We start from the raw sequence: 288,358 nt of genomic DNA, 5'->3' as shown, positions 1-288,358 counted from the left end.
GGGCACTACGAATACCAGGTGATGCCCTTCGGACTCACCAACGCACCAGCTGTTTTTCAGGCCCTAATCAACGACGTCTTAAGGGACATGATTAACCTATACATTTTTGTCTACCTCGACGACATCCTTATCTTTTCCAAGACCGTGCAGGAGCACCGCCACCATGTCCGCCAGGTTCTCCAGAGGCTGCTACAGAACAATCTGTTCGCCAAGGCCCAGAAATGCGAATTTCATGTTCCCGAGGTCTCCTTTCTGGGATTTATTGTACGGACAGGCCAACTCCAAATGGACCCTGCCAAGACCCTGGCCGTCCGGGACTGGCCTACTCCCAAGTCCGTTAAGGAGGTTCAGCGGTTCTTAGGATTCGCTAACTTCTACCGCAAGTTCATCAGGAACTTCAGTTCTGTGGCAGCACCCATGTCAGACCTCACCAAAGGGACAGGTGGATCTTATGGCTGGTCTCCTCAGGCAGAAAAGGCGTTCAAAGACCTCAAGGACCGCTTCTGCACGGCACCCATTCTGGTTCTCCCGGACACCTCCCAACCATTCATCGTGGAGGTGGACGCCTCGGACAGTGGTGTCGGCGCGGTGCTCTCTCAACGTTCGGAAGGAAAGCTGCACCCCTGCGCTTACTTCTCCCACCGCCTGAGTCCTGCTGAGTCCCGGTACGATGTGGGGGATCGAGAACTGCTAGCGGTCAAACTGGCCCTTGAGGAGTGGAGGCACTGGCTGGAGGGAGCACAACATCCATTCCTGGTTTGGACTGACCACAAGAACCTGGAGTACCTCCAGCAAGCCAAGAGACTGAACCCTCGACAGGCTAGGTGGGCCCTGTTTTTCAGTCGGTTTGACTTCACCCTCTCATACCGCCCCGGCTCCAAGAACACCAAACCTGACGCACTGTCCAGACTGTTCTCTGCCACTAACAGGGAGAATGAAGTCGGGCCTATTATCCCTGTGTCCCGGATTGTGGCCCCTGTCCGCTGGGGTATTGAGGAGGCTGTCCGACGAGCCCAACGCCAGGACCCCGGTCCTGGGACGGGGCCACCAGGCCTCTTGTACGTCCCACATCAAGCCCGGGCCAAGGTTCTCCAATGGGGTCACTCTTCCCCTCTCACCGCCCACCCGGGAGCTCGGAGGACCCTGGACTTCCTGAAAAGACGCTTCTGGTGGCCTAACATGGAGAAGGAAGTAAGGTCATTTGTCCTGTCCTGTGAGGTTTGCACCAGAACCAAGAACCCACGACAGCGTCCCCAGGGTCTCCTGCATCCTCTGACCATTCCCCGGCGTCCCTGGTCCCACGTGGCAGTCGACTTTATCACGGGTCTCCCTGAGTCACAAGGTAACACGGTCATTTTGGTCTTAGTTGACAGATTCTCCAAGGCCTGCCGCTTCATACCACTGTGCAAACTCCCCTCTGCTCTTGAAACTGCGAAACTTTTGTTTAATCATGTCTTCCGAGTCTTTGGTCTTCCACAGGACATCGTCTCAGACCGAGGGCCCCAGTTCTCCTCCCGAGTGTGGCACGGGTTCTGCAAGGTCATCGGAGCCACTGCCAGCCTCTCCTCTGGGTTTCACCCACAGTCCAATGGTCAGACGGAGAGGCTCAACCAGGACCTGGAAACCACCCTGCGAGGCCTGGCTATGGATAACCCGACATCGTGGAGCACCTGGCTGCCATGGGCGGAGTACGCCCACAACACCCTGCAGTCATCGGCCACCAAGCTGTCGCCATTCCAGTGCCAATTCGGGTTCCAGCCACCTCTGTTCCCGGACCAGGAGGAGGACGCGGGGGTGCCCTCGGTCAACCAATATGTGAGACGGTGTCGCAAGACCTGGAGCAAGGTCAGGAAGACCCTCATACAGACCTCCAGAACCAACCAGACTCAGGCCAACCGCCATAGAAGACCTGCACACGCTTTCCGCCCTGGGCAGCGTGTTTGGCTGTCCACTAAGGACCTTCCACTGTGGGTGGAGAACCGCAAGCTTGCTCCTCGCTACATTGGCCCCTTCAAGGTGGTGCGCAGGGTGAACCCTGTCTCCTACCGGCTCCAGTTGCCCCGGACTCTGAGGATCAACCCCACTTTCCATGTTTCCCTGTTACGGCCCGTACTGACATCTACGTATGCCCCTGCCCCTAGGAACCCCCCACCCCCCCGCATCTTCCAGGGGCAGACTGTGTTCACTGTGAATCGCCTGCTTGACTCCCGCCGGGTCCGCGGCGGGTTGCAATATCTGGTGGACTGGGAGGGCTATGGTCCTGAGGAGCGCTGCTGGGTTCCTGCTCGGGATGTCCTTGATAAAGAACTATGTCGGGACTTCCATTCGGCCCATCCGGATCGCCCTGGGAACGTCAGGAGACGCTCCTAGAGGGGGGGTCCTGTTAGGACTAGGACTGTTTTGGCCTCTAGAGGCCGCTGTTATTTCCTTTTCTTGTCGTGTTTATTTTGGCCTCTAGAGGCCGCCACTGTTCCTGTGTTTTGTGTTTGTGTTAATTGCCTAATTATCTTCACCTGTGTCCTTAATTAGTTTGTCTATTTATACCCCTGAGTTCAGTCCTCTTGTCACGGAGTCTTTGTGCTGTTATGTTTATCTCCAGTTTCCTTTGTACTGTGTTTTTTGATCTTCTTAGCTTTTGAATTTTTGCACTTTGCTTTTCTTTTGGATTATACTCTTTGGTTTTTTTTTGTCTTTTGTTTTGCCCTGTATATAGTGTATATAGTTTAAATAAACCTTTTGATTCTTTTTCTACTTCCGCCTCACGCCTCTGCATTTGAGTCATCCCCCTGGTGGCCTAGTGGGGGTTTGCTGGATTATCACACCAATGAAACAGGTTAGAATCCCAGCAAAACCCTAACACTTTTAGGGTGAAACAGAAACTGGTGGAGTCAACCTTTCTTCCAATTATTGATTACGGTGATGTGTTATATATGAATGCCTCTGCTCAATGCCTCCACAAACTGGACAGTGTGTATCATGGTGCTCTTAGGTGTATTACAAACTGTAGAGCTCTAACTCATCACTGTGTCTTATACAGCAAAGTAAACAGGCCATCTTTATATGTGCGTAGGCTTGGTCATTGGTATGTGCTAATTTACAAGGCTATTCTTGAGATGACTCCATCTTACTTATCACTTTTAATCTTGAATAATAGGGCCTACAGTCTTCACTCTCAGGACTTGTTTCATTTTACTGTTCCTAAGGTGAGAACAGAAATGGAAAAGAAAGCTTTTAGATTTTCTGCTCCAAGTACATGGAATAGTCTGCAGGCAGAGCTCAAACTTCAAAGTCTGGTATCTCTGAATGCATTCAAATCCATGATAAATTCCATTACATCCAGGCTTCAGGAGTGCAAATGTTTTATTGGAGAGCAAATATCTGACTAAACCTTGTAAATTTACTAGTTTTGATTTTGAATTTCAGGTTTTGTCTGTTTTGATGTGACGATGTAATTATGTTTTTGTCTGTGTTGATGTGGCGATGTGATGTTTTGTTGTGATGTGATGGAACTTCATGTACTGCCATTCTTGGCCAGGTCTCCCTTGTAAAAGAGATTGTGATCTCAATGGGACAAACCTGGTTAAAAAAAAAAAAAAATTCAAAGAAATTACTGAAAGCCCAAATATTGCCATGACATTCATGTCACTGTATGTAAACTTCTGACCACAACTGTGTGTGTGTGTGTATATATATATATACACACACACACACGTGTACACACACACACACACACGTATGTATATTATATATGAAACACACACACGCGTGTGTATGTATGCATGTATATATACACACACAGACAAGTACGAGTTTGGGACATTGGGGGGGGGGGGGGGGGGGGGGGGGGGGGGGAAATGCATCAGGCTATGTTTCTTTTAACTGACTGTGCAAATTAGTATCATATAGTCTCACCTAAGGTAGCTGATGCGGCCTGTAGTGTATTAACTCCTGGAATGTAAACAGTGCACCTATACTCTCCATTGGTCATATTTTTATACAAACAAATTGAATATAATGTAAACAAATCTGTGTGTCAAGAGGCTGCTTAAACACAGTGGGGATAAGAAGTTGGACAGTTTTTTTTCTGCCGAGCTCCAGTGATTGGCTCATCTAGGTGACAGTGTTGAGTATGTGTTAGTGGGTTTGATGTGTTTCCACTGACACCCTAGAACTGCACAACAACGCCCACATACCATCCTCGTCCAATCCACCACTCCCTCACCATTGCTTTTGTAGCCACTGGGAACCCAAAGTTTCCCCATACACACACAATTCATATTATATTTTATATAATATTAAGATATTAAAAATATTATCTATCTCTATATTTATTTATTTATTGGGCGTGTCTCATACATACATGCATGCACACACATTTCAAATGACAGACAAATGTGATATTCATTAACTGAAGGATACAGTTATGTCCCCAAGGCAAGGCTAAGTAGACGTTTACTAAAGTGAGTTACACTGCAAACACGACAAACACCCTACCAATCTGTGACTTATGCTCCATGCAATATTTGAAGTACACTACAACCCTGCCATAATAAACTCCTTGGGGGACATCTAAATGGTTCCTTAGACCAAAAAGTTCATAATACTGAAAAGGACCCACTTGTCACACCACTCAGGCTACATCCACACGACAACGGCATGTTATTTAAAAATATATCGCGTCCAAATGGGCAACAATCAGTAAAATATCAGGTCCATATGGCAACGCAAGGCTTGCTGAAAACGATGCAATACACATGCCACACCTCTAGGGGCGCTGTAAGACGGTCCCTTCGGAGACACGAGAACAATAGAAGTAGTAACAATGCCTGCGCATAAACTATTATGCGCGAGACTTCATATTAGCCACAAAGTCAGGAAAATCTGTTTGTAAAATTACATTATAATGACCAAATACAATGAAAAGTATTTTTCCAGTCTCACCTGTGAAAGGTAATCCCATGTGATCCCGTTTGGACAGAAAACCTGTTGGTACAGTTAAACGCAGCTAATCTTTATTCTCCGCTTTGACCTATCCAAAATGGCGGCGAGGATGACGTATGATTCTACGCGGAAGGCGGCGTCTTCAATGGTCCAGAATAAAGTGAATGCTACACGTTGATGGAATTAATTTGTTGTTTCTCACCTGTGAAAGGTAATCCCATATGATCTCGTTTGGACGGTAAACCTGTTGGTACAGTTAAACGCAGCTAATCTTTATTCTCCGCTTTGACCTCTCCAATATGGCGGCAAGGATGACGTATGATTCTACGCGGAAGGCGGCGTCTTTAATGGTCCGGAATAAATTGGATTAATTTGCTCCTCTACGCCCTTTTTAAGGAATGTATTGTCGGACTTAAATCAACATCTGAAGAGGTGAGATCGCTCCTTTTTTCCCCTATTTTTGCTGGCGGGATTGCACCATTACACAATAAATATTCACAGTGAAAATATTTTGTAAGCGCGTTTCATGAACCAAGTTATAGGATTTGTTGACAACTCGCATCGCAATGAGAAGATCATTGGCACTACTGGTGTTAAGAATCAGACCATTTCATAAATGAATATTTTGCTGTAGAGCTGCAGTGTTTGTACAATTGCATGTTTTTGCTTCACTATTACTGTCACTATTCTGCTTCTTGCATTACTACTGTGAACTAACACTGAACATAATAATAATAATATCCAAGCTCGTGTTTCACTCTCACTAGTGCTCTGTAAGGCTTTTTCCTGGTGATATTCGTTACACTTCTACCCGGCGTGAAGCACTCACAGTCATGTGGTTGTGACGTCATCGTAAACAAATCCGTTCTACTCATCCAGACGACTTCACAATGGCAACATTGCCAGATCTTTCCACTCTGGAACCCGTTCTCAAAAAGATTGCGTTTTGGGCACCCAAAACGCCGGTGCCGTGTGGACGCCAGGCCTAAACGATAAGCAATTGTATCAGAGTCACCTGAATCTGTTGCCGTGTGGACAGGGCCTCAGTCACTCTTACAGAAAACAAGTAAGAAAAACAAGTTACTTGTTAGGTAAAACAAGTAAGTAAAGGAAATAAGTCACTCTTTTCAAGATCATAAAAATCATGTTAATATTGCAAACTTTCAGTTAGCAAGTACATGTGGCAGCGAGGGCATGGTCGAGTGTCCGCAAGGAGTCAGGTTGAACCAGCAGGTAACGTGAGGCGTTCCAGCTGTGTCGAATTACTGGCTGTCTATTAACGTGTCTCTGTGTCTTTCAGTTGGCCAGTAACAATAGAGAGAGCTGTGTTCCCTCACGCATCTTGTATGTGTGTGCATGTGCACATGAGCAAAACCTAAAGTGAATGAAAAGTGAAAGTAAAAATAAATAATAAAACACATCTTGACCTATCACACCTGTCTCCCAGCTCCTCATTGCCCCAGCATACAAGTTGTTACAATACAATAATCATGTCCCATCAGTTTTACTTATCAAAAAACCTTTTAATCCTGGACTGTTTTTCCTTCGATGATTTAAATGTTTGAGTCATTATCGCAGTTCACTAACTGAGTTAAAGGATCATGAATGGAGGCGATGATTTCATTGTATGTTAAGGAAATGATGGAGGTTACCACTGTACTTTTGTCAGTGCCTACCCAAAGACTCCTTATATTTTCTACATCTTCACCATTCAGTTATTTCATGTGTTGTAATTCACTGATGTCCAGTGTTGGGCACGTTACTTTCAAAAAGTAATTAGTTATAGTTACTAGTTACTTTTCCCAAAAAGTAACTGAGTTAGTAACGGAGTTACTTTGTCATAAAAGTAACTAATTACCAGGGAAAGTAATTATTCCGTTACATTTTGTTCCCCCTCAAAAAAAATCAAATTCAATTAGTGTAATCATAATAAAAGTGAATGTTAAATGTGTTTAATGACTGAAATGGACACTTAACAGAACCAATTAGTAATGTTATCTACACTATATTAATATGTTTGTGGGACAATGTGAGATAAGACATATATCAAATGTAATATATTTTTGTAGTTATTAAAATTATGTTACTAATTACTGGCCACTGACGAGGACAAACGCTTTGTTCCTCGACATAATGTGCATTGCACGTAAACACTCTTGCCTTTTATTTCAAGTAATGAAAAGTAATGGCTGTATTTCCAGTGTGAAAGCGCAGTGTTGGGCTGACCGCTCGCCATCGCTGGGTCTTCCGATTGAAAGAGCGCGCAGTAGTGCAGTAGGCGTGGCCTACCTACGTCTGTTGTCCAAATCTACTCTGATTGGCTTACTGTGCCGTTGTCTCGTGTCTCCCCGCCCCACACTAAAGCAGAGGAAAGAAAGGCTGAACGAGCAGCGTGCCAGATGAGAACAGCTTTAATAAAGTAACGCATAGTATTTTATTGTAAGTAACGGGAATGGCGTTATAACGATATAAAAAGTAATTAGTTAGATTACTCGTTACTAAAAAAAGTAACGCCGTTATTTCTAACGCCGTTATTCCCATCACTGCTGATGTCAACAATGATTTTGTCTTTTCATCGATCTTTTGATCACCATTCTCGATAATTGTTAGTGATTGACACCTAAGCCAGACTAGTTACCTCGCCCGGGACGGAGTCCACCAGGGGGCAAGGTCTTGTTTTCAGTGGGGTTTTTGTTCGCAACGTTACAGGAAAATAGCTGGACCAATCATGAAACTTTCAGGATAGATGGGCATTGGTCTCAAATAGAACCTCCAACATTTTGATGGTCATTCGGTCAAGGTCACCAAAAAGGTCAAAAAAAATTTTCACGATATCTTCCTTCATATCCATCATATTTACTTCAAACCAAATCCAAAATGTTCATCTTTCAATTCTGCTTCCATTGATATGCTACATGATGGGGTATCTCTCATAGTTTTCTTAGTGGTTGGGGGTCAAAGGTCACAGGTTTTCAGAGGCTCATAACTGGGAAACAGTTCAAGAGAGAGAGATACTTAAAGGTCAGAGTAATTCCGTGCCAAATCACCAGATTTTAGAAAAAGTTCCTGACTGACCATCTCAGATTTTATTCTTTTTTTTTTTATTGTCCTTGTTACTAATAACTGCTGTGCAAAATTTTAGGCCAATATCTCCACTAGTTTCGGAGATATTAAGCCTTCAAAAAGGGGGCGTGGCCCCATATTTAGCATAAAAACAAGTGTTACAATCAAACATCCATAGTTTGATAGCTAATAACTTTTGAACTGTTCACACTAAATGGTTCAAATTTGCACACATGATTCTTTGGTATAATAAGGCTATGTACACAGAAGGAGAGCTTTGTATGTGACATATTTGCAGATTTATGGCGTGCAAAATATGGCTTCCTGGAATGCGCCTGTCCATGGTAGCACTTTTGGCTCTCTATATTTCCAGATTTAATGACACCAGATGTCTGATTCTTTTTAATATATGAGACATGTTATAGTACTATCAGGAAAACATGTTATATCGGTGACAAAAATTATACTTCTCATATATAGGCCCGGGCGGCACGGTGGTGTAGTGGTTAGTGCTGTCGCCTCACAGCAAGAAGGTCTGGGTTCGAGCCCCGTGGCCGGCGAGGGCCTTTCTGTGTGGAGTTTGCATGTTCTCCCCGTGTCCGCGTGGGTTTCCTCCGGGTGCTCCGGTTTCCTCCACAGTCCAAAGACATGCAGGTTAGGTTAACTGGTGACTCTAAATTGAGCGTAGGTGTGAATGTGAGTGTGAATGGTTGTCTGTGTCTATGTGTCAGCCCTGTGATGACCTGGCGACTTGTCCAGGGTGTACCCCGCCTTTCGCCCGTAGTCAGCTGGGATAGGCTCCAGCTTGCCTGCGACCCTGTAGAACAGGATAAAGCGGCTAGAGATAATGAGATGAGATGAGATATATAGGCCCCTAAAAATGGAAAAAAGCTTGTCGCATCTGTATTTTGAATGCTTATAGCAAAAATCTGACAAGGTCTACCAGAAAACAAATTAGATCAGTGGAAAGAGCAAGGTCTAATTGATATGTACCAAATATGAAGTTGGTGGTGTGAAGAAAACTATTTTATTCAAGCTGTTGAATATAGAAGGTTTTATGACTGCCATTTTTGCATTTCACAAGGTTACATCACATGCTACATCATTTTTATTTAAAATTCTCTTGACTATACATATATGTAGTATATTTGTAAATATGATAAATGATTTACAAATCTCACAAAAGTCAATTACACAAATTTAATTCTATTTATGTAGACTTAGCATGTCTATTTGAAGCGTTTGAATAACTGGTCAATTTCTTTCACCACACCAGACGGAACTACATATTGTCTACCAGTTGATGTGATTAGTGCATCTATGATCTTTATGATGTGTATCAGTGGAACCCAGATATATTCTCTTCTGGGCCAACTTTAAGACTTTGCAGGACCATGAGGGTGCATAAATTGTACTTGCACATCCTGTTCCTCCTCCGATATTGCACAGATATTATCAATCCACCATTGCTAGTCATCCAAACATGCAACATATTTTCCTGGGATCATGTCTGACAGGGTGTAACCTTTAATTAGTACATTAGGCTTTTCTCATTCCCCGGCCTGAGCTATCCTATCATATGGTTAGTGAAAGTGTACACTGAACTTTATCACTCAAAGTAAAACTAGGTCACGCAAAGTGATTTCATGTCATAGTGTCCTTGACCTCATTAATATTGACCTAATTAAAGTCAGCTGCACATCCTTGACCTCTCCCCAACAGAAATCTATAATGGATCATCAACTAGGATTAAAACCCTAGGAGGAGTTTCATACCAAAGGAAAAAGCAGAAGAACAAAAATAATAAGAAACCGTGCAATTACAATGTATTTTGCCTTTTAGAAGGCAAAATATAAAATGATGTAGCATGTGATGTAACCTTGTGAATGACATTTTTGCACGTCTTAAAAACTTCTATATTCAACAGCTTGAATGAAATAATTTTCTTCACAGCACCAACTTCATATTTGGTATCAATTAGACCTTGCTCTTTTCACTGATCTAATTTGTTTTCTGGTAGACCTGGCCAGATTTTTGCTATAAGCATTTAAATTACAGACACGACAAGCTTTTTTCCCATTTTTAGGGGCCTATATATGGAGACAAGTATAATTTTTGTCACAGATATAACATGCTTTCCTGATAGTACTGTAACATGTCTCATATATTAAAAAGAATCAGACATCTGGTGTCATTAACTCTGGAGATATAGAGAGCCAAAAGTGCTACTATGGACAAATGCGCATTCCAGGAAGCCATATTTGGCATGCCATAAACCTGCAAATATGTCACATACAAAGCTCACCGTCTGTATACATAGCCTTATTATATCGAAGAATCGTGTGCAAATTTGAACCATTTAGTGTTAACAGTTCAAAAGTTATTAGCCATCAAACTATGGATGTTTAATTGTAACATTTGTTTTTATGCTAAATATGGGGCCACGCCCCCTTTTTGAAGGCTTAACATCTCGAAAACTAGTGGAGATATTGGCCTAAAATTTTGCACAGTAATTATTAGTTGCAAGGGCATCAAAATAAAAAAAAAATTATGAAGCAAATTTGAGATGGTAAGTCAGGATCCTTCTGGTGATTTGGCACCGAATTACCCCATCGGCAACGGTTTTCAATTTATGCACATTTGAAACTTTCTATGTTAAAAAACCCTCTGTAACTTTCTTCTGGTCCCAAGAAGTATTGTTAATAAGTAATAATTCAAGTAAGTTCGTGTGGATCGCAGCGAATTTCTGTTCAGCGATTTTCGTGACCACTCGGCTCATGACGTCATTCAAGACAAACAAACCGCTTGAGTTGAGTCCACTTCCATTTACTTGCATTGCTGTTCGGCTTGAGTGCAGACGTGCGTTCAGGAATTTCCAAAGAAAAAACACACCGTAAACCCGAACAGTACAGACTCCTTAAAAAAGATGGGTTGCATTAACTCAAATTTTAAAAAGCTAATTCACTGCAAACTGAGTTATTTGAACAAATTTCTAACTTTAAGCGTACATTTCTTAAACACTTTAATGACGATGGTGAATTGTACTCAAATAATTTGACAGCTGTCTCTTAATCCATGTGACGTCACCTACATCCGTATGCGCTTACGTGCTTCTTCACCGGTCAAACTCATTGGCGCCATGTTTGCTGCCCACGCTGGGAGATAAACTTTGCCTGCTTACCGCCTGCAAACATTTGGCAAAAAGTGAAAACAGCAAAAGGAAGGGCAGTATTTTTTCTTCGGAAAATGTGTGTTGGGAGTGCTGGCGAAGACCAAAATCGAAACTTTCGGTGGCATGCCGCAAGTTATCCCACCTGACCAGGTAACGTTTGGCACCGTGCTGTCTGCACTGACTGCCGTGACCCTGCCTTACTTTGGTAAAGTTATTCGTTGGTTTATCGCTGTATTTGTTATGGTTAATTAATGTAACTTTCTAGGGACTTCTGGTAGCAGAGCCATGTAGACATGTTTTGTGGAGCTCTGCTAGAATTGAAATTATGTATATAGTTCACAGATTGAAGTAAGGTAAATTACGACTAGACGACAATTTGCGCATGACTTAACCTATAAAGCAGCTATATTTTCCTTTGTATAGGCTATTAGTTATTTAGTTACTTTGTCTGGTTGTGGCAGACCGGCTAAGCCAGCTAACACTCCAGCTAGCACTAGCTCCTGTATGGCTAAGGACCCATTGGGACAAAAACCAATACTCCAAGCGATTGTTTCCCTAAAGGAAGAACTCCTGGCGAAAACTGATGAGAAAATGGAAGGCCAGACGGCAGACATTAAAAGTCAGGTGGACCAACTCCAAGAGGAATTGAAAGCGGGCATGGACAGTGTTAACGGTAGAATCGGCGCTTTGGAGCAGCAGTTCCAACAAGTTGAAGATGCTGCTAGCGAACAGAGTCTTCTATAGTCAGTACTCTTGAACGTGAGCTGGCAACAATGAAGACAGACATAGCCAATTTGAAAGCACGCAACGAAGACCTGGAAAATAGATCGCATCACTGCAACTTGCAAATAATTGGGGTGAAAGAAGAAAGAGAGAGTGTCAAGGGGCCGGTCAACGACATATCACACATCCCGGGCGAGACATTGAATATGGGGAAAGCGCCTCTGCTTGACCGAACACACTGAGCTCTGCGCACCTTGGACTGAAGGGATGATCCCCAAAGAGGCCTACCAAGAACTTTCATTGTCAGATGCCACTACTATCAAGAGAAAGTGGAGATTCTCAAAAAGGCTGCGAGGAAACTCCTGAGGACGACCGATGGGGATGATATCTGCATTTTTCCCCAACTATAGCCTGGAGGTTAGCAGACAACGGGCCAAGTTCAATGAGGTAAAGAAACTGTTACAGGATGACAAGATCACGGATCTTCGCTTCAGCATTGTATACCCTACTGAGCTGAAAATCACACTTCCAGACGGTACAGTAGAAAAATTCCAAGATCCAAGTAGGGCAAAGGACTATGTTACTGAGAAAATAATTAACAAGCCAACTGATAGACTAGTTGTCCTTATGTCAGACTAAATGGAGAATGTAGCCCTGTCGTTGTGATAGCAATAGGTTATTGATTCAAGGTAGCCTATTAATGGAGTCGCTGCGAGGTTACTAAACAGCACAAGTTGTGTGAAATGACAAATGACATTGTGGACTTTCTTATTTGAAGTGTGTCAGTTCTAGCGAGAGACATGGTAAGCTTTTCCCCCTTTTTTGGATCTTTCTTGTTGGTGTGATTTGGACTTTAGCCCCATGTGGAGCAACCCTTACAGAGATACCGTTCTGTTTTTCTCTCTATACTGGGTTTTTGATTACTTTTCGTTCTTTTTTGTTTCTTTGATCTCCTTCCCACAAATAATTTTTTTTTTTTTTTGCAGTGGACCCTTATATCAGACGACTTATATTTGTGGATATGCTAATGATATGCACTGAATTTATAAACCTACTTTATGGCATCAGTTGGTCCTAGTATAGCTGAACCAAGAACAAGGATGGTCACCTGGAATGTTCGTGGTCTTAACCACCCAGTTAAATGTAGCAAAGTATTTGCACATTTAAGGAAAATGTCTGTAGACATAGTTTATTTGCAAGAGACCCATTTACGCCTTAAAAATCATGGCAGACTGCATAAGAAAGGTTATTCATGGGTGTACCATTCTAAATTTAATTGCAAATCCCGAGGTATTGCCATTTTAATCCATGCTAGAGTTCAATTCTCAGAGATTGAAGTTCTCAGATAAAAATGGTAGGTTTGTAATAATTAAAGGGAAGTTATTTGGCATACCAATGGTGTTACCCAATGTCTACGCACCTAACTGGGATGATGCAGGGGTTTTTTCAACAGTTTTTTTTTTTTCACATCTTCCAGCTTTAGACACGCACAAATTGATACTGGGGGGGAATCTCAATTGTGTTGTGTCCAAATTTAGACCGCTCTAATCCCACCAGCAAAAAACTGTTAGCAAGGTGGCCCAGGCAATAAATTCTTTCATGCAAGCATATGGAGTTATTGACCCATGGAGACACCAAAACCCGTGTTCTAAAAGCATTTTCCTTTTTTTCCTCCTGTACACCAATCATATTCCAGAATAGATAACTTTCTTATAGATGATTCATTACTGCCTCCATTTAGATCAATCAGTTATGAAGCTATTGTTATTTCTGATCATGGTCCAGTTAATATGATACTTAGCTTCCCAGGGCAGGTGTCACCTCAGCGTGTCTGGCGCTTAAACCCACGATTGCTTTCAAATGATCATTTTGTTAGATATTGGTCTGATCAAATAGATTTTTTTCTACAGACTAACAATTCCTCAGAAGTGAGCAGATGTACGCTGTGGGAGATTATGAAAGCGTACATCAGAGGTTTAATTATTTCATATACAGCAAGTGAGAATAAGAGATTATCTGCATGCCAGAAAGAATTGCAGGACAAGATAAAGGAAATTGATCAACAGCATGCCTCTACACCCTCCTCTGAGCTTAGGAGAGGCTCCTGTTACAGGAGTATGATATGTCAACTAGTCAAATGCAGGACCTATACATGCAGTCCCACAGTGAGCATTATGAACATGGGGAAAGAGCAGGCAAGCTATTAAGTCATCAGCTTAGGAAGTCTGTCTCTGCAAACCAAATTATGGAAATAGCATTGGATGATGGTACGGTTACTTGTGATCTAGGACAAATAAATAGGTAATTCATGCAATTCTATAAGAATTTGTATACTTGTGAAATGGCTAGTGATAGCACAATAACCCAGATGTTAGATGGACTGGAGATGAAAGGCATTGAGGAGTCAGATAAAGTAGCTTTGGACCAACCTATTAGTTTGGAGGAAATTGTTCAAGTAATAACACGTCTAAAATCAGGTAAAGCCCCAGGACCAGATGGTTTTCCCATCGACTTTTATAAGAAATTTTCAGCAAAAGTGGCCCCAATTTTATTAGAAGAGTGTTTTAATAACGAAGCTTTACCTCCCACGATGACCCAAGCTATAATTTCTGTATTGCTTAAGAAGAATAAGGATCCTTTACAGTGTGGATCTTACAGACCAGTAAGTTTACTAGGATGTGACTATAAAATACTTACAAAAATACTGGCTTCTAGACTTGAATCTGTTTTGCCCAAATTTATACATATAGATCAGACAGGATTTGTAGTGGGTAGACATTTATTTAGCCATTTGCGGAGATTGTTTAATTTATTCTATTCCTTTGATACATCCCCTGTCCAAGAAGTACTTATTTCATTAGATGCACAGAAAGCATTTGACCGCATTGAACACAATTATTTGTATAAGGTATTAGATAAGTTTGGGTTTGGCCCTATATTTCAAGCCTGGGTTAAAATACTTTATGCTGCCCCTCAGGCAGCTGTGCAAACTGATAAGGTACTGTCAGACTACTTCCCCATTTGTAGAGGCACCAGGCAGGGGTAACCCCCATCTCCCCTGCTCTTTGACATTGCCATTCAGCCACTTGCTATTGCCATTAGGAGATCTCCTTTAAATCACAGGGGTAAAAAGAGGGGACTGTATACATAAGGTTTCAAATGTACGCCGATGACTCAATGTATTTTCTTTCTAATCCAAATAGCTCCCTACCTGAAGTACTACAAATATCAGATTTTGGTAGGATTTCTGATTATAAAGTTAACCTGACCAAGAGTTTGATTTTTCCTATGAATAAACAGGCTAGACAGATGTCTCTTAGCTCATACCCATTCCAAGTAATATGTGATAGCTTCACTTACTTAGGTGTCACAGTGACGAGTAACTTTAAAGATCTGTAGAAAAAAAATACTTTAGGGCCTTGTTAGATAAGACGAAAAGCGACTTGTCCAGCTGGGCAACCTTGCCTTTGTCATTGGCAGGGCGAGTTAACGCTGTTAAAATGACTATCCTACCTAAATTTCTGTTTTTGTTTCAGACACTACCTGTGTTTATTCCCAAAGCATACTTTAAAAATTTGGATCAGCTTATATCTTCCTTTATATGAAACAAAACAGTTCCACGAATCAGGAAAGAATTTTTGCAAAGACATAAGAACGAAGGAGGTTTGGGTCTCCCAAACTTTATTAACTACTACTGGGCCGCCAATGTACAAAAATCCAATTCTGGACGTCACCTACTGAGAGCCAACCATTATGGGAATTGATGGAGCAAAGTGCAAGTTCCCCTGGGAGTTTAGCAGCATTTGTGTGTGTTCCAGCACCTCTTAGTAAGAAATATTTCACTAATAATCCAGTAGCAAGTGCAACACTTAAAAATATGGTCTCAGTTTAGATTACATTTCAAACATAAAGCTAACTTACCATCCAGTCCAATAGCAACAAACCCACCTTTCCCACCATCTATGTTGGACCCAGCCTTCCTGTTATGGAGTGGCAAGGGCTTGACCTATGTCAAGGATTTGTTTGTTAATGGCACATTTCTAACTTTCCAACTGGCAGTTCAACAGTATTCAATCCCACAAGCACATTTATTTAGGTATTTGCAGGTAAGAGTACTGAGATACACCTTATGGTGCAACCTGGACACATCTTCAGTGATGTGCCCGGGGTCACTGGGTGTTTCAGGTCGACCATCAGACACCATGGGCGTCGCCACCATTGAATGTGAAGGGGGTGTGTCCCCTTCACATTTCACAATTCTTCATTTGGACCCCCCCCCACATTTAACAAAAATATTAGTTCACCCAGAGCCATTTCTATTGCTTCGTGAAAGAATCCATTCCACTTGATCGATAAGAGAATACACGTACCACTGAAAATCCACTCCGGGTTTTCCGGGCGTTCCCTACAACAACTCACCGCGCGCGAGCGAAGTGAATCTCAGCGTGAGCAGAGAAATGTTTGTGCAGCTGCTCGGAAGTAGAGGAGGTGATGTCAGCCCCATTGCCGCCTCACAATGGCTAGCTTTTGCTAAAACCTTATTCTTTTCAAGATTCAAGATGTTTGTCATATACACAATAACAGGCACAGCGGTTTATTATTGGGTAATGAAATTCTTATTTTGCAACTGCCTGACCAAACTATGCTTACCAATATAAAAAGAAATATATATAAAAAATACGAAATATAAAATATAAAGTGCATATAGAATACAAAATATAAAAGTAGAATGAAAAATGAAGATAACATTTAAAAAAAAAGGCAAACAAACAAAATGTGCAAACATAGAGGTAGATATACTGTGCAATGTCTTGTGCAAAATTGCTAATATAGAGGTAGATGGTGATTATAATCCGTGGTTCAAAAGCCTGATGGCCTGGGGGTACAAACTGTTTGTCAGTCTAGTAGTCCTTGCTTTCACACTCCTGTAGCGTCTGCCAGATGGTAGGAGTGTGAATAGTCTGTGTTGCGGGTGTGTTTGGTCCCTGATGATGCCCTGTGCCCTTTTTGTGACCCGGGTGTTGTAAATGTCCTGTAGTGGGGGGAGGACAGCTCCACAGATGAACTGTGCCATTTTAATGACATGCTGGAGAGCCTTTCTGTCCTGAATTGTGCAGTTTCTGTACCACACAGTGATGGAATTTGTCAGGACACTCACCAGTGTGCACCTGTAGAAATTGCTAAGAAGTTTGGTGGACAGTCCAAATTTCCTCAGCTTCCTCAGGAAGAAGAGTCTCTGTTGAGTCTTCTTGATGGTCTGCTGTGTGTCCAGGTGAGATCCTCACTGATGTGAGTTCCGAGGAATTTAAATGTTTTCACCCTCTCCACCTGTGTCCCGTTTATGTGCAGCGAGGCATGCTGGTCTCTCCTCCTCGGGTCAATAGTCATCTCCTTGGTCTTCTCAGCATTCAAGGAGAGGTTATTTTCCTGGCACCAGGAGACCAGCTGAGCCACCTCCTCCCTGTAGACTCTCTCATCTCCGCCGGTGATCAGCCCAAGGACAGTGGTGTTGTCAGCGAACTTTATGATAGAAGTGTTACTCTGGGTGGGGGTGCAGTCGTAGGTGAAGAGGGTGTACAGGAATGGACTGAGCACACAGCCTTGGGGAGGGGGGTCCCTGTGCTCACTGTCTTGGTGCTGGATATTCTGGTACCGACTCTGACAGCCTGGGGTCTGTTTGTGAGGAAGTCCAGGACCCAGCAGCAGAGGGAGGATGTCAGTCCAAGGGTGGAGAGCTTCTCAGTCAGTCTGCTGGGGATAATGGTGTTGAAGGCTGAACTGTAGCCCACAAACAGCATTCGAACATGGGTGTCCCTGTGTTCCAGGTGTGACAAGGCTGTGTGGATGGCTGCATTGACGGCATCATCAGTTGAACGGTTCTGACGATATGCAAATTGAAGGGGGTCTATTGTGTCTGGGATGTCCTTTTTGATGTATGACGTGACTATCCTCTCAAAACACTTCATTACAACTGAAGTGAGTGCAATTGGGCGATAGTCATTCAGGCATGTTATATTGTTTTTCTTTGGGAGGGGCACTATGGTGGTGGTCTTGAAGCATGTGGGCACAGAAGACATGGAGAGGGACAGGTTGAAAATGTCTGTGAAGACCTCTGCTAACTGTGTGGAGCAGGCCCTCAAAGCACGGCCGGGGATGTTGTCAGGGCTGGCTGCCTTTCAGGGGTTAGTCCTCCTGAAGCCCTTGCTCACCTCGGTTATGGTCACAGTAGGTGAAGAGCTCTGTGCTGCCTCTGTTGGTAGAATCCCTCTGTGTTGGTTGGTGTTGAGGGTGTCGAAGCGAGCATAGAACTCCTTCAGCTCATCTGGTGATGTGTTGTGGTTGGCTGTGACCCTGCTGTTCTTCTGCTGGAAATTGGTGATATGTTGTAGGCCCTACCACATGCATCTGGAGTCTGAGGTGTTGTAATATCCTTCCAACTTCAGTCTGTACTGCCTCTTGGCTTCCCTGATGGATCTGCGTAGGTCATATCTGGCCTTTTTATATCCATCTGCGTCAGCAGAGGCAAAAGTGGTGGAGCGTGCATGTAGCATACTTCACTGTTAACCCAAGGTTTTTGGTTAGGATATATTTTGCAGTGCTTGATGGGGACAATGTCATTAATACATGTACTGATGTAGCTGGTGACCACAGATGCATATTCCTCTAAATCCACAGAACAGTCTTCTCTCAAAGCAGCAGTCTTAAACACATCCCAGTTTGTAGAACTGAAGCAGTCCTGGAGCACCAGATCAGTCTCTTCATTCCAAAATTTAACAGTTTTACTCACTGGGGGGGCTTGTTTGAGAAAGGGCTTGTTTGAGAAGGGCCTTGTAAGCTGGGTAGAGGAACACAGAGATGTGGTCAGACTGTCCAAAGTGGGGACGAGGCACAGCCTTGTAGCCATTTCTCACATTGCTGTAGACATGGTCCAGGATGATGTCCCTTGTTGGAAAGCTCACGTGTTGATGGTACTTCGGTAGCGCAGTCCTGAGGTTGCAATGATTAAAATCCCCGGCCACGACGAACACAGCATCTGGGTGTGTGGTCTCGTGTTTGCCGATGATGTCATGTAGTAGTCCTAGCGCTGTAGTGTGGTCGGCCCATGGCGGGATGTAAACAGCCAGCATAAACACAGCACTGAACTCCCTCGGTAGATAAAAGGGTCTGCACTTCACCATCAGCACTTCAATGTTCGCACAACAGTGTTTTTCAACCACCTGTACATCTGTACACCATCTATTGTTAACATAAACACACACCGCCACCTTTGTTTTTACCGGAAACAGATGTGCGGCCTCCATGGTGCATGGAGTGGGTCTGTAGTTCAATGGCCGGGTCTGGCAGGCTTGCAGTAGGCCAGGTTTCCGTAAAAATCAGGGCACAATACTCTCTGATCTCACGTCGAGATGTTATCCTGGTTCTCAGCTCATCCATCTTATTCTCGAGCGAGCAAACATTAGCTAGCAGAAGGCTAGGTAGCGGGTGGTCTTGTAGCTCTAGCCTTTAACCTAGTATATAGCCCGCCTCTCTTACTGCGCCTCCGTTTTGGGTGCGTGGATTGTCGGCCGTTTCACCTACTCGAGTCTGGTGATGATGCGGCCTGCCGGATGGTGTCGGTGTAGCTCTGGTCGGTGTCAGTGAGGAGAAGAAAGCTACAGTCCAGAAGGACTGGACTGGGCCCGTGGTGAATTTTACCAATGTCCAGAAGTGTGTCTTTACTGTAGGCGATCCTAGTGTACAAGCACTGAACATTTGTCACAATCAAAAGTACTAAAATAAACAATAAAGACAATCGATGCTGGGAGCACGTCGCAAGCACATTTGCCACGGGGGGCGCCATGATGGCCACAGTTATATAATGGCATATAACTTTTGTTATATGCCCTCAAAATTAACCCTAGGCCACGTTAAATTAATGTTCAACTCAACAATGAAATAAGCTTAGCCATTGTCCCAATGGAAATGTTAGTGCAGTCAGCTGGCTAGTCAATGTTAGGAGATGTATCAGCTAGCTTAATGTTAGCTATCATTTAATTCAAACCCAGTAGGCCTGCCTTACTGTAATGTCAAGAATGAGATCAAGTCTGCTCTGATAAATATTTATTGATTCCCTGTTGTGATTTGAAGAACTTGTTTTGTCTGGTCTTTGCCAGTTTTCTGGAAAGTAACATGGGAAATGGGGGAAGGAAGAGTAGAAAGGAAAGCAATGGAGAGAGATGGATGTTATTCCAGGTGGATTGTGAAGGAAAGGGGGATAAAAGTGATGAAGTGGTAGAAATTGTGGTGGCACCAATGGAAGGAGTTCTATCAAAAAATCTATTTGTGATACTAATCTGTAAATGTTACTGTAGTACCACCATTGCATGTAGGTTGACAAAACTGCACTTGCTCATTGTGTGATGTTCTCTTTTATGTGTCGTTGCTTGACACAGTGTGATTGTGTTATGAAGACTGCATGATGCCATGTCATTTTTGTTACGAGCATCACTAAATCGGAAAAAAGTAAAATGCACCCACTAAAGTCATTGTTGGTGGTTAACAAAATTGCACCTCTTCATTGTGAAGTTATTTTTTGTGTCACCATTGTGTGATTGTGTGTTATGAAGTTTGCATGATGCCATGTCATGCCTGTTCATTGTGTGAAATGATTAATATTCTTATTTTTAAAGCATACAGTTGAGTGTCACTATTGCTTGGCACAGTGGCATCTTGTGTTGCATCTAAAACTAAATTAAAAAAAAAAAAAAAATATGCACCCATAAAGTCATTGTTGGTGATAAATTGTGTCACATTCATCTCATTATCTTAGGCAGAGCAGTGGGTTAAAAAACAGGTTGATGGATATATGGACTACATGTAGTTGAATGAGGACTTATTGTTGAGTCTCTAAAATAGTCATTGAATTAAGTGGCTTTTGTAGGTAAAATTAGGTGTTTAACAACCTGCTAAAAATACACCAGAATGCAGGAAATGGCATCTAATTAATTAAAAATTTTCTGGGGAAGGACCCCCTGCCAGCATGTCCCACCCACATTAAAAGTGCTTCTGATGCCCCTGCCAGACACCCTCACCCGGGTGATCCAGCCAGGGGTGATCAGGCCCCAGCTTGTGTCCAGGTAGTGCACTACGCCACTCATCCCCCCCCTCCTCAACCAGAGCCAACGTGAAGCCTTTTCAGTAGCTTCCATGATGTTCTTCATGGCTCTTCGCCTGTGCAGTCCGCAGATCCCCAAGAGTCCCAGGACCCGATGTAAAGACTGGCCTGCAAAGCCCCTGCAGCCCACTTCAATAGGCTCACAGTGGGCCTTCCACCTGTTCCTCTGACACTCCTCCACCAGGTCAGCGTACTTGGCCTTCTTTCGTTCTTGAGCCTCTTCCATCCGATCTTCCCAGGAGACAGTTCGCTCAAGTAGCACCACCTGTTTGCTTGCCCCCGACATCAAGGCCATGTCTGGCCAGAGTGTTGTTGCTGCAATAATGTCCGGGAATCTCAACTGCCTCCCAAGATCAACCAGTAATTACCAGTCCCTTGCTGTTACAAGCAGGCCCCCCTGGGTTTTCTTTGGGAGCTGGGGCTTCTTGCCTGCTCGAACAAAGGTGATGGTACACTTGGAGGGGTTTTGCCACTTGCTGTTGTTGATGCTGATGCAGATGGTATCTGCTACTGCCCGCAGAACCTGGTCGTGCCGCAAGTAATAACGACCATCTCCCAAGGTCTTTGAGCAGCAGCTAAGGATGGGTTCTAAAGATCCCCTTTTCTGGCAGAGCCAACAAGCAGGGGAGTCCACCAGGCCCCAGGTGAACAGATTGGCAGGGCTCGGGAGGACATCATACACTGACTGGACTAAGAGCTTGAAGTGATATGGCTCCACCTTCCAGAGTTCTGCCCAGATGATCTTACGTCCAGCTAAACGCTCCCACTTGGTCCAGGTCCCCTGCCTGGACATGCCCACCATTCTGCTAAAGCGAGCTTCCTCCACCTCGGCACGTACCTCCTCCTGGATCAGCTTCCGCTTCTCCTTTCTGCTGGCATTGCTGTAGCAAGGTTTTGAATTGCTACCCAGCCCAGCCAGTAGCCACCGTGCCCACCAGGGTGCTATAATCGCAACCTTGCCTCCGCCCGTTCCACTACATCCTGGGCACGCCACTTTTGTCTTGTTCTGACCTCTACACCTGCTGAGGAGACCTTGGTGTCAGCAGAATCTCTGTAGAGCAGGACTTCTCTGGTTCGAGTGACCTTGAACTCCTCTGTCAGGCTACTGAATGGAAGCTGCAGCTTGATGATGTGCCCGAAGAGTGCAATGCTGCTTAGGCTCCATGGCAGGCCCAGCCACCTACGTAGGAACTGACTAATCTTCCTCTCAAAGCCCTCCACGATGGTAATCGGGACTTCATAGACTTGCAGTGGCCAGAGGAGGCGAGGCAGGATGCCATACTGATCGATCCAGGCCTTAAAAACTTTCCAGGGAGCCCAGACTTGTCTACGGCCGAGAGCTACGTATTGAGGTCATCCCTGGTACCCTGGCGTGCTATGGTGTCCTTCAGATTGCCAGTAAAAAGCTTGCCAAGGCTCTTCACTGGCTTTTCTGACACTGATGGAATCTGCATGTCTCCCAAGGTGAAGTGGAACCGATCAGTCACTCTCCCTTTCCTCAAGACTAAGGGCCTGGACTTCACTGGCTTGAAGCTCATTCTTGCCCAGATCATGAGCCGTTTGAGGCCTTGAAGAAGCCATCTGCATCCAGGCGCTGATGTTGTAGTTACTGTGAGATCGTCCATAAATGCTCCAATCGGGGGTTGTCGGGTGCCAGATCTGGACAAAGGACCTCTGCACTCCACTTCTGCCAACTTCACGAGCATGTTCATGGCCAATGCAAACAGGGACACCGAGATTGTGCAGCCAGTGATGATACCCTTCTCTAGACGATGCCACTCTGATGTTGAGGTCCTAGAGGACACCCTTAAACTGAAGAAGTTGTTATAATAGTCAAGGATGAGGTTCCGTACCTTCTCTGGGACGTGATATCTGCTCAGGGCCAGCTCCACCAGCTTGTGTGGTATTGATCCATAAGCATTGGCAAGGTCGAGCCACAGCACTGCCAGGTCCCCCTTGCTCTCCCGCGCCTCACGGATGAGTTGAGTCACCACACCTATGTGCTCAATACACCCTGGAATGCCTGGAACTCCTCCCTTCTGCACCAAGGTGTCAATGTAGGTGTTCTTCAGGAGAAATACCATGAGGCGATTGGCAACGATTTTGAAGGTCTTGCACTCAACACTAAGGAGAGAGATTGTCCTGAACTGCTCGATGTTGCTAGCATTCTCCTCCTTGGGAATCCACACGCCCTCTGTGTATCTCCACTGCTGAGGTATCTTCCCTCTCCTCCAGAAGACTCTGCATATCTTCCAAAGACATTCCAAAAGCCTAGGGCAGTTCTTGAAGACCTTATATGGTACTCCACTGGGGCCTGGTGCTGACGCTGTCTTGGCAGATTTAAAGATCTCTTGGACCTCCTTGAGGGTGGGTTCATTGATGTTAAACAGGGTGCTGGGTTCAGGTGGACATACGAGAGCTGCACAGGGGCTAAGGTCTTGCTCTCATGCTGTCGCTGTAACTGAGGTAGCAGTTGATGTCCTCCTCGGAACATGAGAGTTGGCCACTGCGTTTCTCTCCCAGCAACTTCTTTGTAAACCCGAATGGATTGGCAATTAAGGCGCTACGCTTGTGGGCGCTCTCCTTTCCTTTCTTCCTGTGCCACTCGGCACGGCGAAGCGTGGTCAACCTTCTCCACACCACACCTTTAAGTTCTGCCAGGGCTGCCTTCTCTTGCTCACTTGCCTTCTTATACTGGCTCCTGAGTGTCCGTAGCTCTTTTCGGAGTTGGGCGGTCTTTGCTTCTCGTCGGTTTGGAATAGGTGCTGCAGTTGTAGTCTTGATGGCACGTTGTTCCTTATTACCAAACCTGTCCGATGTGATGCTCATTATGAAACTGCTCATTGTCCAGAGCCTCTAGTCCACATCTTCCTTGGCTGTTACTACAAGGGTTGTATCAATATCTACATCAAACTGGCACCACTCTGACTCTTTATTGGCAGTGGGCCACAAAATCCAACAATGTTCTGATGGTCTGCTTTGGGGTATAACTTTTGGTGCTTGGAGGTTCTGGGCACTGTGGGGTTTGTCCGGGCCTGGCTCCTCCTCTGTCTCACCAGATGCTGTATTAAGTACTGGCACTGTGAGCTGCACCACTAGCCTCCTTATGCAGCCCATCTTGGTCTGATGTAGCTTCAGACCTGTCAGGTTTTTGCAGACCTTGCCACATCTGCAGACTGCACTCATTGTCAATTGAACGTTCGCGTGGGTCATTACCAGAATATCAGTCTGTTCGGGGCGCTCATCCTCTCCCCCTCTCAGGTGCCCCTGGGGATATTTTCCTTAGGGTTCTTCGTAGCGCATGTTGGGTGCTCCCTTTCAAGAGCTGCAGCTCAGGTTGCCAACCCTCCCTGCCCCAGGTGCCGTCTCTCCAAGCTGTCCACTGTCACAGTTGTCACTTTCGAGGTGACAACTGGTCTCAGTTTAGATTACATTTCAAACAAAGCTAATTTACCATCCAGTCCAATAGCAGCAAACCCACTTTTCCCACCATCTATGTTGGACCCAGCCTTCCTGTTATGGCGTGGGAAGGGCTTGACCTATGTCAAGGATTTGTTTGTTAATGGCACATTTCTAACTTTCCAACTGGCAGTTCAACAGTATTCAATCCCGCAAACACATTTCTTTACGCATTTGCAGGTGAGAGATTATATTAGGAAAAACTTCCCTTCATTCCCTGCCCAGCCAGATAAAGACTGGATTGATGAGTGCCTCCATTACGACCCATCTATGCTAGCTAGATGACTCGCCTTACTGAACTGGGAGTCTGATATCCCTCCATCATATGGACGCTGGGTGGTGGATGTTATGGCCCATCTTAAATTAGAAAGAATGAGGATTGCCTTAGGAGGCTCAGAAAGGAAATTTTGGAAAGTGTGGCAACCATTTATAGATCATATAGAAAACAAATTTCAGACCTTGCATATGATCATAGGATGGAATCACTGCAACCCCCCCCCCTTTTTTATGTGTGTATTTGTTTTTTCTTTTCCTTATATTTTTGTGCTGTATTTGGTTTTTGTTTATTCTAAGTGAGGTTCTAAATGTTAAGCTTCTTTGTTAGGTACACTGTAGAATTGTTAGTATGTTTAATGTGTGACTTCATTGGAATCTCCTGAATGTATACACTAAGTCAACTTTGAAATCATGTGGAGACCAGAGAAAATTCAAAAATAATTTAATATTATTTATATATAATTAACGTAACTTTCTTTATTAATGCATTTCGTTAGGGTATTTCATAGATTTGACAAAAAACGTGGTTAGTTAAATATAGTATCTGCCTAATTAAAAGTGAAAAGCGACTAAAGTAGAAACCAGTGTTTTAATTTTTCTTCCGTTGAAATGTACAGTTTGTGTTGCAGTAGTTGTGCATGCTTTTCAAGTTCTCTGGTTATTTTTTAACCAGAAAATGGCGGTATGTGACCGCATTTTAATCGGCATTGCATTGTAATGCATGATTGGGCTTGTTTCAGTGGTGTTCATTGAAGTTTTAGTTTAATTTAATTCAACAATGCTGTACATGTTGAGCACATTGTAAGGTCAGTTTATCATATCAAATTAGGCTTGTAACGTTAGTCTGTGTGAATGAACTCTGTCATGGTCACGGCCAAGGACCAGTGACTTGGGTCTGTGCACAGGAACTTCACCTGACTTCCAGAGAGAAGTCGTCTTTCCAAAAATATCCAAACAAGTGACGTGAAAAAAAAAAAAAATTAGCTACCCGTGGACTGCTGCTCCTCACCTTTTAACATTTCAGCATGCAAGTACATCCTATAGTACAAAGAAATAGAAAATCACTAGCTTTATTTTTGAGACTGTATCCTTCACCAAAATAAACAAACATGGGTTTTATAGGGTGTCCTTGGGTTGTGTGTATTACAATCTGAAGCACTATATTTCATGCAATGTTGGGTAACTGATAAGCTTCAGTGCTTCTGATATTTTATACTGGTTTTGTTTGAAAGAAGGAAAAAAAAAAAAAGACTACAGCCTATCGAACTTTTCAATCTCCTCTCTTTCAGGCAGCTGAAACTGAACTGAAGCAGCTGGCTGATATACAGATTCTTCAGCCTGGTATGTCTATACTGACAATTAGGCTTTGAAAGACATTGCTTTCACAAAACACTGAAACCAAGAAAAAAAACATAACCTTTTATGTTATGTCAGAGTTGTAAATAAGATATTGGGTCATTCTGGTTTTCCAATGGCTTGGAAGTGCAAGCTCTGTGCTACTGTCTTTGATAAAAGGGCACAGCTGCTTGAACACTATCGTTTGCATCACAGTAATATCTCCTCAGTCAGTCATTTGCCTTGTCTTTATGATGACTGTGTCTGCACTTTTCATTCACTAAAACAAATTCACTTAACATGGCTACAAACTCCGGCCCTGTCCACACGGCAACAGATTCAGGTGAATCTGATCAAATTGTTTATCGTTTCGGCCTGGCGTCCACATGGCACCGGCGTTTTGGGTGCCCCAAAACGAAATCTTTTGAGAACGGGTTCCAGAGTGGAAAAATCTGGCAACGGCACCGTTGCAAATAGGGGTGGGTATTGCCAAGGACCTCACGATACGATACGCATCACGATACTTGAGTCACGATACGATACTGCAATATCAAAATTTTGCGATATATTGCGATATTCTACATAGTTCACTGAAAAATGTAAACTGCATTATGCATCTTAAAATCCGAGTTGTATGTACATCAGATGATAGTGATAATTCATGGGACAAACTGAGTCAAAACAATGTAATTCAAATTATCCATGCCATTTTATTGTAACTATACAAGTGCAAGTTACAACATATTTGCAGGAACAACACACTGTCTGGAACACATTGAAAAGTGCAGTGGACATCTTAGTCTCCCTGTGCACAATTATGAAACAAAGTGCAGTGTGGGTCAGTGTCCACACACTGAAACTGAATTGAAACCTCAGTGAATCATGTTTCTTCTGAACTTTGAGTAAATACTCAAAATAAAATTCAGTGTCTCGCACACTAAAATTGAAAATGCAAAATAAAAGTGCAGCTTCTTGCCTTTGGCCTTAAATGACAAAATTAAGTTCACAGTTACAGTAAGTCACACATCACTGAAGTAGACGGGAGGACTTTGGCGCTGTCCAGTGTAGTTTGCTTCGGGTCGGGTTTCGGTGGCTCCGGCTGAGCTAATATGTCGGGGTGGTGTCGTGCTAAGCAAGTTCGCAAGTTTGTTGTGTTACCTGAATATCTAATTGGAGCGAAACAGGTTTTGCAAAGTGCGTACTCTTTGTCTAGCTCACTGTTTTTTTCCCTTTCCTTTGGAATCCAAAGTACCTCCAAACATCTGCCTTAAAGTTCAGCGGCGTCTCTAGGTTTACGTTAACAGCCACGCTTGCTTGTTTTTTTTCCTCACTGCAACCACCGGGAAAAAAAGAGAAGACAAAGACTGCCTTGCAGTGAGGTAGCGGCACAGCGACACCTCGCGGAGCGGAGGTGCGGAAGTCGTACTGGATTTACAACCCGTCTGAAACATGATTTATTATTTGAAAAAATATCGATATTCAAATTGAGTATCGATATTGAATCGGAAGACAAAGTATCACGATATATTGCCGTATTGATATTTTTGCCCACTCCTAGTTGCAAAGTCGTCTGGATGAGCAGAACGGATTTGTTTACGATGACGTCACAACCACATGACTGTCAGTGCTTCACGCCAGGTAGAAGTGTAACAAACTCGATGCGAGTTGTCAACAAATCCTATAACTTGGTTCATGAAACGCACTTACAAAATATTTTCACTGCTTTCCAAAAACAATCCCGCCAGCAAAAATAGGGGGGAAAAAAAAAAAAAAAAAAGAGCGATCTCACCTCTTCAGATGTTGGTTTAAGTCCGACAATACATTCCTCAAAAAGGGCGTAGAAGAACAAAGTAATCCATCAACGTGTAACATTCAATTTATTCCGGACCATTAAAGAATTCTGGAGGATATCAGAATGCTGGCGTACCGGCTTCCATCTACCCCTGTTCATTCCTCTTTCCACGTCTTTTGTTTTACGCTACTGATTAATAATCAAACCTTTATGTGGCTGATGCTACAGAAGAAGGGGTTTATGCGCATGCGTCTACTTCTATTGTTCTGGTGTCTCCGATGGGACCGTCTTACAGCGCACGTAGAGGTGTGGCATGTGTATTGCATCGTTTTCAGCAAGCGCTGCGTTGCCATATGTACCTGATATTTTACTGATCCGTTGCCCACGTGGTTGCGATATTTAAAAAAAAAAAATCTCGTTGCCGTTGTCGTGTGGATGTAGCCTCAGACACTTGTGGAACGTATCAGGTGGGATCTGTGTCATTTGTCTGTGCAGTGTGTAAATTTAAACTACCTTTTAATGACAAAACCCTTCTTAGTCACTTAAGAACACATTTAAAACATGAGATGGTAGATTATCCATTCAAAATTTGTCATGACCATACTAATGTGTATTCCTCCTTCAATGCCCATAAAAGTAGGAATCATGTAAACTGTGAAGTCTCAGATTTTAAGACTGAGGTTGTCTTGACAGACTCTGACTGCCAACCAATTCAGAGCCAAGCTGAATCTGATGAGGCTGGTGCCTCTCAATTTTCTTGAGCTGGATACTCCCGAGTGTAATCCCCCCCGAGTCTGGATATGATTCTGGTGAATTGCAAGCTCAACTGAGAAAAAACTTGGGTTCCTTATTCTTGAAAATGCACAGTGTTTTGCATGTGTCAGAGATGGCGATACGAGATGTAGAAAGTTTGGTGCAAATATTCACATTGTCTAAATCCCTTGTGAGAGATGCTGTTATCAAGGTTTTAAGAGAACATGGTCCGTGTGTCAGTGATGCCCTTCTCAATGAATTAGTGGAAACTGTCATGGAAAGTAATGTTTTGTTTAGCACTACTGCTGAAGGTGCAGAGCTGTCCACTGCTAAGCAAAGGAAGGCATTTGTAAGGAGTAACTACCCTGTGGTAATGCCAGTTCAGTATGCCATGGATTCCACTGTATATGTTGCAATCCTCCAGATGCTTCAAACAAACAAAATGTTTAAAAATACTGATGATCTTGACAAGATTCAAGAAGCTAAACCATCACCACCTGGAATGTTCATGTCTCATGAAGATGGAACATATTTCAAGGAAAATCCATTGTTGTCAGCAACAGGAGAGCTGAAGTTATCAATATACAAAATCAGTGATGACATTGAACTAGCTAATCCTTTAGGCACAGCTAGAAAGATCCACAAGCTTTGTGCGGTGTACTGGCTGCTAGGCAATGTGCCCAGTATATATAAATCCAGCCTTCATGTCATACAGCTAGCTTTGCTGTGCAAAGTACCTGATCTGCAGAGTTGTGGTTATCAAAAAGTGTTCTTTCACCTTTGTTGAAAGACTTGCACACTCTTGAGCAGGATGGCATTTTTATTGAACCTATCGGCCAATGTGTAAAGGGCACTGTCGTGTGTTGCAGCTGATAGTTTGGCTGCCCATGGCCTTGCAGGCTTTGTGCAGAGTTTCAGAGGGCACTTTCACTGCAGATTTTGTTGCTGTATTTCAGACCAGATACAGTCCAGTGAAGATTCTGAGGGAGAGTTTACCATGAGAACAAGGGCCTCCCATGATCTTCATGTGCAGAATGTTGTGCAAGGAGAAAATTCATCTCATTTTGGTGTAAAGGGTGAGTGCGCTCTCAGTAAGACACTGCAGCATTTTCATCCTATTTCTGGTTTCCCACCAGATATACTTCATGACCTTTTTGAGGGTATTGAGCCAGTAGAGTTGGCCTTGTGCATCTGTGAGATGATTCATCGGAAGTATTTCACTCTTGAATATCTAAAACACAAAAATTTGCACATTTCCATATCAGCACTATGATAGGCTAGATAAACCACAACCCATCCCAAAGAACTTCGCAGCCAAACTAAGCACTGGTGGGAATGGACATGAAAATTCCACTCTGTTGAGATTATTGCCACTAATGGTGGGAAGCAAATTCCCTGAAGGAGATGAAACAAGGGTCATATTGATGGACCTGAAAGAAATCGTGCAGCTGGTGTTGTCCCCATCTTTCACAGAGGAATCCATCCAGTACATGCAAACTAAAATAAGTGATCACAGGCAGGTTCTTCAAGCAGTGTTTCCAGACTTTAAGCTCCGACCCAAACATCATTACATTGAGCACTACCCAAAACTGACAAAACGTTTTGGGCCTCTTGTTCACCTATGGACCATGAGGTTTGAAGGAAAACATCACTTTTTAAAAAAAAAAAAAAGTCATACATGACACACAGAATTTCAAGAATGTCTTGAACACTCTTGCAAGGAGGCATCAGCACATGATGGCATATCACCTCAGTACACCATTTTTCAGACCCCACACACAAGCCTCAAGTGCCACCTCTGTCCAAGTTGCAACACTGCCACAAGTGGCCAGAGATTTCATAGAGACAAAGACAGACAGCTAATACATATACAGAACATCAAAAGGTCTCCATAAATGGCACAGAGCTTGCAAATGGAATGTTGGTTTCTGCAGGCCAGACTGGAGGACTTCCAAAATTCAGCAAGACTGAACAAATACTGCTTGTGATTAACACTGTTTCCTTCCTTTGCAAGAACTACGAGTACTAGTACAGTGAACATTTAAGATCATTTGAGCTGACATCCACAGGCAACTACTCTGTGCATCAGCCATCAGAGTTAAATGACACAGTAAATCTCACAGCATACAACACTGATGGGCATTTGATGTTGACGCAAAAAAAGATTTATTTTGATCAGGGACTTGCAGGATTAAATTGTATTTGGAAGTGGGGACCTATACAGTGCTTTTAAAGTTTGGAGAAAATAATTTGCCATCTGCTGAAAATAATGCCGCTTTTCCACTACAAACGCGGCTGAGTCGGGCTGAGCCGTGCCGTGCTGAGTCGGGCTGAGCGGGGCTGTTGGAGTTGCATTTCGACTAGATCCCAGCGCGCTCGCGGGGCGTGTGTGGGCATGTGAGGACACTCCTCCTCACCAATCAGTGCACAGGGGAGTGTCTGCTCACGCCCCCAACCTCACTCGGCACGGCTTGGCTCGCTTCAGCCCCACTCCAAAACGGTGCGAGTTTTAGGGGCTAAGCAGGGCTGAAGCGAGCTGAGTCGTGCTGGTTTTTGGTAGTCGAAACGCGAGCCGTGTCGGGCTGAAGTGAGCTGAAGCGAGCTGAAGTGAGCTGAAAAAGGGTAGTGGAAAAGGGCCATATGTACTACTAATGCCACTGCATACCATAACAAGCCTATAACATTAACTGAACTGACTGTTTTATCTCTTGTAAATGTCAGGCATTAAAAGGTTAATATTACTCAGTTGTAGGTACAGTCCCTTTTAAGAAACTACATTTCCCATCAGCCAACTTCCGCGTTGACGGGATCACCTATGTCACATCCTACAGGAAGGCATAAGAAACCCGGAGATCCGCCATACTTTCTCTTTTCCATCCCGGACTTCAAGCTGTCTGGACACAAAGAGGCTGCTCACCCGAGCAAACCAGAAAAAGACCTCTTTCTTGCAAGATCCACGATTTAGCGCGATTTCTTTCTTACCCTTGGCCAAGGTAGACTCCAGAGTCGCGCGATCTTTAACTCAATCGAGTTACAACCAGTTTTATTCGTATTAGAAGTGACGTCACGACTGCCGCCCAAGCAGTTTTAATTCAAAGTTGAGAAAGCGGCTGGACCCTTTTTTTTTTTAACTGAAAGCGCTGTGCACCTTGTTCTACAAAGATTTCCTTCCCACGAGCTACGAAGCGTCGGACCAAGAATTCTTTGTTTTTCTACAGAAGTCTCTACGGGCTCCTGTGAACTCAGCCTCTCCAAAAAATTCCCTGTGCTTCACGGAGATCTCCACAACAACGAAAACTCCAAAAGTCTCGGGACATCTTCTCAATCTCGCGTAAGACTGGCATTTTTGGGCATAATCAAAAACCTAGTCTTAGGAATTAGCTTTTATTGAAGTAGTGCGAATTTACACTCAGGAACGGTTTAATTGTTACACTGCAAACACGCAGTGTGTTGAATTGATTATTGTTTTGTTTTAATCTCTCAATTGTTTAATAGATAGGCTGTGCATGCTTCTCTTTATTCCTCACTAACACTTTAATTTCTTTATCACACATTTTGACCTTATCAAGGTTTCAGTGGATTCAGTACTGTTATAAGCTAGTGAAAGTAGCCTACAGCTAATTTCTTTTGTCCCATTAGCATCCAAAGCTAAGTGTATTGTCTTAGAAACGCGTGGCGGTCCTCCCCCACACACACCAACATACCTTAGCTAGCAACCCATGCTAGCCTTTCTTTTGCTAGGCCATAGGCCTTACCACGTGGTGTTCCTCCCCCACACACACAAACACACCTTAGCTAGCATTCCTTTGTCTTAGGTGGTGTTTACATTAGACCGTATCAGCGGATCATCAGATTAACGTTTTTAAAACGATTCGCGTGCACACAGCAACGCCAATGCACGATTCGCGTGCACACAGCAACGCCAATACACGGATATGCTCGGCTCCGCAGGCATCCTGCGCTCCAAATCACTCCGCCCTGAACAGCGAGTGCCCTCTGGAGGGTGCGCACTCCGGCCCTGCGCAGCTCACAGAGCGCGTGCGAGTGAAGCGCACGAGCAGTGATTCAGGACAAATAGCAGGAAGTGAAAGTCCGCGCCGTTTTTCAGCAGTTGCGTCACATGACCAACGCCAGCGAATCAGGAAGGTGGATGTCACAGTGACGTTGTCCAATGACGACATTAGCTAGAGCTCAGCACAGCGTATCCTCGTTCCTCAATGTTTATACAGCACCGGATCAGATACGTAATGGATTGAATACGTGGGCCCTGGCGGATTCAAGTTGTTCCACCTGTGGAGTCGTTTCCCGGCGTTTTAATGTGAACGGACAGTGCATCCGCAACGAAAACGAGACAGATAAGGTCTAATGTAAACACCACCTTAGCTAAACACAAGGCTAATCTAGACCTCCACACGTGGTCACATGCCTCACAAACCCACCTTAGCTAACTTCCCCTTTGTCTTAGCTTAACCACACGAGGCTAACCTAGGCCTACACAAACACGTGGTCTCCAGGCCTCACCAGGCCTTTCACACACAAACACATGCTAGCTAGCATTCCTTTGTCTTAGTTAGCTACCAAAGCTAATTTTCCTTGCTTTACTTAGAAACACGTGGTCACAAGGCCTCACACACAAACACATCTTAATTAGCACACAAAGCTAATCTTTTGTTTTCACTCACACCTCACTGTTTGTATATATTTCAACTGCCATTATCCATTTTTTATTTTTATCTTTTTTACAATAAATTCATTTATTATTGAAACTGTGTGTTTATTTGTGTTCCAATATCTTTGAAGTCCCCAATCTCCAAGAATTCTAAAGGTGCATATAGGTTGTGTAATACGGTAAGTGATCATAATAATTGGAATACCATAATTTAGCTGTTTGGTAATTTATTATTAAGCACAAAAATTAATGGTATTAATTAATGAGACTGATTCCATGAGTGATTTAATGATAATATATGAGACTGATTCAATGAAAACGATTCAATGGTATGATTCAAATGAGACTGATTCAATTTTAATTATTAACCTTCAGATTTAATGAGATTGATCACTCAATTACCCAAATGCACCTACACAGTCAAATACAATGTTTCTTTTGAAAATGAAATTTGAAATTAATTACCAGCAATTATTTTGAGTAAAATCCTGATTGTGTTGTCCAACTGAATGGTTCTCATTGGTAAATTCTCTTTTTCTTCCTAAAAATAGGAAATGCCAGCTCAAAACATTCTACTTCATGTCCATACCTCCACAGATATTGTCAGGAAGATGACTATCTTCACATCCAGAATCCGTGGATGAGCTAAAAACTATGATGAAAGAAAAGTTTAAACTAGATTTTGACTTTAACCTATCATACCAAGATCCAGATTTTGATGGACAGTTATGTTCCCTTTTAGACACTGAGGAACTTCCACAAAGGGCTGTGCTGAAAGTGATCAGGTCTGAAAGCGACGTCAGTTCGGTAGCATCAGATGACAATAATATTGCCTCATGCCACGACTCCAGACAGGGTTAACAGATGGCCTGATGTTTTTCTAGTGCCCAGTTTTTCCTGTGAGGTAGAGTTTGTGCTCATTGATGGAAATTTTATATTATGACAGAACAGGAAAAACTCAAGTTATCAAGGGGACAAAAGCATGTCATTCTTGAGACCCTTGCTGCCAAAATACATAGTTTCAAAGCATACCCCCAATGATAAGGAAGTTTCAATGGTATCAGGAGCGCTTGTCACTAAACATCCTTGTCTAAAAGAGCCAGGATGGTATGGTTGGGAAAATAGTCTGAAGTTTAAGATGAGGAACTTTCGCACCAAGTTGAGTCGCGCAGGTGTTCCTGAGGTAGCTATAAATTCTGGCAAAAGGAGCAGAAACAACCCAGACAAACAAGCTCCCCATACTAACATCAAAAGACCAAAAAGGGCAGAGGTCAGTTTCCTCCCTAGTTTTTCAAGAGGTGAAGATGCTGCAAGCCTTAAACAATTGAGACTCCAAATTGTAGATGAGGTGAAATTAAGCGACAAGAACCTTCCCCTGATCAGACAATTAATGCAGACCACCTTTGCCCTGCAGCGCCAAGAGGTCGTCAGCAGTGATCCCCCTGTAGATGAGATCCTGGACCACTGGCCTGCACTCAAAATGGAGTGTCACAGGTAAAATAATAAAAATAAATTTTCTTGAGCAGAACTATTTAATATGATTATTTTGCGCAACTTTGTCTGTGAGACATTGGATGATTCTACTCAAATGTAGATTAAACTACTCCAAATAGGTTGTGGTAAGCTTACAAGTGTTCATAGTCTGGTGTTTTCATTGCCATTTGTCTGATTTTTGCTCGTCAGAAAGGACACACACACTGCACTCTAACAGTCATTTTATTTTTTGCAGATCTGTACAGAGTTTCACAGACTCTCGAACATCAACCTCAAGAACTGTTTCTATACTGAGTTGGATCGACATGCCCCTCGTCTTCAGAGCTTGTTCAGGAAGAAAGCTGCACACCCAGGGAAAGCAGCTAATGTCCTCAGTCAGATCTTCAGCATTTATGACCTCCAGGTTAGTCGGTTAAGATTCTGGGTGCTTGATAATGATACTATAGTAGATTTTGATTTATCTTTGGAAGAACTGTCATCTGTAAAGATATGGGAGGGCTATTTGTGTTAATGTAGTATTGTGTGGCTATACTTTATCTGTCATAGTAAGGCAAGAACATGTTCTTGTTCCCAAGGAACAAGTTCATGCCCACATCAGACGTGCTGCTGTCCTCCATGCCCTCCCTGCATATCTGCATGAGGATGACTCTGGATTTCTGAAGCATTGGGATGCAAGTCATTACTTTTGGTCAAAGAGTTAAATTTTTTGTTTATCTAATCCACTAAATCCCTATAAAAAAAAATTCAGAGGTTGAATATTACTATTAAAATTGTAGTCATGGTAGGGCAGAATGGATGGAAAATACGGATGGAAATAAGCACATTTTGAATATCCTGTTCACTTATGGATGTATTTAAAATTAACATACTATAAAAGGATTTTTTGAGGCCTTCATTTTTACTTTCTCCTGTTCCCTATTTGATACAAAATCAACATGCTCTCAACGTTGATCTTTTGTCTCAAGAAATTCATGTGATGGTTCCCGCGGCCAGAAATTGAAATTGTTATATGGTATACGCCTTAACCACTGGGCCACCAGGGCACCTGACTACATTGTTTTAACTATAAAACGTGGACTCTAAAGGGATCTCAGAGTGACCACATATGATTGCATTACACATTCCAAGATGGGGCTGGGATGAGGTGAAATAAATAGCTGGACAACATGAACAATTGTCTATTAATTATTATTTTGTTAATCAAAAGTAATGCCTCCAATTTGTGAATAAATGAATGAAAACTCTCACTTTGCACCAAATAATTCATGTATACAAATAAAATTTTCATCACTGAATCAAAATCACATTTTTGGATTGCAATCGTTTTTGACTGCTATTTGTCTTGTGATAGGCCACTGTTGCTTTTTTCAGCAGGCAGCCTTTGGAAATGGCAGAGGCAGTCTGTTTTCATAGGTAACCGCTCTGTTCTTGTCTACAGATGACAAGACAACATACCGGTTGGACTCCTTTTGATCAGTGCCAGTTCATCAGATGCCACATTCTTCTGCCCAGAGAAGACTGCACGACTGTGCTTGAGGGTAACATTGATTTCCGTACATCTGATGATGCATTTGTCATGCTTTTTGCACTGCATCTAAGTTACCCAAAAGACATGTCCAATATATTTGACTTTGTCCAGAAAATGTTGATGGGCCTGGATTTTGGTTAGATGAGACCTAGGGTTTTGAGCCTTAAAAATGACCTTTTGCTGTGTAGTAATCACAAGTGTAATGACAAATATAAGGTTGCTCCTTGACTTATGTTTCATGTACATGTAACCCAAACATACATACACTTGCACTACATTTTTTGCACAGAGAAATGAGATGATTTTTGTTTCTTTTAACACATCTTATAGATGTTTTTTGAAACTATTCTTGTTCAATTTTGAATGTGTTACTGTTTGAAAATAATGCTGGATGTAGCGTTTGTACTGTATGGATGTGTTCACAGAAATGGTTACAGCAGTACAAACAGTATTGTGAACATCTTGTCATACCATTTGTACTGCTATAACTACTTCTATGATGTCTGTTAGTGTATTCTGTCACAATAGGAAAAGTGGTAAACAGAACTTTTTATGGCGGGATTGGATTTTATGATTATAGCAGTGGGCGGCACGGTGGTGTAGTGGTTAGCGCTGTCGCCTCACAGCAAGAAGGTCCTGGGTTCGAGCCCCGGGGCCGGCGAGGGCCTTTCTGTGCGGAGTTTGCATGTTCTCCCCGTGTCCGCGTGGGTTTCCTCCGGGTGCTCCGGTTTCCCCCACAGTCCAAAGACATGCAGGTTAGGTTAACTGGTGACTCTAAATTGACCGTAGGTGTGAATGAGAGTGTGAATGGTTGTCTGTGTCTATGTGTCAGCCCTGTGATGACCTGGCGACTTGTCCAGGGTGTACCCCGCCTTTCGCCCGTAGTCAGCTGGGATAGGCTCCAGCTTGCCTGCGACCCTGTAGAAGGATAAAGCGGCTAGAGATAATGTGATGTGATGTGTGATGTGATTATAGCAGTATCTTAACCTCATAAGATATTCAAATTTGTTAATTAGCTAAACAGACAGATATTTTATCCATAAACAGTCTTTTAAGTGATTTTTCCAGAAAACTTCTTTGTCCACTCATAAATGTGGTGGTTCTGTCCTCAGGCCCTTACACTGTTTAATAAATACCAGTATTCTATATTTTTGATGTTACTGTTCCAGTGTTTGCATTGTATAGAAGTGGATAGGGTTGGGAAATATAATATATATGGTGACAGTTGTCAACCATTACATATATTGCCATAGTATTTATAGGCATATAATTTCTTTCTGATGTGTTTGTAGGCCATTACTGGCAGTCTTGAAACTTGTTGAGCAGAATAGATACCCTGGTGAAAAATAAATGTGCTTTATTGTATTTAAAGTATATTCATATTTTCAATAGTATATTGAAAATGTACTTACACAAATTGTACTCTTTGGAAACATATAAAAAGTATACCAACATCACGCTTTCACGCTAACACAACACACTAAAATAATACTATATTACACTTTATAGAAATATATTATTCAAAAATATACTTTAAGTGAAAGTTATGTGTAATTTAGCACATAAAAGTACACTAAATACACTTCAAGTTGCACTTTTCTACAATTTAATTACAATTAAAATATATTTAGTACAAAATTAGTTGTTCCAAAACAGCATGCCTCAAGTTAACTAATCATAAACACACGAAGTATATCGATGATTAGTGTGGCTTCAAGTACACAAAAGTATGCTAAATTTTAGTACACTTAGCACATTTATTTTTCACTAGGGTATGGCAGTATAAGATCATTATAATTTGGTATCCATGTGATTGAGTGCCTTTGTTGGGCATATGGCATAGTCTACACATTCTGTCCTAAGGCCATTTCTCAAGGGCCTTGCACTGTTTTTGAATTTCTAATCTCAGCAGTGTTGCCTGTTCTTTTTTGGTAACTCAATAAAAGAGTAACTTTAGTTAAATCATCTGTGTTAAACTGTTTTTAATGTTTACTCAAAATGTGTTTGTATTTTTGAGTCAAAAATACACAATTTAATTTATGTAATCAGTTTCAACAAAACATTTAAGTAACTAACTTCTAGAATTGAGTAGATGTTAAGTAAAATGTTTAAGTTTTAGGAGGTTTGTACAGCTTTCCTGAAATTAAACAAGTTAAAGTGAATATTTCCTCACTGAGAAATTAAATGTTTTTTGGTTAAAGGTAATTCAATTTTACAGTTAGCTATACTTGATTTTTATTAGTACTCTGACAACAAAATACTGACTAAAAGTAACTTAATTTAGAATGTTATTGTAATTGAGTAACTATCACTTAAAGGGCTGATGACATGAACATGACTCTATGCAATTTCTTAAATAAACTATACAACATGGCAAACGTTAGATTTCTGTTATAATTACGTGAAAAGAAGCTGTTGTTACGCAAATATCCAACTTTTAATTGCACAGCGCAAGAAAACTGGGTCCGTGGCTCGCGGCCATGTTGTGACGTCAGCGGGAGAACACGCTGCGGTTCACTGGCTGTTCTACTCTGGTTCTACTCAATGGAAATGGCGCATGAAAACGCCGGTGAACTCTCTAGTGCTAGCTCTTCCTCTTCTGGGAGTCCAGAATTGTGTTGATCTCTTCCGAATAGAATCTATGATAGCCTACCCTCTTTACCCTTTGCCTCTCGTCGCTAGGCGGCAGTTACATGAAAGCCGCAAGCTTTCACAAGCAAATACATGACTGATATCACGCCGACTTTATGATTACATTTATGATTATCATGTAGAATCTATAGCTCTACGTACCTTTATCTTATGTCGTTTCACAACACATGTTCTGACAGGAGGACTGTCTTTGGATCCGGCATAGCTACGAGTAGACCCCCTCCGGAATACTGGCAGTGTTGCCAGATTGGGAGGAATCCCGCCCAGTTGGGCGGTTTCAAGTGCATTTTGGTGGGTTTTGAACATATTTTGGGCTGGAAAACTTCAGCAGTATCTGGCAACAGATACTGCTGACATTTTCCAGCCCAAAATATGTTCAAAACCCACCAAAATGCACTTGAAACCGCTCAACTGGGCGGGAAACCTCCCAATCTGGCAACACTGTGTAGGCACTGCTGATGGTAGTAACACATGTTTGTGCTGAACTGAACACCCAAGAGATTCTTTTAAGCTGGGAAGGGTGTCAAAACAATCCAAATCGAAGTGTTCAGAGCACAGGACGGATGTTGGTGAGGGCTCCCACTTGTCACGAGTGCGCCTGACTTGCTTCACCCACTTCGCATGCAGCTCGGGATCTCTGGGAAACTTGAATAAACTTACCCCATCCTTGTAGGTTTTGGAGCAAAATCCGGCAACACAATGCGAAGGCATAATAACTAGATAATAATGTATAATAAAAATACTAATAATGACAAACTGAACACCTGTCGCATCAACAACAAACTGGTAAGTTAGGAGGAAGGTTCTTTCGCTGACGTCATATAGCTCCTCCTCCTCTTTCGCCTCCTGGGTGCTGCAGCCCTGTCAAATTTGCCCAAATAGCCGCATTTTTTTATCATAACTTGTAAAATAGGCGCCTTCGTGAATTAATATATGGATCATCAGGAATTACTTTTTATGTTATAAAACATCGCCAAAGATGTCAAAAACGTGTCATCAGCACTTTAAAATTACTGAGTAAAAAGTACTTGAACAAGTATGTTTCTATTACTTAAAAATCATAGTTTACTAAAATACAACTACTCAAAATTTTCAATGTAATCGGGTTTTACACTGCATGCCTTATTGTTGTGCAATGAATTGTAACAACGGGACTGGTTCAGGAAGAAGTTTTTACCTTTTCCTGAGAGAGGAAAAGAGGCGAAGCGAGAGGATTGGCTTTTTCCGGAAGAGGAGAAGAGGCGGAGCAAGAGGGTTGGCTTTTTCCGAAAAAGGAGAAGAGGCGGAGCGAGAGGGTTGGCTTTTTCCGGAAGAGGAGAAGAGGCGGAGCGAGAGGGTTGGCTTTTTCCGAAAAAGGAGAAGAGGCGGAGCGAGAGGGTTTGCTTTTCCCAAAAAAGGAGAAGAGGCGGAGCGAGAGGGTTTGCTTTTCCCGAAAAAGGAGAAGAGGCGGAGCGAGAGGGTTTGCTTTTCCCGAAAAAGGAGGAGAGGCAGAGCGAGAGGGTTTGCTTTTCCCAAAAAAGGAGGAGAGGCGGAGCGAGAGGGTTGGCTTTTTCCGAAAAAGGAGGAGAGGCGGAGCGAGAGGGTTGGCTTTTTCCGAAAAAGGAGGAGAGGCGGAGCGAGAGGGTTGGCTTTTTCCGAAAAAGGAGAAGAGGCGGAGCAAGTGGCTTGGCTTTTTCCGAAAGAGGAGAAGAGGCGGAGCAAGTGGGTTGGCTTTTTCCGAAAGAGGAGAAGAGGCAGAGTGAGTGGACTGTGCGCGTGAAGCCAGAGGGTTGGCTTTTTCCGAAAGAGAAGAGGCAGAGAGTGGATTGTGCACGTGAAACAAAATCAAGCAGTCAGTCAAAGAAGAAATGGACCAGCAACGCTCAAGCAAAAAGGAGAAGATTGGAGGTAAACATTTTTACTTTTGCTTGCAATTGACAAGTCAAGAATCCTGAGGGATCTTGTACAATCATTGTGGAATTGAGACAAAGGGATATTTCCTCGCTCAGAGTAGGCTATAAATAGTATAATGCCGCGGATGGCAGACTAATGTGGCCTACCGACACACTGTCAAGTAATCGTTACCTATATCCACTGGGGAGGGCGGTTTAATTATTCTTCAAAAGGGCTCTTATTTAGTATTACGACGAAAGTAAGAATTTATCATAACTACCAGGATAAATCATTTGGGCACGAGTCTTGTTGAGGTTCGGGGTCACTGCGATCAGAGTTGGCCAAGTTGCTGTCCAATTCCACGCGGTCAAACCAGTGAGCCACATTCACCGATTGCTTTGCAACAGCCATAGGTTCATACATATATGGTTTCACCTCTCGATATTCAATTTGGAGGAGTTCCTACTTCAAAATCGCTATCAGACATTTTACACAGCCTCTCACAGCCAAAGTCCACACACGTGTGCTCGGTTCGCAAGTAAACACAGAACTGCTCCCAGTCTGTTTGGCTTGAATGACGTCACGACGACTGTCCCCTGGTGGTGAAAGTACGCATAAGTGAGATGTAAATAAACCTTTGGAAATGGGCAAAACAGTATATTTTAACCGTTTTATTCAATTTTAGGGTGCACATTAGACACTAGGAAGACTGAATTTGCTTTTTGGGTCGTTCTTCTAGACAATAAAGTTGATAGTTTACGTTTCACCTCCAACCATTGCCTATGACCTTTAATATTATTGACATACAGAAAGTCATATATATGGGCTTTCATTTGGCACCATGACCTTTGACCTTGAAAGGTCATACACAGGGTCATGGATTTTCAGAGGCTCATAACTGCGAAATGATTCAAGATAGACAGATACTTAATATTATTGACATACAGAAAGTCCTATATGGGCCCTCATTTGGCACCATGACCTTTGACCATGGGTGACCTTGAAAGGTCAAACTCAAGGTCACGGGTTTTCAGAGGCTCATGATTTTAAAACGGTTAATGACAGACAGATGTTTCCCATTATCAACATATTAGAAATCCCATATGGGCTTTCAGTTGCCACCATGACCTTTGACCTTGAATGACTTTAAAGTGTTAAACTCAAGGTCATGGATTTTCATAGGACAATAACCTGACAGCTGATGATTGAGAAATATTACCATTATCAACATGTAGGTAGTTGCATATGGGCTTTCATTTAGCACCATGAATGTTGACCTTGAAATGCCAAACTGAAGGTCACGGATTCACCTGATAAGGTGAATAGGCCACACTGCTGGGCAAGGTTTGTTTTGCCTTGTTTTGTTTTTTGTTAGCAACACTATGGGAAAATGGCTGGACCAACCTTCATGAAACTTTCAGGATAGATGGGCACTGGTCTCAAATAGAACCTCCAACATTTTGAGGGTCATCTGGTCAAGGTCACCAAAAGGTCAAAATCTTTTTGTGCATGTGTGATATCTTCCTTCATAGTCATCATATTTACTTCAAACCAATTCCAAAATGTTCATCTTACAATTCTGCTTCCATTGATATGCTACATGATGGGGTATTTCTCATAGTTTTCTTAGCAGTTGAGGGTCAAATGTCGGGGGGGAGGGTCATCGGTCAAGGTCATTGTTAAAACTTGCATATTTTCCATTATAACTTTGACACGGTTAGAGATTGAGAGATGTTTATCATTATCAACATATAGGAAGTCATATCTGGGCTTTCATTTGGCACCATGACCTTTGACCTTGTTTGTTTGTTTGTTTGCGTGTGTCTGACTTAACAATTTAGCGTGTAGACGGTTGCATCGATTGATTTCAAATTTTCAGGGTAGGTGGGCAATGGTCCATAGATTACCTGATTAAATTTTGGGGGTAATCAGGTCAAGGTCACCGAAAAGGTCAACCTTTTGGTCAAAATGACATTTTCCATTATAACTCAAAAACGGTTGCCGATAGACAAATGTTTACTATTATGAGCGTATAGGAACTCCCATATGGCTTTTCATTTGGCATCATGATCTTTGGCCTTGAGTGACTTTGAAATGTCAAACTCAAGATCACGGATTTTCAGAAGACTATAACTTCAAAACAGCTGATGGTAGACAGATGTTTACCATTATCAACTTATAGGAAGTGCCATATGGACTTTCATTTGGCACCATGACCTTTGACCTTGAATGACTCTGAAATGTCTCTAACCTAGAGTTAGAAATAACTCTAGGTCATGCATTTTCATAGGACTATAACCTGACAGCTGCTGATTGAGAAATATTACCATTATCAACATATAGGAATTTAATAAGTGCTGCCAGGCGAGGTTTGTTTTGCCTGGCAACACTTAAGCCTTTGTTTTATGGCATTAACACATATTGTTAACTTGACTGTGTTATAACAGGGTTGCAGTGTATCTTGGCCATGTTTGTAGGTTGGATAAAAGTGCCCTGCAAAAATAGGTATTCTTTGACCTGAGGGCCACAAGGAGGCTATGGAGTAGAGTAGAGTCATTGCTTGGTGTTGATGCACAGCAGGCCACGAGAACAGACTACATGCAACTGCTAAATCAAAGATTTATCCAGGAGCACCCCAAGGCCACTAACGAGCCATGTGGGAAGACATGATGATAAAGTTAGTCTCATGCATACCTCACACACACCATTCTGCTTGATCTCACGCACCAAGTTCTCATAGCTCTTATATATATATATTTATATTTATTTATTTTAGGGCTGTCAAACGATTAAAAAAATGAATCGCGATTAATCTCAGAATTTCATATAGTTAATCGCGATTAATTGCATTTTTTTAAATCTATGTAAATGAATAAGGCTTTTAAAGTGAAATGTTACAATTAAAATGGTGAACACATTTTATGCTAAAAGTACTTGTTAAAAACTGCCGGGACAAGAGAAAATGGTAAGGGAGTTTATTCACTCACATACAGTACTAGGCAGTACTGAACATACAAAACACAAAATTGGATTTTGTGATGGATTAGGGAGCTGTAATCTCAAATATAAAACATGTAGTCACATACTACTGTGTCTCAGTTCAGACATGTGTGACAAAAGAAAATAAAAATGAAATAAGACTTCAATTGTGCTGGAGTTGTATTCAGTCACAGCCTATAGGACTTCACAGTACTGTGCAAACAAAAATAAATTGCAGTTGGACTTCAATAAAGACATTTAGTGTCATATCACAGTGCTACAGCATACTGAAATCTCACTTTGCAAAAGTATAAGTGCATACCAAAACCAACTCAATCACCATAGACATATTATAAACATAGACGCCGCATTGAGCTGGTGGCCCCGTTGCTGGGATACGTCAGAGTGTCCGCCATATTGGATGTGGCAAATCTTCCCCGTAAACCAATGCAAGTAAATGGACTGAACTTCATAAAGCCCCTTTCTACAATAATATTTAACTCGATGCCTTTTATTCACCCATTAACACACACATGTATATATTTGGGAAACAAACAGGCATTAAAACAACACATAACTTTTAATGGTGATGGTTATAAACATACATGTCAACCTTTGGTCAATCAAACCTGTATAACCAACCTCCAAAATCCGCATTTCCCTTATAAAATCCGTATAAGATGCAAATTAAAATAATTTACCTAAAATTTGAATGATAATTAACAATGATGTATCCCAGTTACTTTTTATTCAATATTAATAACAATAAACCTTCAGAATGAATACAAAGCTCCAATGTTTGACAAAAACACAAAATGTTATCAGTGTAGTTACGAAGGAAGTACTTCGTTGTTTGGAGACAGGTTTCACCGAGCGGCTATTATGCGCGAGACTTCATATTGGCCACAAAGTCAGGAAAATCTGTTCGTAATATTACGTTATAATGACCAAATACAATGAAAAGTATTTTTCCAGTCTCACCTCTGAAAGGTAATCCCATGTGATCTCGTTTGGACGGTAAACCTGTTGGTACAGGGATGACGTATGATTCTACACAGAAGGCGGCATCTATGTTTATATGTCTATGCTCAATCACACTCTACTTTTGAAATGAAACTTCCCGTTTAACAGACCTTTCTCCATCACTCACACTCTTATTGAAGCAGCGCGCGACAAGCCTCAACAGGAACTACGGGTGACTCGCAGGGCCAAATTAGAATTTGCGTTAAAGGCACTTTTTTTTTTAATCGCAATAAATTGAGATCGCATTAACGCATTACTATCGCGTTAACTTCGACAGCCCTAATATATATACATGCTTTATATGGAGGCAAACAAATAGCTGTTTGAAAATGTTACCAAACATTTGGCTTGCTTGCTAATTTAAACAGCAGCGCAGCGGATGTCCACAGCACTGTGCTTGTTAGCTGACTAGAAACTGATTGGTACATGGCTAACAAGCAAGCTATTTCACTTTTCAATTATCAGCTTGAATCACAAAATATCCACTGAAAAATAGACTTTAATTAATCTACAGGGGAGCTCATAACTTACGATATCGGCAAATTTCCACAGCTTTTGGACTGAAGCATCTACTCGTGCCAGTAGCCATTTTAAAAAAATTAATATTGCTGAAGTTGCTCCGAGGGACATAAAACTGTCCCCAGCCACTGTCTATAGGAAAATTAGTGATTAAAATGGCAACTAAAAAAAAAAGGCACAATACTCTGCACAAGATGGACGAGTTAAAGTTGGTTTGGGGGTCAATATCTCAAAAACTGTGGGAGAAGAAAGGGCTAGAAACTTGAGGGAAGTATTGGTTTCATGTGGATGCTTTTTGTGGTGAAAAACAAACCATTCAAAGCTCTCCCATGTTGCAAAACTTAGAGCACAGTGCCTCATACCCCTTTTCCACCAAATCAGTTCCAGGGTTGGTTCGGGGCCAGTGCTGGTTCACAACTCTTTCAACTTGCGAGCCAGCTGAGAACCAGTTTGCTTTTCCATAGCTCGGGGTGCTAAGTGGAGCCACGTCATTACGTCGCTGTATACGTCAGTTACGTCGCTGTATACGTCAGTTACGTCGCTGCATTTGTATAAACCTTGGCATGAACATCATAGCAACAACAACATAGAGAAGCAGCAGCAGCAGCAACAACAACAATAATAATAATAATGGATGACTTCGCATTTGTACAGCTGCTGCTTCTCGCCGCTTAAAAATGGTGACCTTTCGCGATCTTGCTATTGTTGTTGGTCTTAACAACTCCGCCCCCGCTGACATAAGTGGTTCTTTCCTCTGGCCCAGCAAAGAGTTGGTGCTAGCCTGGAACCATTTTTTCTGGCCCCAGAGCCAGTTCTTTGTCAGTGGAAACAGAAAACCCGGTTCCAAACTAAGCACTGGCCCCGAACCAGCCCTGGAACTGCTTTGGTGGAAAAGGGGCATCAGTGCCCTGGGAACCTCTGTTGCAAGGGAGACAGTTTTCTCCACCCATTTTTTTCCAGCCATTTTCACCTTGCTTCAGAAAATATTGACATGCTTATCTTTTTACAGAAAGAACCTAAAATAATAGGTCTCTTGCAAAAGGTACTGAGCAGCACAGTGGTGCAGTGGTTTGCACCATCGCCTCACAGCAAGAAGGTTCTGGGTTCAAACCTCATGGCTGACTGGAGCCTTTCTGTGCAGAGTTTGCATGTTCTCCCCATGGATTTCTTCCAACAGTGCAAAGACACGCAGATTAGACAACTAACTACTCTAAATTGCCCATAGGTGTGAATGGTCGTACATCTGTCACTACGTTTACATGCACATAGAGAGAATCGAATTTCTGCCGTTGCTCGACTGAAATCGAAGTTCAAAATGCCATGTATACACCTTAATTCGGCTGAAATTGAACCGAACTTGATTTCTCGGAATCGAGCTACACGACCTAGTTTATGCGATTTCTGCCGAGCTATTTTGTGCATGTATACCCTATCGAGCTAGTTGTCGAACTACTTCCGGAAGTGACGAGTGACGAGACCACAAGCAGGAAACACAACAGCCTCGGTCGGCATGACAACGAATCATGACAACGGCATGAATCTTTTCTTTTTGTGGCATTGTTTGCACTGTTAAAATTTAGCTCACTTACTGTATCACCAAATACATCTGTACAGCTGTTGCATAGCTGTGAATTGTGTACATAAACAAGTCATTGTATTTGTGTGCGTGTATATATGTCCAACATCTGAAGAATGTCAATAAAAACAAAACAACTGAACTTTTTGTGTGTTTATTAAGACATAAGTTAAATTGTAAGCAAAAAATGGACTTTAGAAAAATATTATTGTGCAAAATAAGTTTTCTTACAAAACAGTGGTCTGCGCCGGACAGTTTGTAGCCATAGTCTGTTAGAGCAAGCCTAACAGCTTGAACACGGAACTGCTAGTGTTGCCAGATTGGGGGTTTTAAGTGCATTTTAGCGGATTTGAACATGTTTTGGGCTGGAAAACGTCAGCAGTATCTGGCAACACTATAGCTCTTCTTCATGACGACAACCGGAAGTGTACCAACACGATGGGGCGTGTAGCGCCACGTGTGGCTCGGGTGCACAATGCACCTTGCACAATAGCCCGATTTCACTTGTGCATGTAGGATTGGATTTCTCTGGCACCCCTGCTGGGACCCTTTGCTCAATTACCAACAGCAGCTCGATTTGGACGTGCATGTAAACGTAGTCTGTGTTAGCCCTGTGATAGACTGGTAATCGGCCCAGGGTGTACCCCACCTCTCGCCCAACATCAGCTGGGATTGGCTCCTGCTTCTCCCACGACCCTGGCAGAAATGCGATATTGATAATGGATACTGATGGATATAAGATTCCAAGATATAAGCTGGATATCAGAAACTGATGGATACAAGATACCAACTTGATGTTGCATTTTTACTTTTAGGTTTAATATTGCCTATACAAGTATATACCTTGTTTATTTAAAATAGTAAAGGCAAAGCACCTACAAGTTGTCAAAGCTAAAAAAGAAGAACCTCAAAATATAATAGGTAGCTCATGTTACAAGATTTGTTATTTTTACATTTAATATTGCCTAGAAGCAAAGCATCTACAGTTTGTCAATGCTAAGAAACCATTTTAATGGTTTTCAGTATCTTTAAGAAATAATCACATCCTTTAAACAATGAACTCTATTTTGCCTCAAGATAAATAAAACTTTTCATTCAGAAAAATGGCAGCATGACTGACTAGGGCTGTTTTTTTTTTGTCTACCATATGAAAGATAGGGCTGGTAGCAGCAGCACCTAATTTTTTTAAGGTTAAAAAAAACACACACACACACACTAACTATATGGGCACCTAACCATCACATATGTATGGTCCTTCCCCAAACTGCTGCCACAAAGTTTGAAGCACACAATTGCGTAGAATGTCTGTGTGCTGTAGCATTAATATTTCCCTTCCCTTGAACAAGGGGCCCAAGCCTGTTACACAATGACAATGTCCCATACACAAAAGCAAGGTCTATAAAGACATTATTTGCCAAGGTTGTGTGGAAGAACTTCAGTGATTTGCATCAGGCCTTGAGCTCAACCCCACTGAACACTTTTCGTGTAAACTGGAATGCTGACTGTGTGCCATGTCTTTGTGTCCAACGTAAATTGTTGGAAACACAAACTCCCTAATATTATTATGGTTGAATGGGCACAAATCCCCACAGTCATGTTCCAAAATCTAGTGAAAGCTTTCTCAGACAAGTGGAGGCTGCTAGAGTAATAAACATAACAGGGACACTAGCTCCCTATTCACACTTGCAGTTTTAGAAAAGGATGTTCAACAATCACATCTAGCTGTGATGTTCAGGTGTCCACATACTGAAAGCCATATACTGCATACTTTAGCTAGAGCCAACATCCCTGCTATTTGCAAATTAGGTTATTTGCTTGGCATTGGAAGTAGACTTCAGATTAGTACCTCACAACATACGAACAAGAGTGCTCTGAGAGCACAATATTCCCCGCTACAATATATTGCAAATGAAATTGCAATATGCGTATTACTGTCCTATAACAAAGCCTTTTGCCAAGTTTCATGAAATTCCTCCAAAAACTGTCAGAGGAGTTGATTTCAAAAAGGTGAGAACCCTTTCCGGGATGGACAGACTTCGCCACGACATAATCCCCCTTCGGGCCTTTCGGCCAGCAGGGGATAATAAAAATTGGACTCCTCTTAATTGCCAATTTTGACCAAACAGCAATGGTCCAGAGTCCAACTGTCATATTAAAGTGGCCTTTACACTCAAAATTGTCAGCATGCAGAACATCTATTTAAAATAAAAAATAAGAATTTTTTGTGGGGCACAACTGTGTATTCATACAATATTTTCTACTGTATCCCTATAATCTAGTCTATCCAGCACGAGTGATATTTCAGCATCGTGTAATAGTTTGCACTTTGGCATCAGTTAAAATCAAAACTTTGCAAACAAGTGAAAATCTCATTAGGGTAAGGAATGTTATGCAATCACTTACAGTGGTAATAAATGTTTACAAAAATCTGACTCAATCTGATATTTATATTTCTGTAATGTATATTTACTAATCCAGTGCAAGAAAGCACAGAAATGAATGCTTCAGATCCCAACATACACGGGCACGAGCTGTGAGGCTTTTGGTGTAAAATGAGCTTTGCATTTGTGAAACTAATAAACCAGCTGTCATATTTCCCTTACTTATGCTATTTAAGGTTTTGTTCAACTGCCTACACAATCATTGTAAAGAGAAACAGTGATGCAATGTTACCAACACTGTATCAGTCTGTGCAGGAGTTCAGTCTGCTTCATCAGCTCTGTGTGTACTGGTCAAACTACTGTCACAAGCTGTGGGTAAGTGAGTGAAAAAATAAGGCAGAGCGTACAGGTGGTTGAAATGAGATGCCACCATAGGACTGCCAGGACTACCCTACTAAGGAGCTCAACAATCAGAGAGTGCCTCAGGGTAGAGCTGCTGCTACTCCGAATTGAGAGGAGCCAGTTGATATGGTCTGGGCACCTTACAAGGATGCCTCCTGGATGGTTCTTAGGCAGTATCCTCAAGATACATCAAGCATGTCCCACTGGGCAGAGACCACATAGTAGACAAAGGACCTGGTGGAGAGATTATATTGAACAGTCGGTTTGAGACTGTCTGGGGATTCTGCAGAATGTGCAGGAATATGTGGATGAAGACAAAGTCTGAACTGACCTTGTCAGTCTGCTGCCACTATGATCCCAACCAAGAAAAGTGAAAAGTAACTGATACATCAGTGAAAGCAAACTTCCAAAATAAGATGATATTGTAAAATGTCCTATTTTCAGAGGTCATGAAATATGAAAAGCAGAATATCAGAGCTTGTATGCATCCAGTATTTCTCATTGTTGTAAGATTCTATAGTGTAATTTTTCTACTTACTGGAATATAGCTTATAATTGGATTTAGAAAACAAGACACCTCACAACATTAGACAGCATTTCAATATTTCTTAAAATTAACACAGTGAATGCTCTCAAATTTGAAGGCGTTTCCATCTCTTATGAAGCATGTTCTATATTTTCCCTTTTTCCAAAAAAAAAAATTCCATATTAAATAACAGAGTTAAGCTTTGACCATTAAGAAATCGTCTAGGATAGCTACTGTTTTACCTAGATTATAGAACTGAAATGTGTGTTGTTTTGTATATTTTATTAACATTAAAAAACGTTCTCGATGAACAAACCTAGGCAAAGCAATCAAATCTATTCTAGAAGGGCAGCTGTTACGGACAGCAATTAATAATAAAGTGTGCACGTAGACTTCTATCGTTTACTAAAAAAGCTTTTTTATGCACTTAGCTGTATTCTCGCAACTGTTGCCGTAAAACACATTATATCCGCTCAATTAAATCTGTGACTGCTGTGAGAAACCGAATTATTATATACGCTAGCTTGGCAGCTACCGACCGACCATGATTCTTTAAACAGTTAACTTAGATAATTTTCAAATAATTTCAAAACATTGGTGATAAACTCAATACTGAAGAAATACTCGAATTGCTAACGTTGCTAAAACAACAGCTACTACATATCAAAGTCAAATTATATGTTGACATGTTTTTATGGAGACTATCTGGTTATAACCAAATTCAAAGACGAAAGCTGTGACAACAGTAATAGAGAAAAAAAAATGTTCTTATCTCACTTGTTTTCGGGCAGACTCCAAACCGTACACTCCTGGCTGTACGTTGGAATGTAAACACACACTAATCGGATCAATAATGAAGCATTAATTAGGAGATTCTTCTTCTAAAGACAACATTTTGTCGAAAACAAACTGTGAGTTCACTGACAGCAAAAAGATGAAACAAAACATCAGTCTTCCTCTTGTGTGATTTTATTGGTGGCTTGCACAGTAACTGAAGAAGCCGATACCGCCATCTATTGCGCTGGAGTGTGTTAACGATATAAGTTTATCAATATCAAGAGTGGATCCTTGAAAGGCTGTATCTCAAAGATTCTAAGTCTTCGAATACCGATGAAGGTCTGGTCCGATCTTCAGTATCCTTTGGATTCGACAACACTGCGCTTCATGATTATGATTACAATCGCTTTCTGCGCGCATCAAAGCGCATTTTTTAAGTTCACTTCACTTCAAGTGTCCTGACTAACATTCACATAGGGTGACCAGATTTCCCTAGTCTGAAACCGGGACACTTTTGCTCCATGCTCGTGCACGCACACCTTTTTTTTTACGTAAACGTGACACTCAGAGAGGTGCTCATATCACTTTGTTGAAGCTCACATTTATCAACATCTCACATGAAATAAAACAAACAGGCATTTTGTTATCTAGTAGCATAGTGGTATACAGATCAATTAAATTATGGTCAGACAACAGATTTTGTAATGGCTGAGAATAGGCCAGGCTATGTCCATAGGCCAAATTTAAACTGATTTATTTCACCTATTTGTGAGAACACCAAGAAGAATGCATATGCACATGTAGGCTATATCTCTAAAATTGTATGCACTATAGCATAAACTTAAAAAGTAGATATGTGACCTCAACATAGCCTAGGTCAGAATCAACCTTACTAACCATTCCCCACAACTGAATGAATAAAGCAAGAAGATGTGTACAAAAGTGAACACTTTAATGGAAGGTGCAACAAGCTGTTCAACACAGCAATATGGCCAAACTGTCAGAATGGTATGTTAAACAGAAACAAAAAAGAGACAAGTGATTTGAGAATATACACTCAAACAAAACAGCAATAAAGGAGGAGAGGGGCGACAGCCCGAGGAAAGCCTCCACACTTACAGAACACTTACAGTGTGTGCAGTAGGCTTCATGTGCATTGTTCTGCACCTCTCGGAGGAAGGGGTAGGTGCCCTGTAAATCTTTGGAAAAGGTACATTTTCTTTTCGGCATAATTGCTGCAGCATTACTGCTGCTAGCTGCTAGACAAAGAACATTCGCGCCAGTTAATGTTTATTTTATTGTTGCATGGCAACACGTTCTGTTGTCTGGAATAATGTGGCTAAATAAACACCCATGCCACAGGGCCAGGGGGCAGTAACCAGGAAAGTTTGCGATTCCTGTCAATTCATCAAAATAGTAAATGCAGACATTTCTCCGCTAATGATTCCCACACTGCTCAGTCGCAAACGTCGCGAGTGGCGAAAACCGGGACATATCCGTGTCCCGACAGACTTTTGTTGGGACTCGGGACACACAACCCCAAATCGGGACTGTCCCAGTAAAACCGGGACGTCTGGTCACCCTAGTATCACATCTATGCAGTATATTTAATCCATGCATCATGCCCTTTATTTACTCATCTCATCTCATCTCATCTCTAGCCACTTTATCCTGTTCCACAGGGTCACAGGTGAGCTGGAGCCTATCCCAGCTGACTACGGGCGAAAGGCGGGGTACACCCTGGACAAGTTGCCAGGTCATCACAGGGCTGACACATAGACACAGACAACCATTCACACTCACATTCACACCTACGGTCAATTTAGAGTCACCAGTTAACGTAACCTGCATGTCTTTGGACTGTGGGGGAAACCGGAGCACCCGGAGGAAACCCACACGGACACGGGGAGAACATGCAAACTCCGCACAGAAAGGCCCTCGCCGGCCACGGGCATCGAACCCGGACCTTCTTGCTGTGAGGCGACAGCGCTAACCACTACACCACCGTGCTGCCCCCTTTATTTACTGTTAAATTCTTTTTTGCATGCAATTAGAACATATTCAAGTTTTTAAAACTCTCGTTTCCAAACCATATTCTAACACTATTGATTGGATAGTAGAAATCATATAGGATAAATAATACTGCATCACTGTTTCACTATGGAGAGGTTCTAAGGGAAATGTTCTGTTAATATTTAATTTCTTTTTGAATATTTTATTTATACTTTTAGACTTACCTTTCTGTTTATACCAACTTTGAGGTCTGTATGTTAAATTTCATTGTCCTGTATGCAATAACAAATAAAGCATTCTATTCCATTCTACTGATGGGCCAGCTGCCAATCTGGGTAACACTGGCCCACTCCAGCTATTACTTGGCCTTGCTACTGTCATAGCCTGTGAACAAATGAAGGTGAATACAGTGCAGAGGCTTTGTTTAGAAATGATGGTTATTCATTACGTTACATGGCATTTAGCAGACGCTCTTATCCAGAGCAACATACAACGAGTGCAAAAATCAGGTACACAAAGTGCTGAACTTCTCGACAAGAAAGTTCTAGTGCTAAATGAACAAGTGACAGCAATACATAGTGTAATATGCTGTTGAAATACCAATACTCAAACAGCCAAGGAAACAAACCAACCATATAAAGTACAACTAAACAGAGAACTCAAAATGGTTAACCCCAAACTAGATCGTACACAGCCTTGGTTGGTCGAGATCAAAATGCACACATGTTACACAGTGGGCAGGGAAGCAGGGGAGAGGTGCAGCCTGAATAGGTGAGTCTTCAGTCTGCACTTGAAGGTGTTCAGGGAGTCATTCCACCAATGGGGAACCAGGACAAACAGTAATCTTGAGCGGGCTGGGCAGGATTGGAGAGGAGCAGCAGCCAGATGACGAGTAGTAGAGGAGTGTAGGGGTCTGGCTGGCATGTAGGGGCGTATCAGACTCTGAAGGTATGCTGGCCTTAGACCCTTGACAGCCTGGTAAGCTAGTGCCAATGTCATAAATTTGATGCGACCTGCAATAGGTAGCCAGTGCAGGTCGGCAAGCAGAGGGGTGACATAGGAAAAACGAGGGAAGTTGTAGACCAGGCAAGCTGCAGCATTCTGGATGAGCTGCAGGGGTCTGATGGCAGAAGCCACAAGGCCAGCAAGGAGAGTGTTGCAGTAGTCCAAGTGGGAGAAAATCAGTGCTTGGACCAGGAGCTGAGTAGAGCAGGTGGTAAGAAAAGGGTGGATCCTTCGGATGTTGTAGAGGAGGAATCTACACATCCAGGTCACAACAGCAATGTTCATTGAGGAGGAGAGTTTGTCATCAAGCACGACCCCTAAGTACTTCATGGATGGACCCCTAGGTATATTTCATGGATGTTATTCTGATGTAGATATGAGCATAACTGCTGTACCACAGCTTTTTCTAGGATCTTGGAGATAAAGGGCAGATTTGATATTGGCCTTTAATTGGACAGCTGACAGGGGTCGAGGTTAGGTATTTTAATCAGAGGTTTGCTAACTGCTAGTTTAAAGGATTTGGGTACATAGCCAATTCTAAGGGGAAAATTGATTATTTTAGAAGCGGTTCAATTGCTTCTGGTATTATATGTTTGAAGAGTCATGTAGGTAAGGAATCGAGTACACAAGTTAAAGATTTTGATGTGGAAATTAATGAATTGAGTTTCGCGTCTCTAAGGGGAGTAGAATATCCTAATTGCTGATCTGATACAGTTATATTGTTAGCTATGGGGTTACTTAAATTATCTGGCTTTAAATTAGTAGCTTGAATTTTTTGTCGTATATTTTCAATTTTGTCACTGGAAAAATTCATGAAGTCGTTGCTACTACATATTGCAGGTATGCATGCACCTATCGTGGTCTTTTTCCTGGTTAATTTTGCTCCAGTGTGAAATAAGAATCGAAGATTATTATTGTTATCCTCTATTAGGGTGGAGAGATACATTGATCTAGCAGCACTGAGAGCTTTTTTATACTTCAGGAGGCTCTCCTTCCATGCTAATTGGAATACTACCAATTTTGTTTGACGCCATTTATGTTCTAATTTTCAAGTGGTCTGTTTTAAGGTGCATGTGTAACCATTATACCAGGATGATAGTTTTTTATCTCTAATCATTTTTCTTTTAAGTGAAGCTACATTATCTAAAGTATAGCGAAACGTTGACTCTAAGCATTTAGTTGCCTGGTCAGGTTCTGTGGGGTCTGATGGTGATCCAATCAAAGTTGATAAATCTGGGAGACTAGTTATAAAATGTTGTGAAGTAGTTGATGTGAATGTACATTTGACACAGTTACGTGGCAAGGTGCATATATTATTGCTCAAACATATTTTGAATAAAGTGAGATAATGATCTGAGGTAGCTTCAGACTGTGGAAGTGTGACTATATTTTTTATATTTAACCTGAATATACAGGTGCTGGTCATATAATTAGAATATCATGAAAAAGTTGAATTATTTCAGTAATTCCATTCAAAAAGTGAAACTTGTATAATGTATACATTCATTCCACACAGACTGATACATTTCAAGTGTTTATTTCTTTTAATTTTGATGATTATAACTGACAACTAATGAAAACCCCAAATTCAGTATCTCAGAAAATTAGAATATTGTGAAAAAGTTCAATATTGAAGACACCTGGTGCCACACTCTAATCAGCTAATTAACTCAAAACACCTGCAAAGGCCTTTAAATGGTCTCTCAGTCTAGTTCTGTAGGCTACACAATCATGGGGAAGACTGCTGACTTGACAGTTGTCCAAAAGACGACCATTGACACCTTGCACAAGGAGGGCAAGACACAAAAGGTCATTGCTAAAAAGGCTGGCTGTTCACAGAGCTCTGTGTCCAAGCACATTAATAGAGAGGCGAAGGGAAGGAAAAGATGTGGTAGAAAAAAGTGTACAAGCAATAGGGATAACCGCACCCTGGAGAGGATTGTGAAACAAAACCCATTCAAAAATGTGGGGGAGATTCACAAAGAGTGGACTGCAGCTGGAGTCAGTGCTTCAAAAACCACCACGCACAGATGTATGCAAGACATGGGTTTCAGCTGTCGCATTCCTTGTATCAAGTCACTCTTGAACAAGAGACAGCATCAGAAGCGTCTCGCCTGGGCTCAAGACAAAAAGGACTGGACTGCTGTTGAGTGGTCCAAAGTTATGTTCTCTGATGAAAGTAAATTTTGCATTTCCTTTGGAAATCAAGGTCCCAGAGTCTGGAGGGAGAGAGGAGAGGCACAGAATCCACGTTGCTTGAGGTCCAGGGTAAAGTTTCCACAGTCAGTGATGGTTTGGGGTGCCATGTCATCTGCTGGTGTTGGTCCACTGTGTTTTCTGAGGTCCAAGGTCAACACAGCCGTCTACCAGGAAGTTTTAGAGCACTTCATGCTTCCTGCTGCTGACCAACTTTATGGAGATGCAGATTTCATTTTCCAACAGGACTTGGCACCTGCACACAGTGGCAAAGCTTCCAGTACCTGGTTTAAGGACCATGGTATCCCTGTTCTTAATTGACCAGCAAACTCGCCTGACCTTAACCCCATAGAAAATCTATGGGGTATTGTGAAGAGGAAGATGCGATACGCCAGACCCAACAATGCAGAAGAGCTGAAGGCCACTATCAGAGCAACCTGGGCTCTCATAACACCTGAGCAGTGCCACAGACTGATCGACTCCATGCCACGCCACATTGCTGCAATAATTCAGGCAAAAGGAGCCCCAACTAAGTATTGAGTGCTGTACATGCTCATACTTTTCATGTTCATACTTTTCAGTTGGCCAACATTTCTAAAAATCCTTTTTTTGTATTGGTCTTAAATAATATTCTAATTTTCTGAGATACTGAATTTGGGATTTTCATTAGTTGTCAGTTATAATCATCAAAATTAAAAGAAATAAACATTTGAAATATGTCAGTCTGTATGTAATGAATGAATATAATATACAAGTTTCACTTTTTGAATGGAATTACTGAAATAAATCAACTTTTTCATGATATTCTAATTATATGACCAGCACCTGTAATACCTGAGTATTAGATTGAGAGTGTGACCACCATTATGAGTAGGTACTATGATGTTCTGATTAACCCCTAGTGAATTTAGAATGCACACAAACACTGTTTTCAGAGGGTCTTCTGGGTTATCAGAGTGAATGTTAAAGTCTGTAACTTTAATGCTCATGCACATGCAGATGCACATGTTCACATACTAACATACACCCTGATCCCCATGCACACAATAACATCTTAATTTATTACCACAATTCATTAATTTGTCTTTTTTCTCTCTTTTCCTTTTTTCTTTTCTCTTTTCTCATTTGAAAAACAAATTGCATCACATAAGGAAAATATACCAGTTTTTACAGTAATCTGGATTTTTTTCAGAGAAATACTCCAACCATAATACAACCTCATAACCATGCACACAGACACGCACCCTCACACAATGACACGCGCGCACACGCACACACGCGCGCACACACACACGCACCATATTGGTTGTGCAGCAGCATACAGAATAAGTGTTCTCCCCCAACTACTCTTCTTAACCATACACAAACATATTATGCAATAAAAAGTCCTTGTATACTCAAATCCAAAAATATCCTTGTGTGTGTGTATACGTGTTTGTATGTATGTCCATCCATTATCCGTAGCTGTTTATCCTGTCCGACAGGGTTGCAGGCAAGCTGGAGCCTATCCCAGCTGACTATGGGCGAGAGGCAGGGTATACCCTGGACAAGTCGCCAGGTCATCGCAGGGCTGACACATAGAGACAAACAACCATTCACACCTACGGTCAATTTAGAGTCACCAATTAGCCTAACCTGCATGTCTTTGGGGGAAACCGGAGCACCCGGAAGAAACCCATGCGGACACGGGGAGAGCATGCAAACTCTGCACAGAAAGGCCCTCATCGGCCGCTGGGCTCGAACCCAGGACCTTCTTGCTGTGAGGCGACAGTGCTAACCACTACACCACCGTGCCGGCCCATGTATGTATGTATGTATGTATGTATGTATGTATGTGTGTATTATTATTATTATTGGGGCAGCACGGTGGTGTAGTGCTTAGCACTGTCACCTCACATGAAGAAGGTTCTGGGTTCAAGCCCAGTGGCCAATGGGGGCCCTTCTGTGTGGAGTTTGCATGTTCTCCCCGTGTCTGCATGGGTTTCCTCCGTGTGATCTGGTTTCCCCCACAGTCCCAAAACATGCAGGTTAGGCTAATTGGTGACTCTAAATTGACCGTAGGTATGAATGTGAGTGTGAATGGTTGTTTGTCTCTGTGTCAGCCCTGCAATGACCTGGCAATTTGTTCAGGGTGTACCCCGCCTCTCGCCCATAGTCAGCTGGTATAGGCTCCAGTTTGCCCATGACCCTGCAAAGGATAAGCGGGCACGGATAATGGATGGATTAATATTCAGTATTGCTAATTATTTCTCAAAACTTCAAGTATGAAATTCTTCAGTAAATTAGAAGAGGAGGATAATTTAAAATGTTTTAATATGTTTATTTATTTATTTGCATCTTGCAGAGAGGAGCCTAACCATAATGTCTGCCTTTTCCAACAGTGGGTACTCAGGACCCCAACTTCCCACAGCCCTGAGTAAACTCCTACGTCTTTTTTTTTCTCCAGAGCAATAGGTGGTGGTAATGTTTTTATTTAAACTGGTGCACAGTATGCATCTAATGCAAAGAAGATGAATTCAAACTAATCCGGAGGTGCCACTGACCTCTACAGAAAAATGTTCAGAGGCTTGTCAGAGTGAAGCCATCTGGCCGCCATCTTACCACTCACATCGCTGAGCGAAACGGTCATTTAGACTACTGGAAGCTACACAAAACTGGACAAGTTATTTATGTAGTTGGTGAGAAAAATTACAAGAAAAATACCTGCATGTGCAGCAGTGAACGGTACAAACTGTCAAGTCAAAGGTTATGGACGGACATTTCACTTGTGAGTATTGATAGTGTGTGATCATTTTCATGTGTGTGCACAGTGCCATTTGTGTGGACCCCTCAAGAGCATTTTTTGATGGTTTGCAAGAGTGAAAGAAAAATAACAGAAAATCTGTCTCATCATCTTGTCTGCTTTTGTTGAAAATCTGACATTGATATTCGGGATGAACACTGTGACTGTGTCAGATTTTTGATGGAAATGTCCCAGACTAGATCAAAGCCAAAGTTGAGACATGTTTGATATTGAATGTGAGAGCTCAAGCTCAATGGCTCAAATTCAAAAAGAAGAACGAACTGAGTTAATTAGCCTCAGTAGCCTAAATGAAAGAAGGACCATAGCCTTAGGCAGAAATGGCAGTGAGGGATGCAAATAAAGAGAGATGTTATTGTTCTCGTTTGGTCAGAAGTTATTTTCATTTAACTAAGGCTAAGCACAACTGACAATGTAGATCATCTATGCAAATTGATAAAATGGGCATGATTGTTTTAACTACATGATTTTAGTTTAAATTGAGCGCAAGTATACTGATAAGTACTCTTAAATCAGGGTTGGTCATATTTCCCGGCTTATTTCCCAGATGGCGTCCAATATATGATTTCCTGTATAAACAAAAACTGAAATAATCTCCGTAAAGATAATTATAGTAGTAAAAGAGCTGTTCAAAAAATGATCAGAGACTGAACTGGAAAAGGAACAAAAAACAATAACAACGAAGGGGAGCGCTATAAGTATATGTAAGGAATGTGGGTAAAGTTGAAAAAATAAGAGGAGGTAATGAAAAGGAAAAAAGTCAGGAGATAGTTTTCCTTTGCAAATTTGATCGAATACGATGGTTTAACACATAAGCCAAATACGCGATGTGAGTGGTAAGATGGTGGCCAGCAGGGGCGATTCTAGCATCTGATCTTTGGGGGTGCTTAGCCCCCAGAGCTGACAGAGGCACCTGGCTTGAACTATAGTGTTTCCACGTTTATTCCGCGTTTATTTCCACGTTAGTTCCTCATCGGCGTGGAATCCAGTTAAAAAAAAACACCATGTCGTAGCAAGCACTCGCGCGGACAGGCAGCCCAATCAGAGGGGACTCAAGGAGGAGAGGGATTTTACTGCTCATAGAACTATCACGTAACGGATGAATTCAAGAACACACACACACCCGCGCACACATTCATTGCGCAGTGCGCAAGGGCACTTATTTTTGAAAATTACGTCCAAAAGCAGTGTTTTGAGGGTGCTGAGCTAGGGGGTGCTGAGCTCGTTTTTGGGGGTGCTTGAGCACCCCCAAAAATAGGCTAAACACGCCCCTGGTGGCCAGATGGTTTCACTCGTCTCTCCAGCAGGGAATAGGCTATGAGCTCTCCAGATTTTCTGTAGAGCTCAGTGGGTAGTGCACACGCTCTGTGTAAATTCGGCAGTGAAAGTTTTTTTTTTTTAAGCAATATAATAGAACATATTTGTTACATTACTGTGTAGAATACATGCTTATTTAAATGAAAGTACAAGTGCACTGGAGCATTTTAAACAAGAATAATTTTTTTAAGTTAAAAAGGAGAAAGTGTGTGTGTGTGTGTGGGGGGGGACCCAAACAAAACCAGCCTAATAGTGATAACAACCACAATGCTAGTTATTAATATTAATCGCATTACCATCGTCATGAAAAAAATTTGTTAAAGGCCTTATAAAAATTAAAATATGACCAGAATCATCCTTAGACCTTGATAGTAAAAATAATAAATAAACTATTATTGATAAGATGTCTCATCTCATTATCTCTAGCTGCTTTATCCTATTCTACAGGGTTGCAGGCAAGCTGGAGCCTATCCTAGCTGACTACGGGCGAAAGGCGGGGTACACCCTGGACAAGTCACCAGGTCATCACAGGGCTGACACATAGACAAAAACAACCATTCACACTCAATTTAGAGTCACCAGTTAACCTAACCTGCATGTCTTTGGACTGTGGGGGAAACCGGAGCACCCGGAGGAAACCCACGCGGACACGGGGAGAACATGCAAACTCCACACAGAAAGGCCCCCGCCAGCCACGGGGCTCGAATCTGGCCCTTCTTGCTGTGAGGCGACAGCGCTAACCACTTACGCCACCGTGCCGCCCTTGATAAGATGTATTATAATTTATTAATAATTTATAAATGTTAATGTGGCAGCAGGGGCGTGGTCAAGCGTCGGTCTGTGAACAGAGGGTGGAGTCAGGGAAGGTAAATGGCAGAATCACTACACCTGGGCCCTGTACTACAAACGGAGGTCAACCTACCCAGAAGTAACCCAGGGTTCCCCCGCTAAACCGGGGTTGACAAAACCTGGTTATCTTGTTTGGGGTTAAACGGTACTACGACGCCAGTTATGAAGTTGATTTGTTGAACCTGTGTTAACCTAATCAGGGTTAATGCGCGTTCACGTTAAAGGGGAGGTTATCAGCGCAAATCACCACTGTTCACAATGGCACGGTCGCCGTACTTCACGGAGGAAGAATGTGCTGTCATAATGCAAAGCTACGAGGAGTTCAAAACAACATTAAGAGCAAAATCTAACACAGCGGCTGCCAATAAGGAGCGGCAAGCATGTTGGCAACGAATTGCCGATTGGGTAAATGCGTAAGTACATTCTCCCTTCTACATGTTCCAGAACAGAAGTATAGGATGAGAGAAAGCTTCATGATCAATCACAAGTCACAGAAAATGGTCCTTCGACGTGGCCCCAGTCATATATAGCTTGTTTAATGTCTGAAAAATCCTGAATAAAATTTGGTATGGTAAATTCATGGAGTAGCCTACTTAAGCTGATATGTGCACAGAGTCACATGAATTAGGATGACTGACTGTTCAGTCCCTTTGACTAAGTTGGTGTATGTCCTGTGAACATTTCAGAGGCAACAGCAGTGCCAAACGCACCTGGCAACAGGTGAAAATGAAATATAAAAACATCATTCATAATGGTGTGTGTGTGTGTGTGTGTGTGTGTGTGTGTGTGTGTGTGTGTGTGTGTGCAAGCAAGCATTCATTTGCCTTTTATTTATTCAAGTTTTATCTGTTTGCCTAATAGTTCAAATTGTTTTGTATATAGTTTATAATGTTGTTGTGTGATATTAATGATAATATTGTGGGAAAACTACTTTGCACGGACGTTCATTTAATTTATTCTATCGTCATTTTGTTTGTTCTATTTTTGTGTATTTTATTTATTTATCTGTTTGTCTAGTTGTATCTATTTTTCTAATAATATATTTTTTACATTAATAGTTTGTTTTTTCCTATTAAAATAATCTTGTGTTCTTGTTATAACTTTATCTATTTATCTGACTGTTTAGTTGTATCTATTTTTGTTACAATTTCAATATTTTTAATATAGAAAGTTTGTTTTTTTTCTATTAAAATGTTCTTGTGTGATAACTAGTTCTTGTGTTATATTTACTGTAGTTGTATCTATTTTGTATCTCAGACTTAAATATTTTTGTAAAACAAGTGTTTTTTCTATAAAATATTCTTGCATTCTTGAAAACTATGTTCTTGAGTGGGTTCTTTTTTTTTTTTTACAGAAAAGCCGTTCTGCATGGACATTCATTGAAGCCCTCATTGTTTTTTAATGGTTATTTATGAGCGTTTAGGGGTTACAATAATGTAAGTCTAGGTTGCTTTATATAAAAGGTATGTCCAGAAATATTGATGTCACTGTCTAAGCAGAGGGATCTGGCTTCTTTAGACGCTGTCTTCTTAAAACTGAATAAATATTTAAAAAGAGCCAAATGAGCCAGTCTTTTGAATGGCTCTTTTCAAAGAACGGATCACAAAGATGCGGATCCCATCAAAGAGCCATAAATCCCATCTCTAATCTGCGCTCCGATATCGCACGGGTCATCCAGGTACGCTGGCATTGTCTCTAGAGGAAATGTCGGTGGAGAGGTGGTGTTTAAAAAGGGTGTGGTTAATCGGAAACCTCGGGTTAACCAAGAACATAACCTGAGACGAGCAGGTTTGAGATGCACCGTAAATTGCCATGGCAGCATACCTCGGTTTGAACATAGCCAACTTTCGTAGTATGGGTTAATCGGGAAGTTACGCTGCACGTGATCAAGTTACTCTCGAAGTTACCCTGGTAAGCCAGAAAATCCGCTTCGTAGTACAGGGCCCTGATGTTAGTTAACCTGTGTTTGTGTGTCTTCCCCAGTGACCACGCCCTATAAAAAGGAGAGAGAGAGCAGAGGAGGAGAGCTCTACCCAACCAGAACGTTTGTGTGTGTGTGTGACTGGGAGAGTAGTAAAATAACAGCTGAAAAGCTAAAATAAAGAGTTTGAGAACTCAGTTCTGGCCTGCCATGCTTCTGTGCTCCACCCACCTTAAATGATTGCAACAGTGGTGCCGAAACCCGGGACCAAGCACAGAAGAGAACAGCCTCATGGAGTCCTCCCCCTTCAAGGACCTGATCCATGCCCTCGCCACGGCCCAACAGAGCCAGCACCAGGCGCTGGTCACCCTCCGGAAGGAGCAGGAACAACGGTTTGAAGCCCTGGTGCTGGTGCAGCAGGAAGATTGCCAGGCGTTCCGGCACCTGCTCGCTTCAGCGGGGACCACCATCACCACCGCCGCGGACCCTCCCCACCTCACCCTAACGAAGATGGGTCCACACGATGACCTCGAAGCCTTCCTCGCTCTGTTTGAGCAGGCAGCAGAGGCGTGGGGTTGGCTGGTGGAACAGCGCGTGGCGCGCCTCCTCCCCTGCTAACGGGTGAGGCGCAGCTGGCCACACTACAGCTCCCCGCCGACATCCAGCTGGCCTATGCCGACCTCTGCAGGGCCGTCCTTCAATGTGTGGGCCACACCCCGGAGCAGCAACGGCAGCCCTTCCGCGCGCTGCACCTGGAGGAGGTCGGCCGGCCGTTCGCGTTTGGCCAGCAACTCCGGGATGCCTGCCGGCAGTGGCTGAGGGCCGACAACTGCAACGCCGAGGGAATCATCGACCTGGTGGCACTGGAACAGTTCATCGCCTGACTTCCAGAAGGAGCAGTGGAGTGGGTCCAGTGCCATCGCCCGGTGTCACTGGATCAGGCCATCAAGCTGACGGAGGACCATATGACGGAGGACCATATGGCGTTCCAACAGCAGGACAGCGTGTCTCCTCTTCTCCCCTCTCTTCTCTCTCTCTCTCTCTCTCTCCCCTTCTGTTTCTTGTCCTCACCCCATTCCCCCACCGCAGAGGTGGGGGCCGGCTCCACCCCAGCCGGCCCGCCGCACTCGCGGTGCCCTACCGTTTCCTACTTCCATGTCTGTGTCTTCCCCCCCTCAGGTGAGTGAGCTCCAAAACACCAGTGCAAAGAGAGAGCCTGGGCCGGTTTGCTGGCACTGCGGGGAGCCGGGGCACCTCCAGCATCAGTGCTTGGCGATGGAGGTGGGCGCGGTGGTCCAGATCCCCGATGCACCAGGGACCACCCTCGATCGGGCCGGAGCGTATCGCATACCGGTGAGTATCCAAGGGGATACATATCAGGCTTTGGTGGACTCCGGCTGTAATCAGACCTCAATCCACCAAAGCCTGGTGCAAGATGAGGCATTGGGGAGAGCACAATTGGTGAAGCTGTTGTGTGTGCACAGGGATGTTCACAACTACCCTTTAGTGTCGGTCCACATTCTATTTCGAGGGGAGAAATTTAGAGTAAAGGCGGTGGTTAATCCTCGCCTTACCCACTCGATAATTTTGAGGACTGATTGGCCGGGATTTCGGGAGCTAATAACTCATTTAGTGAAGAGTGGGTCCTGCCATAGTTTAGCGGGGGGAGGTCCCAGTGTGGCGTTGGCGGGAGCAGCTGTCACAGAGCCATCTACGTCATCACCACGTCAGAGTGAGGAGCCGCCAGCTCCTCTTCCCTCTCTCAAGGAATCCCTTGTGGATTTCCCGTGAGAGCAGTCGCGAGATGAGACTCTGCGGCATGCGTTTGACCAAGTGAGAGTAACCGATGGTCAAACACTCCAGCCAAACGCCACCCCGTCCTTCCCCTATTTCTCCATTATGAGGGATAGAGTATACCGAGTGACAAAGGACACTCAGACTAAGGAGCCGATAACACAACTTTTGATCCCAAAGAGCTGCCGGGAATTGGTATTCCAGGCGACTCACTTTAATCCCATGGCTGGACACTTGGGGCAGGATAAGACACTAGCCCAAATAATGGCCTGGTTCTATTGGCCAGGGATTCGCGGCGATGTCCGTAGGTGGTGTACGGCATGCCGCGAATGCCAGTTAGTAAATCCAGAGGCCATCCCAAAAGTGCCTTTGCGCCCTCTACCATTAATTGAGACCCCGTTCAAAAGAATTGGGATGGATCTCGTCGGGCCATTAGATCAGTCAACACGAGGGTATCACTTTATTTTAGTTCTGGTGGACTATGCAACGCGATATCCGGAAGCAGTGCCGCTTCGCAGTATCTCCACACGTAGTATTGCGGAAGCACTCTTCCACATCATCTCCCGAGTCGGAATCCCCAAAGAGATTCTGACTGATCAAGGCACTATGTTTATGTCACACACACTGCGCGAACTGTATGGGTTACTGGGAATTAAGCCGATCCACACCAGCGTTTATCACCCACAAACGGACGGCTTAGTCGAACGGTTTAATCGCACCCTCAAAAACATAATTAAAAAATTTGTAAGCAAGGATGCATGTAACTGGGATAAATGGCTCGAGCCCCTGCTTTTCACAGTGCGAGAGGTCCCACAAGCCTCCACGGGGTTCTCCCCGTTTGAATTATTATATGGGCGTAAGCCACGTGGCATCCTAGATGTGCTGCGGGAAAATTGGGAGGAGGGACCTTCCCCGAGCAAAAATGAAATTCAATACGTTATTGACCTGCGCACAAAACTCCACACACTCACGCACCTAACCCAGGAGAATTTGCGGCAGGCTCAAGAATGGCAAATCCGCCTGTACGACAGGGACACGCGCCTTAGGGAGTTCGCACTGGGAGATAAAGTGCTCATGCTGTTGCCCACGTCGAGCTCCAAATTGATTGCCAAGTGGCAAGGACCCTTTGAGGTCACACGGCGAGTTGGGGACATCGACTATGAGGTGCGGCGAATGGACAGGGGTGGGGCGTTACAGATTTACCACCTCAATCTGTTAAAACTTTGGAATGAGGAGGTCCCCGTGGCGTTGGTGTCGGTGGTTCCAGAGAAGGCAGAGCTGGGGCCGGAGGTTCAAAAAGTAAAATTGACATCGCCCACCGCTCCGGTCCCCTGTGGAGACCACCTCTCTCCGACCCAACTCACGGAGGTAGTCCAGTTGCAGACAGAATTTTCTGATGTATTCTCTCCCCTGCCCGGCCGCACCCACCTCATAGAACACCACATTGAGACACCCCCGGGGGTGGTAGTGCGCAGCCACCCTTACAGACTGCCTGAATACAAAAAAAAGGTGGTTCGGGAAGAATTCAAGGCCATGCTCGACATGGGCATCGTCAAGGAGTCCCACAGTGACTGGAGCAGCCTGGTGGTCTTGGTTCCCAAGGCCGACGGGTTGGTCTGGTTCTGTGTGGACTACAGAAAAGTCAACGTGGTGTCTAAATTCGATGTGTACCCAATGCCTCGTATTGACGAGTTGCTTGATCGACTAGGCACGGCTCGTTTTTATTCAACACTGGATTTGACAAAGGGATATTGGCAGATCCCCTTGACTCCATTATCCCAAGAGAAAACGGCCTTTTCCATACCGTTTGGCTTACACCAGTTTGTCACACTTCCTTTTGGGCTGTTTGGGGCGCCCGCTACGTTCCAGTGGCTTATGGATAGGGTCCTCTGCCCCCATGCCACCTATGCGGCCGCATACCTCGACGACATTATTATCTATAGTAATGACTGGCCGCGGCATGTACAACACCTGAGGGCCGTCCTTAGGTCGCTGAGGTGAGCGGGTCTCACAGCCAACCTGAAGAAGTGTGCGATTGGGCGGGTGGAAGTACAGTATCTGGGCTTCCACTTGGGCAATGGGCAGGTGTGTCCCCAAATTAATAAGACGGCAGCGATTGCGGCCTGCCCAAAGCCCAAGACCAAAAAGGGGGTGAGACAGTTCCTGGGGTTGGCTGGCTACTATTGTAGGTTTATACCTAATTATTTGGATGTCACCAGCCCGCTGACTGATCTCACTAAAAAGGGGGCACCAGATCCGGTCCAGTGGATGGAGCAATGCCAGCGGGCTTTGTCTGAGGTAAAGGCTGCACTGTGTGGGGGGCCACTATTACACTCCCCTGACTTCACTCTCCCCTTTGTTTTGCAGACAGACACGTCGGACAGGGGGCTGGGGGCTGTTCTGTCCCAGGAGGTGGAGGACCACCCAGTGCTGTACATCAGCAGGAATCTGTCGGTGCATGAGGGCCACTACAGCACTATAGAGAAGGAGTGCCTTGCCATCAAGTGGGTGGTCCTCGCCCTCCGCTACTACTTACTGGGACGCCCTTTCACCCTCTGTTTGGACCACGTGCCCCTCCAGTGGCTCAACCGCATGAAGGATGCCAATGCACAGATCAGCCATTGGTATCTGGCACTCCAGTCGTTTAAGTTCAAGGTGATCCACAGGCCGGGGGCGCAGATGGTCGTGGCGGATTTCCTCTCCTGTCAAGGGGGGGGGGGAGTTGGCTGCAGGCTGGACGGCTCGCCGGCCTGAGTCGGGCAGTGGGGGTATGTGGCAGCAGGGGAGTGGTCAAGCGTCGGTCTGTAAACAGAGGGTGGAGTCAGGGAAGGTAAGTGGCAGAATCACTACACCTGATGTTAGTTAACCTGTGTTTGTGTGTCTTCCCCAGTGACCACGCCCTATAAAAAGGAGAGAGAGAGAGCAGAGGAGGAGAGCTCTGCCCAACCAGAATGTTTGTGTGTGTGTGACTGGGAGAGTCGTAAAATAACAGCTGAATAGCTAAAATAAAGAGTTTGAGAACTCAGTTCTGGCCTGCCGTGCTTCTGTGCTCCACCCACCTTAAACGATTGCAACAGTTAACTATTTTCCTGATGTCATCATCATATTCAGGGTCTTGTAAAACAGAACAATTCAATTTCCGGTATCCTGGTTATACAGGTTTAGATTTTAATTTTCAAAGATGGTGAAAGAAGCAGACTCAGGCCCAAAGGTTCACTGGTTCAGTTCCCTGAACCAGCAGGAAAAATGTGGGGTAGTGAATAAACAGTACTTTCTCTCCCTCTGTATCATGGCTGACGTGCCCTTGAGCAAGGCACCTCACCCCCAACTGCTTCCCAAGCACTGTAGCATAACTGCCCACTGCTCTTGGTATGTGTGTGTGTGCTCATTGTTCACTTGTGTCCATCTGTTCACTGCTTCAGATAGGTTAAATGCAGAGGAGGAATTTTGCCGTGCTTGAGTGTGACAAAAAAGGCTTCTTCTTCTAACACAAGCATGATCTGTAACAGAGCATGAGAAATATTGTCAATAAAAATAATAATAGCCACAAATAAAGGTATGAGACAATCTGAAATGAGTCAGAGGCCAATGCATGTTTTCAGTGTTGTGTCTTAATGAAATTCAGAATACAGAGACATTAACTCAGCACCATACTAAATTAAATTACCAAATGTGTATGCAGAAACAGATAGATCAGCAGCTAAGTCATGCAGGATCAGGATTTGCAATACCCGAACGCTAACAGAATAAAAAACTGCTGTCTTTCAGTCTAGGAGTGATAAGTGACAGGAATTTTAGAACATGTATTGCAGCAAAGTCAGATTGGACAAGAGAAGGTGAAAAGAAATCCTAGACAAAAACAGAGAAGCTTAATGTTCTGAATCTGTTGCCGGGGGAAACACATGAGAGCAACAAGTTTTTAATTTTGGCTGGGAAAAACTAGTTGGCTATTACTGCTCCACCCACACTCTGTTAGGACTTGGACTTTGTTGGCCTCTAGAGGCCGCTATCATTCCTTTTTGTTGTCATGTTTGTTTTGACTGCTAGAGGCCACTATTGTTTCTGTGTGTTGTGTTTTGTTTTTCCATGTGCCTTGTGCCCCGCCTAGTCCTCATTATTGTCACCTGTGTTCTATTTAGTTTGTGTATTTATACTCCCTCAGTTTGGCCTCTAGTCACGGAGTCTTTTTGCTATGCTGTTTAGTGCTAGTTACCTCTGTCCCATGTGCCTTGCCTATGTCCTTGTGTTCTTTGTATTTTTGCTTTCTTTTGGACTTTGTGGATTTTGTTTTTGACTTTTTGGATCTTCTGAGTGTTTGGATTTTTACCCCTTCTTTTCTGGTTATTGGCTTTTGTATTGATTTTGAACTTTTGGATTTTTTATTTTTTCTCTTATATCTTCTGAGTGTTTTGGATTATACTTTTTTGATTTTTTGCATTGTAAATAAACTGTTTTTTGCTACTCTACTTTCGCCTCACACCTCTGCACTTCAGTCATTCCCCTGGTGGCCTAGTGGGGGTTTGCTGGATCACTACACCAGCAACCTGGGTTTGATTCCCAGCAAAACCCTAACACACTCTGAGCAGGAGTTTAGTGGAGATGCTCAGATGGGACAGAGAGAGGCTGCAAGAGTGATGGAGGTTTGGCGGAAGCGCTTGTTGAGAACGGAGACATGATAAGCATTACTGTACACTACTATACCAGCTTTTGACATATTGACTGATTTTGGACTTGTGGACACCGGGACTTAGTTGTTTTAGGGGTGGGTGTAGGGAACACCATGCAGGGGTATTGACCGATGGCCTATACAGGTCCAGAATGGTATCCATACATGGCCTTTACAGACCCAGCTGGCAGGATGGCAGCAACAGCATGGAATTTTGTGAGGAAGAGGGAAATTATAGTGGTGAGAAGAGGGAACGTGATTGGGAGACAGTGAATTGCAGGAGCTCTGCAAGAGCATCTAGCTGTAAGAGGAAGAAAAACGATGCAGCTAGCTCAGGTGGCACTGAGAGTGAAGGAAAAGAGGAGGAGAAACAAGCGCAAAGGGCCGGATTTTTTAACATAGTTGTAGGATTTGAGGGAGAAGGAGGCATAAAGAAAATTGATCCATTAAAATTAACAAAAGCAATTAGAGGACAAATTGGGGAAGTGAGAGAGTGGATAATAATGGCCAAGTAATTGAAGAGTAGTTGGATGAAAATAATCTAGTATGCTTAAACAATGGCTGCAAAACAAGGATAGATATACACATTGGAAAGGAGTCTGTGCTTGATCTTACACTGGTCTCGAGCAATATTGCACCAATATGAGATTGGAGTGTATACCAAGAAGGAACAATAGGAAGTGACCATTACCCGGTAATATGTAAAATCAACATCCCTACAACACTCACTGCAGAAGGTAGGGGAGGGAAATGGATATTTGAGAAGGCCCAATTGGGAGGAATTCCAGAAGGAGAGCAATAAATACCTTAGTCAGATTGAGCAAAATACAGAAATAGATATATTTGATGACAAAATAAGAGAGGCTATAATATCAGCAGCATTAAAAGCCATCCCAAAAAGTACCATGGTGGGATGAAAGCAGTACCATGGTGGGATGAAACATGTAAAGAAGCAGTGATGAATAGAAATAAAGCATTTAAGATATTGAAAAGAACACACAATTTCCAACAAATTGTTCAGTACAAGCAGGCACAAGCAGTAGTAAGGAGAACAATAAGACAGACAAAATGCTCATACTGGAGGAAATACTATGACTCAATTGGCAGTGCTACTCAGATAGGAGAGGTATGGGGGATGATCCAAAAGATGGGTGGGAATAGGGAGTGAAATTATCCTGTACTGAGCAATGGAAATTAAGTGGCAATAATTAACAAAGAAAAGGCAGAGATGATGGTAAATATATTTGTCAGAGTGCATAGTTCAGGTAATTTGTCAGAGGAGGGAAGAAGAGGTAGAGAGAAAACTAAATCTGAAAACTTGCAGGCACTAAAAAGGAAGGGGCGAGTTGATGATGAACAAAATGTCCCATTTAGTATGGGAGAATTAAAAAGAGCACTGTCTAAAACTAGGAAGACTGCACCAGGGAAAGATGAAATATGCGACAATATGTTAAAATATTTAAGTGTGGAGGGACTTAAAACTTTATCACTATTTAGCAAAGTGTGGGAAGGGGAGAGAATCCCAGAAAGGTGGAAAGAAGCAATAATTGTTCCAATAAAGAAACCTGGAAAGGATGCCAGTAAACCAGAAAACTACAGACCTATAGCCTTGACATCTCATGTATGTAAACTGATGGAACGGCTGGTTAACAAGAGACTTATGTATTGGTTGGAGAGAGAAGGTAAGGTGGCTGTATGGCAAAGTGGGTTTAGGAGAGGAAGGGGTACTATGGACCCAGTGTTATGTTTGGAGGATGAGATTAGGAAAGTCCCAATAAATAAAGACGCAGTGGCAACAGTATTTTTTGATGTGGAAAAAGCTTATGATATGTTATGGAGGGAGGGACTGATGAACAAACTGCACAGTATGGGGATTGGATGGAAAGTTTTTAACTGGATAATGGATTTTTTAGATGGTAGAGCTATTCAAATTAAAATAGGGCTAGAACTTTCAACACGGCACATTGTAGAAAATGGAACACCCCAGGGGAGTGTTTTAAGTCCAATGCTATTCACTGTAATGATTAATGACATATTTGACAACATTCTGCTGGACATGGGGAGATCACTACTTGCGGATGACGGCACTGTGGAAAAGAGGGAGAAATGTCGAACACATTATTAAGAAATTGCAGGATGGAATCAACTTAGTGGGAAAGTGGGGGAAAATGGGGTTTTAAATTCTCTGTGGAAAAAACAAAATCTATGCTCTTTACAAAGAAAAGAAATAGGGAGTTTAATCTGAAATTATATGGGCATAATATAGAGACAGTTGAAAGTTTTCGTATTTTAGGAATCTATTTGGACCAGAGACTAACATGGTGAGAGCATGTAAAGCATGTGGCTAACAAGTGCAGAATAGTTTTAAATGTCATGAGGTGTCTGGTAGGATTGGAATGGGGAGCTAGCAGGCAGTCTTTGAAATAAATTTACGTAGCCTTAATAAGATCTAGACTTGACTATGGCAGTATTGTGTATGGGTCAGCAGCAACATCTGTGCTGGCAGAGCTGGATGTCGTACAAGCTCGAGCACTAAGTGTGTGTTTAGGTGCAGTTAGAACCTCTCCAGTGTGTGCACTACAAGTCAAAACAGGTGAAATGCCATGACAGCTGCACCAAAGATAACTAACAGCTAATTATTGGATAAACATAAAGGGACATGAAGATATGCATCCAACAAAAGGGTTTTGCAGATATGTTGGGAGAAGGAGAGAATGCAAAAGCAAAGTTTTGGCTGGATAGGTGACCAAACAGCAAGAGACATGGGAGTGTATGATAGAGAGTTTGGAGCAACTGTTCTGTGGCCTACCAGACCTACCTGGATCTTAGAAAGTCTTGGTGTATCGAATAAAACATACTTGACAAAAAAAAAGTCCTGGTGTAGATGTGGAATTGCTTAAGGTCAAGCACAGTGACAAGACTGCTGATTTAACTCTTTGTCACGTATTCAACAGGAACAGCCAAAAGCCACTTCGATCTTTTGTATGAAGTCTTGTTTATAAGCTTCAGGTTGATTAGGCAAGGGAGAGTGGTCACATTCATGTGGGTTCCAGCCCATGTAGGTATCCTTGGAAACGAACAAGCAGACAAACGAGCAAAAGAAGCAATCAAAAAAGGAAATGTGAAAGTCAATATTAAATTATCGAAATCAGAAGGGAAAAGCATAGTCTGGAGAAAGACAAATCAGTCGTGGCAAAGTCAGTGGGATAATGAAACAAAAGGAAGACATTTATATGCTATTTAAGACAAAGTAGGTGGCGTATCAAGCAATAGGGGAACAGGGAGGATAGAGCAGGTGATAATGAACAGGCTGAGAATTGGGTATAGATAGCAACCTAAACAGCACACTTCACATTCTAGGATAAGGTGACCAGATTTCTGAGAAGAAAACCGGGAACATTTTTGGTTCAGCGGTAAAAATATCATTAAAACCTCTAATTTTTGTAATGGGGGGGGGGGGGGGGGGGAGCATTTCTGGTTTTCATGTATTTTGATCATGCATTGCATAAAAAGTGGGATTTTCCTCACTGAGTGCACTGTAGGCCGATTCTACAACTGCTTTAGGTTAACATGAATTAAAGACAATGTGAAAATCTCTGGTATGGGTACATGAAAGTAAATATCTCATCTCATCTCATCTCATTATCTCTAGCCACTTTATCCTGTTCTACAGGGCCGCAGGCAAGCTGGAGCCTATCCCAGCTGACTATGGGCGAAAGGCGGGGTACACCCTGGACAAGTCGCCAGGTCATCACAGGGCTGACACATAGACACAGACAACCGTAATGGACAATGTATTTAAAAATATACTAAACAAACAACACAATTTAATAAACAGTTTACTTCAAGCCAAGCAATTTCAAGGTATGGTAACACATTATTATTATTATTATTATTATTATTATTATTATTATTATTTGAGGATACAAATGATTCCCGATCTCCCATAGTCTAAATTGTAGCCATAGCTGAATTGACGATCTAGCCTAAATTAGTAGCCTTAATCAAAATATGTTGTCCGCTACAGATCACAACAAATTATACAAATTACTGACACTTTCATAACATTACCATAAGCCTACAGCTTTACGTAGCCACTCTGTGGGATAACACACCAATGTGTGTGTATGTTAGCTTATGCAGTTGAACTGTTACAATTTTACCTCAGCTGGATTTCTGTTACAGCAACGCTACATCTAGCAAGAACTTCATCTGACTGATTGGTGCTGCACTGAGCTTTCTCCTGCTAGTATTGGTCACAGTAGGCTATGGTTTCTTAGGTCAACCGCGACATCTCAGTATAGTGTGACAAGCAATGTTATGTCATATACAACATCGCAAAGTGTAGCTTACACATTTAAAGGCTAAATAACAGATGACAAACAATGTCGCCTCTCCAGGAGCGGATGTCGCGATCTGTCAAAGCTGAATGAATGATTTTGGCAAAGACTGTAGCGCTCTGCTAAAAAGCTGTTCCTCAGCTCCACCAGTTAAAATACTGGAAAAGCTATCGCCAGAGGTGTTCCGGGGCAGATCCAGGAAGATTGGGCGGGGGGGGGGGGGGGTGGTCAACCCAGTAAGGCTGGGGAAACTCTGCAGTTTCAAAGTTTGAGCTGTCAGAGACATATTGTAAATGAAATCTCTTAAAGAAAATTACCATATCAAAAATATGTTTTAAAAGTAGGCACTTTCAAAACCATTTTATTAATCACTGAAAATGATATTGTCAGAATTGCAGGTATATGCATAAGACATAATTACAACTAATATACTGTATGGTAATATTTATGAAAGTTGCATTATCATATAATGCATTACCACATGACATATACAGTGTAGTACACTGACCACAAAACACCTTATATCAATAAATTATTACTATTTTAGCAGCTGCAATCTGAGCTCCTGCTCAGGACATTCAATGGACATATAAGACAGTGAATATACCCAGGTAAACCGAGGGAATGTAAGTGGCCACTTAATACCGAGGTAACAAAAAACAAAGACTGCAAGAGTTGCATGTCTATAATACAAAGTTAGTAACTGCAATCTGAGCTCCTGAGTCTAACAGACTGAGAAAATGATATAATGATTATGTGAGTTGCATGTGAACAAGTCCTATAATAAGTCATAGTTCCCAGGACTCGGGATTTCAAGCAGATTTTCTTCAGAGCCATTGCAAAATCAACATCTCTCACAGACCTATCCAGCCGCTGTCGGAAAAATCAAAGTGAGTTTCACCCCCAAAACAGCAAGTACACCATGTACATACACAGGGTATAGTAAGTACAGGGATACCCTATTAATGAATCTGAGCAGTAGCTAGACAGCCAACACATGTGTGTACGCAGAAAGCCTGCTGCAGCATTTTATCATTTTGGCTTATGAACATGTGTGTTAACGATACCATAAACATAAATGGATGGCGCACACATGTAGACTACATGTAGTTTACATGTAGTCTACACCAGTGTTTCTCAACCACTGGGCCATGGCCCATTAGTGGGCTGCAACGCACCATCTAGTGGGCTGCAAATAATTTTTCAAATTGAAGTTAATTTTTTACTCGTAGTAGAGTGCAATTGGTGGGTTGCAGCCAACATCACATCCGCCTCATTAAGCTATGGTCACACTGCGGTTTGCGATGCTTTGCGATGGGTTATCGATGAAAATGAGGCATTTTGGTGGTGATATACATGTGAGCTAAAAGTTGTGGTCACACAGTAGGTGACTTGACTCATGCCTTTGCGTGCTTGAGTCTGGCACAGTTCGAGTGGCTGCGTGTGCTCATGAAGTGCGTTGTGCACGTGCTTGGGACCCAGTCACGTCTTTGTGCGCTTGAGTCTGGCGCACAGATATGGAAGCTGTTTCCACGTAAGCTTTGTGAAGTACCATCATTATCACTGTCATGTTTGTTTCTAGCCATGTTTATAACTGTAGTAAGTTCCCTATGGGTGGGTGGAGCACAGAGGACGGCAGGACAGAGATCAGGGTTCAACGGAGGCTTTATTGCCGCACTTTTCAGTAGACAATTCAAATAGCAATCAGAGACAGACACACACACTGTAGTCTCGTCCGGGGAAGCTCTCCCTCTGCTCTCCCTCTGCCTCCTTAAATAGGGCGCAGTTACTGGGAAGACACACAAACACAGGTTAATTGCCGTCAGGTGTAGTGATTCTGCCACTCACCTTCCCTGACTCTGCCCTCCTGTCACAGACCGGCACTTGACCACGCCCCCGCTGCCACATACCCCCACCACCTGACTCAGGCCGGGTGGCTGTCCGGCCTGCAGCCGACTCCCCCCCCCCCCCTGACGGGAGAGGAAGTCCGCCACGACCATCTGCGCCCCTGGGCCTGTGGACCACCTTGAAATTGAAGGGTTGGAGTGCCAGATACCAACGGGTGATCCGCGCGTTGGCATCTTTCATGTGGTGGAGCCACTGGAGGGGCGTGTGGTCTGAACAGATGGTGAAAGGGCGCCCCAGCAGGTAGTAACGGAGGGCGAGGACCACCCACTTGATCGCTAGACATTCTTTTTCTATGGTGCTGTAGCGCCCCTCACGCACCGACAGCTTCCTGCTGATGTACAGGATGGGGTGGTCCTCCCCCTCCACCTCCTGGGACAACACTGCCCCCAGCCCTCTGTCCGACGCGTCAGTCTGCAACACAAAAGGGAGAGAAAAGTCAGGGGAGTGTAATAGTGGCCCCCCACACAGTGCAGCCTTTACCTCAGAGAAAGCCTGCTGGCACTGCTCCGTCCACTGGACTGGATCTGGTGCCCCCTTTTTAGTCAGATCAGTCAGCGGGCTGGTGACGTCTGAATAATTAGGTATAAACCTACGATAGTAGCCAGCCAGCCCCAGGAACTGTCTCACCCCCTTTTTGGTCTTGGGCCTCGGGCAGGCCGCAATTGCTGCTGTCTTGTTAATTTGGGGACGCACCTGCCCGTTGCCCAAGTGGAAGCCCAGATACCGTACTTCCACCCGCCCAATCGCACACTTCTTCAGCTTGGCAGTGAGACCCGCTCGCCTCAGCGACCTAAGGACGGCCCTCAGGTGTTGTAAGTGCCACTGCCAGTCGTTACTATAAATGATTATATCATCCAGGTATGCGGCCGCATAGGTGGCGTGGGGGCGGAGGACCCTGTCCATCAGCCGCTGAAACGTAGCAGGTGCCCCAAACAGCCCAAAAGGAAGTGTGACGAATTGGTGCAAGCCAAACGGTGTGGAAAAGGCCGTTTTTTCCCGGGATAATGGAGTCAAGGGGATCTGCCAATATCCCTTCATCAAATCCAGTGTCGAATAAAAGCGAGCCATGCCTAGTCGATCGAGCAGCTCGTCAATATGAGGCATTGGGTACGCGTCGAATTTAGACACCACGTTGACTTTTCTATAGTCCACACAGAACCGGACAGACCCGTCGGCCTTGGGTACCAAGACCACCGGGCTGCTCCAGTCACTGTGGGACTCCTCGACGATGCCCATTTCGAGCATGGTCTGAAGTTCTTCCCGAACCACCTTTTTTTGTGTTCGGGTAGCCTGTAAGGGCGGCTACGCACTACCACCCCCGGGGGCGTCTCTATGTGGTGCTCTATGAGGTTAGTGCGACCGGGCAGGGGCGAGAACACATCCGAAAACTCGGTCTGCAACTGGGCGACCTCCGTGAGTTGGGTCGGGGAGAGGTGGTCTCCACAGGGGACCGGAGAGGTACGTGATGCCAATGTCCCTTTTTGAACCTCCGGCCCCAGCTCCACCTTCTCCGGAACTACCGACACCAACGCCACGGGGACCTCCTCGTTCCAGAGTTTAAGCAGATTGAGGTGGTAAATCTGTAGCACCCCACCCCTGTCCGTTCGCCTCACCTCATAGTCGACGTCCCCGACTCGCCGTGTGACCTCAAAGGGTCCTTGCCACTTGGTGATCAATTTGGAGCTCGACGTGGGCAACAGTACAAGTACCTTATCTCCCAGAGTTAACTCTCTAAGGCGCGTACCCTTGTTGTACAGGCGGGCTTGCCATTCCTGGGCCTGCCGCAAATTCTCCTGAGTTAGGTGGGTGAGTGTGTGGAGTTTTGCGCGCAGGTCCATAACGTACTGAATTTCATTTTTGCTTTGTGAAGGTCCCTCCTCCCAATTTTCCCGCAGCACATCTAGGATGCCGCGCGGCTTACGCCCATATAATAATTCGAACGGGGAGAACCCTGTGGAGGCTTGGGGGACCTCTCGCACTGAGAACAGCAAGGGTTCGAGCCACTTATCCCAATTACGTGCGTCCTCACTCGCGAATTTTTTAATAATATTTTTGAGGGTGCGGTTGAACTGTTCTACTAAACCATCCATTTGTGGGCGATACACACTGGTGCGGATCGGCTTAATCCCCAACAAGCCATACAGTTCGTTCAGTGTACGTGACATAAACGAGGTGCCTTGATCAGTCAGAATCTCTTTCGGGATTCCAACTCGGGAGATGACGCGAAAGAGTGCCTCCGCAATACTGCGTGCTGAGATATTGCGCAGAGGCACTGCTTCCAGGTATCGCGTTGCATAGTCCACCAGAACTAATATAAAGCGGTACCCTCGTGCTGACCGATCTAATGGCCCGACGAGATCCATCCCAATTCTCTCGAACGGGGTCTCGATTACCGGAAGAGGGCGCAAAGGCGCTTTTGGAATGGCCGCTGGATTTACTAACTGGCATTCGCGGCATGCCGTACACCACCTACGGACATTGCCGCGAATCCCCGGCCAATAGAATCGGGCCATTATTTGGGCTAGTGTTTTATCCTGCCCTAAGTGTCCAGCCATGGGATTAAAGTGAGCCGCCTGGAATACCAATTCCCGGCGGCTCTTCGGAATTAACAGCTGTGTGACTCGCTCTTTAGTTTGAGTGTCCTGCGTCACTCGGTATAATCTATCCTTCATAACTGCGAAGTAGGGGAAGGATGGGGTGGCGTTTGGCTGGAGCGTTTGACCATCGATTACTCTCACTTGGTCAAACACATGCCGCAGAGTCTCGTCTCGCGATTGTTCTAATGGGAAATCCACGAGGGATTCCCCAATAGAGAGAGGAGGAGCCGGCGGCTCCTCACTCTGACGCAAAGATGACGTAGACGGCTCTGCGACAGCTACTCCCGCCAAAGCAACACGGGACCTCCCCCTGTCAAATGGCAGGACCCACTCTTTACTAGGCGCGTCATTAAACCCTGAAATCCCGGCCAATCAGTCCCCAAAATTAAAGAGTGGGTAAGGCGAGGATTAACCGCCGCCTTCACTATAGATTTTTCCCCTCTGAAAAATATGTGGACCGACACCAAAGGGTAGCTGTGAACATCCCCGTGCACACACAACACCTTCACCCCCTGTGCTCCCCCCAATGTCTCGTCTTGAACCAGGCTTTGGCAGATCGAGGTCTGATTGCAACCAGAATCCACCATCGCCTGATATGTAGCCCCTTGGACACTCACCGGTATGCGACACGCTCCGGCCCGATTGAGGGCAGCCTCTGGCACGTCGGGGATCCGTACCACCGCACCCACTTCCATTGCTGTGCATTGTTGTTGCAGGTGGCCCGGCTCCCCGCAGCGCCAGCAAACCGGCCCGGGCTTTCCCTCTGCACCGGTGTTCTGGGGCTCACTCATCTGAGGGGGGGGGAGACAGACACAGAAGGGAGAAACGGGAGGGCACCACGGGTGCGGCGGGCCGGCTGGGGTGGAGCCGGCCCCCGTCTCCGCGGTGGGGGAATGGGGCGAGGACGGGACACAGAAGGAAGGGGAGAGAGAGAGAGAGAGAGAGAGAAGAGGAGAGAAGGGTTGACGTCTTTGGCTGTCCTGCCGCCGGAACAGCCGCCAAATGATCCTCCGCCAGCCCGACTGCCTGATCCAGCGACGCCGGGCAGTGGCACTGGACCCACTCCGCGGTTCCTGCTGGTAGGCGGGCGATGAACTGTTCCAGTACCACCTGGTCGACGATTCCCTCAGCGTCGCAATCGTTGGCCCTCAACCACCGCCAGCAGGCGTCCCAGAGCTGCTGGCCGAACGCGAACGGCCGGCCGACTTCCTCCAAACACAGCACGCGGAAGCGCTGGCGCTGTTGTTCCGGTGTGCGCCCCACGCGCTGGAGGATGGCCCGGCGGAGGTCTGCGTAGGCCAGCCGGCGGTCGGCGGGGAGCTTGAGCACGGCCAGCTGTGCCTCTCCCGTCAGCACCCCGAGGCTTCGGCGACCTGTTCAAACAGCGTGAGTGTGACGAGCGCCTGGTGCTGGCTTTGCTGAGCCGTGGCGAGGGCGTGGACCAGGTCGGCGAACGGGGAGGATTCCATGGGGCTGCTGGGTTGGTGCTCCACTGTCCAGGGTTTCGGCACCACTGTAGTAAGTTCCCTATGGGTGGGTGGAGCCCAGAGGATGGCAGGACAGAGATCAAGGTTCAACGGAGGCTTTATTGCCGCACTTTTCAGTAGACAATTCAAATAGCAATCAGAGACAGAGACAGACACACTCACTGTAGTCTCATCCGGGGAAGCTCTCCCTCTGCTCTCCCTCTGCCTCCTTAAATAGGGCGCGGTTACTGGGAAGACACACAAACACAGGTTAATTGCCATCAGGTGTAGTGATTCTGCCACTCACCTTCCCTGACTCCGCCCTCCTGTCACAGACCGGTGCTTGACCACGCCCCCGCTGCCACAATAACACTGTTTAAATACTCTGCTTTATGATTATGCTTTCTGTTTTGCTTTTGTAAATATCACGCCTGCTAAAAACACTCTTCCAGCACTTAGATCCGTCTATTGCCATCTATCTTGTAGTGTCCTCCCCAGATCTTTAACCCAGCCACATATAAAAAGTTGTTCGCCTCCATGCTCTTCCAAGTTTTCATCTGTTTGTCTGTCTAGAACAATGTCTGTAGCACCAGGTAGTTTGAGATGTTAGGGAACTCAACAGATGGATAATTTTCCAACTCATAGGAAAAAATCCTTCTTTGTTAGCGTGTAAGGTTCTATCCCATTGAGTGGTTTCTATATCCACTTCTTTTGAGTGTACTTCTTGGCTTTAATAACTTACTTGTTTGCTGGACACAAACATGGTAATAAGTTCTTGTGTTAATCGACCAGACTCCACTTTTGGATCATTAATCCCTTTTGACTGAGAATGATCTGCATGCATGGTTTTATGTTGGATTCTGGCACATCCTTACAGTTTTAAATACAATACATACAATTAAACACAGTTTGTTTTTATTGCATTTATTTAATTCCTGGGCTCCCATCTGTAATGGAGTGATGCTGCATTCCATTAATACACTTTACAATAGATCATTAGATTCTAATGGAATAGATGAGCCAAAGTAACTGGGGATCTTTTTTAATGGGCCCTGACTCGTTACAAGCATGAATAGGTGGACCTCAAAGCTGAAAAGGTTGAGAACCCCTGGTCTACAGTGCAGTCCGGGAATACAGTATGTTATTTTGTCGATCCTCAAAGCTCCCGCGCCCTGTTAAAATCCAGCAGGACTCGCCCAGCTTGCTTTTCACTGCATTCGCATCATGAGCGAAAAAAAAAAAAAACTAAGCTAGGACCTACTATCAAATACAAATTTATACCAGAAACTCTTCAGCTCAATCCCACATAATGATTTATTTTATTTCTTTTTTAAACCTTATTAATAAAATTAATTTTGACGGGGGCACGCGTGTGTTCTAGAACATCTCTGCTATTGGCCTGAGTCCGTCTTAAAGTGATCCACAAAACAATACTGAAATGTTGTAGATGATTTGGTTTGGGGTTTTTTTTCCGGGTCTGTCAGTCATGGTTAAAAACGGGGTCATTTTCAGGGATAATTCCAGCCGGGTACAGGCCACCAAAAATGGGGACTGCCCCCAGAAAACGGGGACGTCTGGTCACCCTATTCTGTGAAAACATCCAACAGTTTTTTTTTTTTTTTATCATTGCCAGGAGAGGGAAACAGTTGAACACGTTCTCCCATCATATGGGAAGTATTCACACCCCAGACAAGAAATGATGAATGAATTATGGGAGGTAGGAAGAGTAGAAAATAGCAGTAAAAGTATATTGGAGTATGGAGACAATGTGCAGGGTAAAAGAGAGCTATTTAGGTTACTGAGGACTACAAGACTAAACAAACAGATTTAAATGAATAAAAACTGAGGGAGATTGCATTATAATGCAAAGAAGAAGGAAAACAGGACTGATCGGGAAACTTGACAACCCTGAAAAGTAGGAACTACTCCAATACAGAAGATGGCAGTAGTGCAACACCCAGGATGCAAGCTGCCGTAAAAACCCGAAGATGAAGAACCAGACCTACACGCCAATCCAGTAGGTGGCGATAATTCACCTTTCAGTTGGATGTCAAACGCTTCATTTCAAAGAAGAATTATTCAAAACGATTTGGCTGTGGATGACAGAGGATGGGTAATTATAAGTTTTTTTCCCCTTTTCTTTTTTTCCAATTAATTCACCATGCATTTTGTTGTCACGTATGTTGAAATATCGTGTTCTAAAATAAGCCACATAATCCGGCTTAGGTTTTTTTTGTCCTCTTTGTTAACATTTTTAATGAAAGTAAATTGTTTTTGTGTATGTCTTCTGGATTTTCTCTCCTGGATTAGACAGCTCCTCAACCTCAATTGTTTCAACTAGCTCGTACCAAACTTCATATGAAGGTTTACATTTATTTTTAACATAAGGCTATAACAGTTGCTACCTACACTGAACACAGTGTTGGACTAAATTCTCTAAACGCGGTTCAATGGGATTACCGATTGACAGCGTTTTATATATACAACTCCGATTCCAAAAGAGTTGGGACAAAGTACAACTTGTAAATAAAAACGGAATGCAATGATGTGGAAGTTTCAAAATTCCATATTTTATTCAGAATAGAACGTAGACGACATATCAAATGTTTAAACTGAGAAAATGTATCATTTAAAGAGAAAAATTAGGTGATTTTAAATTTCATGACAACAACACATCTCAAAAAAGTTGGGACAAGGCCATGTTTACCACTGTGAGACATCCCCTTTTCTCTTTACAACAGTCTGTAAACGTCTGGGGACTGAGGAGACAAGTTGCTCAAGTTTAGGGATAGGAATGTTAACCCATTCTTGTCTAATGTAGGATTCTAGTTGCTCAACTGTCTTAGGTCTTTTTTGTCGTATCTTCCGTTTTATGACGTGCCAAATGTTTTCTATGGGTGAAAGATCTGGACTGCAGGCTGGCCAATTCAGTACCCAGACCCTTCTTCTACGCAGCCATGATGCTGTAATTGATGCAGTATGTGGTTTGGCGTTGGAAAATGCAAGGTCTTCCCTGAAAGAGACGTCATTTGGATGGGAGCATATGTTGCTCTAGAACCTGGATATACCTTTCAGCATTGATGGTGTCTTTCCAGATGTGTAAGCTGCTCATGCCACACGCACTAATGCAACCCCATACCATCAGAGATGCAGGCTTCTGAACTGAGCGCTGATAACAACTTGGGTCGTCCTTCTCCTCTTTAGTCCGAATGACACGGCGTCCCTGATTTCCATAAAGAATTTCAAATTTTGATTCGTCTGACCACAGAACAGTTTTCCACTTTGCCACAGTCCATTTTAAATGAGCCTTGGCCCAGAGAAGACGTCTGCGCTTCTGGATCATGTTTAGATACAGCTTCTTCTTTGAACTATAGAGTTTTAGCTGGCAACGGCGGATGGCACGGTGAATTGTGTTCACAGATCATGTTCTCTGTGATGCGGTGCCGTCTAAGGGCCCGAAGATCACGGGCACCCAGTATGGTTTTCCGGCCTTGACCCTTACGCACAGAGATTCTTCCAGATTCTCTCAATCTTTTGATGATATTATGCACTGTAGATGATATGTTCAAACTCTTTGCAATTTTACACTGTCGAACTCCTTTCTGATATTGCTCCACTATTTGTCGGCGCAGAATTAGGGGGATTGGTGATCCTCTTCCCATCTTTACTTCTGAGAGCCGCTGTCACTCCAAGATGTTCTTTTTATACCCAGTCATGTTAATGACCTATTGCCAATTGACCAAATGAGTTGCAATTTGGTCCTCCAGCTGTTCCTTTTTTGTACCTTTAACTTTTCCAGCCTCTCATTGCCCCTGTCCCAACTTTTTTGAGATGTGTTGCTGTTATGAAATTTCAAATGAGCCAATATTTGGCATGATATTTCAAAATGTCTCACTTTCGACATTTTATATGTTGTCTATGTTCTATTGTGAATACAATATCAGTTTTTGAGATTTGTAAATTATTGCATTCCGTTTTTATTTACAATTTGTACTTTGTCCCAACTTTTTTGGAATTGGGGTTGTAGCTACCCGGAGATTATTATTGGCAGATTATTATGATTGGGCAATAAAGATAGAATAATGCAAGTACATAAATGATTGTATGAAGTGAGAATAATTAATAATAAATACGTCAACATCTTATTGTACAATTAACAAAATGGTTTAATTCTTATATCGAAGTAAAGGAAAACAAGGAGAATGCAATTTAAGTACAACTTAACATGTGAAACAAAATAAATTTTGAAAATAGTGTGTGTGTGTGTATTTAAGTTATTTCACGAAATCGAGTCGTACATGAGCTGATAGCCGACGAAGCGCTTGGCGCCGAGTGGGCTCTAGACCAGGGGTTCTCAACCTTTTCAGCTTTGAGGTCCACCTATTCATACTTGTAACAAGTCGGGGCCCATTTAAAAAGGTCCCCAATTATTTTGGCTCATCTATTGTATTAGAATCTAATAATCTATTGTAAAGTGCATTAACGGAATTAAATAAGTGCAGTAAAAACCAACTGTTTTAATTGTAAGTATTATATTTAAAACTGGAAGGATGTGCCAGAAGCAAACATAAAACCATGCATGCAGGTCATTCTCAGTCAAAAGGGATTAATGATCCAAAAGTGGAGTCTGGTCGATTAACATACAAACTTATTGCCATGTTTGTGTACAGAAAACAAGCAAGTTATTAAAACCAAGAAGTACACTCAAAAGAAGTTGATATCGAAACCACTCAATGGGATTAGATCCTTACATGCTAACAAAGAAGGATTTTTCCAATGAGTTGGAAAATTATCCATCCGTTGAGTTCCCCGAAATCTCAAACTACCTGGTGCTGCAGACATTGTTCTACATGGACAAACAGATGAAAACCTGGAAGAGCATGGAGGTGAACAACTTTTTATATGTAGCTGGGTTAAAGATCTGGGGATCAGCACGTTACACGATAGACGGCGGTAGACAGATCTAAGTACAAGAAGAGTGTTTGTTAGCAGGCGTGATAGTTAAGTCAAGTTTTTTATAACACTTTTCACAACATGCGTTGTTGCAAAGCAGCTTTACAGAAAATTAAAGACTTTAAAATTGAGCTAATTTTATCCCTAATTTATCCCCAATGAGTAAGCCTGTGGTGACGGTGGCAAGGAAAAACTCCCTCAGATGACATGAGGAAGAAAACTCGAGAGGAACTAGACTCAAAAGGGAACCCATCCTCATTTGGGTGATGACAGATAGCGTGATTATAAATAACTCTCTTCTATTAATTATAAAGTGACCTTAGGTTTTGAGAAAGGCGCTATATAAATTGAACTTATTATTTATAACAGTGTCCTATAGAGTCACAAAGTATAACTGTGAAACCAGGAAAATCATGATAGTTTTAATATGAAGTTTGTTTTCTTCATAGATGAAAGTCTTCCGGATTTACCCGGAAATCCGGATATTTGACAAAACTCTTGAAAGTCTCCGGTTTCCCGAATGGAGAAATTTATTTTTCGGATTTTTCTCATTCCTAGACGTGGCGTAATACTTTGCATCGTCCTTGCATGGGCGCAGTCCTTAAATAGCCCAAACATAGTTCATTGATTAAAGACTGGTGTTCTTTGTTAACGGCGCGCATGCCGGAGCTCGTTAGGCGCGCGTGCCTTCAGGTGCATGTGCTAAGGCGTGCAGGACTGACACCGTTCTGCGCAAGCGCAGCACAATCGCACTAGAAAGCATGTTCAAGCTGCCAGTGTAGCTGCAGTCTTTTTAGTTGTGAATTACAAGTATTTCCTCTTGTGTTAATAATTCATCATGTCAAAACAACCAAAACTTTCCTCCTTCTTTCGACATGAAGAGAGGTAAGCAATTAATTATATATTTTTTTCCATCAAAGTTGCATTTTGTGGTTTCGAAGCTAAGTTTTAGTGCCGTTTCTAGAACACAACATCAAGAAAACATGGAAGAAACAGCAATAATGGAAGAGCCGGTTTCTAAGCTACCTAAAACTAGCAATGGTAATTAATTTTTGTTACATAATGCACTCAGGCTGCCAGTCAGTGTGTGACACACACACACCCCTGAAAAATCCTAGCTACGCCCCTGATTTACATGAGGAATTTGGTATTCATTGGTGTGTTTAAATTTACAGACAATACGAACTAATGTAAACAATTTGCTTCAACTCGCATAAATATTTATTGGAAATTTTTAGTTCACTTTAGCTTATGCAAACACACAACTCTACTAAAAGATTGATAAACGAGGCTCAATGTCCCCAACATTGAAACCTGAAAGCTTTAGAAACTCTAACAGACCTTTACTTTTTAACAGTACTGTTTTGGGACTTTGCTGAGTTTACCTTCAACTGTCTGATGTTTTTTTCAAAGTAATTGACTGTGTAGCAGGAAAATCACCGCGTTTTCTAAATGCACTCCTGAAAATTACTCATTAACTAGGGGAATTAGATTTGATATTTTTGACATGTTAATCATTAATGTACATGAAAGAAAAAGGCTTAAAAGTTATAACTTGTTTTAGTGAAAATAAGTACTAAAATGCACTAGAATGCAGGGTTTTGCGTGTTATGTTATTAAAATTTTTTCGGGGGACGTTGCCCGCCCCCCCATGTTAGTTTGACTTTCAAAAGTTCAGGATTTTTTTCTTTGCACCACTTTCATCTCTATTTCTTGAAGTTATAAACTCTTCATTGATACAAACTTGAGTGCAAAACTGTTCATGACAATTGCAGTCCTAAAGTTAGCAAGTCAACTGAACTCCTCAGACATAAATGCATTACTGTAAGTGTCCAGAGCCATCTTCCAAGTTTTATTTTTTATTTTTTTTAAGCAAAACAAAAAGCAGAGTATTTAAACAGCGTTATAAACATGGCTAGAAACAAATATGACTGTGATAATGTTTCTCAAAGCCTCTGTGAAAACAGCTTCTGTATCTGTGCGTGCTGATTTGTGCTCAAATCAGTGTCAGGTGTTTCCCATAACGACTGTGTCCAAGCGCACGCACAAGACGCTCCGTGAGCGCGCGCAGCTGCTCGAGCTGCGCCAGACTCCAGCGCCCAAAGGTGCGACAGTCAAGTGTTCATCTACAGTGTGATCATTACTTTTAGCTCACGTGTATATCGCCATCAAAATGCCTCATTTTCATCGATAACCCATCACAAAGCATCGTGAGCTGTAGTGTGACCGTAGCTTAATGAGGTGGACGTGACGTCGGATGCAACCCAGCAATTGTACCCGACGGCAAGTAAAAAATTAACTTCAACTTGGAAAAAAAATTTGTGGCCTATAAAAGTGGTTGAGAAACACTGCTCTAGACCCCTTGTGCATGACATCACGCATCACGTGAAAATTTCACCTGGGGGTCAGACGAACACCGTCTTTCATGTAAGCAATGTTTAATCTGTCTTCTATATGATTTATTACCTCTGCCAAGGAGGTTATGTTTTCGGTAGCGTTGGTTGGTTTGTTTGTTTGTTTGTTGGTTTGTCTGTTAGCAACACTGCAGAAAAAGTTATGAACGGATTGCTCTGAAATTTTTTCCAGAGGTGTGACTGGGCACAAGTAACAGTCCATTAAATTTTGGCGGTGATCCGGATCACCTTCTGGATCCCGGATTTTTTTAAAAGGATTCTTGGCGGATGTCTGCGCTCTCTGAGTGCTTTTCTAGTTTTTGTGCTGTTTTTGGTTGCTCAAATCGTTCAAATAGAGAAATAGAGCGGCGGCTCCAATTATTGATACCTTAACGATCTCTTGGCCACTGCAAATTTAGAAAATACTTTCAATACGTAAATTGTGCATGAATAATTACTCAAACTTCCACTGGAAAAAAAATGAGTTGGTTCCCGATTACTTAGCATATCAGATCATGTGACACCATTCTACAATTATCGACACCTTTGTCCACAGTTATCAACTTCCAGATTATTAATTAAAAAAAAAAATCAGTATGTGGTATTAAGTTAACGAAGCATAGTTTTTATTTGAAATTTGTTTTACATAGACTTATATTTGGTACAAAATATATTTTTTTATAAATATATCGATGTCGTATTTACATAAATGAGGAAGTAATTGTAATGTTTATAAACAAATGAACTGATAATGTTTAACCTGTGTCAAAATCTTTTTGTTCCACTTCCTGTCCACTTTCTAAATATTTTCGTAGATCACATTTTGTTAATCATTCGTTGTTGTTTGTATTAATTTCTAGTTTTGTAGTTTACCAATAAATGTCAACAGGCAATTGACATTGTAACCACATGAAAATCCAGGTCAAAGGTCGTCCGGCCTGCAGCCCCCCCCCCCCCCCCCCCCCCCCCCCCTTGACGGGAGAGGAAGTCCGCCATGACCATCTGCGCCCCCGGCCTGTGGACCACCTTGAAATTAAAGGGTTGGAGTGCCAGATACCAATGGGTGAGCCGCGCGTTGGCATCCTTCATGCGGTGGAGCCACTGGAGGGGCACGTGGTCCGAACAGAGGGTGAAAGGGTGCCCCAGCAGGTAGTACCGGAGGGTGAGGACTGCCCACTTGATGGCCAGACACTCCTTCTCTATGGTGCTGTAGTGCCCCTCACGCACCGACAGCTTCCTGCTGATATACAGGATGGGGCGGTCCTCCCCCTCCACCTCCTGGGCAACACCGCCCCCAGCCCTCTGTTCGATGCATCGGTCTGCAACATAAAGGGGAGAGAAAAGTCAGGGGAGTGTAATAGTGGCCCCCCACACAGTGCAGCCTTTACCTCAGAGAAAGCCCGCTGGCACTGCTCCGTCCACTGGACCGGATCTGGTGCCCCCTTTTTAGTGAGATCAGTCAGCGGGCTGGTGACGTCTGAATAATTAGGTATAAACCTACGATAGTACCCAGCCAGCCCCAGGAACTGTCTCGCCCCCTTTTTGGTCTTGGGCCGTGGGCAGGCCGCAATTGCTGCTGTCTTGTTAATTTGGGGACGCACCTGCCCGTTGCCCAAGTGGAAGCACAGATACCGTACTTCCACCCGCCCAGTCGCACACTTCTTCGGGTTGGCAGTGAGACCCGCTCGCCTCAGCGACCTAAGGACGGCCCTTAGATGTTCGAGGTGCCTCGGCCAGTCATTGCTATAGACGATGTCGTCGAGATAAGCGGCCGCATAGGTGGCGTGGGGGCGGAGGACCCTGTCCATCAGTCGCTGAAATGTAGCGGGCACCCCAAACAGCCCAAACGGAAGTGTGACGAATTGATGTAAACCAAATGGCGTGGAAAAGGCCATTTTTTTCTCGGGATAATGGAGTCAAGGGGATCTGCCAATATCCCTTCTTCAAATCCAGTGTCGAATAAAAGCGAGCAGTGCCAAGTCGATCGAGCAACTCATCAATACGAGGCATTGGGTACGCGTCGAATTTAGACACCGCGTTGACTTTTCGATAGTCCACACAGAACCGGACCGACCCGTCGGCCTTGGGTACCAAGACCACCGGGCTGCTCCAGTCACTGTGGGACTCCTCGACGATGCCCATTTCGAGCATGGTCTCAAGTTCTTCCCGAACCACCTTTTTTTTTGTGTTCGGGTAGCCTGTAAGGGCGGCTACGCACTACCACCCCCGGGGGCGTCTCTATGTGGTGCTCTATGAGGTTAGTGCGACCGGGCAGGGGCGAGAACACATCCAAAAACTCGGTCTTCAACTGGGCGACCTCCGTGAGTTGGGTCGGGGAGAGGTGGTCTCCACAGGGGACCGGAGAGGTACGTGATGCCAATGTCCCTTTTTGAACCTCCGGCCCCAGCTCCGCCTTCTCCGGAACCACCGACACCAACGCCACAGGGACCTCCTCGTTCCAGAGTTTAAGCAGATTGAGGTGGTAAATCTGTAGCACCCCATCCCTGTCCGTTTGCCTCACCTCGTAGTCGACGTCCCCGACTCGCCGTGTGACCTCAAAGGGTCCTTGCCACTTCGCGATCAATTTGGAGCTCGATGTGGGCAACAGTATGAGTACCTTATCTCCTGGTGTGAACTCTCTAAGGCGCGTACCCTTGTTGTACAGGCGGGCTTGCCGTTCTTGGGCCTGCCGCAAATTCTCCTGGGTTAGGTGGGTGAGCATGTGGAGTTTTGCGCGCAGGTCCATAACGTATTGAATTTCGTTCTTACTTTGTGAAGGTCCCTCCCAATTTTCCTGCAGCACGTCTAGAATGCTGCGCGGTTTACGCCCATATAATAATTCAAACGGGGAGAACCCCGTGGAGGCTTGGGGGACCTCTCGCACTGAAAACAACAAGGGCTCGAGCCACTTATCCCAATTACGTGCGTTCTCACTTATGAATTTTTTAATGATATTCTTGAGGGTGCGATTGAATCGTTCCACTAAACCGTCCATTTGTGGGTGATACACGCTAGTGCGGATCGGCTTAATCCCCAATAACCCATACAGTTCGCGCAGTGTCCGTGACATAAATGTGGTGCCTTGATCAGTCAGAATCTCTTTGGGGATTCCAACTTGGGAGATAATGCGGAAGAGCGCCTCTGCTATACTGCGTGCTGAGATATTGCGCAGAGGCACTGCTTCCGGGTATCGCGTTGCATAGTCCACCAGAACTAATATAAAGCGGTACCCTCGTGCTGACCAATCTAATGGCCCGACGAGATCCATCCCAATCCTTTCGAACGGGGTCTCGATTAATGGTAGAGGGCGCAAAGGCGCTTTTGGAATGGCCGCTGGATTTACTAACTGGCATTCGCGGCACGCCGTACACCACCTACGAACACTGCCGCGAATCCCCGGCCAATAGAATCGGGCCATTATTCGGGCTAGTGTCTTATCCTGCCCTAAGTGTCCAGCCATGGGATTAAAGTGAGCCGCCTGGAATACCAATTCCCGGAGGCTCTTTGGAATTAAAAGTTGCGTGACTCGCTCTTTAGTTTGAGTGTCCTGCGTCACTCGTTATAACCTATCCTTCATAATCGCGAAGTAGGGGAAGGACGGGGTGGCCTTCGGCGGGAGCGTTTGACCATCGATTACTCTCACTTGGTCAAACGCATGTCGCAGAGTCTCGTCTCGTGACTGCTCTAATGGGAAATCTGCGAGGGATTCCCCAATAGAGAGAGGAGGGGCCGTCGGCTCCTCACTCTGACGCGGAGATGACGTAGACGGCGAATGGCCGGCTGACTTCCTCCAAGCGCAAAGCGTGGAAGCGCTGGCGCTGCTGTTCGGGGGTGCACCCCACGCGCTGGAGGATGGCCTGGCAAAGGTCCACGTAGGCCAGCCTGTGGTCAGCGGGGAGCTGTAGCGCGGCCAGCTGTGCCTCTCCCGTTAGCAGGGAGAGGAGGCGCGCCGCGCACTGATCCATTGGCCACCCCGAGGTCTCCGCGACTTGCTCAAAGAGTGTGATGAAAGCTTAGGGGTCATCCTGCGGGCCCATCTTTGTCAGGGTGAGGGGGGACGGGCCCGCGATGGAAGCGTCGGTTGTCCCTGCCGACGCGAGGAGGTGCCGGAACGCCTGTCGGTCCTCTTGCTGGGCCAACACCAGGGCCTCGAAGCGCTGCTCCTTACGGAGCATGACTAGCGCCTGGTGCTGGCTTTGCTGGGCTGTGGCGAGGGCGTGGACCAGGTCAGCAAACGGGAAAGACTCCATGGGGCGGTTCGGCGTTGGTGCTCCAATTCTCCCGGGTTTCGGCACCACTGTAGTAGTTCAGTGTTGGTGGGTGGAGCACAGAGGACGGCAGGACAGAGATCGGGTTTAACAATAGCATTTATTGCTACACTTTTCAGTTTAACAATTTTTACTTCGACTAGACACACACACGACTGGCGTCTTGTACAGGGATGAACTCTCTTCTGCTCTCTGCTCTCCCTCTTTAAATAGGGCGCGGTCACTGGGAAGACACAGACACACAAACACAGGTTAGTTGACGTCAGGTGTAGTGATTCTGCCACTTACCTTCCCTGACTCCGCCTTCCTGTCACAGACCTGCGCTTGACCACGCCCCCGCTGCCACAGTGTCGATAATTATGGACTGTTGATAATTGTAGATAAAAGGTATTACTGTTACCCAGCTATCAAGAAAAATGTTAACATAGAGAAGTAAATGCTTCAGGAATAACGAAGAAATGAGTGGTTAAAGAGAATATGATGAGCTAAGCTTTTTCAGGCTTAGCTCCTCGTCATATTCTCTTTAACCACTCATTTCACTCCAGGGAAATTCACAATTTTATTTAAAATGTCTTTTAAAAAAATAGAAAATCAGAAGTGAGTATGGAAGAGTTTGCTTAAGAATGTAGTTTTATTTCTACTCGCACTCAAGTCAGCTTCTTCATGAAAATGTTCAAACAAAATCAAATTATTATTTTTTTACAAATGAACCAGCTTCCTTATTTGACACACAAAACCCAGATTAGTCACCAAACAAACAACTTGGACATAACTCAATAAAAACAACAACAACAAGGAGCGACATGCACAATATATCCTGAAAGAGCATAAAAGATTAAGAGCAGAGAGCGCTGAAGCTTTGTTTCTGTTATCGGAGGAACCCTGTCTTGTGCAAAATGTCACCATAGAGTCAGAGTGCAGTAATGAACCTACAGTTCGAGAGTTCTACACAAACAGACTGAACTTTTACTACAGTTGCATGCATGTGAAATGGAAATAAACCGACTAAGGCAGGAAAAACTATTTTTGATTAAATTGTTAGTCTGTTAGGCACTTATCAACCTGTGTGACTCAGCTGTGCCTTTTTAATAGAGAATAAATGAAGAGGGAGCTGAACATGAGCCATTTATTGAAATTATTATTGCAAGAATGATTGATTTATAGTTACTACAGGGCTCGAAATTCTTTTTTTTTTCACCAGCCAGCCGGACTAGTTACCTTTCAAAGTAACTAGCCAAACAGAAAATCAACTAGCCAAAATTGTTCATGTATGAATTTTACTTCTGTCAAAAATAACACAAAAGAGAGTAGTCACCATTGTTCATGACTAATGTGCATTTATTTCAAGACCTGAGTATTTTGATACTGTTGTTAAATACATAAATGAGAACAACAAAGGGCACCATAATATAATATCAACAAATAATAATATATTGGAAAACTTGGCAACTTGGTGTATGAGTATTGAAAGCAAAAATACTTACTATCATGACTATAGCACCCAAAATATGTCCAACATGCTTTCTGTATTTAACCATTGATGAGAGAGAAAGCATTAGAAGCTTCATACTGACTAGGAATCAACTTGAAAAAAATTAATTATTCCATAAAAATCGTATCGCAGCCAAGGCCTACCCTGCTCCCACGTTTGCTTATAAGTCCTTTGTCGTTTCTCCTCTTCAGACCAAGGTCGCTTTGTCCCCGTCTCTGGCGGTTTCTGTACACCTTTCAGAAAATTCCACATCACAATGTAGCTTTGGCAGATGTAGATGTAAACAACAACAAAAACACGTGTTTAAATGGGCGATAATGTGGCCACATCTATTGAATTTGATAACGTGATGTGGCAGCGGGGGCGCAGCCAAGCGTCAGTCTGTGAATGGAGGGCGGAGTCAGGGAAGGTAAGTGGTGGAATCATTGCACCTGATGGGGATTAACCTGTGTTTGTGTATCTTCCCCAGTGACCGTGCCCTTTAAAAGGAGAGGAGAGCAGAGACAGGAAGCTCTCTCTCCCCAACCAGAACATGTGCGCGCGTGGCTGGGAAGTGATAAAAGGCTGAAAAGCTAGCAATAAATAGTTCATTGAGAACTCAGTTCTGGCCTGCCATGCTTCTGTGCTCCACCCACCTGGTCCAATACTACACTTGATTACCGCGATATTCAACGAGATGTGTTATATGCATGCGCAGTAGTGAAAAAACCCACAGCCTGACTCGTACACGATATGATTCGGAATTCTTCGGTAGTTTCTGTCCTGCCAATAAACACATCGATTAACACAGACACGGCACACGCTTAATATGTGGCGGCTTTAGTTGATGGTGTGTCTGAATCTTCGCTTCATATATATTTTTTATTTTCAACTAGCCAGCTCAGCTGGCTAGTGACAGGAATTACCCGCCAAATGAAAAATTAAGTCGCTTCGGGCGACCGGACCACCGCGAATTTCGAGCCTTGTACTATATGACTATAGCTACAACTGGAATGTGCTGATTCTGTTAGCGTTTGTAATTATTGTACCATCCACTATTAGATAAAATTAAAATAAAATCTTACAAAATTGTTTGAAAGTCCAGAGCAAGATATTTTATTTTACAAAGAACACTTCATATATGTGACACCTCACCGAATCCAGGGACACATGTCAGCCGAAACGAATCCGAGATAATCGCAAAAGAAGCATTTTTTTTTTTTTTTTGAAATTTGTGATTTTTGTTTTTTTCCATCATGTGCAAGTTGAGATCTTGAAGAATGCAATCAGTATTTCAGATAATAGATTGTTTTGTTGGAAAAGCATACATTTTTTGTTGCAAATTGTCTCGTTTTTGTCAGGACTGTAGCCTGCTGGGGGGTGTGGGTAAATTACCATATGGGCCATTCACATGATGATTTAAGTCTTTTTTTTTTTTTTCGCGAATCAGCTGTATGATACGAGTTGAGCGCATGGCTACTTAACCTGCGTACAGGCATGTAATTTCACTATGGAATGAGTTACTAAACAGAGCACAGAGGAGCTGAAACACCGCGAAGCAAACAGACACACGGTATTTACATCGGAGATAACCATTTCTAGCAAAAAAAAACGCAACCTCGTTTTCCAGATTGAATGGAATACTTGAATGATCGGATGATACACGGACCGTTCTAGGATTACATTCCATTGGAGGCATTGGTGTGTGCAAGGCGCCGTTTCTCTTTCTGATGGGTTAAGTTTATTAATCTAAGGCTGTGTGGTTATTTTTGCATGTAACGGAGAGTGTTGTGGTTTGGTTAAGCCTAGGTCACAACCGGACGTACGATTTTTTGTCCGTGTGATTTTTGGCGTTTCCCAAATCGCTGCGGGTTTTTTTTTTTTTGTTCACGGAGAAAGACGCGCGTTGTCCGTAAGTTTGTCTTGCAACCTGAAAAAAACGTAAGCGCCTGTAGAGTTTGTTTGACATGACAAAGAACCTCTGCGGCCGGTCTGCGGCTCGAAAATCAGCACATCACACGCGCGCTCTCGTGCGTTTCATGCGCGCTCTCCGTGCGTTTCTTGCGTTTTTTGCATGTAGACCGGCCGTAGGAGCACGTACTGTACGGCCGGTTGTGACCGAGGCTTTACATGAAACTAGTGTTGTGTTAGTTGTGTCATCATCGTGCTATCTTTCTTTCTTACGGTGTGAGTAATTTTTCAACCACAAAACGTTAAAGTATACTTCAGGACTTATTTTTGTACTTCATAATTGTTTTGGGCATACTTTGCATGGAAGGAAAATTGACGTGGTGATCTTTGTTTACATGAAAGTAGTATCGTGCTAGCTTGTAGGGGGTAGAGCTTTCCTTAATATCATGCAAATGAGCAGCATTATGTGCCCGCCCTACACCCAGAGTAGCTGAGATGGAAAACTTTGAGGGCGATTTTCTCCCTTTTCTGTTTTAAGAGGTATGCACTTTCAAAAGGCCACACATTCTTCAAATATTGTCAGATCTTCACATGGAAGGCATCATTGGAAAGCTTAGAAACTGTACTTTCTGAATCTGTCAATAACTCAAAATGCCCCCGGGCAGATATGTGTCCCTGGATTCTGTTTTCTGACACATATTGTTTTAACAATAATAAGTATCATTGTATAAATGACAATTCTGCAAATGGCTCTGTAACTAGATGTCTTTGGGGTTGTTGAGACATGGAGGGCTGGGAATACCATTTAGCCTAGGTCAGAGTCCTTTGAGAGTAAATGCTTTGGCTTTCACAACATTCTGTTCCCAAAATCTGATGTCGGGAAAAGTCTTTACAGAAAAAAGCTTTTCTTGCTTTTGTAGTTTCTTTAACTGTTTTTCTGTGTCGGGACTCTTCAGGGAAAAAGAATGTATGTTCCAACATGTAGCTAATGTTAACGCTAGGCCACAAATCTGCACCGTCACTCCAGTAATTTTGAGGAATTCTGTACGGATCATAACCACTAATAAACTCTAAATTCCACATATATTTATCCTTCACTTCTTTCTGACTAAGATTATCCAAGTAATCCGGTAGTAGAGCTTTTTTAGCTGTAGTTTTCTTCGGACAACAGCAACAGACATCAGACATCTTTGCTTGGCTTCAGTATGGGAACAAAGTTCGCTTGTCCCCCAGGTCTCGGATAGCGACAGTTGTGTAAATGTGATGCTATAAGCCTTGTACAACGAGATTGAGTGGAATAACTATCTTATTCTATCCACATTCACTGGATTTTGAGAAAGAGCATTTTTATTTTTTGCAAATTCGATAAAAACTTTTTATACAAAACATCCGATGAAATCATTTCTGCTTAGAATGTAAACAAACCAGTGAAATGACAGTAGCACTTTGTGAAAAATAGTGTCTCGTGTTTTAATGAGATGAGACTAGTGTCATGCACATATACACCCATCAGCCATAACATTATGACTACTGACTGGTGAAGTGCATAAAATTGATTGTCATAACAATGGCAACTGTCAAGGGTTGGGATATATTCAGTAGCAAGAGAATAGTCAATTCTCGAAGTTGATGTGTTGGAAGCAGGTAAAATGGGCAAGCATAAGCATCTGAGCAACTTTGACAAAGGCCACATGGTGATGGCTAGATGACTGGGTCTGAGCATTTCCAAAATGGTACATTTTGTGGGTTGTTCCCGGTATGCAGTGGTTTAGATTAGATTCAACTTTGTCATTGCACAAGTCACAGGTACAAGGCAATGAAATGCAGATTGCATCTAACCAGAAGTGCATAGCAGTAAATAACATAAGTGTAATATACATAAATGAGCAATTCCAGTGTTATGGATGTGACATTTGGACTCAAAATGGCAACAACTGACCTAGTTAATTTTTATTCCTTTCCAGTATTTTAAAATTTGTTGTATATTTTTAAGACCTCTCATATTGGAGAAGTCATGGGAAAAAAAGAATTCCCATAGTACATTTAGAACTCTAGAAAATGCCAAAAAAGACATGCGTTATGGATGTGACGGAAAAAATACCCCATTTCCAGGGTGACTACACATATTCATCAAACTCTGTGAAATTGCAAACATAATATCCAAATGCAGGCATGCATTTAATAAAGGAGTCTTAGCTGAAAATAAAAAAAGCCTTTGTTTAAAATATTTTCTATTTCAAGCAGAATCTAGGAAGAAAAAATCAGCGTTATGGATGTGACATAATTCTGTTATGGATGTGACGCATCTGAAATAGACATGGCATATGTTTAGAAAATCAGCAATTTAACCACCATAACCCTTTGAAAAACTCTCTAAATATCAGCTAAAACTATCAAAGTTCTTAAATAATATTTAGGATGGCTATTGTTTTGCTGTTTTGTGGATTTTAGCATACATTTCTGTGGCTTGTGGCAATAATATAGAATTGTACATGATCAAAATTGATTTTAGCTTGGGTTTTACATTATAAGAAAGAAAGACTGACAGTGACATATTAGGTTGGTTACAAATTGGTTCAACTTATTCACATCTGTAAAATACAGGCCTAGGTGAGATCTCTGGGAGTGGTTTTGATGTATTACATGTTGCTTTATTTTTGCATGGTGAGGTTGACATTTACATGGAATTGCCCAAATATAAATGTCCAGGAATTACAGGGGTGGCATGGTGGTGTAGTGGTTAGTGCTGTCGCCTCACAGCAAGAAGGTCCGGGTTCGAGCCCCGTGGCTGGCGAGGGCCTTTCTGTGCGGAGTTTGTATGTTTTCCCTGTGTCCGCCTGGGTTTCCTCCGGGTGAATGTGAGTGTGAATGGTTGTCTGTGTCAGCCCTGTGATGACCTGGCGACTTGTCCAGGGTGTACCCCGCTTTTCGCCTGTAGTCAGCTGGGATAGGCTCCAGCTTGCCTGCGACCCTGTAGAACAGGATGAAGCGGCTAGAGATAATGAGATGAGATGAGGAATTACAGGGTATGGAATGGTATAATGATATGATAGATATTTACAGTATGTTCAAAATGTGCAATATGAATGAACTGTAGTGCAGTGGTATAATACATAGATATTTGCAGTATATACAAAACACGATATGAAGAAACAGTAGTGCAAATAGTGATAGTGCAATGAAGTCAGTTCAAGTCAATTTAGTTTCTTGGGGGGGTGGTTGTTGTTGTTGTGTGTGTGGTGGGGGGGGTGGAGTTCAGCAGTGAGACAGCTGAAGGAAAAAAACTGTTCCTGAACCTGGTGGTTTTGGTCCAAAGGCTCCTGTAGTGCCTTCCAGAGGGCAGGAGAGTGAACAGTTTGTGTGCTGGATGCCAGGAGTCTTTGATTATGTTTATGGCTCTCCTGAGACATCGCTTCCTGTAGACATCCTCAATAGGAGGAAGCGAGGCTCCCACGACACGCTGGGCGATCTTCACCACCCTCTGCAGTGCCTTCTGGTCTGAGACTGAGCAGTTCCCATACCACACTGTAATACAGTTGGTTAGGATGCTCTCGATGGTACAATGGTAGAAGTTCACCAGGATGTCTAAAGAGAGGTGGTTTTTCTTCAGAGTCCTCCAGAAAAAGAGACACTGGTGAGCCTTCTTGACCAAGTTGGAGCAGTTGGTTGTCCAGGTGAGGTCCTGCAAGATGTGGATCCCCAGGAATTTGAAGCTGGTCACACGCTCCACTGCTGCACCGTTGATGTGGATGGGTGTGTGTGTCAGCATTCCTCCTGAAGTCCACGATGAGCTCCTTGGTTTTATTGGTGTTGAGCAGCAGGTTGTTCTCGCTGCACCACACAGCTAGGCGGTCCACCTCCTCTCTGTAGGCTGACTCATCGTTGTCCTTGATGAGGCCTATCACTGTGGTATCATCTGCAAACTTGATGATGGTGTTAGTGTCGTGTACAGGTCTGCAGTCATGAGTAAAAAGGGAGTAGAGGAACGGGCTCATCACACGGCCTTGTGGTATGCCAGTGTTTAGTATGAGGGTGGAGGAGCAGTGATGCTCTAAATGAACATGTTGGGGCCTGTTGGTTAGAAAATCTAACAACCAGTTGCAGATGGGAGCACTGATGCCCAGATCTGTGAGTTTGGTGATGAGCTTAGAAGGGATGACAGTGTTAAATGCTGAACTGAAGTCTATGAACAGCATTCTGGCGTATGTTGCCATTATCCAGGTGCGAGAGGACAGAGTGCAGTGCTCGGGAGACTGCATCCTCTGTGCTCCTGTTCTTGCAGTAGGCAAATTGGTGGGGGTCCAGGGTGGGGGGATGACAGGATTTGAGATTTGTCAGGACCAGCTGCTCTAAACACTTTGTAATGATGGGGGTGAGTGCTACTGGACCGTAGTTGTTGAGACATGTTGGAGTGGAGTGTTTTGGTACTGGCACAATGGAGGTGGTCTTGAAGCAGGTTGGAACGATAGCATGGGCCAAAGACGTGTTGAATAAGTCCGTCAGGACCCCCGCCAGTTCCCCAGCATGTGCTCTGAGCACACGTCCAGGGATGCCATCAGGGCCTGCAGCTTTATGTGGATTAATCCTGCTCAGCACTGCTTTAACATCATTGGGGGAGAGTGTTAGGGGTTGGTGGTCTGTAGTCAGCCTTGCCCTGGATGCAGACTCTTGGTTGTCCTTCTCAAACCTAGCACGTTGAGAAAGGAGATATCAGAGGATGGGGGGAAGGGTTGTTGGACTTGTAGTCGCTGATGACCTGAATGCCTTGCCACATACGTCGGGGGTTGGAGTTGGAGAAATGCTCCTCAACCTTCTGTTTGTAGCAGTGCTTGGCCTTCTTGATGCCACGCTTCAGGTCAGCTCTGGCTGTACTGTAGGCTTGTACATCTGATCTGAAAGCAGTGTTGCGGGCTTTCAGCAGTAGACGGACATCTCTGTTCATCCAGGGTTTCTGATTTGGGTACAAGGTGATCATTTTCTGGGTGGTGACGCTGTCTATGGTGGTGGTGATGTAGTCCAGTACAGAGGAAGCATAGCTCTCAATTGCCTCTTTTCCACCAAATCAGTTCCAGGGCTGGTTTGGGGCCGGTGCTGGTTCACAACTCATTCAACTTGCGAGCCAGCTGAGAACCAGTTTGCTTTTCCATCGCTCGCGGTGCTAAGGGAAGCCACATCATTACATCGCTGTATACGTCAGTTACGTCGTTGTATACGTCATTACGTCGCTGTATACGTCAGTTACGTCGCTACGTTTGCATAAACCTTGGCGCGAATATAGAAGAAAAAACAACACGGAAGAAGCAGCAGCAACAACAACAATAATAATAATGGATGACTTCGCGTTTGTACAGCTGCTGCTTCTCATCGCTTAAAAATGGCGATCTTTTGCGGTCTTGTTATTGTTGTTGGTCTTAACAACTCTGCCCCCCCTGCTGACATAAGCGGTGCTTTCCTCTGGCCCAGCAGAGAGTTGGTGCTAGCCTGGAACCGATTTTTCTGGCCCCAGAGCCAGTTCTTTGTCAGTGGAAACAAAAAACCCGGTTCCAAACTAAGCACTGGCCCCGAACCGGCCCTGGAACTGCTTTGGTGGAAAAGGGGCAAATGTCTGTGTGCGAGTGACAGGTTGCTTGAATGGCAAACATAGTCCAGTCTGTGTGTTTGACTTGGTCCTGTAGCACAGAGTCTGTCCCCTCTGGCCACACTTTTATTGTCTTCATGATAGGTTTTACATGTTGGATGAGTGGTGAGTATTTAGGGGTGAGAAACAAAGGCCAAGTTTACATTAGACCGTATCTGTCTCATTTTCTTTGCGGATGCACTGTCCGTTTACATTAAAACGCCGGGAAACGGGAATCCGCCAGGGTCCACGTATTCAATCTAGATCGTGTCTGGTCCGGTGCTGTGTAAACATTGAGAATACGCGGATACGCTGTGCTGAGCTCTAGCTGGCGTCGTCATTGGACAATGTCACTGTGACCTCCACCTTCCTGATTCGCTGGCGTTGGTCATGTGACGCGACTGCTGAAAAACGGCACGGACTTCCGCCTTGTATCACCTTTCATTAAAGAGTATAAAAGTATGAAAATACTGCAAATACTGATGCAAATACTGCCCATTGTGTAGTTATGATTGTCTTTAGGCTTGCCATCCTTCCACTTGCAAGTGGTAAGTGATATGCACTGGGATCACACACACACAGCAGCTCAGTCCCGAATCACTGCTTGTGCACTTCACTCGCGTGCTCTGTGAGTTGCGCAGGGCCGGAGTGCGCACCCTCCAGAGGGCACTCGCTGTTCAGGGCGGAGTGATTTGGAGCGCAGGATGCCTGCGGAGCCGAGCGTATCCGTGTATTGGTGTTGCTGTGTGCACGCGAATCGTGTATTGGTGTTGCTGTGTGCACACTAATTGTTTTAAAAACGTTAATCTGATGATCCGCTGATACGGTCTAATGTAAACCCCACCAAAGAAAGGTGATCTGACTGTCCTATATGGGGGAGGGGTATAACTTTGTAAGCTCCAGCTATGTTGGAGTAAACATGATCCAGTGTCTTGTTTCCTCTTGAGTGGCAGGTAACATTTTGATGTAGTCTGGGAAGTACTGTCTTCAAGTTGGAGTGATTAAAGTCACTCGCAAAAATAAAGGCAGCCTCTGGGTGCATTTCCTGCTGTTTGCTAATGGCTGCATGCAATTCTCCCATTGCAAGCTTAGTATTAGCATCTGGTGGTGTATATACAGCAGTAACGAAAACTGATGTGAGCTCTCTTGGGAGATGAAAAGGCTGACACTTAACCATGAGAAACTCCACATTAGGTGAGCAGTGTGTCTCGGCGATAACAGAGTTTGTACACCAAGCTCTATTTATATAAATGCACAAACCTCTGCCTCTGGTTTTGCCGGAGCCATCTACAGTCCTATCTGCACGAAAAGTGTGGTGTCCTTCTAACTCAATAGCACTGTCTGGAATACTGCGGTTTAGCCATGTCTCTGTAAAGATCATGACATTGGAGTCCATAATCCGTTTACTGTTGGTGATGCAGAGTCGTAGTTCATCCATTTTGTTCGCCAGAGACCAGACATTAGCAAGGAAAATGCTAGGTAAAGGGAGCCGATGCAGTTTGTACCTACCAAAAGTCGCCCAAGGAAAGACATGGGGCACATGGGAATTCGCATGGGGCATGAAGGCTAGCCCATATTGTCCAATCACACAGAAGAACTACTGTAGCACAAACTGCTGAAAAAGTTAATGCTGGCTGAAACAGAAAGGTGACAGCATTAACTTTTTCAATGTCCCCTGTCAGTGGTCATCATGTTATGGTATGTGTGCGCGCGCTTACACACACACAAACCATAACATGATAACCACTGACAGGTGACATTGAAAAAGTTAATGCTATCACCTTATATAAGGTCTAAACACCCGTGTTCAAATTGCAGGTTTTTGTGATGTGAAAAATGAAATCAATCAGTTTATTTTCAACCTTTAATGTAAAAATTCAAATAAAAAAAGTAAATGGTTGGCGGCACAAGTGTAAACACTTTTTTTAAAAATAATAGGGCATATAACTATGCTCACAATTACATTCAAGATTATCTTCAAAAGTAATCATATTTTAGTGATCAATCATTACGTTTACATGCACACTAATATTCCACTCTTATTTCAAATATGACCGTATTCGAAATTTGATACAGGTCATGGAAACAGCATATTCCATTTGGTATGCCGAATTTGGCCTTATTCCGAATTAAATATTTTCTGATTAAGACGTGTGTGTGTGTATATACTCATATTCTTCCAATATTATTCAGTTTTTAGGAGCATTTTTGCAGCACATTTGGAATGTCTCTCAGTTGGTGTTTTTATGGCACTTTGTGACGTGTAGCCTCTTGCATGTTTATGGTCAGATCTGTGCTTTGTACACAAATCAACTAATATGTATGGCTGCCTGTAAATGGGAATATTAATGGAATAATCATTTTCATTAGTTATGTAAACAGCTTAGTAGGAACTTTGGCTTTTTTGGAGTAAGAGCAAAAACCGGAATATTTTGCACGTGTAAGTGTAGTGAATGATTCTGATTAATCCCAAACTAAAGATGTGTTTGAGTTTTCTTGACATTTTCTTGGTGTCATCTGACAGCTGAAGCCATGGACCATATAGAGCTTACAAAGCATCGGAGATGTCCACAAGCGTCGGTGACCAGTGGTTTTCTCCACTTACACAGACGGTCTGTGCCGGCTACTCGATCCCAGAAAAAAAAAAAAATTGCCTTTCAATGTTTAAGCCATTTATATCGTCTCCACTGCCCATAATTTGCTGCAAATCCAATTGTTCCACCATGAAATTGTCTTTGATTCGGGTCTAGCATGACTGGAAGCAATGCCATATTTGTTGATTGATTCTCATGCTCTGATTGGCTGAGCCGGACTACGTGACCACGCTGTAGTAGACGAATTAGCAGACGACGGTAAAGACACAGTTGGTTGTTGCAGACAATTTCACTTGGTTTTCACAAAATATTTTATCATGTAATGTAATAATGTAATTTACACATGCTCCACATAAGCTCACCATGTAGTTCTGTTACAGAGCCAGGCAGCGTACAACAGAAGGTAACTGAGAAAGCCAAGCACACACACATCTGGAGGGAAATTTCATAAATATTTTGCAAGTATTTCACAGGGAAATGGTTTGTAATTTATTCGCTGAGAATGCACCAGAAGGCATGTAAATTTCAAAATTTTCTTGTAGGGCATGCCCCCAGACCCCCCAGGATTCGTGTGCCACAAATTCCAAAAACCCCTACTACTTTTTTTTAGCCGGCCGCTTCAGATTTTCTGGAGAATCCTGAAGCATGTACAACATCTCACTGTTGAATGGTATCAGGCCAAGTTTACATTAGACTGTATCTGTCTCGTTTTCTTCGCGGATGCACTGTCCGTTTACATTAAAACGCCGGGAAACGGGAATCCGCCAGGGTCCACGTATTCAATCCAGATCGTGTCTGGTCCGGTGCTGTGTAAACATTGAGAATACGCGGATACGCTGTGCTGAGCTCTAGCTGGCGTCGTCATTGGACAACGTCACTGTGACATCCACCTTCCTGATTCGCTGGCGTTGGTCATGTGACGCGACTGCTGAAAAACGGCGCGGACTTCCGCCTTGTATCACCTTTCATTAAAGAGTATAAAAGTATGAAAATACTGCAAATACTGATGCAAATACTGCCCATTGTGTAGTTATGATTGTCTTTAGGCTTGCCATCCTTCCACTTGCAAGTGGTAAGTGACTTGCGCACAGAGGCTCAGTCCTGAATCACTGCTCGTGCGCTTAACTCGCGCGCTCTGTGAGCTGCGCAGGGCCGGAGTGCGCACCCTCCAGAGGGCACTTGCTGTTCAGGGCGGAGTGATTTGGAGCGCAGCCGCTCAGGAGGAAGCGATGAGCCGCACTGACACATTTCAACTTACGTGCCGAATTAGTCATGTGATTAGCGTATCCGTGTATTGGCGTTGCTGTGTGCACGCTAATCGTTTTTAAAAACGTTAATCTGATGATCCGCTGATACGGTCTAATGTAAACCCCACCTCAGTCAGGAGAGAGGTACAAAAGAATTGACAAAATATTAGATGTACTGTGGCTTACTCTGAACACCCTCCTCAACAACTGGAGAAAACGGAGTACCACTGATCCCTTTTCTATCAGTGTTTTTCCAGGGCTGGATTTGATGCCTAATCTTGAACCAGTTCTTCGTGTTTTGACAGCCAGAGAACTGGCTCTCAGCCAGGAAAACTGGTTCCAAAGCAGCACCAACTCTTTGCTGGTCTTGTCACCAAGAACTGCTTACGTCATTATCATGACAACAAGACCAGATAAAAATTTTAACCGCTGTTTTTTAAAAAATAGAGCTAGTCTAGTGTAGTCTGACTAATCCGAAGAAGAAAGAGACTATGTATCACGGTTGGAATTTAATGTTTTATCCACCTGCCACTGTGGCTGGTGGATTCCAAAATCCGTCAGCCACTCAGGTTTTTTTTTTTTTTAACAGCCACTTTCTTGTTTAACTGAAAGTGTGTAACTGCATTGTGAAAAATACGTTAAGAGTTACAATATTCAAACATGATTATTTAAGGTAAAGAGGCTAGTTTATTTCATCAGTTAAATATTTAAACTTGAGGAAAATACTGACATTCTCATGTGTGCACACACGCAACTGTGAACTAATGGAAATTGTGTTTGATGAGTTGGGCAGATTTAAAAAAAAGAACATGAATCATTCACGGGACTCTCTGTTGTTGGCTTTTCTCCACTTCTTATTAAACAAATATTTTTTGACCTTCCTTTCCCTTTTGCCTGTGTCCCCTGGGAGGTTTTCTCTTCAGCCCTCTTAACCCTGACGATGTAACTTTTTTGTTTGTTTTGCCGCTTTTCCACTACAAACGCGGCTGAGTCGAGCTGAGTCGAGCTGAGTCGAGCTGAGCGGGGCTATTGAAGTTGCATTTCGACTACAACCGCGCTGAACCGTGCTGGCTGGAAGTGGGTGGACACATTGGGTGGAGTTAGCGAAAGTGGGTGGACGTCACGTGATGTCGTTAAGCAGCGCAAACAGTGACATCAGTGACAGTGGCGGAACAAGTCAGAGCCGGGCCGGGGGCGGGGCAAATGACTGGGCATTTTATTAAAGCTTATCATAACATCATTTTAGGCTACAAAATGTCCGCAACTGCGGTGTTTACCAATTTCAACACTACCGGGTGCAACTATGTTATTTAGTACATCAAGTCCTTCAAACGAACATGTAACTCAGAAACAAAAAACATTAGGATACTGTACATGGCTCATAATAAAACATCAATAGCCTATACTGCACACATTATTTGAAGGGCATACGAATGAGCGCTCAGAGGTTGCAACGGTGACAGGAAGAGTCAGAAATAAAAGGAGGGCGGTGCAAACCTCACTGAATGCACTGTGTTTACCAATTTCAACACTACGGGGTGCAACTATGTTATTTTGTACATTAAGTCCTTCAAACGAACATGTAACTCAAACAAAAAAACATTAGGCGACATACTGTACATGGCTCATAATAAAACATCAATAGCCTACTGCGCGCATTATTTGAAGGGCATACGACGAGCCTTGCGCTCCGCGAACTCGTCCACGATGCTCTGTATGTCACTGATTCAGTGATCTTTTAAGCGGTAGTCTCACGACCCGAATAGTAAACAATAAACATGGAGGACATGGAGTCGTTAGTGTTGCTGGTCTTGGTGCTGTGGCTTGTTGTCACCGACAACGCGGACAGATACTGGCAAGAGCGTATAGATGAGGCGAGGCGCATAAGGCTTCAGAAATTCTCGTAATTCATAATTATTCTTCTTCCGGGTTTGCGGTGTTTACAGATCCCAGCGTGCTCGCGGGGCGTGTGTGGGCATGTGAGGACACTCCTCCTCACCAATCAGTGCACAGGGGAGTGTCTGCTCACGCCTCCAGCCTCACTCGGCACGGTTTGGCTCGCTTCAGCCCCACTCCAAAACGGTGCGAGTTTTAGGGGCTAAGCAGGGCTGAAACGAGCTGAGTCGTGCTGGTTTTTGGTAGTCGAAACGCGAGCCGTGTCGGGCTGAAGTGAGCTGAAGCGAGCTGAAGTGAGCTGAAAAAGGGTAGTGGAAAAGGGCCATTTGTTTGCTGCAACGCTAGCCTAGCCTGCTTGACCCGAGGTAATTCTCTTTAACCGCCAGGTGGTCGTTAGTGTTCTACGCTCAAGTTGCCACATTGAATCTGAGTCTTCTTGTTTCATTTGGACACTTTAATGATAAGATCATGTGCTCATTAAAGTGTCTGAGTGGAACAAGCAGACTCGCAATTAAATCTGCATTGTGGAATGTCATACATACCGCCGTTACAACGGCATTACTTCTTTGCATATGCTACTTTTATTTACCCAGCACTGTGGCTGGTAGGTTGAGCAGATTCACCTGCCACTTCGCAAAATTGCCCGCGTTTCGTGGGTAGCGGGTGTTCATTTCCAACACTGCTGCTATATAGTCAGTTATTGTTGCTGTTGTGCTTGGCACTAGCAGTGCTAGTGTGGCGGGCTAGCGGCACTAGTGGGGCTGACTAGCGCTGCTAGCATGGCAGGCTAGCTAGCACTGCGAGTGTGGGGGGCGGACTTGCAGAGAAGGTGCGTTGGCGGCATTAACAGGAACAGAGGGTGAGATAGCAGGGCAGGTGGGTGGGTTAGTTGGGCAGGCTTTTGATGGGGCTAGCGGTTGACAGTGGGGGGGGGGCTAGTCCTCTGGTAACCGCGAGACTTTGATGGGGAGTGTAAACATTTTGTATCCGCTGTATGTTTTGCATTATTGACTTAGAGGATGAATAGATCCCTATATTTTGAACACACAAGTCTCTGTACATTTGATGTAATTATGACATTTTCAAGTAATTTATAGATGATATTTTTAGATTTAAAATTTCTTCTTAGATGTAAACATTATGGCTTGTGTTTAAGATTTAAATGTTTGCATTTTTCCATGATAAAAGATGGCTGTGGCTTTAGAACCACATGACTTACAGCTTAATACAATTAGTGTTTAATTGTAAAGGACACATTTGACTAATTGATGAACTTGGACTATACGAAGGGTTTCCTATATTCCATGTCATTCAAATTATTGATGGAAAGGCAGATTAAAGGGTGTGGTTATAAATACCAAAACCAATATGAGATCTGCAGAAAACAGTTCAGAAACAGGAATTACGTCACCCTGTATGGGTGGGTGGTTTCAAAGTATTACAGGAAGTATTTAGAAATCCAGATGGTATGATTTTCAATACCATCAAAAATACAGATTCTTCTTTTTCTGTTTAACTGATAGAGATGCTGTATTGAGGTGATGTAGTGCACAGCATGCACCATAAGAGGTTGATTACTGGTGAGAAAGGTGGTGATTTATGTGGTGTGTTCTGCAACAACAAGGCAGTGGAGTAGTGGTGTTGAAATAAACTAAGGGGGTAATTGAGTGTTCAGAAAGTGTAGCAATCATGGGAGGGTGAGACGACCAACTATGTTTGCATGATGTGGTCATATGATCATGCTCCATCGACAGCATGGTGATGGTGTCCAATCCGTTGAAGAAGCAATCGAGTAGACAAGGGATACTGGTTCATATTTCACTTTGGGGTGAACCAATGTTCCAGCAACAATTTAAAAATACAGTAAAACAGTAATCGCAGAGTATACAAGAAATTTACAAAGACTGGCTGTATTATAACAGTAATTAACCTTGATCCATGTCTCAAACTATGCTGTGTTTGGTCCTTGAATTTCAGGGAATTGAGCCTGGAAAGTCTTTGAAGAGTTCTTAAATTTGATTTTGAAGATGTGGAAACCCTGTGTAAATAAAGTGTTTCTACTGCCATATGGATTTTCTATTTATATTTACAAGAAACCAAACCACCAGTGGAAGTCAAAAGCTCCCTTTCATTGACCTTGCTTACTTTACGAGTTACAGAAATATTCTCTTTTGTCTCAGTTGTCTTTACCAGCCAAGGGAGTCTGTCTTACAAAATATCCATTACAGTTTCAAGTTACATGTGCAAAAAATGTCACTAACAGAGAGTGAGATTCAAAGATTGCAACAGAAAGTGGAAGAGGCAGAAGAAGCTCTTCAGAAGGCAGCACAGTATGGACTTCAGCTCTTGGATGACAAAATGGATCTGCAAAATAAGTTGGAGGATCAGCGCATTGAGATGACCACTCTAATTGAGGTGAGCGTTTTAAGTATAAAATACAAATACAAAGATTATTTTTTGTTTACAAATACAATTTAAAAACCCACGCATTTAAAAATTAAATTGTATATGTCTTCTAGAATAGTGAAGGCAAGATTTTTTATTAAATTTTCTATTTTGAACCTTTATTTGCAGACCTGTAGGTTGACACAATTTTTCTCCACCAATGTGCAGGACACATTGACATCTGTGTCCAGGTCTTCCACTATACTTGCACAAAACATGAACAGGGTCAATGTGGCAAGGACCAGACCAGAATGTACAGAAAAAGAAAAACAAGAGAATGACCCTCATTTACAAAATGAATGTACATCATATAAAACTGTGTGTATGGTCATTTACACACACAACTTGACATTTATCAATGTGGACATGAGTGGAGGCTATGATCAAATCTCGCGTCAAGTCTCCCCTCGTGTATGCGAGTTTTGAGTCAGCATATACTGATCATATATTTTGACTGGCATACACGGTGCTCTCCATGATTATTGGCACCCCTTGTAAAGATTAGTTAAAAAAGGGTTAGAAAAAAGCTACCTTTTGGTGAAGAAGCATCATCTCTCACTAAAAAAAAAAAAGAAAAAATTCAACCTTTTAGTTGAAATACATTTATTTAGAGAAAAACAATTCCCTCATCAAGAAGTAATTATTTTCAACAAAAATGCATGTGCCACTATTATTGGGACCCCTGGAAATTATAGTGAACGCAATGTAACCGAAGCATTTTTCCAATTTAAATTGTACATTTCTGAATTGATTGGGGTGTGTAGGAATTTTCAAGCGGGTAATTCATGATGTCCTGATTAACTGGGGTACAAATGAGGTGACACAGAGGCCGAATTCTCTTAGTCATCCACCAGCATGGGAAAGATAAGAGAACACACAAACCAAATTAGGAAGAAGTACGTTGACCTTCATAAGTTAAGGAATGATTCTTTAAAAAAAAAAGCTACTTGTTTGAAAATGTCTATTTCTACTGTAAGGGCAATAATAATAATAACAATAATAATAAAGTGGACACCAGTTGGAACTGTTACAGACTTGCCTGGAAGAGGACCCAAGTTTATTTTGCTCCCACGTACAGTGAGGAGGAAAGTGAGAGGCAATAAAATCCTCAAACGTCACTGTTGGTGAGTGGAGTAAGTTCCCTATGGGTGGGTGGAGCACAGAGGACGGCAGGACAGAGATCAGGGTTCAACGGAGGCTTTATTGCCGCACTTTTCAGTAGACAATTCAAATAGCAATCAGAGACAGACACACACACTGTAGTCTCGTCCGGGGAAGCTCTCCCTCTGCCTCCTTAAATAGGGCGCAGTTACTGGGAAGACACACAAACACAGGTTAATTGCCGTCAGGTGTAGTGATTCTGCCACTCACCTTCCCTGACTCTGCCCTCCTGTCACAGACCGGCGCTTGACCATGCCCCCGCTGCCACATACCCCCACCACCCGACTCAGGCCGGGCGGCTGTCCGGCCTGCAGCCGACCCCCCCCCCCCCTTGACAGGAGAGGAAGTCCGCCACGAACATCTGCGCCCCTGGGCCTGTGGACCACCTTGAAATTGAAGGGTTGGAGTGCCAGATACCAACGGGTGATCCGCGCGTTGACATCTTTCATGCGGTGGAGCCACTGGAGGGGCGCGTGGTCCGAACAGAGGGTGAAAGGGCGCCCCAGCAGGTAGTAACGGAGGGCGAGGACCACCCACTTGATCGCTAGACATTCTTTTTCTATGGTGCTGTAGCGCCCCTCACGCACCGACAGCTTCCTGCTGATGTACAGGATGGGGCGGTCCTCCCCCTCCACCTCCTGGGCAACACCGCCCCCAGCCCTCTGTCCGACGCGTCAGTCTGCAACACAAAAGGGAGAGAAAAGTCAGGGGAGTGTAATAGTGGCCCCCCACACAGTGCAGCCTTTACCTCAGAGAAAGCCCGCTGGCACTGCTCCGTCCACTGGACCGGATCTGGTGCCCCCTTTTTAGTGAGATCAGTCAGCGGGCTGGTGACGTCTGAATAATTAGGTATAAACCTACGATAGTACCCAGCCAGCCCCAGGAACTGTCTCGCCCCCTTTTTGGTCTTGGGCCTCGGGCAGGCCGCAATTGCTGCTGTCTTGTTAATTTGGGGACGCACCTGCCCGTTGCCCAAGTGGAAGCACAGATACCGTACTTCCACCCGCCCAGTCGCACACTTCTTCGGGTTGGCAGTGAGACCCGCTCGCCTCAGCGACCTAAGGACGGCCCTCAGGTGTTGTAAGTGCCGCTGCCAGTCGTTACTATAAATGATTATATCATCCAAGTATGCGGCCGCATAGGTGGCGTGGGGGTGGAGGACCCTGTCCATCAGCTGCTGAAACGTAGCAGGCTCCCCAAACAGCCCAAAAGGAAGTGTGACGAATTGGTGCAAGCCGAACGGTGTGGAAAAGGCCGTTTTTTCCCGGGATAATGGAGTCAAGGGGATCTGCCAATATCCCTTCGTCAAATCCAGTGTCGAATAAAAGTGAGCCGTGCCTAGTCGATCGAGCAGCTCATCAATACGAGGCATTGGGTACGCGTCGAATTTAGACACCACGTTGACTTTTCTACAGTCAGTCCACACAGAACCGGACCGACCCGTCGGCCTTGGGTACCAAGACCACTGGGCTGCTCCAGTCACTGTGGGACTCCTCGACGATGCCCATTTCGAGCATGGTCTGAAGTTCTTCCCGAACCACCTTTTTTTTGTGTTCGGGTAGCCTGTAAGGGCGGCTACGCACTACCACCCCCGGGGGCGTCTCTATGTGGTGCTCTATGAGGTTAGTGCGACCAGGCAGGGGTGAGAACACATCCGAAAACTCGGTCTTCAACTGGGCGACCTCCGTGAGTTGGGTCGGGGAGAGGTGGTCTCCACAGGGGACCGGAGAGGTACGTGATGCCAATGTCCCTTTTTGAACCTCCGGCCCCAGCTCCGCCTTCTCCGGAACTACCGACACCAACGCCACGGGGACCTCCTCGTTCCAGAGTTTAAGCAGATTGAGGTGGTAAATCTGTAGCGCCCCACCCCTGTCCGTTCGCCTCACCTCATAGTCGACGTCCCCGACTCGCCGTGTGACCTCAAAGGGTCCTTGCCACTTGGCGATCAATTTGGAGCTCAACGTGGGCAACAGTACGAGTACTTTATCTCCCGGAGTGAACTCTTTAAGGCGCGTACCCTTGTTGTACAGGCGGGCTTCCCGTTCCTGGGCCTGCCGCAAATTCTCCTGAGTTAGGTGGGTGAGCGTGTGGAGTTTTGCGCGCAGGTCCATAACGTACTGAATTTCGTTTTTGCTTTGTGAAGGTCCCTCCTCCCAATTTTCCCGCAGCACATCTAGGATGCCGCGCGGCTTACGCCCATTTAATAATTCGAATGGGGAGAACCCCGTGGAGGCTTGGGGGACCTCTCGCACTGAGAACAGCAAGGGTTCGAGCCACTTATCCCAATTACGTGCGTCCTCACTCACGAATTTTTTAGTAATATTTTTGAGGGTGCGGTTGAACCGTTCTACTAAACCGTCCGTTTGTGGGTGATACACACTGGTGCGGATCGGCTTAATCCCCAACAAGCCATACAGTTCGTTCAGTGTACGTGACATAAACGAGGTGCCTTGATCACTCAGAATCTCTTTCGGGATTCCAACTCGGGAGATGACGCGGAAGAGTGCCTCCGCAATACTGCGTGCTGAGATATTGCGCAGAGGCACTGCTTCCGGGTATCGCGTTGCATAGTCCACCAGAACTAATATAAAGCGGTACCCTCGTGCTGACCGATCTAATGGCCCGACGAGATCCATCCCAATTCTCTCGAACGGGGTCTCGATTAACGGAAGAGGGCGCAAAGGCGCTTTTGGAATGGCCGCTGGATTTACTAACTGGCATTCGCGGCATGCCGTACACCACCTACGGACATCGCCGCGAATCCCCGGCCAATAGAATCGGGCCATTATTCGGGCTAGTGTTTTATCCTGCCCTAAGTGTCCAGCCATGGGATTAAAGTGACATTATATACCAATACCAATTCCTGGCGGCTCTTCGGAATTAACAGCTGTGTGACTCGCTCTTTAGTTTGAGTGTCCTGCGTCACTCGGTATAATCCATCCTTCATAACTGCGAAGTAGGGGAAGGATGGGGTGGTGTTCGGCTGGAGCGTTTGACCATCGATTACTCTCACTTGGTCAAACGCATGCCGCAGAGTCTCGTCTCGCGATTGTTCTAATGGGAAATCCGCGAGGGATTCCCCAATAGAGAGAGGAGGAGCCGGCGGCTCCTCACTCTGACGCGAAGATGACGTAGACGGCTCTGCGACAGCTGCTCCTGCCAAAGCGACACCGGGACCTCCCCCTGTCAAATGGCAGGACCCACTCTTTACTAGGCGCGTCATTAAACCCCGAAATCCCGGCCAATCAGTCCCCAAAATTAAAGAGTGGGTAAGTCGAGGATTAACCGCCGCCTTCACTATAGATTTTTCCCCTCTGAAAAATATGTGGACTGACACCAAAGGGTAGCTGTGAACATCCCCGTGCACACACAACACCTTCACCCCCTGTGCTCCCCCCAATGCCTCGTCTTGAACCAGGCTTTGGCGGATCGAGGTCTGATTGCAACCAGAATCCACCAACGCCTGGTATGTAGCCCCTTGGACACTCACCGGTATGCGATATGCTCCGGCCCGATCGAGGGCGGCCTCTGGCGCGTCGGGGATCCGTACCACCGCGCCCACTTCCATTGCCGTGCATTGTTGTTGCAGGTGGCCCGGCTCCCCGCAGCGCCAGCAAACCGGCCCGGGCTTTTCCTCTGCACCGGTGCTCTGGGGCTCACTCACCTGAGGGGGGAGAGACAGACACAGAAGGGAGAAATGGGAGGGCACCACGGGTGCGGCGGGCCGGCTGGGGTGGAGCCGGCCCCCGTCTCCGCGGTGGGGGAATGGGGCGAGGACGGGACACAGAAGGAAGGGGGGAGAGAGAGAGAGAGAAGAGAGGGGAGAAGAGGAGACACGCTGTCCTGCTGTTGGAACGCCATATGGTCCTCCGTCATATGGTCCTCCGTCAGCTTGATGGCCTGATCCAGTGACGCCGGGCGATGGCACTGGACCCACTCCGCTGCTCCTTCTGGAAGTCAGGCGATGAACTGTTCCAGTGCCACCAGGTCGATGATTCCCTCGGCGTTGCAGTTGTCGGCCCTCAGCCACTGCCGGCAGGCATCCCGGAGTTGCTGGCTAAACGCGAACGGCCGGCCGACCTCCTCCAGGTGCAGCGCGCGGAAGGGCTGCCGTTGCTGCTCCGGGGTGTGGCCCACACGTTGAAGGACGGCCCTGCGGAGGTCGGCATAGGCCAGCTGGCTGTCGGCGGGGAGCTGTAGTGTGGCCAGCTGCGCCTCACCCGTTAGCAGGGGAGGAGGCGCGCCACGCGCTGTTCCACCGGCCAACCCCACGCCTCTGCTGCCTGCTCAAACAGAGCGAGGAAGGCTTCGAGGTCATCGTGTGGACCCATCTTCGTTAGGGTGAGGTGGGGAGGGTCCGCGGCGGTGGTGATGGTGGTCCCCGCTGAAGCGAGCAGGTGCCGGAACGCCTGGCGATCTTCCTGCTGCACCAGCACCAGGGCTTCAAACCGTTGTTCCTGCTCCTTCCGGAGGGTGACCAGCGCCTGGTGCTGGCTCTGTTGGGCCGTGGCGAGGGCATGGATCAGGTCCTTGAAGGGGGAGGACTCCATGAGGCTGTTCTCTTCTGTGCTTGGTCCCGGGTTTCGGCACCACTGTTGCAATCGTTTAAGGTGGGTGGAGCACAGAAGCATGGCAGGCCAGAACTGAGTTCTCAAACTCTTTATTTTAGCTTTTCAGCTGTTATTTTACTACTCTCCCAGTCACACACACACACAAACGTTCTGGTTGGGTAGAGCTCTCCTCCTCTGCTCTCTCTCTCCTTTTTATAGGGCGTGGTCACTGGGGAAGACACACAAACACAGGTTAACTAACATCAGGGCCCTGTACTACGAAGCGGATTTTCTGGCTTACCAGGGTAACTTCGAGAGTAACTTGATCATGTGCAGCGTAACTTCCCGATTAACCCATACTACGAAAGTTGGCTATGTTCAAACCGAGGTATGCTGCCATGGCAATTTACGGTGCATCTCAAACCTGCTCGTCTCAGGTTATGTTCTTGGTTAACCCGAGGTTTCCGATTAACCACACCCTTTTTAAACACCACCTCTCCACCGACATTTCCTCTAGAGACAATGCCAGCGTACCTGGATGACCCGTGCGATATCGGAGCGCAGATTAGAGATGGGATTTATGGCTCTTTGATGGGATCCGCATCTTTGTGATCCGTTCTTTGAAAAGAGCCGTTCAAAAGACTGGCTCATTTGGCTCTTTTTAAATATTTATTCAGTTTTAAGAAGACAGCGTCTAAAGAAGCCAGATCCCTCTGCTTAGACAGTGACATCAATATTTCTGGACATACCTTTTATATAAAGCAACCTAGCCTTACATTATTGTAACCCCTAAACGCTCATAAATAACCATTAAAAAACAATGAGGGCTTCAATGAATGTCCATGCAGAACGGCTTTTCTGTAAAAAAAAAAAAAAAAAAGAACCCACTCAAGAACATAGTTATCAAGAATGCAAGAATATTTTATAGAAAAAACACTTGTTTTACAAAAATATTTAAGTCTGAGATACAAAATAGATACAACTACAGTAAATATAACACAAGAACTAGTTATCACACAAGAACATTTTAATAGAAAAAAAACAAACTTTCTATATTAAAAATATTGAAATTGTAACAAAAATAGATACAACTAAACAGTCAGATAAATAGATAAAGTTATAACAAGAACACAAGATTATTTTAATAGGAAAAAACAAACTATTAATGCAAAAAATATATTATTAGAAAAATAGATACAACTATGGGTTGAGATGGGTTGACGTCTTCGGCTGTCCTGCCGCCGGAACAGCCGCCAAATGATCCTCCGCAAACCCTTTTTACTAATCTTTACAAGAGGTGCCAGTAATTGTGGAGGGCGCTATAAGCACATGTAGCCACATATTCATCACTTAAAAATATGTTGCATATGACAAAATATATTTTATAAAGGCCAAATTGACTGTCCTATATCCCTGACATAGGCGAGATAAGTACTGCAGTGTTTCCCACAGACCAGGTAGCAATTTGTGGTGCTCCACTGTGCCGATGAGGGAATCGTGCGCGGTGGTGTCGTGGCGGTCGGTGGAGTCGGTCATTGGGGTGTATGCAAAGTGTTTACAGCGGGCGGTGTTCAAACACACAGTATTTTTCTTCAGAGTCACCTGCTGGGACTATTTTAAAGCTACAAGAAGCATTTGAGATTATTCAGTTCAATTAAGTTCTTTAAGAGAAGACAGCTAAAACAATTTTTACCAGAACCCTGCCTGGTTTCATACCTCGACCCAACTTTACATTACAGGGCAGGCCATTAGTTTGCTGGGCTTGATGTTGGTGGAAAACTTGTCTTTTAAATTTATGAAAATTACTCACCAAAATTGAAGTTAAAGTTTAGTTTTTACTTGAGATGCACCGATTGCATTTTTTTGGGCCGATTCCGATTTCCCATGAAGTGTGACCTGCCGATACCGATTTTGGCCGATTCCGATTTCATGTATTTCAAACCACTTCACAGCACACACAAAGACTATTTTATTTTTATCTTTTCTTTAATAGAACATTCTGCCAGATTTTCAGTAATAAATTTAACACCTCAAATGTTGAGAACAAACAAAAAGACATTGTTCTTTGTAAAATCTTTCTTCATGTTTGGTATTAACATATTAATTCCTGAAATAGGAAATTCACACAAACATTTTTTCTTTTCCCATCCAATATCTGGCACAAAAACAACTTCCCCCTCATATATTATTTGCCTACTGCTATGGAACACACTTTCATAAGCCTATTTAGATCTGAAAACTTATGCCTTATAGAACAACCCATTTCTTCATTCAGTATCAAAATACAAAAATAATTTCCAGTCATACTTATACCATAGCCATTCTATCATCTTTGTCAAATGTGTATTTGTAGAGTAATTTCCAATGGAATCAAGTGTAACCAAGGTCGTAAAACAAACAAAAAGACTTTTTTTTTCTTTCTCTCTTTGTACAAAATCTAACTAGATGTTTGGTAATAGGCTAACATATTAATTCCTGTAATGGGAAATTCACACAACCACAAACGTTTTCTTCTTTTCACATCCAATATCTGGCACAAAAAAAAAATTCACTCTATGTGGATATCCAAATATAGTGAATTTTGTTGTTGTTAACGGCACGCGCGCCGGAGCTCGTTAAGGCCTCTGCATGCTCTTGCGACAAGGCTTTCGCAGATAGCTTTTCGCAGACAGTTGTAATTTATCGTTGAGCGGGGAGTATAGACGTGTATAGGCGTGTGCGATGTTATTCACCGGCACAACGCAAGGGGGCGCGAAGTCGCTAGGAGTAGTTGGTGGGTGTGGAGTGTTTATCCTCCGGTTACTTATAATGACTAGAACTTTTTTTTTTTTTTATAATGACTAGAACTGGAGTCGTATAGATGTACGTACTTCCTCAATCAACCGCTTTTCATGCTGCTCCATCTTCGCTCGTGTTTTTAAAAATGCCGGTCGTGAAAACAAACCAAACCGGGAAAGTAGGGAAGCGGAAGTGCGTGTACAGCGGATGTAGAGTGGACCAATCAGAGCCCTCTTGTCTGCGACGCTGTCTGCGAGGCTTCTGCGGTGGTCACAATTTTTGGGAGGTGCGCGCAGAGCGTCTGCGAAGGGGGGGGCTATGCAGACACTGTCTGCGACGCTATCTGCGAGGACTGGGTTGTCAGCGTAAATTGGCCTTTAGGCGCGCAGGACTGACACTGTTCTGCGCAAGTGCAACACAGTCGCACTAGAAAGCATGTTCAAGCTGCCAGTGTAGCTGCAGTCTTTTTAGTTGCGAATTACGAGTATTTCCACTTTCATCTCTATGTGATACACAAGTTTTGATCGGCAGAAAATCGGCATATTTTAATTTTGACCGGCCGGTTGCCGGTCATGGCCGATCGCGTGAAAATCGGCCAATTCCGATCAGCAGCCGGTCAATCGGTGCATCTCTGGTTTTGACCTTAGTTTTTTGCCTTTTTGGTGGCAATCTTTCAATCATTCTTTAGTTGACATTCAAGGAATAAATTGCAAAAAACAAGCTGGAGGTTTTTATTTTAAATATTGAACTCAACACTTACCTCAACCAATACTAAAATGAAATAAATAGTATAATGTAACAACAAAATTAATAATAAAATATCATAATTTAGATGTAAGAAACCACTTAAGGTAACACCAAGGCATCTAACAATAATGAAAAAGCATTATCCTAATTGGTGCAAAGTCTGCATGCCCTATCAGAACATTTAATTCTGCGTGGCTTCCTGAATAAACAAAACAAAACTCCAGTGCCCTGTCGTAAGGGAAGTGATTGCTTAAGCGGGATAATGCAATAAGGCCGGTTCCGCGTCATGCTGCTAATGTATGCATCAAAATTGGTTTATAGCCTGACTCAGGGATGTCCGTTTCATGTAAGCCAAGAAGGCTATGATAAAGCTCATCCCGAGCACGACGTAGGCTACCTTTTGAAATAAGGGGTCGGAAGGCGAATCGGGAAGGCTGCGTTATTTTTAATTAGCCTAACAGGCCTACTTGCAGTCCGGGTATATGCGCACCGGCAGGCCTGTGGACACGCCTCTCTCTCTCTCTGTGTGCGCACGCGTGAATGAGAAGAGCGAGCACTGTGAATGAACGGAACGATACGCAACGGAATTTTTTTTTTTCAAAATCGCGAGTCTGATTGTGTGGCGCTAGGAATCCATTGTGTGGCGCTGCACCACACAATGGTCTATGTATGGGAAACCCTGTACTGTGTCTTACAAAAGCATTCATCCCCCTTGATGTTTGTCCTGTTTTGTCGCATTACAAGCTGAAATTAAAATGGATTTTTGGGGGGTTAGCACGACTTGATATATACAACATGCCTACCACTTTAAAGGTGCAAATTGGTTTTTATTTTTATTGTGACACAAACAAGAATTAAGATTAAAGAACAGAAATCTGGAGTGTGCATAGGTATTCACTCCCAAAGTCAATACTTTGTAGAGCCACCTTTTGCTGCAATTACAGCTGCAATTCTTTTGGGGTATGTCTCTATCAGTTTAGCACATCGAGCCACTGGGATTTTTGCCCATTCCTCAAGACAAAACTGCTCCAAATCCTTCATGTTAGATGGGTTGCTTTGGTGTCCAGCAATCTTCAAGTTATGCCACAGATTCTCAACTGGATTGAGGTCTGGGCTTTGACGAGGCTATTCCATCCATCCATTATCTGTAGCCACTTATCCTGTTCTACAGGATCGCAGACAAGCTGGAGCTTATCCCAGCTGACTATGGGTGAGAGGTGGGGTACACCCTGGACAAGTCACCAGGTTATCGCAGGGCTGACACAGAGACAAACAACCATTCACACCTACTGTCAATTTAGAGTCACCAATTAACCTAACCTGCATGTTTTTGGACTGTGGGGGAAACCGGAGCACCCGGAGGAAACCCACGCAGACATGAGAACATACAAACTCCACACAGAAAGGCCCTCGCCAGCTGCTGGGCTCAAACCCAGGACCTTCTTGCTGTGAGGCGACAGTGCTAACCACTATGCCATCATGCCACCCTAGGCTATTCCAAGACATTTAAATGTTTTCCTTTAAACCACTCTAGTATAGCTTTAGCAGTATGTTTAGGGTCCTTCACATTCCAGCAGGACAACCTTCATCCCAGTCTTAAACCTCTGGCCTACTCAAATAGGTTTTTCTCCAGAATTGTCCTGTAATTCATGCCATCCATCTTTCTTTCAATCCTGACCAACTTTCCTGTTCTTGCAGATGAAAAATGTCCCCACAGCATGATGCTGCCACCACCATGCTTCATTGTAGGAATGGTGTTCTCAGGGTGATGGGAAGTGTTGCGTTTATGCCACACATGACATTTCCCATGATGGCCAAAAAGTCCAATTTTTGTCTCATTTGACCAGAGAATCTTCTTTTATGTGCTTGGAGAGTTTGCTACATGCTGTTGGACAAACTCCAAACGTGTTTTCTTATTATTTTTTTTCCTTTAAGCAATGGCTTTTTTTTTCTGGCCACTTTTCCATAAAGGCCTGCTCTGTGGAGTGTATGGTTTAAAATGGTCCTATGGACACATACTCCCATCTCCACTGTGGATCTTTGCAGTTCCTGCAGAAATGCAAACTTCAGTGGTGTCTTTGTTGCATCTCTGATTAATGCCCTTGCCTGGTTTGTGAGTTTTGGTGGGCGGCCTTCTCTTGTCAGGTTTGTAGTGGTGCCATATTCTTTCCATTTTGCTAGAATGGATTTAATGGTGCTCTGTGGGGTAGTCAAAGTTTGGGATATTATTTTTTTTTTTTTTATAACCCAATCCTGATCTATACTTCTCCACAACTTTGTCTCTGACCTGTTTGGAGTGCTCCTTGGTTTTCATGTTGCTTCCTTAGTAGTGTTGCAGAGTCAGGGTCCTTCCAGAAAAGGCTGCGTTATACAGACATCATGTGACAGATTATGTGACACTTTGCAAACAGGTGGATCTTAATCAACTAATATGTGACTTATGAAATTAATTGGTTGGACCAGCTCTTATTTAGGGGTTCCATACAAAAGGGGGTGAATACCTATACACACTCCAGAGTTCTTTTTTTGCATCTTATTGTTTGTGTCCCAATTAAAAAAAAACAATTTGCACCTTTAAAGGTCATAGGCAATGGTCCAAGGTGAAACGTAGAATATCAACTTTATTGTCTAGAAGAACGACCGAAAAAGTGAATTCAATTTTCCTCGTGGTTTAATTTGCACCCTAAAATTGAATAAAGCTGTTAAAATATACTGTTTTGCCCAATTTCTGAAGGTTTGTTTACATCTCACTTATGCGCACTTTCACCACCAGGGGACCGTCGTTGTGACGTCAATTAAGCCAAACAGACTGGGAGCAGTTCTGTGTTTATCTGCGAACCGAGCACGCGTGTACAGACTTTGGTCATGAGAGGTTGTGTAAAATGTCTGATAGCGATTTTGAAGTAGGAACTCTCCAAATTGAATATCGAGAGGTGAAACCATATATGTACGAACCTATGGCCATTGCGAAGCAATCGGTGAATGTAGCTCACTGGTTTTGACCGTGCAGTCTCAGAATTGGACAGCGGCTCAGCCGACTCTGATCGCAGTGACCCCAGACCTCAACAAGATTCGCGCCCAAACGATTTATCCTGGTAGTTATGATAAATTCCTACTTTCGTCATAATACTAAATAAGAGCCCTTTTGAAGAATAATGAAACCACCCACCCTAGTGGATATAGGTCACGATTACTTGACAGTGCAACAGTAGGCCACATTAGCCTGCCATCCACGGCATTATACTATTTATAGCCTACTCTAAGTGAGGAAATATCCCTTTGTCTCATTTCCACAATGATTTGTAAAGGATCCCTCAGGATTCTTGACTTGTCAATTGCAAGCAAAAGTAAAAGTGTTTACCTCCAATCTTCTCCTTTTTGCTTGAGCGTTGCTGGTCCATTTCTTCTTTGACTGCTTGATTTTGTTTCACGTGCACAATCCACTCTCTCCGCCTCTTCTCCTCTTCCGGAAAAAAACAACCCTCTGGCTTCACGCGCACAATCTACTCTCTCCCCCTTGTCTCCTCTTCCGGGGAAAAAAACCCTCTGGCTTCACGCGCACAATCCACTCTCTCCTCCTCGTCTCCTCTTCCGGAAAAAAAGAACCTTCTGGGTTCACGCACACAATCCAATCTCTCCGCCTCTTCTTTTTCGGACAAAGCCAACCCTCTCGTTCCGCATCTTCTACTCTTTCGGAAAAAGCCAATCCACTCTCTCCATCTCTTCTCCTCTTCCGGGGGAAAAAAAACCCCTCTGGCTTCATGCGCACAATCCACTCTCTCTGCCTCGTCTCCTCTTCTGGAAAAAAAGAACCTTCTGGCTTCACACGCACAATCCACTCTCTCCGCCTCTTCTCCTTTTTCTGACAAAGCTAACCCTCTCGTTCCGCATCTTCTACTCTTTCGGAAAAAGCCAATCCACTCTCTCCGCCTCTTCTCCTTTTTCGGGAAAAGCCAACCCACTCGCTCCGCCTCTTCTCCTTTTTCGGAAAAAGCCAATCCCCTCTCTCTGCCTCTTCTCCTCTCTCGGTAAAAGGTAAAAACTTCTTCCTGAACTGGTCCCATTGTTACAGTTCACTGCACAACAATAAGGCATGGTTTTTCTTTGGAAATTCCTGAACACACGTCTGCACTCAAGCCGAACGGCAATGTAAGTCAATGGAAGTGGACTCAACTCAAGCAGTTTGTTTGGCTTAAATGACGTCACGCGCCGAGTGGTCACGAAAATAGCCGAACAGAAATTCGCCGCGATCTGCGCTAACTTATTTTAATTATTACTTAATAACAATACTTCTTGGGACCAGAAGAAAATTACAGAGGGTTTTTTAACATATATAAAGTTTCAAATGTGCATAAAATTAACTGTTATTAACTGTTATTAACTGTTGCCTATGAGCTTTAAAGTGGTAGGCATGTTGTGAAATCAAATGGTGTTAAGCCCCCAAAAATCCATTTTAATTCCAGCTTGTAATGTGACAAAACAGGACAAACATCAAGGGGGATGAATACTTTTGCAAGACACTTTGTTCAAATTGTTTGCAATTAACGGGTTAACAACAGTGGTTGAGAAACACTGGTCTAGAATTCCCCTTCACTGGAACTAAACCTATTCTAGCATGACAGTGCACCTGTGTACAAAGTGAGGTCCATAAAGACATGGCTTGCTAACATTGGTGTGGAAGAACTCCAGTGGCCTGTACAAAGTCCTGACCTCAACCCCACTGACCACCTTTGGGGTGAATTGGAATGCTGACTGCAAGCCAGGTCTTCTCACAAATGCTCTTGTGGCTGAATGGAGGCATCTCCACAGCCATGATCCAAAATCTAGTTCCCAGAAGAGTGGCGGATATTATAACAGGAAAGGAGTGACTAAATTTTTGAGAGCTCAACAAGCTCATATGACTGACTGGTCAGGTGGCAGCATACTTTTTGCAATGAGTGTATTTCCTGCTCAGTTTTATTAATTTTGTTTTATTTAATCAGGTGTGCTTTTTATTTTGTTTATTTTAGCTACTTACCCTTTTTGCACATTTGTGTTAACCTGTTTACCTTGCTATGCCTTTGGAAAGCACTATATAAATACATGTTGTTTTTCTGCTTTCTGTATGAAAACATGTTGGTGTGTGGCTTGGAATTGCCCCAGTTATGAATGTGTAGTTCATGCATGATGAAGGCATATGATTGTAATTGCACTGTGTATCTCTGATTTTAGGCCTCATATTCTTCAGAAAGGTCATTAGGATTTTGATCTTTTTGCAAATTCAGTTAGCTCTTTTCCAGTAAACAGTTGGAAAAAAAATTATTCAAAAACAATTTTTACACAATAAAACTTTGAAAATGACTAATAAATCTAACATTAACAGGGCTTGGAGCAAGAAAAATATTCACTGCAGCGAGAAGTGGAACTAAAGAGCCGCATGCTGGGCAGCCTTAATTCAGAATTTGATGTTGTTAAAAACCAACAGAAACACCTGTTGGAACAGCAGCAAACAATGTTGGAGAGGATCCATGCAGTGGAGTGTGGTAAACTCAAGAACAAGGTCAGAATATAATCTTGTAACATAATCCTTTATCTTTTTCTAAGTACAGTTTCATTAAAAATTTTGTGCACTTGCATAGCATGTCACTATTAAATATTTATCTGTTCCACATCAATTAAATATTGGGTCAATCCATGTGAAATCACCAGAGGCCTCGCCACTGACCATCTCAGATTTGCTTCATACTTTCTAGAAATATTGTCATTGTGCCCAATAAATTGGGTACAAAATTTTAGGCTTGTACGTTCATTAGTTTCTGAGATATACGGGCTTTAAAAAAGGGGCATGGCCCCAATTTCACTGTTAAAACGTGTGCCACAGAAAACGGACCTAACTTCCATAAGTCATTACTTTTAAACAATTCATTCAAGATGCATGAAATTTTCAAGGATTGTTCTTCAATGCCAGACGTCTTTAAATACTAAAATAAAGTTCACAATTCAATATTTGCTAAGTTATGGCTTGCTGAAAATCATAAATGTCTTCTATCATGCTTTGGAGCAACTTTGACCCCCCCATATCTCCACATTAAAGCACACCAGATCTTTCAAATTTTCTTATTTATCTCATCTCATGTTATAGTACTCTTTAGGCAACTAGGTATGTGTTCAAAAGAAATCAAACTTTCTGTTTTATTAGGCTTTAAAAATAAAAAAACCCCACACTTTACACCTATAATTCAAATGTATATTGCAAATGTATGACAAGGTCTACCATAAAAACAATTGTACCACTGGAAAGAGCTTGTTTTTGATTGATTGATTGATTGATTGATTGATTGATTGATTGATTGATTGATTACTTTATTCTGAACAATAAAGAAGAAAGATATAAAAATTTAAATAAAAAATACAATAATCAAAACATCATAAACAGAATAGCGTAGCCACAAGGCAATAACATAACAATGTTCAGAAAGGATTAGGAAGAAGTAATAACTTATCCAATCCTAACCCTCTATACCACCGCTAATCAAATGTCACTTTCCACCATAATAATAAACTATATATACAAAAGAAAACAAAAGCAATAAACAAAAAAGAAAACATACCAAAACATACCGACATGGTATAATATCGACCAAATCAAATCATATATACAGATACTTATGTTATGCATATATACACACATACAATACATATATACAGTACATACATATACACATACCTATAACTATACACTAAATACAAGAAGACCAGTCACAGACTTGCTCTCAATTTCATCATCACCTATATAGTCTGCCTGTCCTCATTCTCATATATTTTTATTAGCATGTTTTTATATAATTTTTAAACAGTTTTATGTTGGTCCTATTTTTGAGTTCATTTTCCAGACCATTCCACAATTTCACCCCACAGACTGTTATGCACATATTTTTCATAGTTGTTCTAACATTTACTCTCTTAAAATTCATTTCCCCTCTCAGGTTATACCCACCCTGCCTTTCCATAAACGTATTTTGTACCTCACCCGGAAGAAGGTTATGTCTTGCTTTATACATAATTTGTGCAGTCTTGCGTTTAACCAGATCAGTGAATTTCAGAGTGTGTGCTTTTACGAATAATGCGTTTGTATGCTCAAGATATCCCGTATTATTGACAATTCTTATTGCTCTTTTTTGTAATGTGCATAACGGCTGCAGGTTAGATTTGTAGGTATTACCCCATATCTCCACACAGTAGCTCAGATATGGAAGTATGAGTGCATTATACAGAGTATGTAGTGATTTATAGTCCAGAATGTGTCTTGATTTCCCCAAAATTGCAGTAATCTTGGCTATTTTTGCTTTAACATGATTAATATGCGGTTTCCAGCAGACTTTATGATCAACAATCACACCCAGAAATTTTATTTCATACACTCTTTCTATGGTTATGTTGTCAATTTTCAGTTCAACTTGAGGGTTCGACTTATATTTTCCAAATAACATAATCTTTGTTTTACTCAAATTCAATGACAATTTGTTTACGTTAAACCACCTTTTTAGTTTATTCATTTCGGTTGTGATTGTTTCCATAAGCTGCTGTGCATTGTCCCCGGCGCAAAAGATGTTTGTATCATCAGCAAATAATATGCATTTCATTATACTTGATCCATTACATAAATCATTAATGTACAATATAAACAGTTTAGGACCTAAGACAGACCCTTGCGGTACTCCACATGTTATGGGCAAATACTCAGATGTGTGATCTCCAATTTTTACAAATTGTTGCCTGTTACTTAAGTAGCTCCTCACCCAGTCCAAACCAACCCCTCTGATACCATACCTCTCTAATTTTTTGAATAGAATGTCGTGATTTATTGTATCTCATGCTTTCTTTACATCTATGAAAATTCCCATAACATGTTTTTTATTGTCTATACCATTTGTGATTTTCTCGATAAGTTCCATTAATGCCAGGGTTGTTGATCTGTCTTTCCGGAATCCGTATTGACTGTCAGCTAAAAGTTTATATTTTTCAATGAAGTTGTCTAGTTTTGCTGTGAACAGTTTTTCAAGGATCTTGGAGAACTGAGAGAGTAAAGAAACTGGCCTGTAATTTGTGTAATGGTGTCTATCTCCACATTTATATAAAGGTATAACTTTTAGCTATTTTCATGTTGTTTGGAAATTTACCAGATTGAAAAGACATATTACATATGTGAGTAAATGGTTCTGCAATTTCTTCAATAACTTTTTTTTATTAAACTCATATCAATATCATTCCAGTCAGTGGAGGTTTTACTTTCACTTCTCCTTACAATGTCTATGACCTCTTTTATGCCAACTGCACCAAGGAATATAGATTTAGGATTTCTCTCCCATCGAGCAGCCTCCGCCCCTCCAGGTGTGTCTGTATCTTGAATCTTTTCTGCCAAATCTGATCCCACATTTACAAAGAATCTATTAAAACCATTTACCACTTCCTCCATATTATTTATTGATCTGTCATTCTCAATATAATGATCAGGGTAGCTTGTGTTTTTGTTTTTAGCTCTATTCCTAATAATACTATTCAGTACATTCCATAGCCCCTTCATATTATTTTTATTACTATCTAATAATTTATTATAATATTCCTTCTTACATGTCCTCATAATGCTGGTTAATTTATTCTTGTATTTTTTATATTTAATTTCTGCCTCCAAAGTTCTTTTTTTTATGAATTGTCTATACAGCGTGTTCTTTTTTTTTTTTTTTTACAGGCATTTTTTAATCCTTTGGTGATCCATGGACCATTTGCTTGTTTTTGTCCATCATTGTATTTCCTTACAGGACAGGTTTTATCATATAGTGTTTTAAAGATATTTAGGAATCCACTGTATGCTTTGTCAATATCTTCTTCCTCATATACGACTCTCCAGTTCTGTTTAAGTAATTCACTCTTAAGTATCCTTATGTTTTCTTCGGTTCTTATCCGTTTGTATTTCAGCTGATTCATATCCTTAGGTTTCCAGTAATTACAGTGATAGACAATAAATACAGGCAAATGGTCACTGATGTCATTATATAAAAGCCCACTTTCTGTATTATTTTCCATACTGTTTGTAAATATATTATTTATTAATGTTTTGATTAGCAAATGCACAAAATATGAAGTTGGTACCCTAAACCAAACTATAAATATTAAGGTATCAAGTACGGCATGTTTTACGATAGACGGAAATGCTGTTTTAAGGCATATTACAATATAATTACAAATCTACAGTGTAGGAAAAAGTAACCTTAAAAATACTTTATTTGAAGAGCTTAAACAGTGTATTGATTAGCTTTTCCACATCAGATGGAAGTTTATACTGCCTGCCAGTTGATGTAAGTGGGGCATTAATGTTTTTCATGACATGCACCAGAGGGACCCAACAGTTATCCTCTCTCCTGGGCCAGCTGTGAATCTGAGGCCCTGTCCACACGGCAACAGATTCAGGTGAATCCGATACAATTGTTTATCGTTTCGGCCTGGCGTCCACACGGCACCGGCGTTTTGGGTGCCCCAAAACGCAATCTTTTGAGAACGGGTTCCAGAGTGGAAAGATCTGGCAACGTTGCCGTTGCGAAGTCGTCTGGATGAGTAGAACGGATTTGTTTACGATGACGTCACAACCATATGACTGTGAGTGCTTCACGCCGGGTAGAAGTGTAATGAACTCGATGCGAGTTGTCAACAAATCCTATAACTTGGTTCATGAAACGCGATTATAAAATATTTTCACTGTGAATATTTATTGTGTAATGGTGCAAAGTGAGAGAGAGAGAGAATAGCCCTTAGGGCAGAGTCAATCCTGCCAGCAAAAATAGGGAAAAAAAGGAGCGATCTCACCTCTTCAGATGTTGGTTTAAGTCCTACAATATATTCCTCAAAAAGGGCGTAGAAGAACAAATTAATCCATCAACGTGTAGCATTCAATTTATTCCGGACCATTAAAGACGCCGCCTTCCGCGTAGAATCATACGTCATCCTCGCCGCCATATTGGATGGGTCAAAGCGGAGAATAAAGATGCCTCATTCATGTGCTGCGTTTAACTGTACCAACAGGTTTACCGTCCAAACGAGCTCACATGGGATTACCTTTCACAGGTGAGACTGGAAAAATACTTTTCATTGTATTTGGTCATTATGATGTAATTTTACGAACAGATTTTTCTGACTTTGTGGCTAATATGAAGTCTCGCGCATAATAGTTTATGCGCATGCGTCCTTACTTCTATTGTTCTAGTGTCTCCGAAGGGACCGTCTTACAGTGCCCCTAGAGGTGTGGCATGTGTATTGCATCATTTTCAGCAAGCGTTGCGTTGCCATATGGACCTGATATTTTACTGATCGTTGCCCATTTGGACGCGATATTTTTTTAAATAACATCTCGTTGCCGTTGTCGTGTGGATGTAGCCTGAGAGGGACCATGAGGATGTATAAATGTTACTTGTACATCTTGTTCCTCCTCTGATAATGCACGAATGTTGCCTATCCACCACTGTCTGTCATACAAACATACAACATATTTACCAGGAATTGTATCTGCCAGAGAGACTGCTGATTTAACAGGGGTTTTATGCATTACTTGTGGCCGATTCCCACTCGTATCCACAATGAAGCTAGGACCACCTGACACCCTGCTGACTTACAGCTGGTTGGACATGATTGGAATGAATGAGTGGTTTTCTCCTGTTCCAGGAATAGTAGCTGACCTTGAAAATCTTGTCTCCAATGCTTTTCCACTCTCCATAACTTCCCCTGTACCAACCCAGATGAAATGGATGTTCTTGATCTGTTTTTCTGCCCACAAAAACAGATCAGATGGGGTTAGTATGTGATCACTCGTGACTGCCTGTAAGCTAGCTTGAGCTGTTGACCGCTTTACAGTGCCTCCAATACCATCACAGGGTGATTTACCATGAGAAGTGGCAAAGAAATGCCATTCTGCCAAAAGTCCAAAATCGTCTGCAAGCTTTGTTAGATTTGTGAAATTTTTATAGTTTTTGTATTGGGCTGCTGATCCGTCACTGAAGTAAATGACCTTTTTCAGCTGGGGATGTAAATGGCATACATATGGTAAAACGTTTTGTAAGAATGCATGCACGGCCACTGTATCATGCTTAAGGCAGTCACTCATTATGCAGCTAGAGATGCATTTCGTTACTTTTGTACCATCTTCATTCTTTGCTCTAATGTACACTGCAAATGGATGAAGAGTGCATTGGCTGTTGTCCCAGTGGTATCCCTGGGCAGAATCCTGTACACAGAATGAAGTTTTCGGCAAAATCCAAAAGCATAATGCATTCATCCTTTGACAGATTTTCCTTCAAATTCTTCAAATATCCACTCTGGTGTTTGGCAATGAAATGATGTTCTGCTAGTTTGTCTGCTTTTTCAGTTAGAGTTTCAATAAAACAGCATTTCCATCTGTCTTAAAACATGCCATACTTGATACCTTAATATTTATAGTTTGGTTTAGGGTACCAACTTCATATTTTGTGCATTTGCTAATCAAAACAAGCTCTTTCCAGTGGTATAATTGTTTTTATGGTAGACCTTGTCATACGTTTGTAATATGCATTTGAATTATAGGCACAAAATTTATTTATTTTTTATTTTTAAAGCCTAATAAATCAGAAAGTTTGATATTTCTTTTGAACACATACCTAGTTGCCTAAAGAGTACTATAACGAGTAATAAATAAGAAAATTTGAAAGATCTGGTGTGCTTTAATGTGGAGATAAGGCCTTTTAGACACTCTGAGGCAGTTTGGTAAACCTTTACATTTTTAAGTATTTCATCTAACTAAAACCATCTATGCAAAAGTGGCACATATGGTTATATTCTAGACGACATCAGCAATAATGAAATGAGAGCAACATGAATGTAATGAAAAAAAGTTTTATTAAAATTCAGTGCAAAGACAACTAGACAAAACTCTATTTTCAAAGGTGTTCAAACCTTGTAAAAATACACAGTATAAATATATCTGAGCGGGGCTTTCAAAGTTTGAACATTGTAAACATAGGTCTTGGCTACATAATAGTAACAAGAGCATTTAGAAATTGTATGTAGTTTCAATACAAATTGTAAAACAGGCCCTGTCCACACGGCAACGGATTCAGGTGACTCCGATACAATTGCTTATCGTTTAGGCCTGGCGTCCACACGGCACCGGCGTTTTGGGTGCCCAAAACGCAATCTTTTTGAGAACGGGTTCCAGAGTGGAAAGATCTGGCAAGGTTGCCGTTGTGAAGTCGTCTGGATGAGTAGAATGGATTTGTTTACGATGACGTCACAACCACATGACTGTGAGTGCTTCACGCCGGGTAGAAGTGTAACGAACTCGATGCGAGTTGTCAACAAATCCTATAACTTGGTTCATGAAACGCGCTTACAAAATATTTTCACTGTGAATATTTATTGTGTAATGGTGCAAAGTGAGAGAGAGAGAGAGAGAGAGAGAGACTCTGCCCTTAGGGCAGAGTCAATCCCGCCAGCAAAAATAGGGAAAAAAAGGAGTGATCTCACCTCTTCAGATGTTGGTTTAAGTCCGACAATACATTCCTCAAAAAGGGCGTAGAAGAGCAAATTAATCCATCAATGTGTAGCATTCAATTTATTCCGGACCATTAAAGACGCCGCCTTTCGCGTAGAATCATACGTCATCCTCGCCACCATATTGGATAGGTCAAAGCGGAGAATAAAGATTCATGTGCTGCGTTTAACTGTACCAACAGGTTTACCGTCCAAACGAGATCACATGGGATTACCTTTCACAGGTGAGAAACAACAAATTAATCCATCAACGTGTAGCATTCAATTTATTCCGGACCATTAAAAACGCCGCCTTCCGCGTAGAATCATACGTCATCCTCGCCGCCATATTGGATAGGTCAGAGCGGAGAATAAAGATTCATGTGCTGCGTTTAACTGTACCAACAGGTTTGCCGTCCAAACGAGATCACATGGGATTACCTTTCACAGGTGAGACTGGAAAAATACTTTTCATTGTATTTGGTCATTATAATGTAATTTTACGAACAGATTTTCCTGACTTTGTGGCTAATATGAAGTCTTGCGCATAATAGTTTATGCGCATGCGTCCTTACTTCTTCTATTGTTCTGGTGTCTCCGAAGGGACCGTCTTACAGCGCCCCTAGAGGTGTGGCATGTGTATTGCATCGTTTTCAGCAAGCGTTGCGTTGCCATATGGACCTGATAACAGACAACCATTCACATTCACACCTACAGTCAATTTAGAGTCACCAGTTAACCTAACCTGCATGTCTTTGGACTGTGGGGGAAACCGGAGCACCCGGAGGAAACCCACGCGGACACGGGGAGAACATGCAAACTCCGCACAGAAAGGCCCTCGCTGGCCACGGGGCTCGAACCCGGACCTTCTTGCTGTGAGGTGACAGCGCTAACCACTACACCACTGTGCCGCCTCTATTTTAAAACTTATATATTTGAAAACTAGAAGATTCAAGGTTTCTTATGATGTTACTCATGTGTTTCTAGAACCAAAACTCACGGAGAACCTAACGTTTGTTTGGGACAGTTCAAAACGTACCCCCCGAGGGGTACTGGGCTCCACAGTGTTAATGATTTTCAGCAAGCCATAACTTGGCAAATATTGAACTGTGAACTTTCTATTTCAGTATTTAAAGGTGTCTGGCATTGAAGAACAATCCTTGAAAATTTCATGTATCTTGCATGAATAGTTTAAAAGTAATGACTTCTGGAAGTTAGGTCCATTTTCTGTAGCACGCGTTTCAACAGTAAAATTGGGGCCATGCCCCTTTTTTAAAGCCCCTATATCTCAGAAACTAATGAAGGTACAAGCCTAAAATTTTGTACCCAATTTATTGGGCACACTGACAATATTTCTAGAAAGTATGAAGATGGTCAGTCACTACGTTTACATGCACGTCCAAATCGAGCTGCTGTTGGTAATCGAGCAAAGGGTCCCAGCAGGGGTGCCAGAGAAATCCAATCCTACATGCACAAGTGAAATCGGGCTATTGTGCAAGGTGCATTGTGCACCCGAGCCACACGTGGCGCTACACGCCCCATCGTGTTGGTACACTTCCGGTTGTCGTCATGAAGAAGAGCTTAATAGTGTTGCCAGATACTGCTGACGTTTTCCAGCCCAAAACATGTTCAAATCAGCTAAAATGCACTTAAAACCCCCAATCTGGCAACACTAGCAGTTCCGTGCTCAAGCTGTTCGGCTTGCTCTAACAGACTATGGCTACAAACTGTCCGGCGCAGACCACTGTTTTGTAAGACAACTTATGTTGCACAATAATATTTTTCTAAAGTCCATTTTTTGCTTACAAAAAAATATATATTTTTTTGCTTACAATTTAACTTATGTCTTAATAAACACAAAAAGTTCAATTGTTTTGTTTTTATTGACATTCTTCAGATGTTGGACATATATATATATATATATATATATATATATATATATATATATATATATATGTATATATATATATATATATATATATATATATATATATATATATACACACAAATACAATGACTTGTTTATGTACACAATTCACAGCTATGCAACAGCTGTACAGATGTATTTGGTGATACAGTAAGTGAGCTAAATTTTAACAGTGCAAACAATGCCACAAAAAGAAAAGATTCATGCCGTTGTCATGATTCGTTGTCATGCCGACCGAAGCTGTTGTGTTTCCCGCTTGTGGTCTCGTCACTCGTCACTTCCGGAAGTAGCTCGACAAGTAGCTCGATAGGGTATACATGCACAACGTAGCTCGGCAGAAATCGCATAAACTAGGTCGTGTAGCTCGAGTCCGAGAAATCAAGTTCGGTTCAATTTCAGCCGAATTAAGGTGTATACATGGCATTTTGAACTTCGATTTCAGTCGAGCAACGGCAGAAATTCGATTCTCTCTATGTGCATGTAAACGTAGTGACTGATGGTCAGTGGCGAACATTTTTCTAAATCTGGTGATTTGGGGCTGAATTACCCTATTATGTTACTCAGAAGACTACTGTTCAGAAGGGTTAGGCACTTCTTTTCAAGCTTTTCTTTGTTTTAGGTTTCTACAGATGAATACCCAACCAAAATATAATGTCAAGATTACAGGTGTCAAACTCAAGGCCCTCAAGCAAAATACAGCATTCTGCACAAAATACAATTGGATAATATTGAAATGGCCAGTAACATAGTACTATTCAACATTATCTAGAATTCACAGCAGACCCACAGCAACCACCACTGTACAGTGACCATGGGCTCACACTTCATAGTGCTGAAATGATAATTGATGCCTATCTGCTGTGTTTGATCAGATCTTCATATTAAAAATGTATTGGGTGTTGACTCCAGATCCTGAAATTTTATTACCCAGTGTAGTACTGATGTGTTGTAGTGATTGTAGTACTTAAACAAATCAATAATAAATGGGGAATAAAAGGGGGCAGTCTGTTTTCCCAAAGTGTAAAACACAGTAAAATACACTATCAAAATACTCAATCAGAATAAATTTTTAAATGAGATTAAGTGCAACTTAAGTTGTGCTGGGCATTGAATGATGTTTGAGTCAAAATATTAAAATAATAAAAAAAAGTAAATGCAGCAATAAATATATAGATTCAATATACCATAAAACAATTTAGTAAGTTGTACTGCAAAAATATGAGTTCATCAAACTTATTTTCACAATATCATTGTTCCATTTCAGTTTGTTTTTATGTGATAACAGGATTTATTTCAAAGTGGCTTTTTTAAAGTCTATTTTTTTTATAATGACACTTTCATTTTATCATGAAACTTTTTTCCCCATAATGAAACTTTTTTTTTTTTTTTTTGCTTCCTGATGCCAGATTTATTTCATAATGACTCTTATTTCATTTAGTTGTAATCTGTCAGTCAACACCACCATGGCTGAACCTATTCAGTGATTGGCAAATACCTTGTTATTAACTATTTTTGCCTAGTGTGCAGTACATTTGTAGGATGGAACTGCCTGCTCGCAAAGTTGTCCTGGCTTTCAGGCAGATGTAACCACATTGAAGACCTCAGTGTGCTCAGAAATGTGAGGCTTTCTTCAGCTAATCAAATTGATAGACATAAAATAACATCAGCCGTCAAATTGATCTGCACTGAAGATTTATTAGAAATGCTTGGGAATAGGCGTGACAGTGTTTCCCCTAAATGTACTGTTATTTATTTATTTGGTGGGGGTGAAGGGGTGTTAGATGAGGATGATCACCTGCAGGACCGCTCCCTGCAGCTCCTATTACAGAGCATTTGGACCTGAATAAACAGTTGAAAGAGTCATATTTAAGTCTTCACATTTAGATAGTGAAAAAGAAAAGGAAACCCAGTGGGTGCAACTGCAAGATCGAGCAAGGTTAGATGACATGCCATTTTTCTGGACAGATAACTAAATAATTCTAGCTAGCACTTAGCTATCTTAGCCTTAGAATGCATGCGCTCGACTCCATAAGTGGTGAGCATGGCATTATTGGGGCCTTTCACATGATGTCACCATTACTGCGGATTTGTTTCTCCAGCCAAGCTTTGTGTTTGACGATGACCAGCACAAGTGTATGCAAGTGATTGTAAGCCCGATTCTGTGCATCTACAGATAAACTTGTAGAAGTTACATCTAAAAGAACAGTGCCAGAGACCTGTAGTGTTTTGGATGCAAAAACAGATGTGGAGATGAACCTGGTTTAACTTTTCACCGCTTCCCAGTGAACCCAGAAAAACAAGAAAAATGGTGAGCTGCAGTTAAACAGGAAGACTGGATGATGAAGCATCCCCGTGTGTGTGAAGAACATTTTATATCAGGTTAGAATGAAAGCTCTGTGCAGCGTTAAAACGTATATCTGGATGTAGGCTATGGACGCAATATGTTTATTCCTAATGCTTGGCGAGACTAGCAGCAGGTTTGTTATGTACTGATAATGTAGACAAGGCTTAACACCATAAAATTTTCTAGATCTATGTTCTGGCTTGTTTATTACTAGTAGAAGTTCATGTTTGAGCTTACCTTTGTCATAAAGGTATTTTTCTTTATTGGGAATATCCCATAGCATTCCGGCATGCACGAAACCTGCCCCAAAATATTGGTAGGCATCTGTACTTTTGTAAGCCTTTAGCCTCTCTCTGGTGTATTTAGAAGTCCCAACTACTAAATAGTTCAGGATGTTGTAGTGTCCCAAATCCAGTAGCTGATTTGCCGTACACTTTTCAAGTGGAATAAATATATTTGTGGGTAAGTTAAGAAGAAGCAGCTTTCATTTTTGTCACATGTACACTCAACCACAATGAAATTTCTCCTCTGCATTTCATCCATCTGAAGCTGTGAACATGTGCACACACAGACACAGAGACAAAAAGAGGGGGAGAGAACACAGTGAGCAGAATAAATAAATACATTTGTGGGTAAATTACATGGAATTATGATGCATGCATATTTCAGCATTTGGATGTAACGTGATCTGCTGGTATAATCAAAATTTTTAATCAACACGATGTTTTCCACACATCACCATCTTGGTGTGATGCAGTTCTATAGTTATGCTGATTCGTTAAAGCTCCTTGCATTTAAAAAAAAAAAAAGCTCCTCACCTTCGCCTATTTCTGTAGGACCATACTGTTTGCATGTCAAAATGATCATGTCTCATCTGCATCATATTGTTCTTGAGAGACATACAGAGGTGCTTGAAAGTTTGTGAACCCTTTAAAATTTTTCTATATTTCTGCATAACTATGACTTAAAACATCATCAGATTTTCACACAAGCCCCAAAAGTAGATAAAGAGAACCCAGTTAAACAAATGAGGCAAAAATATTATACTTGGTCATTTATTTATTGAGGAAAATGATCTGATATTACATATCTTTGAGTGGCAAAAGTATGTGAACCTCAAGGATTAGCAGTTAATTTGAAGGTGAAATTAGAGTCAGGTTTTTTTTTTTTGATCAATGGGATGACAATCAGGTGTGAGTGGGCACCCTGTTTTATTTAAAGAACAGGGATCTATCAAAGTCTGATCTTCACAACACATGTTTGTGGGAGTGTGTCATGGCACGAACAAAGAAGATTTCTGAGGATCTCAGAAAAAGCATTGTTGATGCTCTTCAGGCTGGAAAAGGTTAGAAAACCATCTCTAAAGAGTTTGGATTCCACCAATCCACAGTCAGACAGATTGTGTACAAATAGAGTAAATTCAAGACCATTGTTACCCTCCCCAGGAGTGGTCGACCAACAAAGATCACTCCAAGAGCAAGGCGTGTAATAGTCGGCGAGGTCACAAAGAACCCCAGGGTAACTTTTAAGCAACTGAAGGCTTTTCTCACATTGGCTAATGTTAATGTTCATGAGTCCACCATCAGGAGAACACTGAACAATAATGGTGTGCATGGCAGGGTTGCAAGGAGAAAGCCACTGCTCTCCAAAAGAACATTGCTGCTCGTCTTCAGTTTGCTAAAGATCACATGAACAAGCCAGAAGGCTATTGGAAAAATGTTTTGTGGATGGATGAGACCAAAATAGAACTTTTTGGTTTAAATGAGAAGCGTTATGTTTGGAGAAAGGAAAACACTGCATTCCAGCATAAGAACCTTATCCCATCTGTGAAACATGGTGGTGGTAGTATCATGGTTTGGGCCTGTTTTGCTGCATCTGGGCCAGGACGGCTTGCCATCATTGATGGAACAATGAATTCTGAATTATACCAGCGAATTCTAAAGGAAAAGGTCAGGACATCTGTCCATGAATTGAATCTCAAGAGAAGGTGGGCCAACAGCCCTAAGCACACAAGTTGTTCTACCAAAGAATGGTTAAAGAAGAATAAAGCTTATGTTTTGGAATGGCCAAGTCAAAGTCCTGACCTTGATCCAATCGAAATGTTGTGGAAAGACCTGAAGCGAGCAGTTCATGTGAGGAAACCCACCAACATCCCAGAGTTGAAGCTGTTCTGTATGGAGGAATGGGCTAAAATTCCTCCAAGCCGGTGTGCAGGACTGATCAACAGTTACCGGAAATGTTTAGTTGCAGTTATTGCTGCACAAGGGGGTCACACCAGATACTGAAAGCAAAGGTTCACATACTTTTGCCACTCACAGATATGTAATATTGGATCATTTTCCTCAATAAATAAATGACCAAGTATAATATTTTTGTCTCATTTGTTTAACTGGGTTCTCTTTATCTATGTTTAGGACTTGTGTGAAAATCTGATGATGTTTTAGGTCATATTTATGTAGAAATATAGAAAATTCTAAAGGGTTCACAAACTTTCAAACACCTTTGTAGGAAAATGCCACGCACAATAAAAAAAAAAAAAAATTGAAAATTTCAGCTGACTTGGCAGTCAACACCTTTTAAACCTGACAAGAAACAGGCTATATAATGATTGGCATTTGGTGTGCTGTCGCTTTGGCCTGAGTGTGTGAGCAAACAATGATGATCTCTGACCCTGCTCCACTGGTGCTGACTGACAAACTATAACAAGATGACATAAGTGTTGTTATGAAATATTGTGTCATTGTGAAATAAGTCTCATGAAATGAAAAAGCATATTAAAGTAAATTGCGACAAAATGTTATGTTGTGAAAATTACTGTGATGAAATATTTCATAATCAATTCAGTATTTATTTGAATTTTTTTTCGCAATATATTAATTCCTTTATATACTGATTGCTGCATTTAATAATGGTCTTTTAGATCATTTTTACATTATTCTTATCATATGAGCATTTATTTTATTTAATTTTAATAGCATTCATTACTGGGTAGCACAGTTTTGTGCTTCTGGGTTTTTCAGTTTACTATAATTATGTCCTGCTCAAGCAACATGCAGAATCAAATCATGTGGCAAGGAGCGAGGCATCTTCACGCATTGCACTCATTCTCAATTGGATGGTTTATGATTTTATACTTTAAAATTCACAGAGGGAAAATAAAGAACTGAAACTAATGAAAGTTTTGGAATCAAACAGTTTTTCATATTTTAGAAGGGAAAAAGTACATCATCCTATTCTATTTCCAGAGTCTAGTTTATTAATTACTTGAATAGATATGTTTAAAAAAAATCAAAAGCCTTAGTTTATATTCCCTCCAAAGCTTTTCAAAAATGTTGACCTGGCCCAGCAGAATAAAGGTTTGATACCCTGGTCTCGATATTAATTTTTTTTTTAACAGTTATGAAATGACTGAGCTTTTAATTGAACATCTGAAATGTCTTTTCCCTTTAGTGTAGTGTTACGTATTACATAATCTTTGCTTTATATATACCAATGCAGTAGTTGCAAAGTAAGTAACACCCCCCGGCAAAATTCTCTGTAGGTGGATAAATTGAGGAGTGACCTCGATGAGGCTCAGCTTCTTGAGAAACAGCTGAGACATAAGTTGGAGTTGCAGTCTCAAACTTTAACCAACAAAACTGAGGAGCTTCGCAAAATCTCAGAACATGCCCATGAAACTACGTCTTCAGAGATGTTGGAGCTACAAATCCAGAAGTTGGACCTGGAATCATGTATGGTAAAGTATTTTTATTTTATTTTTTTTTAATCTTGCATATTTTAGTAAGTGTTTTTATACATCACTTTACTGAATGTAAATTGAATAATTCTTGAAAATTCAATGCATGTAAAGAAAGATTATAATTTATAGAGACAGAGAAAATATGGCTACATTAGCCATATTTCAATGAGTATAATAATAATGATGCATTGTACTTATTATGCGTTTTTCTAGACTCCGGGTACTACAGGATTAAAAAGTAAAAAACAAAGCAAGAATATCAAAGTATAAAAAGAATGTATATTAGTTACAATATATATTGTAACTAGAATATATTAGTTAATAATATTAATATAATTAAGATATAATAAAGTAATAATAAAGCAATATAATTACTTAATATATTAAGTTATATTAGAAAAGAATATATATTAGTTGACCCACATCAAAGGAATAGCACATAACATGACAGATGATGGTAGTAACAGCAATCAGAGCAGACTAACTGCTGATTTTAAAAACATTTCTAAAATGATGAGTTTTAAAACTGAAGAGTCTAGGTGCATATTTTTGCTCTTCAGGCTGATTGCTCCAGTGCTCCAACAAATGGAGTGTATTTAAAAAGTCTACACACCGATGTTAAAATTAGTGTGATGTGTTAAAAAAAAACCTTAAATCATGTCCGTTTCTTTTCAACTTTTAATGTGATATAGCAACCAACACAATCCAAGTGAAAAACAAATAGAAATGTTTTGGGGGTGAAAAGAAAATATAATAACCTGGTTGCAGAAGTTTGCAGATAATTGGCCATGTGACTGTACTCAGTTGAATTTAAACTAATTCTCAAAAGTACCTGTCATCAATGAAGTGATTATGATTAATCCCAAAAATGATTAGCTGTTTCTGAAGGGTTTTGGTGACTATATCTTGGTATCATCTGACAGCTGAAGCTGTTGTTTTCAGACAGTTTACAAAGCATGTATGGGATCTCATTGTTGAAGGGTATTGTACAGGAGAGGGGTACAAAATAACTTCTAAAATATTATATGTACCATGGAATACTGTGGAGGCCATCATCAAGTGGAGAAAATGGGACACTATAGAGCAGAGGCTGCATTACAGTAAATTATCCATCACATCAATGGACAGGGTTGTAAAAAAAAAAAAAAAAGGTCCGTATTACATTTATTTTCCATCTTTTTTTCATTTGTAGTTTGAACAAGTAGAATTAGTCTAATGCATTGCATTAGGTCTATCTTATTGTAGCTTCCTGTAGCAGTAATGATTTAATTTAGGGGTGGAAGGTATAAATGGTACAGAAAGTACACTGGTATGAATTTGCCCAAAAGTATGGATTTTGACGATCATTTGCTGATCTTGCTTCGTCATCATCAGCCTGTGCTAGCAAATCGTCTGGAAAACATCAGAGCCCATGCTGCTTTGTTTGAGAATGGGGAACAAAATAGCTGAAAGTGCTGCACACAACTAAGAGGCGGTGGAGTTGATAAACAAAGACCAGTCCAACTTTTGTTATATGGGCTTGGATTGGGTTTAAAAAAGTCAGACAATGAGCAGAAAACAATTTGCAAAATGTTGGACAACAGTGGTTGCAGGGGTGGTAATACAAGCAATCTTTTAATATCAAATCAAAGCACATTCTGGAATATGAGGAAAGCAAAAGAATGCATCCTCTGGAAATTGTCAAGCAGTGGTGGAAAGAAAAAAGCTGGATCTGCAAATCAGATCACTTTCTCAGGCAATTTACAAAGCCTGTTCTTATGAAGGGAGTGGTGTCCTGATATTAATGCCATTACTGTGTACTTGCGTGAGGAAATGGCTCCTTTCCAAATGGTTGATAAAACACTTGTTCTCCTGTACTTGAAGTCAGTTTTTGTAATTTTATTTTCACTTTGTGCATCTTGATTTTTATTGTATTTTATGAAAGTGTTCTTTCCAGAGATGGAAGTGGCTTGAGAAAAGGTTATTTATTTATTTATTTATTTATTTATATTGCAGTTTTGCAAAATAAATGTTCTTAAAAACAACCACTAAACAGAAAAAGTTGGGATGGTATGGAAAATGCAAACAAAAGAAAAGGTGATTTTTCTAAAATGTACTTTCATTTGTATTTCATTGGAGACAGTATGAACCCAAGATATTTCTTGTTTTGTCTGGTGACAAATTCATTTAGTTAATATACAGCCATTCCTGCATGTCAGCCCTGCAACAAATTCCAGAAAAGTAGGGATGTGGAAATTTAGGGCTAGTAATGAGGTAAAACAATTAATAGTGATGTGATTTGAAATAAGCAATGTCACCATGTGATTGTCATCATGATTTGGTACAAAATTAGTATCCAGGAAAGGCCTAGTCTTTGAGGAGCAAAGATGTGCCGAGGATCTCCAGTTTGTCAACAAATGTGTGAGAAAATGATTGAAATGTTTAAACACAATGTTTCTCAAAGAAAGATACAAAGGAATTTGGGTATTTGACTCTGCGGTGCATATCATTAAATGATTCATGGAATTTGGAAAAAATTTCTGTGCGTAAAAGGCAAGGGCACAAGCCTAAGCTGAACACCTGTGATCTCTGATCCTTCAGACAGCACTGTATCAAGAACCGTCATTCATCTATAGCTGATATAACCACATGGGCTCAGGATGACCTTGGCAAACCTTTATAAAGCACTACAGTATGCCAGTTAAAACTTTCCTGTGCCAAAAGGAAGAGTTATGTTAAGCTATGGTCACACTACAGCTTGCAATGCTTTGTGATGGGTTATCAATGAAAATGAGGCATTTTGGTGACATTTTTATTTGTGTCCTCACACTACTGCTTGCCAATAGCGAGCAAATTTGAGCACCACATCTTTGACCTCTGCCAGGTTCTTTACAGTGCATGTGTCATACAGTATGCCACAGCTCAGGTGATGTTCCATAGTCTGGGGGCCCTCTCTGCGCACTCAATCTCCTGCATCTTTGGTGTATCCCCACTTTACCATATTAGACTTCCATCTCCCCATGCGTGCCCGCAATCTGTTCAGACATGTTTGGTTGGAACCAGGAGGCAGTTTCTCTGAGGGATTGATAGGTATATGACTATCCTCTGGAGATTTCTTGAGTCTCTTTTCCCAGAGTTTAACCCTTTTGGATAATGCATTGCAGTCCTGGGGTTGGACAGACGATAGAAAGCTTCTGCATGATTTCAAACGTTGGGGTGGCAAAGGATGGTCATAAAGGGGTTGTCTTCTGATTGCCTAGGATCTTTTTGGCTGACTACAGTTCTTCTGATATCAGAAGGTGTGATACCAGACAAGACATAAATGTTGTCAGTCTTCATAGGCTTCATGCACCCACTCATGCAGCAACAACTTGTGTTCAGCACAGAATTGATCATCTTCGCACGAGTTGAGCATTCCCATACTGGGTGGGCATATTCGGCAGCAAAGAAACAAAGAGCCAGAGCTGTTGATTGGTTGATCATTGAATTTGCTCCCCATTTTGGGTACTCGGCTTTTGAAGAACATTATTCCTGGAACTGACTTTCCCGTTAAGCTTGGTGATCTGTGCTTTCAATGTCAAGGAATGATCAAGAGTAGCACCAAGGCAAACTGGCTTGTCACAGTGCTCCAAGCCAACTCCATTCCATGTGATCTTTAGCTTCTGGTTTGCATGCATGTTCTTCAAGTGAAAGGCTCAGACCTGAGTTTTTGATGAGTTTGTTTTGGTGGCGATGCATGGCGATGTACAGGCAAGGTAAAAGTTCTGATCACAGGCCGCAGGCAAACACTTGACTGTCATGCCTTTGTGCACTCAAGCCTGGCACGAGCACGGAGTGCGTTGTCCATGTTCTTGGGACCCAGGTATTATGGGAAACACGTGATGCATATTTGAGCACAGTCAGGACATTGTTTTCACAGAAACTTTGCGAAGCATTATCACATCACGTTTGTTTCTAGCCATGTTTATATGACTGCCTTCTGTTTTACTTTTGGCTTCATTTGTGTTTTGTTACTCTGACCTTACCTCACATTTTGTTTTTTTTCAATATCATGCCTGCTAATAAATACTCTTCCTGCACTTACAGCCATCTATCACTCCATACCTGACAGAATACTTTGCCAAGTCTCTGTGAAAGCAGCATCCTTATATGTATGTTTTGATTGTGCTCAAATCAGCATCAGGTGTTTCCCATAACAACTGGGTCCCAAGAACACGCACAATGTGCTCTGTGCGTGTGAGCGAGCATGGCCGCTTGAGCTGTGCTAGGCTCGAGCGCATGAAGGCGTGTTCTTTTGAGGAGACCTGGCATTTTTACGAGGAGGCATGCTTGAGGGTTTTGTAAATATTGGCGTCTGGCAAGAGAATGATTGATTGCCGATGCCTTGCTCAATAGATTAAACAATGCATGATATTGGTGCCAATCAATCAGTGATGATCACAAATGTATTGTCTAACCGTCACCAAACATTTGCTGAATATTCATGAACCCTTTGCCCAACCAATTATGAGCCTTGGCAAAGGATCTCTGAATGTAAATGGACTTTACAAGTCTCGACGAAGGTTAGGCTGTGCCTCGCTGTTGTGTTGCTGAGGCCCCCGTAAGCATTGGGGATATGGATTCGAGACAAATACATCTCAAAAGGCTCGCCAAAAGTCCCTTGAGCTTCGGGAAGTATTCCCAAACCCATCTGCGAGTATTCGCTGCCTAGTTTGCCAACAGAAACGTTGCCACCAAATTTCAATGCATGCATTGGAAATTTTCACTAAGTTGTTGGCCCTAGTTTCCGCCTCATTCATGAGGCTTAAACGCACCAAAAAACAACTCATAAATCTCAGAGAACATTTGTCGTACATCGCACAATTGGTGGTAATGCTACCAATTTTTCATCACCAAGCATTCATAAGCCCATTGCGAGCTGTAGTTTGACCAGGGCTTTCGGTAGGAACCCTGGGTTCAGCCTCAAGGTCACCCCAGAATCCTCCAATCATGATTGCATGCATGGCAGACTTCTAGTTAAGGCATGCTGTCCTCCCACCTCTGTGCTGGGGCACTTTTTTTTTAGAAACATTATGACCTTAAATGCTCTCAGCATACAAGGTGCTCATGCTAAGGTTCTAGCACTATTGATGACTAAGTGCTATGACGTAGTCATCAATGTATCCATCATATCATTGTGCCAAACCTATGGGGCAGAGAGTTGGAGCGTGTGCCTCCATTGGTACAAGGATATGTCTGTGGTATTTGGGGTTACCTACTTCAGAGTTTTCTTTAATGGTGCATTAGACAAGGTCAGTCTAAATTAATCAGAATTGGCACTAGCCTTTAAGTCGATGGAGCCTTGAGCCCACCCCATTCCCACCCATGTACATAAAACATCACCCCTAGTACATATGGTGGCTTGTAGCATTCATCTAGAGTTATCATTAGATGAACTGTACAAGCCACCATATGTACTCGGAGTGATGTTATAGACAGTCATGATATGACCTTAAAGTACTTATCCTGGACCAACTGAGGTTTTTTTTTTTTTTTTTTTTTTTTTTTTTTTATATATATATGAAAGTATGTCCCTTTACATACTCATCCAGAAGGGTAATTTTGCACAAGGCCATCTGTCTACAGCAGAAAAAAATAAAATAAAACGCGTCTGGAAAAATCCCAAGGAAGTCTGGAGCCAGATTCGTGACGTCACATACAGAACCGCCAGCAGGCTGAGAGAGCTTGCATGGGTTCAGTGCACAGTCTGTGTAGACCAAGTTTAGCAGGTGGCAATTTTGCATTGAAATATGGAATTGTCGCCTGAGCTTCTAAACCCATGGATTCATGTGTCAATGCTCATCTATCTATTGTTACATAAATCATATTTTTTCTAATTACTATGATGTATTTATATATTTCTTCATTTAGAAGAGTGCTGGCTACTGTAGGAGAAAGATTTCATAAGCTTCACACATGGAATCGGCTAAGCAGGGTTGTATATACATTTAATGTGTTTGACAGGTCCCAAGATCTCAAGCCCTGACACGCATATCCCTTGATACATGTGACCTTGGGTGCTGTGTGAGATGGCTGCCTCTCCAGTAGCTCTGTAATTTTTAGCTCTTTAAACCTCTTTTTTTCCACCTTTTTACTTTTCTGCTCTTCTTACGAAGACATAGTGTCTCGTCTCGTCTTCTTCCGCTTATCCGGGACCGGGTCGCGGAGGCAGCAGTCTAAGCATGGAAGCCCAAACTTCCCTTTCCCCAGACACCTCGGCCAGCTCCTCGGGAAGAACACCGAGGCGTTCCCAGGCCAGCCGAGAGACATAGTCCCTCCAGCGTGTCCTGGGTCTTCCCCGGGGCCTCCTCCCGGGGGTACATGCCTGGAACACCTCCCCAGGGAGGCGTCCAGGAGGCATCCGAAAAAGATGCCCGAGCCACCTCAGCTGGTTCCTCTCGATGTGGAGGAGCAGCGGCTCTACTCCGAGCTCCTCCCGAGTGACTGTGCTTCTCACCCTATCTCTAAGGGAGCGCCCAGCCACCCTGCGAAGGAAACTCATTTCAGCCACTTGCAGGGGTGATAGCGTTCTGGCGCCGCGCCGGATTTCCGGCGTACCGTGGCTGGGGAAAAAAAAAATCTAGTTCACCCATTGTCCTGTGTCATTCTGAGATGCGCAGATAGACAGTAAAGGGAATTCGCATGATATGGAACTAGTGGGGAAAAAAGTGCCGTCACGGCACGAATTAGAATTAGACGGCACTTTTTCCCCACTAGTTCCATATCATGCGAATTCCCTTTACTGTCTATCTGCGCATCTCAGAATGACACAGGACAATGGGTGAACTAGATTTTTTTTTTTCCCCAGCCACGGTACGCCGGAAATCCGGCGCGGCGCCGGAACGCTATCACCCCTGCACTTGTATCCGCGATCTTGTTCTTTCTGTCATTACCCAAAGCTCATGACCATAGGTCATAGTGGTCATAGAAGGTCATAGAAGACATAGTGTGTTTTTCTTCATATCCCATGGATATTTTTAACTTTAACACGCAACCAGGAGCCAGTTTTCTCACTTATTCAAGAGAGGAGCTGCTGGCCCTGAAAACAATGGGACGAGCCGGGATACGACACCCCATCCCAGCGGAGCTGAGGAGGAAACTCAGGGACTGCAAAGCCGGGGCTAAGCTAAATGCTAGGCTAGCAGACATCCGGCGGCGCTACAAACCAGCCATTGCCTCCGTTATCATGGGGAATGTGAACTTGCTGATGAATAAGGTCGACGAGCTATCCGCACTGAACAACCAATGGATTTACTAGGAGAGCAGCTTATTTATTTTTACGGGGACATGGCTAACACATCTTGTACCGGATGCTAACGTGGACCTGCGGGGATTCACTGATGTGAGAGCCGACAGAGACACTAAAGCATGCGGGAAAGGCAAAGGTGGGGGACTCATAATTTACGTGAACAACCGCTGGTGTAACCTGGGATATTTCTCCGTAAAGACAGTCTTATGTTGCCCGGACTTGGAGCTGCTTGCATCACCATCTGTGTTTACATCCCTCCGAGGGCAGACGCAGCTGCTGCATGTGAGGGGATTCACTCTGTCACAGCAAGGCTGCAGACACAGCACCCTGAGGCATTTATGATCATTTCTGGGGACTTTAAACATGCTACTTTGGACTCTACTTTGGCTGCTTTTTACTAGGCTGTGGACTGTATCTTTTTTAATTTCCCTGAGGGAACCCTCCCAAAGGGATCAATAAGGTTCTATCTAATCTAAGTAAGTGTATTATTGCCCAGCGCTTTCGTGTTGTTTACTTTTGTGTGTGTCAATAAATAACATTATCCGTGTACCACACAAACACAGGAACACCTAATTTAGAGTATAGTCTCTTTTTATTTCTTACCCTGGCAACAGTCAACTTGTGAATTGCCGATTTTCTTGGTCTTTTTTTCGGCTCTGCTTTGGTCCTCGGCTTCTGGGTGTGCCTCGCACGAAGCGCTCCCATTTCTCTCTCATTGTCAGGTCTTTTTGAAAACGACGAGTACTAATCCCATCAAGATTGGTGTTGCTATACCCTCCTACGATACATCTGTTAACCATTTTAATAATTACATGATAACGTTGAAGAAATTTGCAGAAAACCACCAGGTCATTTTCTCATAAACAAACCAGCGCTGACGTAGGATTCAGAAGGAGGCGTCCCGCACGTGATGTCACGAAAATCAATGTTTGCCGGGAAATCCAAATGCCAAGTTTTTTTTTTTAGAGGCGGACGAATTCGCCTCAAATGGCTTGATTTCAACTGAATTTTTCTGGTATTGCACAAGGTAAAAAAAATTGCACAAAATGCAAAATGTGACAGATATTTGACCAAAGTTTAATATAAAATAGGAGAATTACATTGATCTTGCCCCTGAATTTACCCGTGATATGCACTTTAAGTAATGAGGTAGCGTATTTATTTATTACTTATTTTTGTCATTTATATTTATTGTTTATATATTGTATATTATATATCTATTATTACTTTTACTTATTTATTATTATTTACTTGATTATTTAAATGTAGTTGATGGAACTATTGTGCATGAAGGTGCATCTCACGGTTCATTCATGTGACCTAGTCTAAAAGACAGTCTTTGGTATTCTATCTTAGGGCTGAACGATTTTAAGAACAAATTGAATTGCGATTTTTCTGGCAGATATTGCGATTTCGATTTCAACCACGATTTTTTTTTTCTTTAAATCGAGTTTCAGTGCAAATTAATTAATACAATGAATTCCATAAAGCTAATGCAAGAATGAAAACTGAGGTCAACAGATTTCAAATGTAGGCCTGTTTATTAACATTGAGTGCCTGAGGAACAAGTTAGAATAACTTAAAATAAAAAGAGAGCCATCTTTCTTAAGTAAACTTTTGCTTCTTTTACTTTTCCCATCTACAACATATCAGACATAAAAAAGGTTGATCAATGGCTCAGCAGCATCAACATATTGCACTTTTGTAAAAGAATGTACATAAGCATTATAAATTATAACTAGAGCCAACAATTCCCCTGTGGGAAATTGGAAGAGTGATGCAGTGCGCGCAGCAGTCGCTATTGCAGCTGAGCTGTACTGTGTGAATGTGTGACTTGCCATGATCCTAAAAGCCTGTGTCTGTCTGAGAGGGAGCAGCCCCTCCCTCCTCTGTGTGTGTGTGTGCGCGTGTGTGTGAGCGAGCATCCCCTCCCCCACCCGCACGCTGAGAGCAGAGACGCAGAGAGGCTGTGACACAGAGTGGTAGCTGACACAGAGTGTTTTTACACCATGCTGGGGCAATACGCAGAGCATACATGTGTGAAATTATTGATGAAACAAAACATGGGTCAGTTTAGGAGCACTGAGAAAAACTGCGGCTTTGACGATCCCAAAATCTTGTTGTCTGAGATCGTGATTTTCGGTTGAAAACGATAGATCGTTCAGCCCTACTCCATCTGAATATTTCATTGTCCTCCTTCTGGAAACGTGGAGTAGAATCCCCTGTTCCATTTTCCCGATTGTGCTCCTCTTCAGGTAGAATAAAATTACTTTCTTGGGACAGACAGTTTCTCAATAAGCTTGAAATGTGTCTGGGCCCCAGCCCCAAAGTTTATACTCCTGTAGTTTAGTCATCAGAATCCCTACTTAATGCATATACTGTAACCTTAATTGTATTATCAGCAGCTCTTGTCCTTCATATAGTGTCTCAGCTGCTGGTCCACAGTCATCTGGAAAATAACTCCCAGGCTTAGCTGTTGTCATATGCCCCTTTTCCACCAAAGCAGTTCCAGGGCTGGTTCGGGGCCAGTGCTTAGTTTGGAACCGGGTTTTCTGTTTCCACTGACAAAGAACTGGCTCTGGGGCCAGAAAAACCGGTTCCAGGCTAGCACCAACTCTCTGCTGGGCCAGAGAAAACAACCGCTTACGTCAGCGAGGGGGCGGAGTTGTTAAGACCAACAACAATAACGCGAAAGATCGCCATTTTTAAGCGACGAGAAGCAGCAGTTGTACAAACGCGAAGTCATCCATTATTACCCCTTTTCCACCAAATCAGTTCCAGGGCTGGTTCGGGGCCAGTTCAACTTGCGAGCCAGCTGAGAACCAGTTTGCTTTTCCATTGCTCGTGGTGCCACGTCATTACGTCGCTGTATACGTCATTACGTCGCTGTATATGTCAGTTATGTCGCTACGTTTGCTTAAACCTTGGCGCGAATATCGAAGCAAAAACAACACAGAAGAAGCAGCAGCAGCAACAACAATAATAATGGATGACTTCGCGTTTGTACAGCTGCGGCTTCTCGTCGCTTAAAAATGGCAATCTTTCACGGTCTTGTTATTGTTGTTGGTCTTAACAACTCCGCCCCCCCGCTGACGTAAGCGGTTCTTTCCTCTGGCCCAGCAGAGAGTTGGTGCTAGCCTGGAACCGTTTTTTCTGGCCCTAGAGCCAGTTCTTTGTCAGTGGAAACAGAAAACCCGGTTCCAAACTAAGCACTGGCCCCGAACCAGCCCTGGAACTGCTTTGGTGGAAAAGGGGCATATTATTGTTGCTGCTGCTTCTTCCGTGTTGTTTTTGCTTTGATATTCGCGCCAAGGTTTATGTAAACGTAGCGCCGTAACTGACGTATACAGCGACGTAACTGACGTATACAGCGACGTAACTGACGTATACAGCGACGTAATGACGTATACAGCGACGTAATGACGTGGCTCCGCTTAGCACCGCGAGCTATGGAAAAGCAAACTAGTTCTCAGCTGGCTCCCAATTTGAACGAGTTGTGAACCAGCACTGGCCCCGAACCAGCCCTGGAACTGATTTGGTGGAAAAGGGGTAATAGTGTGCTTTTGGCACAGCATTACTGTGTAATTAGCATGACGAATGTCCAGACTGAAGACTCTTGCTCAGATGCTGTCCATCCCTAGCCGTTAGTGATGCTAAACTTATATTGGCTGCCTGAACACAAATCCTGTAGCATGCTTGTAATGACTTGGAGCTGAAACTGTGTGTATATATAATTTAAACCAGCTTACTTAGTGGTTAATCACAAAAAGCATGCATCCTGCTGGGAAAAATCCACTGTGCTAGATAACGACCCAAAAATAAAAAATTAAAAAAAGGGTGAGAAGTACAAGGGAGAACTGGTTCCTGCTATAGCTTGTCCTCTTGTAGTATGTGGCTTCTGCTCTAACATAATTTCCCACACCAGACACCCGTCTCCACATTGACTGCTGTGGCTCAGCCAGCAACTATCCATATGACAAGATCAGCTTTTATCGTCTATATAGGGCCTTTTTCTTTAACCTCTATCACGGTGGTGTAGTGGTTAGCACGGTCGCCTCACAGCAAGAAGGTTCCGGGTTCGAACCCAGCGGCCGGCGAGGGCCTTTCTGTGTGGAGTTTGCATGTTCTCCCCGTGTTTGCATGGGTTTCCTCCGGGTGCTCCGGTTTCCCCCACAATCCAAAGACATGCAGTTTGGTTGATGTGGGGCAGCCTTGGGCTGAGGTGCCCTTGAGCAAGGTACCTGACCCCTGACTGCTCCCCGGGTGCTCTGGTGTGGCTGCCCACTGCTCTGGGTGTGTGTGCGTGTGTTCACTGCTTTAGATGGGATAAATGCAGAGGATGAATTTCACTGTGCTTGAAGTGTGCATGTGATAAATAAAGGTTTCTTCTTCTCTTCTGTGCTAAATTGGATTTACTCTTGAATATTGTCTGAAGCACCAGTGACAACTGTGCCTGAGCTAATGATTCATCTTAGTTTCTGAGTAAGTGTGGAAGTAACAAATATTCTTTGATAAGGCAGAAAAATGTGAATTAAATCTGTCATTCAAATTATAGTTACAACTGTTATTTGCATTTAAGCAAGCATTTTGAGCTGCCTCATTTTTCATTTGGTGCATACATTTTTTTTTTTTTTTGGTTAATTCAGCCTCACTCTGTTTCTATCAGTTATTTCAAATTGTTGAAGTGGTTTAAAATTTGGGGTGTGAGCATTACACAGATCTTAGTCCTCAAAGAGGAATGAGAACAGAGATTGGAAAGAAAATATATGGTCAACTGTAAACAAGGTTATTTTTTTTCACTACAGAGTGCACTGTTTTACCTGAGTGAAGGCCTGTTGGCATGGATCCATCCACTGGTCCGGATCTGGCGCTTTCTTTTTAGTGAGATCAGTCAGCAGGCTGGTGACATCTGAATAGTTAGGCACAAACCTATTATAATAGCCCCAGGAACTCTCTCACTTCCTTTTTGGTCTTGGGCCTCAGGCAGGCTGCAATCATTGCTGTCTGGTCAATTTGGGGACAAACCTGCCTATGACCCACGTGGAAGCCCAGATACTGTACTTCCACCCAGCCAATCACGCACTTCTTTGGGTTCACTGTGAGCCCTTTGTGCCTCAACGACTTCAGGACAGCCCTTAAATGTTGACTGTGCCACTGCCAATTGTTTCTGTAGATAATGTTATCTAGGTAGGCAGTGGTGTGTGGATGAAGGACTCTGTCCATTAGTCACTGAAATATTGCAGGGCCCCAAACAATCCACACAGAAGGGTGACAAATTGGTGTAATCCAAATGGGGTGGGAAGGGACCCCCCCCCCCCCCCCCCCCCCAATGGGATACAGGAGTCAAAGAGACCTTCTAGTTTCCCCTTGTCAAATCCAGTGTCAAATAAAAGTGAGCTGTGCCCAACTAACTGAGCAGTTCCTCAATTGGGGAAATGTAAAATTGAGACACCATGTTGATGGTCCATCCCGTTAATCCTTGTGCACGAAGACCACCAGGCTGCTCCAGTCACTGTGCGATTCCTTGATTACTTCCATGTCAAGCATAGCCTGAAGTTCTTCCTGAAGCACATTTTTCTTGTGCTTGGTGAGATGATAGAGTGGATGTGTACTACCCCTGGGGGCATTTCAGTGGGTGTTCTATGAGATTAGTGTGACTGACTGGGTAGAGGCGAGAACGCATCCGAAAATTCCGCTTGCAACTTGGCCACCTCCATGTATGTGGCCTTCACAGAGGACTCGGGTGGATCAAGTTGCTGCTTTTAGATTTGCGTTTGGCCCAAGCGTTGCCAATGTCGTGGGGATCACCTCCCTCCAGGGTTTAAGCAGGTTGAGGTGGTATGTCTGCTGTGCCTCATAGTCGACATTCCTGACTCTCCATGTGGCCTTGAAGAGCCCTTGTCACTTGGTGAGCAATTTAGAACTTGACGTGTGGAGTAAAATGAGCACTTTTTTATCTCCCAGTGAAAATTCCTGCAGCTGAGCGTGTCTGTAGCAAATGCTCTTGTGTTAACTGATCCACCGTGTGGAGTTTTGCTCTCAGGTTGAGAATGTATTGAATTTTGTTTTTGTTGCTGGCTCCTTCAATCTCGAAATATCATGGTGATCTGTGCCAGGGGTCATCCATCAGTTGTCGAGTTGCAGCGCCTAGTATGACTGTATAGGCCGATGCGTGAGCCACGCGGTCTGCTACAGTTGTTGCAGGTGAAGTTGCTTGGTCAGGTGTCTGTTGATGCAGTCTCCACTGTCGTCTGAGTCTTCTCTCCCCCCACCGGGTTTCTCTCCTTTCCTTGGCTTCCCCAACGACGGCCTTGGTGGTGAACCACCAGCTGGCACAGTCTGAGGCCACCGTCTCCAGGTCTGCGGGGTTGAAGCCGCCTGCCCTCAGGTCACGCTTGCACACGTCCTTGTAGCATAGTGCGGGTCGTCCTGTGGGTCTGGAGCCTGTGGCCAACTCACCATACAGCATGTCCTTTGGGATGTGTCCGTCGTCCACGCAGCTGACGTGGCCTAGCCAGCGCAGGTGTCTCTGGGTCAGCATGGCAAACATGCTGGGCATCTCTGCCTTGGCCAGGACATCGGTGTTGGTGACACGGTCCTGCCAGGTGATGCCCAGAAGTCTTCTGAGACAGTGCATGTGGAAGACATTCAGTCTGCGTTCTGGGCAGGAGTAGAGGGTCCATGCTTTGCTTCCATAGAGGAGAGTGCTCAGCACGCAGGCCTGATACACTCTCATTTTGGTGTTGGTCGTGAGCATGGTGTTGTCCCAGACTCTCTTTGCAAGACGGGCCATTGCTGTTACTGCTTTGCCGATCCGCACGCTCAGCTCAGTGTCGAGAGAGAGGTTCCTGGAGATGGTGGAGCCCAGATAGGTGAATCTATCCACCACTTCAAGGGTGTGGTTGCCGATGGTGATGTGGGGAGGTCTGCTGTCGTCCTGGCCTGTGATGTTGGTCTTCTTCAGGCTTATAGTGAGCCCGAACTTGTTGCAGGCGTCTGCGAAGCGAGTGATGAGTCGCTCTAGCGCTTCCTCAGTGTGGGCGGTGAGGGTGGCATCGTCTGCAAAGAGCATCGACGGAAGGAAGGAGGAGAACGTATTGAATTTTGTTTTTGCTAGCTGAAGGTCCTTCCTCCCAATTTTCATGAATGACCTCCAGGATGCCCCATGGCTTGCACCCAGACAGTAATTCAAACAGGGAGAACCCTCTGAAGGCTTGTAGGATCTCTCACACTGTGAACAATAGGGTTTCAAGCAGTCTATCACAATTTCTAGTGTCGTTGTGCATGAACTTCTAAATCACGTTCTTAAGTGTTCAGTTATACTGCTCGATCAGTCTGTCCATCTGTGGATGATGTATGCTGGAATTACTGTATTCCCCAATCTTACATCAATTACTCTTATTTGGTCAGAGGTGTGTCTCTCAGGGTCTCATTGCATGTCTACTCCAGTGTCTATTCCCTGCAAGGATGGGAGGGACAGCACTCTCCCCCACCACAGTGTTTGGGAGCTGACAATGATGGCCCTAGGACCACCTTCCCAGCCCCTGGGACTTCCTTATAGCAGGACCCAACTGGAAATATGCTTTCCACTAATGTTTTAAACCCAGGCCAATTTATCCCCAAAATTAACAGATGGAGGTTAGTCCCTGCCTCACCCACCTCTACACAGTACTTTTTCCACCAAAATTCAACTGTGATGACCACCAGTGATTACTTGTAAATATCCCTGTGCACACACCTCACCTTCACCCAGCATGCTGTGCCCAATGCCTCGCCTTGAACCAAGCATTGGTGAATAAAGGTCTGATTACACCCCGCATCCACCAAAGCATGGCAGGTACCCCCATGGATACTCACTACTATACAGTACTTCTCCACTTGATTTCAAGATGGCGCCGCAGACGGTTGCCTCGGTACTTCGCTCTCTCATACTTTCTACGTTTTTGTGTATTTGTTGTGTTTTTTGCGCTTCTTCTCTGGTCACATACTCCAGAGAAGAATTCATAAACATTGGAATAACCACCAGTCAAGTTTTTTCATCGGTTTTCATCGATCCGGAAAGTTTTCCAGAGCTACTTGTTGGAGGAGCAGCAGCTCTCTGTGATCTCCACCGAGGATGCCGGAGACACCGGGGGAAGTGAGCCGGCGCGCTCATCAGGCTGAGGCAGCGGGGATTTCGCACTGCGCTCCCGTCTATTCACCTGGCTAACGTCCACTCTCTGGCCAACAAGATGGATGAACTGCTGCTCCTCAACGCAATCAACACGGATTTTAACAGATCTGCTGCCTTGTGCTTCACCGAAACCTGGCTCGGTGAGCACATCCTGGACACTTCTCTCCACCTGCCTGGATTTCACCTGTACCGAGCGGACCGCGAAACGGAGCTCACGGGGAAAACGAGGAGAGGCGGAGTCTGCTTTTACATTAATGGAGGTTGGTGTACTGATGTCATGGTTCTAAACAAATCATGCAGTCCTCATCTGGAGACATTATTCATAAACTGCAAACTGTTTTATGCTCCGCGAGAGTTTTCCTCGTTTATTCTGGTTGGAGTCTACATCCCTCCTCAGTGTTACTGAGGCATTACAACACCTGGCTGACCAGATAAACAACTTGGAGAAAAAACACCCGGACTCTTTGCTCATTGTTTTGGGGGACTTTAACAGAGCAAACCTCAGCCACAAACTGCCAAAATATAAACAGCACATTAAGTGTCCCACCAGGGACACTAACACTCTGGACCATTGTTACACTGCTTTAAAGGACTCGTATCACTCTGTCCCCCGTGCAGCCTTGGGACTATCTGATCACTGCATTGTTCATCTTATCCCGACCTACAGGCAGAAGCTGAAATCTGCTAAGCCTGTGGTAAAGATGGTGAGGAGATGGTCCGATGAGGCTAAAGTGGAACTACAAGCCTGCTTTGATTGCACTGATTGGAGTGTTTTTGAGGCTGCAGCTTCAGACCTGCATGAACTGACTGATACTGTGACATCTTACATCAGTTTTTGTGAGGATGTGTGTGTGCCCACCAAGACCTTCCGCACATACAACAACAAACAACCCTGGTTCACTGCAAAACTCGGGCAGCTTCGCCAGGCCAAGGAGGAGGCCTACAGAAGTGGGGACAGAGTTCTGTACAAACAGGCCAGAAACACACTGATGAAAGAGGTGAAAGCAGATAAGAGGAGCTACGCTGAAAGGATCAAAAACAGCCTTTCAGCCAATGATCCAGTGTCAGTGTGGAGAGGCCTGAAGAACATCACCAACTACAGGAGACCATCCCCCAACACTGCAATGACCCATCAACTGGCTGATGAGTTGAATGTGTTTTACTGCAGATTTGACACATTCACACCTCTCCCCCCTCAGACATTAAAGACCCATTTACACCCTGTGCTATTCTGCCTCCTCTCGCCTCTGACCCAACACCAGCACTCAAGATCTGTGAAGAGGATGTTTGTCAGCTTTTTCACAGACAAAAGATCAGGAAGGCACCCGGCCCAGACAGTGTTTCACCCTCCTGTCTGAAGTCTGTGCTGATCAGCTGGCCCCCATCTTCACCCAGAACTTCAAAAGATCTCTGGAGCTGTGTGAAGTCCCCTCATGCTTCAAACGTTCCACAATAATCCCAGTTCCCAAGAAAACCACCATCACAGGACTGAATGACTACAGGCCTGTAGCCCTCACATCTGTAGTCCTGAAGTCCTTTGAGAGACTGGTGTTGTCACACCTGAAGGACATCACAGACCCCCTGCTGGACCCCCTGCAGTTTGCCTACTGAGCAAACAGGTCAGCGGTGATGCAATCAATATGGGACTGCACTACATCCTGCAACACCTTGACTCTGCAGGGACGTACACCAGGATCCTGTTCGTGGACTTCAGTTCAGTGTTCAACACCATCGTTCCAGATATCCTTCACACCAAGCTTACCCAGCTCACTGTGCCCTCCTCCACCTGTCAGTGGATTATAAACTTCCTGACTGACAGGAAGCAGCAGGTGAGGATGGGGAGCATCACATCCAGCACCCGGACTATCAGCACTGGCGCCCCCCAGGTGTGTGCTCTCCCCACTGCTCTTCTCCCTTTACACCAATGACTGCACCTCAAGAGACCTGTCTGTTAAACTCCTGAAATTTGCAGACGACACAACGGTCATCGGCCTCATCCAAGACGGTGATGAGTCTGCATACAGACGGGAGGTTGAACGGCTGGTCTGTTGGTGTGGTCAGAACAATCTGGAGCTGAACACGCTCAAAACTGTGGAGATGACTGGACTTTAGGAAGAGCCCCCCCACCCTGCCACCTATCACCATCACCAACAACATTGTGACTGCTGTTGAAACCTTCAGGTTTCTGGGTTCCACAATCTCCCGGGACCTGAAGTGGGAGACCAACACAATCACCATCATCAAAAAGGCCCAGCAGAGGTTGTACTTTCTGTGCCAGCTCAGGAAGCTCAACCTGTCTAAGGAGCTGCTGACACAATTCTACTCGGCCATTCAGTCTGTTCTCTGCTCTTCCATCACTGTTTGGTTTGGATCGGTCACCAAACAGGACAAGAACAGACCGCAATGGACAATAAGGTCTGCAGAGAAAATTATTGGTGTCAGCCTGCCCTCCATCCAAGACCTGTACCTGTCCAGAGTCAGGAAACGGGCAGGTAACATCTCTGCAGACCCATCACACCCTGGTCACAAATTGTTTAAACTTCTCCCCTCTGGGAGACGCTACAGAACACTGTACGCAAAAACAACCAGACACAAGAAGAACATTTTTTTTTTCCCCCCTCAGGCTGTCTCTGTGATGAACAGCTAAAACCAGACTCAAATATCAGTAACATCAACTGTGAAATATCTGCACACTCATACCGTTATTCTGTGCACACTGTATATTTATATTTACTAATTCATCCTTGCACTATGCTGGCTATACATATATTTACCCTTCTACATGTACATAGCTTTTTGTTTTTGTCTACGCTTTTTATCTGTTTGTATTAAGAGAGCTAAGTGAAACCGGAGTCAAATTCCTCGTGTGTGTTCACATACCTGGCAAATAAAGTTTATCATTATTATTGATCAGGGGAGGCCTAAAACCTATAATGAGTTTCCTGGTTACAGAATTGTACTTTGTGACTACGTAGGACAGTTATAGAAGCAAGTTATTTTTTATAATCATGCTATCTGTTCTCACCCAAATGAGAATGTGATCCCTTTTGAGTCTGGTTTCTCTCAAGGTTTCTTCCTCATGTTGTCTGAGGGAATTTTTCCTTGCCACTGTCACCACAGGCATTTTTTAAATGGATTAAATTAACTCATGTTTAAAGTCTTTAATTTTCTGTAAAGCTGCTTTGTGACAATGTTATTAAAAGCGTTATACAAATGACTTGACTGTCACTTTTTTCTGTTCTGTTTTTGTTTCCCATTGTGTGTTTTTACAGCATAAACGTGTTTTCAAACTCGCATGAAAAGAAATGTCAAGGGAAATGCTTTTAATCTAAATGTTCTTTTTCTTTTTTTTTTTTCCTCCAAGGCTGCCTTAGAGCAGAAGCATCAGGACCTGAAATACAAAGAACAGCAGCTGGAGCTGGCTAATGGTATCCTTCAGAGGCAATTAGAGACACTTGCAAATACAATGGAAGAAAAAGAAAAAGAGGTCGTGTCACTGTACACTGCTTTGGAGGTAATTGGTGAAAAAGCTTTTGTATTACAGTGGTGCTTGAAAGTTTGTGAACCCTTTAGAATTTTCTATATTTCTACATAAATATGACCTAAAACATCATCAGATTTTCACACAAGTCCTAAAAGTAGATAAAGAGAACCCAGTTAAACAAATGAAGCAAAAATATTATATTTGGTAATTTATTTATTGAGGAAAATGATCCAGTATTACATATCTGTGAGTGGCAAAAGTATGTGAACCTTTGCTTTCAGTATCTGGTGTGACCCCCTTGTGCAGCAATAACTGCAACTAAACGTTTCCGGTAACTATTGATCAGTCCTGTACACTGGCTTGGAGGAATTTTAGCCCATTCCTCTGTACAGAACAGCTTCAACTCTGGGATGTTGGTGGGTTTCCTTACATGAACTGCTCGCTTCAGGTCCTTCCACAACATTTCGATTGGATTAAGGTCAGGACTTTGACTTGGCCATTCCAAAACATTTAACTTTATTCTTCTTTAACCATTCTTTGGTAGATTGACTTGTGTGCTTAGGGTCGTTGTCTTGCTGCATGACCCACCTTCTCTTGAGATTCAGTTCATGGACAGATGTCCTGACATTTTCCTTTAGAATTCGTTGGTATAATTCAGAATTCATTGTTCCATCAATGACGGCAAGTCATCCTGGCCCAGATGCAGCAAAACAGGCCCAAACCATGGTACTACCACCACCATGTTTCATGGATGGGATAAGGTTCTTATGCTGGAATGCAGTGTTTTCCTTTCTCCAAACATAATGCTTCTCATTTAAACCAAAAAGTTCTATTTTGGTCTCATCCGTCCACAAAACGTTTTTCCAATAGCCTTCTGGCTTGTTCATGTGATCTTTAGCAAACTGCAGACAAACAGCAATATTCTTTTTGGAGAGCAGTGGCTTTCTCCTTGCAACCTTGCCATGCACACCATTGTTGTTCAGTGTTCTCCTGATGGTGGACTCATGAACGTTAACATTAGCCAATGTGAGAGAGGCCTTCAGTTGCTTAGAAGTTACCCAGGAGTCCTTTGTGACCTCGCCAACTATTACATGCCTTGCTCTTAGAGTGATCTTTATTGGTCGACCACTCCTGGGGAGGGTAACAATGGTCTTGGGTATCCTCCGTTTGTACACAATCTGTCTGACTGTGGATTGGTGAAGTCCAAACTCTTTAGAGATGGTTTTGTAACCTTTTCCAGCCTGATGAGCATCAACAACATTTTTTCTGAGGTCCTCAGAAATCTCCTTTGTTCATGCCATGATACACTTCCCCAAACGTGTTGTGAAGATCAGACTTTGATAGATCCCTGGTCTTTAAATAAAACAGGGCGCCCACTCACACCTGATTGTCATCCCATTGATTGAAAACACCTGACTCTAATTTCACCTTCAAATTAACAGCTAATCCTAGAGGTTCACATACTTTTGCCACTCACAGATGTGTAATATTGGATCATTTTCCTCAATAAATAAATGACCAAGTATAATATTTTTGTCTCATTTGTTTAACTGGGTTCTCTTTATCTACTTCTAGGGCTTGTGTGAAAATCTGATGATGTTTTAGGTCATATTTATGCAGAAACATAGAAAATTCTAAAGGGTTCACAAACTAGCACCACTGTAGGTTTGAGAGTTTTTAGGTATTTAGAGCCTTGATCAACATTCTATAACCTAAAGGAAATTACTGCAATGTTATTTATTAAAGCTGAATGTTTGATATTAGCTGAATGGTTGAAACATTTCTTTTTAGGCAAATCTAAAATGCCATACTGAGTTTGAAGCAATATTTCTCCATTTTGCTTAGAATATCTGATGGTCCTTTATTTTTACCATTTAAGCATGTCTAGATAGCACTGTTCAGAGGCTAGCCTTAGTGCTGTTATCACACTAGCCTTGTAATTTTCCTCCTACATGTATGTCACTGTCTATACATTGAGCCAAGCAGAATGCACACCCATAGGAAGGCAGCTCTGATAGAAAAACATCTTTCTAAAAATAAAATCTATCTAAAAGCACAATCAGATGGAATGCTTAATTAGAACATAAAATCGATTGTGATATAATGCTAAAGTACAGTTGCAGCCAGTAAAGCGGAAATAAATATTAATACTTGTCAGTTTCAGTAGTCTGTCAGGTGCCAGATGGGCAGGTTGGCTATCCTCTTCTGTGTGACACCAGATAGTATAATTTATATATAATTTCTCTTTTATAACTATAGAGTCTCTGTAACTATAGAGTCAAAAAGTGCTTAATTGTGTTAACAGGAACCTGAGTGTGGGTATCATTTAGTTTTACTTTTCTTTTTTGTGAACAACTGTTTTATTGAAATTATAATTTCACCTAACAAGGTCAAACAGTGTAAATATCTTTAACATACCCTTCCCTCCCCCTGGCGGCGTCCCCCCTCCCTCCCCCCACCCCTCTCGGTCTAGTGTCTTACAATCCTACGATTTGCCTTTATTCTGAACTGAGCAGGTCCGTTATAGCCGAAGCGGCTCTCTTCCATGAGTCCAGTGTAGAACTTTTGGCTTTGTTCACCTGTGCTGTAGACATTTCTAACATAACTACATCCTGAAAGTATTCCAGCCATTTCCTAGTGTACAATTTGTGAGGGGGTAGCCAATGTTGTACTACCAGTTTTTTGGCAGCAGTCAAGCCAGCCAACCAAACCTTGTGTTGTTTCTCAGTCAGCCCCAAATGTGACTCGTCATTGAGCAAAAGGAGAGTCGGCTCCAGAGGTACAGGTTTATCAATCATATTGGATAAAGTCGCTGTTACCTTCCTCCAAAAGCCATAAACCTCTGGGCAGCCCCATACCATATGCTTAAATTTTCCCGGTGTGTTTAGTGAGCACAAATCACAGTTCAGGCTGATCGACAGCTTCATATGAAATCTCAAAAGTGGTGTCAGATAGGCCTTCTGACACAACTTATAGTGAATCAACTGGTGATTGGGGTTCTTGCACACGTGCAATGTGTTCTCCCAGACATTTTTCCAGTTTATATCCTCCTCTGCAACAGCCAAGTCTCTAGACCATGCCTTGGCCAGGGGTAGCTCTTTCTGTGTGTGTGTTTGAAGTCGTGAATACATAACTGATACGAGTCCCCTAGTGTTCGTTGTGGATAGCCAGGCTACGATAGGATGTGTCTGCAGCTTAGAGTTAGTCTGCACACCATAGGCGCGAAGAGCCGACCATAGTTGGAGGTACAGAAAGTGAGAAGTCGTTGGCAGATTAAAAAGAGAACACAATGTCTGAAAGCTAAGCATACCTCCTGGGTCAAATACATCTCCGAGATTGTACACTCCCTTTGAGGACCATGATTCTGATTCAAACAGCTTATTCCCCGAGATAATATTCTTGTTCCCCCACAGTGGAGTATTCAGATGCCATTTCCAATTCCCCCCCAAACTCTTCTCAACCACCTTAAAATTTCTTATCGAGTTTGTACTAACAGGCCCAAAGTGTAACATGCATTGGTTGATAGTTAGTCCAGAAAATAAGACCCCTTTGAGTTTGTATGGAAGCACTAGTGCATCTTCTATATCTCTCCAGGCTACCTGAGAGGAGCGGTCAAGCCATGTCTTAAGCGGGCGTAGCTGAAAGGCCTGGTGATACCTCATAAAATTTGGGAAGGCCAGCCCACCTTCTTGCTTTGCTCGCTGTAAGGTGGAGAATTTAATTTTGGGATGTCCCCTATTCCAGATATATTTTCGTAGCAGGGAGTCAACTCTCTTCCAATATCCCGCCGGAGGAGGGAGTGGAATCATCATGCTAACAAAGTTGAGGCGAAGCAGCACGTTCATTTTGATGGAGGCAATCCTTGTTTGCAGTGAAGCTGGCAATTTAGTCCATATAGCTATGTCACATTCCACCTCCCTTAAAGATGTTCTCATAATTTGTTTTTGCTATATTATGCAGTGAAGGCTGAATCTGGATGCCCAAGTACGTGATTCTTGTATTAATGGGAATATCACAAAGCAAAACTATCGCTTTTGCGGGTTCATTCAGGGGCATCAGAGTTGACTTGGTCCAGTTGATCTTATAGCTGGACAACATCCTGAACTCTTCAAAAGTGGCTAGCAGCAAAGGTATTGACTTTTCGATATCCGATAAGTAGATAAGTACATCATCAGCGAAGGCCGATATGGCATGCAACGAGGTTTTAATCCGAATGGGGGCAATAACCTGGTTCTCCCTCAAATGTTGGGCTAGTGGTTCTAACGAGAGAATAAATAAACTTGGTGAGAGGCCACATCCCTGTCGAGTCCCACGAAAGCTGGAAAAGGGGCTCAAGTGTAAGCCGTTTGTGGACACCATGGCAGTGGGGTTAGCATATAAAACATGAATCATGTTGACAAACCCTCTCCCTAGGCCAAATCTCTCCAAGACCGCCCACAGATACTGCCACTCGAGCCTGTCAAAGGCCTTTTCGGCGTCAAGTGACAATATCGCACATGGAGTCTTTAACTGTTGAGTTTTATGAATTATCTGTATTAGACGTCGAATATTGTCCACTGCTAGACGCCCTTTCATGAAGCCAGTCTGATCCTTATGGATTAGTTTGTCCATGTATCTCTCCAAACGTAACGCTAGCACCTTAGAGTACAGCTTCTTGTCTGAGTCAATTAACGAAATCGGTCTGTAATTGGAGCAATCAGTTTTGCCTTTCCCCTTTTTAGGGATTCGTGAAATCAAGGCGGCGTTAATGTAAGCAGGGAAAGAGCCTTTTTCAACTGCTGATCTGATCGACCCCAACAAAACTGGCCCCAGAATATCCCAGAAGTGTAGCAAGAGCTCTGGCGGTATGCCATCTGGGCCCGGCGATTTCCCTTTATTTGTCATCCTAAGCGCAGTCACCAGCTCCTTTCAGGATATAGGACGACCCAGATCTGTTGCTTCCTGCTCCCCTAACGTGGGCAAATCCAGATTGCTCAGAAATTGCTTACATTTCTCTGAATCAAAATTAAGTGTTGATTTGTACAACTCCTTGTAAAAAGAGTGGAACGTGATATTTATCTCTTTTGGGTCAGATGTAAATCTAATTACTAACCGTTTTTATGGTATTGATTGATGCTTTGGACTCACTTTGCTTAAGCTTCAGTGCCAATAACCTGCTTGGTTTGCTTCCATTAAAATAATAACTCTGCCTGACTCTGTGCATGATGAATTCTGCTCGCCTCCTCAACAGATCATTGTACGGAGCCCCTAAAGGGTCCCTTTAGGGGCTCCGTATCATTGAGCTCCACCCTGACTCCCCTCAGGTCTTTTTCCACCGATTCAGCATATTTACCCTTTAACCGCTTCTCAAGTAGGTGACACTTCCTTTCTAACTCGCAGACCCTGCAGCTCCTCTCTTTTTTGAGATGAGATGCATAAGAGGATGTAAAGTCCCTAATACAACCCTTGGTGGCCATCCATATATACGAGGCATCATCTACTGTGCCTATATTAATGGCTATGAATTCCGTAATCCTTTTCCTAAATTGTGCTACAAATACCTCATCCTGTAGAAGCGTCGTAGTAAAGCACCATCTAGGTGTTTTATTGAATCTGTGACTAAGATCGATCATCATCAACAGCGGATTGTGGTCAGACAGTGTTGCCGGCAGCACCTGCATCAAATCTACGCCCGTTTTTAGACTCGAAGAGAGCAAAAAGTAGTCGATTCTGGATTGTGATTTATGATATGCGGAAAAGCATGTATAGTCTCTAATGCCCTGGTTCTGAATGCGCCACATATCAACTAGGTTAATATTCTCTATCATGGCGTTAAGAGCAGCTGATGCTGCCCGCTGGGTGTGGGAAGCAGACAAGGCGGATCTATCTAAATTGAGGTCGCACACTGCGTTCATATCCCCTCCCACAATCAGCTCATAATCTAATAAGGACGGCAGCACCTTGGTAAGTTCAGGAAAAAAGAGAGGGTCAAAAGCTGCTGGTGCATATACAGATACAAAGGCTACTTTCTTTCCATATATGGATGTACATAAATAAGATATGCGACCTGCTGTCCCTTCATTAATCTTTTCCACTTCTAGGGCCAAGTTCCTTTTAGTCAAGATGACCGTCCCCCTAGAGTTAGAACTCCCACAATCTGAAACTATGACTTTATATTGCTTATTTTGAAAGCGTGATACATCCTCTGCCCTCAGGTGTGTTTCTTGAATAAATGTTACATCCACATTCTTACGATGGAGTAAGTCTAAACATTTTACTCTTTTAACTTTTGTATTCAGACACCGGACAAAATAGCTCAATATAGATAGCTTAACCATTATCGAAATTGGTACCTATTGCTCCAGGTGTTACAATAAAAGGTCTAACCCTGATGTAAGAGTCATAACCGAGATACCCACCCTCCTCCCTCCCACCGACGCCCCTCCAGACCCCCCCCCCCCCCCCCCCCCCCCAACAGTGGTTCTGACCCGTGTGACTTCTGCATAATGCAGCTCGGCAAGACTTCCACCAATGCAATGCTAGTGCTTAATTTAAAACCAGTTTCACATGTTTCAAAAGACTGATGCCGCTGCCAAAAACTGGCACTAGCACGGCACCACAAAATTGCTGGTCCCAAAGTCGGAACCACTGACATCAGTGGCTATGGGAGGGGCTACCGCAAGAACTTCACCACCATTTTGATAAAACATGAGACTTCTCGAAAACAATGAAAAGTCAATCAAGCACTGGTCAGTGGAAGAGACAAGATCACTTTGTTTTGGTGATTTTTGTTCCTCCATAAATGACTGTGTCTCTGTGTGTGTGGTTTTTTTTTTTTGCCTCTCCACCGCAGGACAGTTTCAGCTCAGTGCCACAGGATGTGTCTTGCTCAAAGTTGCGTGATGGGTTTGGTTGTAAATCAGTGACTTTTAACACCAAACAGAATTCAGTAGAGGTTGGCAGAGAGTGTGGAGGGAAGCTGCATTTGCATGTCTCGGGGCGGGGTTAAAAACAGTTCAGTAGAGAGCACAGAGGCAGCATTGATTTGTGCTTTTGTCACAGTTGGAAGTGTGAATACAAGCAAGAAACATCCTTTATGCCGGGTCCCCCCGACCAGTTCTCAAAAGGCACCAATGGCAGAACTGGCTCTGCACCGGCACCTTCCTGGTGAAAAAGAGCTACTACTGACTTACAAAACACCTAAAGTCAAGATGACTTTGATAAATATTAAACTAAAGCAGGGATGAAAGTCTTCCGGAAATACGGATATTTGACAAAACTCTTGAAAATCTCCGGTTTTCCGAATGGAGAAATTTATTTTTCGGATTTTTCGCATTCCTAGACGCAGCGTAATACTTCGCATCGTCCTCGCATGGGCACGGTCCTTAAATAGCCAAACACATAGTTTATTGATTAAAGACAGGTGTTCTTTGTTAACTGCGCGCTTGCCGGAGCTGGTTAGGCACGCGTGCAAGGGGCGCCTTCAGGTGCATGTGCTAAGGCGCGCAGGACTGACACCGTTCTGCGCAAGCGCAACACAATCACACTAGAAAGCATGTTCAAGCTGCCAGTGTAGCTGCAGTCTTTTTAGTTGCGAATTACGAGTATTTCCTCGTGTTAATAATTCACCATGTGAAAACAAGCAAAACTTTCCTCCTTCTTTCGACGTGAAGAGAGGTAAGCAATTTATTATATTTTTTTTTCATCAAAGTTGCATTTTGTGGTTTCGAAGCTAAGTTTTAGTGCCGTTTCTAGAACACAACATCAAGAAAACGTGGAAGAAACAGCAATAATGGAAGAGCCGGTTTCTAAGCTACCTAAAACTAGCAATGGTAATTTATTTTTTGTTACATAATGCACTCAGGCTGCCAGTCAGTGTGTGACACACACACGCACCCTACGCCCCTGATTTACATGAGAAATTTGGTATTCATTGGTATGTTTAAATTTACAGACAATACGAACTAATGTAAACAATTGGCTTCAACTCGCATAAATATGAATTGGATATTTTTAGTTCACTTTAGCTTATGCAAACACACAACTCTACTAAAAGATTGATAAACGAGGCTCAATGTCTCCAACATTGAAATCTGAAAGCTTTAGAAACTCTAACAGACCTTTACTTTTTAACAGTACTGTTTTGGGATTTTGCTGAGTTTACCTTCAACTGTCTGATTTTTTTCAAAGTAATTGACTGTGTAGCCAGGAAAATCACCGTGTTTTCTAAATGCACTCCTGAAAATTACTCATTAACTAGGGGAATTAAATTTGATATTTTTGACATGTTAATCATTAATGTACATGAAAGAAAAAGGTTTAAAAGTTATAACTTGTTTTAGTGAAAATAAGTACTAAAATGCACTAGAATGCAGGGTTTTGTGTGTTATGTTATTAAAATATTTTCGGGTTTTTTTTCCTTTGCTCCACTTCCATCTCTACTAAAGGCTCTTTAAAGAAAATTTAATTGTATTAACTATTATACACTGTCTTTGTTAAACAATACATTTTATTTCATTTATTATTAGTCATAGATGGTCTGAATGAGCTGTTACTGTTGGAACAATAATGTATTAGAATGAGCACATAAAACTGTCATTTATGCTACAGTTATATCTATTGGAAGAGCTGTGCTGTTGTAGAAAAATAATTAACTTCTGATTTGATAATTTTACCACTCTTACCATTGTAATCAACACACGTTCTCTGTTGAAAGAAATTGACAATCGTTCTGGTATGATATGGCGCACACCTCATCCTTAAAATCCCAGGTCAATCAATGTTAAATGCCTTCCCACATCCCTGCTTTAATGTTACCCCAAAAAAGGCAAGTATCAGATGCACAGTGCATTGGATAAAGCAGGATTTTATGACTTTGGCTGACAGGGCTGCTAAGTTGTACTGTAGAGCCATATGCAAAATCTATCATTGCGTAAAGGATTGTCATGCCCTGCTCTACCTAATTGCTTGAAGTGCAAGTCATATGGGCAGGTCATATATCTGAAGGGAGTTTTGGTGAATAAGTCTGAAAATCATTATCCATAAAGAACCATATATTCTTTTTAATCATGTTCTTGACATCAGCAGAACTCTCTACACATATTAATCTCGTATTTCATATCAGAAATCCAGGGAAGCCAACCAGAACCTTCAAATACAATTGGACCTGGTGTTGCAGCAAGCACAGGATCCAAACAGCAAAGGCAATTCATTATTCTCTGAGGTATTTATTTTAATATTTATTAAAATATTTATCTTCATGTGATATTAAGGTGCAGGTTTTAAAAATAGTTTTTTTTCGCAGGTAGAGGACAAGCGTGCCGAAATAGAGAGACAGTTGATCAGTGTAAAAGTACAGCACCAGTCTCTTCAAAAGCAACATGCTTTTACCAAACAGCAGATGCTTCGCATGAAGGTAAAAGTCAGCAGCATTTGTTGTTGAGAAGAGAGCAAGCACTTTGATTTCTTTTTGCCATTATTTTTGTTCTTTCTTTTATCATAGGTGCAGATATCTAATGTGATGCAGCTTCAGGGCATTCGAGCTGACCCAGTCCAACTTGAGAGATTACATTTCATGTTATCAGAGAAAAACAGTGAGATAGAAACCTTGATGAAGAAGGTGCAACAGTTGGAGAAGGTTGAGGTAAGGTTTTGTACTTTTGTAAGTTACTAAATTTTATGCATTGTTTTGACAGTGATCTATTTAATGCAATCAGTTGACAGTGAAATGAAAGCTTAACTCATTTACCAACAGGTGGCACTTGAGAATCAGTCCACTGATGTCTCCAAGGAAACTGAGTTTGTGGATGAGACATACTACACTGATCTTTTGAAAATGCAACTCTCAAATTCCAAGTAAGTTTCCAGTTAATGAATTGGAATTATGTATTGCAGATTAACAGTAATCTTCTTGGGACTCTAAATGGTAAAGACTAGACATCTGGAGAGTTTTCAACACATTAATAAATAGCTTAAATACTACACCTTTCTTAAGTGCTGCTCATGCTGCATCACAGGGCAGCCTAACACACTCGAGTAAATGACTACCCACCCTATTCTGCATAGATGAGCTCACAGATGACCATGATTGGCGAGTTTCACTGTAATTGAGAGGGGACAGAAAGTAATGTCCCTCCCACCCAGAGAGGACGTCCACTTTTCTGCCCTTGAACTCCCAGCCACAGATGGCTGTGGCATCTTGGGATTTGAACTTACTATATATAGATGATAGGACAAACACTTTTCTTTTGTGCCACTTGGGAACCTATAAAAAAATTAAGTAAGGAATAGCATACGAAGTATTTTAATTTGCTGATTTGCCAATGATTACAATTTTAAATTTAATAATTAACATATCACACTTTTTAAATATACAGTCATGGCCAAAAGTTTTGAGACTGACACAAATTTGGGTTTTCACAAAGTTTGCTGCTTCAGTGTTTTTAGATCTTTTTGTCAGATGTTTCTGTGGTATACTGAAGTACAATTATAAGCATTTCATAAGCTTCAAAGGCTTTTATTGACATCAGGTTTATGCAAAGAGTCAACATTTACAGTGTTGACCCTTCTTTTTCAAGAGTACTGCAATTCACCCTGGCATGCTGGATATCAGTTTCTTGGCCAAATTCTGACTTATGGCAACCCATTCTTGCATAATCAGTGCTTGGAGTTTATCATAATTTTTGGGATTTTGTTTGTCTCACCCGCTTTTTGAGGATTGACCACAGGTTCTCGATGGAATTAAGATCTGGGGAGTTTCCTGGCCATGGACCCAAAATTTCAATGTTTTGTTCCCGAGCCACTTAGTTATCACTTTTGCCTTGTGATGGTGCTCCATCATGCTAGAAAAAGCATTGTTCATCACCAAATTGCTCCTGGATTGTTGGGAGAAGTTGCTCTTGGAGTATGTTTTGATACCATTCTTTATTCATGGCAGTGTTCTTAGGCAAAATTGTGAGTGAGCCCACTCCCTTGGATGAGAAGCAACCCCACACATGAATAGTCTCAGGATGCTTTACTGTTGGCATGACAGAGGACTCATGGTAGTGCTCACCTTTTCTTCTCTGGATACTCATTTTTTTCAGATGTCCCAAACAGTCTGAAGGGGGCTTCATCAGAGAAAAGAACTTTTACCCCAGTCTTCTGCAGTCCAATCCCTGTACTTCCTGCAGAATGTCAGTCTGTCCTTAATGTTTTTCTTGGAGAGAAGTGGCTTCTTTGCTGCCCTTCTTGACACCAGGCCATTCTCCAAAAGTCTTCACCTCACTGTGCGTGCAGATGCAGATGCACTTGCACCTGCTTGCTGCCATTCCTGAGCAAGCTCTGCACTGGTGGTGACCCGATCTTGTAGCTGAATCCTCTTTAGGAGACGGTCCTGGCACTTGCTTTCTTGTGTGCCCTGAAGCCTTCTTCACAGCAATTGAACCTCTCTCTTGAAGTTCTTGATGATCCGATAAATGGTTGATTTAGGTGCAAAAACTGATAATTAAGTGGCTCAGGGAAAAAACATTTGAAATGTTGGGTCTATGGCCAGGAAACTCCCCAGATCTTAATCCCATCGAGAACCTGTGGTCAATCCTCAAAAAGTGGGTGGACAAGCAAAAATCCAAAAATTGTGATAAACTCCAAGCACTGATTATGCAAGAATGGCTTGCCATCAGTCAGGACTTGGCCCAGAAGCTGATATCCAGCATGCCAGGGCGAATTGAAGTACTCTTGAAAAAGAAAGGTCAACACTGCAAATATTGACTCTTTGCATAAACTTGATGTATTTGTCAATAAAAGCCTTTGAAGCTTATGAAATGCTTATAATTGTACTTCAGTATACCATAGAAACATCTGACAAAAAGATTTAAATACAGCAAAATTTTGTGTCCGTCTCAAAACTTTTGGCCACGACTGTACATGTATAGAGATGAGTGTTACTGATAAGCAAGAAAGCACAAACTCTTCTGGCTTCTCCCATGTTTAGAAACTTATTGACTCTTACAAAGTATGGACCCCCAAAATTCCTTCTTTTAATGATGCACAGAAACCTTCCCCATATCAATGATAGATTTTTCTTTGTTAAACAGCAGCAACAGAAGTTTTTTTTTTTTTTTTAAATCCTTTTTGTCCCCCGCTGGCCAAAAGCCCCGAAGGGGGATTATGTCATGGCGAAGTCCATCCTTCCATCCCAGAAAGGGTTCTCACCTTCTGAAATCAACTCCTCTCACAATTTTTGGAGGAATTTTATGAAACTTGGCAAAAGGCTTTGTTATAGGACAGTAATACGCACATGGCAATTTCGTTTGCAATATATTGTAGCGGGGGATATTGTGCTCTTATGGCCCTTTTCCACTACCCTTTTTCAGCTCACTTCAGCCCGACACGGCTCGCGTTTCGACTACCTCAGAACAGCACGACTCAGCTCGCTTCAGCCCTGCTTAGCACCCAAAACTCGCACGGTTTTGGAGTGGGGCTGAAGCGAGCCAAACCGAGCTGAGTGAGGCTGGGGGCATGAGCAGACACTCCCCTGTGCACTGATTGGTGAGGGGGAGTGTCCTCACATGCCCACACACGCCCCGCGAGCACGCTGGGATCTGTAAACACCGTAAACCCGGAAGAAGAAGAATTACGAGAATTTCTGAAGCCTTATGTGCCTCGCTTCATCTATACGCTCTTGCCAGTATCTGTTGGCGTTGTCGGTGACAACAAGCCACAGCACCAAGACCAGCAACACTAACGACTCCATGTCCTCCATGTTTATTGTTTACTATCTGGGTCGTGAGACTACCGCTTAAAAGATCATTGTCACTGTTTGCGCTGCTTAACGACATCACGTGACGTCCACCCACTTTCGCTAACTCCACCCAATGTGTCCACCCACTTCCAGCCAGCATGGTTCAGCGCGGTTGTAGTCGAAATGCAACTCCAATAGCCCTGCTCAGCTCGACTCAGCCCAACTCAGCACGGCACAGCTCAGCCGTGTTTGTAGTGGAAAAGCGGCATTAGAGCACTCGTGTTTATTAGGCTTGGCTCATATGGAGCAGAAATGTTCAAAAATGATGGTAGTTTAATTTGGTATTGTAGGAATAAAAAGTAAATTGTTATCTTTGCCTGCTGCTCTCTGATAACTAAGGATGGAATATAGGATGGCCAAAGGTAAATCTGTTTTAGCCTTATGATTAAAATGTCTGACTCCAATAAGTTTAATTAATTATCTCACTCCAGAGAATGTATCTTGTAGTTATTACTAGAAGTTATTACTCAGTAATAGCATTTTAATTTACAATGGCTTCCATGCTAAGCTTTCATGATAAAATGGCATTCGTATGTCAGAGGCTTTTATATAGCCTATTCATTAAATAATTTTCCCATTATCTCAGAGGTTTCTATCGACATGCAAGCTCGGTCTTTCCTATTTACTTGTCAGAGGTTTCTATTTAAGCTTAAGTACTTGCTTTTTACTTGAGCTTGTCAGAGGTCGCTTTCAAAATGTGTCTAAACCTTTAAAATCAAACAAAACCCAAAAAATAAACTCCTTTATACTAACAGAAATTATTTATACAAGACATGTTCGAGTGTAGGGCAGCACGGTGGTGTAGTGGTTAGCGCTGTCGCCTCACAGCAAGAAGGTCTGGATTCGAGCCCCGTGGCCAGCGAGGGCCTTTCTGTGCGGAGTTTGCATGTTCTCCCCGTGTCCGCGTGGGTTTCCTCCGGGTGCTCCGGTTTTCCCCACAGTCCAAAGACGTGCAGGTTAGGTTAACTGGTGACTCTAAATTGACCGTAGGTGTGAATGGTTGTCTGTGTCTATGTGTCAGCCCTGTGATGAACTGGCGACTTGTCCAGGGTGTACCCCGCCTTTCGCCCGTAGTCAGCTGGGATAGGCTCCAGCTTGCCTGCGACCCTGTAGAACAGGATAAAGCGGCTAGAGATAATGAGATGAGATGTTCGAGTGTTCTCTTGTTCTTATTTGTACCTGTATACTGTGTACAGATTGTTTTTCTTTTAAAATACATGGTAGCTGCGGGGTCTTAAAAGCCTTAAAAAAGTCTTTAAATTTAATATTCCAAAATTAAGGCCTTAAAAAGTCTTAAATTGCTTTGCCCAAGTCTTAATTTTTTTAAACAAAGGTCTTAAATTTACTCGTACTATTCTACGATGTGAAAACGTGGGCTTTGCGTAACATCAGTGAATTTCTTGGAGTATGCGCAAAGAAAGAAACAATATTGATACATTTTCGCGCCGGCGCAATCATCGGAGTCCGTGGTGGAGAGGAGACTCCGTGAATCGCAGCATGGGAAGTATTGTTTTAATCAGCAGTGGCTTTCAGATAAAAGATATCGTGATTGGGTGAGGGAGGTTCCTGGAAGTGACGTTGAAGCAAGATGCTGTGTTTGTCAAAAGGCCTTCAAGTTGTGCACTATAGGTCATTTCGCTTTAGAGTCTCACATGAAGAGCTCAAAGCACATTGCATCTGCCCTCCACCACCAACAGCCCATCGCTCAGTTCTGCACGGTTCAATCTCCGAATGCACCTGGAGTTGGCACTAGCACCACTGTTGAATGTCAGCAGCATCAGCCAAGCCAGACATCATCGGCAAGGCTAGCAACAACACAAGGGCCGAGCAGTGGCATGATGGGTGTCGGTGGAACCCCGACACTTCGGGCAGAGGTGCTATGGATTTTAAAAACAATTACGGAACACCACTCGTACAGCTCAAATGAGGGCATAAGCGAACTCTTTAAGGCTATGTTCCCAGACTCGGAAGTCGCTACAACATTCTCCTGTGGAAAAAACAAAACGTCTTACACAACAAAATTCGGTCTTGTTCCTTATATAACGAAGAAGTTGGTCAAAGACGTTAACGAGGCAAGTGGTGGATTTATCTCATTGTGTCTCTTATCTATCCACCTCCACATCTGTCTTCCCTCCCTCCCTTGTTTACTAGGAGTATTTACATTTCTTTTTATTCTTCAAAATGTAAAATGGTTGAAGCAAGTTGAATGCTGGGAAACTAAGACAAAGAGTTTGTCTGTTTATCATCTCTGGGTGCATGGTCATAATTAGTTTAGAGACCGTTCTTTAGGCCTTGAGTTGGGCCCTCAGTTTGGCTTTTTGGCTGGTGAGTGCACACCATTGTACCAATGTATTGGTACGCCAATTGCATTTTTGTGCACCATTAAGAGACTTTCGGCTTACCTCTTTTCTATCAATCTATCTATCTCTATCTCTCTTCCCATCTATCCCCCTCATCTCTTATCTATCTATGCCCCTCTGTGTCTCTCTCCCTCCCTCGTTTACAAGGGTACAAAATGTAAAATGGTTGAAGCAAGTGCAAGTGCTGTGAAACTAAGACAAAGAGTTTGTTTAGAGTGTTGTGAATGTTTTGATATTTTATTTAAAAAAAATACACCCACATCACTTTTTTATTTTAAGTATCATCTCTGGGTGCATGGTCATAATTAGTTCAGAGACAGTTCTTTAGGCCTCGAGTGAGGCCCTCAGTTTGGTTTTTTGACTGGTGAGTGCACACCTTTGGCATTAATGTGTTGGTATGCCTATTGCATTTTTGTGTACCTTTAAGGCCATGACGTGGACCCTACGTTGTGCTCCTTTCTTCCAGGTTTAGACTTGTTTTTTTGTCTTGAATGTGAAGATTCGACAAGCAATGCACATAATGACTTTTAAGTATATAACTTTTATAATAAAAGTATTTTTACTTGAAACATTTGTCATTATTGTGAATTTGATCTGGTGTTCTACGACCGCATAATGGGTGCGATGTAGGTCTTAATTCTCATTTAAGTGGTCTTAAAAAGGTCTTAAAAAAGTCTTAAATTTATGGTGATCAAACCTGGGGAAACCCTGAAATAAAATGTTCCTGGGTGGGGTGGCATGGTGGTGTCGCCTCACAGCAAGAAGGTCCGGGTTCGAGCCCCGTGGCCGGCGGGGGCCTTTCTGTGTGGAGTTTGCATGTTCTCCCTGTGTCTGCATGGGTTTCCTCCGGGTGCTCCGGTTTCCCCCACAGTCCAAAGACATGCAGGTTAGGTTAACTGGTGACTCTAAATTGACCGTAGTGTGAGTGTGAGTGTGAATGGTTGTCTGTGTCTATGTGTCAGCCCTGTGATGACCTGGCGACTTGTCCAGGGTGTACCCCGCCTTTCGCCTGTAGTCAGCTGGGATAGGCTCCAGCTTGCCTGCGACCCTGTAGAACAGGATAAAGCGGCTAGAGATAATGAGATGAGATGTTCCTGGGTGCTGCCATCTTACTCTCTCTGAGGTTCAAATATCGTGCTCTGAGTATAAATTATGCGAAAGAATCAGAGATTGTGACGTCACTTACACACTACATGAATTTCCAAGGTTGATATTTTATGCATACATCGCTTCTAAATTGTTGTAAACAACCTTCAAGATGGCTGAGTGTCAAGCATTTGGCTGTAAAAATAAGCTAGATCATTGAAGCAGTGAACACATACATGCATACATGGGATGCACTGATAGCCAATTTCTTATCTTAGCAATATTTCTGAGATGAAAGAAAGCTATCTGGGTAATGTTATTGATATGAATTTCAAATGAATGACTGGAATCAATTATCACACCCAAGTCTTTTACCGCTGCACGTGGAGAAACAGAAAGGCCATCCAGAGTTACTGTGTAATCAGAAAACCTATGGGGTGTTCGCACGGCACATATTTGCATCGATGCTGCACCGATGTATTTTGTTGCGATATATCTTACACCGGTGTAAATTTTGTGGTTTGTACACGTCACAAACCTGCTTACTAGAGAGAAGCATGTTAGCGCCGGTGCAGCCCCACTTGTGGTCACACGGCAGTTTTTGCGACCGTGCTATATGACAGTAATAATGCGGAAATTAAATATGCGCATGCGTGAAAATGCACTTCCTTTTCCCGGTTGTCATGGCATCACCAAGCGCCGGGAAAACAACGTGGATGAAGACACCAGTGTTGCCAGATACTGCTGACGTTTTCCAGCCTAAAATATGTTCAAATCCGCCAAAATGCACTTAAAACCGCCCAATCTGGCAACACTGGAAGACACGCAGTTCTGTTGTTGTTGATATTTGCCATTTTGGAAGCGCAAAATACCAGGATGCAAATTATGCAATGCCCGTATGTAATCAACTCTCCTCACGCGTAGCGAGTTTACCCCTGTAGCGTTCAGACGTCCCATTTTATATCGGTGCTGCCCCGCAAACTAGCATTTACTCCGGAGTAAATTTCTTAAACCACCTCCCGAGCAGGGTTAGATTTGCACCGGTTTAAGCAGCTTTCAGGAGCTACACCGGTATAACTTTGTACTGTGTGAACGCTCTACCGGGGCAGCCCCGGTGCTACACCGGAGTAAAAGTTGCCTTGTGAACACCCCTCTACATCTAGCTGCATGTGGTCCTAGTACAAGTACTTCTGTTTTGTCTCTTGTTAAGCAGAAGGAAGTTAATAAGCATCCAGTGTCTAATGTCCTTTACACATTACTCAATTCTGTTAAGCTGGTGTCTCTAATCTGGCTTTGCAGAAACATAGAACTGCGTGTCATCAGCATAACAGTGGATGCTTATATCCTGCTTATGAATAATATTACCAAGAGGTAATTTATAAAGAAAAAAGCAGTGGGCTTAAGACAGAACCTTGTGGAACACTAAACTTTACTTCAGTATTTTTAGAAAAATCACCATTTACATCAACAAACTGATAACGTTCAGTTAAATAAGACCTGAGCCAGGAGAGGCCCGTTCCCTTAACTCCCACAACATTTTCTGGTCTATCCAGGAGAATGATCAGTGGTGTCAAAGACTGCACTAAGGTCAAGCAATACAAGCAGGGGGACACAACCCTGATCAGATGCCAACAGTAGGTCGTTTACTACTTTAACCTGTGCTGTCTCTGTGCTATGAGGTCTAAATCCTGATTGATACATTTCATGGATGTTATTCCTGTGTAGATTTGAGTATTACTGCTGTGCCACAGCTTTTTCTAGGATCTTGGAGATAAAGGAGTGGTTTGATATTGGCCTAAAATTGGACAGCTGACAGGGGTTGAGGTCAGGTTTTTTTAATCAGAGGTTTAATAACTGCTAGTTTAAATGATTTGGGTACATAGCCAATTCTAAGGGTTTAATTTTTTTTAAGAAGTTTAATTGTTTCTGGTATTATCTGTTTGAAGAGTCATGTAGGTAAGGGATCTAGTACACAAGTTGAAGATTTTTATGTGGAAATTAGTTTGATTTATCTAAGGGGAGTAAAACATTCTAACTGCATAGTTATATGGTTATATACAGGGTTACTTAAGTTGTCTGGGTTTAAATTAGTAGTTTGAATTTTTTTGTCATATATTTTCAATTTTGTCACTGAAAAACTTTATGAAGTTGTTCCCACTACATACTGCAGGTGTGCATGTGTCTATGGAGCACTTGCATGTGACGTCACAGCCGATCTAGATTGTAACAGACGCCATCTTGTCGGTCAAACGCCATATTTCCGCCTTCTACTTCTACTTCTGGTTCTACTTCTGCTTTTACGTCTACCTTTTCTTCTGGAAAACCCTACTATATACAATTCTACTACAACGGCTGTGGCTACAAGCTCTCCCTACCTGTGCACGTTTTTTGTTTTTTGTGTGTATTTTTGTGTGGTGTTCGTCTGTATCGGACTTCAATATCCACTACAACCATATGGACTTACTGGACATGGGTTTCCAGCAGAAAATGACGGTTTGTAGCGATTTCCATCGCATGCACAACATTCCGGACGAGATAGCGAGACCAGCGGGGTCTCCGTGGATTGTTATCGGAAGCAAAGCGAAGGAGGCGGCGCCGGGAGCGGAAGCAAAAGCGAGGCTGCAGAGCCGGTGTTCTGTAAAGTTATCCTACCTCTTGGATTTGTCCTACCAAGCCTACTGCACATGCGCGAAATCCAGGAGGGTACACCGGCCTGTTGACTAAGCTCAGAAAACAGCCACTCAAACCTCCACTGCTAAGCCTCTACCTCTCCAACGCCAGATCCATGGTAAACAACACGGACAATTTGGAATTACAGCTGGAATTACCTTATTCTATTCTATAATCGGCTGGTCAGTGCTATACTCAATACTTAAGTGACTTACCCATCCAATGAGGATTTTCTTGTTTACAAGATGCCACATCTGAGTCGCTGAGAAATCCTGAATTTCTGTAAAGATAACTGTACAGAGATTTATAAGCACTCAGTGCTGCACCACTGAACAGCGAGGGAAAGTTAATGAGGTAATTATACACGTCCGGGTATTCCACCTCTGGCAGTTCAATATCCACTGACATGGTCGTGAAAACTCCGTCCGGTAAGCCATAAGGGTCACTAATCTGTAGATTGTTTATTTTAGACATGTATCTAGTTATCTGTTCATTAGAAAAATGAGCCGTGTAGTCCGTCGGTTGAAATTGATCCATTCTGTACATGAGTGCAGCAGTATTCAGCGGTGTTTTTTACCGACAAGATGGCGGCTGTGTACTTTCCGGTCACGTGACTGCAAGATCTCTATAGTGGTCTTTTTCCTAGTTAATTTTGTGACCGTTGCCATTTACATTCTAATTTTCAAGTGGTCTGTTTTAAAGTGTAATTGTGGTACCAGAGTGATAAATGATTAGAGAAAAAAAAATTATTTTTTGTAGTGGAGCTACATTATCTAAGTATAGTGGAATGTTGGCTCTAAGCATTCAGTTGCCTGATCAAGTTCTGTGGGGTCTGACGGTCATCCATTCAAAGTTGATAACTCGGGGAGATTATTTATAAAACTTTGTGAAGTAGATGATGTGAATATATGTTTAACACAGTAGCATGGCAAGGTGGATATATTATTGCTCAGACATATTTTTGAATAATATGAGATCTGAGGTAGCTTCAGACTGTGGAAGTGTGCCTATATTTTCTATATTTAATCTGAATATTAGTATTAGATCAAGAGTGTGACCACGATTACGTGTAGGTCCTATGCCATTCTGATTAACCCCTACTGAATCTAGAATAGACATGAATGCTGTTTTCAGAGGGTCTTCTGGGTTATCAGAGTGAATATTAAAGTCTCCAAGGGCTAAATCTGTGTCTAAGAAAATTACCAGGTATGAGATGAAATCCGCAAATTCAGAAAGAAACTCGGCATATGGCCCTGGGGGCCTGTAAATAATAAGTAATGGAATAAGTAACTGAATTTATGAGGTAGACTTATTTTTTGAGGTTACGTTGGTATGAAGAATTTCAAACGTGTTAAATTTATAACTAGGTTTTTGTGTCACGCCTAGATAGAGCTGGGCGATAAATCTATTTTATCGATTAATTTGAATTTACAGTTAAGGACGATGTGTTTTTATGAAAATCAGTTTTTTCTCAGTTTTAACCACCGCCACCGACGCTCCCCTCTGCGCATGTGCAGAACGGATCAGGCACTGACACTATTGCCCTCCTCCCGCGCGCTTGCCGTAGACACACACAAACAACATGGCAGCGATTGGGGGAAAGCCGCAATTTGTGCCCAAGAAAGGAGTAACTTCCTCCGTGATCTGGAATCGTTTCGGTTTTGCAGCATCGGACGCAGACCAAACAAGTCCTCGTTGTAAGGCGTTGAAAACGGTTGCTTCCAAAGGAAGCAGCACAACGAATTTATTCCAACCCCTTAAACAGAAGCCTGCAGCAGAGCGGGAGAAGTGGTGCTCCTAGCGGAATGAACACAGCCGCAACACGAGCGCAACATCCACAGTAAAGCAAGCAACCGTCCCAGACACATTTCTGAACTGTGTGCCTTATGGTAAGAATGGGGTGCGGTGGAAGGCAATCACAGATGCTATCGCGATGTTTATTCCAAAAGACATGGTGCCCATACATACGGTGGAAAAGTCGGCATTTTCTTCCCTATTTTGTCAGTTTTATTGAAAAGGACAAATTTATTTATTTTTATTTTTTTCGCGGTCCAAATCCTGCGCTCTGATTGGCTAGCGAGCAGGTCTGTATCCTACGGTACGGACCTCTGGTGACTCGGTTGTTCACAACACCAACAAACATTTATCTTTTTTTTTTTTTTAAATAAGATTTATTTATAAGATTATCAAAAATCTTATAAATTTTTGCCAGCATTTCTCAGGAGAATAGCATTAATTTTCCATCATGGATAGCGATAATGACAGTGTTCACAGCGAAAGCGAGTTTTACTACCCCGAGGAAGAAGAAATAAAAGAAAACATTTCAGGAGAAAGCTAAAACCTGTAATTATTTGCTAACACCGAGCAAAAACATGGCTGAATCCTGAATGACTCCTATTTGTATAAATAGGCGGCAAAATGTAGTTTTTTTTTTCCTGCCATGGAAGTGCACTTGTATACTGAGGAGAAAGCAATTTGCATTACAGCTGTGAATGAGGATTCAAAATGGCGGCTCGGCTCGGTTTCCCCTTTTGGGCGCTCTCGTTTTCTCTTAGATTTTGGTAAAAAATAAATATATAATTTACCAGCTTAAGGTCGGTCCGTATGATGAAATAACGTGACCTCGGCCTTAAATACTGACCTCGGCCCAGAGGACCTCAGTATTTCACGATACAGACCTCCCAGCTGGTAAATAACATACATACACACACTTTTTTTTTTTTTGAAGGGGCTTTTTTTTTTTTTTTAAGTTTGAGGGTGCATTGTGTCAGTGCCAGTTTGAAACTAAGCCATGTTGGAGAAAGCTTTCTAAAGTTACTGTATGTTCTCACTGTTTACAATGGCATGGTCTGCCATCTCATCTACAAGCTTGTTTTTTGGTTTCTTTTTGGTTTCTGGTTGCACTTTAACCCCAAAGGGGAAATTTAAGTGAAAACAAAATAAAGGTAAAACTTGTTTTGAACCATTTCTTTGTCATGTGTAGTTTGATTTTTAGTAGGGGGGAAAAATCGATTAAAATCGAAAATTGGATTTTTTGTGAAAAAATCGATTTTTTTTTAGGCCATATTGCCCAGCTCTACACCTAGATAATCGATACAAATATCTGTAATGCCGCCTCCTCTGCCAGTTAAATGAGGCTGGTGTATATAACTGTATCCAGGACAACTAGCTTCATTTAATGCTACATACTCATTTGGCCTAATCCATGTTTCTGTTAAACACAGTACATTAAACTCCTAATCAGTAATAAGTTCATTAACAATTAGTGCTTTAGATGTAAGAGATCTAATATTTAAGACTCCTAGCTTTAGATCAAAGGTGCTGACGGTGGCTATACAGTCAGTAGGATTTAATTTTATATGAATTAGATTACTAGAAAAAACTGAGTATTTCTACTTTTTTGTATAGCTCAGGGAATAGACTCAGTCTTGATATACAGTGTCTTGCAAAAGTATTCATCCCCCTTGGTGTTTGTCCTGTTTTGTCACCATCAGATACGAGGTAGGTGGATGCATGTGCAGAAGTATATTTATTTATACTGATGAAAACCACACAAAGGCAAATGGTTCAAATCGGCAGGCTAAATCCATAATGTAAATCAGGCAAAGGGTCAGGCGAGGCACAAACAGGAGATCAAAGGCAGAACGAAAAATGAGAACGAGGAACAGGCTCAGGAAATAGGAAACAAGGCTCAGTAATGCGTACTGACACAGCGTAATACTTCGCACTGATCCTGCAGCAGAACAGTCCTTAAATAGGTGCACATATAGCTCCTTAATTAAGTTCAGGTGCGCGTCGTTAACAGCACGCGTGCTGGAGTCCGCTCAACGTGCGTGCAGCCCAGGGTGCGCCTTCAGGTGCATGCGCCACAGCATGCAGGACTGACAGAACCCCCCTCAAAGAGCTCCCTCTAGGAGCAAAAATCCATCCTACTTGGCTCCAGTGGGGGCTCGGGTTCAGGCTCAGGACAAAACTTGGACTGCTTGCACTGGTTTTGGGCTCTGGAGATGACTCGGGTTCTGGACTGGACTCAGGCTTGAGCTCTGTACTTGACTTGGGCTTGAGCTGTGGAGATGGGCTCTGGACTGGACTTGGGCTCTGGGGATGACTCATGTTCTGGGCTGGACAAGAATTCTGGACTGAACTCGAGCTCTGGAACTGACTTGGGCTTTGGACTTGACTCTAGTTCGAACTCAGGACGTGATTTGGACTCAGGACTTGACTTGGACTCAGGACTTGGCTCTAGTTTGAACTCTGAACTAGACTCAGGCATGGGCTTGAGCTCTGTCAGTGCATTGCTATGGTCCTGCCCAGGCGGTGGGACAACGATGTCTTCATAGCCAGGTGGCAGCGGGACGATAACACATCCATAGCCGGGAGGCGGTAGAACGACGACGTCTTCATAGCCGGGAGGCGGCGGGACGACGACGTCTTCATAGCCGGGAGGTGGCGGGACGATGACGTCCTCATAGCCGGGAGGCGGCAGGACTACGACGTCCTCATAGCCGGGAGGCGGCGGGACGACGACGTCCTCTGACACTGGTTCTAGAACAGGCTCAGGTTCTGGCCCTGGAGTAGACACTGGCACAGGCTCTGACGCTGGCACTGGAGCTGACTCAGGCTCTGACGCTGGCTCTGGTCCTGGAGCTGACTCTGGTGCTGGCACTGGTTCTAGAGCAGACACTGGCACTCACTCTGACTCCACTTCTGGTGCTGGCACTGGTAGAACTGGCACTGGTGGAACAGGCTCTGGCACTGGTGGAACTGGTTCTGGCACTAGTGGAACAGACGCTGGCGTTGGCTCTGGCACTAGAACAGACTTTTCCCCTACAGAGACTACACTGCCCTCATTCTCACTAACCCTCTCTAGAGTCTGGATGTGCACCTCTAAAGTTGTAACCTTCTCCATCAGAAAGTTAACTAATCTACACTTATCACAAATAAAGCTATTACTAGCGATGGAGGAAGAATGACTAAACATCCTGCACTCAGCACACTGAACAAGCTGAATGTGTGCCATGATAAATGGATTTATGTACCTTAATCAAAGATCTGTTGATGTTAAGGCAGATTCTATGTGGATGGCGTCCGATTGTGGTCTTTGCATGAGAAGGAAAAAGCTTCTGGTTTTTGGCGTCCTCCAAAAAAAAGTAAATGAATAAAATATGGAAAAAGTGAAAGTACAAACAAAAATGACAGTGGAAAATGATTTGTAGAAAAGATTAAAAAGATTGGTGATTTAAACACCAACACTCACAGAAAAATGACTTGCAGCAAACAACTCGAAAATAGAAATTACGTCACAGGAAACTGCGTCACACTGAAGGTCTCCCTCAAGGCTCTGTTCTCGGTCCACTCCTTCCTATAATTTACATGTTTCCACTCTGTCATCTTGTTTGACCTCATGGTCTCAACTTTCATTGCTATGCAGATGACACAGACTTGTATTAGTACCACTGCTGTTTTAGCCCTTCCACCGCCTTCACTACTGTCTTGTATTCTTGACATCAAGGAATGGATGCACAATAATTACCTCAAACTCAACACAGATAAAACACGTCTTTCTAGTTGGTCCTAATGCTTTCATCCCTAAACACTCAGATCTATGCCGTAACATTGATAGAATCCTTGTTGAGTACCATGACCCATCTAGGCATCATCTTTGACCAATTACTAACCTTCACATCAGGTCCCTCATGTTTGAGAATTACTTGGAAAAAATATTTTTCAGGATAAGTTCTATTGTGAAGTGCTGTCTCCCAAAAGATATGAAGAAAAATCTCAGACCAATTTCTTTCTTTCATACTAGTTTACTAAAATTCTATCAAGATCATATAAATGGCAAACCACTTTCTCAAAATACAAAACAGAGTGCTCTTAGCTCATGAAACAAAAACAGCGAATTCTTCGCTGAATTGTTCTTTTGCAAGACCTTTAAAGACAAACTATCTGGTCTATCTTGCAGCCATAACCAATCTAATTCTTTAGATCCAACTTTTTTCTTTTTTTGGGAAAAGTCCAAGTCCTCAGCTGGTGAAATCATTTACTGCCCATATGGTCGAGTGCTGACATACATGTGTATATCCATATATGCGGTATGCAATGGTCCTACGGTACAGGAACAGCTGTTTTGTATGGTGCTTTTAACAATAGATATTGTAGCAGTTTTACAGAAATATATACATTTTAATCATAATTTATAAAATTATCCCTTATGAGCAAGCCTGATGCGACAGTGGTAAGGATAAACTCACTGAGATGACATGAGGAAAAGCCCTTGAGAGAAACCAGACTCAAAAGGAAACCATCCTCATTTGGGTGATAACCAATAACTCACTTCTCTAACTGTATCCTGACATTTCAAAAAGTGCAATTGTGTAAATAGGGACATTATCATTTTTACATGATGTCTATTTTGTTGAAGTTGTCAGCTGTTTACTGATGTACACTTGAGTGCAAAACTGTTCATAGCAACTGCAGTCCTGAAGTTATCATAGCAATTATAGTCCTAAACCATTATAATTAACTCATTTAAGGGAAAGAGAAAGAAAACCAGCATGCTACATCTCACATTAACAATTACTATCATATTTCATATCCAATAATCAATTAATTACACAAAATAAAAGCAACATTCTTTTAATGAAACCTTTGCATTCACTAAAACCTTACTTTTTCATCTTTGTAACATCACTCAACTCTGGCCCATACTCATCTTTAAAGACATATAAGCTCTTGTCCATGCCTTTATGACTCACCATCTAGACTATTGTAGTGTTCTGTTCACTGGCCCCAACTTCCAAGATTACAGTATATTCAGAATTTGCCTACTCGAGTTTCCACTCGCACTAAAAGATGCTTACCCATCTCCTAGCATATTCAATACAAAATCTGCCTCCTCTTTTACAAAGCCTTACATGGCTATACCCTAGGTTATTTGACTGAACTCTTGCTTCCCTATACCCCCACCTTTGTGTTTTGCTCATCTAGCTCTAGCTTACTCACAATTCCTTGATTCAGACTTTCCTCCATGGGTGGCAGGTCCTTCAGTGGTGTTATGCTCACTTTATGGAATTCACTTCTACAGAGTCTCCAAGAAATCCCCTCCATTTCCCCTTTTGAAAACACATGTCAGAACCTATCTCCACATTTAGTGTCTAAAAGTGTGTGTTCTAGTGTATGTCTGTGTGCTTTATGTCTACGTACATGTGTGAGTAGTGCACTGACAATGTCGGTCACAAGATATTGTCGCCACTGCCTTCTAGCTATAGGAAATATGACCAAACATCTCGTCTTGGACCAGAAAGTCATTGAGGAACTTCGAGGCCTGGGTCTTCTCCGCCGGATGACATCTTCACCGGACTTGCCTGCTGTGTCTCACCCAGAGAAGTGGTGCCGGAAGCGGTGTGAGAGGAAACAGAAGCGTGGCAAGTGCGGAGGTATCCACGCTAGGCTAGCCGCTAGCCCGCACAGACCCGCGATGCCATCCCTCGTTCTGGCCAATGTACGCTCACGAGACAACAAAATAGATCACAGAATTCATGCGATCTGTGCTACGTGGTGCAAGGGATTGCTGTGTTTTCATCTTTACAGAATCCTGGCTGAAGAACAACATCCCGGACTCTGCTATCCAGCTAGCTGGGCTAATATGTTACCGCGCTGACCGAGCCTTTATGGAAGGAGGCAAGACACACGGTGGGGGAGTGTGTTTTTACAACCCCAATTCCAAAAAAGTTGGGACAAAGTACAAATTGTAAATAAAAACAGAATGCAATGATGTGGAAGTTTCAAAATTCCATATTTTATTCAGAATAGAACATAGATGACTGTAGGACTTTGAGCGGGTGGGTGGAGCACAGAAGTACGGCAGGCCAGAACTGAGTTCCAAAAAGCTCTTTATTTTCAGCTTTATACTCTCCCAGTCACACAGACACGCGCGCGCACACACACCAGTCATCTGGTTGGGGAGAGAGCTGCCTTCCTCTGCTCTCTCTCTCTCCTTTTTAGGGTGCGGTCACTGGGGAAGACACACACAAACAGGTTAATTGACATCAGGTGCAGTGATTCTGCCACTTACCATCCCTGACTCCGCCCTCTGGTCACAGACCGACGCTTGACCACGCCCCCGCTGCCACATACCCCCACCACCCGACTCAGGCCAGGCAGCCATCCGGCCTGCAGCCAACTCCCCCCCCCCCCCCCCCCCCCTTGACGGGAGAGGAAGTCCGCCACGACCATCTGCGCCCCCGGCCTGTGGATCACCTTGAAGTTAAAGGGCTGGAGTGCCAGATACCAACGGGTGATCCGCGCGTTGGCATCCTTCATGCAATTCCTGGTGCGTCGGGGATCTGGACCACCGCGCCCACCTCCATTGCCGAGCACTGATGCTGGAGGTGCCCCGGCTCCCCGCAGCGCCAGCAAACCGGCCCGGGCTCTCTCTCTGCACCGGCACTCTGGGGGGGGGAGAGACAGACACAGAAGTGGGAAACGGGAGGACACCACGGGTGCGGCGGGCCGGCTGGGGTGGAGCTGGCCCCCGCCTCCGCGGTGGGGGAACGGGGCGAGTACAAGACACAGAAGGGGAGAGAGAAGAGGTGATCTGCGATCCTGCCATGAACAGCTGCCAGATGATCCTCCGCCAACTCGATGGCCTGATCCAGCGACGCCGGGCGGTGGCACTGGACCCACTCCGCGGTCCCTTCAGGAAGTTGGGTGATGAACTGCTCCAGTACCACCAGATCGACGATTCCCTCAGCGTCGCGGTTGTCAGCCGTCAGCCACCGCCAGCAGGCGTCCCAGAGTTGCTGGCCAAACGCGAACGGCCGGCCAACCTCCTCTAGGCGTAGATCGCAGAAGCGCTGGCGTTGTTGGTCTGGGGTGCGCCCCTTACGCTGGAGGACGGCCCGGCGCAGCTCTGCGCAGACCAGCCGACTGTCGGCGGGGAGCTGTAGCACAGCCAGCTGCGCCTCGTCCGTTAGCAGGGGGAGGAGGCGCGCTGCACGCTGTTCCACTGGGCAGCCCCAGGCCTCTGCTGCTTGCTCGAAGAGCACTAGGAAGGCCTCGGGGTCGTCGTGCGGGCCCATCTTCGTTAGGGTGAGGGCCCATGGAGGTGGTGGACCCCGCCGATGCGAGGAGGTGCCGGAACGCCTGACAATCTTCCTGTTGCGCCAGCACCAGGGCCTCAAACCTTTGCACTTGCTCCTTTCGGAGGGCAACCAGCACCTGGTGCTGGCTCTGTTGGGCCGTGGCGAGGGCGTGGATCAGGTCCGCGAAGGGGGAGGACTCCATGGGGCTGTTCTCCTCTGTGCTCCTTCCTGGGTTTCAGCACCACTGTAGGACTTTGAGCGGGTGGGTGGAGCATAGAAATATGGCAGGCCAGAACTGAGTTCCAAAAATTTCAGCTTTTCAGCTTTGCACTCTCCCAGTCACACAGACACGCGCGCGCACACATCAGTCTTGTGGTTGGGGAGAGAGCTCCCTTCCTCTGCTCTCTCTCTCTCTCTCTCTCTCTCTCCCTCCTTATATAGGGTGCGGTCACTGGGGAAGACACACAAACACAGGTTATAGTGCAGCGGTTAATTGCATATTTCATAAGAATCCTTCAGATGGTGACACAAGCATGAAATTCTCCACAAATATGCTTTAATGTCCTCTCTTTTAGAAAAGGGTCCTGGCCATGCCAAAAATTCAAGATGGCCGCCATTTTCCAAGATGGCTGCCCGAATGTGACAATTTTTTATTTTCCCTCTTTTCTTAATTTAATTTTCCAAGTGAACCATGTTTATGCTCTTATATGCCAATTTTACAGATTTTGTTGTCTCTAATATAAATTTAAGAAGGTTAGCCTTCAATGTGGTGCCCAAAATGGCTGCTAATTCTTGAAAATTATGATTTATCCATTGTAAATTGAGCATATTTAACACACACATGCTTGGGACTTGATCAGCTATGGCTGGCATTTGGTCAGGGTCAGAGCATGCGCTATATCAGTGTGCATGACTTGTGTCACAGCTTGGGCCAGGAAAAGACCAAGGGCATACTCTTCTTTCATGCGTTCACAGGCTGTGATATAGTGTCAGCTTTCAGAAACAAGGGAAAGAAGACTGCCTGGCAGACCTGGGATATCTTCCCAGAAGTCTCCCCTGTGTTCTCCAAACTGAGTCAGTACCCTCTCACAGTGCAACAGAGCGACCTTGACATCCTGGAGAAGTTTGTCATATTTATGTATGACAGATCCAGCACGGCTGCCACTGTAGATGAGGCGAGGCTCGAATTATTTGCCAGGAAACAACGACCTTATGAGGCCATCCCGCCAACCAAAGCCGCTCTTCTCCAACATACCAAGCGTGCTGCCTACCAGGCCGGTTGTGTGTGGGGCCAGGCAACCCTGTGTCAGCCTGAACCTGAGAGTCCTGCTGACTGGGGATGGCAGAAGTCTGGTGAACAGTGGCACGTTTTCTGGACGGCCAATGCTCCCATAGCCAAGAGCTGTGAGCAGCTGACCAAATGTGGTTGCAAAACCAGCTGCCGTGGTAGATGCAAGTGCTTCAGGCTGGGCCTTGTGTGCACAGCACTCTGCTCCTGCAAATGTGAACTGTAGATAAATTTTGCGCATTGATTTTGTTTGTCTTTTGGTGGATGGCATGCATTGTCAGACCATCACTTTTGGGATTATTGTGACTTCCTACAGCCTAAAGGTTTTTTATATAGTTGCAAATAAGTTAGAGTTAAGTTAGTCATAAGTGTTTTATAGTTATATGTATAAGATTGTGTAACAGTATTACTAATGTAGATATTAAGATAACACTAGAGGGCAGTAACAGATACGAGATTAGATAACATAGAAGTTATAGATGTCACTGTAAGTAAAACAAATCGAATCCTGTTGCTTTCTTTTCAATGCAGTTCAATGCAATTAATTTTTTTGTTGTTGGATATCTTCGCTGATTGCGCATAATAGAACAACATTCTCTTCTTTATTTTCTCTGGGGCTGGAGCCAGGTTCGCCTGGTTTGGTGGCCCCATGATAACTGGGCTGTGCCCAGTGCCACTGCTGGTCTGTGGCTGGATACGGAGCAGGCAGAGCTGGGCTCTCCTAGCTCCGATAGTTTAGGTTGGACTTGGAGGTCTTCTTTGTTTAAATCTTGAATGACATGGTAGATTGTGGGAAACAGTTCATGATCACAATCCCATGATTTAAAGTTCATTTAAATGGAAAAAGCATGTTTATTTCAACAGATATATGGTCTCGGTGTGAGATTGCCAGATACTGATGGCGGCCATCTTGAAAAAAGGTCGCCATCTTGAATTTTCACGTGGCCAGGATCCTAATCTGAAAGAGTATATCCAGGAGGGTATCTGTGCAAAATTTCATGCTTGTGTCACCATTTGAAGGATTTTTTTTAGTTATCTGCTCCACTATTAATTGACATCAGGTGCAGTGATTTTGCCACTTACCTTCCCTGACTCTGCCCTTTGGTCACAGACCGACGCTTGACCACGCCCCCGCTGCCACAATGACATATCAAATGTTTAAACTGAGAAAATGCATCATTTAAAGAGAAAAATTAGGTGATGTTAAATTTCATGACAACACCACATCTCAAAGTTGGGACAAGGCTATGTTTACCACTGTGAGACATCCCCTTTTGTCTTTACAACAGTCTGTAAACGTCTGGGGACTGAGGAGACAAGTTGCTCAAGTTTAGGGATAGGAATGTTAACCCATTCTTGTCTAATGTAGGATTCTAGCTGCTCAGCTGTCTTAGGTCTTTTTTGTCGTATCTTCTGTTTTATGATGCGCCAAATGTTTTCTATGGGTGAAAGATCTGGACTGCAGGCTGGCCAGTTCAGTACCCGGACCCTTCTTCTATGCAGCCATGATGCTGTCATTGATGCAGTATGTGGTTTGGCATTGTCATGTTGGAAAATGCAAGGTCTTCCCTGAAAGAGATGTCATCTGGATGGGAGCATATGTTGCTCTAGAACCTGGATATACCTTTCAGCATTGGTGTCTTTCCAGATGTGTAAGCTGCCCATGCTACACGCACTAATGCAACCCCATACCATCAGAGATGCAGGCTTCTGAACTGAGTGCTGATAACAACTTGGGTCGTCCTTCTCCTCTTTAGTCCGAATGACACGGCGTCCCTGATTTCCATAAAGAACTTCAAATTTTGATTCGTCTGACCGCAGAACAGTTTTCCACTTTGCCACAGTCCATTTTAAATGAGCCTTGGCCCAGAGAAGACGTCTGCGCTTCTGGATCATTTTTAGATGCGGCTTCTTCTTTGAACTATAGAGTTTTAGCTGGCAACGGCGGATGACACGGTGAATTGTGTTCACAGATAATGTTCTCTGGAAATATTCCTGAGCCCATTTTGTGATTTCCTATACAGAAGCATGCCTGTATGTGATGCAGTGCCATCTCAGGGCCCAAAGATCACGGGCACCCAGTATGGTTTTCCAGCCTTGACCCTTACGCACAGAGATTCTCCCAGATTCTATGAATCTTTTGATGATGATATACACTGTAGATGATATGTTCAAACTCTTTGCAATTTTACACTGTCGAGCTCCTTTCTGATATTGCTCCACTATTTGTCAGTGCAGAATTAGGGGGATTGGTAATCTTCTTCCCATCTTTACTTCTGAGAGCCGCTGCCACTCCAAGATGCTCTTTTTATACCCAGTCATGTTAATGACCTATTGCCAATTGACCTAATGAGTTGCAATTTGGTCCTCCAGCTGTTCCTTTTTTGTACCTTTAACTTTTCCAGCCTCTTATTGCCCCTGTCCCAACTTTTTTGAGATGTGTTGCTGTCATCAAATTTCAAATGAGCCAATATTTGGCATGAAATTTCAAAATGTCTCACTTTCGACATTTGATATGTTGTCTATGTTCTATTATGGATACAATATCAGTTTTTGAGATTTGTAAATTATTGCATTCTGTTTTTATTTACAATTTGTACTTTGTCCCAACTATTTTGGAATTGGGGTTGTACATCAGTGATGCTTGGTGCCGGAATGCTACTGTTGTGCACAAACACTGTTTTCCGCTGGCGGAGTTTATCATCATGAAGTGCCGACCCTTCTACCTACTGAGGGAGTTTACATCGATTCTGCTCGTTGCTGTTTACATACAGTACCTCCCACTGCTAACACCACTGTTAGGAGCGAGGCACTCAGTGAACTCTACCAGGCCATCAGTGAACAACAGACAGTGCACCCAGACGGACTCCTCATCACAGCAGGTGACTTCAGTCATGCAGATTTAAAGGTTTTACTGCCCAAATTACATCAGCATGTGGACTTTCCAACAAGAGGTGACAACTTGCTGGACTTGGGGTACACAACTCACAAAGGAGCTTACAAGGCCTCCCCCACCTGGGTCTCTCTGATCACATTACCATCATGCTGAGACCTACATATAGACCCAAAGTGAAAGCCATCAGACCAACACAAAAGGAGGTACGTGTGTGGCCAGAGGGGGCCTCCTATGCTCTGAAAGACTGTTTTAGCACTACACACTGGGACATTTTCAAAGAAGCAGCCGCTTACAATGACCACATAGACTTAGAGGAATACACTGAGGCCATCACATCATACATCGCTAAATGCACTGATGGCACTCACTGCAAAATCATCACTGTTCATGCTAACCAGAAGCCTTGGCTGACAGGAGAGGTTCACAGGCTCCTGCGAGCTCGAAACGCAGCCTTTAGCGCTGGTGACACCGCAGGTCTAACAACAGCCAGAGCCAACCTGTCCTGCAGCATCAGGGAGGCAAAACGTCAGTACAGCAATAAAATATCTGAACACTTCAGCAACACCAGAGATGCACAACACACACACATGCACGCACACACACACACACACACACTGTCAACATTCATTCTCAGACTGCGGAGTCTCCGGGCCAAAACCAGCAGGCTCAAGGACAGTTTCTTTCACCAGGCGGTCAGGAGGCTCAACTCCCTCCCTGTTCTGCCCCTCCTCTCCCCTCTGCCCCCACCATAGATTCTGCCCGTACACCCCTCTGCCCTCCCTTCAGAATCTGGCATCATGTCACCCTCACAGCCCCCCCCCCAAACACACACACACATTATATATACTCTTAACATTCATTCGCACACTGAACTCAGGGACTGCACATTTCACTTTACCTCACTCATTTGCACTATTCCGGACTACCTCACCTTAACAGCTATTAGTTTATTGTTTATACTGCTTATTTCATGTTTACCTGCTATACCTCAAGTGCCCTTGACTGTTTATTTTGTCCTTTTGCTCCAATTTGTGTGTGTGTGTGTGTGTATATATATATATATATATATATATATATATATATATATATATATATATATATATAATGTGTGTGTGTATATATGTGTATGTGTATATATATATATATATATATATATATATATATATATATATATATGTATATGTGTGTGTCGAAGTTAGGGCTGTCGAAGTTAACGTGATAACGCATTAACGCGATCTCAATTTATCGCGATTAAAAAAAAATGGTGCCATTAACGCAAATTCTAATTTGGCCCTGCGACTCACCCGTAGTTCCTGTTGAGGCTTGTCGCGCGCTGCTTCAATAAGAGTACGTGTGAGTGATGGAGAAAGGTCTGTTAAACGGGAAGTTTCATTTCAAAAATTTCATTTCAAAAGAAGAGTGTGATTGAGTTGGTTTTGGTATGCACTTTGCAGTTCTAAAATACTTTTGTAAAGTGAGATTTCAGTATGCTGTAGCACTGTGATATGACACTAAATGCCTTTATTGAAGTCCAACTGCAATTTATTTTTGTTTGCACAGTACTGTGAAGTTCAATAGGCTGTGACTGAATACAGCTCCAGCACAATTGAAGTTTTATTTCATTTTTATTTTCTTTTGACACACGTCTGAACTGAGACACAGTAGTATGTGACTACATGTTTTATATTTGAGACTACAGCTCCCTAATCCATCACGAAATCCAATTTTGTGTTTTGTATGTTCAGTACTGCCTAGTATGTGAGTGAATAAACTCCCTTACCATTTTCTCTTGTCCCAGCAGTTTTTAACAAGTACTTTTAGCATAAAATGTGTTCACCATTTTAATTGTAACATTTCACTTTAAAAGCCTTATTCATTTACATAGATTTTTAAAAATGTGATTAATCGCGATTAAATTTTTTAATTGTTTGACAGCCCTAATATATATATATATATATATATATATATATATATATATATATATATAGTGTGTATATATATATATATATATTGTGTGTATATATATATATATATTGTGTGTGTATATATTTTATCTCTATCTGCTGCTATTGCTAATTTGCACTACTGTCATATGCACCTCATAAGCTGCTCTTCTAGCACCTTCTCCGTTATTATACTGTATTGCACTACTGCTATTTTGTACATTGATTTTAGAGTGTGTGTGTATGTATGTATATATATATATATATATATATATATATATATATACACACACACACACAAAACGTATTTTTTCTTAAATTTTTTTATCTATATAAATATATTTTTTTCATAATTTTTTTTGTGTGTAATCTTTATCTGTTTTTTTTACATTTGGTGAGAGAGAAACGGCATTTTGATTCTCCTATATGTCCTGGATATATAGTGAATTGACAATAGAGTCTTTGAATCTCTTCACTTTGTGGTATAACTCTGATTATAAATGTGCAGCTCCAGCCACATTCATGTAAGCCATATTTCCATCAGTTCATCCCTCACTCCTGTCTGTTAACTGTCAAGCGATTTTTTTTTTTTTCTTATTCTTCAAATTTTTGTTACTTAAGAATTGTTGATTATCATCCTGGGCGGCACGGTGGTGTAGTGGTTAGCGCTGTCGCCTCACAGCAAGAAGGTCCTGGGTTTGAGCCCCGGGGCCGGCGAGGGCCTTTCTGTGCGGAGTTTGCATGTTCTCCCCGTGTCCGCGTGGGTTTCCTCCGGGTGCTCCGGTTTCCCCCACAGTCCAAAGACATGCAGGTTAGGTTAACTGGTGACTCTAAATTGACCGTAGGTGTGAATGTGAGTGTGAATGGTTGTCTGTGTCTATGTGTCAGCCCTGTGATGACCTGGCGACTTGTCCAGGGTGTACCCCGCCTTTCGCCCATAGTCAGCTGGGATAGGCTCCAGCTTGCCTGCGACCCTGTAGAAGGATAAAGCGGCTAGAGATAATGAGATGAGATTATCATCCTGATGTAAAGCGACTGTGTTTGAGACAAGTGCTAGATAAAATTATTATAATTGTTGTTGTACTTGTTATCAATAATAATAATAATCATCATCATCTATACTACTAAAGGAAGGCTGTCTGTTCACCTGTGCAAATCGACACAGCTGGACGCACATACTTCGCACATGGATTGGTGACACCCCAGAGGGGCCCAAAACAACATTTTCGATTTTCCAAAACATGGGATTAGTGCTAATCCAACACACTATTCATTTCGCATAGGCTACATGCTTGCGTTAACACACTGCGTGCAGCCTCGGCAGGGAATCCCCTCCCCGACTTGCCTGAGAGTTTCGATTGTACGGGACCTCGAAGAGCACCATTCAGAGGAAATCAGGTTCACGGGCAAGAACTGTTAGTAATAATAAGAATAACTAAAGTACAGTTTATTATAACACTAAAAGTTCATGTAACAGGTACACTCTTAGAAAGGATATGTTAAAACTGATACAAACTGTATTAAATTCTTACAGATCAATGGGTGAGTTTTGGGACAGTGCTTGCTGTGTTTATTTTGACACATTCTCTGTGTAAACAATTTTCACAGTGAGTGTGTCAGGAAGGTTAAAATGAAGATGTGTAAATGGACAATGAGCTAATGCACATATCCAAATTAACCCAAAAATTGTTAGCTGACCACAGAATCAAGCTTCTGCTATGGCCATCCCAGTCCCCTGACCGGAACCCTATTGAAAACTTGTGGGGTGAGCTGAGAAAAGGAGAGTGCACAAGAAAGGGCCAAAGACCCTGGATGATCTGGAGAGATTCTTTAAAGAGGAATGGTCTCACATGCCCTGCCCTGTATTATCCAACCTTCTGCAACATTATAGGAGTTCATTGCTGTTTTACTGGCAGAGGGAGGTGGTACGAAATATTATTATTGAAAATATATTATGGAAAATAATTATTTCTTAATGAAGGATTTGTTTTCTTCTGAATAAATTTTTCAATTAAAGGTTGGATTTTACTCCCTTTTAAACCCTTTAAAAACTTATTTTTACACAGCATGCCAATAAATGTGGAGGGCTCTGTGTGTGTTTTATTTATTTATATATATATATATATATATATATATATATATATATATATATATGATATGATGGAGTCTCCTGTTGGGTCGACGGATGAGTAGGCAATCAGGCTATTTCTTCATGCGAGTCCACATGTTAGACATTGGACATGCCTAATACCTAACCAGCACAGGTGACTTTTTATGGTGAGAAGAGGTTGTGCAGCCCTCTTCCCACCCTCTTGCCAGCCAAGGCATACAGGTCCCACAGGTGCATAGTATGCCACGTGTGGAACAACCTCAGCTAGTGCAGCTTTATTTTCGGAGTATAGAAGGACTTCTGACCAAGGATATAAGGCTCCTTCTACCCTTTGATGGGTTTGGAATCAGGGTTTACCTTCCCCTAGACGGACTGCCTGCCAAGGCTAAGGAGTTCTGTCTGTCCATGCTGTTTACCCATAGCTGGGGGTCTGGTTCATGGGCATCAGGGCATATCCACACACCGGTGGGCCATGTATGGCACATGTCTGGGGGCCAGACATATATATGTATGTATGTGTGTGTGTGATGTATGCACGCACGCGCGTGTACATATGCGTGAGTGTTTTACTAGGAAATATGCCACTTATATTTATTTTTCATATGAATTACATCCAGGACATTGAGAACCACAACTGTGACAGATTTTTTTTCAATATGTCACTCGTGAGGATATCGATGAATTGTTTTGGTAAACTTGGGTGCTTTTGGTTTGTGAACGTGTCTTTATTATAAAAAAAGAATATCATATGTTGGCTTGAAGTTATTAAGTTTATCTTCTCGTGTTGAAAAACTCGTATTTTTCATAGGAAATATATCACGGATGTCAGTGACTTATTTCCCGATATCTTCACGCCAATGATGTCACTCCCAGTGTTTTCTCGCTGACTTGACGCGTGTTGTCAAAATGGCGACCCGGTTTGTCAAAGTGAGTGACGAATATGTCAGTGTTTTTTTGTTTTGTTTTGTTTTTTTGTTTTTGCAAAGACCAGGAAAATGAAAACACCAAAAAAAAAAAAGACTTTGTACGACTTAAGAATATTCAAAGAATTTCTGGAAAATGAGAATGATCCAAGAAATATTGAAGATATTCCTCCAACCAAATTACAAGAATTGGCCATCAAGTTTGTCCTTGGCGTTAGAAAGATGGCGAGGAATATGAGCCCATGTTTGTTAGGTCATTTCTGCAAAGCATGGACCAACACCGCCGAAAGAAGGATTATAAACATTGTCTTTTGAATAACAAAGGATTCAGCACACTTCAAGACATACTCAAGAAAAACCAAAAGTGTCTAAAGTCAATCAGGAAAGGCAACAAACCCAATAGAGCCGATCCTCTCACAGGTGAAAAGATTGACGAGTTTTATTGCAAAGGTGTTTTAGGGAAAAACACTCCCAGAGCTCTGTTGAACACAGTTTGGATGAACAATTGTATATTCTTTGCAATGAGACCTGGAAAAGAGCACCCAGACATCTGCTAGGGAGATTTATAGCTTAAAACAAACAGTGAAGGAGTTCGCTATGTGGAGTTTTCCAAAGACAGACAAACTAAAACACACACTGGTGAAAACCCGAGAAATGTCAGAGAAGTAAAACTAAAAATGTTTGAAAGTCCTGATAAGGTCTTATCTAACTGATCGTTATCAGTATGTCGATATAAATGGTGATATTTCTAGACGTACCGAGGTAAAGTTTGGTGTTCCACAAGGTTCTGTCTTGGGTCCACTGCTTTTTTCTCTATATATGTTACCTTTGGGCGATATTATTCGTAAACATTGTATTAGTTTCCACTGTTATGCTGATGACACACAGTTGTATGTCTCTGCAAAACCTGATGAGAGACACCAGCTTAATAAAATTGAGGAATGTGTTAAGGACATTAGACACTGGATGCTTATAAATTTCCTTCTGCTTAACTCTGACAAGACTGAAGTACTTGTGCTAGGACCACATAAAGCTAGAAGTAAGTTTTCTGATTACACAGTAACTCTGGATGGCCTTTCTGTTTCTTCACGTGCAGCAGTAAAAGACCTCGGAGTGATTATTGACCCCAGTCTTTCATTCGAAACTCACATTGATAACATCACCCGGATAGCTTTCTTTCATCTCAGAAATATTGCAAAGATAAGAAATTTAATGTCATTGCATGATGCAGAAAAACTAGTCCATGCTTTCGTTACCTCCAGGTTGGATTATTGTAATGCCTTACTGTCTGGATGTTCCAATAAGTGCATAAACAAGCTCCAGTTAGTTCAAAATGCCGCAGCAAGAGTCCTTACTAGAACTAGAAAATATGACCACATCACGCCTGTCTTATCCACACTGCATTGGCTCCCAATCAAATTTCGTATTGATTATAAAATACTACTATTGACCTTTAAAGCACTAAATGGTCTCGCACCACAGTACCTGAGTGAACTTCTGCTCCTCTATGACCCGCCACGCCTACTTAGATCAAAAGGTGCAGGCTATCTGCTGGTACCTCGTATAGTGAAGGCTACATCAGGGGGCAGAGCCTTTTCTTACAAAGCCCCACAGTTATGGAACAGCCTTCCAAGTAATGTTCGGGAATCAGACACAGTCTCAGCATTTAAGTCTAGGCTGAAAACATATCTGTTTAGTCAAGCCTTTTGTTAATGGTGTTTATGAGGTAAAGGAGTAGATCTGGAGGGTCCTCAGACATAGAGTGTTTTGGTAAACTGGGATGTATGGATGCTGTCAGTCCCCACTCGCTTGCTCACTCGAGTTTGTTGACGGTGCAGTGGCTGGCTGCTTTATGTCCCGGGGCTCCCTCATGCCTGTGTTACCTTCTGGCTCTCTCCTTTTAGTTATGCTGTCATAGTTAGTTGCCGGAGTCCCTGCTTGTACTCGGTGCAATATGTATACTGTTCCTACTTATTCAGGTGACATTGGGCATACCTAACCACCTGTGTTTTCTTTCTCTTTCCCCCCCCCCCCCCCCCCCCCAAATCTGTCCCTCTGAGTTACATGGAGTCAACAGGAAATCTTTTGGTGGAGACGGTGGGGACCTCGACTGGCTATCGTAGCCTGCAGGGAATCGGCCGTCAGACGTTCTGTCGCATGTCCCAGACCCGGTGAAATGTAACTGAATTGTCTTGGCCAGGCCTAAGGGTCCCATCTGCATCTCATCATTGCTGAGGAGTGTGCTCCCATCACCCAATCAAGCATCCAGCCAGAGCAGGTCATGATATATTTTTTACCATATTAACATGCCATTGTGCGTCATGCCTGATGTAAAGACTCTCGTCTCTGTGAGCCTATCACACAGATTTAATACTTGTCATTTTTAGGGCATACCTAACAACGTGTTTTCTTTCTCTCCCCCCCCATCTGTCCCTCTGAGTTACATGTTGATCCTGGGATTGAGATGCTGGCCTCTTCTGCCCCTCGGACCTGCTTGATCCATCCTGGTGCCCTGTGTCTGGTCGGAGTTTTATCGCCCCACTCCTGTGAAGGACGGCCCCATGAGGACAGTTGAGGGTTATACCTGTTAAAACTGTTAATATTATAGTCAGGCTGTCTGTTGTTGCCCAAATGAGGATGGGTTCCCTTTTGAGTCTGGTTCCTCTCGAGGTTTCTTCCTCATGTCGTCTGAGGGAGTTTTTCCTTGCCACCGTCGCCACAGGCTTGCTCATTGGGGATAGATAGATTAGGGATAAAATTAGCTCATGTTTTAAGTCGTTCAAATTCTGTAAAGCTGCTTTGCGACAATGTTTATTGTTAAAAGCGCTGTACAAATAAACTTGATTTGATTTGATTTGATAATCCTGAGCGATGTCCTGTCCTGACTTATTTGGCCAATAAAGAATGAAGACCAGTAGAAATGATGGACGCCGAATCGCCGTTTTATCTCACTGTAAACGCTAAAGTTCCTAAGGCAAGAAAATGCTGGTTCAAGATTTCTCTGCTTGGTGTGAATACTTTGAGGTCTACGGTAAAAAAACATGCTGAAAAGTTCTGAGATTCAGATGGAGAAAAAGCTTGTTAACTACAGCACAAGAAAACATCTTGTGCAAAAACTTGTGGATGATAACATAACGTTCCACCGAATTAAATTGTGAAAGTTACAAGGCACAAAAATGTTAACTCGATAAACAACTACTCTACAATATCTGATCAAAAACAACAACACATTTCTGTCATTTTATCTGGTTCAAATGCAGCTTTGCCTCAGTTGATCAACAGACCATCCCAACAAAGTACAATGGAGGAAATTTCAGCACCTTCAGCATTTCAACCCTGTACAATAACCGGATCTCAACCTGCTGTCTTTCACCAGTGCCAGATAGGAATGGTGAACATTTTCAAGAGAGATCAACCAAGTAGTGAGCTTCATCAATGTGAACGACATTTGGTTATTAGTGATACTGACGAAAGCCAGTAAAAAAGGTTTTTAAAAAACCCAAAAACTAGACATTATTTGTTGTTGTTGTTGTTGTTATTACCTTGCCCGGGACAGAGTCTATCAGGGGGCGAAGTATTGTTTTCGGAGGGTTTTTTTGTTCTGTTAACAATATTACAGGAAAACAGCTGGACCAATCTTCATGAAACTTTCAGGATACATGGGCATTGGTCTCAAATAGAACCTCTAACATTTTAAGGGTCATCCGGTCAAGGTCACCAAAAGGTCAAAATCGTTTTTGTTGTGGTTACTGCCTCATATAGAGGTGCTAGCCATTATGCCATCATGCTGTAAGAGTGTAACAATCATGCACTGCGCATGCTCATACACGTGTTCCGATTAAAATGGCTGGTGAGTGTATACAATTTGGTTCATCATTCGAAATAAATGGACTAGACTAAAGAAATCGCTTTCAGACATGTTTATGCTTATTACAGAGGGAAAGTGTGTTCCACTGAGCTCTAGCGCTGGGCCATTTCCGGGAAATAAGAGTTTGGGTCGTGGCGACAGCGTGTACTGTATATGTCAGCCTCGGTTCGGAGGTTTCAGTTTCGAAAACTGTAAGAGTAGAATAATATAAAGTACAGACACTTGGTACATTTTACTTCTGTGATTTTTAAATTGTTCATTTTTGGATTACACTTCATTTTTGTGGCTACTGCCTCATAGAGTCAATATATATGCTATATTTACTATATGGACATGGTATCAGAAAAAAAATTTATAAGCAGTAGCCACATGTACCCATAGGGTACCTTTTTTTTCGCAATATCTTCCTTCATATTAATCAAAAGTGCTTCTGGGAGAGGTTCGTTTTGCCTGGCAACACGTTTATTATTATTATTATTATTATTATTAGTGAAAATTCCAGATTAAACATATTAGTTTGACACTTTACATGTAAGATTTATGGCATAATGAGTGTTATGGCATAATTAGAGTTGACGTCTTTGTAATTGTGAATGTTTCAAAATTAAAATTCTTTTGATTAACCTCTTTTTTTTTTTTTGTGAATGTGTCCATGTAATATTGTCCATGTGTCCATTATTGTGTGTGCCTATATAATTCACTCACTGGTGAAACATTCACCACTTAAAGATTAACTTAATATCTTTGTGCCACCATGTAATATCCTCAGTATATAAAAATGTTTGTGTGTGTTTTGTTTGTTTTTAGGAAATTTGCAGAGAACCTAAAGGAGGAATTGTACATGGCAAGAATGAAAACACTGTCTGAGAGTAACAGGGTGCTCGAATTGGAAAGGAAACTCTTTGCAACAAAGAATGCTCTGAAGCAAGGGCGTATTGACATTATCAAGCTCCAAGTAAAAACTGAAGAACTCCTAATGAAATATGAGCCTAATGGTAAATTAATACACACACACAATAAGGGAGAGCAGGGAGAATTGGGACAGTTTTTCAGCTTTTGTAGATTGTGTGAAATTCTTTGCAGGTAGCAGTAACGTTCATATTACATTAGAGAGTATTTACTATACCCTCTTGCCACAGTATTAATTGCTCAGCTTGTCACATATCCTGGCCTTCAGGCTTCACGTTTTCTGTCATTATTTTTTGCAGGGAGACATGAGACATTGACGGGGATATGGGACATTATATTGGGAGACTTGGGACATCGTGGGGAGACATGGAACAACAATAAAATACTTAGGCCTGCATGTTTAACTTTTATTTAGATTTGATTTAACTTTGCACAGAGTACAGGTACAAAGCCAATAAAATGCAGTTAACATCTAACCAGAAGTGCAGAAATACAGTATAATTTGCAGATAAGGGCCATTTATTATCAAAACTTGTAACATACGAACTGTGTGAATACACAATGCTGATACAGCTATAGAAAAATGTCAGTTTCTCAAACCTGACTAGACAAAACAATTCCATTCTCAGGAACAAATTAAATAAGCTTAATCCTCATGCAGGTACACGCCCACATTTTTAACAAAAAATGTTAATTTTATATTTGTGACCACAAGAAAAAACCTGTAACATGAAGTGTCCCAACTCTCTCCATCTGGCCATTTTGAAACTAATCCTTAAATGTTTAATAAATAATACTATATATGGTAACTCTAGGCTACATATTTTAATTCCTAACTGTAGCGGTTCTCGTATAAGGGTGGAGCACAGAAGACGGCAGGACAGAGTTGAGGTTGGTACAGCGTTTTATTGCTACACTTTTCAGTGAACACTTATTTCGAATTTCACAGGCACACACAGAATCGGTGTCTGGATCGGGGAAGAGCTCCCGTTGCTCTCGCTCTCCCTCCTTAAGTAGGGTGCGGTCACTGGGAAGACACACAAACACAGGTTAATTGCCCTCAGGTGTAGTGATTCTGCCACTTACCTTCCCTGACTCCGCCCTCCTGTCACAGACCGGCGCTTGACCATGCCCCCGCTGCCACATACCCCCACCACCCGACTCAGGCCGGGCGGCTGTCCGGCCTGCAGCCGTCTTCCCCCCCCCCCCCCCGACGGGAGAGGAAGTCCGCCACGACCATCTGCGCCCTCGGCCTGTGGACCACCTTGAAATTAAAGGGTTGGAGTGCCAGATACCAATGGGTGATCCGCGCGTTGGCATCCTTCATGCGGTGGAGCCACTGGAGGGGCGCGTGGTCCGAACAGAGGGTGAAAGGGCGTCCCAGCAGGTAGTAACGGAGGGCGAGGACCGCCCACTTGATCGCCAAGCACTCTTTTTCGATGGTGCTGTAGCGCCCCTCACGCACCGACAGCTTCCTGCTGATGTACAAGACTGGGCGGTCCTCCCCCTCCACCTCCTGGGACAAAACAGCCCCCAGCCCTCTGTCTGACACATCCGTCTGCAACATAAAGGGGAGAGAGAAGTCAGGGGAGTGTAAAAGTGGCCCCCCACACAGTGCAGCCTTTACCTCAGAGAAAGCCCGCTGGCATTGCTCTGTCCACTGGACCGGATCTGGTGCCCCCTTTTTAGTCAGATCAGTCAGTGGGCTGGTGACGTCCGAATAATTAGGTATAAACCTCCGATAATAGCCAGCCAGCCCCAGGAACTGTCTCACCCCCTTTTTGGTCTTGGGCCTTGGGCAGGCCGCAATTGTTGCTGTCTTGTTAATTTGGGGACGCACCTGCCTGTTGCCCAAGTGGAAGCCCAGATACCGTACTTCCACCCGCCCAATCACACACTTCTTTGGGTTGGCTGTGAGATCCGCTCGCCTCAGCGACCTAAGGACGGCCCTCAGATGTTCGAGGTGCCTCAGCCAGTCATTACTATAGACGATAATGTCATCGAGGTAGGCGGCCGCATAAGTGGCGTGGGGGTGGAGGACCCTGTCCATCAGCCGCTGAAACGTAGCGGGCGCCCCAAACAGCCCAAAAGGAAGTGTGACGAATTGGTGTAATCTGAACGGTGTGGAAAAGGCCGTTTTTTTCTCGGGATAGTGGAGTGAAGGGGATCTGCCAGTAACCCCTTGTTAAATCCAGTGTCGAATAAAAGCGAGCCATGCCTAGTCGATCGAGCAACTCATCAATACGAGGCATTGGGTACGCGTCAAATTTAGACACCGCGTTGACTTTTCTATAGTCCACACAGAACCGGACCGACCCGTCGGCCTTGGGTACCAAGACCACTGGGCTGCTCCAGTCACTGTGGGACTCCTCGACGATGCCCATTTCGAGCATGGCCTCGAGTTCTTCCCGAACCACCTTTTTTTTTTTTGTGTTCGGGTAGCCTGTAAGGGCGGCTACGCACTACCACCCCTGGGGGCGTCTCAATGTGGTGCTCTATGAGGTCGGTGCGACCGGGCAGGGACGAGAACACGTCCGAAAACTTGGTCTGCAACTGGGCGACCTCCGCGAGTTGGGTCGGGGAGAGGTGGTCTCCACAGGGGACCGGAGAGGTACGTGATGCCAATGTCCCTTTTTGAACCTCCGGCCCCAGCTCCGCCTTCTCCGGAACCACCGACACCAACGCCACGGGGACCTCCTCATTCCAGAGTTTAAGCAGATTGAGGTGGTAAATCTGTAGCGCCCCACCCCTGTCCGTTCGCCTCACCTCGTAGTCGACGTCCCCGACTCTCCATGTGACCTCAAAGGGTCCTTGCCACTTGGCGACCAATTTGGAGCTCGATGTGGGCAACAGTACGAGTACTTTATCTCCCGGTGCGAACTCCCTAAGGCGTGTACCCTTGTTGTACAGGCGGGCTTGCCGTTCTTGGGTCTGCCGCAAATTCTCCTGGGTTAGGTGGGTGAGCGTGTGGAGTTTTGCGTGCAGGTCCATAACGTATTGAATTTCGTTTTTACTTTGTGAAGGTCCCTCCTCCCAATTTTCCCGCAGCACATCTAGAATGCCGCGCGGCTTACGGCCATATAATAATTCGAACGGGGAGAACCCCATGGAGGCTTGGGGGACCTCTCGCACTGAAAACAACAAGGGCTCGAGCCACTTATCCCAATTATGTGCGTCCTCACTTACGAATTTTTTAATTATATTCTTGAGGGTGCGATTGAACCGTTCAACTAAACCGTCCGTTTGTGGGTGATACACGCTGGTGTGGATCGGCTTAATTCACAATAACCCATACAGTTCGCGCAGTGTCCGTGACACAAACGTGGTGCCTTGATCAGTCAGAATCTCTTTCAGGATTCCAACTCGGGAGATAACGCGGAAGAGCGCCTCCGCAATACTGCATGCTGAGATATTGCGCAGAGGCACTGCTTCCGGATATCGCGTTGCATAGTCCACCAGAACTAATATAAAGCGGTACCCTCGTGCTGACCGATCTAATGGCCCGACGAGATCCATCCCAATTCTTTCGAACGGGGTCTCGATTAATGGTAGAGGGCGCAAAGGCGCTTTTGGAATGGCCGCTGGATTTACTAACTGGCATTCGCAGCACGCCGTACACCACCTACGAACATCGCCGCGAATCCCCGGCCAATAGAATCGGGCCATTATTCGGGCTAGTGTCTTATCCTGCCCTAAGTGTCCAGCCATGGGATTAAAGTGAGCCGCCTGGAATCCTAATTCCCGGCGGCTCTTTGGAATTAAAAGCTGCGTGATTTGCTCTTTCGTCTGAGTGTCCTGCGTCACTCGGTATAATCTATCCTTCATAATAGAAAAATAGGGGAAGGATGGGGTGGCATTCGGCGGGAGCGTTTGACCATCGATTACTCTCACTTGGTCAAACGCATACCGCAGAGTCTCGTCTCGCGACTGTTCTAACAGGAAATACGCAAGGGATTCCCCGAGAGAGAGAGGAGGAGCCTGTGGCTCCTCACTCTGACGCGGAGATGATGTAGACGGCTCTGTGACAGCTGCTCCCGCCAAGGCGACACCGGGACCTCCCCCTGCTGATGTATGGCAGGACCCCTCGTCACTAAATGGCTCATCAACTCCCCGAATCCCGGCTAATCAGTCCCCAAAATTATTGAGTGGGTGAGGCGAGGATTAACCACCGCCTTTACAATAAATTTTTCCCCTCGGAAAAAAATGTGGACCGATACCAAAGGGTAGCTGTGAACATCCCCGTGCACACACAACACCTTCACCCCCTGTGCTCCCCCCAATGACTCATTTTGCACCAGGCTTTGGTGAATTGAGGTTTGATTACAACCGAAATCCACCAATGCCTGATATGTATCCCCTTGAATACTCACCGGTATGCAATACGCTCCGGCCCGATCGAGGGCGGCTCCTGGCGCGTCGGGGATCCGAACCACTGCGCCCACCTCCATTGCCGTGCCCTGTTGTTGGAGGTGGCCCGGCTCCCCGCAGTGCCAGCAAACCGGCCCGGGCTTCCTCTCTGCACCGGTGTTCTGGGGCTCACTCACCTGAGGGGGGGAAGAGACAGACACAGAAGGGAGAAACGGGAGGGCACTGCGGGTGCGGCGGGCCGGCTGGGGTGGCACCGGCCCCCGCCTCCGCGGTGGGGGAATGGGGCGAGGACGGGACACAGGAGGAGAGGGAGAGAGAGAAGAGGCTGTCTGCTGTCCTGCCGCTGGGACAGCCGCCAAATGGTCCTCCGCCAGCTCGATGGCCTGATCCAGAGACACCGGGCGGTGGCACTGGACCCACTCCGCGGTTCCTGTTGGCAAGCGTGCGATGAACTGTTCCAGTACCACCTGGTCGACGATCTCCTCGGCCTTGTGGTTGTCGGCCCTCAACCACCGCCAGCAGGCGTCCCGAAGTTGCTGGCCAAACGTGAACGGCTGGCCAACTTCCTCCAAGCGCGGAAGCGCTGGCGCTGCTGTTCGGGGGTGCGCCCCACACGTTGGAGGACAGCCCGGCGAAGGTCCGCGTAGGCCAGCCGGTGGTCGGCGGGGAGCTGCAGCACGGCCAGCTGCGCCTCTCCCGTTAGCAGGGGGAGGAGGCGCGCCGCGCGCTGATCGATCAGCCACTCCGAGATCTCCGCGACTTGCTCAAAGAGCGTGATAAATGCCTCGGGGCCGTCCTGCGGGCCCATCTTTGTTAGGGTGAGGGGGGCCGGGCCCGCGGTGGGAGCGTTGGTAGACCCTGCCAACGCGAGGAGGTGCTGGAATGCCTGTCGATCCTCTTGCTGGGCCAACACCAGGGCCTTGAACCACTGTTCCTGCTCCTTACGGAGAGTGACTAGCGCCTGGTGCCGGCTTTGCTGGGCCATGGCGAGGGCGTGGACCAGGTCAGCGAACGGGGAAAACTCCATGGGGCTCTTTGGCTTCTGCGCTCCAGATCCCGGGTTTCGGCACCACTGTAGCGGTTCTCGTATAAGGGTGGAGCACAGAAGACGGCAGGACAGAGTTCACAGCGTTTTATTGCTACACTTTTCAGTGAACACTTATTTCGAATTTCACAGACACACACGCAGAATCGGCATCCGGTTCGGGGAAGAGCTCCCTCTGCTCTCGCTCTCCCTCCTTAAGTAGGGCGCGGTCACTGGGAAGACACACAAACACAGGTTAATTGCCCTCAGGTGTAGTGATTCTGCCACTTACCTTCCCTGACTCCGCCCTCCTGTCACAGACCGGCGCTTGACCACGCCCCTGCTGCCACACTAACTAATCCCAAATTCACCAGCATACATTACACCATCTATGTTGTAACTATACCATAGTTCTATAGAATGGAGGTGGACTGTGAAGTAGAAAATACAAGTTCTGACTCCAAAGGAATTAGGTTACTCTAAGGGGCAACATCTAACTTCTGATGTAATCTAGAACCCAATTGTTTGAAATTAATTTATGAGCCTACAAACTGTCCCATGTCTCCCTGCTCTCCCTTATAGCTCTAAACCCTTTTTATTTTTTACATTAAAAATTAATTTCAGAATTGTAGTTATTGATCTATCACAATAAATGATCACATTAGAACCATAAATAGAATCAGAACACCAGAGAGAAAAAAAATTATTGAAATTGTGAAAGCCTTTTTGAATGAAATTATTCTATCTAATATATGTGAACCTTGTCACACAGGTTTCAAACCTGTTATTCATCATTCAATCCTTTTTTGCCACAAATCTAACTTCTGTGCTACATTCTCTTTTATTCTATATCTTTTATTTTATAATTATAGCTCTACATTCTCTTTTAATTTGCATTATCAATTTCTTTCAGCCCTGTTACTCACACTGTTTCTCAGTTGTCACCGTGGTTATTGAATCTTTTTTTGTTTACTGAGAATATTTACAATGTTGCCTTACCAGCCAAGCCAAGTAATAACTAGAATCATTAAATTCAGTTAGTAATTCATGAAAATTTAATCCTGTAGAGGTTGAAAATATTGTAAACATTGAGTAAATTTACAATACTTTTGATGTTTTCAGATATGTTTGAAAGGTTTTTTAAGATTTTGTAACGTTTATGTACTTGCTAAAATGTATTCACCTGAAAGAATTCACTTCAGACTACTTTAAAAATGCTTTTCTGACCTGTGTCTAAAATTATATTTTTTTATCGCATGTCTTCGTAGTGTGCCAAACCGAACCTGCAGGTTGGCCTTAACTTGCCTATGTGTGTCAACACATGTAACATTACATTTTTGAAAGTTATACCCCTTTTGGACCAACAGGGAATAGGTTCTTGAACCCATTCCGTTCAGGATTCTTTGAACCTTGGTGCCAGCTAGCGAACCGGCCTATGAGTTCACCAGTTTTGAGTGGAACCATTGTAATCAAGGATGTGTCATGAACAGAGAATGTTGCACAAATATAACAGGAGTAAAGAGTAGTAGGAAGATGGAAGTGTGTTGATTTACCTGCGAGGTTTTGTTCTGTCATTGCAGATATTTGTTTTTGATCCATTTGTTTTCTGAAGATGTATCCTTTTCCGTTGCGTTTTGGGTCATTCCCATAAACTGTAAAAATAATGGACAAAGCCTCTGTGATGTCACTCATAGGATTTCTAAAGAGCGGGTTTGACGCTCAAATAAGGAGGCTACAGGCGTCGCCATCTTGGCAGTGCCTGACTCCACCTGAGACTCCCCACTGGTTGCAGTTTAAAGTCATACCCAAGACTAAGAATGACAGTATAACACATTATGGATAGAAATGGAGAATAGAATAGGGTAGAGTATGATAACTTAGGAGAGAACAGAATATGACAAATTAGTATATATTCAGATAAAATATAGAGAATAGAATGCATGTGCACAGAACAGAAAAGAACATGACAAAAATGCCGAGCGATACCATCCATTGGCCATTTGAGTGGCTCTTCCGCATGCCATCAGGTGGTGTGCCATTGACCTTATTGGATTCATCTGCCACATTGCACCAAAAAGTGCCTTGCTGCCAGCGCCTTAAACGTATTGAATTTATAACCAGGTTTTTGTGTCACGCCTAGATAATCAATACAGATATCTGCAATGCCTCCTCCTCTGCCAGTTAAATGAGGTTGGTGTATATAACTGTATCTAGGAGGACTAGCTTCATTTAATGCTACATACTCATTTGGCCTAATCCATGTCTCTGTTAAACACAGTACATTAAACTCCTGATCAGTAATAAGTTCATAACAATTCATGCTTTAGACGCAAGTGATCTAATATTTAATAGTCCTACCTTTTAGATCAAAGGTGCTGGCAGTGGCTGCACAGTCAGTATGATCTAATTTTGTTAATTAAATTACTAGAACAAACTCTAAGTATTTCTGCTGTTTTGTATAGCTCAGGGAACAGACACAGTCTATAGTGGAACTTGAGTGACTACTCAGGTTGATACATTACAAGGTAAAGAATGTTATAAAATGTGGAATTTCCCACTAAAATAAGTCAAGGAATGGATTGAATAAAAATCAGGCCAGTCTGAGATTCAAGTGCAACAACTTTTCCGAATTGTGGTCCATTTCCTGTGGAATGACTAGGGCTGAACGATTTTAAGAAAAAATTGAATTGCGATTTTTCTGGCAGATATTGCGATTTCGATTTCAACCACGATTTTTTTTTCTTTAAATCAAGTTTCAGTGCAAATTAATTAATACAATGAATTCCATAAAGCTAATGCAAGAATGAAAACTGAGGTCAACAGATTTCAAATGTAGGCCTGTTTATTAACATAGAGTGCCTGAGGAACAAGTTATAATAACTTAAAATAGTAAAAAGAGAGCCATCTTTCTGAAGTAAACTTTTGCTTCTTTTACTTTTCCCATCTACAATATATCAGACATAAAAAAAGGTTGATCAGTGGCTCAGCAGCATCAAAATATTGCACTTTTGTAAAAGAATGTACTTGAAGGTTTGTGAACCCTTTAGAATTTTCTATATTTCTGCATAAATACGACCTAAAACATCATCAGATTTTCACAGAAGTCCTAAAAGTAGATAAAGAGAACCCAATTAAACAAATGAGACAAAAATATTATACTTGGTCATTTATTTATTGAGGGAAATGATCCAATATTACATATCTGTGAGTGGCAAAAGTATGTGAACCTCTAGGATTAGCAGTTAATTTGAAGGTGAAATTAGAGTCAGGTGTTTTCAATCAATGGGATGACAATCAGGTGTGAGTGGGCACCCTGTTTTATTTAAAGAATAGAGATCTATCAAAGTCTGATCTTCACAACACATCTTTGTGGAAGTATATCATGGCACGAACAAAGGAGATTTCTGAGGACCTCAGAAAAAGCGTTGTTGATACTCATCAGACTGGAAAAGGTTACAAAACCATCTCTAAAGAGTTTGGACTCCACCAATCCACACTCAGACAGATTGTGTATAAATGAAGGAAATTCAAGACCATTATTACCCTCCCCAGGAGTGGTCGACCAACAAAGAGCAAGGCATGTGATAGTCGGCGAGGTCACAAAGGACCCCAGGGTAACGTCTAAGCAACTGAAGGCCTCTCTCACATTGGCTAATGTTCATGTTCATGAGTCCACCATCAGGAGAACACTGAACAACAATGGTGTGCATGGCAGGGTTGCAAGGAGAAAGCCACTGCTCTCCAAAAAGAACATTGCTGCTCATCTGCAGTTTTCTAAAGATCATGTGGACAAGCCAGAAGGCTATTGGAAAAATGTTTTGTGTGCGGATGAGACCAAAATAGAACTTTTTGGTTTAAATGAGAAGCGTTATGTTTGGAGAAAGGAAGACACTGCATTCCAGCATAAGAACCTTATCTCATCTGTGAAACATGGTGGTGGTAGTATTATGGTTTGGGCCTGTTTTGCTGCATCTAGGCCAGGACGGCTTGCCATCATTGATGGAACAATGAAGTCTGAATTATACCAGCGAATTCTAAAGGAAAATGTCAGGACATCTGTCCATGAACTGAATCTCAAGAGAAGGTGGGTCATGCAGCAAGACAATGACCCTAAGCACACAAGTCATTCTACCAAAGAATGATTAAAGAAGAATAAAGTTAATGTTTTGGAATGGCCAAGTTAAAGTCCTGACCTTAATCCAATTGAAATGTTGTGGAAGGACCTGAAGCGAGCAGTTCATGTGAGGAAACCCACCAACATCCCAGAGTTGAAGCTGTTCTGTACGGAGGAATGGGCTAAAATTTCTCCAAGCCAGTGTGCAGGACTGATCAACAGTTACCAGAAATGTTTAGTTGCAGTTATTGCTGCACAAGGGGGTCACACCAGATACTGAAAGCAAAGGTTCACATACTTTTACCACTCACAGATATGTAATATTGGATCATTTTCCTCAATAAATAAATGACCAAGTATAATATTTTTGTCTCATTTGTTTAACTGTGTTCTCTTTATCTACTTTTAGGACTTGTGTGAAAATCTGATGATGTTTTAGGTCATATTTATGCAGAAATATAGAAAATTCTAAAGGGTTCACAAACTTTCAAGCACCACTGTACATAAGCATTATAAATTATAACTAGAGCCAACAATTCCCTTGTGGGAAATAAAAGTGATGCAGTGGCTGTAGCAGCCGCTATTGCAGGGCCCCTCCCTCCTGTGTGTGTGAGAGAGAGAGAGAGAGCAGCCCCTCCCCCACCCGCGCGCTCAGAGACAGAGAAAGCGCACTTTTTCCTCACAGTGCTCCCTCCAAACAACGTGGATTTATACGAAAACGGAAGGAGATATTCACAAAATTCTTTCACACTGAGTGCCACAAGGCTTTCCTGAACGTAATTTTTTTTGTCTGTAGTGTAAAAAATGAGGACAATTTATTGACAAAACAAAACATGGGTCAGTTTAGGAGCTCTGAGAAAAAACGCGGCTTTGACAATCCCAAAATCGTGTTGTCTGAGATCGCGATTTTCGGTCGAAAACGATAGATCGTTCAGCCCTAGGAATGACCCTTCTGCATTGCTGCACTCCACTTCCTCTCCACACTAATGACATGTCCACTGATGTCATGGTTTGTGCTGGGAAAAAAAAGCTATATTTTGGTTCCAGCTGGGAACCAACTTTTCCGGTTCTGAACCAGTGTATTTTTGGTTGAAATGCTCTGAATGGTTCAAAATGTGGTGCACGAACAAGAACGGAACCCGTTCCCTGTTGGTCAAAAAGGAGTATCAGTGTTCTGTCAGACTTTACTCATTTAAGTGCTTCTTATTGCATTTCAGGCTGCTTAACCAACTTTTGACCCAGAGCATTTCTTTTCATCAACTCATTTTCTCTACTGTACTTTGTACACTATATAACCAAAAGTATGTGGACACCTGACCATCATACCCATACGTGCTTGTTGAACATCCAATTCTGAAGTTTGTCCTCCTTTTGGTGCTCTAACTGCCTCCCCTCTTCTGGGAAGGCTTTTTTCACTATGTTTAGAAATGTGGTCATGGGAAATTCCGCAGGGGTTTCTGCAATTCTGCTTCCACAAGAGCATGAGTGAGGTCGAGTACTAATGTCGAAAGAGAAGGCTTGGTGCATAGGATATCTTCTTCCAAAACCATGGCCATTAATATGCTTTAAACAACTCCAGCCAATGCTTGACATTGTGCACAGTGATCTTAGGCTTGTGTGCAGCTGCTCCTCCATGGAAAATGATTTCATAAAGCTTCTAACATATGGTTATGATTATGCTGCTTCCAGAGGCTGTTTGGAATTCTGTAGCAAATATTGCAAAAGATGCACTTATTAGCCCTGGTCTGTGAGTTTGCATGATCTGCTGCTTTCTGGCTGAGTTGTTATTGTTCCTAGACACTTCAATTTCACAATAATAACAATTACAGTTGACTGAGGCATATGTAGCAGGGCAAAAATTTCAAAAACTGACTTGGCAATCTTGGAGAGCGACAAATTTAAAGTCACTGAGCTCTTCATTATTCTGTTACCAGTGTTTGTCCATGGAGATGGTTGTGGCTGAAACACATTTACTCAATTAGGAAGGGGTGTCCTGAATACTTTTGATCATGTGTGTGTTTATGAACTTTGCAAGTTGACCAGTTCATAAATTAATTATGCTGGTAAGTAGCTATATATTCTTTCCATAGAGGCTAACAAGACACAGGCTCAGAAGTGCAAGCGAGAGAAATTTCCAGTAAACTTCCCAGATGGGTCTGACCATAGCAGCATGGATACTCCAGGCATGAAGACTGAGCCAAGCAAGAATAAGGCAACGGATGGAGAAGCCCTTCCTTGTTCAACTGGGAACAAAATTTTGACCCCAGTACCGTTATCACTAGCCCCAAGCTGTAGCTCTGTCTTGCTTTGTGACACTAAATGTCTTAGTGTCTGTGAGGACGCTACAATCTCTATTCCTGATTCCTCAAGGTAAATACCTCCCTTTGTTTACAAATTTAAAATGGTGTATGAATCATTTTACCGCATAAATTTTTAAGAGAAGACGTTATTATTAAGAAAAAGGTCCTTATGATGATGATTTTGGTTATTTGAAAGGTAAATAGTTTCTCAAATTGTCAAGGGGAAAATTTCTATCATTGTGTGCATTTTATACAACTCATTAGGTTAGATTATTATACACTTCTTCTACTTACAATCACTGGTTATTTTATTAGGTACACCAATCACATTTTATCAGGTGTACCTATCTCATATGTGTATTTGCACTGGCACAGCAGCATTCTTATTGCAACACCTCAGTGTTTCTCTTAGTTATAGTCTGCCAACCAAAACAGGTTATGTAATGCGAAACTGATGTGTTAGTAAGTATATCTTTATTTATTAAGCACATTTCTAAACTGCCTAAATTCAGAGTATTTCACAATACCTGATAAACCATAAAACCTCATTACATGCTTAAAAAAGGACATCAAGGCAATTAAAATCATGATGACTTTCTGAATTTTCAACCAATTTTCAAATGCCAGTCATGTATACAAGATGCATGATTAAATAAAAAATGTGGATTTCATACCAAAATACTTTCTTATGTAGACAGTAAAAGTACATTAAAAGTTATATAAAATATTTCAGCTGAACTTATCCTATGTAATTAGTTTCTAAGTACATAACTGTTTATAATTTTTTTTTTTTAATAAATGAAAATTTAATTAATAAAAAAATAGAATTACAGCACGCACTAAAGTTAAACAATTGAGTACATTTCTGGCCGTCTCTATCTTTGATTTAAATTATTTATTGATTTTATTTATTTGTTTTGTTTGTTTGTTGAAGGTCTTCAGTGAAAGACACAGTCAAGTATAAAAAGCTAAAATGGAATGAGGAAGGAGACAACTGGAGATCCGAAAGGTGCAAAAAGTATCAAGCACCTGTTCATGTTGATTCAGAAAACACCATGGAAAGACAGTGTGCTCAACAGTAGTAATTATTCTTCTCATATATAATATAGTTTGTGTGTGTGTTAATTTTGCTAAAATGTTTAGATTTTAACTCCTATTAGACAATAAATGTTATTATTATACATACAGGATACATTTTTCATGGAATAAAAACGTATTCTACTCCCTTCTAGCGAGTTTCATTCATTTGGTTCGATAGCATGCAATATTATCTTTTCATATATTTATCCTATGTGTACTATGCCACACTACCCGGTGGAGCATGAGCGTGCAATATTGTTACAGTATTGCATGTTGTCAAGACAACATGATGTCATAACCATTGAAAACTTTTCTGCTGTGCATGTGCAGAACCATTTCTTTGTCTGGCGGGAAAGGGAAAAGACGAGGTTAATCCAGTGCTACTGCTAGGATTAGTTATGCTATAATTAAGCACTAAATAAATAAACTGAAACTAAAGATGCACTGAGCACCCAAAAGTCTACCAAAACTTCATTATATATTCTTCACGCATATTTACAAGAGAAAAACATACCAACGGACATCAAAAAACTGGAAGAGACATGTCGAGATGTAAAACTTCTGCACTAGCGAGCGACTGTGACAATTTAGAAGAAGAAGCAGAAGAAGCCTTTATTTGTCACATGCACACTCAAGCACAGTGAAATTCATCTTCTGCATTTCACGCATCTGAAGCAGTGAACACACGCGCGCGCACACATACCCAGAGCAGTGGGCAGCCATACTGCAGCACCCGGGGAGCAGTTAGGGGTTAGGTACCTTGCTCAAGGGCACTTCAGTGCAAGGCCACTCCATGTTAACCTAACCGCATGTCTTTGGGCTGTGGGGGAAACCAGAGCACCTGGAGGAAACCCATGCAGACATGGGGAGAACATGCAAACTCCACACAGAAAGGCCCCTCGTTGGCGACTGGGCTCGAACCCAGAACCTTTTGCTGTGAGGCTGCAAACAAACATGGCTGCCAGGTTTGCTTCATTAAAAATGGAAGATTTTGAGAGAATTTTGGCTGCCAGGTAGCTCTGTTGTGTGTAGTTGTCGATGTTGATTTTAAAAGTAAAGTAAATTACATGAGGAAATGAACAGAGTCTAGAGACAGAAATTTTAGTTTCTTGGTTGTTAGCCTGTGCTAATAGCGCTTGATGGCACTGGCTTGACTGCGCTAGCATTGGCCTTCGCTAATACTACTGCTGAATGTAACACCGGCTGGAAGGTGACTTCACTGCTGCGCTGATGAATACTACACGGGCTGGAAGGTGACTGCACTGCCATGCTAATTGCACAGAGTTGCGGGTAAGCTAGCATTGGCCTTCGAGAATGCTGATATGAAGAGTGTGTGTATGTATTATAATAATATTTGCTGGCTTATTTTTGTGGTCTGACATATTCCATTCCAGCATGAATGGAACTTGTCTTCGACTTGTTCAATACCATGCCAGCTGAATGGAATATATCTGATAGAACACTCAAAGCCAGCCAGTATTATTTAAATAGACAATAACAATCACCTCTGTCAAGGTTCCAAGCGAGCTGAGGCAATCTCAAAAGGTGTTGTGAAAACACCGCGGACTACTGATTGGTTAGAGAGACTCGTTGCTATCACTGTGTGAGACAGGACATCCTGAACAAACCCTCCATTTTTAAATAGCATTATATTTATTTCTTATACTTAACTGATTATATACGTTTTCACTGCTTGTGCACATGTTTCACTGCTTGTGCGCATGTTTGTGTCTGCACACAAAAGGGTGTTTTATCAAGTCAAAATTGCCACAGTTTATCATGTTTCTAACGTATTCATAAATCAGCACAAATAAGTGGTGTTCAAACTGTTCAAACTTATTATGCTATGTAAGGGTAATGGCATAAAAAATTTCATCAGTTTACAAGTGGCACAAAAGCCACACTGTGTATGCTATATAATAGTGTAATGGTGAAAGCACAGGGCTTTTAATCCAAGAACACACGTTCACGTCCCTGCTCTGCATATTTTATTTGGGGAAAGTTTTGCTGCAGTTAATTCATTTAAAATTAGTTAGCCTGTACTGATATTTTGCCTAACTCTGTTGGTAAAACCGAGGAGTGAACATTCACTCTGTCTTTGATCTCTGTAGTCAGTAACCATATTACCATATAACCCTAACTTTTAGCAATATAGATGGAATCTTGCTTTGTTTTGAGTAATGCCATGCTGTGATGTTTGATTTATTACAAAACCTTGGTCAACCCATAAAATTGGTTACAACCCCTGACCATAGGTGTGAATGTGAGTGTGAATGGTTGTCTGTGTCTATGTGTCAGCCCTGCGATGACCTGGTGACTTGTCCAGGGTGTACCCCGCCTTTCGCCCGTAGTCAGCCGGGATAGGCTCCAGCTTGCCTGCGACCATGTAGAACAGGATAAAGCGGCTAGAGATAGAGAGATGAGATGAAAAAATACCATTTTGTCCTGCACAGTAAATTTTGCAGTGTTAAAGTAGCAGAGAGTTAAATTTAACACTATTCCCAAGTGTATATGGTCCCACTTGGAATTGGTGTTAAATTGACTCTTGCCCTAGTGTTGAAACTTTAAAGTTAAACTAACTATAAATAGAGTAAAAAAAAAAATTAACACTTCCACTCTACAGTGTTATTTAAACTTAATGCTACAGGTTAGATAACTTTGGAGAGTGCAAATATTATTCAAGTCAAGTTTATTTGTATAGCGCTTTTAACAATAAACATTGTCGCAAAGCAGCTTTACAGAATTTGAACGACTTAAAACATGAGCTAATTTTATCCCTAATCTATCTCCAATGAGCAAGCCTGTGGTGACGGTGGCAAGGAAAAACTCCCTCAGACGACATGAGGAAGAAACCTCGAGAGGAACCAGACTCAAAAGGGAGCCCATCCTCATCTGGGCAACAACAGACAGCATGACTATAACATTAACAGTTTTAACATGACAGTTTCGTTGATGTTGTAACTCTTCATTGTTGGAAACTTGAGTGCAAAACTGTTCATGACAACTGCAGTCCTAAAGTTAGCAAGTCAACTATAGTCCTCAGCCATAAAAGCATTACTGTAAGAGTCCAGTGCGTCCTCCAAGTGTAACTTTCAACTGTCCTCATGGGGCCATCCTCCCCAGGAGCGATGCGATAAGACTCCAACCAGACACAGGGCACCAGGATGGATCAAGCAGGTCCGAGGGGCAGAAGAGGTCAGCATCTTGATCCCAGGACCAACATGTAACTCAGAGGGACACATTGGGGGGAGGGAGAGAAAACACATGTTAGGTATGCCCTAAAAATGACACAAGTATTAAGTCTGTGTGGTAGGCTCGCAGAGATGAGAGTCTTGACGTCAGGCATAATACACAACAATGGCATGTTAATATGGTTAAAAAATATCATGACCTGCTCTGGCTGGATGCTTGATTGGGTGATGAGAGCACACTCCTCAGCAATGATGGGATGCAGATGGGACCCTAAGGGCTGGCCAAGACAATTCAGTTACATTTCACCAGGTCTGGGACATGCGACAGAATGTCTGACGGCCGATTCCCTGCAGGCTACGAGAGCCAGTCGAGGTCTCCACCCTCTCCACCAAAAGATTTCCTGTTGACTCCATGTAACTCAGAGGGACAGATTTTTTTTTGGGGGGGGGAGAGGGAAAGAAAACACAGGTTGTTCGGTATGCCCAATGTCACCTGAATAAGTAGGAACAGTATACATATTACACTGAGTACAAGCAGGGACTCCGGCAACTAACTATGACAGCGTAAATAAAAGGGGAGAGCCAGAAGGTAACACAGGCATGAGGGAGCCCCGGGACATAAAGCAGCCAGCCACTACACCATCAACAAACTCGAGTGAGCAAGCGAGTGGGGACTGACAGCATCCATACATCCCAGTTTACCAAAACACTCTATGTCTGAGGACCCTCCAGATCTACACCTTTACCTCATAAACACCATTAACAAAAGGCTTGACTAAACAGATATGTTTTCAGCCTAGACTTAAACACTGAGACTGTGTCTGATTCCCGAACATTACTTGGAAGGCTGTTCCATAACTGTGGGGCTTTGTAAGAAAAGGCTCTGCCCTCTGATGTAGCCTTCACTATATGAGGTACCAGCAGATAGCCTGCACCTTTTGATCTAAGTAGGCGTGGCGGGTCATAAAGGAGCAGAAGTTCACTCAGGTACTGTGGTGCGAGACCATTTAGTGCTTTAAAGGACAATAGTAGTATTTTATAATCAATACAAAATTTGATTGGGAGCCAATGCAGTGTGGATAAGACAGGCGTGATGTGGTCATATTTTCTAGTTCGAGTAAGGACTCTTGCTGGTGCATTTTGAACTAACTGGAACTTGTTTATGCACTTATTAGAACATCCAGACAGTAAGGCATTACAGTAATCCAACCTGGAGGTAACGAAAGCATGAACTAGTTTTTCCGCGTCATGTAGTGACATTAAATTTCTTATCTTAGCAATATTTCTGAGATGAAAGAAAGCTATCCAGGTAATGTTATTGTTACGGGTACCGGCGGGTACCACATATACAGCTTATACTCTCTCTGGAAACAGGAGAATGAGACAAAGAAACTCCACGTCCGTTCTGTCTTCTCGCTCAGCAGAAAGAAAGAGGAGGATTTATTAAAACATTCACAATTTAAATCCTCCACTGTTATACTGTCAATACATATACACCCAATGTTCTCTATGTAAAGAGACACAACTTCAAAATAAAATACCATTTATCTTTGTCATCATTTAGCCAGTACTGAGTTATAGGTTTTGTTTGATTACTAAATCAAATTGACAATAACCACTGTTACATATAAATATAGCTTAGACTACAAATCACATATGCTTAAGTGCATATTTCCTGTTTCAATTTTTAAATCCTTTACTCTTCTGAAAATGCATGAGCTTACAGATTTTTAACTTGTTTTTAACCAATTTTTACATTATGAAATATAAGCTTTTTTACATCAGCTTTCAACTTTTTTTTAGCAGTACATGAAATCCATTTTTAACCTTAGCTTTTAACATCAGCTTTCACAATATCACACACTTGAAAATATAAAGACTTCTTAAAAATGTTCAAGGAGCTAAAAATAAACCTCTGACTGACGTGACTTGAGTTACCACAGGTGACATCATCAGGCGCGAAAATGCGGCTACTACTTTGTACGCATACATGTCCACATATTCGTAACACAAGCTTATTACCGGTCATTAAAACATTCAGCGACATGTTAACATATTGCACTTCAGTTACTTAGCTTAATTTATTATTTCAACAACCTGGAAACAGGAGAAATGAACGAGACAAAGAAACTCCATGTCCGTTCTGTCTTCTTGCTCAGCAGAAAGAGAAAAGCTGCAAAGCGAACCAAACTGACATAAAGCCCCTGGGGCCACGTAAACACCACACTGCCCCCTGCTGACATACACACATTACTTCTCCTGATATGTACATCAAATACTTTAGTGCAATGTTAGCAAATACAGGTTGATTATCCCTTGGATAAACACTCAAAACAATTATGAAATTACAAAAACTACCACAAATGTGATAATACTTTAGTGGGCATCACACGCTCCCTGACAGAAAAGAATGGCTCCCGACATTTACAAAAATCTTTATCTCAAACCTTTGAACATTTTCAACTCTTAACCTTGGTTCTTAAACCTCTATTTAACACACAAGCATTGTGGGTGGAATGCATGTGGCTGGTGCTTGGTAAGTATATGGCATGTACTGTATGGTGTCTGGGTGTAAAGGACTGGCTGTGAATATGGCACACAAATAGGTGGGAAGTATGGAAAGAGTGAGTATGCAGATGTAGGGTGATGGGGTGCCTCCATGACAGGTACATAGGATTCTCTGTGTCCAGTCACTGAGTGAACTGTGGCATGTGACTGTGTTGATGGTTCACCTAATGGTGAGGAAATGGCATGGCCTCCTCTCACGAGCTGATCTTCTGATCTCTGAATGACTGTGCTCCACAGGAGGGGTCAAAGGTCGAGTTTCTGACTCAGAGTCTTGGAGTTCATCGTTTCCATTTCCTTTCACAGATCCAGCGGGTACAGGTAGGTTCTCATTAGTGTCTCGTCTCTCTTCAGCAGGATTTGGTAAGTGTTCAGGTACAGTATGACTTTCTTCCCTTACAGGTGCTGGTCCTTGGCTCAGGTTCCCTAGATACATGGTGAGTTGCTTAAGGTCAGTGACAGGTCTTTTCTCTGTTCTTTCTGCAGGTCTCCTCAACCAGTATCCTGGGCCACAGTCCTCATCTGAATCATCCTCACTGTCATCACTTGTGTCTGCTTGTCTTTGAGTGTCTGTCATTCTCTCTTGTTTTTGTCTGTGATGTGTTTTCTTCTCGGGGATGGATCTGATGTCAGGTGGAGTGATATCGACAGGTAAGTCGTTCACCAGCAACAGGAGATTGCGGTGCAGTGTCCTGGTTTTCTGTTTGTCTCCAGTTTCAGGGCAGACAACGTATACTGGATTCTCAGCAAGTTGACTTTTGACGATGTATACAGTCTTCTCCCAATATGACCTTAATTTTCCCGGCCCTCCACGTTCACCGAGGTTCCGGACCAGAACTCTGTCTCCTGGCTGTAGTACCACTCCTCTTGCTTTCTTGTCATAGGTCACGCTTCCCTTTGCGCTGGACTTTTTGCTATTTTTAGCAGCAATACGGTAGGCTTCTGTCATCTTCCTAGCCCATTTCTCTGCAAATCCTCTAGGTGAGTATGCTCCCTTTCCTCCAACCAATCCAAACAGCAAGTCGACTGGGAGATGTGGGTGATGGCCATAGAGGAGGAAAAATGGGGAATAGCAGGTTGATTCGTGTCTGGTACAATTGTATGCATGTATAACATGCGGGAGGTGATCCTTCCATCACAGTTTCTCACTCTCAGTCAAAGTCCTTAACATCTGGAGGATGGTGCGGTTAAACTGCTCAGCTGGGTTGCCTTGTGGGTGGTAGGGCGACGTGCGTGAGTGGCCGACCCCTGACAGCTGCTGCAATGTCTGGAACAATTTGTTCTCAAATTCACAACCCTGGTCATGATGTAGTTTGGACGGGTATCCGAACCAGGGTATGAAGTCATTGAAGATGCGTTCAGCTGCTGTCTTCCCGCTCTTGTTCTTTGTGGGGTATGCTTGAGCAAATCTAGTGAAATGATCAACTAGGATATATTCATGTCCTCCACAGCTGGTTTCCAGATGCAAGTAGTCAATACACACAAGCTCTAAAGGAAAGTTAGATGTGATGCTGCCCATAGGAGCTCGCGTGTGTGTTGTGGGTTTCTTCGACCTGATACAAGGACATTTTCGGGTGACATAGTCCTCAATTTCTTTAGCCATAAAGGGCCAGTAGGATCTCTCCTGTGCAAGATGGAGCACTCTTTCTGTGCCTACATGACCCATCTCATTGTGTAGGTACTTCAGAGCTATTGGTCTGTGTTTTGGGGGAAGGACTAGTTGCTTGTGCTGGTTTGTGCTTCTGTAAAGGAGGCCGTCTTCAAGGTGTAACTTACTCCACTCATGCAGTAGCTTTCGGGTGGCTCCACTTACATTTTGACGTATTTCATCTGTCAGATTTGTGTTTGACTCCTTTAACTCAACAATCTTGCCTATGGCTTGATCCTCTCTTTGAGTCTTTACAAGGTCATCCTCTGTACAGGTCACCTCATATGTCTCCATGTCCAAGGGGAGGCGAGACAGTGTGTCTGCATCTACATTGGACTTTCCAGGCCTGTATTTGATGTCGAACCGGAAATCCGAGAGTTCCCCTACCCACCGATGCCCAATGGCATTGAGCTTTGCTGTGCTCATGATGTAGGTCAAGGGGTTGTTGTCCGTGTACACAGTGAAATGGGGAGCGTAGTACAGATAGTCCCGGAACTTTTCACACACAGCCCATTTCAATGCCAGGAACTCCAGTTTCCCACTGTGCAGGTGGTAATTGCGTTCAGCCGGTGTCAACGTCCTCGAGCAATAGCCAATGACTCTCAGCTTTCCATTCTGGCGCTGGTAAAGTACAGTGCATAAAACCCTGATTTGAAGCGTGTGTATGAAGGGTGAAAGGTAAGTTGAAATCAGGATACGCTAAGACAGGTGGGTTGGTGAGGAGAGTGACCAGCTGTTCTAAGGCTCCTTGATGTTCAGGGGTCCAGGCAACAGGCTCTCGGGAAGAGAGCTGTGGGTGTTTGGTGGTCCTCCCACGTGTTGGAAGCTGAGCATTCCCTGGCTTAGTTTGGAGCAGCTCATAGATCGGCTTGGCAATACTGGAAAAATCCTGAATATATGAGCGATAATAACCCAGGAACCCAGTCAGTTTCCTTACTTCACCCACTGTCTGTGGTGTCTTGCCTGTCAGGATTTTGACTGGTTCAAGGTCCCGTGTGTCTGTCTTGACTCCATCAGCTGACACCAGGCGCCCCACATACCTGACTTCTTGTCTGAAGAGCTCACGTTTCTCAGGTCTCAGTTTTACTCTATGATGCTGGAGAGCCTGGAGAACTTTGCGGAGGGCCTCCACATGTTCATCAAATGTTTTTGCATAACAGAGCACGTCGTCCAGATATGGGATGCAGCATTCATCCCTAAGCAGGCCAAGCACCTCCTCCATGCTCCGCTGGAATGCTGCTGGGGCGTTTGAGAGTCCGAATGGGATGCAGACCCATTCATACAGGCCCCACGGGGTAATGAAGGCAGTCAAATGGCGTGAACCCTCAGAGATGAAGCCTTGATGGTAGGCTTTTCCCTGGTCAAGGATACTAAACCAGGCATAGCCCCCCAGTGTGTCTGTCAGGTCTTGTATCCTGGGCAGTGGATGTCGATCAGGCACAGTCTTTTTCTTCAGGAGGCGATAATCGATGCAGAGACATAAGCCGCCGTCTTTCTTCCTCACACAGACGACTGGAGCAGCATACGGGGACTTGGATTTAACAATCCAGCCTTTCATCAGCAGCTCCTGCACATACTCCTTTACCTCCTTAAACAGTGGCTTTGGGACTGCCGAGTATGCTCTCTGAACAGGGATCTCATCTGTGAGGACGATCGACATCTGCAGGCTTGGTATGCATCCAATATCATCACTGCCACGTGCGAAAGCTCCAGCTTCTTCACACAGCATTTTGTTGACTTTCTCCTTCTGTCCATCATCAAGGTGGCTGAGGTCCCTTGATGATGGACAGAAGCCCCTAGTGTCAGCAGGCTTTGATACCACACTGTTAACAGTCACGGTGGGCTTGGGTGTTTCAGGTGTGTCTGTTGCAATCACTTTTTCCACACAGTGGATGCTGCCAAGTGCTGTCTTTCTTGGTAGAGTGACTGTGTGTTTGGTGTTGTTGCCCACAGGTACAGCTATATATGGTTTTATTGGATTTTGTACCTCCAACAGACCTTCACCCACATCCAGTTCTGCCAACTGCACACTGTTCTCATCAGGCTCAAACAGGAAGACTGCATCAGATGTACTCATGTGGGGAGGGACTTGGCACTTGACCCATGTCACCTGACCTGCTGGGATGACAGTGTCCTGTCTGCCTGTCCGTAGGCGCCCGCACTGCATGGAGGGTTTGCTGGCCTGGATGAAGCTCACCAGAAGCTTTGCTTTTTCTGCTGGTATCAACAAGGCATTACAGAGTAGGATAGTGAGGGTTGGAATCAGCTTTTCAGGTTTTTCCTGTATCATCTCTTCCAGCACATTGAAACCCAGCAGTGGTCTCTCCAGAGCAAGGCTGCTGACAAGAAAAGGCACAATGATTGACAGATTAGGATCCTCATTTCCAATCAGGTTGACTGTAAGGGCAACCCAGCCATCAAACGGGAGGACATCCCCATTCACAGCATACACCTTTAGCTCTTCCTGATCACCAATAATGTCACTGAGTGGCCTTACAGGAATGTCAGGTAAGTACGTACTCTTCCAGTCTCTGTCAATCATGCTTACTTGAGCTCCAGTGTCTAACAGAGCACTGACTGCTAAGCCATTTAGGTTACAATGGGTGAGAGCTCTCCCTCCAAGGAGTTTGGCTAGGTGTTCCCTTTTGCTGTGAGGTAAGTCATGAGTGAATTGAGTGAATGTCTTGTTCGGTTGTTTTTGTCTCTTTTTCATTATTTTGTCCTTTGTTGAATTGTTTTGCTTGGTCAAGCTCTCATTTTCAGTCTGATCAGTATGACAAGTGTCAAGTTGGGACAATTGCTGAGACCCGGTCACTGTTTGTCCCTCGACAGGGACCGGCTCCAGTTTCCCTGACGGGTTGGCCTCTTTAAACAGCTGACTGCCCAGTGCCCTTCTTCACCACAGTGGAAGCAATGAGGACAGTCAGGACGATTTTGCTCCACACACTTGTCACAGCCATATGGTTTCTCTCTCCTGCGGTCTCCTCTGCCTTTCCCATTGTGGCTTAACTGTCCGGCAGCCTGTGTTTGCATTGACTGTCTCATGAGCTCAACCACGCCTGTAAGCTGTTCAAGTTTTTCTGTTAACTGCTGGATCACATCTGTTTTTGGCTTTTTCTCCTCCTTTACACTGGGAGACTGCACCACGCTGACTTCAGACTGAGCACTGTGAACATTTGAGAGTCTTTGGCGAGTGGCAGGACCTAGCCTTCTCTGCCTTTCACTTTCATCATACATGATTCTCTTCATCTGTTTCAGAATAACCTCATCTGACACTCTGGTGTCCACTAGCAATGGCTTTAGCTCTCTGCGGACATCTTCATGCTTATGACCTAAGCCCTGGTACACTGTGTGGAGAAACACATCCTGCACTGTGCTTGCACTATACTTGACATCTGTGTCAGCATGTTTGGAGGCCAGCATGATCTTCTGTTTGAGTCCTATGACTCTGTACAGGAACTGTTGGGGTATCTCATTGTCTTTTTGTTTGGTGCACATGAGCTCCTGGAACAGCTCAGTGTTACTCTGCTCACCCAGGTGGGAATGGAGGAAGGTTTTTAATTCCTCTACTGTCAGATCATTTTTATTCATTAACATGTCTTTAAACATTCCAAGTTTGATGACTCGTAGGACAGCTCTTACCACCTCTGCATCACTGAACTGCTCCTTTAAGCCCTCTTCCATCTGCCGACAGACACTGTTGTAGCTGAGATCCGACCCTTGGTCCCCTATCTGACCCCCCTGAATCTTCAGTTCCCTGCGGTGAAGGAAGGACAAGTCTCTTAAGGAGAACAACTTATAATGTGTGGGTGGTGCAGCGTTTTCACTTCTGGTGCCTGCTACATTGCTGCTCTGTGAGGTGAGTTCTGTTTTTTTGGATGACTGTGGTGCCGATTGTGGACTGGGTGCGCCTCCGTATTGCATAATTTTCTTGCTCAGCTCCTCATAACTACTAAGTATTTTCTGTAGCTCGATGTCATGTGTGTCATCAGCTGTTGTGAGTGTCGTGTGGGTTGCACTAGCAGTCCCAACATCGGTAGAAACGCTATCATTACTTGGGTTAGTGTCATGTGTATCAGTTGTTACAAGTACTTGTGGATTACAACCCCGAATGACTGTGGCGATTACCTCCCTCAAAGCTAACAAATGTGCCATTCCAGTACCCTCCAACCCAAGTAAAAACTCACTGGACATGAAGCTACACATGTACTCAAAACACCCGTCCTCATCTGTTGACTTGACGTGAGACTGGTCCATTCCTGGCACTGGATCCGTGGACTTTGCAATCTGGAATAGTTCATCCGCAGAGAGGGTGAGCAGGGTCCTTTTGATGGACCACACCAACCTTTGCCTCTCACCATCCACCATAACTGCTTCCTTATTCCTCACACTTGGTCACAGGGTCCAGGATCACAATTCACGCTCTATTCTCGATGAGTGGTGTTTTTGGCACAGTTATTGTTCTCTGTTCATTATGAGTGACACAGTTAACCTCTTTATCAGTAAACAGGAACCTGACACTGGCTGCAGCTCGCTGGTTGTATCAGGTTGCTTGTGGTCCAAGGTTGCAGTATCACTGGATCAGCTTCCGGCCACCAGGTGGGAGCGATCCCGGACGAGCCCCCAATAAACTGTTACGGGTACCAGCGGGTACCATATATACAGCTTATGCTCTCTCTGGAAACAGGAGAAATGAATGAGACAAAGAAACTCCACGTCCGTTCTGTCTTCTTGCTCAGCAGAAAGAAAGAGGAGGATTTATTAAAACATTCACAATTTAAATCCTCCACTGTTATACTGTCAATACATATACACCCAATGTTCTCTATGTAAAGAGACACAACTTCAAAATAAAATACCATTTATCTTTGTCATCATTTAGCCAGTACTGAGTTATAGGTTTTGTTTGATTACTAAATCAAATTGACAATAACCACTGTTACATATAAATATAGCTTAGACTACAAATCACATATGCTTAAGTGCATGTTTCCTGTTTCAATTTTTAAATCCTTTACTCTTCTGAAAATGCATGAGCTTACAGATTTTTAACTTGTTTTTAACCAATTTTTACATTATGAAATATAAGCTTTTTTACATCAGCTTTCAACTTTTTTTTAGCAGTACATGAAATCCGTTTTTAACCTTAGCTTTTAACATCAGCTTTCACAATATCACACACTTGAAAATATAAAGACTTCCTTAAAATGTTCAAGGAGCTAAAAATAAACCTCTGACTGACATGACTTAAGTTACCACAGGTGACGTCATCAGGCGCGAAAATGCGGCTACTACTTTGTACGCATATATGTCCACATATTCGTAACACAAGCTTATTACCGGTCATTAAAACATTCAGTGACATGTTAACATATTGCACTTCAGTTACTTAGCTTAATTTATTATTTCACCAACCTGGAAACAGGAGAAATGAATGAGACAAAGAAACTCCACGTCCGTTCTGTCTTCTCGCTCAGCAGAAAGAGAAAAGCTGCAAAGCGATCCCAACTGACGTAAAGCCCCTGGGGCCACGTAAACACCACACTGCCCCCTGCTGACATACACACATTACTTCTCCTGATATGTACATCAAATACTTTAGTGCAATGTTAGCGAATACAAATATATTACGTTCATTATGTCTTCTTCTTAAATCAAATAATTAGTTTTCTTTTGTTTCAGACATGTAAAAGCTTTTTACCTTTACCTGACATGTTTCGATGGTGTAACTTCCGTCTTCATCAGAGGGTCACCCGGATGTTGGTGTGTGATGTATCTTTATAATCAGCTGATGTTACGGAGGTGTGACGTCCCTGTCAATATTGACAGGTCGGTCACACCTCCCGCTGTCAGTGTTGCCCCCTCAGGACAGCGCTCCAGGTGTGGGAGAGCATGTATGCCCCCTTATCCCTGTTTATTGTTCTTGGGCTACGCTTTCTGATTTCTATTGACTCCTTGATCCAACGGTGGTATCTGTTGTTCTCTTGCTGTATGATCTGAGCATTGTCCCAATCCATTATATGATTTTCCCTTCTGCAGTGGTCCGTTATTGCTGATTTCAGGTTCTCTTGCATAGCTTTTTCTTTTATTGCTCTTGTTTGTCTCTGTTCTGTTTCTTTTTCACATTCCTTTTTATGTTCCTTTTTTTGTGTACTAAAACTCCTTCCTGTCTCCCCAATGTAGGTTTTATTGCATGACTGGCATGGTATTTCATATATGACATTACATTTATTGTGTTGGTCAATTTTGTCCTTAGGGTGAACTAGTAGCTGTCGTAGTTTGGTGTGTGGTTTCACGGGTGTTTGTATGTTGTGTTTTTTCATGGCTCTTTGGATTTGTTCTGTAACTCCTCTGACATATGGTAGAGTCACTACTGCTTTACTTTCCTGTTTTTGGGTTGTCTGTTTTCAAAACAGCTAGCAGAACAACTCAGTAAAATAAAAGTGGAGAAGGACGAAATATTAATATCACACGACGTTGTTTCCCTATTTACAAAACCCCCGGTAGAAGCTACACTGAAAATCGTACAACAGCGCCTCAAAACAGACAAGACTCTCAAGAAACGCACACAGTTATCAGTAGAAGACATCAGTCAACTGCTCAATTTCATTGCCACATCCACATACTTCCAGTTCCACGAAACAATATACAGGCAGAAGGAGGGGTTTGCGATGGGGGACCCACTCTCCGCCATAATGTGCGGCTTCTTCATGGAACACCTTGAAAGAGAGGCTATTACATCTGCCCCAGAAGAATGCAGGCCCACATTATGGAGGAGGTATGTAGATGACATCCTGGAGAAAGTGAAAGTCGGACGCACCCAACAATTGACAGATTACCTCAACTCTATAGACAACACCGGCAACATAAAATTCACGCACGAAGAGGAAACAGAAAAATCAATAGCGTTTTTGGACATAAAAATTCACCATACAGATGACGGAGACATCAAAATAACAATCTACAGAAAACCGACACACGCTGATCAATATCTGCTCTGGACGTCCGAACACCCCATCGCACACAAACTGTCAGTTGTCAGAACACTCTACGAACGTGCATCAATCATAACCAATCCCACAGAACGCACAACAGAAGAACAACACATACGGCAAGCTCTGATCACATGTCAATATCCACCATGGGCCATACATAAAGGCGCACAACAAGTGAAAACAAAAGAAAAGACAGAAAAAAAGGAAGAAAACAGACAACCCAAAAACAGGAAAGTAAATCAGTAGTGACTCTACCGTATGTCAGAGGAGTTACAGAACAAATCCAAAGAGCCATGAAAAAACACAACATACAAACACCCGTGAAACCACACACCAAACTACAACAGCTACTAGTTCACCCTAAGGACAAAATCGACCAACACAATAAATGTAATGTCATATATGAAATACCATGCCAGTCATGCAATAAAACCTACATTGGGGAGACAGGAAGGAGTTTTAGTACACGAAAAAAGGAACATAAAAAGGAATGTGAAAAAGAAACAGAACAGAGACAAATAAGAGCAATAAAAGAAAAAGCTATGAAAGAGAACCTGAAATCAGCAATAACGGACCACTGCAGAAGGGAAAATCATATAATGGATTGGGACAATGCTCAGATCATACAGCAAGAGAACAACAGATACCACCGTTGGATCAAGGAGTCAATAGAAATCAGAAAGCGTAGCCCAAGAACAATAAACAGGGATGAGGGGGCATACATGCTCTCCCACACCTGGAGCGCCGTCCTGAGGGGGCAACACTGACAGCGGGAGGTGTGACCGACCTGTCAATATTGACAGGGAGGTCACACCTCCGTAACATCAGCTGATTATAAAGACACGTCACACACCAACATCCGGGTGACCCTCTGATGAAGACGGAAGTTACACCGTCGAAACATGTCAGGTAAAGGTAAAAAGCTTTTACATGTCTGAAACAAAAGAAAACTAATTATTTGTTAGCGAATACAGGTTGATTATCCCTTGGATAAACACTCAAAACATTAATTATGAAATTACAAAAACTACCACAAATGTGATAACACTTTAGTGGGCATCACATTATCAATGTGAGTTTCGAATGAAAGACTGGGGTCAATAATCACCCCGAGGTCTTTTACTGCTGCACGTGAAGAAACAGAAAGGCCATCCAGAGTCTCTGTGTAATCAGAAAACTTATTTCTAGCTGTATGTGGTCCTAGTACAAGTACTTCAGTCTTGTCAGAGTTAAGCAGAAGGAAATTAATAAGCATTCAGTGTCTAATGTCCTTAACACATTCCTCAATTCTATAAAGCTGGTGTCTCTCATCAGGTTTTGCAGAAACATACAACTGTGTGTCATCAGCATAACAGTGGAAACTAATACAATGTTTATGAATAATATCACCCAGAGGTAACATATATAGAGAAAAAAGCAGTGGACCCAAGACAGAACCTTGTGGAACACCAAACTTTACCTCAGTACGTCTAGAAATATCACCATTTATATCAACATACTGATAACGATCAGTTAAATAAGAGCTGAGCCAGGAGAGGGCTGTTCCCTTAACTCCCACAACATTTTCTAGTCTATCCAGAAGAATAGAATGATCAATGGTATCAAATGCTGCACTAAGGTCAAGCAACACAAGCAGCGAGACACAGCCCTGATCAGACGCCAACAGTAGGTCGTTTACTACTTTAACCAAAGCTGTTTCTGTGCTGTGATTAGGTCTAAATCCTGACTGATACATTTCATGGATGTTATTCCTATGTAAATATGAGCATAACTGCTGTGCCACAGCTTTTTCAAGGATTTTGGAACTAAAGGGGAGGTTTGATATTGGCCTATAATTGGACAGCTGACAGGGATCAAGGACAGGTTTTTTAATCAGGGGTTTGATAACTGCTAGTTTAAAGGATTTGGGTACATAGCCAATCGTGAGAGAAGAATTTATTATTTTTAGAAGCGGCTCAATTACTTCAGGTATTATCTGTTTGAATAGACGTGTAGGTAAGGGATCTAGTACACAAGTTGAGGCTTTTGATGCCAAGATTAATGAAAGTAATTCAGTTTCTTTAAGGGGAGTAAAATATTCTAATTGATGATCTGATAGAGTTATATGGTTAACTACAAGGTCACTTTCATTGTCTGACCTTAAATTACTGTAGTAGTTTGAATTTTTTGTCGGATATTCTCAATTTTGTCATTAAAAAAAAATTCATGAAATTGTTACTATTATATACTGCAGGTGTGCATGTGCCTATAGTGGACTTATTCCTGGTTAATTTTGCTACAGTATTAAATAGGAATCTAGGATTATTTTTGTTATCTTCTATTATGGAGGAGAGATATGTTGATCTCGCAGCACTAAGCGCTTTTCTATACTTCAGGAAGCTCTCCTTCCACGCTAATTTGAACACTACCAATTTTGTTTGACGCCATTTACGTTCCAATTTTCAAGTGGTCTGTTTTAATGTGCGAGTGTCATCATTATACCAGGCTGCTAATTTTTTGTCTCTGACCATTTTCCTTTTTAGAGGAGCTACTTTATCTAAGGTATGGCGGAATGTTGACTCTAAGCATTCAGTTGCCTGATCAAGTTCTGCAGGGGCTGACAGTGACCCAATCAAAGTTGATAACTCTGGGAGATCATTTATAAAGCTCTGTGCAGTAGTTGACGTGAATGTACGTTTAATACAGTAGTGTGGTGAGGTGCATATATTATTATTCAGACATAGTTTGAATGAGATGAGATAATGATCTGAGATAACTTCAGACTGTGGAAGTATGACTATATTGTCTACGTTTAACCTGAATGTTAGTATTGGATCAAGGGTATGACCACCATTATGGGTAGATCCTATGACATTCTGATTAATCCCTACTGAATCTAAAATGGACACAAACGCTGTTTTTAAAGGGTCTTCTGGGTTATCGAAGTGAATATTAAAATCTCTGACAACTAAAGCTTTGTCTAAGGAAATAACCAGATCTGAGATAAAATCTGCAAATTCAGAAAGAAACTCAGAATATGGCCCCGGGGGCCTGTAAATAATAAGCAATGGAATTAACTGGGTAGACTTTTTTTCAAGGCTACATACATTATATGAGTATGAAGAACTTCAAATGTATTAAATTTATAACCAGGTTTTTGTGTTACACCTAGATAATCATTATAAATAACCGCAACGCCTCCTCCTCTGCCAGTTTGACGAGGCTGGTGTATATAACTGTATCCAAGAGGACTCGCTTCATTTAATGCTATATATTCATTTGGCTTAATCCATGTTTCAGTTAAACAAAGTACATTAAACTCCTGATCAGTAATGAGTTCATTAACCATTAGTGCTTTAGATGTAAGAGATCTAATATTTAATAGCCCCACCTTTAGATCAAAGGTGCTAGCAGCAGCTGTACAGTCAGTATGATCTAATTTTATATTGATTAGGTTACTGGAGCAAACTATTGGAAAATTTCTACCTTTTTGTATAGCCTGGGGAACAGACACAGCCTCAATGTAGTGGACCCTGACTGACGACTCTGTGCAGCTAGCAGACAGTCGGTTTAGCCTGTTTGTCTGCTCCCTGGCCTTGGCTCTGGATTGTCAGGAATTAACTAGGCCTGTCTTGAGACTATGACCTATGCTGCAGGAAATGAGAGTAGCACCCTCCCGAGTGGGATGGATACCGTCCCGCCCTAACAGGCCAGCAGTGCCCTCAAAATTAGCCCAATTATCTATAAAGCCCACACTGTTTTCAGAATTTAAATATTATTCTCAGTAGTGTTAATTTATTCTTCTGTGATTAAAAAAACAAAACCAACTCTGAGTTGAATTCCAATGCTCATTAACACTACATTGAGTTATTAAAAGTTAACATTGGGGGTCAAATAACTGTATTGATGTTACACAATGCTATGTTGATAATTTACTCTCTTGCAGTGAAAATCCAGCTCTGATGGAGTGAAATTCATGAACACTTATCAGTGTCTTTAAACCTTGACAATTTACTCCTTTGTAGTGTCTAATTTAATCTAACCACATTTGTTTTCAACATTGCCTTTTATCCCCCGCTGGCCAAAAGGCCCAAAGGGGTATTATGTCGTGGCAATGTCCGTCCGTCCCAGGAAGGGTGCTCCCCTTCTGAAATCAACTCCTCTGGCAATTTTTGGAGAAATTTCACGAAACTTGACAGAATTCTTTGTTATATGTCAGTAATACACATATTGAAATTTCATTCAGTTGAGTCACATTTTACCAGAGTTATGGCCCTTGATTGCCAAACTTGTACTTTCACAATTTCATGAGGGTGTATTAAGCACTTATAGCGTAGATATAGTTGCCAGCGGGGAATATTGTGCTCTCTGAGCACTCTTGTTCAAATATACCATTAAGTGAGTAATAATTACATTTCAACAAAACAATGCATTTAACTTTATTTTCAGCTGTAACGTCAGGCCAACATATCAAAATACAGTGGGGCAAAAAAGTATTTAGTCAGCCACCAATTGTGCAAGTTCTCCCACTTAAAAAGATGAGAGAGGCCTGTAATTTTCATCATAGGTACACTTCAACTATGAGAGACAGAATGAGAAAAAAAATCCAGAAAATCACATTGTCTGATTTTTAAATAATTTATTTGCAAATTATGGTGGAAAATAAGTATTTGGTCAATAACAAAAGTTCATCTCAATACTTTGTTATATACCCTTTGTTGGCAATGACAGAGGTCAAACATTTTCTGTAAGTCTTCACAAGGTTTTCACACACTGTTGCTGGTATTTTGGCCCATTCCTCCATGCAGATCTCCTCTAGAGCAGTGATGTTTTGGGGCTGTCGCTGGGCAACACGGACTTTCAACTCCCTCCAAAGATTTTCTACGGGGTTGAGATCTGGAGACTGGCTAGGCCACTCCAGGACCTTGAAATGCTTCTTACGAAGCCACTCCTTCATTGCCCGGGCGGTGTGTTTGGGATCATTGTCATGCTGAAAGACCCAGCCATGTTTCATCTTCAATGCCCTTGCTGATGGAAGGAGGTTTTCACTCAAAATCTCACGATACATGGCCCCATTCATTCTTTCCTTTACACGGATCAGTCGTCCTGGTCCCTTTGCAGAAAAACAGCCCCAAAGCATGAGGTTTCCACCCCCATGCTTCACAGTAGGTATGGTGTTCTTTGGATGCAACTCAGCATTCTTTCTCCTCCAAACACGACAAGTTGAGTTTTTGCCAAAAAGTTCTATTTTGGTTTCATCTGACCATATGACATTCTCCCAATCTTCTTCTGGATCATCCAAATGCTCTCTAGCAAACTTCAGACGGGCCTGGACATGTACTGGCTTAAGCAGGGGGACACATCTGGCACTGCAGGATTTGAGTCCCTGGCGGCGTAGTGCGTTACTGATGGTAGCCTTTGTTACTTTGGTCCCGGCTCTCTGCAGGTCATTTACTAGGTCCCCCCGTGTGGTTCTGGGATTTTTGCTCACCGTTCTTGTGATCATTTTGACCCCACAGGGTGAGATCTTGTGTGGAGCCCCAGATCGAGGGAGATTATCAGTGGTCTTGTATGTCTTCCATTTTGTAATAATTGCTCCCACAGTTGATTTCTTCACACCAAGCTGCTTACCTATTGCAGATTCAGTCTTCCCAGCCTGGTGCAGGTCTACAATTTTGTTTCTGGTGTCCTTTGACAGCTCTTTGGTCTTGGCCATAGTGGAGTTTGGAGTGTGACTGTTTGAGGTTGCGGACAGGTGTCTTTTATACTGATAACGAGTTCAAACAGGTGCCATTAATACAGGTAACGAGTGGAGGACAGAGGAGCCTCTTAAAGAAGTAGTTACAGGTCTGTGAGAGCCAGAAATCTTGCTTCTTTGTAGGTGACCAAATACTCATTTTACTGAGGAATTTACCAATTAATTCATTAAAAATCCTACAATGTGATTTCCTGGATTCTTTCCCCCCATTCTGTCTCTCATAGTTGAAGTGTACCTATGATGAAAATTACAGGCCTCTCTCATCTTTTTAAGTGGGAGAACTTGCACAATTGGTGGCTGACTAAATACTTTTTTGCCCCACTGTATGCCATGGAGAATACAAAGCCACTTTAAAACACTGACCTTATATCTGCATAAAATGGCAATATGACACAAGATAAGGAGGAATCCATCATTCCATACTAAATTTGAACATCAAATGGTTTGAAGTAACACAGCTCATTTATGTGCAACACTTAAAACCCTGTCTGGATGCAACCTGACCTTAAAGGCATGGTAAAGGTCAGGTGTGTGAGTGGGATTGTGGGAAGTGGAGTCCAGAGTGTTAGGTGAGCCCGGGAGCATGACAGTACCCCCCAAGGAGGCCAAGGGCGACCATGACGACCACCACCCATGCTGCTGGGAACACTCCTGAGTGAGCCTTCAGAACTGCCACGGTGCTGGACAGAGGGTTGTCATCACAGACGTCCCCTGGGACCATTGCTGCACCATACGCAGGGAGGGCTGGACCCATGGCACCTGGGATGGCCCCGAGGCCGAGGCTTCTCTGGATGATGCTGATGGAACTTCACCAACCCTGGATCCCTCGTGCGGGAACCCAGCTATGCTCCTCAGGCCCATGGCCCTCCCAGTCCACAAGGTACTGCAGAATCCCACCTTTCCTTCTGGAGTCCAGCAACCAGTGGACCGCATACACCAGGGTACCTTCGACGTCCACCGGCGGTGGGGGTGTGATATCGGGTGTGGCCTCGTCCAACGGATCTGGGACAACAGGTTTCAAGAGGGACGAATGAAAAGAGTTAGAAACACAGTAATGTACAGGCAGATCCGATTTATATGTAACTTCATTAATTCTCTGGAGAATTTTGAATGGTCCTATGTATTTGGGTAATAGCTTTCTACCTCCCTCAGGAAACCTGAAGTCCCAGGTCAACAGCCACACTTGGTCCCCTGGGAGGTAGGTAGGGGTGTCCCCTCTATGGCAATCTGCCTTCCTCTTGTGTCAGCAGAGAGCATTCTCAACTTGCTGGTGGGTCTGCTCCCAGACTTGCTTGCTCCATTGCATCCGCGGATGTCCATGGCTGGGTTGTCAGAGGGTGTGGCCGACCATGGCATTAAGGGAGGTTGGTAGCCCAGCATGCACTGAAAGGGGGTGAGGCCAGTAGCAGAGCTGATTACCGAGTTTTGGGCTATTTCAGCTTAGGGCAAATTGGTCGACTAATCGGCTGGGTTCTCATGGCAGTAAAGCCTCAAAAACTGTCCCAGTTCCTGGTTAACCCTCTCACATTGTCCATTAGACTGGGGGTGGTAACCAGAAGTGAGGCTGACGTTAACCCCCAGTCTCTCAAAGAACGCTGACCAGACATGTGAGGTGAATTGGGGCCCTCGATCGGACACTATGTCTTCTGGGATACCAAATAGATGAAACACATGATTAAAAAGGGTCTCAGCTGTCTGAAAGGCAGTGGGCAGGCTAACAAAAGGAACAAATCTAACCCCACGTGAGAACCTATCCACAATGGTCAGAATGACAGTGTAATTCTGTGAGGGGGGAAGGTCAGTGACAAAGTCTACTGCTACATGGGACCATGGGCAAGAAGGGACAGGCAAGGGCATGAGTTTACCAGCAGGAAGAGTTTTAGATGTTTTACATTTGGAACAGGTGGTGCATGAGGAAACAAACTTATGGATATCGGATAACATGTTCTCCCGTACGGGTCTCACCTGGATGGCCAGACGACAGAGAGGAATGGGCCTACGTAATTAACTTACCCCTGCATTTAGTGGGTACATATTTACTTCCGATGGGACAGGACTCCGGGACAGGAGTGACAGATAGTTCTTGGTCGATCTCTTCATCTATTTCCCATCTAATGGGGGCGACCACAACAGATGGGGGTACGGAAACTATGGCATTGTCATTGGGGCTTTCTATAGTGGTAGATGATACCAGGGCTGTGGGAAGCATGAGACAATGATCATAACAGTAACTGGACCATGAGAGTATTTCCTTATCAGACCAGGATATGACAGGGTTATGTTTTTTGAGCCAAGACAAACCTAAAATAATAACATACTCAAGTGTTTAACACAAAAAAACTAATTTGTTCAGAGTGCAAAGCACTGACAGTCATCTTGATGGGTTTCGTGACCCGGGTAACAAGTCCTTCTCCAACTGGGTCCCCATCGACAGCCGTAAGTCTCAGTGGCGACTCCAGCGGCTCCACAGGAATCTGGAGTTGCTCCACCAGCTCGGCGTGGATGAAATCCCCATCAGCTCCGGAATCAATTAATGCTGGAAACACACAGACAGACGATCACAGGCCGGAGGAAGGACTTGGAGACCAACCCCTTAGTTGGTGCACTCATGCGTTTTCCCGGGGTTGATGCCAAAGTGCTGAGTCAACGGAGTTGACAGTTACTTAGGAGGTGACCCGCCGCTCCGCAATAAAGACACAGTTCTTGATGGAGACGTTGTTGCCTCTCCTCTGCAGACAAATGGAAGGAGTCACACTGCATGGGCTCGGGGACTTCTGGCTCCTGAAGAGTCCGGGTCAGCAGTGGGCATAGGCGATGAGTTGCCAGTGTAGCAGCTGGGGCCGTAGGGGATTTATGCTGACCTCTCCCATGCTTCAGTTGGTCCAGGCGAATGGCGAGAGAAATTAGCCTCTCTTGGGAAAGGCCGTCATCCTTGCATGCCATCTCTGCTAGTATGTCAAGGTTCAGACCATTGCAAAATGTTCCTAACAACGCCGGCTCATTCCAACCATTCCCAGCCGCCAGAGTGCAGAATTCCAAGGTATAGTCTGACACTGAGCGATTACCCTGACATAAACGGGTGAGCAATTCCCCTTGAGAGCGACCCTCATTGGCGTGATTGAAAACAGTGTTAAATTCATTAATGAAATTGTCATAAGTGTCGAACTGGACAATGGGCCAAACTGTGGTAGCCCAGTCTAAAGCCTTGCCCGTAAGGTGAGAAATAACAAAAGAGATGCGAGCCTTGTCTGAGCTCTGGGGGGAATTCGCAAAAAATATAGAAGATTGTACAACCCCGATTCAAAAAAGTTGGGACAAAGTACAAATTGTAAATAAAAATGGAATGCAATGATGTGGAAGTTTCAAAATTCCATATTTTATTCAGAATAGAACATAGATGACATATCAAATGTTTAAATTGAGAAAATTTATCCTTTAAAGAGAAAAATTAGGTGATTTTAAATTTCATGACAACAACACATCTCAAAGTTGGGACAAGGCCATGTTTACCACTGTGAGACATCCCCTTTTCTCTTTACAACAGTCTGTAAACGTCTGGGGACTGAGGAGACAAGTTGCTCAAGTTTAGGGATAGGAATGTTAACCCATTCTTGTCTAATGTAGGATTCTAGTTGCTCAACTGTCTTAGGTCTTTTTTGTCGTATCTTCCGTTTTATGATGCACCAAATGTTTTCTATGGGTGAAAGATCTGGACTGCAGGCTGGCCAGTTCAGTACCCGGACCCTTCTTCTACGCAGCCATGATGCTGTAATTGATGCAATATATGGTTTGGCATTGTCATGTTGGAAAATGCAAGGTCTTCCCTGAAAGAGACGTCGTCTGGATGGGAGCATATGTTGCTCTAGAACCTGGATATACTTTTCAGCATTGATGGTTTCTTTCCAGATGTGTAAGCTGCCCATGCCACACGCACTAATGCAACCCCATACCATCAGAGATGCAGGCTTCTGAACTGAGCGTTGATAACAGCTTGGGTCGTCCTTCTTCTCTTTAATCCGAATGACACGGCGTCCCTGATTTCCATAAAGAACTTCAAATTTTGATTCGTCTGACCACAGAACAGTTTTCCACTTTGCCACAGTCCATTTTAAATGAGCCTTGGCCCAGGGAAGACGTCTGCGCTTCTGGATCATGTTTAGATACGGCTTCTTCTTTGAACTATAGAGTTTTAGCTGGCAACGGTGGATGGCACAGTGATTTGTGTTCACAGATAATGTTCTCTGGAAATATTCCTGAGCCCATTTTGTGATTTCCTATACAGAAGCATGCCTGTATGTGATGCAGTGCCATCTAAGGGCCCGAAGATCACGGGCACCCAGTATGGTTTTCTGGCCTTGACCCTTACGCACAGAGATTCTTCCAGATTCTCTGAATCTTTTGATGATATTATGCACTGTAGATGATTATGGGTTCAAACTCTTTGCAATTTTACACTGTCGAACTCCTTTCTGATATTGCTCCACTATTTGTAGGCGCAGAATTCGGGGGATTGGTGATCCTCTTCCCATCTTTACTTCTGAGAGCCGCTGCCACTCCAAGATGCTCTTTTTATACCCAGTCATGTTAATGACCTATTGCCAATTGACCTAATGAGTTGCAATTTGGTCCTCCAGCTGTTCCTTTATTGTACCTTTAACTTTTCCAGCCTCTTATTGCCCCTGTCCCAACTTTTTTGAGATGTGTTGCTGTCATGAAATTTCAAATGAGCCAATATTTGGCATGAAATTTCAAAATGTCTCACTTTCGACATTTGATATGTTGTCTATGTTCTATTGTGAATACAATATCAGTTTTTGAGATTTGTAAATTATTGCATTCCATTTTTATTTACAATTTGTACTTTGTCCCAACTTTTTTGGAATTGGGGTTGTAACAAAAAAAACCCTTACACTGATTCGGTGAGCTATTAAATTTATCCGGCTTGCTGACAACAAACGAACAGGTACCTGCTGTGGGGGGAGCAGCCTGGTTAGTGACCCTGGGCGGGCTGGGGAGGTTGAGTTGTTGGAGTTGAGTTGTGATTTTTTTCATGCTTTTGGCAATCTGTACTAACTGTTCTTGCTGCTCACCCTGCTGCTGAGTAAGATTCTGGATGGACTGGGTCACAGAGTCGAAATACTGGTGATGATGTCCAAGCATCTGTCCTTGACTGCTAAGTGTCACCTGTAGCTCTGTGTAATCCGCCATCTGCATGTCGGCACAGTATTCTGTAACGTGGCAATGACAGACCAGACGCTCGCGGATTAAGAACAAACTTAGGGTTTTAATAGACAGAGTGAGAGAAGGCAATGTACAATAACCAGGCCAGGTCAATACCGGGAAATCCAACTGGGTAATGACGGCTAGACAAATCGTGGTCATGAAACGGGCAAGAGTCCAAGAACCGGAAATCAGGAAAATACAAGCAGAATAAACACAAGGGCTAGGCAAATCGGAGTCGAGAAACGGGCAGAGATTGAGAAACCGGGAAGCTAGAGAAAAGAGCAAACAAATAGAAGGGCTAGGCGAAACGGGAAGAAACCGGAAGGCAAAGAGAGTCATACACGGAAATGCAATCAGATACAAGCGCTCAGTAGGCTTACAAAAAATGTGGAGGTAATACTGTGCAAATAACTAAACAAACAGATAGGTATAAATACAGACAAACAAAAAGGTACAGGTGATGATAATTAGAACTTGGGGGAGCCACTCCTAGGAAGTGGCTCCGGATTGGTGGACTGGGTGGACGTGGTAGTGTCAGGTGTGTGAGTGGGATTGTGGGAAGTGGAGTCCAGAGTGTTAGGTGAGCCTGGGAGCGTGACAACAGTAGTCTGGATGAACATGTACATGTTGTGGAGTATGGTGTTGTATGATGTGCCAAACACAAAATGTGCCTTAAACAGTTCATCAAAAGCACCAAGAGAAGAGGGTAACTGGCAAGGTATGGCATTCTTGTCAAGAATGGTGGATTGCATTCTTCCTAACTCCAACAACCAGGAGATACAGCTGAGAGCTGGTAATGATGGCATCAAGGTGCTCTTGGATGCTTGTTCCAGTCTGAGAAGACAAACACATATGGAGAGACGATTAGAATTACATGGTTGTAATATAATCTTTTCAATGGAGATATTTGTACATACAACAATCTCAGTTGGAAAGTATCATTTTAACCTTGAGAAAAGGAGATCCTGCACTCTGGTCCAGCTCAGCATCACAATTTATTAATGCTATAAAGGGTCTTGAGCCCCCTCTTCAACAATGATCTTAAATATCATAATAATTAACAATGATAATGCTCTGGTGCATTATCTGTTTAAGATTATTGTTGAATTAAATGTTTGAAACACTCTTGACGAAGGTCCAGGGTGAGTGAAACATTAGAAGTATAAATAAATAGTGATCAAGTGCAAGAACACAGTGAGGGATAACATTTCTCAAGGTTAATGTAATATTATAATCAAAAATCATCATCATCATAAATTAGGAAAAAATACAAACTTTCTTGAAGACCACTAGATGCTTCTCTGCTTGGGATGCAGACACCTTTTCTGGTCTCATTTGACCCTGAGCAGTGGGTGGAATCAGGTGTAACAGCAGTAAAACTTATGAGAGGTCACTGTCCCAGCCTGTACAACACAAGTTTGTACAGGTTGTATTTGAATTATCTGTACCATCAACAAAATTTTGTGCACTGGCAGTGTAACCAGCATTTTTACAAAATACAGAAAAGACAGCAATTATATATCATCAAAAGAAGCTCTCCCACTCAAAATCTTTACGTCAGAACCAAATACTTCAGTGTTTGAGGGTTTGTTCAATATTTAGTACCAATCAAAAGCTTGGATGCACTTTCTCATTCAAGTGAATGGAAAAATAAACTTTTGGTTGGTACTGCCAACAAGACGTCCTAATTTTTTTTATCTCAATCCAGCATGTATCATGTTAATATGTAAATGATGTCTATATATTTCAAACCTATGAGTGCAATACAAAAAGAACAGTGTGCTTACAAGTAACTTCCCAAAGTCGGTATCCATTTCGGTGTCATCCTCAGGAGGATCAGCTGCAAGCAGGGGTTCATCAAACTCATTGATGGATGAAAGCTTTCTGCATTGTTGGATGATCTTTTTCTTGAATGTGGTCGGCCACCTTTCCAGAAGCTTGGCTGATACAGCCTCTCCAAACATCAGAATGAAACCCTGTTCAATCTGTGGTGGGGGTGTTGGGTGACAATTTCAGGATTTCACAGCCAACCAAAGTTAAACTAGTTGCTAGTCAGGAGCTGGTTGTTTATCACTACACTACCCATTTACTCTTTAAAAAAAAAAAAAACCTCTTCAAATGTCAAAATAAAAGACAGATTTTACACCAAACCTTTGACGTCTTTGAAACGAAGTAAGTATTTGCTTGATTGCTGGGGGTCAAGGACCATGTTACGGTGATAGACATACGTCAGCTTCATCATCTTCTTGACTGTGTCCTCATCAGCTGAATGTTTCATCAGTGAGATCACTTCCTTGCACTCATCTTCGCTGTCTCTGGAACAAATTCGGACTCTCATCTGACAGTCAGTCCTCCATACATTTCTTCACTAGATGGTTGTTGGTTTGATGCTACACAATATATGAAAATTCCTTATTATCAATATTAATGAGTTCTAGGAGGGGACTCCTAGAACTGCCACCTTATTGTGGTGGAGGGGTTTGTGTGCTTGAATGATCCTAGGAGCTATGTTGTCGGGGGCATTAAGGCCAATTTATGCTGACAACCCAGTCCTCGCAGACGGTGTCGCAGACAGTGTCTGCGTAGCCCCCCCACCTTCGCAGACGCTCTGCGCGCACCTCCCAAAAATTGTGACCACCGCAGAAGCCTCGCAGACAAGAGGGCTCTGATTGGTCCACTCTACATCCGCTGTACACGCACTTCCGCTTCCCTACTTTCCCGGTTTGTTTTGTTTTCACGACCGGCATTTTTAAAAACACGAGCGAAGATGGAGCAGCATGAAGAGTGGTTGATTGAGGAAGTGAAGAAGTACGGACATCTATACGACTCCAGTTCTAGTCATTATAAAAAAGTTCTAGTCATTATAAGTAACCGGAGGATAAACACTCCATTAACCACACCCACCAACTACTCCTAGCGACTTCTCGCCCCCTTGCGTTGTCTCGTCTCGTCTTCTTCCGCTTATCCAGGACCGGGTCGCGGAGGCAGCAGTCTAAGCAGGGAAGCCCAAACTTCCCTTTCCCCAGACACCTCGGCCAGCTCCTCGGGAAGAACACCGAGGCGTTCCCAGGCCAGCCGAGAGACATAGTACCTCCAGCGTGTCCTGGGTCTTCCCCGGGGCCTCCTCCTGGGGGGACATGCCTGGAACACCTCCCCAGGGAGACGTCCAGGAGGCATCCGAAAAAGATGCCCGAGCCACCCCAGCTGGTTCCTCTCGATGTGGAGGAGCAGCGGCTCTACTCCGAGCTCCTCCCGAGTGACTGTGCTTCTCACCCTATCTCTAAGGGAGCGCCCAGCCACCCTGCGAAGGAAACTCATTTCAGCCGCTTGTATCCGCGATCTTGTTCTTTCTGTCATTACCCAAAGCTCATGACCATAGGTGAGAGTCGGAACGTAGATCGACCGGTAAATTGAGAGCTTCGCCTTTTGGCTCAGCTCCTTCTTCACCACGACGGACCGGTAAAGCGACCGCATCACTGCGGAGGCTGCACCGATCCGCCTGTCGATCTCACGCTCCATCCTTCCCTCACTCGTGAACAAGATCCCGAGATACTTAAACTCCTCCACTTGAGGCAGGACTTCTCCACCAACCTGGAGAGGGCAAGCCACCCTTTTCCGGTCGAGAACCATGGCCTCGGACTTGGAGGTGCTGATTCTCATCCCAGCCGCTTCACACTCGACTGCAAACCGCCCCAGTGCATGCTGAAGGTCCTGGTTTGAAGAAGCCAACAGGACAACATCATCCGCAAAAAGCAGAGATGAAATCCTGTGGTTCCCAAACAGGATTCCTTCCGGCCCCTGGCTGTGCCTAGAAATTCTGTCCATAAAAATTATGAACAGAACCGGTGACAAAGGGCAGCCCTGACGGAGTCCAACATGCACTGGGAACAGGTCTGACTTACTGCCGGCAATGCGAACCAGACTCCTGCTCCGTTCGTACAGGGACCGGACAGCCCTTAGCAAAGAGCCCCTAACCCCATACTCCCGAAGCACCCCCCACAGAATACCACGGGGGACACGGTCGAATGCCTTCTCCAGATCCACAAAGCACATGTGGACTGGTTGGGCAAACTCCCATGAACCCTCGAGCACCCTATGAAGGGTATAGAGCTGGTCCAGTGTTCCGCGACCAGGACGAAAACCGCATTGTTCCTTCTGGATCCGAGGTTCGACTATTGGTCGAATTCTCCTCTCCAGTACCCTGGAGTAAACTTTCCCTGGGAGGCTGAGAAGTGTGATTCCCCTATAATTGGAGCACACTCTCCGGTCCCCTTTCTTAAAAAGAGGGACCACCACCCCAGTCTGCCACTCCAGAGGCACTGTCCCCGACCGCCACGCGATGTTGCAGAGGCGTGTCAACCAAGACAGCCCCACAACATCCAGAGACTTGAGATACTCAGGGCGGATCTCATCCACCCCCGGTGCCTTGCCACCGAGGAGCTTGCAAACCACCTCAGTGACTTCGGCTTGGGTAATGGACGAGTCCACCTCTGAGTCATCAGCCTCAGTCTCCTCAGTGGAAGACATGACCGTGGGATGTCTTCCACTGAGGACTCCACATAAACACTCCATTAACCACACCCACCAACTACTCCTAGCGACTTCTCGCCCCCTTGCGTTGTGCCGGTGAATAACATCGTGCACGCCTATTATCCCCGCTCAACAATAAATTACAACTGTCTGCGAAAAGCTATCTGCGAAAGCCTTGTCGCACAAGCATGCAGAGGCCTTTATGCCCCTGTTAGGGTCTCCCAAGGCAGACAGGTCCTAGGTGACAGGCCAGACCAAGAGCAGTTCACCAAAACCCTTATGGAGAATAATCGATCAAGGACCGTGACGTCGCCCGGTATGGCACAGCCAGGGCCCCACCCTGGAGCCAGGCCTGGGGTTGGGGCTTGTATGCGAGGGCTTGGTGGCCGGGCCTTTGCCCACGGGGCCCGGCTGGGCTCAGCCCGAAGCGGTGACGTGGGCCCGACCTCCTGCGGGTTCACCACCCACAGAGGTAGCCGTAGGGGGCCGGTGCAGTGTGGATTGGGCAGCAGTCGAAAGCAGGGGCCTCGACGACCTGATCCCTGAACACAGCGGCTAGCTGTTGGGACATGGAATGTCACTTCGCTGGGGGGGAAAGAGCCTGAGCTTGTGCGGGAGGTTGAGAGGTACCAGCTAGAGATAGTCGGGCTCACCTCCATGCACAGCTTGGGCTCTGGAACCCAGCTCCTCGAGAGGGGCTGGACTCTCCACTTCTCTGGAGTTGCCCATGGTGAGCGGCGGCAGGCTGGTGTGGGCTTGCTTATAGCTCCCCAGCTCAGCTGCCATGTGTTGGAGTTTACCCCAGTGAACGAGAGGGTCGCCTCTCTGCGCCTTCAGATTAGGGAGAGGGCTCTTGCTATTGTTTGTGCCTACGGGCCGAATAGCAGTATAGAGTATCTGGCCTTCTTGGAGTCCCTGGGAGAGGTACTGAGAGGTGCTCAGACTGGGGACTCCATTGTTCTACTGGGGGACTTCAATGCTCATGTGGGTGATGACAGTGACACCTGGAGGGGTGTGGTTGGGAGGAACGGCCTCCCCGATCTGAAGCCGAGTGGTGTTTTGTTATTGGACTTCTGTGCTAGTCACGGTTTGTCCATAATGAACACCATGTTTGAGCATAGGGGTGTCTATAAGTGCACGTGGCACCAGGACACCTTAGGTTGGAGGTCGATAATCGACTTTATTGTCGTTTCATCTGATCTCCGGCCCTATGTCTTGGACACTCGGGTGAAGAGAGGGGCTGAGCTGTCAACTGATCACCACCTGGTGGTGAGTTGGATCCGCTGGCAGAGGAGGAAGCCGGACAGACCTGGCAGGCCCAAACGTATGGTGAGGGTCTGCTGGGAACGTCTGGCCGAGCACTCTGTTGGGGAGGTCTTTAACTCCCACCTCCGGGAGAACTTCTCCCAGCTTCTGAGGGAGGCGGGGGACATTGAGTCTGAATGGACCATGTTCTCTACCTCCATTGTAGATGCAGCTGTTCAGAGATGTGGCCGCAAGGTCTCCGGTGCCTGTTGTGGCGGCAATCCCCGAACCCGGTGGTGGACGCTGGAAGTAAGGGATGCCGTCAAGCTGAAGAAGGAGTCCTATTGGGCCATGTTGACCTCCGGGACTCCTGAGGCAGCTGACAGGTATCGGCAGGCCAGGCGTGCCGCAGCTCGGGCAGTTGCGGAGGCAAAAACTTGGAACTGGGAGGAGTTCGGGGAGGCTATGGAGAAGGACTATTGGTCAGCCTCAAAGAAATTCTGGCAAACTGTCTGGTGCCTCAGGAGGGGGAAGCAGTACTCTGCCAACACTGTTTACAGTGCTGGTGGGGAGCTGTTGACCTCGACTGGGGACCTTGTCGGGCAGTGGAAGGAATACTTTGAGGATCTCCTCAATCCCACCGTCATGTCTTCCATTGAGGAGGCGGAGGCTGATGACTCAGAGGTGGACTTGTCCATTACCCAAGCTGAAGTCACTGAGGTGGTTTGCAAGCTCCTCGGTGGCAAGGCACCGGGGGTGGATGAGATCCGCCCTGAGTATCTCAAGTCTCTGGATGTTGTGGGGCTGTCTTGGCTGATGCCTCTGCAACATCGCGTGGTGGTCGGGGACAGTGCCTCTGGAGTGGCAGACTGGGGTGGTGGTCCCTCTTTTTAAGAAAGGGGACCGGACAGTGTGCTCCAATTATAGGGGAATCACACTTCTCAGCCTCCCAGGGACGTTTTACTCCAGGGTACTGGAGAGGAGAATTCGGCCAATAGTCAAACCTCGGATCCAGGAGGAGCAATGTGGTTTTCGTCCTGGTCACGGAACACTGGACCAGCTCTATACCCTTCATAGGGTGCTCGAGGGTTCATGGGAGTTTGCCCAACCAGTCCACATGTGCTTTGTGGATCTGGAGAAGGCATTCGACCGTGTCCCTTGTGGTATTCTGTGGGGGGTGCTTCGGGAGTATGGGGTTCAGGGCTCTTTGCTAAGAGCTGTCCGGTCCCTGTACAAACAGAGCAGGAGTTTGGTTCGCATTGCCGGCAGTAAGTCAGACATGTTCCCAGTGCATGTTGGACTCCGGCAGGGCTGCCCTTTGTCACCGGTTCTGTTCATAATTTTTATGGACAGAATTTCTAGGCGCAGCCAGGGGCCGGAAGGAATCCTGTTTGTGAACCACAGGATTTCATCTCTGCTTTTTGCAGATGATGATGTCCTGTTGGCTTCTTCAAACCAGGACCTTCAGCATGCACTGGGGAGGTTTGCAGCCGAGTGTGAAGCGGCTGGGATGAGAATCAGCACCTCCAAGTCCGAGGCCATGGTTCTCGACTGGAAAAGGGTGGCCTGCCCTCTCCAGGTTGGTGGAGAAGTCCTGCCTCAAGTGGAGGAGTTTAAGTATCTCGGGATCTTGTTCGCGAGTGAGGGAAGGATAGAGCGTGAGGTCGACAGGCGGATCGGTGCAGCCTCTGCAGTGATGTGGTCGCTTTACCGGTCCGTTGTGGTGAAGAAGGAACTGAGCCAAAAGGCGAAGCTCTTGATTTACCGGTCGATCTACGTTCCAACTCTCACCTATGGTCATGAGCTTTGGGTAATGACCGAAAGAACAAGATCGCGGATACAAGCAGCTGAAATGAGTTTCCTTCACAGGGTGGCTGGGTGCTCCCTTAGAGATAGGGTGAGAAGCACAGTCACTCGGGAGGAGCTCGGAGTAGAGCCGCTACTCCTCCACATCGAGAGGAATCAGCTGAGGTGGCTTGGGCATCTCTTTCGGATGCCTCCTGGACACCTCCCTGGGGAGGTGTTCCAGGCATGTCCCCCCAGGAGGAGGCCCTGGGGAAGACCCAAGACATGCTGGAGGGACTATGTCTCTCAGCTGAACTGGCTCTCCTGTGTTGAGCCATACGCCTGTGGAGCGGTTGTTTAGTTTCCCCAATATATGAATCCGTGCATTCCTCACTGCACTGAATTGCATACACTACGTTGTCCTGTTTGTGTCTGGGTATTCTGTCCTTAGGGTGGACCAGTTTCTGCTTCAGGGTGTTACTGGGTCTGAAATGTACCGGAATGTTGTGTTTGTAGAAGATCCTCCTGAGTTTCTCAGATAGACCAGAAATGCAGGGAATGACAATGTTCTTGCATTTGTTCCGCTGAACATCCACTGAAACCAGCCCATTTGAGTGCCATTTTTGGAGTCATTCCAGCTGGTGTACATTTAAGTGCTGCTCAGGGTGTACTGGCCTACACTACTCTACTACCAAGGAAACTAATACTTTTCAGGTGGAAGTAGGCTTCCCCCTTCTCTGCATTCTGGATAACAGAACTTATGTATTCATTAAAACTACAAAAGATCAGGTACACTGAAAGGATTTACATTTTCACTGTTATATATAGTAGTGAGTCACAGTTCTGTGGGTGGAAATGCCTTGTTGGTAAAAGAGAGCAGATGAAAATTACCAGATTGGTTCGAGCAACCAGAAATGATGTCTTAATTCATTTAATCACTCTTTACAACTGTGGTGAGCAGAAGAGCATCTCAGCATGCACAAAACATCTAACTCTTGGGTGGATGGGCTACAACAGCAGAAGACCACTTTGGGTTCCACTCCTGCCAGCCAAGAGCAGGAGTCTGAGGCTATCATGGGCACAGGTCCCTCAAACTAGACGTGGTTGAATCCACTCATATCAGACACGGCTATCGAGCTAGTAGGCTACACAGCACACCGGCAAGACAGGTCGGAAAGCTCCGGTAAGAAAAGAGGAGGGGGGCTATGCATTTATGTAAACAACAGCTGGTGCACGAATTCCACAGTAGTTGCTAGGCACTGCTCTCTGGATGTGGAGTTCATGACAATTAAATGCAGACCCTTGTATCTCCCCCGTGAGATTAACGCTGTACTACTCACTGCTGTGTATATAGCACCAGATGCTAATGCTAGCTCAGCTCTGGGGCTTTTGCACGACGCCATCAGCAACAAACAGAACAAGTATCCCGAGGCTGCTCACATCATTTCCGGGGACTTTAATCATTCTGATCTGAAAGCAGTCCTCCCCAAATTCCATCAACACACAAAGTGTACAACCAGGGGAGAAAAAACACTGGACAAGTTGTATACACAGCCCTGTGATGACCTGGCAACTTGTCCAGGGTGTACCCCACCTTTCCTCCATAGTCAGCTGGGATAGGCTCCAGCTTGCCTGCGACCCTGTAGAACAGGATAAAGCGGCTAGAGATAATGAGATGAGATGAAGTTGTACACAAACATCAGACAGGCCTATAGGGCTAAACCACTAGCACACCTTGGCCAGTCTGATCATAGGTCCCTGCTTCTGATCCCTGCATACACCCCCTCTGGAAACAAACTCCTATTATGACCCGGACTGTTAGCACATGGCCTGAGGATGCCTCCCTCCAGCTACAGGACTGCTTCCAAAGAACTGACTGGGAGATTTTTGCTCACCAGGACCTGGAGAACCACACTACAGCAGTCCTGGATTACATCAGGTTCTGCACAGACAATGTCACCAGGGACAAACGTATAAGGATTTATCCCAACAGGAAGCCCTGGATGACAAAGGAGGTCCGGAGCCTGGTGAAAGCCAGGAACACTGCTTTCAGGTTGGGGGATAAGGCACTCTACAGTGCAGCTAGAGCCAACCTGAAAAGAAGCATCCGTGAGACCAAGGCAACATACAGAAGGAGGATAGTGGACCAGCTCAGGAGCAATAACACCAGGCAGGTGTGGCAGGGTGTCCAGCACATCACCAGTTACAGATCCAGCAACCCCCTGCCCACGGAGTGAGACTCTTCTCTGGCAGAGGAGCTGAAAATCTTCTTTGCCCACTTTGAGGGGACACCAACAGCAGCTCCATCACAGCCGCCTGTCCACAGCAGCCTCACACTCACGGTAGAGGAGTGTGAGGTGAGGCGGGTGATGAGGAAGGTGAACCCAAGGAAGGCTGCAGGACCCGATGGTGTGATGGGATGGGTGCTGAAAGACTGTGCGGATCAACTGGCTGGAGTCTTCACAAGGGTTTTTAACCAGTCCCTGTCTCAGGCCATTGTCCCATCCTGCCTTAAGTCCTCAACCATAGTACCACTGCCAAAAAAACCTAACATCAACACCCTGAATGACTACTGCCCAGTGGCACTTACACCTGTCATCATGAAGTGCTTTCAGAAACTGGTGCGGAGCCATATCCTTGCCTGCCTACCTGCTGAGCTGGACCCTCTTCAATTTGCTTACAAAGCAAAGAGATCCATGGAGGATGCTGTATGCACAGCACTTCACGCTACACTGACTCACTTGGAGCAGCAGGGGAGCTATGCCAGAATGCTCTTTGTGGACTTCAGCTTGGTGTTTAACGCCATCCTTCCACAACGACTGCTGTCCAAGCTGGCGGACCTTGGGGTTCCACCACCCACCTGCAGCTGGATATTGGACTTTCTGTCAGGTCGCTCTCAGAGGGTCAGGCTGGGTTCCCACACCTCCACTGCTCTCAGCCTGAACACCAGCTCGCCACAGGGTTGTGTACTTGGCCCACTCCTTTACACCCTCTACATGTATGACTGTCTCCACCCACCTTAGCAACAAGATTGTAAAGTTTGCAGATGACACGACCATGGTTGGACTCATCTTGGGCGAGGAGGGTGAGCTAGCATACAGGGACGAGGTGGAACGGATGTCAGAGTGGTGCAAAGTCAACGATCTGCTCCTCAATAACACCAAAATAAAGGAGCTGGTTATTGACTTTAGGAAAAACAAAGCTGACATCCAGCCACTCATCATCTACGGGGCCTGTGTGGAGAGGGTCCCGGTGATCAGGTTTCTCGGCATTGAACTGGAGAACGACCTAACCTGGAGTGCCAACACCAAGGAGCTGCTGAAGAAGGTGCAGCAGAGACTGTACTTTCTGAGAATCCTCAGAAAGAACTGTCTCCCCCCAAATCTGCTCCGGGCCTTCTATCACTGCTCCATAGAGTGTGTGCTCACGTACGGACTGTGTGTATGGTACGGCAGCTGCACATCCTCATAGAAGAAGGTGTTCCACAGGGTCGTTAGGGCAGCAGAGAAAACAATAGGCTGCCCCCTCCCCACCCTGGAACAGATTTACACCTTCAGATGCCGCAGGAAAGCAATGGACATTTCAAAAGACTCTTCACACCCCAGTCATTGTCTCTTCCAGCTTTTGCCATCAGGCAAGGGATACAGAGCAATTAAAACCAGGACAAACCACTTAAAAAACAGTTTTTATCCCAAAGCAATCATGGCTTTAAACTCAAATGTGCAATAGAACTATTCTTGGCCAATGTGCAATTAGTGCAATATACTGTATATCTCATCTCATTATCTCTAGCCGCTTTATCCTGTTCTACAGGGTCGCAGGCAAGCTGGAGCCTATCCCAGCTGACTACAGGCAAAAGGCAGGGTACCCCTAGACACAAGAACCACAATCCACAAGAACCATCACTGAGACCACAGTACAGCAACAGTAACCATGGAGATGCTTGGACACAGGGTGGGCTCGGGACATAACAAACAGTATCCACCATGGAAGAGACGATTAGAGGCCAAGATAAAGGCAGCAAGGAGAGAAGTTAGCCAGCTAGCTGAACTACAGAAACAGCTGCTGAGGGATGGAACCCACCCAGAATGGCTAACCCAAGGCAGGACAGTCCTAATCATGAAGGACCCCCAGAAGGGACCCATCCCATCCAACTACCGGCCAATTACCTGTCTCTGCACAACATGGAAGGTCCTGTCAGGCATCATTGCGGCAAAAATGAGTAAGCATGTGGCTCAATACATGAGCGAGGCACAGAAAGGAATTGGCAGTAACACCAGAGGAGCCAAGCACCAGCTACTGGTCGATAGAACAGTCGCCCGAGACTGTAAGAAGAGACAGACCAACCTGTGCACTGCCTGGATTGACTACAAGAAAGCCTACGACTCAGTGCCACACACATGGATACTGGAATGTCTGGAACTGTATAAGATCAACAGGAACCTAAGGACCTTCATACAGAACTCAATGGAAATGTGGAAGACAACCCTAGAGGCCAACTCAAAACCCATTGCCCAAGTCAACATCAAGTGCGGCATATACCAAGGAGATGCGCTATCACCACTGCTGTTCTGCATAGGCCTGAACCCCCTCAGTCGGATCATCACGAAGAGCGGCTACGGGTACCGATTCCGTAGTGGGGCAACAATCAGCCACCTGCTCTACATGGATGACATCAAGCTGTATGCCAGGAACGAGCGAGAAATAGACTCGCTGATCCACACCACCCGGATCTACAGCGATGACATAGGGATGTCATTCGGATTGGACAAGTGTGGCCGGATGGTCTCAAAGAGAGGCAAGATGATCCGGACTGAAGGGATTGACCTACCAGAGGGCAACATAGGTGATATCCAAGACAGCTACAAGTACCTTGGCATCCCACAGGCTAATGGAAACCATGAAGAGGCCACAAGGAAGTCAACCACAGCCAAATACCTCCAGAGAGTAAGGCAGGTCCTGAAAAGTCAGCTGAATGGTAAGAACAAGGTCCGAGCCATCAACATGTACGCACTACCAGTCATCAGATACCCCACTGGTATCATAAACTGGCCAAAGGAGGAGATAGAAGCCACAGATATCAAGACTAGAAAGCTCCTCACCATGCATGGAGGGTTCCACCCCAAGTCCAGCACCCTGAGACTATACACCAAGCTGAAAGAGGGAGGCCGAGGGCTAGTGAGCGTCAAGACCATGGTCCAGGATGAAACATCGAAAATCCGAGAATACATCAGAAAGATGGCCCCAAAGGATGAACTGCTAAGTGAATGTCTCAGGCAGCAGAACCCTGATGAGAGTGCAGAGGAGGAGGAGGAACAGACAACCTGGAGAGACAAACCCCTACATGGCATGTACCACTGTCAGATAGAGGAAGTGGCTGATATCAAGAAATCCTACCAGTGGCTGGATAATGCAGGACTGACAGACAGCACAGAGGCACTAATCATGGCAGCACAAGAACAGGCCATAAGCACAAGAGCCATAGAGGCCAGGATCTACCAGAGTAGATCAGACCCAAGATGCAGACTGTGCAAAGAAGCCCCTGAAACAGTCCAGCACATAGTAGCAGGGTGTAAGATGCTAGCTGGATCAGCGTACATGGAGAGGCACAACCAAGTGGCTGGGATAGTATACAGGAACATCTGCAACCAGTATGGAATAGAAGTACCCAAGTCCCAATGGGCCATACCACAGAAGGTGGCTGAGAACAACAGGGCCAAGATTCTGTGGGACTTCAGCTTCCAGACTGACAAACAGATCCTGGCTAACCAACCAGACATAGTGGTGGTGGACAAAGAGCAGAAGAGGGTGGTGGTGATAGATGTGGCGATCCCAGCTGACGCCAACATCAGGAAGAAGGAACATGAGAAACTTGAGAAGTATCAAGGGTTGAAAGAGCAGCTGGAACGGATGTGGAAGGTCAAGGGTTGCGTGGTCCCCGTGGTAGTGGGGGCACTTGGGGCAGTAACCCCCAAACTGGGAGAGTGGCTCCAGCAAATCCCAGGAACAACATCTGAAGCCTCAGTCCAGAAGAGCGCAGTCCTAGGAACATCGAAGATACTGCGCAGAACCCTCAAACTCCCAGGCCTCTGGTAGAGGACCCGAGCTTGAGGATGACATGGATACCCCCCGCCGGGGGTGAGAAGGAGATTATTATATATATATATATATATATATATATATATATATATATATATATATATAAAATGTATGTTTCTTCTTATCAGTGCAGTCTGTGTACATACAGAACCAAAACAATTCTGTTCATACTATTTTAAGTGGAATCCATGTACATATAGAACCATGCAATAGATTTCTGTTTATATTCTGTTTATACCATTTTACCAGTGCAACTCTGTATACTTTACTATTTATTTTTATACTTTATTTGTTCTCCCCCTCTTTCTTTCTTTCTTTCTTTCTTTCTTTCTTTCTTTCTTTCTTTCTTTCTTTCTTTCTTTCTTTCTTTCTTTCTTTCTATAACTCATAATGAGTCAACAGCACCTTCAATTTCATTGTACCTTTGGAAAGTGACAATGACAAAGACTTATCTTAAAGACTAGGGGAAAAAATATCACCTGGTCTTTTCCCAGTCTTCAACTGTCCATTTTCAGGGTGTCTGTGCCCATGATCATCTCAGACTCTTGACAGGAGTGGAACCTGGTGTGGTCTTCTGATGTTGTAGCCAGTGTTGTAGTCAAGTCACTAAACCTCGAGTCCGAGTCCAGTCTTGAGTCCCCAGTGTTTAAGTCTGAGTCAAGTCCAAGTCTCATCTCATCTCATTATCTCTAGCCACTTTATCCTTCTACAGGGTTGCAGGCAAGCTGGAGCCTATCCCAGCTGACTACGGGCGAAAGGCGGGGTACACCCTGGACAAGTCGCCAGGTCATCACAGGGCTGACACCTGGACACAGACAACCATTCACACTCACATTCACACCTACGGTCAATTTAGAGTCACCAGTTAACCTAACCTGCATGTCTTTGGACTGTGGGGGAAACCGGAGCACCCGGAGGAAACCCACGCGGACATGGGGAGAACATGCAAACTCCACACAAACACAGGGCTCGAACCCAGGACCTTCTTGCTGTGAGGCAACAGCGCTAACCACTACACCACCGTGCCGCCCCAAGTCCAAGTCATTAAAAAAAATTTTGAGTTCAGTCCGAGTCGACTATTGATCCGAGTCGAGTCCAAGAACAAGACTCCAACCACACCATTTGACGGTGGCTGTTGCTGCCTTTATGTAAAACCGTCTCTGCTACTGTGTTGGACTAACGTTACTGCTTGACTGCCCCATTTTAGTTAATAGGCTACAGATAAAAAGCTAGTTCATCGGTCAGCAAGTAAGCCCCACTATCAACAGAGCAATGAACATAGCATATCACTTACTTCTCTGGGTATAGTCTTTCCAAATTACGATTGAAGTTTGAGGTTGTCTCTGTTGTCTCCTCAATAGTTCTTCTACATATGGAACACATAGCAGTGCATTTTTTTTCCCACTGCACGAGAAGTCTGTATAGACCCCTTGCACTGACGTCACATTTACGTTAGCAACCATTGCTACCCTGTACCTGGGGAACAAGCAAACTTTGTTCATATATTGTTCACATACTGAAGCCATGCAACGATGTCTAGCATCTGTTGCTGTTATCTGAAGAAAACTGCAGCTAAAAAAGCTCTACTACTGGATTACTTGGATAATATTAGTCAGAAAGAAGCGAATAATAGATATACGTGGAAATTAGAGTTTATTAGTGGTTATGATCCGTACAAAATTCCTCAAAACGACTGGAGTGACTGTGCAGATTTGTGGCCTAGCGTTAGCTACTGGTATATGTTGGAATATACCTTCCCCCCCCCCAGAGTCCCAACACAGAAGAACAGTTAAAAAAAACAAACAAAAAAACTATAAATGCAAGAAAAGCTTCTTTGTGTAAAGACTTTTTCCCGACATCAGCTTTTGGGAACAGAGTACTGTGAAAGCCAAAGCATTTACTCTCAAAGGACTCCTACCTGAACTGTAGATTAGATGGTATTCCTGACCCTCCATGTCTCAGCAGCCCCAAGGACATGTAGTTACAGAGCTACTTGCACTATCATTTATACAGTGATGCTTATTATTGTTAAAACAATATCTGACAATATTTGTAAAATTACAAAATATCTTGCTCTAGACTTTCAAACAATATTGTAAGATTTTATTTTATCTAATAGTGGATGGTACAATAATTACACATGCGAACAGAATCAGCACATTCCAGTTGGAGCTATAGTCATATAGAGCGGCGGCTACAATTATTGACACTTTAACAATCTTTTGGCCATTGCAAAAGTAGAAAAGACTTTCAATACATAAATTGTGCATGAATAATTATTCAAACTTCCACTGGAAAAAAATGAGCTGATTCCTGATTACTTAGCATATCAGATCACGTAACACCGTTCCACAAGTATTGACACCTTTGTCCACAGTTATCAACACCGTTCTACAATTATCGACATCCAGATGATTATTTATTAAAAATAATCGGTATGTGGTATTAAGTTAAAAAAACATAGTTTTTATTTAAAATTTGTCTTACACAGATGTATATTTATTACAAAATATCTTTTATATAAATATATCGATGTTGGTGCTTATGTAAATGCGGAAGTAATTCTAATGTTTGCAAACAAATGAACTGATAATGTTTAACCTGTGTCAGAAATTCTTTTTGTTCCACTTTCTACCCACCTTCTAAATATTTTTGTCGATCGCATTTTGTTAATCAATTGTTGTTTGTATTAATTTCTTGTTTTGTAGTTTACCAATAAATGTCAACAGGCAATTGATATTGTAACCACATGAAAATCCAGGTCAAAGGTCGCATGTCATTCCTCAAACCAAAACTTTATATTTTTACATCTAAAAATATAAAATGTCTACTGATATTGTAATATGTGGTAGATATTTACAACAAACTGCAAAAAATTATTTTCTGAATGGAATAGAAAAATCTGAATATTTCAAGCAATTTTTAAAAATAATTTTTTTGTAATTTTTTATATGCTAGGAATTTAATTCTGGTCTAATTCTATTTATTCCAATAGGATTCCAAATACTCTCTAAGCATTCCATTCTGTTGTGAATCAGAAAAAAAAAGATTATAAATCACAGCACTTTTGTTCTTTCAAAGTACTTCATCTACTTCAACAATGTTACACAAAGATCGATACATAACAGTTGTAAATGTCACTTAATTCCACAGGGTGTCGATAATGATGGACACCGGTGAAAGTGATCACTATTATCAACACCTCACATGACTTCTCAAACGCACGTTTGGATACTAAATAGCGACTGTCAAATGAAAGAGTAAGAAACAGTATGTTTCAACAAGGAGAGCATGAAATAATGGTGAATTTGATAAGTAAAAACATGTCCATGAGTTTTCCACCATGCTAACTCACAATTATAACGTTCGGGTTTTCCTCAAATTGCTGATCGGGCTAAAAAAAATTCATCTCTGATAACGACCATCAGACGACAAGATCAAAGGGCGAAGGGGGTCTTGTGGTTGATTAATTAACCAATAATTACTGTTGTAACCAGAGCCGGTTCAGACCTCCATGGGGCCCTAGGCAAAATTCTGCTAAGGGGCCCTCTTTACTGAACCCCAAAATGTTCAGCAGTCGCACCTGACACCCAGTCCTTCCACTCATCCCCCCCCCCTTTAAACATATTGCACTAGTGTCGCCACCTGTTGGTCTAACTTCAAATAAATACAGACCAAATCAGACCAAATCAAATCGAACTAAATGTGTAACAAATTATTCACCATTAAAATGTCCCTTTCTGCACTTTCTGGATGCAAAATCATCAATAATGTCATCATATGATATTTGCTTCCCCACATCATGGTTGATGCTCATGATGGCCAAACCACTCAGATGTTCCTGGGACATGGAAGATCTCAGAGAGTTTTTGATCATTTTTAACTTGCTGAAGCTCCTCTCAGCTGAGGCAACTGTCACAGACAGAGTGACAGCAATTCTCAGGGCTATCCAAAGGTTAGGATAGAGTTCCTCCACATTTTTCTCACAAAGGAAAGAAAACAGCTCAAAGGCAGTCATATTAGCTGATGGTGGGTCAGGTAAATTCTTGATTTTGTTTGCCAGATCAACTCCACTGATGTCACAGTCTTGGTTGAAGGTCAGAGTTTTCTCAAGTTCCATACACTGAGCCTTTAAGGAGTCACTGGACATCTGACATGCAGTGCTGAAGTTCAGCACTACTCCATATTTAGTCTTCACCTCAGAGCATTTTTTAAGGATTTTCCACTAGGAGACCAACTGGTCTGGGCAATACAATCACAGGCCCCAGAGTCCATGCGGCTGCACCGCTGCGGCATATTCTGTGATGCAAAATGGTTCACCAATCACCATACAGACAAACACACTACAGTGACTACACAGCTCATCTCATCTCATTATCTCTAGCCGCTTTAGCTATCAAGAGCAATTACCAAGCACAAATGTTATGTCAAAGACACTCAAAGTTACACAGTAATGATATCGGATTCTGACATCAGCCATCTCAGTAACCAAATTTTAGTTTTGTTTTTCTTAACCAACATTATCTTGTGTGTATATCTTATAACAGGGGTTTTCAAAGTGTGGGAGAGTCAGCCTCCCCTCAGAGAGCAAATAACCAACAGCGCCCCCCCCCCCACACACAATTTTTGTTGTTGCTATACTTAATGTTCCATTCGTATTTAAAAAAAAGGTTGTTGTACACATTATTTTTTTCTTTTACACATTTTAAACATCTGGGCTTTTCTTTTTAAAACATCTTGTTTTACACATTTTAAACATCTCATAGCATCGTTAGCTAGCACCTCTTGGCAGACAACACACTGTGGCAGTGGAGCATCTTCAGATCCAGTCTATGAAAATCCAAACTTTAAATAATCGTGGTCATACTTCCTTCTTTTTTCAGTCCCCCCAGGATTCCGCGGGCCTTTTTTGTGATTGTTGTGGGCTAAAATGTCTGATGTTGCGGGGGGGGGGGGGGGGGGTTCCAAAAAATTGCGATGAAAGTTGCGGTGTTTTTTAGGTTTTTGTTGCGATTACATTGCGTGAGGAAGTGAAAGTTGCGAGAAATTGTTGCGATTTTCTCTTTTTGTGATTAAAATTGAGTGATATGTTAAATATTAAGTTATTACCAAAAAACTATTGATTAAAAAAACAAAGACACTGAGAAATGGTCCTATAAACAACTTTACCAATATAAAAGATTACCAGGACTACAAAAATGCAGAAAAATAGGCTTTACTTATCCAAATGCACCTGTTGGTTCAAAAGTTAAAGTGCATAGAACCTCACAGCACAACATGAAGTTACCTTAAAATATAATATAAATGCCTCAGCTTTCATGTAAGGGAAAAAAAACTATTAATACTAGTACTGTGTGCAGGCAGTCTCTCCTGAAGACTAAATTAAACAATAATTGTAAACTAATAAAATAAATGGCTCAGGCTTCATAGAAGAAAAAACAACAACAATTTGAACAGAATCTCACAGTATGATGCTGAAGCTGCCTAAACAATGGAAAACAAAATACCATTTTGGCAAAAATGTTGGCATACATTAATTTCTTGTATTAAGTAAAAAATAATGTAAAGTGCACACAGTCCTTCACTGTAAACATAACACACTTTCAGTAACAGAATTTAAGCCTATATAAACACTCAGTGCATTTACATGCACATCCAAATCGAGCTACTGTCGGTAATCGAGCTAAGGGTCCCAGCAGGGGTGCCAGAGAAATCCAATCCTACATGCACACAAGGAAATCGAGCTATTGTGTGAGGTACATTGTGCACCCGAGCCACAGGTGGCGCTACACGCCCCATCGTGTTGGTACACTTCCGGTTGTCGTCATGAAGAAGAGGAGTGATTTCCACTTTACATTCACACCACATGTCATTGCCACCTGTTGGCTACAAACTGTCCTGCGCAGACCACTGTTTTGTAAGACAACTTATTTTGCACAATTGTATATTTTTCTAAAGTCCGTTTTTTGCTTACAATTTAACTTATGTCTTAATATATACACAAAAAGTTCAATTGTTTTTGTTTTTTGTCTCCTTGTTCCTCCTGACCTCTTCCGCTGCTCGCTACTACTACTGTTGTCATGCCGACCGAGGCTGTTGTGTTTCCCGCTTGTGGACTCGTCACTCCCGGAAGGGAAGTAAGTAGCTCGACTATGTAGCTCGATAGGGTATACATGCACTAAGTAGCTCGGCTAAAATCGCATAATCTAGGTCGTGTAGCTTGATTACGAGAAATCAAGTTCGGTTCAATTTCAGCCTAGCTAAGGTGTTTTCATGGCATTTAGAACTTCGATTTCAGTCGAGCAACGGCAGATATTCGATTTTCTCTATGCGCATGTAAACGCACTGTCCGACTCACACATCATGCAATGTTGCCAGATACTGCTGACGTTTTCCAGTCCAAAATATGTTCAAAACCCGCCAAAATGCACTTAAAACCACCCAATCTGGCAACACTGCGTGCATGCTGCTTCTCTTGAACGTATACACGGAAGTAAGGCGGAAGGTAGTTTGTCGACGTCACCTCAAGACGACGCCAACGATTGGTCAAATTTGCGGGAAGGTTGCGGTGATTGGATATAATTGCAACACCGCCCTGAATTCGTGGGGATTGGTTGAATTTGCGTTGAAGTTGCAAATCGCAACATCGCGAAATCCTGGAGGGTCTGATTTTTTGCTTGGCCCAGACTCTGTCTCCTCACTCACTGTAGCTTTAGGTACTAAAAATTGGTCCATTTTGTCTCTGGCAAAGGCTAGCTGAAGTTCGCTAAATGTCCGCAATAGTAACTTATTCTGGTTCATGTTTCCTCACGTTGTGCCCCCCCCCGAAGAACTCTGGAGCCCCCCAGGGGAGGTGCGCCCCACACTTTGAAAAGACCTGTCTTATAACATAGATCTTCGTTTTGCTTGTTAAATGTATACTTACATGGTACTTGGTTAATTAATTGCAACTGATTGAACCAAATGATAAGACATAACTTGGTTTAAAATTTGGTCTCCCAGTGAAGCTGGTTTGGCATTGACTAGGAGACCAAATCTGGCCACTGGGAGACCATTTGGTCTCCCAGTAACTATGTTAAAAAATGCTCTGCTTCACCTGGTTCAGAGTTTCAAATCGTTCATCAATGGATGCTATTGTGGAGTCAACCACAATGTTGAAGAAGTAAAATATAGATAAGGCTACTATTAATTCAGCTCCATCAAATTGGCTGCACTTGTTTTACCTTCAGATACTGTACTTAAAATGTAGGTGATTTTAAATTATTATTTAGCCTATTTAGCACCATTGTCATAATATTTCATGAGTTTTATTTATTCATTAATATATCTGCATCTATATTTGCCTGTGGGCTATCCAAGCAAACAAAATTCAATCTTAGTAAATATTTATCCATTACTTTCCATTTTGTATAAGTGCAGTTGTAACTACACTCAGAACGATTGATATAACACTTAAATTGTAGAAGCCAGCAAGACGCACACGGAGACCGTCTGGGGTTCACCCAGGGCTCACCGCCCTGTTATGTAGGTCAAACACCGACTAGCCCCGTCCCTCCCATCTCCCACCCAGAGAGGAGAGTTACCTGACTGCTGTTCCCGCTGTTCATTTTCATGCAGTTTCTTTTTCCTTTTTTCACTCCCCGAGGGATAACTCCGCTTCATCTTGCTAGGTTGATGCACATGCACTGGGAATCTGATGTGCGCGAGCAGCGCGACGGACGGTCACGTCGTCACATTTTTTTTTTTTCCCATGGGGCCACTATGAGTTTGTGGGGCCCTACGCAACGTGCGTAGTGTGCGTATTGGGTGAACCGGTGCTGGTTGCAACTGAAACTCACCTTTGTAAAATTGTTTTTTTTATTGGTAAATCTGAAAAAGTGTCAATAATTATGGACTGTCGATAATTGTAGTAACTCTCTAGTAACTACAATCACCCTTGTAATAATAATTTCAATAAATGGTTCGTGTTCAGTTCCCTCTTCATTTATTCTCTAACTGAGTCACACAGGTTGTAAGTGTGTAACGGACAGTAACAATTTTATCCAAAATAGTTTTTCCTGCCTTAGTCGGTTTACTTCCATTTCACATGCATGCAGCTGTTGTAAAGTTCAGTCTGTTTGTGTAGAACTCTCGAACTGTAGGTTCATTACTGCACTCTGACTCCATGGTGACATTTTGCACAAGACTGGGTTCCTCTGATAACAGAAACAAAGCTTCAGCACTCTCTGCTCTTAATCTTTTCTGTTCTTTCAGGATATATCGCACATGCCGCTCCTTGTTGGTTTTATTTTTACTGAGTTATGTCTGAGTTGTTTGAAACCAATCTGGGTTTTCCATGTCGAATAAGGAAGCTGCTTCACCTGTAAGAAAATCATACACTTTCATGAAGAAGCTAACTTGAATGCAAGCAGAAAAAATAAAACTAGATTCTTAAGCAAACTCTTCCATACTCACTTCTGACTTTCTATTTAAAAAAAAATACATTTTAAATACAATGGTGAATTTATTTGGAGTTTTCAGGCTTAAGCCTCACTCACAACCCGCTGTAAGTGTTTTGGACACGCACGGGTCGCAGGGTTTGGTAGCTCGCAGCTGTGCCGCAGGGTCGCGGTGAACCCAGGGGAAAGTTTGGGGGAGGAATACAGACAAAGTACTTGTCAGGTTGCATGCCTGACTTCCTTGAAGCATGGGAAAAATTGCGCCGTTAGCCCGTGGAAAGCGTATGTCTGACGCACATGATCAGTGTGTGTTCAGTGAGTGTGGAGTGCATGTGACTTGCATTTTACCTGTTTCCTGCACTACGAGTTCGGGCCGCACTTGTGAAGCATGCATGATGCATATGATTAGCACGTTACAATCACTCATAACTTGCGTGTGATGCAAGTCAGGAGTGGGTATAAAACCACCGTGTCTGCAGCATTCTGCATCTATCTTTTGACTGAAGAACATTGGATATTTTGTGGGAACATTTTTTTAAAAATTTAAGTTTAAAGTTTAGAAAATGGGACCCAAGCAAACGTGAAGTAACCCAGCAGAGGGGGAGGAGGAGGAAGAAGTTGATGATGATGGTAGCAGCACCGGCGAGCCCTGCACAGACAGCCCTGTATGCCTTCAAGCCGGCAGAAGGCACAGCACCCTGCCAGAGGTATTTTCACAGGTAAATACTAATGAAACCTCTTGCACTATAATATACATGCTTTAAACATTCATTTCAGTATCTATATGTTATGTAATTAATATTATCTCATTCATCTCATCTCATTATCTCTAGCCGCTTCATCCTGTTCTACAGGGTCGCAGGCAAGCTGGAGCCTATCCCAGCTGACTACGGGCAAAAGGTGGGGTACACCCTGGACAAGTCGCCAGGGTAATTAATATTATATATGGCAGGGCTTTTCAAAGTGTGGGGCGCGCCTCCCTTGGGGGGCGCCAGAGTTCTTCGGGGGGGGCGCAACGTGAAGAAAAATAAACCAGAATAAGTTACTATTGCGGACATTTAGTGAACTTCAGCTAGCCTTTACCAGAGACAAAATGGATCGATTTTTAGTACCTAAAGCTACAGTGAGTGAAGAGACAGAGTCTGGGCCAAGCAAAAAAACCAGAGCCTCCAGGATGTTGCGATTTGCAACTTCAACTCAAATTCAACCAATCCCCGTGAATTCAGGGCAGTGTTGCAATTATATCCAATCACCGCAACTTTCCCGCAAATTTGACCAATCATTGGCGTCGTCTTGAGGTGACGTCGACAAACTACCTTCCGCCTTACTTCCGTGTATATGTTCAAGAGAAGCAGCATGTGCGCAGTGTTGCCAGATTGGGCGGTTTCAAGTGCATTTTGGCGGGTTTTGACATATTTTGGACTGGAAAACGTCAGCAGTATCTGGCAACACTGCATGTGCAAGTCAGTGTTTATATAGGCTTAAATTCTGTTACTGAAAGTGTGTTATGTTTACAGTGAAGGACTGTGCGCACTTTACATTATTTTTTTACTTAATACAAGAAATTAATGGATGCCAACATTCTTGCCAAAATGGTATTTTGTTTTCCATTGTTTAGGCAGCTTCAGCATCATACTGTGAGATTCTGTTCAAATTGTTTTTTTTCTTCTATGAAGCCTGAGCCATTTATTTTATTAGTTTATAATTATTGTTTAATTTAGTCTTCAGGAGAGACTGCCTGCACACAGTACTAGTATTAATAGTTTTTTTCCCTTACATGAAAGCTGAGGCATTTATATTATATTTTAAGGTAACTTCATGTTGTGCTGTGAGGTTCTCTGCACTTTAACTTTTGAACCAACAGGTGCATTTGGATAAGTAAAGCCTATTTTTCTGCATTTTTGTAGTCCTGGTAATCTTTTATATTGGTAAAGATGTTTATAGGACCATTTCTCAGTGTCTTTGTTTTTTTAATCAATAGTTTTTCAGTAATAACTTAATATTTAACATATCACTCAATTTTAATCATAAAAAGAGAAAATCGCAACAATTTCTCGCAACTTTCACTTCCTCCCACAATGTAATCGCAACAAAAACCTAAAAAACACCGCAGCTTTCATCGCAATTTTTTGGAAAACCCCCACAACATCAGACATTTTAGCCCACAACAATCACAAAAAAGGCCCACGGAATCCTGGGGGGACTGAAAAAAGAAGGAAGTATGACCACGATTATTTAAAGTTTGGATTTTCATGGACTGGATCTGAAGATGCTCCACTGCCACAGTGTGTTGTCTGCCAAGAGGTGCTAGCTAACGATGCTATGAGATGTTTAAAATGTGTAAAACAAGACGATTTAAAAAGCACAGATGTTTAAAATGTGAAAAAGAAAAAATAAAAATGTGTACAACAACCATTTTTTAAAAATACGAATGGAACATTAAGTATAGCAACAACAAAAATTGTAAGGGGGGGGGGCGCTGTTGTTTATTTGCTCTCTGAGGGGGTGCTGACTCTCCACACTTTGAAAACCCCTGATATATGGTGATTTTCATGTATATTTCAGCTAACAATGCCCAGAAGTGAGGACATTGCAATCCCATCATCGCTGTTAGGCCATTGTGCCATGTTCAGTGATGAGGACAAGGACATCCTGACGCCCTGTTCCACCACTCAGCAGGAGTAGGAGCAGGACAGTAGCTCGGAGTCAAAGTGTGTTTCAGTGCTCAAACTGTTGGGCTATTTAGTTGGGATTTTTTACAATGTAATAAAATGCGTTATTCCCTTATACTCATGTTTTATTATTTGATGTTTGCATAGTAAATTAACATATACTCAAATAAAAACAGGAAATGAGGTGGTCTTCTTCCCTTCTACAATGCTACACGCTATATGATCAGTTCCTTGGTTCCTCCTCAATATATAGAGTCATATCAATAATAGATATGTCATATTAGATAATTTTCCTCAATAAATAAATTACCAAGTATAATATTTTTGTCTCATGTGTTTAACTGGGTTCTCTTTATCTACTTTTAGGACTTGTGTTAAAATCTGATGATGTTTTAGGTCATATTTATGCAGAAATATAGAAAATTCTAAAGGGTTCACAAACTTTCAAGCACCACTGTATAGCCAGAGTCTTGCCCCTCGTGTTGCGTGCACTGTGTGCACACATAGGGATAGAAAGTGAGACGTACTTCTGTCTTACGCGCCGCAAAAATAGCAAGTGTGGAATATTTGTGTAGTATTTCTGAGGCACGTCACTCATACAATGACTGTGCGTCACTCATGAGTCTTACTGTCATCGCAAAAAGCCCCTACTAGCCGTGCTGCTGACTTGGTTCAGGTGTACAAAAGGAGTACAGGTCCCGTACGTAGTGTATGCGTTCTTGATTTGTCGCAAGACCTGTAGAATTTACATGTGCAGGACCAAAAGTCTCCACGGGCAGTCTGCAACCTTCTATGGCGCTGAACACATGCAAGTGTCAAGCACGGTTTTACCAATTTTTTTTTACCGTAGACCGCCCATAGTAGCACGTACGGCAGGTGGTGAGTGAGGCTTTAGCTCCTCGTCATATTCTCTTTATCCACTCATTTTTTTCATTGTTCTTGAAGCATTTCCTTCTCTTTGTTAACATTTCCCTTGATAGCAGGGGGACTGTAATACCTTTTATCTATTTCTCTATCTGAGCAACCAAAAACAGCGCAAAAATGAATCATACTGAAGACAGATTAAGCCTTGATTATACAAAAGACAGTGTCTGTTTGACCCCCAGATGTAATTATCACGTGATGCGTGACATCATGCACAAGGGGTCTATAAGCAAAGCGAACAACCCTGGGAGGCGGCCAAGATGGCGTATGTGTAACATGTGACTTGTGTATTTCCGCAACATGATGAACGAAACCTAATGCGCTGAATTGCTAAATATGCTTAAGGCCTGATTAGAACGAACCTAATTGATAAACTAAATAGCTACTACAAGGACTTCACTCAGAATCAATTTTTTATCGTTTTCTTTCATTTTATTTATTGTTATCCAACTAGCTCCTTGAGCTAACCATTCAGTGAACCTGCTAACTAAAGGAGAAGTGAACATGGCACTATACAAACTAAACCGACAGGAGCTGGTAAACATACTTGCTACTTTTTTCAGGCTATCCGTCAATATGGAAACAGAGGAAGATATCCGTGGCGTAATGCATTCCTATGCCAGAAAGTCTCTGAGTGAAAAGTTTGAACCGGACGCTTTACAAGATGAAATGGAACAGTGTTTGATGCCACTACCAGAAACTCCGAAACCACGACCAGCCAAAAAGTCAGACACGTGTCAGTGATGAGGATGATAAAGAGGCTGTGTCCAGCTTGTGTTTGCTAATAATAATGGAAAGAACTGAATAGATGCAAGAAGAATCTCTCAAACAGCTGCAGTCACTTGAGGCAATGGTTAAAGATGATGCAAATTCCATTAAAAGTGTCACCGACATCCTTGACTCTATGGAGAAACAAGTAGAACACGTGTCAAATAAAGTCGTTGCCCTTACAAAGTAAAGTCCACATCTTAGAAAGAGAGAACAATGTCCTCTGAGACAAATGCAGCAACCTGGATGCCTATAAAAGAAGATGGAACTATGAGTGTCTGGCATTCCGGAGCAAGCAGGTGAGAACGGGAAGAATATCATCGTCGACGTTTTCAAACAGGTCTCCCTGGACATCGCAGATCAGCTGGCTTACTCAGTGGACATTGTTCACAGATTAGGTCCCCATTCTGCAGAGGTGTACTCCAGCCGTCGCATCATAGTACAATTCCTGTCACAAGCACACAGGGACAAAGTTTGGAGGAATACCAAAACATCAGCCATACCCAAGGAAAGAAAGATTAAAGTTTTCGAGGACCTGACTCAAGAGATCAAGGATGCAAGAAACAAACTGTAGCTGTTGGTTGAACAGGCTAGGAAAGAGGGCAAGAAAGCAGGCTTCAAAGGTCCCTCTGCATACATTGATGGTAAAAAAAAAAAATCACAGTAAATAATACATGAATGAAAACAATTTTTCTATTTACTGCCATTCCTGTGTAGTTCTGTCTTATATGGGGTTATACTACTAAAAAGTGTGTAATATGGTTTATGTAGCAATATCGTTCTCATTTAAAGCTTTGAATCTTAGGTTTGCATGCTATACTGTTAGTCACCAGATGGTGGTGCCTTCCTTTCATGATTTGGTGTCACTTAAAATGAAAGAATAAAGAAGGAAAAAAGGGGAACTTTTGTGTTTGAAAGCTCTGGCAATGTGTTGCTTTTGTGTTCAAGTTGTATGATGTTCTTTTTTTCTGGGAAGGTTGAGGTGGTGCTTGGATTTCTACCTCATGGTTGAAGTTGTGCTTGTTGAGGATGGGTTGGCTTGTATGTGTTGACCTACTTGCCCTTGATGCTCAGGCTGTGGGTCCATTGATCTGTTGTGGAGTTCATTTGCATCAAGTGGTGTGAGGAAGAAGTTGAAATTCTCTAGTTTTCAGAATTTTTTCATAGTATTATTTCATGTCTTTGTCTTTGTTGCCTATCAGTGCTAGGGGGTCTTAAAGATAATATGAAACACAAGGCATTATTTTTGTTTGCAAAGAAGTACAAGGCAGATTTTCATTTCTTTCAAGAATGTCACTCAACACCTAATGATTTGAGCTTTTCGAGGTCACAGTGGGGAAAGGATATATGGTTAGCTCACGGATCTGAGCATTCAGCTGGAGTAGGAATTTTTAAATATAACTTTAATGGGAATATTATTAAGACCAATATAGAGTCCTCAGGTCACTTTATTATTATGATCTCATCTCATCTCATTATCTCTAGCCGCTTTATCCTTCTACAGGGTCGCAGGCAAGCTGGAGCCTATCCCAGCTGACTACGGGCGAAAGGCGGGGTACACCCTGGACAAGTCGCCAGGTCATCACAGGGCTGACACATAGACACAGACAATCATTCACACTCACACCTACGGTCAATTTAGAGTCACCAGTTAACCTAACCTGCATGTCTTTGGACTGTGGGGGAAACCGGAGCACCCGGAGGAAACCCACGCGGACACGGGGAGAACATGCAAACTCTGCACAGAAAGGCCCTTCGCCAGCCACAGGGCTTGAACCCGGACCTTCTTGCTGTGAGGCGACAGCGCTAACCACTACACCGTGCCACCCCTATTATTATGATAATAGTCATAAATAATATTAACATTATTATAATTAATATCTATGGATACCACTCTTTTATGGAGAATATCACTCTCTTTGATATCTTGGAAGAGAAAATTTCTTACTGGTTAACCAAATATTCTAATGCCTCTTTAATCTTAGGGGGGGATTTTAACATGGCATTAAACAATATCTTAAGCCTCACTCACAACCCGCTGTACGTGCTGCTATGGGCGGTCTACAGTAAAAAATTTGGCAAAACTGTGCTTGAGACTTGCGCGACACTTGCATGTGTTCAGCGCCGTAGAAGGTCGCAGACTGCCCGTGGTGACTTTTGGTCCTGCACATGCAAATTCTACGGGTCTTGTGACAAATCAAGAACGCATACACTACGTACGGAACCTGTACTCCTTTTGTACAAACTTTTCACTCAGAGACTTTCTGGCATAGGAATGCATTACACCACAGATATCTTCCTCTGTTTCCATATTGACAGATAGCCTGAAAAAAGTAGCAAGCATGTTTACCAGCTCCTGTCGGTTTAGTTTGTGTAGTGCTATGTTCACTTCTCCTTTAGTTAGCAGGTTCACTGAATGGTTAGCTCGAGGAGCTAGTTGGACAACAATAAATAAAATGAAAGAAAACAATGATAAAAATTGATTCTGAGTGAAGTCCTTGTAGTAGCTATTTAGTTTATCAATTAGGTTTGTTCTAATCAGGCCTTAAGCATATTTAGCAATTCAGCACATTAGGTTTCGTTCATCATGTTGCGGAAATACACAAGTCACATGTTACACATACGCCATCTTGGCCGCCCCCCAGGGTTGTCCCCTTTGCTTATAGACCCCTTGTGCATGATGTCACGCATCACGTGATAATTACACCTGGGGATCAAACAGACACCATCTTTCATATAATCAAGGCTTAATCTGTCTTCAGTATGATTCATTTTTGCACTGTTTTTGGTTGCTCAGATAGAGAAATAGATAAAAGGTATTACAGTTCCCCTGCTATCAAGAGAAATGTTAACAAAGAGAAGCAAATGCTTCAAGAACAACGAAAAAATTAGTGAATAAAGAGAATATGACAAGAGGAGCTAAAGCCTCACTCACAACCTGCCGTACGTGCTACTATGGGCGGTCTACGGTAAAAAAAAATTGGCAAAACCGTGCTTGACACTTGCATGTGTTCAGCGCCATAGAAGGTTGCAGACTGCCCGTGGAGACTTTTGGTCCTGCACATGTAAATTCTACGGGTCTTGCGACAAATCAAGAACGCATACACTACGTACGGGTCCCGTACTCCTTTTGTACACCTGAACCAAGTCAGCAGCACGGCTAGTAGGGGCTTTTTGCAATGACAGTAAGACTCATGAGTGACGCACGGTCATTGTATGAGTGACATGCCTCAGAAATACTACACAAGTATTCCACACTTGCTATTTGTGCGGCGTGCAAGACAGACTAGTACATCTCACTTTCTACCCCTATGTGTGAACACAGCGCACGCGACATGAGGGGCAAGACTCTGGGCATACAGTGGTCCTTGAAAGTTTGTGAACCCTTTAGAATTTTCTATATTTCTGCATAAATATGACCTAAAACATCATCAGATTTTAACACAAGTCCTAAAAGTAGATAAAGAGAACCCAGTTAAACACATGAGACAAAAATATTATACTTGGTCATTTATTTATTGAGGAAAATGATCCAATATTACATATCTGTGAGTGGCAAAAGTATGTGAACCTCTGGGATTAGCAGTTACTTTGAAGGTGAAATTAGAGTCAGGTGTTTTCAATCAATGGGATGACAATCAGGTGTGAGTGGGCACCCTGTTTTATTTAAAGAACAGGGATCTATCAAAGTCTGATCTTACACTTCCTCAAACATGTGTTGTGATCATGGCACGAACAAAGGAGATTACTGAGGACCTCAGAAAAAGCGTTGTTGATGCTCATCAGGCTGGAAAAGGTTACAAAACTATCTCTAAAGAGTTTGGACTCCACCAATCTACAGTCAGATTATGTACAAATGGAGGAAATTTAAGACCATTGTTACCCTCCTCAGGAGTGGTCAACCAACAAAGATCACTCTGAGAGCAAGGCGTATAATAGTCGGCAAGGTCACAAAGGACCCCAGGGTAACTTCTAAGCAACTGAAGGCCTCTCTCACATCAGCTAATGTTAATGTTCATGAGTCCACCATCAGGAGAACACTGAACAACAATGGTGTGCATGGCAGGGTTGCAAGGAGAAAGCCACTGCTCTCCAAAAAGAACATTACTGCTCATCTGCAGTTTGCTAAACATCATGTGGACAAACCAGAAGGCTATTGGAAAAACGTTTTGTGGACAGATGAGACCAAAATAGAACTTTTTGGTTTAAATGAGAAGCATTCTATTTGGAGAAAGGAAAACACTGCATTCCAGCATAAGAACCTTATCCCATCTGCGAAACATGGTGGCGGTAGTATCATGGTTTGGGCCTGTTTTGCTGCATCTGGGCCAGGACAGCTTGCCATCATTGATGGAACAATGAATTCTGAATTATACCATCGAATTCTAAAGGAAAATGTCAGGACATCTGTCCATTAACTGAATCTCAAGAGAAGGTGGGTCATGCAGCAAGACAACAACCCTAAGCACACAAGTCGTTCTTCCAAAGAATGGTTAAAGAATAACGTTAATGTTTTAGAATGGCCAAGTCAAAGTCCTGACCTTAATCCTATCGAAATGCTGTGGAAGGACCTGAAGCGAGCAGTTCATGTGAGGAAACCCACCAACATCCCAGAGTTGAAGCTGTTCTGTATGGAGGAATGGGCTAAAATTCCTCCAAGCTGGTGTGCAGGACTGATCAGCAGTTACTGGAAACATTTAGTTGCAGTTATTGCTGCACAAGGGGGTCACACCAGATACTGAAAGCAAAGGTTCTCATACTTTTGCCACTCACAGATATGCAATATTGGATCATTTTCCTCAATAAATAAGTGACCAAATATAATATTTTTGTCTCATTTGTTTAACTGGGTTCTCTTTATCTACTTTTAGGACTTGTGTTAAAATCTGATGATGTTTTAGGTCATATTTATGCAGAAATATAGAAAATTCTAAAGGGTTCACAAACTTTCAAGCACCACTGTATATATTGGGGAGGAACCAAGGAACCGATCATGTAGCATGTAGTATTGCAGAAGGGAAGAAGACCACCTCATTTGCTGTTCTTATTTGAGTATATGTTAATTTACCATGCAAACATCAAATAATAAAACATAAGTATAAGGGAAGGCGGCACGGTGGTGTAGTGGTTAGCGCTGTCGCCTCACAGCAAGAAGGTCCGGGTTCGAGCCCCGTAGCCGGCGAGGGCCTTTCTGTGCGGAGTTTGCATGTTCTCCCCGTGTCCGCGTGGGTTTCCTCCGGGTGCTCCGGTTTCCCCCACAGTCCAAAGACATGCAGGTTAGGTTAACTGGTGACTCTAAATTGACCGTAGGTGTGAATGTGAGTGTGAATGGTTGTCTGTGTCTATGTGTCAGCCCTGTGATGACCTGGCGACTTGTCCAGGGTGTACCCCGCCTTTCGCCCGTAGTCAGCTGGGATAGGCTCCAGCATGCCTACGACCCTGTAGAAGGATAAAGCGGCTAGAGATACTGAGATGAGATGAGAAGTATAAGGGAATAATGCATTTTATTACTTGTAAAAAATCCCAACTAAATAGCCCAACAGTTTGAGCACTGAAACACACTTTGAGTCTGACTCCAAGCTACTGTCCTGCTCTTACTCCTGCTGAGTGGTGGGACAGAGTGTTGGGATGTCCTTGTCCTGATCACTGAGCATGGCACAATGGCCTGACAGCGATGATGGGATTGCAGTGTCCTCACTTCTGGGTGTCATTAGCTGAAACATACAAGAAAGTCAGCATCTCATCTCATCTCATTATCTCTAGCCGCTTTATCCTGTTCTACAGGGTCGCAGGCAAGCTGGAGCCTATCCCAGCTGACTACGGGCGAAAGGCGGGGTACACCCTGGACAAGTCGCCAGGTCATCACAGGGCTGACACATAGACACAGACAACCATTCACACTCACATTCACACCTACGGTCAATTTAGAGTCACCAGTTAACCTAACCTGCATGTCTTTGGACTGTGGGGGAAACCGGAGCACCCGGAGGAAATCCACACGGACAAGGGGAGAACATGCAAACTCCGCACAGAAAGGCCCTCATCGGCCACGGGGCTCGAACCTGGACCTTCTTGCTGTGAGGCGACAGCGCTAACCACTACACCACCGTGCCGCCCTGAAAATCAGCATCTCATCTCATCTCATCATCTCTAGCCGCTTTATCCTGTTCTACAGGGTCGCAGGCATGCTGGAGCCTATCCCAGCTGACTACGGGCGAAAGGCGGGGTACACCCTGGACAAGTCGCCAGGTCATCACAGGGCTGACACATAGACACAGACAACCATTCACATTCACACCTACGGTCAATTTAGAGTCACCAGTTAACCTAACCTGCATGTCTTTGGACTGTGGGGGAAACTGGAGCACCCGGAGGAAACCCACGCGGACACGGGGAGAACATGCAAACTCCGCACAGAAAGGCCCTCGCCGGCCACGGGGCTCGAACCCGGACCTTCTTGCTGTGAGGCGACAGCGCTAACCACTACACCACCGTGCCGCCCTGAAAATCAGCATATTTAATATTAACTAGACAGGGACACTCTAACGAGTGCAAACCCCGCCTTTTCCCTATTAAAATACATTGGGTGAAAATTTCGAAGTTCTGCCATGACCTTGACCTTTGACCTCCAAAATTTAATGGTTTCCTTCCTGGGTGATTGGCAACACGTACAAAATTTGGTCCAAATCGATCCATTGGTTCTTGAGATATCTTGCAGACACACAGACAGACAGACAGACAGATACACACACACACAGACTGACGCAGGTGAAAATAATAACCCCTCCGACTACTGTCGGCGGGGTTAATTACATAAGCATATAGATACTGAAATGAATGTTTAAAGCATGTGTATTTACCTGTTAAAATACCTCTGGTGGGATGCTGTGCCTTCTGCCGGCTTAAAGGCGTACTTCTCCCTGTCCGTGCAGGGCTTGCTGGTGCTGCTACCATCATCATCAAATTCTTCCTCCTCCTCCCCCTTTGGTGTTTCAGGCTGGGTTACTTCACTTTTGCTCGCTTCTTGTTGGGTCCCATTTTCTAAACTTTAAACTGAAAATTTAAAAATTTTTCCCACAAAATATCCAGTGTTCTTCAGTCGAAAGACAGATGCAGAATGCTGCAGACACGCTGGTTTTATACCCACTCCTGGCTTGCATCGCACACAAGTTATGAGTGATTGTAACATGCTAATCACATGCATCACGCATGCTTCACAAGAGCAGCCCGTACTCGTAGCGCATGAAACTGATAAAATGCAAGTCACACACGGGCGATTGCTCTAAGACAACGAGGGAGGCTCAGCCTCCTCTAAAAATGACGAACATCGTGTAGGATGAATTGCGCTAGGCTTATGTTATAGCCGACCTTATAACATTGCTATTTCAGATCCAGAATCATAGAAATATATGTGCTCAACCCAACTACAGTGCAAAATCATTCCGTTATAACTTTCCCCAGTTCGCCTAATGTGTGCGTGAGTTTTTCCCCCTCGTGACAGCGCGATGCAGCCCAGCCTCAGTGGACTGCAATGGCATTTGGGAGCTATGCGCTTTTCAATATCAAAATGCAAGACGGTTATTGGACAAATACTGCGAAAACGCCCGCCCCACGGACTCCCAGCCTCACAGAGGGAGGGAAATGACAAAGCTTTCTGCAAGGAGACTGGTGACTGGTGAAAGCGGCCGGATATTTTCTTTGATTGACAGCTCGTTTCAAATATAGACAGGCAGCAGTGAATTTCAGTTCAGTCCCATGCGGATTTGCAAGTGCTGTGGTGTATTGTAAAAGATCAGCTTACATTTCGATTTCATTCATTACATACGGTTTCTACCAGCTTTTTTAGTTTGTATATATTTTCATTGTAAATAAAGTGTAAATATAGTGTTGTCAAGTTTGCTATCTTAGTTCCAGAAATTTCGTTTATTTGAGTGACTGAACTTGAACTTGAGGGGGCTAGTCAGCTAGCAAGAAAGCTGCGCACGGATGCCAAGCATTGCTGATTTAATTTTGGCGAAGCCATTTGCCAGTCTTCCTTTCGAGGAAAAAATTCAAATTAAAGAGCAGGGTAGACCAACGCCTCAAATTGACTTGGTGAAAAAGGTAGGGAATAATACTCGTTCCTTTCAGCTTTCCTGGTACGAGAAAGTGAATTGGCTAACAGCAAGTGACCCACATCAACAACAGTAAATAGGCTACTTTAGTAATATGTCATGGATGGACCAAAAATATAGAATCTATTTAAATTGTTTATGCTGAGTATATTATATTGGAATATATATTTTTCTGGATATGAATTAAACACAGCTACAATTTGGAAAACATTTTTAAACAAAAACACAACCGAGAACATTTCACACTACAGACCTGGATTAAAAGTGAAGGGTTATCAAAATTGTCAATAAAACATTTCTCAGTCAAAATAAGTAAAATATAGGGAAAGTGTCATTGAATGAAATGTGTGGCACCCAGCTCTATGTTTGGCTCCCCAAGGTCAGTGCTTGTGCCTATTCCAGAACACTCTGCTGTTACTGCTGAGGTTCCTGACAAAGAGCTGCTTTCAATAATGATCAATTTTTAAACAACATGCCACAATTTTAAAATATAAAATGTTAAAATATACCCCCCCAACACCACCATCATGTATATTGGACAGTAGGCTAATGGGCCAAAAGAACCTGTTATTTCACAGTTTGTGACCCTGCCAACAATCAGCCAGATCAGAGGCAAGAGTATGGGCAAAATTGATGTGTTTTTTCTTTTAAAATCTGGAAATATTGTAACCGACTAGCCTCCCCGTTTGAAAGACTACCAGCCGCCACTGAAGTCACATGCACTCCACACTCACTGAACACGCACTGATCATGTGCGCCAGACATATGCTTTCCACGGGCTAACAGCGCAATTTTTCCCACGCCTTTGTTGAATTGTTTCCAAATGTTAGGCTGTATACCTGGTCCAATAAGGACTGCCCAAGGCAGTCTAGAATTGACTACTGGTTACTTTCTAAGTGTCTCTTAAATTATAACATTTCAGTTGATATTTGTAGCACTCCTCTGACTGATCACAGAGCAATCCATTTATCAATATCATTGTCTGGAGGTCACTCAGCAAGTCCGAAAGCTTCATTTTGGAAATTGAATAGTTCTCTCCTGAACTTAACACAAGTCAAAGAGCATGTCAAAGATGTAACCAAAATTCATTGGACTAATGCAAAAACAGAGAAATCTTATGGGAGGAATTGGGAACTTCTAAAATATGAATTGGTGATGCTTTTCAGGGGGTTTAGTGCTAATTTAGCCAAGCAAAAAAAAGCATTTGAAGATGATGTTATTGTGCAGCTAGCTTCTTTTTCTCAAAGGGAGGACCTAACTGATAGGGAGAGATGTGAATACATAAAATTAAAAAAAAAATAAACTAGATGATTTATATAAGGAAAGAGCTAAAGGAACATATCTAGAACTAAGTGGTTAGAGGAGGGTGAACAGAACTCAGCCTATTTTTTTTTAGACTGGAAAGAAATAGGGCTGCACTCGCCACAATTGATAAAAGGGATAGCCAAATATTTGATTATCCTAAGGATATAGCTTCCATTTGCCACAGTTTTTATAGCAACTTATACATGTCTAAATATTCTGAAGCAGCTACCAACTTATTTATAGATTCAATCAGCCAGTGTAAAATTATTTCCTCAGAAGGGGTACCTGTGACTGTAGCATCTCCTTTGACGAGGTGACAAGGTAATAAAAGCAATTTGTAATCTTAAAATAAATAAATAAATAAATAAATAAAAGTCCAGGATGTGATGGTTTAACCTCAGAGTTTTATAAGATGTTTGATGAAGAACTGTCTCCCTTTTTAGTGAAGCTCTTCCAACAACTATAACTCAAGGTGTCATCACTCTGATCCCGAAACCAAATAAAGAAAATTTAGATAACTGGCGTCCAATCACACTGCTAAACAATGACTACAAAGTGTTGGCTACCGTATTCGCTAATAGGCTGAAGGATGTTTTGGACTCGATCATAGGAGAGCCACAATCTGGATTCATGAGGAAGTGACACATTGCTAATAATATTAGATTGGTATTGGATCTATTGGATTATAATGACACAATTAAAGACAATTGTTTCATTTTGTTTTTTTATTTCTATAAAGCTTTTGATTCACTCGAACAAGGCTTTATTTTGACAGCTCTTAATAAATTTGGCTTCGGACATTTCTTTTGTAAAAGTATTAGAACCCATAAGAATGGCAGTAGTTCGGTCAAATTAAAATATGGTACATCCCCTAGATTTAATGTTTCTTGTGAAATTAAACAAGGTTGCCCTCTCTCACCTTATCTATTCTTAATTGCCTCTCAACTCTTAGCTCATCATATCTCAAGTAGTGCTTTACAAGGAATTTCAATTGCTGATAGACAGATTAAAATTAGTCAACTTGCTGATGACATCATGCTTTTCCTGAAGGATGCTTCTCAAATTCCTCTCACAATAGAGTTGATTAAAAGTTTCTCTAATGCTTCTGGCCTCCACCCGAACTTAAAAAAAAAAAAGTGAACTCATGGCCATAAAAGATTGTTCTGTACCCTCTTCACATGACATCCCTGTGAAGGATCAGGTTACTTATTTGGGAGTCATCATCTCCAAAGATAAAACTACAAGGTGCTCATTAAATTTCAACTCCATTATCCTTAAAACACAAAATAAATTAAATTCATGGTTACAAAGAGAGTTATCTTTGAGAGGTAGAATCTTACTTTCAAAACCTGATGGTTTATCCAAGATTACTTATAGAGCTCTGTCCTTAGCTGTAGATATCAGTTCATCCAAAAAAATTGACAATATGTTGTGAAATTTTGTATGGAAAAACAAAATTGGATTAGACAATTTATAAACAACTCTTCATATTTGTGGAACTTTATCCCTTATTATATTTTTTCCAAAGTTGGTGGCCTGGAGTTTCTTCTGATGTGCAATTATAATATCAGTAAACTCCCAATCAAATTGTCAAACTTTCATAAACAGATGCTGTTGGCTTGGTCTCTCAAATTTAAACACAACTTCTCTCCTCATAGATTATACATTTGGAATAACAAGAACATTCTCTATTAAAACAAATCTTTATTCTTTGAAAATTGGTTTAAAAATATTATACTTGTTAGTCAACTTTCTGATCATAGTGGAAAGTTGTACAAATATTCAGATTTCTTAAGTACCAAACTCCCATAACAACCAAGGAATACGCAGTTGTTTTTGATGCAATTCCTTCTGGAATTATATTGTTGTTAAGGGGTTATGCCCCCACAGCTACCTATTCAGACTGCTAATTTATTGGATACTGTTGTAGGTCATTTATACTTCTCAGCAGAACATTATAATATTAATAGGAAAATTAGAGCTTTATTCCAGGAAGACATCATTACTGTTCCTTACATTATCCCATTTTGGAATGGTATAATAGACAATGTACCCTGGAGGAAAGTGTGGTCCTTACCTTTCAAATACTTGGTTACTAATAAAGAGAGAAGTTACTTTCAAATTAATCCACAGGTTTTACCTAGTAAAATCCTTCCTTAGGAGATACAAACAAGATATTAATTCTGAGTGCTCCTTCTGTAATAGCCCAGATGAAAATATTTCCCATTTGTTTTGGAACTGTTCTCATACAGTGAGATTCTGGTCTGACGTGTTGGACTTTATACAAACTACCTTAATTGCAGACTTTACCTTCTGTTTCACAGATGTTTTCTTTGGCATATTTATCCCCCACCCAAACGAAGTTTGGTGGGGGATATAGAAACGGGTTCCGTCCGTCTGTCCGGTCACGTTTTCGTTTCCAGGCCATATCTTTAAAACTACTGAAGATATCTTAATGAAACTTTGTATATATATCAAGCAACATGTGAACTGGTGCCTTTTGCTATTTTGGATTTTTCAACTTTTTACATAAAAAATAGATTTTGACTTAGTTCCTAAGAGCAATGTTTGTTTCCAGAGCATATATCCAAAACTGGGCGGCATGGTGGTGTAGTGGTTAGCACTGTCGCCTCACAGCAAGAAGGTCCTGGGTTCGAGCCCAGCAGCCGACGAGGGCCTTTCTGTGTGGATTTTACATGTTCTCTCCGTGTCTGCGTGGGTTTCCTCCGGGTGCTCCAGTTTCCCCCACAGTCCAAAGGCATGTAGGTTAGGCTAATTGGTGGCTCTAAATTGACCGTAGGTGTGAGTGTGAATGGTTGTTTGTCTCGATGTGTCAGCCCTGTGATGACCTGGTGACTTGTCCAGGGTGTACCCTGCCTCTTGCCCATAGTCAGCTGAGATAGGCTCCAGCTTGCCTGCAACCCTGTAGAACAGGATAAGTGGCTACAGATAATGGATGGATGGAATATTCATGATACAGATTTGAAACTTGGTATACATGTTAACAAGGTGATGTAGATGTGCCTTTTCATACTAAGAAATTTGAGAACTTTAAATTTTTCATGTTTCCATGGAAACAATTTCAGACTTAGTCTCTTGGGTGGCGGCACGGTGGTGTAGCGGTTAGCGCTGTCGCCTCACAGCAAGAAGGTCCTGGGTTCGAGCCCCGGGGCCGGCGAGGGCCTTTCTGTGTGGAGTTTGCATGTTCTCCCCGTGTCCACGTGGGTTTCCTCCGGGTGCTCCGGTTTCCCCCACAGTCCAAAGACATGCAGGTTAGGTTAACTGGTGACTCTAAAATTGACCGTAAGTGTGAATGGTTGTCTGTGTCTATGTGTCAGCCCTGTGATGACCTGGCGACTTGTCCAGGGTGTACCCCGCCTTTCGCCCGTAGTCAGCTGGGATAGGCTCCAGCTTGCCTGCGACCCTGTAGAAGGATAAAGTGGCTAGAGATAATGAGATGAGTCTCTTGGGTTAGTTTTTGGGGTAGATTTTGTTTCCGGAGCAGAACTTGAAAACTGAGTGGTATGGTCTTGAAAGTTGGTATATGTGTTGACTAAGTAATGTATATGTGCCCTTTGATACTAAGAAATCTGAGAAATTTTAATTTTTAGCTCACCAGGACCAAAGGTCCAGTGGGCTTATGCCATGGGCTGCTGAGGTCAATGTAAAGAGGTAGGGTTGGTTTCCTGCAGCAGAACTTGAAAAATGTGACAATATCTTGAAACTTGGTATATAGTTGGTATATAGGGAGGAGGATACAGGTGACTGTCTTCTTGTTGACTTTGGAATGACAGATGAAGGTAAATATTTTATAATTAACCTATTTCTACTTGCAAAATACCATATTCACCAATGCAAATTCAGTGGTTCTAAACCATTTTTTTTCCTGTTTTTTTTTCTCACACACACACACACACACACACACACTGGTCGAGAGATCCCCTCTTTTTGCTCTCTCCCTCCTTTTCTATCCTACGTTGTCACTGCAACACACACAAAACCTTGTGTCCAAAATCACTCACTCGTTCATTACTTCCTACTCACTGTATAGGGAATTACTATATAGAGGACTATATAGTGAGCTCACTGGTAAAATGGAGAGAAGAAGAAAAAACAACAACAAACCCCCCCACACTTTCGGATAGTACTCCGCCGCGCTATGTCATGTCATTACTGTCGCACAATTAAAACATGCCAGATCAGTAGGTTGGTGGGTTTTCAAAAATAAATACATGCATGTATTTTTGTGATAAATACATATTATACTGAGCATATGTCTCACATTAATAAATATGAAGTACTTTGTGTCTGATGCATCTTTCAGTTGTTTTATATCAAGGCTGAATACTTTCTTCTTTGCTGCTACCTTTTTGGTAGCTACCTTTTGGGTTTTCAAATTTGAGGCTTTTGATTAATTCCTTGCTCTGCACTCTAACTTTTATTTTGTCTTATTCTATTTTAGTTTATTTTCTGTTCTCTTACTATTTTTAATTGTACTTGAATGTCCGTTTATAATGGGTTTCTTCCTCTGTCCATTCACCCCAACACACTTTTTTTCAGCGTGACTGCAATGCATGATGGTATATATTTCTTGGTTAGTAACCATCGGTTGGACACTACTTTTCATGATGCATTATGGGATACTATGAGTCCACTATATAGGGTGTAATAATTCTCACTATACATTTGGACAGCACTACAAAATGGCAAACTCACTATACAGTGACTATATAGTGAGTAATGAGTGATTTTGGACACAGGGTAGGACATTGCTTTCCAAATGAAATGCAAAATTTACTTTCATCTGAAAAGAGGACTTTGAACCACTGAGCAACAGTCCAGTTCTTTCTCTCCTTAGCCCAGGTAAGATGCTTCTGACACTGGCTCTAGTTCAGGAGCGGCTTGATATCAGGAATGCCATAGTTGTAGCTCTGTGCGTGGTGGCTCTTGATGCACTGACACCAGCCTCAGTCAATTCCTTGTGAAGCTCTCCCAAGTTCTTGAATTAACTTTTCTTGACAATCCTCTCAAGGCTGTGCTCATCCCCGCTGCTTGTGCACCTTTTCCAGCAAGGCTTTTCAGCAGCAACCTTCTGTGGCTTATTCTCCTTGTGGAGGGTGTCGATGATCGTCTTCTGGACAACGGTCAACTCAGCAGTCTTCCCCATGATTGTGGTTGCGTGGACTGAACTAGACCAACAGATACATGGTATTTATACTGTTTTACTCAAAATGAAATATTCTAATAATCTGAAATATGGGATTTCTGATTTTCATGAGCTATAATCAATCATCTTCAAAATAAAAACAAAGGCTTGAAATATTTCATCTTACGTGTAATGAATATGGAATATATGAAAGTTTACCTTTCTGAATTAAAAAGAATTCATGATATTCTAATTTTTTGAGATGCACAAGTATATCTGTCGTAGCAGCTTGAACCAATCTGGCCATTTTCCTCTGACCTCTTTTACCAAGGTGTTTCCATCCACAGAGCTATCACTCAGTATTTTGTTGCACCATTCTGTGCAAACTATAGATACTGGCCTGTGTCAATTTCCCAGGAAATCAGCAATTTATGAAATACTCAAACCAGCCCTTCTGGTATAGACATCCATGCCATGATCAGTCACAGAGATCACACTTTTTTTCTTCATGCTTTGAAGAAAACATGAAACATGGATTTGATGGGACTATTAACTGAAGCTCTTGGTCTGTGTCTGTATGCATGTTTGTTTTTTTCCCCACCCCCATCATGCTGTGGTCACGATTGGCTGATTAGATAACTACATGAATGTAAAGGTGTAACTAATAAAAGTGGACAGTGACTTAGAGATTTAGTTTAAATCTCCATTTCAATGATGCTCTTGTAATGTAGTTATTCAGAAACAAAGTTGGAAATGTTTATTTCTACATTTGCACTTGTGAATAAGATTCCTCGAGTAGAAAAATACATAAGCTATAATCATGGCATCCAAACTTATGAATTATGAACATCTGATGAATTATGAACATCTGTATGGTAGTGTACAGTGGTGCTTGAAAGTTTGTGAACCCTTGAACCCAGCTAAACAAATGAGACAAAAATATACTTGGTAATTTATTGAGGAAAATGATCCAATATTCCATATCTGTGAGTGGCAAAAGTATGTGAACCTCTAGAATTAGCAGTTAAGTTGAAGGTGAAATTAGAGTCAGGCATTTGTCATTCCACTGATTGAAATCAGGTGTGAGTGGACACCCTGTTTTATTTAAAGAACAGGGCTCTATCAAAGTCTAATCTTCACAACTCATTTGTGGAAGTGTATCATGGCACAAACAAAGGAGATTTCTGAGGACCTCAGAAAAAGCGTTGCTGATGCTCATCAGGCTGGAAAAGGTTACAAAACCATCTCTAAAAAGAGTCTGGACTCCACCAATCCACAGTCAGACAGATTGTGTACAAATGGAGGAAATTCAAGACCATTGTTACCCTCCCCAGGAGTGGTCAACCAACAAAGATCACTCCAAGAGCAAGGTGTGTAGTAGTTGGCGAGGTCACAAAGGACCCCAGGGTAACTTCTAAGCAACTGAAGGCGCCTCTCACATTGGCTAAATGTTAATGTTCATGAGTCTACCATCAGGAGAACACTGAACAACAATGGTGTGCACAGCGGTGTTGCAAGGAGAAAGCCACTGCTCTCCAAAAAGAACATTGCTGCTCATCTGCAGTTTGCTAAAAATCACGTTGACAAGCCAGAAGGCTATTGGAAAAATGTTTTGTGGATGGATGAGACCAAAATAGAACTTTTTGGTTTAAATGAGAAGCGTTATGTTTGGAGAAAGGAAAACACTGCATTCCAGCATAAGAACCTTATCCCATCTGTGAAACATGGTGGTGGTGATAGTATCATGGTTTGGGCCTGTTTTGCTGCATCTGGGCCAGGATGGCTTGCAATCATTGATGGAACAATGAATTTTGAATTATACCAGAGAATTCTAAGGGAAAATGTCAGGACATCTGTCCATGAACTGAATCTCAAGAGAAGGTGGGTCATGCAGCAAGACAACAACCCTAAGCACACAAGTTGTTCTACCAAAGAATGGTTAAAGAATAAAAGTTAATGTTTTGGAATGGCCAAGTCAAAGTCCTGACCTTGATCCAATCGAAATGTTGTGGAAGGACCTGAAGTGAGCAGTTCATGTGAGGAAACCCACCAACATCCCAGAGTTGAAGCTGTTCTATATGGAGGAATGGGCTAAAATTCCTCCAAATCAGTGTGCAGGACTGATCAACAGTTACTGGAAACGTTTAGTTGCAGTTATTGCTGCACAAGGGGGTCACACCAGATACTGAAAGCAAAAGGTTCACATACTTTTGCCACTCACAGATATGTAATATTGGATCATTTTCCTCAATAAATAAATAACCAAGTATAATATTGTCGTCTCATTTGTTTAACTGGGTTCTCTTTATCTACTTTTAGGACTTGTGTGAAAATCTGATGTTTTAGGTCATATTTATGCAGAAATATAGAAAATTCTAAAGGGTTCACAAACTTTCAAGCACCACTGTATATCCAGTAAACACATATGAAATCATGACCACATCTGGATCATACAATTAAACAATCTCATGTAAGCTTTGATACCACCGTTGCTGCACTCTCCACCCTTTATTTAAAAAAGGCAAGCTCTTAAGACAAAAATTATTAAATGAGCCACAAACCCTGCTTTTCATTTAACACAATTCTTTTTATTTATAAATGACACAGAATGCAAAGATGTCTTGGTTCACTTGTCAAAGTCTGCAGCATTCTTCCTTTTGCTCTGCTCATGAACATGATTGCCCCATGTGTATGTGAGGTACATCAAAACCATAGCTGTGACAGAAACAGAAAAGAAATTATTACCTCTTAAAACACAAGTACACACATGATCCTATGAGTTAATTCTAGTCAACACAACCAGTAGATCCATTTTACTTTTGGCAGATTTTAATGAGAAATATGCAACTTTGCTTACAATCCTATACAAAATTTATCCCTCATCTACCTGACCTGCATTCCAACAGAAGAGCTTTGGAATCACTCTCTCTCTTTCACACACACACTATTTTTATATCAAATAAATAAATAAAAATTAAAAACACTGGTACACCACCACCACACCAGAGGAGTATTTCCATGAAGCAAGCTAACCCGATGGGCCACCATACCCAGCTGGCTATGTATAATTGACCATGTTAAGATGTTTACCTGAATAACATTCTATACTTAATTTCTTACAGCAATAACAGGTTCTCGAAAAATTTTTAAATATTTTCCCAAATTCATCTCATCTCAGACATGAGGCACGCTAGCTGTTAATCATGTGAAACATAGCTGAAAAATATTTTTCTTGCATCTTCCTTAAACTTTAGTAAAGCCAGTTCGATAGATACTTTTAAACCCAGATTTAAAATGCACTTGTTCAGTTTAGTGTCTTCTTAGTTCTTGGGTATTTAATTGTAGTACTTATTTTATAGTTGCACTGTACACAGATTTGAAGTTAAATATTCTGGGATTTTTTTTTTTTTTTGCTCTAAAATGTTCATCAACTAACTAACATCTTGCCATGTTATCCCCATAAACACCATTTAGATGATGAGGAGTCACCCCTCCCATGATATTTCACCAGTTACAGCTAGCATTAGCTCAAGTGTTAGTGCACCTGACTGACCAGAACTTGCAGTGATGATATAAAAATCCCCCTGTATGACCAATCCTTAAAAAGCTGGGACATTAACAAAGGGAGCAGATGCGCCCATATACCGTATAAAAGGTCACATAAAATCATGCAACCTGTCTCATGCAATTAACATGTAGAACTACAACCCCGATTCCAAAAAAGTTGGGACAAAGTACAAATTGTAAATAAAAACGGAATGCAATAATTTACAAATCTCAAAAACTGATATTGTATTCACAGTAGAACATAGACAACATATCAAATGTCGAAAGTGAGACATTTTGAAATCTCATGCCAAATATTGGCTCATTTGAAATTTCATGACAGCAACACATCTCAAAAAAGTTGGGACGGGGCAATGAGAGGCTGGAAAAGTTAAAAGGTACAAAAAAGGAACAGCTGGAGGACCAAATTGCAACTCATTAGGTCAATTGGCAATAGGTCATTAACATGACTGGGTATAAAAAGAGCATCTTGGAGTGGCAGCGGCTCTCAGAAGTAAAGATGGGAAGAGGATCACCAATCCCCCTAATTCTGCACCGACAAATAGTGGAGCAATATCAGAAAGGAGTTCGACAGTGTAAAATTGCAAAGAGTTTGAACATATCGTCTACAGTGCATATCATCATCAAAAGATTCAGAGAATCTGGAAGAATCTCTGTGTGTAAGGGTCAAGGCCGGAAAACCATACTGGGTGCCCGTGATCTTCGGGCCCTTAGACGGCACTGCATCACATACAGGCATGCTTCTGTATTGGAAATCACAAAATGGGCTCAGGAATATTTCCAGAGAACATTATCTGTGAACACAATTCACCGTGCCATTCGCCGTTGCCAGCTAAAACTCTATAGTTCAAAGAAGAAGCCGTATCTAAACGTGATCCAGAAGCGCAGACGTCTTCTCTGGGCCAAGGCTCATTTAAAACGGACTGTGGCAAAGTGGAAAACTGTTCTGTGGTCAGACGAATCAAAATTTGAAGTTCTTTATGGAAATCAGGGACGCCGTGTCATTCGGACTAAAGAGGAGAAGGACGACCCAAGTTGTTATCAGCGCTCAGTTCAGAAGCCTGCATCTCTGATGGTATGGGGTTGCATTCGTGCGTGTGGCATGGGCAGCTTACACATCTGGAAAGACACCATCAATGCTGAAAGGTATATCCAGGTTCTAGAAAAAAAACATATGCTCCCATCCAGACGGCGTCTCTTTCAGGGAAGACCTTGCATTTTCCAACATGACAATGCCAAACCACATAATGCATCAATTACAGCATCATGGCTGCGTAGAAGAAGGGTCCGGGTACTGAACTAGCCAGCCTGCAGTCCAGATCTTTCACCCATAGAAAACATTTGTCGCATCATAAAACGGAAGACACGACAAAAAAGACCTAAGACAGTTGAGCAACTAGAATCCTACATTAGACAAGAATGGGTTAACATTCCTATCCCTAAACTTGAGCAACTTGTCTCCTCAGTCCCCAGACGTTTACAGACTGCTGTAAAGAGAAAAGGGGATGTCTCACAGTGGTAAACATGGCCTTGTCCCAACTTTGAGATGTGTTGTCATGAAATTTAAAATCACCTAATTTTTCTCTTTAAATGATACATTTTCTCAGTTTAAACATTTGATATGTCATCTATGTTCTATTCTGAATAAAATATGGAATTTTGAAACTTCCACATCATTGCATTCCGTTTTTATTTACAATTTGTACTTTGTCCCAACGTTTTTGGAATCGGGGTTGTAGTAGGTTTCATGTTTTGCATACAAAATGGTTCATAAATATGTAAACAAATCATTTACAGTAATATCTATTGGCCAATTTATACTTGTCAAATTGACGCTATATGAATACCCTATGCTGTAGCCTCCAATAAAACAATGTCAGTGGTATAAACCATAACTCAAAAATAAAGCAACTGTCACCAAGTGATTGCTTTTGACTTGTTACAACAAAGTGCTTTGAGCTGCTCATACTGCTGAATACAGAAGGAGTTAAAACAGTTCAGAAATACTTTGTGATAATTAAAAAAATAATTAGGTGGAAAAAATAATTTTTTTTTTTGCTTCTCTTCTTTGTATAAGATCAGCAACTTCTGGGAGGTATTCCCAGAAATAAAGTTTAACAAACTCTGGGCCTGACCCTGAACTCTATCTCTGGAAGCTGTATTTTTGGTTCTAGGACAGCTGTCAGACTTGGTTCAGATCAACTCCGAGTACGTTCACTCGGAGTTAAGCGCGTACATGATGAATACAAAAAGCCATCATCAAATCAAGCACTGATGGTACGATTCACCATGGCAATAGGTGAGAGGAAAGAAAAAAGAAGGGGGGGGGGGGTGTCCTGCTTCTGGGCTTCTCAAAAAAAAAAGTGTGCCAAGTGTGTGGGACTGCCTCTAGGGGGCGTGCAAGACAAAGTAATGGCAGAAATTAAATTTTTTTTAAAAAATAAATCTAAAATAGCAGCGGCACGGTGGTGTAGTGGTTAGTGCTGTTGCCTCACAGCAAGAAGGTCCGGGTTCGACCCCCGTGGCCAGCGAGGGCCTTTCTGTGCGGAATTTGCATGTTCTCCCCGTGTCCGCATGGGTTTCCTCCGGGTGCTCCGGTTTCCCCCACAGTCCAAAGACATGCAGGTTAGGTTAACTGGTGATTCTAAATTGACCGTAGGTGTGAATGGTTGTCTGTGTGTCAGCCCTGTGATGACCTGGTGACTTGTCCAGGGTGTACCCCGCCTTTCCCCTGTAGTCAGCTGGGATAGGCTCCAGCTTGCCTGCGACCCTGTAGAACAGGATAAAGCGGCTAGAGATAATAATGAATCTAAAATAAACTGAAGTGGGTTTTTTTTTTTAGTTTGAATGCAACTAAATGTCAATTTCAATTTATTAATGTACTAATAGTCTAATCATTATAACAGTAATTTTAAATGTTATGATATTTTAGACTAATGATTACATAGCACATTGAAATCAGGGCCTTAAAATTCTTTCCCAGAACAAATCTGTGTGAATTAATTCAGCTTCAACATCAGTTGGTTAATGAGGAAAGGACACCCCATGTCCTGCAGTTGCTTTAGGCTCAGCAGGAAGATCATAGAAACTGGTGAAAATTGTCCTTACAGATACATAGGATCACAAGATCATATGACTTGGACAGACCCCCCCACAATGGACTAGAAGTTTCAGGTTCAGTTCTTCCCCCCCTTTTCACTGACTTCTAGCTAGTTAGTTTACAGATATCCAGCTGGCCAATACAATAGCTGTAATAATGCCCGGTCCAAGAACTTGGCTAAATAATGTAACAATGTTATTTACTTGTTACCCATTTTTGCATCAGAATTTGAGATTAATAGATCTGCAGTGGATGTACAATTTCACTGATTAAACAGCAGAAGACTTTGCTTAAAAAAAAAATGCTTACTGGTAGATATTGGTGTTGAGCTCCTTTTAAGCTTATTTTGCAACCAAGTACGTCAAGCACCACCACCACTTCCAATATGCTCCCAGGTGGCCTTATACACCAGATACTTGTACACAAAGGGGACCAAGCTACTGACTGAACAATATAATTGACACGGATTTGATTCACTTGAAAGTTTAACCTCTGGCGATGCAAAATTATTCTAATCCAGTTGCATATCCAGTCCAAAATAATATAAATCGCATTATTTGCTACCAGTTGCCTGCAGAGCAAGGCATGCAGCAAAACAGGAGCATGGAGGCCAAGCTGCATTCCATCATGGAATCAATTGAGTGTGTTTTACACAGTTTGTGGGGCTTACTCTAACAAGGCAGATTTAAACCCCCCCCCACACACCTGTCTTTTTGCTTGAACCACATGTTTTAGAAAACAGTCACTTGAGTGACATGAAAAACCTACATCCTCTTGCATTTGGGGGGGGGGGGGGGGGGGAATCCACTAGCCAGCTGCTATTCTATAACTGATAGCTAACAGGTAACTATAGTTTGCAGAAAGTAAGGTAATGTTCCATCAGGGATTGCAATAACAGACTTTTAAAATTTAGTAAATGACTGGAAATTATCAATGGAAAATCCTGAACTTTAACCTTTTCTCCACTGATGTCCCTGGTATGTTCCTGAAAACCCTCTCCACAGACCACATAAAATGGGCAAAATCTCTTTTCTCCACCATTAAACAAATCCTCAAGTGGTCACCACAGACCACCGGGAATCACAATCTCCTGGCTAACATGGAGGGCAAAGTTTGCTGTCCTCCTTCACACAATGCTTATGGATGTTTACTTTGCAAGTGGTACTGCATTGCAGTTGTACTACTGCTACATTTCAACACTACACAACATAGCTTACATATAACCTCATTCTTTCAGTCCAAGTGGTCCCAAACACTACTACTATTGGCTCATTTCATTTTGTTCAGACTGCAAATATGACTATAGCCTGTAGGCACCTGTATTGGTTGCACGTGTTGATAAGTTGTAAATTTAGGCCCTGTCCCACATTTTTTACCCTCTCTACATTCTGTGCATTTACCACACTAAACTTTTATCCCCCTTTTTTTTATTAACCATTTAAAGGCCAAGAGAAATGCATTTTTTTTTTTGCGCTAAAACAGAACAGCAGTTAAATTCGGCGAGGTTTAACTATTCTCTAAAACTGCACAGTAGCAGATATATTCACAGACAAAAGCAGAGTAAATTTAGCCCGGAAGTAGCAGACGGAAGCTGCGTGATGTCACGAGTGTATGTCAGCCACGAACAACAACGAGTGACCAAACTGAGCAGGAATTTAATGAGGGAGAAAATTCAAGTTTTAGCGGTTTTTCGTCAGTTTAAGTTGATGACAACGCACTGACAGAAGAACAAGTGGAAGAAGAGCGAGGTATCGAACCATACCGATTTGAGCCAGAATTTGGGGGGGGGATGACTGGAAGTTGAAGATGCATTCCTCAAGTTAGTAGTATTACAGTATGTTGGAAACAAAATGCTTTGAAGTTCATTGTAGCAAAGTCTACACTAATTAGCAATTACCTTTATCTTTTGGAAAAAGAAACCAGGCCACTTCCTCCACGGCGTTTGTGTTGCTGCACCCGGCAGCAATACATCACTTTCCGGGCACTTTCCCTTCTTCTCCATAACAGTCATAGATTGTAGTTTAATGACTGTCTCTCTTTTTATGTCATGTTCTATCGCAAGTTTCCGTCAAAATGAATAATCTAGCAGAGAGTTGGACAGAAGCTACACTGTGTGGACGTCAGTGGAAAACATTTACGACGTGGGTTTCAATGATACTTACCATTGTCAGGACTTGTACTATTATTATCCAAGAGGGAAATGGGGTACATTTCTCTCGGCCTTTAACTGAGAGTATCAATCAATTAAAACTGTCATCAGTTAAATGGTGAACTCTGAACATCCCTAGTTTTTATTTTAAAATAAATAAATAAAGCCACTGGAGGAGTCATGCTTATTACATAATTTAAGACTGTACAATTAAATTTAAGAAAATTTAAATACTGAAGGCCTTAAATATTAAGGGCTAAAAGTTTAAAAAAAAAAAACAAAACAAAACTTTTTTTTTTACAAAAAATTAAGGCCCTTATAAGCAACTTGCTCCTGCTGTTATTGAGAGACCAAACAACATTGTACATCAATGATGTTAGCTGTAAAGGATAACCAAGTTATTCTCCACCTGGGCATTCATATACATGCTTATTTTCCTTAGTCTGTACAAAAGAACTTAAATCATTACTCAGTCTCTAGTTATTTTACACAGCTATCATTTTTTTGTGTAGTTATCTAGGTTTCTGAGCAACCAAAACATGAGATGGGGCAACACATTTTTACCTGTTTAGTGGGCTTGCTAAAGAATGTCATTCAATATTTATTTAAAAACAAACAAACAAACAAACAAACAAACACTGTACCATCAAATCTGAGACCAGGCAATAAAGTACTTACGAGGTGCAACCCTGAAGACAGATGATGAAAATCGTCTCCAAACATTGGGGATTCCCTTTGAAAAGTAGTGGGGAAAAGCCCTCTGCTCAAAGGGTGAAATGCTGTAAGTAATTATGTGTCTTATCTTGGCCAAGTCTCCAAAGTGACGCCCCATTGTGTCAGGAAGGCTGTTTCAAGAGACATTGCAAACACATTAGCTTTTTGTAACAATTTAAAAAACAAACAAACAAACAAACAAACAAAAATGCCCCACTTAATTC

At 43.1% G+C, this 288,358-nt stretch overlaps 3 protein-coding genes and 1 long non-coding RNA gene across 10 annotated transcripts in view; 1 reads left to right on the top strand and 3 right to left on the bottom strand.

Moving 5' to 3' along the window:
• The window catches only part of fbxo38 (F-box protein 38), a 406,136-nt gene extending 354,896 nt beyond the window's left edge, over positions 1–51,240 (bottom strand). For all 4 annotated transcript variants that reach the window (XM_060927607.1, XM_060927608.1, XM_060927609.1 and 1 more), the window contains exon 1: positions 51,067–51,240. The gene's annotated coding sequence lies outside the window, so the exon portion shown is untranslated. The remainder of the gene's footprint in view (positions 1–51,066) is intronic.
• A 30,724-nt stretch (positions 51,241–81,964) lies between these two features.
• On the top strand, positions 81,965–212,368 carry spdl1 (spindle apparatus coiled-coil protein 1). 4 transcript variants are annotated; one of them, XM_060927605.1, is made up of 12 exons: positions 81,965–82,051; positions 108,552–108,703; positions 123,332–123,508; positions 138,313–138,507; positions 157,315–157,464; positions 166,538–166,636; positions 166,718–166,828; positions 166,916–167,056; positions 167,168–167,268; positions 199,232–199,419; positions 210,930–211,209; positions 212,074–212,368. In XM_060927605.1, exons 1-12 carry the CDS (start codon positions 82,048–82,050, stop codon positions 212,219–212,221), a joined length of 1,746 nt encoding a protein of 581 aa, XP_060783588.1. In that variant the 5' UTR covers positions 81,965–82,047; the 3' UTR covers positions 212,222–212,368. The 4 variants fall into 4 exon arrangements, with proteins under 4 accessions (XP_060783588.1, XP_060783587.1, XP_060783586.1 ...); XM_060927604.1 differs by having other exon boundaries at positions 82,008–82,051; positions 108,469–108,703; XM_060927603.1 differs by lacking the exon at positions 81,965–82,051 and having other exon boundaries at positions 108,266–108,703.
• Positions 212,369–238,253: 25,885 nt separating this feature from the next.
• Positions 238,254–240,065, bottom strand: LOC132890100 (uncharacterized). The gene is made up of 3 exons (XR_009655155.1): positions 239,366–240,065; positions 238,854–238,981; positions 238,254–238,412 (listed from the first exon to the last, which is right to left on the bottom strand). It is a non-coding gene; the product is annotated as an uncharacterized LOC132890100 (long non-coding RNA).
• A 41,105-nt stretch (positions 240,066–281,170) lies between these two features.
• LOC132890594 (cytochrome b-c1 complex subunit 8) overlaps positions 281,171–288,358 on the bottom strand; it is a 36,745-nt gene continuing 29,557 nt past the window's right edge. Inside the window, exons 2-3 of the mRNA XM_060927602.1 lie at positions 288,099–288,265; positions 281,171–281,319 (exon numbers count right to left, since the gene is read on the bottom strand). Coding sequence (XP_060783585.1) covers positions 281,231–281,319; positions 288,099–288,265 — 256 coding nt within the window. The 3' untranslated portion in view covers positions 281,171–281,230. The remainder of the gene's footprint in view (positions 281,320–288,098; positions 288,266–288,358) is intronic.

The sequence above is a fragment of the Neoarius graeffei genome, chromosome 8, assembly GCF_027579695.1.
Source record: "Neoarius graeffei isolate fNeoGra1 chromosome 8, fNeoGra1.pri, whole genome shotgun sequence".
NCBI classification, from domain to species: Eukaryota; Metazoa; Chordata; class Actinopteri; order Siluriformes; family Ariidae; genus Neoarius; species Neoarius graeffei.
This window is presented reverse-complemented; position numbering and strand designations above follow the sequence as displayed.

Excerpts from the sequence above, each read along its gene's own strand:
- spdl1 (XM_060927603.1), top strand. The coding sequence starts at position 108,356 with ATGGATTTTCTATTTATATTTACAAGAAACCAAACCACCAGTGGAAGT. Across the intron at positions 199,420-210,929 it reads AATGAAATATGAGCCTAATG|AGGCTAACAAGACACAGGCT; the intron begins GTAAATTAATAC and ends TTCTTTCCATAG. Across the intron at positions 211,210-212,073 it reads TCTATTCCTGATTCCTCAAG|GTCTTCAGTGAAAGACACAG; the intron begins GTAAATACCTCC and ends TGTTTGTTGAAG.